Genomic DNA, 222072 nt, shown 5'->3' with positions numbered 1-222072 from the left:
CAGTAACCAAGTCTTGGTGGTGAATTTCACTGATAGATTTTGTGCTGGGTGTGTGAGCTACCCAGGCTTAGGAGCGAGCAGATTTCCCTGTGTGACCTCATACACTCATCTCAGCCAGCTCCCTCCTGCAGAAATTACAACCACTTTTATTCGGCTTCTGCTTTGCTAATGGGAAATGAAAGTAAACCAACAATAATTATATTCCCCTTTGTTCCAGAGCAGTGATGCAGCTGCAGAATGTACTTTGTGGAACGCGGCCATGTCAGTCTTCCATTTGTTTCCATTCAGGGTTTTTTCTCCCCATTTACTTCTTGCTAATTCTGATGTTATGGAAATTCTCCACGTGCAGGAGATTATAGACATCTGCTCACTGCCATGACCCAAAGCACATTCTATTGGATAAGAAGGTTAATTTTCTGCAGGCAGGAAAACTCAGCTATACCAAAATGTTTGTATCTGAATAAATTCAGCTTTTCACATCAGCCTGAAAGGTTGTCATTCTTCATCCAAAGAGGAGCTGAAATGGTTTGATTCCTAGCATTTAAGTGGCACGCTCTGGTGTTCTGCTTTTATGTCTGGATATCTTCCTCTTTCAGCTCTCAGAACCACAAGGGGAGCCTGTGAGAAATCCACAAATGGTGACCTGAGCCCACGTCATGCTTTGGGGATCACTTATGCCTCTTTGATAAAGAGGAGAGATAATGCTGCCTGAGACAGCTGGCAGACTCCCTGTCTGTCCAGGGAGGTCTTTGGAAGAGGGTTCAGGAAAGCAAGGCTGTATCCACTCAGCAAACAGCTTTTTATACTGGGGCTCCCATGGGCATTGGAAAAAATCTAAAGGGTGCCAATATTGAAAAAAGTCAGGGGGCAGCTTCTCCAGTGCATGAGATGGAGCTGAGGAAGGGGAAGGAGCATGCAGGGAGGGCAGAGCTATGGTAGGACTCTGCCTTTGGCTGTGTTTCCTTGTTCTCCCTGCCAAGTGCTAATAGGAAAGGATAGTGTAGGGCATGGTGATAAAGAGGGTACAGAGGTTGTACAGCTCACTGACTGGTGTCACTGCCTGTAACAGCCCTGCAGGCAGCTCCTAGGAATGGCACAGCCTTTTTTGCTGCCCTTTGTCACCGAGTGCAGCCTTTGGTTGTGAGAAGTTCATGCCATGGGCTGTCAGATTTACCAATCAGAATGAGCAGAAAGTAAATACTAATAATACATAAGGTACTTGTGTGAGCACGAGGCTGTGTGCATGAGCAGTGAGGTCAGTTTGTGCTGTTTCAGGTTTTGGTACTGATGGGTGGGCTGCATTTTTTTGCTAAGACTGGTATTTTACCAGTCTGCTGCCTTATTGAAATCATACCTGTTTTCTCTATTCCTTTCTCCCTTCCTGCTCTCTCCTCTTATATGAAAAGCAATTCTCAAGCCCTGTAGGTATGCTGTAACTTCTAGCACCTCCAGTTCTCTGGATGAGTTAAAAGCCCAGCTCTGACACAAAGCCTTGCAGCAAGTGGTAGGTCTGATGCCAGCCCATGGGGAAGATGCTGGTGCTGAGCACATGGGTTTCACTGTGAGAGGAGGTGGCCAGAGAACCTCCAGCAGGAGGGAGACCCTTGCTGGGTCTCTGCTGAGGTGTGAGGTGTTAGCTGAGGACCTCCAGATCTGTTGCCATGCCAAGAATTGTCTTGCTGGACCAACAAAATCAAACTTAGTGATAATGTAAACAAGTGAAATATTTTGCAGTCTGTAGTTCCATTATACTCAGAGTACAAAAATGGTGCCAGTGGCTTGCAGAGGATTCAGAGGATTCAGGATTCAGAGATGCAGTGTAAAACATGTCTTTCCTGTTGCTCATTTTCTCAACAGAACCCAAGAGCAGTTGCAGTCCCTCTCAGCTGGCAAGAGCTCACCTGGGGACCCCATCTTGGCTCCTTCCCTGCAGCACTGCACATCCATGGTGAGGTTTTTGCTTGAACACGGGTTTTAAAAATGGATCTGTGAGTATTGGAAAACATGTCACATGTAGGTGAGCTTAAAGACATGAACCTCATGCTTCTCCTACGTGTGCCAGGAACCTGCAGTGGAAGCACCTCAAGCCTGCAGGTAAGCGTTGCATTGAGGAACAGGGTTAGTTTGTCAAGAATGTGTTAACTTAGTGCCAGTGAGACACTGAGGCCTCAGGATGTTATTTATAAGATAACTTTTCTTACAGATTCTGCTTCATAAACTGCAGCAAGAGCACATTTTGCTTTAAGTTGTCTTCTGCTTATTACGTGTAGTTTGGTTTATGTCCAAGGTCCCATCTGTTGTTTTTTAAATGTTTTAATCTTAATACCTTATTTCAATCTGCCTGCTTGCCTCCTCAAATCCCCCTCAATATTCTGAAATATTAACTAGGATCTTGCAGGTTTTGTGTGAAGCAAATTCTATGATATTTGTCCTATTTTTTTCAAGTGTCTTTTTCTCCTGTTGGTGTTGAACACCCACATAAACAAGCAAAACAAACTCACTCAAGAGGGGAGGGATGAGAAATGCAGTGAAATATCCTAGGGCATAATCTAGTGTTTAGATTAGACTCACTGAATCTTTAATCTTTCAACCTTCAAATAGGACTTGCAACAACAGTAGCTAAAACAATTCCAGGCACAGTATTGCTCCTTTACATGTGTTGCTTTGCAGACATTTAATTTTGGACTAAGACACCAGCCTATTTGCAGCTACCTGGAGTGCAGTCTTTTTTGATAAGGCTTGCTGCTCTTACTCTTATTTTTACAGTACATTTTTCATGTCTGTGTATTACCACCAGCAGTGAGCAGTTCTCTTCAGAAGTCTGCAGTCCTTAGTACAGCAAACCCCCCCCAACTATTAGTTGCTTGGCTAGCCCTGCAGTGAGATGTGGGCCTATGAACTGAGTTAGACCTCCCTGACACTTGTTTCTCTGCTTTTCATTCAGGGTTACAGTTTTTACCTCTTCCCTGCCTTGTTTGCATCCCTGTTTTCATCAGGCTTCAGAGCGGTTCATGCAGCTCAGTGTGTTTGATCTGTCTGCCTCTGAGGGCACTCCTGATCTGCTTCCCACCATTTCTTGGTACCTGCAGCTTTTACCACGGGGCTTTTACTTCAGGGTGTAGGTCCCTGTTTTTTGGCACCATGACATGAGGGGTTAATGGCCAGAGTGAGAGTGTCACAGGTGTGAGGAAACCCCAGGGTAAAGGTTTCACATGAAACCAGGTGAGGTGTGCTGTCCAGAGTCACTCTGGACACTTGAGCCAAGTCCCAGGGCAGTGAGGGGTGCAGGAGCTGAAACAAATCCCCTCTTCAGAGGTGTGATGTACAAGGAGAGTTTGGGGGGAATCTGCATGCAACCTACTGAGGGCCAGGGTGTTGCTTTGAGGTTTTTTGTGTAATGAAAAGACAGAAAAGAAAGTTTCAAGCTATTCACAATCCTGCTCTATAGTTATTTCCATGATTTCCATAAGGTGTAGGAGTGAGATCCTGTTGTAACACATTTGTTACAGCTTAAACAAATTAATGCATGAGGAACATGGTGTTTGATTAGGTCCCAGTACATGACTTTACATGTTCAGCTTTCATGTCTAACACATGTAAAGCAGCCCAGCTGCTGATGAGCAGGATTCAGACCCTCCTCACAACTGTGCAGAGCAGAGCCACTTCTGCAGTGTGACAATGATGTGGGAAGCACTATAATTGTCACAGATCTCTTCTGCACTCAAGAGTCGTGACTTGGCTCCCTAACGTGCCTCACACAAATAAACATGAATCAGTACCTTTCATTTTTGGCCTCTTCAAAACAGTAACAGGAATCAGAACGCGTGCAGAGTGTTTTATGCCTTAAAAATATCTTTGTGGCGTGCTGCTGCCAAACAACCCCGGTGTTTCTGGGGAGGGTAAAACTGTCCAAGGGATGAAAACTTGCTGAGCAACTGCACTGGCATGGGGGCTGTCAGGGCAGGAGGGGCTGCAAAGAGTGAAAATGGCAGCAAAGCAGTGAAATAAATGCTGCCTAGGTTAATGTGTTTTAGGGTAACTATGTGCTGTCCAGGGCTGCCAACAAAGCAGCAGGCAGGTTCCTTTTGCTTCTCCAGACAGGCTGGGGTGCTGGTTTTCCACCTCCCAGGCATTTACTAGTGGAACACTGAAGCTCAGGTTGTCCTGTTCAGCAGATGCACAGGCAGGGTACAACCTCATGCAGACAGTTTGGGTTGACCTGGTAAGCCATCCTGCAGGCTGTGTTAGCAGTACCTGTGAGCAAGCACCATGTCCTTCAAAAGATGTTTAATTAATCCAGAAGGGAAGAGCAAATTTTGTAGTAAGTTCTCATCATCAGAAACGCATCCAGCCTGGGTCTCTTTGGCCAGTCTGATTTCCCGAAAAAAAAAAAAAAAAATAAAAAAAAAATCAGTCTGATTTGACTCTTGTCAAACACACCTTTTGGAAAAATCTGTGAATTTTGAGATACCCAATCTCACAGCTGCTCATGAAATGGCATCTACAGGGTACAGCTGACTGATATGTAGAAAAACGTGGAAATCTAGGAGTTAAATTCCCTTTCACACTCCTGCACTGGCAGTAAAACCAAACAAGATAGTCCCATTCTCCCACCTCTTCGAGGTGTGAATACTGAGATTTACCTTCATCCCCACTACCATTAACCCAGCAACTGAGCCCTCGGTGCCTTCCTTCTGCGAAGCGTCTCTTAAAAAAAAAAAAAACAACAAAAAAACATCCAAACAGCAATTGAGAGGAAAAAAAAAGACAAAAAGGGGGTCAAGTCTGCCTGGATATTACCCACCTATCCGCTGCCATCCCCCCGCCGCGCTACGATGGTGCCAAAGCCATTGGTGGATAAACACCCGGGCATCCCGTAGGGACCACTTAGGACGTTATATAGGATATATATGGAGAAGATTTAAGGGATGTGTTTGGGGGGGAAGGCTTGGGGGGGGTGGGTAGCGCTAAAAGCAACACGCGGCCATTCGGCCGCGTGTTGCTTTAAGCGCTGCCCACCCCCCTTCGCTTTGAGCCCCCCCCCCAAGTGGGCTCGGCCACTCTGCCCCGCCCGCCTCAGCCAATGGGAGCGCCGTAACCGCGCAGGGCCGTGCGGGGCGAGCCAATGGGAGCGCTGCGTGGGCGGGGCGAGCCGGGCGGGGCCACTATTGTTGACGAGGCGGAGGGAGGGAGGAGGTGGTTGCGGCAGCGCGGGGGGCGCCGCCTGAGGCGTCGGAGACGTCGCCCTCAGTCAGGAGCCGCGGCAGCCTCGGGACCATGTCCCACCCGCGGGTGAGGCGAAACGGCTCCCCCACGCCGGCCACCGCCTTGTCGGGAGGAGGAGGAGGAGGAGGAAGCGGAGCGGCGGGTGGAGGAGCGGGAGCCGGGAGCCGGCTCCAGCCCATGCGGGCCACGGTGCCCTTCCAGCTGAAGCAGCAGCAACATGGCAGCCCTACGAGGAGCGGCGGCGGCAGCGCGGCCGGGGGGCTCCCGCGCTCGGCAGGCAGCGGCGGCCGCGGCGGGCCCGCTATGGCCACGCAGACTCCCGGGGGAGGGGGAAGCAGCGGCGCCTCAGCCGCCGCCGTCGTCGCCTCCTCCAGGGGTAGCCCCACGCGTGGTAGTGGGACGCGGGGCAGCCCGCCTCGGCCGCAGCACCTCCCGCCGCCGCCTCCCCCCCCGCCGCCGCTGGGCTGCGGGCCCTCGCCGTGCTCGTCCCCCGAGGGCAGCGCCACAGCGACGGGCAGGGTCCGGCATCGGAGGCAGTCGCCGGAGCAAGGCAAGAGCTCTCCGGAGAGGAAGAGCCCCAGCTCCCCCGTCTGGAAAGGTGAGCGCTCCCCTGGCACACCTGCTGCCCGCCCGCCGCTGGCTGAGGGGAGCCGGGGCGGGAAGGAGCGGGGCTGTGTGCCCTGCCGCGGGCAGGTAGCAGCGCTGCCGGGTGGGGAAGGGATGGGCGCTTCTGTGGGTGCTTGCCGGCTGGGGGAAGAGGGGCAGGGAAAGGCGAGGGTGCCCGGTGAGGAGAGGAGAGGCAGCCCTCCTGTTGCCCGGGGTGGTGCTCGGGACATCGGTACCAGCTTGAGGTGAATTGGGTGTTCGGGAGCTGTTGTGAAGCCCTTCGGCCCGTTCTGTGCAGCACCCCCCTGGTTTTTCATCTGGTTGTGGTGAGGAAGCTGTCTGGCTCTGCACAGGAGTGTAGCAAAAAGGTCGCCGGTGTCTCTCTGAGGAGTTACTGTCACCAGGAGCCCGTGTCACCAGGAGGATGTGTGAACTGGGGGGGTGGTGACAGCCTCGTGATACAGCCAAGCTAGGAAATAACGTAGGAAGGGCATAAGTTGTGCAGCAACCTGCTTCTTAATGGTTTTGGATGGCTAAACTGTACTTACTGGGAAGTCTGAAATGTGAGCAATGTGTTGCATCTGGTTGAGGGGAAGAGAGGCTTGGATATGGCAGCCCTGTTCTGACTGAGGTAGATGTTCACTCAGAAATGCAGGAGGGAGGCTTTGTGTTAGTTTTCAGAGCTGGTGAAATCTGTGACTGCTGAGATGCCAAAGCTTACAGCTACTCATGAAATGCCATGTGGGGATCTACACAATAAAGTTCACTAATTCTGAAGTGAATCTGCATTAATCTAGGACCAACGTGGTTCCCTTTCACACTCCTACGTTTCCTAGTGATGCTCCCCCTTTGAAAAATAATTATTCTAACCAAACTACTGTGATGGGTTTTCTTTTGTCTTCTGTCCTGGCTCTTGAGTGGTGCTGCCAAATGAGACAGTCATAACCAATTGGAGCAGTAGTTAAGCTTGTGTCTGTGTGACTTGGTTTTTCATTATTTTTTATTTATTCAAACGTATTCTTTATCAGACTGCCATATGGCTGCTTGTCTGCAGTGTAAGAGAGTAATGCCATGAAGGTGCTCAGGCTCTGAGTTATGTTTTCTACCTTTCAGATATGAGTAATGTGGGGTTTTTAAGGTTATATTGTGAGGCTTTGGATAGAGGAATGTGTCTACTGGTACAGTACTTGTATTGTCCCAAATTGCAAATTAAACCTGTTTGATAGTGCTTAACACTTGGATTGTGTAGTCCAGTGCTTGACAGAGGCTGAGTTAACTTTAATTTTTTTCTTAATCTAGATGAGAAAACTTAGTGGCAGATGAGAACATGGAAGTGTAATCTTGTTTTTACTAATAAAGGCTACAGTTGTGAAGGCAGGCAGGCCATTCAGGGCATCAGTCAGAATGTACTGCAGGGTAACTTGGGTTTTCCTGTTTCTTGCTTTCAGTTAATGATGGCTTTGTTCATTACTGCAGCTGCAGCCATGTTTTTCAGGTTAAATGAACCTTGAGGTTAGATGAATTATAACTTCTGAACTTTGGTACTGGTTCTGTAAGCAAAAGCTGTATACTTTAAAGCTGCATACTTCATGTTTTTCACATTTTCTTTTCTGGGGAGTTGAACAGTTTTGGACATAGTTGTCTTCAACTTGCTTAAGACTTGAAGACCCTAACCTGTGAACTTACACATGTGACTTACTAGCTTCTTTTGGGGGTTTCAGGTGTATTTTTTTGTTGTTCCTTTTTTCTTGTTTTCTGAACTGAATTGTGACTAGATATTGGAAATACTTAGCTGAATTACTGGTTGGTAATGAGATAATTACACACTGAAAAATTCCATGGCATAGTTTCTAAGTTTCTGTGCTTTTCTTGCTGCTTCCCTCCTAAACATGACTGAGATCTTAGATCTTTCTGCTACTCAGTTTTTATCTTTTATTTCCCCTCCTTGCAGTCTCTAGAACTTATTTCACAGACTTCAGCTTCTACTTGCGTGTTGATGTGCAGTGTCCTTCCCATCCCTGGTGTAGCCTCATTTCTGCTCTGTGAGGTCAGTCCTGCAGTATCCAGCTTTAGGTCAGTTTTCACACACATTTCTTTACCTCTTCAACTCCAAAATTATTATAATGTAGCAGGCTGTGAGAACAAGAAGGTTAAAAGCAGAGCCATAACAGATCCTTAATGACCCTTTTGGGTGCCTTGAAGTTGTGAGAGATTTTTTTACTGGATGCTGAACTTTCTGGTATATTCCAGCTGATTGTATTTGACATTTAAATTTCTTCTGAAAATTAAGGAGAAACATTAGTTTTATTTGGACCTACATTGGCCTTCAATTATTTGAAATAGTGTATGAGTAAGAGTTAATACTGCCTGAAAGGAAATGGTGAAAATTGTTACAAAAGGACATGAGAAAGTCCAAAGAGAGTTCAGATGCGAACCCCTCCTTGGAGAAGGGAGAATGAATGGAACTCTATTAAACTCTTCAGTTTCTCTGTGGAATTTATTTATTTTAATAATTTAGTGAGTGACACAACAATAGTTGCAGACCTGTCAGTGTTAATTACCAAGGTTTTGCAATAGTTAGGGAAGACATTACTATAGGCTAAGGGTACAGAAGGCCTTGTGCACCGTTGCGTGCCTGCTTTGCTTACCAAAGCTGTTAACACAAGGTAAGTGTAAAGAAAATGAATGAATTTTTGCAGAATTGTGCTTGAGGTTTCTTGTGGCCAACACTTCAGGGGTGCTTACTTGGAATAAAAATATTTTAATTTGCTGGAATTAAGTAACTTGAACTTCTTGGGCTTTCTGAGGCCTGGTTTTGTAAAACAGCATTAATTCATTCTTTTAGGAAGGGATAATTTTGAATTACTAGCAGCAAAAGTGTGAGTGTTTCTTTAACATTTGTGGGAAGGTGATAGCCAAGGTTGTCTTCCAAGGGAAATAAACACAGTTGAGCCTGCTGAATGCTTTCAGTGAAACAAGAGGTGCAGCCCTGAGCTCCCTTGTGTTTGTGTGAGATTTGGGGAAAAGGCATCTGTGCACTGGAGAGATCCCATCCATGTCCTTCCTGAGGAAAAGGCTGACCACAAAAGAAGAAATAGGTCAGCTGTGTGCCCAGGTGCCAAAGAAGCTGCTTGGGTCTCTCTCTTTCACCCCTACCAGTGTGAAAAGCTTCACTTAGGAACTCTGTCAGGGAATTTCTGTGGGTAATGGGGTCCTGTGCTCTCCCAGTGGCTCTTTCAGCCTCTTCTGGTTTTGTTTTGTGTTCTCCTGGTGTCCATTGGAAGATGTGTCTTTGGAGTTTTTATTTTCCTGTCTCAAAACTTTAATTTCAAATACATAGGAAGGTATCAACAGGACTGAGGATAGACTTAGCTGCTGGGTTTTGTTCTCTTATTTCACTCAGTTTGAAGCCAGATTGCAGAAAGACTTTGCTTCTAAACAGATTTAGGGTAGTGGCTGGTGGATAGGAGGGTTGATATTTATCACAAATATTGGTTTAAAGAGATAATCAGGCCAATTAAAGCAGATTTAATATTTAAGAAGCGTCTATTTGATGAAACAGCTCCATTGTTTTTCATCAGCCACAGCTGTTGTAACTGTTATCTCTATGGAGGCAGATCTCTTGTTATGTAGGTCACATCAAGGAAAAATAGCAGCTGAACACTTGCTTCAAGTGCTGCGGAGGGAAGTGTAATGGAAACATTGTCTGTGTTCCCATTGAGATGTTTTGAAACAGCAAGAGTTGTGTAGTAGGCTCTGGCAATTTGTAGTAAGGTAGGTTGTGAAGGTGGAAGATGAAGTAAAAAATGTATCCAGGCGCCCTTGCCCAATCTGAATAAAAGTAATCTGAAATCAGGGTTCCCCGGAGGAATTTTTATAGGAGAGGAAAAAAGAGCACAAAGGTTTTGTGCCTTGAAATGAGCAGCTTCTGTTTGAGCTAAAACATTAAGCAGGCTCTACAGCGCTTGTTCTCATTCTCTCCAGTTTTCTTTCTCTCTGCCCAGCAAAATATTCTTTCAGGTTTTTTTTAAAATCTTTTTTTTTTTGTGGATGAGAAGGCAGGGTAAACATTTCTGCTGTTTCAGTTTTGAAGCTGCCTGCTGCACTGTCTGTGCAGATGATGTGACAGACTACATGCACTTTCTGATTATTTTGTTTGTTTGTTTGTTTCCCTGTGGTAAAAGGAGAGAAGCTTCTTGAGGAGAAAGAATAATTCAGGAAAAAAAAAACAGAATATGGCAGCTATTTCTGTGACAAATAACATGTATAACATACACATACATAACATATACAACATTGCCATCACTTTGGAAGCAAATGCAATTTTTAAGGAATGACAGGTTGCATTAGCAGACATATTCTCTCCCATGGTTCAGACAAAAGTAATAATTTTGAAAATTTTTGATTCAAACAGACCCTTCAGTGTGCTTTATGGTGGCAGTAGCAGTGAGGGAATTCCTGTGGTACAGGGGTCTTAAGTGTGTGGTAACTCCAAAACTGAGGTCTGCTGTGAGCTCAGTGCTGAGATCTCATAGCAGAAATAATAAACCAAAAAGCTTTTCCCAGGCAGAAAGGGACCTGGGAGTCTGGATTGACAGGAAGCTGAACATGAGCCAGCAGTGTGCCCAGGTGGCCAAGAAGGCCAATGGCATCCTGGGCTGGATCTGGAACAGCGTGGCCAGCAGGTCCAGGGAAGGGATTCTGCCCCTGTGCTCAGCCCTGGTGAGGCCACACCTCGAGTCCTGTGTCCAGTTCTGGGCCCCCCAGTTCAGGAAGGAGATTGAGGTCCTGGAGCGGGTCCAAAGGAGGGCAACCAGGCTGGTGAAGGGACTCGAGCACAGACCCTATGAGGAGAGGCTGAGGGAGCTGGGGGTGTTCAGGCTGGAGAAGAGGAGGCTCAGGGGAGACCTCATCACTCTCTACAACTCCCTGAAAGGAGGTTGTAACCGGGTGGACATTGGTCTCTTTTGCCAGATGACTTTCAACAAGACAAGAGGGCAGGGTCTTAAGTTGTGCCAGGGGAAATTTAGGTTAGATATTAGAAAGAATTTCTTTACAGAGAGGGTGATCAGCCATTGGAATGGGCTGCCCAGGGAAGTAGTGGATTCTCCGTGTCTGGAGATATTTCAAAAGAGCCTGGATGTGGCACTCAGTGCCATGGTCTAGCAACCGCAACGGTGGATCAAGGGTTGGACTCGATGATCTCTGAGGTCCTTTCCAACCCAGCCGATTCTATGATTCTATTGCTTTATATGAATGTGGCTGATTATAGTACTAGTAATTTTTTTTTCCTGAAACCTGAATTGAAATGCTCTCTTCACTTCCAGTGTCTATCTTTCTAATGCAGAACTTGCCTGGGGATATTTGGTGTAGAATGTCACCAGACTTACACTGGACAGGTTGGTGTTCTGTGAGACTGAGGTGTTGGCTGCACTACTGAAATCTGTCTGACAGGTTTTATTGATATTTATGGAGAATATTCTAGTAGATTGAAATGGCTTAAAAATAGAATTCTGGACTTGTGATGGCAGTGTTTGTGTTTTTTGATGATCAGACATAACTTCTTTTGCCCATAAATGAGATGATGTAGGATACAAATGGCCATGTTATTTGTATTTTTAGTGCAGGATTCATCCTCAGGTACAGTCAGGAAGGACATATCACTGAGTTTTTCCAGTGCCCTGGTAAAGCTCCCCTCTGATCTCTGTACCTTGCTTGCTGTGTGCTAGCCATTTGTTTAGGCTTTTGTTTTCATGGCAGGCCAGATGAATGCACAGTTCTTGCAGATTTGCTGCTCTGGGGAGGAGATGAGTTGACAGTAATCTTAGATCTTTGTAATCTTTGGGTTTGCCTTTTACATCAGGAAGAGCTAGTAATGAATGATGTGTGAGCATGTAAATTCTTCCCTTGTTACCTCTTGTGCTTGTTATAGTTCACCTTTTTCAGTGAGGGTTCCTCTTAGTATCTGAATTGTTCTTGAGAAGTGATGTAGACACTAAAAATGAGGTGTTGCAGAAGGTGTAGTGTCAGGCAAATATGAATATGGTTTCCAAGTAGCATGTAAAGAGAGGAGATAAGTATCTTATAAAAAGTAAATCATTACCTTATCAAAGTTGACTTCTGGATCTGAGGGTTAGACATAACTATGAGTCTGCCACATATCCTATACTGGGTGGTTAATAAAGCATGTCAGGTTATAGTGTCCCTTGAATTAAAGTAGGTGAAGTGTAAAGGGTTAGTAGGACGACCTCCAAACTCAGTATTAAATTGAAAACGTTCAGCACAGATTTTTCTGCTGTTATGTAGGAGGAAACTTTGCTATTTTTATTTCTTCCAAACCTTCTTCATTTAAGAATGCAATGACTGTTGAACCTCAGAGGGAATGAATGGTGGTGTCTGGATACCAGTGCAGCATTTGGCAAATAAGGATGTAATTAGGGAAACCATAAAAACACATTTAATTGCTTACTAAGACTGGAAACACCAACTTCGTTCCTATATTAACACCATCTTGTTCTGTACTTAATACTAACTTAGTAGTTCAGATTTGATATGATTTCTTGTAGGCAATTAAAATAATTAAGCTCCCTGTCTTGCTTTCTTTCTAATCGAGTGGGTTTTTTCCTAGCTGACAAGTCCAGACCACCCTCATCAAGCCCTTCCAGCATCGTTCGCCGCACTTCCTCGCTGGATACGCTCGCTGCTCCCTACCTGGCTGGGCAGTGGCCTCGTGATAATCATGGACAAGCTGCTCCCTGTATGAGAGACAAAGCCACACAGGTAGGACAGTTTTTGGGGTATATAAGTGCCAGATAGGATTTACATATAGCAAACTTCTTCCTTGAAAACATTCACATTTAGCTTTCTTGCTCGCAAGTTCCTGTCAGTTTTCAGATTGCAGGAATCCTGTGTGAATTATTTGCATTCTTCTGGAGGAACAGGCTGGGAACTGTAATATCTGTTAAAGAGTTCCACTTTCTCCTTGCCTCAAAAGAATACTGGAATACTGCACAAGCATTTTCTCAGTATTCTTCCAGAATGCAGTACACTAGATTGCACTGGTCTTGAGTACTGCTTAGTTTAAATTTATACAAGAAAACTAACTTAGTGACTCCTTATGTGTATGTCTGAAAACTGAATTGAAAAGTGCCTTCTGTAGTGCCTGTAGGGAAGTTTCTGTAGCCTTTTCTATGGATGCAAAGTTGATGTGGACAAAAATCAATTGGAAAAAATGGTTAGCAGGTGGGCTGAAAAAGGTAAGCAAGTCATAGCAAGAGGAGGATGATGAAGGAAAGTGTATGATATACAAGGAGTTCATGCTTAGCTATTAAAGGACAGAACTAAGCCACTGTGGGTGCCCCAGCTATTTATTTTTGTATTTAATTTCTTAGGATAATACTTATTGCAAAACAATTACATTTTTATATTGCTGCCAAAGTATTTGCTATGTTCAGTTGATCTATTCCAGTTTAGTTTTGGTTTAATCTGAGTCATAGTCAGACTTTTATAATCTGTGTATGTTCCTGCTAGGTTAGATACCATCCTTTTTGTCTCACATTTTAATTTTGTCTTTATCTTCCAACCCTTACACATCAGGTGCTGTGCTATTAGGGCTTTCATATATAAGGGGGAACAGGATTTGTGAAGATTAATGGGAAGAATTTAAAGAGCAATGGATATTTCTGAAGAATGAGTACATTTAGTGTTGATTTGTGTTAGTAAATTGCTGAGGGAAATAGAATGATCTCTTTGCACTTCCTAATTTATCAAACCAGTAGAAAATTTCAGATGTACAGATGTGTGTCTGCATCCCAAAGCTTGTGTGGATATGACACTGATGAGACATCATTGCTTTTAATCTTTCTGGTGTGCTTGAGCTCAACCATTTAAGTTAGGGACAAGTTTAAAATGTGAATAGTTCCCAAGATAGTTTAGGCTCTCCATTTGTATTGTTTGGTGTTTCTGAAGACAGGATGTTTGGATGAAGTTACCCTTACAAGATATTCTGGCTCCAGTGTGTAATGGGGAATAAGTAGGAGGAGACTTACAGAAATCATATCACATTTCTGTCTTCATGTAAAGGTTTCCTATAATTTCATGTCTTATACCTGTTCTTGCTGTAAGAAGATTATTTCTGACTAATTTTTTTTTTTAGGATGAGCATCAAAGCAATCTTTAACCTTTAAAATTAATCAGATATTCATGAAATAAGTCTTGAATCTTAAAATTTTGAATATGATTTAAATGCCAAGACTGACCAGAGTGTTAGATTACTTTAGATTAGAGTAGCTGGGAAGTTAGAATTAGTGCTAAAACTTGTTTCAGGAGCTAGGAGAGAGGATGAGAGTGGGCTGACATTTGAGAATTGACAAAGCTTGGGACTTGAAAATAGGGGCTACCATTACTCTATGTTATGGTGAAGCTAAGTGATTGCTCTTCTGGAAATTAGGAATGAAATAAGAGTTTCAAAGCATCCCTACTAAATATATTATTCAGTTTTGTCTGAGTTTTTTATTTGTATGTGACTTTTTGTATGTGTATTTTCATTTGTATGTGAGTTTTGTCTGTGTCTGAAAGTGGTGGGAGTTACAGCTCCATTTTCCCTGAGAAATGGGGATTAATACCACATCATCCAAGACCTTCTGAGTTTCTGTGCTCTGAAACTATGAACCTGAACCCCTTTGAGGCATTGGTAAATTCATTCCCTTCTTTGCAATGCTCTAGTGGTGCTTGTGTGCCTTGCCTTCCTTTTTCTCATTCTCCTGAGCATGAGTGTGATTTTGAAGCTGTACTGACTCAAGCTCTCCAACATTTACACCCAGCTACCCTTGCTAATGTGTCAGAAATACCAAGGTAAGCATCTGTGCAGGAAATGAAATGTGTCATCTCCCCCAAATCCACCAGTGTCATGCTGGTTCCTCAGAGCTCTAGCACAGCTTGTGGTGCACCTGGCTGTTAGTACTACCTTATGCTCAATAATTTGGAAGGGAAGCCAGCACATTCCAGTGTTAGAGCAGGTCTGGAAGTTGGGAGGGTTTTGTGTTCTGTGTTTTAATTACACAGTTTCACTCCCAGTCTTTCATACTTGCCAGACATGCTTCTAGTCAGTGGGTTCTTGCCACTTGCAGGTTTCAATCTAGCAAGTTGTAACACTGCTCTGTCTGCTAATGCATCTCAAAATACTCTGCCAGAAAATAGGAATTACCTTTTTTAAAAATTAATCTTATACTCTTCTTGTTGCAGACAGAAAGTGCCTGGACTGAAGAGTATTTAGAAAAGAAGAAAAGTTCACACAAACGTTCAGCATCGTGGGGCAGCAATGATCAACTTAAGGAGGTCAGAAATGCTGTTATTTGAGATACCTTTGGGTTAAATTTTTTTACTGGCATGCACTGTGACAGTGTTGTTTCAGGGAGGTCTGAATACTGTGCTGCTTTTTGTATCCTACAGACAGTGGGTTTGGTGAAAAATAAGGAATAGCTGTCCATTTGCTATTGATTTAATCAAATAGTGTAGAACTACTAACATTTCTAATCTGAATGTGTGGGGAAAGTAGTTGTGAAATGCAGGTGACATCCTTCATCACAGGAGGAAATCAGCAGTGACCAAACTTTCAAACCTTATTTATTTCAAGTTTTTATTAAACCTCCACAAGTATCTTCTGGGTTTCAGCTGAACTGGTAGAACTGAAGAACATGAGTCTAATTTAGTGCTAACAAGAGTTGCAAGCGTTGTGGTAGTGAAGAATTTTGAGTGATGGAATAGAACTGATAAACCTGTGTGTGCACCTGGATAGATCCAGTGAGATCTAAGGTGATTTTTTTCCTTTTTCAGATTGCAAAGCTGCGCCAGCAGTTGCAGAGGAGCAAACACAGCAGCAGGCATCACCGTGACAAGGAAAGGCAGTCTCCATTCCATGGTAACCATGCAGCCATTAACCACAGTCAGGTAAAGCTGGGCCCTTTTTGGACAGGTTGGGTAGATAATACTGTTTTTATCTCCATTCAAGGTTGTGATTTGTCTGAAAGGGAACTTTAAAATACCACCCAGTGCTAAATGTGTTGTAACTGTAGGTGAGCTCTATGAAATGAAGAGTCTGAGCTGATGAAATTCATTTGGAGCCCTGAACAGTCTGAAATGAGGAAAGGAGAAAGATGAATAAATGACCCAATCCCTTTCTAGGGGTTTCTGAGAAAGTTTATGAAAATTGCTGAGATGTTTAGAGAAAAGAAAATATTACAAATATTGCAATTCAAAAGGTCAAAATACTTTATGCAGGTATTTTATCCAAATGTGTAGAACTTACCAGAAAATTTGTTCTTTACCTGTGGGCAATTGAGGCATTTCAACAAACAAAGAAGTGTACAGAGCAACTCTTGATGTGTAGGCCCTGCAGCACACTGGAGAATAACATGCAGTCTAGCAGGTTGGGATTGGTATTGTACAAGCCTGTAGCTTTTGTATTTTTTTGTTAAGTTTCTTGAGTTCTAGGTTATTGTCCCTTTAATATAGAGAATCTTAGTGGGTTTTTGTTTTGAAAACAAACAGTGATGCTATTACTCTGAAAAATACCCTCCCTCCAAAAAAAGAAATGTATGTATATATTTTTTTCATCATAATTACTTCACCATTATGGTCATGAAATTTTGCTTTTTGTGTGGAGGTCTTTTGCATTCTGCCAAATTTTAGAGTACATGAATCAAATCTTGCATAACAGATAATTAGTTTTTGGGCTTGTGAAACAGACTAGAAAATATAAACTGAGGCAAAGCAGCCTTTTCAGCATTGTGTTATAAGACAAACCATTGTATTTCTTGGTAAATTTTGTGCCAGCTGTGTCCAGCAACTTGGAAAGGGGGGGAAATTAGAGGAGGCTTCAAAGAGTAAGTGAAAGTCCTGGATTATTGGCATTTAGAGGCTATTTTCTAAGCCATAGTGAAAATCTGTAACTGTAGGCACCAAGGGCAAAGTTCCTAGGCTTCCTCTTTCACTGCTAGGCTTGAATTTCTGTCAGCAGATAGCTCCTTCAGGAACTGTGGGAAGGACTCTGTGGAAACATTTGCAGTTAGGCATTTAGAATAATATTTAGATTTTTCTTTTACATTCCCAACTTGAAGTTTTAGTGGTTGATTCTATAGGGTCACACAGATTTCTGAGCCTCAGGGAGCTGGATTCCTGACAAGGCTGAGGAAATCTGTTGGGAAATTGCCTTGGTAGTTGCTTCACAGAGATGAAGAACTTAGCATTTTGGAAATACTACATTTGTCATTCCCCATAGCATTTGTGCCACCCCCTGAGCTTCAGGACTCAAACCAAACCTCCCTGACAGTGTTGTTACATGAGCACTGTAATTATTCTCCTGTGTTAGTTCCTGGCTTCACCTTTTGTGTTCCCAGATCTGCAGGTGAGTAGCCACAGGTTGGTAGCCACTGCTGTGTGTCAGGGGCCAGCTCTGTGCAGCCCCTGTGAATGCTCCATGACTTGATGCTGACTTGTGTCAGTTTACTGCACTGTTGATCCAGGGCTTCTTGGAATGGAATTGGCAGGGTTGCTTTCTCAGGCTTTTTTTGTGTTTTTTTCTCCAGTGGTTTGTGTTTTCTCTTTTTCATCTTCAGGCAAGACTTTTGGAAATCTTTCCAAGTTTGGCCATTATGAGAATGTTTGGGTTTTGCTGACATAAATGGTCACAAACATTTCCTGAACAGAACTTGTTGTAGTTTTTGTGTCTTTTTTTATTTTTTTTCTTTTCTTTGTACAGCTATCCTTATGTTTTGGTGAAGCAAAACAAATAGAATCCACAAGTCTTTCTTTAGAGATTTGTGATTGTGAGAATAAGTCTGCATTATTCTCTGCACTTAGAATTCTCTTGTTTTCTTGTGTTTTTCCAAGGTAGCTTTTCTGCCAGGCAAATTTTCCATTTTTGGGGGGGAATTCCCATGTGAAATCTCAATGCTCTGGAGGCTGTGCACAGTCTTGTTACTTTAGGGGGGCAGGAGGGGAAAGCCAGAAACAAACTGCTTTGAAGGTGAGAATGCTGCCTCCCTTCAGTCAGTGGAGGAGATGTGTTCAGTCACAACTCACTAAACCACAGAGTTCATGAATTTTACACAGGAATTCTGCTGAGACTTTGTCACACTGGTCTTTTGAGCTGAACTAAGTGCTTGCAGGAAGCATTCCATTATCTGTAGTAGTGCCCTGCATAATTGTCAAGAGTCTGTGTTGAAGTTTAGCACAGAATCTTCTCATGTTTTGGGAGTATGATTTTTTTTTTTTTTTAACAGGGGGAGGATGCTAATGGAGAGGATGGGGAGATCTTGAGAGGTTGTGATGAACCAGAAGGGACTTTGGAATATTTCAGTAACATGTTTTCTGAGAACAGAGCTTTCATGCATCCTTGGAAACACAGGATTTTTAAAATGTTCATTCTGAAGCAGCTATGTATTAACATTGGGGTTTGGGATGTTATGCTTTCTGTGGAAGTCTTCCTAAACAGTTTGTCAACCTTTGATTATGGCTTAATATAGTTACCATGTTCAAATTCATTTCTAGCATAGTGCAATCTTGCATTTCTGGAATAATTTTCCTTCTGCACGTGTCATGTTACTGTAGTAGCCTTGCAATAAAGCTCAATTTAAATAAAAAGACAAGTGGTAAATCCAAGAGTGAAGGAAGTGAAGTTGTGGTACATCTCCCTTCAAAAGGAATGTGAACATATTTAAAAGGCTTCAGAATTACATGGCAGTGTTTACTGTTATATTTCCACTTGTAAGGCAACATCAACCAGGAGGGAGACAAGGGAATTCTTGAGGCTCTATTGTTGGAAGCTTTTCCTGACAGAAATTAGATGTGAAACAAAATTCAGGATGTCTGTATCTTCGTTTAAGGCATCCATTTTAATGCAGTCATTATAATATCATGTAACTCCTTGATAGTGAGGTGCTGATGTGTTCTGTTCAAAGGTTTGCTCTTGAGTAGAAGTGGTAACTTTTCTGTAAGTAAATCTCCCTTGCTTTCTCACTGTCTGACTCTCCAGGCTCCCATCCCAAAGAGTGCCCTTGTTCCTGTCATACCCATTACCAAATCAACAGGGTCACGGTTCCGAAACAGTGTTGAAGGACTGAATCAGGAGATTGAGATAATAATTAAGGAGACTGGAGACAAAGAGGAACAGCTTGTTGTATGTATTTGCCATCATAATTGCTTTCTATGACTATTTTGGTTTTTCTAAGTCTGAAGCCTTACTTTGCGTAGTTTTGCTTTAATTAAATTTCTCTGGAATTAGTTTTGTTGCCTCTAGTAAAGCTAGTTGTGAATAGTCACTTGGGAAGCAAAAAAGAAGGAAAGAGTTAACTTGAATCTCAACACTTTTCCTCTGTGGTTACTGTCATGTAATTAGTTTTCCCATGAAATAAGAAATCTCAGTAAAACATGAAAAAACAAAAGGTCTGTTTTGGGAGTTTTTGTAGTGTCCTTCTTCTCTTTGCCCAAGCTGAACTCTCCCCATCCCATCTGCAGCATAACTTCCCCATTTTTAACTTTCCTGGGTTTTTTCAGGTATTTTTAGAGGTTAAATTAGTTGTAAAATATCAGAAAATATTGGCCATGAAGATGATTATGGGACATTTTTCATATGAGAAGAGTCTGTGAGAGCTGGGACTGTTCAGCCTTGAGAAAAGAGAGCTCCAGGAAATCTTTTAAATGTGTATAAATATCTGATGCAGGGGAATGAAGAGGAGGGAGCTGGAATCTTCTCCGTGCTGCCCAATGGCAAAGCAAGAGGCAGTAGCCCTAAATGAAAAATTAATGCAATCAGAAAACAAACACACAAAACCCCAGACAAACAAAAAGCCTTTTTGGTGTTTGTTTTGTTTTGTGAAGCATCTGAGGCTCCTCAGAACTGGAGCAGGCTGCCCAGAGAGGTGGTTGTGGAGATGCTCAAAACCTGAGAGAGAGAGTCCTGGACAAGCTGCTCTAGGGGACCTGCCTGAGCAGGGGAATTGGACCAGATGATCTGAAGGAGTCCCTCCCAACCTCAGTATTTATGTGGTTTGGTGAACTCCTGAACACTGTTGTCCTCAGTCTCTGAACCCGATTTATTTTATTTTCTGTTGGAGTCTTACACAATTAATGCAGGTTTTCCACTTCAGAGAGTTTTATAAAACCAGAAAAAAATCCCTCAGCATTACTAACTTCAGAGACATTGCTACTAGGTAAGAGCAGCCCTCTTACCCCTTTTATTTTTGGCAGCCTCAAGACATCCCAGACGGGCACCGAGCGCCGCCTCCGCTGGTCCAGCGTAGCAGCAGCACTCGCAGCATCGATACCCAGACCCCTGGTGGAGCAGACAGGGGCAGCAACAACAGCAGTCGCTCCCAGTCTGTGTCCCCAACCTCATTTCTGACCATCTGTAATGAAAGCAATGAGGAAAGTCCCTGCTCTACAGATGATCTTCTTGCTGATTCCAGAGATAAAGGTACCCTCTGACTCTAAAAGTTCCGCAGTGCTAAACTTGTTGCTCTGTGGATGAGCATCTAGTGAAAGAGGAGTTGTGTTTCCCACGGCTGTGGAGAAATGGTTGGATGTTTTTTATTTTTCCTTTATGATCTGTTTTTTCCAAATTACTCATCTCTTGAGTACCACGAGTGTGCTGGTACCTAGTGTTCTTTAGCAGAAGCTGGATAGATGTGACTGAGGAATTTGCTTTCCCAACAAGTTTTTGTTTTAGATAATATATTCAAGTACTGTAAGCAAGTTAAAGCAACAGCCAGAGGTGGAACAGCAAAATAGGCTAGTCCTGATGTTTCTGTTAGGTATTTTTTAATGATTTTGGGCAAAATGGGTAAACTACCAACATTTTATCTATGCAACCATAAAAAGTTCTGAGTGTTTGTGGTTCTTTATTTTTCTCTTTTAACAAGAGATCTGCTGTGTTGTGCTAGCTGAATTTCATATTTTGACATAAAGCTGTCCTGCTTTTTAAGGAATGTGGCTTCTGCATGTTTCTTTTGGTTAGGTGATGACAGCACAGGACCATAGATTCAGGTTTGCAGTTGCAAATGTCCATGAATGAACAGAGATTGCAGAGGAGCCTGAAAATGATAAAGGGGAGAAATAGACAGGATGAAAGTGATGGAGATTAAACTTATTTGCAAACAGAGACTTAAAGGGGAATGAAAATGTTTCTTAATTTTATAGCACTGTTAATCAAGTGGGTTTCAGTTTGGGGGGCATTTTAAGGTAGTTATTGTTTTTCATAGTGTGACACATGTTAAGTAATGAGATACTCTTGTTTCCTGCAGAGAATGGAAATAATTCTCCTTTGCCAAAATATGCTACCTCACCAAAACCCAACAACAGCTACATGTTCAAGCGTGAGCCTCCAGAGGGCTGTGAGAAGGTGAAGGTGTTTGAGGAGAGCTTGTAAGTTGATTTTTACTGTGTAATGACTAACATTTAACATTCAGAGTTACCCATTGTTTTATTAATTTTGTGTCAGATCAAAATTAGTAGTCTAGTTATAAAACCATACTAACAGTCCCATCTCTGTTGGCTTGTGTGACAATATACTGGTGCATGTGTATGAGTTTTCTTGCTGGAATTCTGTGTTAAAATCAAAACCTTAAGAGATTTTTTTTTTTCAAAATCAATGTAACTTGAGAGGACTGTCTCTTACCTGGCAGATAGTGGGAGAGAACTCAAATAATCAGATCCAGACAGATGTACTAACAGCTGTAATGCAGGTGCATCAGCTGCTGTGTGTCACAGCTTGGCAGGCACAGACAGGAAATCTGCAATCATATTCTTTTCAGCTACATCTATGTAGCTGTGCAACTTTTAATGACAGAAGTGAATTTAACCCTGAGTATTTGATGCCTTGGTTATTCTGACATAGCCAGCTCCTGTCATTCGGGTTCATTCTGGAAGTTTAAGTTTTTATCATTATTTTCAGTGGAATTTTAATATCCTTGGGTCATTTGGATGCAAGAATTTTCACTTGTAGTTAAAACTTTCATTTTGTCACACAAGGATTATAATTTTATTGTGATTCTCTTATGCCTATATTATCTCAGAGCTATATTAGTTCTGCTGCAGAGTGCAACAGGCTTCCACTGGAGCTGTTACCTAGCCATGGCAGCTGATAGACACTGCAGTCTTAGGCAAAAATCTTCCTTACATCTTGTACTTGCATTCCAGGTGTATGTTGAATACCTGAGTGTAATCATTTAAAGATCAACCTTTGGGTAACATTAATTCTATTTGAAGTTTCCAGGTTTTTCATTTGTGAAAAAAAAGGTTATAAATGGGGCTGAATTTTTGGGTGCTTGAAGAACCAGCTAGCATGGCAACATGCCTTACTTCAGCAACAGAATTGCTTTTCAGAGTAGGGTACCTCCTGCAAGAGCAGACTGAAAGGTTGCCTTGAATCACCTATTAGAGGGAAAACAGAGGTGCAAAAGTCTGCCTTAGAAACACATGGAAGAGAGGGGGAGGTTGTTGGCTGAAGGACAATACGAGATGAAAAAATGAGCACAAGTTTCTGATGGCTGTTTTTCAGCAGGGAAAAGAGGCTCTGGAACAGTCTGGGAGCTATCCCAGCTTAGCAGGTTTACATTGCAGGGTTAGAGACAGACACAGAAGGCATTCCTGTGCTACCCACTCTTTCCCTTCCAACTCTGCCTTTTATCCAGCAAGCCTCTGGGTTGGTTGAACTATATGCTGAGATAGCAAACCTTGTCTCTGGTGATGTGTTCCAGCAATCCATACCTGCCACTGACAGAATTTGGTTGTTCAACATCATTTTCAAACAATTGTGTGTATTTTATTTCTAGGCCAAAGCCATTGCATGAAATTCCAGCCTTCTACTGCCCTGACAAGAACAAAGTGAATTTCATTCCCAAAAGTGGCTCTGCTTTCTGTCTTGTCAGCATCCTCAAGCCACTTCTTCCCACACAGGATCTCACACTTAAGGGGACTACACACAGCCTGACTGTCTCCTCGGGAATGACACCCAGTTTGTTACAGCCCATTTCTGTGGCTTCCTTGTCTACAAACACAGATCAAGACAGGATCTCCTGTGGAACAAGTACAATAATACCACAGACCTCTATCCTCCAGCAGTCGGGACATATCGAGGAAGCTGAAGGATAGATTTAGATTGTCCTGACATTTTTCTGGGCAAAATGGAACAAAATGGGCAAAAAAATGGAACCAGTTGATTGGACCTTTCTGATCACACTATTTGCATTGTTTTACCAATTTATGGCACTGTCGTAAATGAACTGTTTGTATAATAGACAGTTTGGTAGCATGTTGAAGTTAAGGAGGATGCAGCAGCTGATGCTCTGTTGCACTTTCTGCTTATCAAGACTCTGGTTTTGTTTCTTCCCTGCTTTTTTAAACACTGGTGAAAACAAAGACTGTCATAACCCTTTGCCATTTAAAGGACCAGTTGTTACGATGCTGTGTGTCCTTTGACCCTTTTCCCATTAAAACAAAACTCCCAAGACCAGACAGCTGATTCCGTTTACCATTGTAATCTGCAGAGGGAGGGGAAATCAGATGGTTTTGCAAGATGTCTTTTGTATGAAAATGTGTATTTTGTAACAAAAAATTTGCCTTTTCTGGTGTGTAGCAGATGGTGTTTAGAGGACACTTTCCTGGTGATGATGCCCCCCCTCCTTTTTTTGTGTGTTTTTTTTGTGTTTGTAGGGAAAGTTCTTTTTTTACTTGGCTGTTTTACAGCTACTGGGACCAAAGTATTGCTGAAGTATTTAAGCAGTCTCAAAATCTGTGAGAGCCTTGCTGAACAGCCTCAGCCCTAAGCAAAATGAGACCAGTTAATGTTTCAAGCTTTTAAACCAGTATCCATCAAGCAGTGTTGGTATATAGTGTACATTTTGTTGTTACTGGAAGTTTGTACTTCAGGTAAGTCACATTTTTAAAACTCCTTTCTTCACAGAATTCCCACCAGTTAATTGTCTGGAAAATTGCATTTTAAAGCACTTGCCCCAGTATAGTTCTGTTTGTCCGTAGAATTTTTGTGCAGGGGAGGGGGGAAAAAACCATGTTATGCTCTTACTCAGTGTTCCTCCTTCCATAAAACATGCCACTTGCCTCTTCCAGGCTTGCCTGGCAGCTTACAAAGTTAGTCAGCCTGAATCAGTGATCACTCTTGGCACAGACCTGCTCTGATGTAACTCACCACTGTACTACAGACCCTGGCCACATAATAGTGAAATATCTGTGCATGGTTTTCCCCCCCAGTGCTGTGGTGGTGTTTGGTGTGTCTGCTGGAGGTGATGGTGTGCCAGGCATGGCATCTGTGGCACAGAATTTTTCCACCACAGACATGTTCCTCCCTTGTGACAAGTGACAGGCTGGCATGTGGACCAAAGGACTGCTTGGTACCTGCTCTGTCCTGGTGTGCAGCAGTTTGTGGGACCTTGGAAATCATAACACAAAAATGTTGTGGGGGGAGAGGGAGTTGCAAAGAGAAACTCTCCAGGAACTTCAGTGGGGTTTCTCATGTGTCCCTAGGGGGCATTACTTGGGTTTGAGTATATACAATATAGATAGGCAAAAAACTGCAGTGACCTGAACACCAGTGTCATATCAGCTCATAAACAAGGGGACCTTACACCTCTCCTACAGAGTGAAATTCAGTAATTTCAAAGTTTTATCGTGAGCAGTCTCTGGGTCCAAATATTGGTCTGTTACACACGTGCAGTTCTCTACTGACTTGCCTGGACATAGCTTCCATGGATCAGCTGCATACTCAGGTCACCCAATAACTGCATCAGTTTAAAGACTATACTGCAAATGCAGCAATTTTGTTCAGTGCTTAATGTGCTAAATTTGGTTGCAAACATTTCACATTGGAGGAAAAAACACCCCACAACAAACCACCTGCATACCTGTACAGACAATAGTCATGGTTTTGATGCACATACACTGTTCCTTTAAACCCTACATAAATAACTGATCACAACATACTTCACTTGGCAAGTAAGTGTAAATCACACTAGAATGCCCAAGTCCTGTGGTCATAGGGAATGAACCCCTTTTTAAAACCTTACCAAAAAAATCAGCAATTGAAAAATGTACCAGGAGACATTAAAATAATAGACATGTTCAGTTAGCAGACAAGCAGAATTTGGGTTACCTTCTTGTCTCACATCAAAATAGGTACAATGGGACTAAAGAACTCCATGCTGAAGTAGCAGCTCTGATTTACACTGCAGTAATTATTGAGCAGTTTTAAAATAAGGGGCTTTGTGCATCCCATTTGTGTAATTTTACCAGATGATAATTCTTTTCTAGGTTTTGTGGATATTATTTTCTCCTGAAACAGTTTCAGTGCAGTTTGAAGCCTAAAATGCATTGCTGTAGATAGGTTTGTGTAAACCTGGTGGGAGTGGATGGCTAGAAGATCATTCAGGAGTGCTTGTAAGTCCCTTTTCTGTTTCTGTAACAGCAGTGTGTAAAAATCTCCTCCATCAGTGCTGAACTGCCTAGTGCTTTATCAGGAGATCTTAACTGAATGGTTAAGAACCAAAGGGCTACAGTTAACAAACAGCCTTTATTATTACAGCCTTGAGACTTCACTGACTTCACCAAAACTGCATTCTGATGTTTGTTTTCATCCCAGAGTGACTCTCCCAAATAGCAGTGGGCTTTGCTACCCCAAGGCTTTGCTTTTGCACCTATTGTTGTTGTACTGGAGCATCTCGTTGGTAGATCACGTTGTTGTGTTCCTGCACAATGTACTGTACAAATTAGTGAGCTGCTCTGATCAAAACCAAATGTAAATGTCTGAGGGTTTTGGTTTTATAAAACCTGACTTACATTCAGTCCCTCTTACATGCAGGACAGTTCTATTGCCGTGGCAGCTCTACTTTGTTATGAATCCACTCTAAAAACTCAGAATTATGGCAAAAGATGACAGCTCGTGCTCCGAGACCAGCTTTTACATGTATGCATACAAAAAATAGCCTTAAACTGTTGGTGTGATGTCTTGTGCCATAGCAGAGCTGTTAGATAAAGTATTTAAATCAATTTCAAAACCGTTTTGAGAGTGCATGAAGCTTTTTCAGAATTCTTTTATGTAAATATATTCAGGTTTTTTGGGGGGGTTGACCCATGCGTTACTCCACCAGTTTCACTGAAAGGGTTCAAGTTCTTCTGGCATACTTTAAATCCTAACTATGCATAGACCCAGACAGTTCTTTGATTGCCTACTTTGTAGCTTACGAAAAATTGAAAGTTTGCTTTTTATGCACACTTTGACACACTTGATACTCTTGGTATTTTACACTTCTGGCCACACTTAGAGAGTGGTGGCAGTGTTCAGTAACACTGGCAGTTGATATTTGAGATACAGTAAATGGTGTTCCTCCAGTTGTAAGTTGTACAGGTGTCAAAGGAAGGAAGGAGGTCACCGTTGTGATGAAAGTCTGTGGTGGCAGCTATGGCTACTGGAGTCCTTTTTCTAAAAACTCAAGGCACAAGAGGAAGAGGACCTGTTTGTTAAAGTTGGACTTGATTCAGCTATTCCTTTCCTTTCTGGTGCCATAATCCCATAGTAACAAACTTAGGTACTTGGAAAAGTAACAGATAATGCCTGAGTACATATATATCTTAGAAAGAAATTCTTGGCTGTGTGTATATGTCCCAAGTGAGGAAAAAAGAGAATGAAAATTAAATACTGGAGACAGTGCAAGTAAATGGCTGTCATGTTTGGTTTACGTAAAGCAATAGCAGCTCTTAAAAAGTATGTTTACTCTCAGGGCTATTTTTTGGTTCATCTGAAATACAGTTTACTGGAATTGAGAATCTGAGGTTGTTGAAGCTGAGCTTTTTGGGAAGAAAAAACAAAGGCACATCCATTAACCTTTGCTCTGCCTCAGGCTCAACTTCTTGTTGCATATTGAGTTTAATGGAACTCAGTAGTACAGCAATAATTCCTTGCTGAAGTATTATCTGTTCTCTTCCTGCTATCTCTGAAATGCTAACTGATGTCTTCACAGTAACTCACTGCCAGTGATGTCCATATTTCCCTCCTGAGTGTTTCCTTACTCTGAGTATCTCACAGCTTCTCTGAGACTGAAAGGGCAAAGGAGAATGCACAGAAAGTTGCCAGAGACTTGGAGTGACAAAAATCAGTGCTTGCAGGGTGACTTCTTAGGTAGGTTGATTTCCATTTGACTCTCTGCACACACACACTGCACACATACAGTCTGCATAGCTCTGCTGCTTTTATCTTCATGGTTTGAGGCAGGACAGGTATTTGTAAGACTGTTTTTTTCATGTCCAGCCTTGCAGACCTGTTGCCATCCAGAACCAATGGGCACTTACCTGCAGCTCCAAAGCAAAGCTTATGGGTCATTCTTACTTGTTCTTTTGAAGTGAATAGAGCCTGCAAAAAAAAGATCCTTTGCAAAAAAATCTATCCAGGCACTCAAGGGTGTCAGGACTGTGCTTTCTCCATGGAACTCCATGTAAGTGTTTGCCCTTCATCTGATGTGGTAGCCTGGAGATGTTGTTATGGCTTAGACCCAACCCATTTGGTATTTAGGAAAATGTTTGCTCTTAGAAAAGGTCCTCCTGTCCTCGGGACTGGAAAAGCAAGGTGGAGGAATTGGTTTCATTGTGATCAGGGAGCTCTTAGGGAGTTGTTTTTCTCAGCCTGGGTCTGCAGGAAAACAAAGTGTCCGTGTGTTGCAAGATGTGCCAGTGTATTTTCCTGACATGAACTCACAAGTGTTCAGAAACTCTGAGAATCAGTTCTGCTCATAGCATTTTGTTTGTTCAAAGGATGACCTAGATGCATTGTTCTGAAGCTGTTACTGAGTGTGTCAAGTGGGGAGAGAATGTCAACTGTTCACAAGTGGTTTGTGGAGTTCAGTCCTGGACCCCAGTGGAACTGCACCAGTCTCTTTCTGAGTGCTCCAAATGTAAATGGAGTCCTGTTACTGCTTGCTTGATTTTGTTGCATGTCATCAGTAAATACTTCAGGTATGGTCTTAGTTTAGTTGTACTTCGTTGGGATTTGTATTTGACTGCAGAGACTTCTGTGATGTTGACAGGTCTGTCTGAGTTGCAGAAGAGGACTTGGCCTGGTAACACTTGAAGCAAACATTTCTTACACAAATTCTTTTTGAAGCAACTCTCTTTGGAAAAATCTAGTAAGCTAAAAAAGAAATAAATAAAAAATTTAACTTCTGGGCACCTCATCCACCCTAATTTTCCATGTATTAATAGTTACAGAAGAACATTGCTTGGCTTAATTCTAAGTGGTTTTCATTTGTTGAATTGTGAAGTTTTTGAGGGTAGCCAAGGGGTGTCCCAAACTGCCATTAGATTTGCCTTTGTATGAAACTGGCTGGTATGTTTTCCTCAGTGACACTGTGATAACTCGTGGAGATGTTATTTGCCTGTGTTGTACTGATCAGTTCCTTGTTGCATGTAAGGCGATTTTTTTTGTAAGCAAGAGGAATTCCAGGGATGTTCTGCAAAAAAGGGCCTGTTCTGAAGTGATGTACACTGGTGTAAAACTGGGGCAGCTCATCTAATTTCAGTGGAATTGTTGATTTACACTAGTCTGTTTGCTATGTGTAGTTATGCCAGTACTATTTTGCACAATGTTGTTTTGAATCTTGAGTTCTGACTTGTGAACTGTTTATACTGAAAACGGTGACAATTTTACAAACTGCAATAGTGGAATGTTTTTTGGATTATTATTATTTTCAATTTTTTTTTGCCTAAAATAAAAGTCCTCACTTTGAGCTGTGGGCTAGTCTTGCATTTATTTTTAGTAGTGAGGGGTTTTGACAACCTGAAGATTTGCCTTGAGGGTAATAAATACTTCACATACTTTATTTACTTCAAATAAAAAAATGCACTTTGAACCCTTTTAGGGGAAAATTCATCTGATCTGGTTTGTGCTTTCCATCAGTGGAAAGGGTTGAGCCAGTACACATGAGAGCACCATCAAGTTCCCAAGAGTGTGGATTTCACTGCAGTGTCCATGGGTAAATTCATGCCTACCTCAGACTGCTTGGTTAAATGGTAAAAGTGGAATTCACAGCAGTGTGAATGAAATCTCACGTTGCATTCTTCATTCCCTTGTCCAGCTGTCTGTGGATGTTTGCCTGTCTCCAGGTGAGCAGGACCTGATCCTTTATTATGTGACCATTAGACTATTTCTTCACCATTGGTTGGGTATTTATGGTTTCATGCATGTAAGGATGATTCTGCTGTACACACTTCTGGTGTTTAAATCATTTTCACACCTTGTGTTACATGCAGGTAGACTGCAAGACATGTCAAGAAGCTGATGAAGACAGTCTGTGAAGACAGAGAACTGAAAGACTTAGCTCTGTGGTAAGCAAGGACAGTCCCCTAATTCCTTATTCAGTTTTCATTACCTGCCTCCTCCTGCCCTGTCTGATTGCAGAACAGTTTCAGCAGCCTGAAGCTCTGGGCCTGTAACTGGTGCTTGTGCTGACCCAGGAGAGACAGGGATGGATGGGGGAACAATGCAGATGCACTCAGGTTGGGGGAAAGTTGTCTGTGGAGAAACAGGCACCAGGGTGACCTGCACCCTGGGGTAATTGACAGCAGGTAACTCACCCTGGGCAACCCACAACAAATTTAACATCTTGGCTGAGCCCAGAGCTTTTGCATGGCTTTTGCTAAGGCAAAACTCTGTATCCTAAATTCATAAAAGCTCTGCTCAGCTGTAAGGCATATTCTAGGGCTGTGTAGGGTAGATGAGCTACAGCAGATTGGAGTTTACAATTTGCAGGGAAAATCACCTGTAATTACTGCTGTGAATGCAGTTAATATGAGCTGGGAAACTACATGCTACCTGAGCAGGCAGGTAATTATGAATTATTCATCTTGAAGTTTTTGTTTCCATTTTCTGTTTCAAATAGTGGAGTGGGCTTTTGTTTGTTTTTTTAAAAAAGAGAAAATTCTAGATCATTTTCAGCTTTTTGTGAGTTGCAGATATTTAATCCCTTGTTAAGAAGTTGCTTAGTAGCATGTTCCTGTGATACATATGGTACAATTCCATTTTCCAGCACAGAATTTATCTTTTTGTAGTGAATTTTGCTGCAAGCTTTGTTTTGAGCCCATTGAGTTGACCTTCAGGGTTCTGGGAGCTGTTTGTTAAGTTCCAACAAATTTCTTCAAGTAAAAATGAAAAGTCACATCTTCTCAGGAAATAAAAACCTTGTCCTGTCCACCTTAATGTCCCAAATACAGTTTTGCTGTCTCAGAGGAGTGAGTCCTGAGCATGCCATTTCCTTGAAGATAAAACAATTAAAAAGAGTCTGTTCTATGTGTTCTGTGCCCCAGAGTATTTTCCTGGAACAGGTATTTGCCTGGCAACCCCAGGGATTTTATTTTTAGGAGACCACAGGATAAAAAAAAAATTGGCTAGATCCAGTTTCTGCCTCCCTTTTATTTTTTTCCTCTGTGATGCATCAGAAAACATTTTTCAGCATAGAACCATATAAACTTAATACAGGCTTTCAGACAAGCCCAAAATGTCCCAAACCCAAGGTGTGTTAGAGAGAATTTTTTCTTAAAGCTCACAGTGGGATCCTCCAATGCTGCTCCTCTTGGAACCTAAACGTTCCATCATGCCAGAGGATGCTGTATGTTTGGAGCAGGGTTTTAAGAATTCTTTGTGTAAAATGAAATTAGTCTGTTTTGTAGACCACTATAACAAAATACTGTGATTATTTGCCTGCCAGATAACTCTGTAAACATAGGGCAGTTCATCTGCTGAATATTGAGTGGCATCTGGATTTAAAGGGAGATCCAGATCTGCAAAACCACTCTGAACCATGGCAATACAGCTTCAGTCATGTTCTCAACAGCTAGAACAAAGAAAAGATGAAGTTACATTTTTGTTAAATCTAGTTAGAATGTTTAAAATAACAAGATTTAAGTTGACCTCAGGATATTCCTGTAGGCAAGCAAACAATAAATGAAGTGTTTTGTCCTTCAACAAACCAGAAAGGCTGGTCTGACCTGAACTGATCAGTGCAAGCAGTGAAGTGGGAGACTGAAATGCTTCACCAGTTGAATGCATCTTCAAGTATATTACAGATAATCTAGAATTATCAAAGATCTACAGAGCTGTCAGCTGTTGGTGTTTCTTTACAAAAAATACTTTGTGATCCAATATACAACACAACCTACTTAAGCCTTTTCTCAGCACGAGTTCCATCATGAGAGACTGAGTACAGCTAATGAGAAATGCTGTGTGGCCAACGTGTGTGCTACTTGTTTCTTGTCTTCATTGGCCTGTTCTGTGGGACTGAAGGTGCCATAAAATGTGAGCTGTTAGATCCAGTCAGTAACAGAGTTTTACTTTTTCTTTAATATTCTTCTTGTGTCTTCTCCTGCAAAACTTAATTATGCATAAAGCCAATAATTATGCAATAAAGCCAATGGCATCCTGGGCTGGATCAGGAACAGCGTTGCCAGCAGGTCCAAGGAAGTGATTCTGCCCCTGTACTCAGCCCTGGTGAGGCCACATCTCAAGTCCTGTGTCCAGTTCTGGGCCCCCCAGTTCAGGAAGGATATCGAGGTCCTGGAGCAGGTCCAAAGGAGGGCAACCAGGCTGGTGAAGGGACTCGAGCACAGACCCTATGAGGAGAGGCTGAGGGAGCTGGGGGTGTTCAGCCTGGAGAAGAGGAGGCTCAGGGGAGACCTCATCACTCTCTACAACTCCCTGAAAGGAGGGTGTAACCGGGTGGACGTTGGTCTCTTTTGCCAGACGACTTTCAACAAGACAAGAGGGCAGGGTCTTAAGTTGTGCCAGGGGAAGTTTAGGTTAGATATTAGAAAGAATTTCTTTACAGAGAGGGTGATCAGACATTGGAATGGGCTGCCCAGGGAAGTAGTGGATTCTCCATGTCTGGAGATATTTCAAAAGAGCCTGGATGTGGCACTCAGTGCCATGGTCTAGCAACCGCAACGGTGGTTCAAGGGTTGGACTCGATGATCTCTGAGGTCCCTTCCAACCCAGCCAATTCTATGATTCTATGATTCTATAAAGCAGGACAGTGAAATGTGGTGTCTTTATGTGTAAACTTACTTAGGTAATTGGAGCATAACCATGTTTACAAATGGATTTCTGTACACAGTGAAGTTTTCATTTGGTTGTTGCTGGATTTCAGGCTGCATTTCTGAAATGAGTGCATGTTCTCTTTTTGGAAGTCCAGTGTCTTTAAAACTGCTTTCATGCTTTGGAGTAGCTAATTCAGCAAGTGGTGTAGAAATAGGTTGCTGGCGACTGTACAGAGGACAGCACAAAGGTTTTTCTCTCTGTAGCTGCATTGGAACATTTTAAGCCACAGTTGGTTGGGTTCATCCTAACATTGGGTGTGGCTGTAAGACATTAACCAGCTGTTCCCCTTTTGCAAGTTATCACCCCTGTGCCTCCCATGGGGAAGCATCTGAAAAATGTGTATTAGCACCTCGGGTTGTTCAGCTCCTGGTCTGGCAGGTTGAAAGCACTCCCTGCTTCTCCTTCTGCAGTGCTTTATGTAGAAAATGTGTACTGACACAGGTTGGCATCATGAACAACAGGTGGGGCTTTCAAACCATTATGATTTGTATGATACCTCTGGTTGCTGCCTACATTTATTGATTAGGGGTATTTATTAAGGCAGATCTCTTGGAAAAGCTGCTGCATCTGCCCTCTCTTCTGACAAGTAGTTATAGGAAATGATAAAAAGTAGCTTTGAGTACAGATGTTAAGAGCTGGTTTTGTTTTCTTGAGTTTTTGTACCTTTTTCTAGGCTTAAAAGCTGAGAATCATCAGACTTACCTTGACATTGTTTTTTTCATTGAACTTCTGGAATAAATCCAGAAACAAAAATAAGCCCTAGCTGAAAAACCACTGCCAGAAGAGCTGAAAATTAAACCCAGCAGGCCAGAAGAAATTCCCAAATAAATGGGGTGGGTCAATCTCATCATTATTTGTTTAAGAAGTAATTATATAAAAGTTAGACAACAAAGTCTTTTCAGTAGTATTGTTTAAAGGTTACATAATCCTTGCAAAAATTGGGCATTACATTTCGGAGAGTTCCTTTGAGAAGGATAATGAGAGATCTGACTTGGAGTCACCATTGTTTGTAATATCCTCTCAGCACGAAAATATTTTCCGTTCCCATCAGTTTTTGTCATTTTTTTTTATTTGGCAAACATCAATATTTTTCCTGAACTTTAAGTAGGATGAAAAATCATTATTTTTGTTCTCTTTCAGACATTGTAGCTTCCCCTCCAGTAAGGCTGTCAGATTTATTTTTAGACATGCTGTACTCATATGTATCTTACACGGTTTCTTAGGGAAAGCAGATTAGATAAAAAGGTTCAGTTTAGGGCTTGCTTGCAAGCTCTGAGTGAGCTGTGTGTGTCAGAATGCAGCTCTCTGTGTCTGTGCCTTTGCAGCAAGTTTCAGGCCATCGTTACACAGCCATCTGCTCCGAGGTCTTGGCTGTCTCCATCTCCCTCTAAACCAGCTCCAAAGGGACTACTTATGACATTCCAAACTGCTGAGCAGCTTTCCAACAGCTGCCCCTGAGATCAGCACACAGAACTCTTTTCCTTGCCTTCCTCTCCCCACTGTGGATCAGGTGAAAACAGCCCAACCCTGCCCTCCTGCTCCCAGGCTGGTGCTGAGGAGGGAGGGCACCTCTGGTGTGCCACTGTCCCCTTCAGAAGGGAACCAAAGGCTGAGAGCTGGAGCTGCATTTGGGAGAGGACAAACACTAAATGCTGGGTTTGGCTGCTCTAATGCTTGGAGCCTCAGTGTGCAGAGGGAGCTGCTTGGCATTTCTGGTGGGGTGCTCCAAGATGCACAGCAATTGTCCTTCACCACATCACCAGCCTGCTGGGCCTTACCCTCTAGTATTCAAGCCTATAGAAAAGCTACCTTGGGTGCCTTTCAAGCATTAAATGACTTAAAGCTTTCACTTTCCTGGTAATTAAGTTAACCAGGTACAAGATGAAGCAGTCTTAGCCAGAGGTTCAGGAGGGTGTTGCTGCTGCCCTGCGGGGTGACTCTGGGGTGCTGAGGTTTGATGTCAAGTTTCCTGAAAGAAACTTGCTATACATTCACATGCCCTCCCTATTCCAATTCCTGCTGTGGCAGAAGTCTTGTGAATGAGATTAACCTGAACAGAATAAGAACAATTGGTCAGAGAGTGCTCGTGGTGCAGGTTGTGTGGAAATCTTCATGATTTATCTGCTGCACAGACAAGGAGAGAGTATGTATTTTTTTAATTGGGTAGACACAAATTAATGAACCATGTCATAGCTCACACGTGACATAACACCACCAGGAATGTTGAAATTTAAAACTGCCATAATGTGAAAGAAGGCAAGCTGTTATCACCAAGGGGAAAAGGAAAAATGAGACAGCAAGTTGAAGGAAAAAGCTAGAGATTAGCCAACAGAATTCTTCAGGGGTTTTTGTTGAGTTTTTTTTGTTTTTTTTTTTAAGAATTCTGGGAAGCAGCTATTTCCTTCCTAATCAAACATGTACAGAATATTTGAGAATCTTCTGGACTCCAGCTTAATTTTTTTTGTGCTTACTTCCTGATAGTTCTGGAAATGTCATCTTTCTGCTCTCCAGAGTCTTCAGTGGGTTTGTTTCTGGGAGACATGTAGGTCAGTGTGCAGTGCAAGCTATGTAATTATAATGTTCTCTGGAGTAACTGCTTGTAAAAATAGTTTCAGTGATGTATTTAGAAACAGTTGTGGAAACTCTAGTTATTCTTTGTAACACTGAGACTGTATTTCCTCAGGAAGATGATGATATGCCACAATTTTGGTCATGCTTAAGAGGAAGACTCCATTTCTAAGTTACAGTGCCATTTGTTAATTTAATCAGATTTTTAATTCTCTAAAAATACTTCTTTATAGATGGGATTTTAATATACAATATGGCTAAGGAGATTTATCCTCTTCCTCACTTTTTCCTTTTCAATGTTTCATCCTTCAGTATAAACTTGTACATGAGCGTGGGGAATGACCTTAAACGTGCTGAACGCATTTCAGCATTTTTAATTCTAGATTAAATGATCATTCTCCTGAAACTTTGTATCTGTACAAAAGCCACTTGCTGAAATGCTAGGCTGAAAGTCCTGGTGGCAATCACAGAGCATTTATTTCAATGTTGGTTTAGTTTTACAGACATTTAAACTCTTACTGATCCCACGGTGGTCACAAGCTACTAGGTGCCCAGGGGAATGAGCTGCAGAGCTGTGCCAAGCTGACGTTTTGAAGTTTTGAATATGAATATTGTAACTGGTACAGAAATCTCCATTCCTGTGGTTTGTGTTACATTTTCAGCATTCTGTACAGTAAATGTCTTGATTTGGATGGCTTGGTAGACTCATCAAGACTGAGCAGCTGTCTTTCCTAGACCAGATTCAGCCAGCTTCTCAGTGTAGCAGAAAAGCCACTCATTTCATACAGTCTACAGGACAATTTAGATTAGCTTTCATCTGAATTAATTTTATCTCAAGTTTTGCTCCTAATTTGAGATCTGTGCCAATGTGCTTACATCAAAGATAATCATTGATTCTAACTTGCCCGGGCTTTTTTGGCATATGAATTTGAACATAAGCTACTCTAGCTTGTTATCTGAGAGAGTGGCAGAGCAGTGCTGGCTGGAAGGCTGCATCCTTGCCCTGAACTCATAAAAAAAGCAGCCCAAGAAAAGTGTGTGGCTGGGGAGCTGGGATCTGAGGTGAGTTTGGGGGTCTCCCATCCCTGGGGGGTAGCACGGGGATGACATTTTCCTCATGTGCTGGCTTAGGCTGTGTGTCACTTCCACTGAAATGTGTTCAGTGTCCTCCCCCCTCCCTGTGTTTTTAATTCAGTCTCCTAGTTGAGAAAAGGCTGAGAATTTTACACTAAAAACTAAGCAAAATGCTAACAAGAGAGAAAAAAGAGTGTTGTGGCAGGGCTGGCTGTAGAATGCCAATCATCCAGAAGCCAAGATGGAAGTCTCAAAGCAAGAAGAAAGCTGAAAAAGAGCAGACATATGAGTAGAAAATGCAAGTGTGACACTGAAGAGGACACAGGAGGTAAAACCTTGTCTTGAACTAACACTCTTAATGTGTGTCTTCATGTGTGATGTTGTTTGAGCTGCATGTTGGGGCAGCACACGTGTGCTAGCTGAGGTTAACAGCTTATGCCAGCTGTCAGTGCAGAACAAAGAGGTGAAGTAAACAACAACTGCATAACCTCACAAACAAACCCGTTCTTATAACTGGCAACAGCCACACTGACAGGAGAGATGAAGTCTGATTTCTGTCTGAAGTGAGTCACTACACCACAAACTGTAGATAAAAGTTTTATTTTTTTTCCAGGGGAAAGCAGGTAAGCTCAAAAAATAATTTAGTCCAGCAAGTGTTTTTCTGTAAGCATCAGGAACAGTTTACTCCTTACTAAAGGGACCATACAGACAGCCATTTAAAGATGTTAATTCAAAGCCATCAAAAACAGAGGAAACACCCTTTGTTTGGTTTCACACTAACCACATTCCTAACTGCTTGTTGATGTTTTTCTGTGACAGACATGGATACAGGTTACCAGTGCAACAGCCAGGAAGAACAGTTCTCTCAGCAACAGAAAACTCCTCTCTTTAGAGGCTGGTTGTGTAAGGATGCTAACAGAGAGCAACTGCTGAAAAATCTTCTTTTGAAAGGGAATCTGGCTGTTGGCATTCATGCTCCCACATCAGAGGCTGTGGCTGGGTATCTGTAGCAGTACAGTTTGTTGTCTGCACCTCCACTCAAGAGCAGCTGATGAGAGGAAAAGAAAACTATGATTAATATCAGAACTAAGCAAAAATACCTACACAAAAGTCAAGGACTCTCATTATCTTTCATCAGAAGACATTCAGCAGCAGTAATGAATAATGAACTGTTAATGCATGACTAAAACCCAGAATCTAAGTGCAGAAGCAGCCTTGTCTCTTACCCTTCTAAAATCAGCAGCAAAGGTTTTGTGGGAAACATTCTAAAGCTTTTGATGCCTCTTATGCAGAACAGGAGCCACACTGAGAATCTTGGATATTAACCAAATACTTTACTCCCATTTCATCCATGTGCATACGACCACAGGAGCAGAACTGCTCACTGCAGAGGATGCTGCATTTCCCTGTGTGCACGTGTGCCCCAGCTGTCGGTGACCTCAGAGCAGGCTTTTTCTCAGCCAGGTGTGTTGCTGGTCTTGTTCTCTCTCCTCGTGTGGAGCATCAGTGTAACACCCACTCAAAGCTAAAAGAGCTTAAGCTGCCATCCTACACCTTTGTGCAGAGGCACAGGGAAGTTCTGCACTGTGTATGACAGTAACACCTCCTTTTTCACCCAGCAGCAACCACAGCACACCTAAAACTTACTGTTCTATTTTCCCTTTAAGTATAAAGGAAAAAAAATGCCCCGTTCACCATGCATATAAATTCAGTAACATGCTCTTCAGATTCTTACCCCTGCTTCTGTCCAGTCCACACACAGAACCTTGTCTTCATGAGCAGCCAGGTCATACAGAGGAGCTTTGCAACTGGTAAAACACAGGTATTCATAGTCATGTGCTTGAAGTTATGTGAGCAATCACAGAAAACAAAACTAGTTTTAATCTTTTCTACGTAGCAGAAGAGAAAAGCAGCAGCATTTTTCATCTGCTTGCAGAGCAACTCGACTGAAATGTAATGAATCTGCTTTTTAGTAAGTTTAATCTGTAGTTTCCTTCTTACAAGTGTGGGTGCTGCTTGACAGAGTGTTTTCCAGAAAAGCCTAATTATGGAGGACTAATAAAAGCCTAATCTGGAAGACTTTCAGAACCAGTGCCTCAGACTGCTTTTGCTGCTTCATTTGGTTAAGTGACCCTGTAAGCTTACATCCCTTTGGAGCAGCAAAGAACCTGTGTTTATTTTACCTTCTTGTGTCCCACAGCTTCACAATGTTGTCCAGAGAACCAGAGATCAGCTGATGCTCATGGGTAGGTGACCACTTCACAGCTGTGACCCAGCCAGTGTGAGATGTCAGAGACAGGAGAACCAAGGAGCCATCTGAGCAGAAAAGGACATCAGTAGATGTTAACAGGAATGGGTACTTTGAATATGCACACCAAATGCAGTGAGAAAAGTAGTCAAGTGAGAAAAAAGTAGTCAGTGACATATTTGTGTTCAAGGTAAGTGTTTCTCCCACCAGTAGTTCCAAATTCAAATTAAACTATAAGCTATGCCAGTTCTGCTGAGAAAAAAAAATAATCAAAATGTATTTTCCTGTCACTAAACTCAAGTATTTTTGAAAAAGAAAGCAAAATTGCTTCTTATTAACATAAAAAGATAATACTGTTAAGCTGTGGATTAGATTTATAGAAGCTGAACAAGTAAGCACAAAAATTCTGCAGAATCCCATCAGACATGGCACCCCTGCACTGCAACGGAGACTGTTTCACTTTTAACTGTGCTCCAACCACTGCAGGGCTCATCCCTAGCAAAAACCAAAACTGCACAGCTGGACACTGACTAATTTAAAGGAAAACCAAAAGCTGTGACTGTGAGAAACCAGCTCTGAGGAGATGCATGCTTGGGGCTCACCTTTGCTGCGAGGGTCCCAGAGCCTGATGTGTCTGTCAGTGCTGCCGGACGCCAGGCGTCGGCACAGGGGGGAGTAGGAGACAGAGTTAAACACTTTGTTTCCTGTCTGTCAGGAGAGAAAAGAGGAAATAAGGCAGGAGCTGCTATTTCTGCACAACCTTTTCTTTAATTTGAGGTGGTGGACTCCAGCTGAAGTTGCCAAGTCCAGTGATCTCACCAAGGTTGATTTGAGATCTCCAGTCTCAGCGTCCCAGAGTTTGATGGTGTGGTCCCAGGATGCGCTGCAGATTTCTTCAGCATCCAACCAAAGCACTGAGGAGATGGCCTCTGTGTGGCCAGAGAGGGTTGCCAGGGGAGTCTAGAGTTTCAAGGTGAGAATGGGATTAGATTGAGTATTGGCAACAGATCTGTATCAGTCTGAGGCATGTTTTTTCATATATAGTCACTTAGTTAACCCAGAGTAATTATTTTGTGACCACACTTTTTAAAACAAAGTCCTGGACAACCCTGGAGCTCATCTTACCCTGGTTAGTCCCAACTGTTCAGTTTTCTGCTTCTTCCGTGGTCTGTTAGCTGCTTCTTCCATTTCATCCTCTTCATCTGTAGGTACTGTGACAGGACAGTCAGACTCAACCTGGAGGTTTTTGTACTGCATTTCCATTTCAGCTATTAAGGCTATGTAGATCAACAGTACCCAACCTGCCCATGATGCATGATTATTTTAACTTTACACCTCTGACCAGATCAGTAGTACTTCTGTTTTGACCATGAGGGAAAGGAATCTAAATTAAGCAGTTTTCTCTAGGTCATGCGGTTTTAAAATGAAGTCCTAGTTTTTAAAGACCATTGTTACTCAGAATATCCCCACAGTAATTCATGTGCATGATACATACAACCATTCTTTCACATACAATACAGAAAGAAACCAAACTGAAAGAATGTGACTTATGGGAAATAAATAAAGCATTCAGATCAAGGGAGATTAAGCTCCCTTGCTTGAAAAGACCTCATCATTTTACTGTCCTTCTTGTGGAAGGAATAGAACAAGAAATAAAGCACAAACTTCTGGTTTGTAATAACTTACATCTGCACATTTATATAAATGCATTAAAAGAGATAAAGTCCTGAATTCTGAATAAAATACCAGCACCCAGTTGATAACCATATCTGAAATTGTTACCAACCAAACCATAATTTAATCTAGTGAAGTATAGAGCATCCCAGAGCCTAAAAAAAAAAGTTCTAGCTTGCTTTTAGTATTACAGACTCAAATGTTCCTAAAGGAAAAAAAGGTACTTAGATATCAATCTTTCAGGTTGTTGTAAGCACAGGGGTTTGGTGTTTTTTGAGAACCAAGAATCCCAGCTTATGCTTCTCTTACCTGCAGACCAGATCTTGAGCATTTTGTCCCAGGATCCACTACAGAACTGTACAAACAGATACATTTTATTACAAGTTCATCCAGACTGACCTTGTAAGCCAACTAAATTTATTTCCTGATTGATAAATTAACCAGTAAATTAATACATGAGAAAGGGCACTGAACTCCTTGAAAAACAAAATGTTTAGCATAGATCAAATTACTCTCTCTCCTTCCATTTCAGGAAAAATATCTACAAAATAGCTCTTATTTCCTTCAGCACCAGAAAGTTTTACTTTAACTTTTGTGATACTGGGTCAGGCTGGGAGTTATCTGGTGTGAGTGCTCTTAGCTGCTGAACTCCTGGATAAAGGGAAAGGATCTCTTCTACCATCTGCATGTTCTGAAGTACCACTAATGGAAAACATTTCCTCACCAAAACTTACCTTGAAAATTTAGGTCAAACTGGAAAATAATTAATTTTAATGTAAGATTCATGTGTGTTAGAAGTAAAATTTACTTAAACATTCAACTTCACTCACAGAAGTAAAGAGCAGCAGTAAAATGGCTCTGCTTTCTCAAGTCCCCTGCAGCTTTTAGTGATACTGGAGGTTAAGTCTGTCACTTTGAAAGGATATTCCAGTGTTGATGCTGCACTCCTGGCCCTCAATAACCACCATTTATAATCAGAGTGCAACTTATGAGTGTCAGTCAAAACATGATAGTGCCTATGCTGGGACTGAAAGATGAATTTTGAGAGAGGGGCTGCCAACATGATAAAACACTTGGGCTCCTCTGCAGGAGTCACTTACTTTAGTTCTTGTGCAATCAACAGCAATGGAGTCTACACTCCCAGCATGTCCTCTGCAGCAGTGGAGAGCTTTCACTTTGTTTTTCTCCACGTTCCACTCCCACAGCAGGACAGTTTGGTCCATTGAAGCAGTGAGTAATAGGCAGGATAAACTGTCTGAGGAAGAAAAGTCATGTTTGCACCCAACTCAGCTTTAAAATCCTTATAGTAACTATTCTGGTCAAAGAAGAAATGGCAGATAGATAGAAGCTTGAAAATCACAGTTTACATCAGGGTACCCTGCAAGTACAATGACTATAAATACACATACCAGTATTTGCTAAGGAAGACTGCAGTGTGGTTAGAAAATGTACATGTTTAACTAACTATACTCATTACTGGTAAAGGCCTTGTTTACTCACACCATTACTTCATTTCTAACACCACTGACAGAGGTCAAAATAAGTGTAGCATTTAGATAAATATTTACAGTTGAGGAATGCTGACATTTCTCCCCCAATAAATCAAACTTTGTACTCCCCTAATACACTCACCTTGCTTCACCCATGCCACATCCTTCACTACCTCTGTGTGCCCAGGTATTGTCATGATGGATTTTCCTTCCAAAGACCAGATTCGAGCAGTCTGGTCGTAGCAGCCAGTTAATATCCTGCAGGGTACAGAATGTGAAACACTATTGTCTTTAAAACCAACAATGTTTTAATGAAAAAAAAAAGAAAAAAAAGCCTTGACTAGGAAGCTGGAATCTTAGGATGGTAACTGCTTAGCTGAAATGAATTAAAATTATAACTACTTTGTGGGTTTAAAAAAAAAGCTTGGAAAAGTAAAAAATCTTTTTGTTACAGAGCAAAGCTCCATTGAAACCTACAACTGCAGAGCTGCTTGGTTTTCAAACTATTATTTAATGTAAGAACACTCCCTAGTTGACTGGAAAATGCATGTGGAAATACAGCAGAAAACTACAATTATGGACAGTTTGGTCTTGTTAAAGAAAAGCTCTGCATAAAGGTACTCAATCATATTTTTTGTTTAAGAATGTCATGCCTGAAGTCAAGGGTTTAAATTAAAAAAAGAGATAAGGAAATCTGACTGTCATTAATAAGAAATTACAGTATAATCCACTTGTACTAACAGTATCACGTCCAGTCACTCGAGCTGTTTTGTTCTTGAGTGAATGTCACTGTCATGGCACAGAGGAACTGCCTACAAAGGCAAGTAGCTGACTGACTTGGGTTAAAAAACACAGCAAAAATTAAAGAGAGGGAATATCCTTCCATTCAGCACCCTGGAGCCCCCTGCACACAACAGGAATAAGCAAGAGAAAAGCCAGAACTGGCTTAATGAGGTACCATTCTTCAGTGGCTTGGACAGAGCTGATCCAGTCATCGTGGAAGATGCATTCCTCTGGCTGAGGGGCCATGTATTTCTCCACATACTCTATCTCCACCACTTCTTCCTGAGCTCACAGACAAAATACTTATTTAGTGTGGGGTTGGGTTATGGTTATTTTCATCAGTTTTATCAATATTTAAAAGCAGTGGGGTGCAAATGTATTAGTTTATTGGGCAGCAGATCTCTGTATCCAAGGTCTTTGCCAGGTAAGTGACAAATTTTCTGAAGTTTTTTTTCATTTTTTTAATTAATGTTGCTCTCTGAATTAATGTTGCTTTCCACAGTTTTATCAAATTATTATTAATAGCAAGCTGGAAGCAAAAGCAAATAATTTCACTCTTCTCAAGTTCCTCTTCTGTTTTATATAAACAAATACAGGTCTCTAAAATACCTCAGAGCATTTTCTGGAGGTAATACTAACCTTCCCCATCACCCCCCAGTGTAGTTAATAGTGTAGGAGACAAAAAGATATAAATGATGAACTGAGTAAGAGAATAATTTACCCTCTGAACTGTCTACAGACAGCAGACTGGGGAAGGATGTTCCACGCACTGCTCAGTCTCATACTCTCTAAACATTTTGCAGTTCAGAATGGATTTAATTACCCAGTGAATTACCTTTGGCAGGTCAGAAAATAACTAAAGCTGAGCAAAGAAAGCTACCTAGCCAGCATGAGAGTGTAATGATGAAATCATACTGAAGTCCTGGAGCAGGTCCAAAGGAGGGCAATCAGGCTGGTGAAGGGACTTGAGCACAGACCCTATGAGGAGAGGCTGAGAGAGCTGGGGCTGTTCAGCCTGAAGAAGAGGAGGCTCAGGGGAGACCTCATCACTCTCTACAACTCCCTGAAAGGAGGGTGTAGCTAGGGGGGGGTTGGGCTCTTTTCCCAGGCAACTCTCAGCAAGACAAGAGGCCATGGTCTTAAGTTGTGCCATGGGAGGTTTAGGTTGGATATTAGAAAGAATTTCTTTACAGAGAGAGTGATCAGCCATTGGAATGGGCTGCCCAGGGAAGCAGTGGATTCTCCGTGTCTGGAGATATTTCAAAAGAGACTGGATGTTCACTCAGTGCCATGGTCTAGCAACCGCAACGGTGGTTCAAGGGTTGGACTCGATGATCTCTGAGGTCCCTTCCAACCCAGCCGATTCTATGAATCTATGATTCTAAGTAAAATGTCTGGGTCTGCCCAAGGTGGGGAGAGCTGGAGTCTGACTTACTGTGGAGATATTTTCCATCTCCATGTGTGCAGCCAGTGGCATTCGCAGGAACTGCCCATTGATGAGGAAGTCGAATTCCACATACTTGTGATCCTCTGAAAGAGATCATGAGAAACCCACGTTCAGGTGCCAGTATGTGTTTGACACCCTTGAGAAGGGCATCATTTTGTGGGTGGTTCAGGAGAATGGAGCCAACAAGAGGTTTTTAAAAAAAAAACACAAAACGTGAAGCAAGCAACCCCTCAAGAAACCAGTGGGTTTCTTCTCCCAGTTACAAAGGGACAGCCCTTGAATCCCGTGGGATTATGTGAGTTACGAGGGGGGAATTTGCTGCGAGGGTTCAGAGTTAACCTTGCCTTTCATTGTTAAAACCCTTTTCTAGATCAGTTCTTCTGTACCCACTCCCACCACGCCTCAGCGGTGCTTCCTCCCTCTGCTGAGCAGAGCTGCTCGCCCACCCCTGGACCTGAGGGACAACCCGCGGGATTCCAGGTACGGGTGTGTGTCCCGGGAAGGGCGGCACCGGCAGAGCTCCCCGGTACCGGGCAGACGCGGCCCCTCCCGCCTGCTGCTGATGGAGAGGAGTGCGGTGTCCCCTGGGAACCCTCCATGCCAGCCGGGCCCCTTCCGGACACGTTTCTGCCGGTTCCCCCGAGGGAGAGGCGATCCCCCTGCCCTTCCCCGTCCCCTTCCCTCCGTGCCGCCCCGCACCTACCGCTGCCTCCTGCCAGCAGTTTGTTGATGAGGCGGCTGAGGTCGGCGGTCTCGGAGGCCGCGGGCACCGAGAAGGGCACATCCTCCACGGCGTACCTGCGGACACACACCGCCGTCACCGCCCAGCCCGCGGGGAGGGCTCCCCGCTGCTCTCCCTCCCTCCCTCCTTCCCGAGCCCAGGGGCAGCCCGGCCGAGCCCCTCCGCTCCCTCTCACCGTGGGTTCTCGGTACGGAACCGCGCCGTCAGCTGCGCCATGCTGCCGGAACCCGCCTCACCGCCTGCCCGGGACTACAGCTCCCAGCGTGCCCTGCCACGCATCCCTCCGGGGCCGCCCCTTCCTGGCAGCCCCCGCGCTCCGGGACGTCTGCATGGCGGCAGGTCCGTCCCTCTGTCTGTCTGTCAGTCCGTCTGTCTGTGTGTCAGTCCCTCTGTCTGTCAGTCCCTCTGTCAGTCTGTCTGTGTGCGTGCCTCGGAGCAGCGGGAGGGCTGGGCCTTTGTGCCTTTCCCGCTTCTCCCCGTCCCGGGGCTGTGGTGCGGGGGGTGTGTGTGGGCGGGGGGTTTGAGGCGGCCGCCGCTCCCCTCAGGGCAGGGCCGTGAGGTGTCCCCACCCCGCCCTCCTCCTCCTCCTCCTTCCAGCCAGGCCTGGGGAGTGGGTTTCCCTCCGTTCCCCTCAGGGCAGGGCCGTGAGGTGTCCCCACCCTCCTCCTTCTCCTCCTTCCAGCCGGGCCTGGGGGAGTTTCCCCCCACTCCCCTCAGGGCTATGGCGGAGGAGGGGGCGCGGTCCGTGGTGCTTCCAAAGGAGTTGTAAGTGAATTGGCTTTTTGGGGAGAAGGCTGCTCGTGTGAGTACTCGCTGTCTGCTTGCAATATACATGTATTAGTTTATTTATTTTTATTTTCCTCCGCCTCTTTGCCGGTGACCTCCCAGAGGGGGCAGCCAGGCCTCACCTGTGTGATGTTGCGGGGTGCTGAGCCTTGTGATGCTCTGGAATCTTACCTGGTTTTTAAGCCTGCCCCATGGCCTGACATTGTTTGACAGCAGAGGTGACACAGGTGTGTTTTCCAGAGGCTTGTGGAACCACACAAAAAGGGACTTGGGAAGCCTGCTAAAAGTAGGGGTCTCCAGATATTCTGTGTGTTCTTAGCACTGTCTGTGTGCCAGAGATGAGGTAAATCTCAAGCCTGGTACGAGTTAATGTGGAGCTAATTGTAATTCATTTACTTGGGGCTATCACTGCCCTGATTCCCTCCCTCTTCTGCTTTACTGTGGTTCGTGCCCTTCCTAGTGGTGGCACAGGGAAAAAAAGTTACCAGGGGCATTTTTTTTATCCACAAAGATAAAACTTCAGGTATTTTTGGGCTGGTTGTAGGAGGAAGCTGGGTTACTCTGTAGTTACCTTACTACTGTCTTTTTTTCCCCTGCCACCTGTATCTCTGGAAGAAACTTCTCCACTTTATTTCAAACAAATAAATGCACTGCTTTGGCAAAGCTGACAGTTCTTCTTTTACCTGAGGGGAAAGGGTTGAGTGACAATGAAGCATAGTTTTCTGTCTCTTTTTTTATTTGCTGCTAACGTGCTTCACCCATTTTAATCAAAACATCTCATAATTGTTCTGGGATCTAAGGCTTTAAAATATTTGTTAAACATGAGGTAACTTAATTTGGAACTTAGTGTCTTCACTTGAAAATTGAATGGAAAAATAAATCTGCTTTATAGTATTTAGATTATTGAGCATATGGGCAGCTTAACTTCTCCATGTTGTGTCAGCAGGATGCTTTATTCTGCTTCAGAAGCCAAGGAGTTATGGATTTGCTTTGTCTGTGGTCCTCTACAACTTTGCAAAACAAAATAAATTTGTGCTTCCAGAGTTGTCCAGTTCTTTTTGAGTGACTCCCCAGCCTTTTACATTGTCCTTACTAACACTGTATGCTGTTGAACTACCACAGCCAAGAAGGTTCACCCTGAGGAATATATAATATTCCTTGAGGTGATATATGATGTGTGTGTATATATATATATATATTATATATATGATATATAACACTGAAAAGTTAAAATCAAATAAGTACTGAAGGGAAAAATACTGAGCACCTTTCCCCTCCCTGGCACCAAACCACAGGAATTAAGTTTTCTCCTGTTCAGCCTGGCATACTGTGTGTGTAGTCTGGTACATACGTGCTCTGCTGAGGTGAGGGCTGAGTTAATTTGTTAGTTTGTCTCGTATGTGAGTATCTGGGATTGGTCACTGCTGTAGAGATGCCTGAGAGGTGGCACTTTCCTGTCCAGTGTCCCCTCTTTGCCTGAAGGTTTATGGCAGCCAGAGAGTGAGCTCCTTTTCTTGGGGGTACAAGGTCGATCTCTGGAGTGCTGGGGCCCCTCTGCCTGCCTTTCAGTGCATGTATCAGACCAAGTTTTGTTTCTGGTAGCTGTTTTCCTGCCCAAAGCTTATCTCTGTAGACTAACAACAGTAATTTAATTTAATTTACACCAAGTGTGGTTTCCTCCAAGATGGGTGCCTGTCAGAGGTGGTGCTGCAGGTCCTGACTGGTGATTACGGGAGCAGACGGATAAGTTTTGAAAAGCATTGCTGGCTTTATCAGGTCTTCTCTAGGTGTGCCTGGCTGTTAGCTGAGTGCTTGTGGACATATTTAGGTGACAGTCAGGAGAATGTGTGTGTGTGTGCTTTGTACTTGTGTGTGCAGTGACAAATTCTCTTACACAAGAGGCTGAACTGTCCTGCAGGAGCAGCAGGCTGGAATGTCTGCAGTGAGAAATGAAGAGAGAAAGAGAGCAAGGATCTCTTGAGGGCTTGGCTTGCAATGGCATTAGAACTTGTAAGACTAAAACTCAACTTAAAAAAAACCCAAACCTGCAGCAATATCCTGGTTGAGGTTAAAGTACAGAAGAGTGACATAAACTGTTGTAACTTTTTCAGGTTGTCTTGTAATGGAAAAAATTGGAGGTGACTGTGACGCTGGTCTGGGAGGATGGAGTGATGTGTTCATAGGGCACTGTAACAGTGCAGCAGAGTCAGAAACAAATGATCTGGTTTCTCAGGTGAGGGATCAATGTCCTGTCTCTGTAGATGCTTGCTTTATAGACTCATTCTTGAATTTTCAGTGTGATTTTTCATCCATTATCTTTTTCTTCCCTGTGCAATAATCCCTTGTGCCTTTTTAAAAAGTACAGAAGTTCCTTCCATGGTATTCTTGCACCATTTGGGCTTGAACTGATGATTATTCAGATGGTGTATGGAGTGACAACCTTGATTAATTATATTAAATCCTATTATAATGCTGAAAAAGTAGTGTTTTATTGAATTAAAAAATCCTTCAATAAAAAAGATACTTGGTGATGACATGCCTTGGAGCAGGAGGAGTTCAGAACACTTGAAGATCAGGTGAAATTGCTTAGTCACCAAATGTGGCAAATAAGAATCCAGGGCCACAGGGCATCTGTGCAGGTACTGGGGAAAGGGGACCTTTAATGTTCTCAGATATTGCCAGATATTCCTAGCCAAGAGATTTCTGTGCACAAAGATTGTTCTGCATGTCACCAGCTGACACAAAATGCTGTTCAGTAGTGATTTAGTAGTTTGTGTGTGGTCTTTATGCAATGTCTTTAAATTGCTGAGGTTTTTGGCATTCTGGCACCCAGTTCTCTGCAGGACTGAGTCTGATAACTCCTCTCTGTGTGGGGACTGGGCTTAACACACCAGGTGAAGAACCTGGTTTTGGATAACACTATCGAGGATTAAAGTCAACAAGTTGGCCGATGTTTTACATTGTGGCATGTTTTGTTGTTTGTTTTGGGTTGTTTGTGTATTTCTTGTGTGTTTTTTTTGTTATTGTTGGTTGGGTTTGGGTTTTTTTGCTTGTTTGTTTTCTGTTAGTTTTTTTACAAGTTGTCTCAGTTCCTGGGTACCTTTGAGATGTTCTAAAGGTATGAGTGGGTTTGGGGAACAGATTTGGGGCAGAGGGAATTTTCTTTCACCTTAGCAGAGAGAGTTTGTCCTAGGAAGGAGAAATATGAATACATTTTCAGCATAGGAACAGAAAACCAAACTAGAAGTGTTTGTGTTAGCTCATGATCAGAAGGAGGAGAGCTCCCTCCAAGTGCACAGTACAGCACGTTGGTTTTAAATGTCCTTTTCTTTCTTTTTTTAATTTCAAACAGAAATTGCAAGTCTAGATTTAAGTTGGCCTGGCTGTTTTTCCCCTGTGAAAGCACCCAACCTGCATGGATTCCAGGGACCCACTCTGTGGACAGAGTGACTCTCCCACTGCCTTGCCTCTCTCAGGACACCTCTCGGGCAGTTCTCCATCTCCAGCTGCAACCCAGCCTGGCCCTCCAGAGGATTTTCCCCCAGGAGATCAGAGCAGGCCCCCCCTCTATCTGCTGCAGCCCCTGGGGGGTCCCAGCCCACAGATGGTGAGTGCTGTGGAGCAGGGGCTGGGTTGGTGTGTTAGTCACAACAGCTGGTTCAGACTTTGTCTCCAGCAGCAAGGTGAAACTTCTCAGATGTTCAGTTCCTGCTGCAGTTGCCCTTCCTCAGGTAGGCAGCTCCTGTGCCCAGCAGTCACTGATTTTATTAAACAGCAGCTTGTGCTCTTTATCATTGCCAATCCTGGATGTGCCCTACCACTGCTGCTTTGTCTCTGTTCCCTGGCTAAGTCTCTGTGGTTTTTTGGGGAGTATTGGGACATTAGCAGCAAGCCAACCCATTATGTGTCTGCTTCTCCCCTCACTCCCAATCAGTTTGCTTAAAGCATCATTTTATCCTTCTGAACACTTACTCTGTAAAAAGCTAACTCTTACCCAGCAGATTTGGTTTTCATGTATTGCACTGTCACTGAAGATATTTCACCTATTTAAAGTGTAATAAGTCAAAAATAAGATCACATTTTGTTATTCTGGGCTTTGTAGTATCATTGGGAGCAAATCCATGGTAAATATGAGAAAACTTATCATAAAGAGTGGTTTAAGTTTTCCAGAATTCTAGGAGATTTAGTTAATTTTTTTTTTTCAAGTGCTGGAGCTTTTCTTCTGCTTTTGCATGAAATGCTGCCCACAGAAGACAGTTTCTTAGAACTAAAGGTCAAAGTTTTTTGTGTTGTGATTAGTTCTGCTCGTCCACGAATGGGGTCACAGTGAACCCAACTACAAATGGCTTCCAGTTTTCTGAGGACTTTACTTGTTGTAATTTTCAAGTAAATGTGTAATTCATTGTGGAATTCCATAAATTGTCTTTTTCCCCCTCTCCTTTAACCAAATAAATGGCTATTTTAAAAGGGGAGAGTAATTTTAAGGACAGTAAGTAGGCAGTTTCCTTATTATGTGAAATCAATTTACAGTCCCTAGCACCAACCAAAATATTTGCTGTGCTGGTAGTTAGCAAACCCAGTCCTGCTGCCTGCTGATCACCATACAGACTTGTCCCATCCCTGCTTCTCTGTGGTTGCCTTACAGATGTTTGTTGCCAGCCAGTCAGAAGATGGACACTTGGTGCAAGTCATTCCTTCTGCCCAGCCAGGAATGGCCCAGGTGATTATTCCTCAAGGTCAGCTTCTGGATGGGAGCAGCACTCAGGGTGAGTTTGTGTATTCCTGTGACTAAGAATATCCTTTAGGATCTCTTTTTAAGCACCTCATTTGTACAGGTTTCCTTTCCTTCACCAGTTGTGACTGTGGCAATCAGTAGTCAGTATTAAATCTCCTTTTTTTCTTGTTGTGAAAGCAACCAGTGTGTGATTTCCTCAACACAATAGTTGTGCAATCCTGTATGGATTTCTGGAAACGTAAAGCAGAGTAATTCACTGATTGCTTGCTTTGTTGTGGAAGAATTCATTACCTGTAGCATGGTTAAAAGGATCCTTATTCATTAGCTGTAGCATGATTAAAAGCAACTTTATCAAGTGAATATTCAGATGTGTGCCTAGAGTTTGAGTATTGATTCACAGCCACAGAACTGCTTCATCAGCTAGAAAGCTTATTTCACAGATCAAGGTGCTTGCTTGTGCAACACAGAAGGTTTAATCATAGCTTGTCCTTCCCCCCTCCTGAGCTGAGTTATTAACCAGGAGAATGTTTTCTTTTGGCAAAGGTGTTTCGGAGAAGGGTGGTGATGGGAGCCTGCAGACTGTGGCAGTGGCTGCTCTAGGTGACAGTGCCAGTGGTTACATTCTGCATCCACAGACTGCTCTCACCATAGCGAAAAAAACCACCACCAGGTAGGAGGAAAAGTTGCTTTGATCCACTCTAAATCACCAAAACTACTACAAATATTAAGTTATGTAAAGTTAAGATAGTTATGTTTTTCTTCTCTTGATAACCACCTGATTCTGTCCCCAGGCTAAGTGATGCCTGCTATTTTAATTCCTGAGTGCTCTGGGATTCTTTTGCTTAAAAAACCCAACAAAGCAACCAAAAAACAAAATAGGCAAACAAACCAACAAAAAAAAACCCAAAGACAATGTTTGTTCTCTGAGCTGCAGGCTGGCTTCTCCTTGGCTAATACTCTTGAAATGGAGACTTGAGATCAGAATAATTGCACACAGCACAAATTATAGATGTCCAAGAAGCATTTAAAGTGAAGAGAAGCAGTTTGTGAAAATCAGTTTATGAATCAATTTTGTGTGCACAGTCTGTACAGGTCTTGTTTTGTTTTCCAGGGCAGCAGAAGATCCCTTTCTCATCCCTCTCCAGCCATTGCTGCCAAACACCCCTGCGTGGGCATGTTGTCTCAGGAACTGTGAGGTGGGCTGCAAGGAACTCTGACGTGATGTTTTTTTCATCTAGCTCTAAGATACTGCACTACTAGCACATTTAAATGCATAAAATGTTATGGAATCCCTTCTTTTGTTTTTGGGGGGAGTGCTAGAATAACTGACCATCAACAGCTCCTGAGGCAAAAAAAGTGCTTCTGAAGTCTGGATGCTGTGTAGTGTTGGGAAAAGTCATTGTGTGCCTTGCTAAGAGTTCACTTTTGAACTACATCCCCAGCTCTGCTGTCTTCTGCTGAGGAGACTGGTGTTTGTTGCCCTTAGTGATCCATTAATTAAAAAATAGAATTGCTCTTGTGTGGCCAAAGTCTGCAACTCTTTGGGTTAGTTTGTGTTGTCACTGAGAAATCAAAATCCATGATTGAAGTCTGGGACTTAACTGAGCACCTTAATGTCAGTGTTTTACTAAGGATTTCTATCTTACATATTCTTGCAGATTTTTATTTTTTCCTGGGGGGAGGAGGGAGATTTCCCTAGCATGGTCACTTGTGCTTGTTTTCTCTACTGCTAGAAAATGCTCTCTCTTTATTCCCTGGGATGGCTTTTGACTTAAGCAGAACTCTGTATTTGCATCCTATTAGAAGCCTGCAGAACAGGGATGGTATCAACAGCTAGGATGCACCAAAGATCACTAAAAAGAAAGGTAGAGGAGCTGGGAAGATTCTTGAGAGATCACCTACCTCTTCCTCCTGCTACCAGACTCCTCCTGATAACTTAGTTATTTTACTTTCTATTAACACCTTTTTAAAGGAAAAGTTCTACTCCTCCTAGCCAGTTCACCTCTTCATGTATCCTCAGCATTTGAGATTTTTTCCTATTGGCTTGGCCACTGATAACTGGAAGTTGCAGTTGCAGGGACTTGGAAATTAAATTCATTTCTCTATCCACTTAGAAACAATTCTTTGACTAACTAAATACATTAATCCATTCCTCTTTGTTGTATGCCTCTTACTCATCCAAATGGTACTGTCCACAATTATATCCACTTAAATATGAAGAGGTCAGAAAATTAATAACATGAATTCCTCTTTGGTGGTGATGCTGCTTTCAAACACTGAGCCACTTAATTCAAGCAGCCAGTTAATTATTAAGTCCAGTAAGATGTGTAACCTTATTACTGTGGTTTTAGCTCTGTGTGGTACATTCTTTCCTGTCTTAAAATGGACGTAGCTTATCTGTGTCAGTTGTTACTGGTTTCATTTTATAGGAGATGATGTATTGTGGTCTGCTTGGTCTGTCTGAGTCTATGACAAGAAATTTCTCTTGCTGTGCTTAAAATTCACAGCAGCAGCACTTATAGAAGAGTTCTTATTTTTAAAGAACAGGACATGAGAAAAATAATGTCTGTTTGAAAGTGTTCTGAGGAATATCTGCCCCTGCTGTTCAGCAGAACTGTTGCCTGAGTGCATTAATTCTCCTTGTTCCTTTAAACAACAACATAAAAAAAATTGTTGCTGTTCCCCCTGTAGAGTCAGCCTGCCCAAGGAGGAATAATTCAAATTCTTTTCCTCAGGTGTTTGTTGTCAGCAGAGTTGTAAGTGCTGAGTTTGTCAGTGACATGGTGTAAATCCCCTGAACAGTGCTGGGCTGCCTGTGCCTTTTCCTGGGCTCAGACTAGAGACCATGGGACTTAGAGGTGCTCTTTATCTTTCAGGTGATTGTCCAGCAGAATGTTTTGTTGCTAGTAACAGGACTGAAGGGTCCAGCTGAAGTTTGGAGATCTATAGGAGGTGCAGATAAATAGGGCAACTCACACTTCTTCTCACTTGCCAGGATAGAAACAACTTCAGCAGCCTGGAGGTCTGAGTGAATGTGCTGATGGTTTCCTGACTGCCTGGAAATGTTCAGCTGGTGTTTGGTGTTCCTGGGCAGTGTGAGGCCTCTGGTGTCCTGCTGCTGTGAGTTCACTCAAGGAAAGCTGCAGTCTTGATGCCTGTGTGTCATCAAAGCTTTTTTCTACCCTTGCTGAGATGAGGCCAAGGGCAAGAAAATCACTCCTTTTGCTTGAAGCTTGGGTGAAGCTAAAGGGTTGGAGAGTATCTGTTTACTTTAGGGTAATGACATTGCTTTAAAAAGGTGATTTTTTTTTTAATATTTTTTAATAATTTTTTAATAACCTACTTAGTTTTTGGTGTTCTGATCAGAATACTGAAATAGTGTGGTATCAGCATAGTGACAGTGAGATTAAAAACTGCACTAATTAATCAGCTAAGTTCATTTCCATGTGTGGAGCAGACTGTCTCCTTTTTTCCTACTTTGGGAAGCTCCTCTGGAGCAAAGATCCTATGTGCTGTGAGATTTTCTTCTCCCCCCCTCCCTCCAGTTTTGGGGAGATGATTTCTCTTGTGCAGAAGGAAAGCCAAAACAAGAGATGGTGCCTTAGGGATTATCACTGCTTTTCTGGCACAGCAGCTTCATCAGTCTGCTCTCATTTCCCTAGAATAAGGTCAGTGACCCAGTTACAGTGACACATATAAGATACAGAGAGAAAAATGCTCACACATTATTCCCTGTGTGGAGAGGTACTGCAGTCCCCCCTTTGTGACAAGAGGCATACCAGGTTTCTGCAGGGAAGGGACTTGTGGTACTTCTCAGGCTGTTTTGCTTCTCCTGTGTTTTTCAGATGATATTTTGGACAGAAATGGTTTAACAGCTTCCCTTCCTCACCAGGGCTGTGTGAGTGCAGCCTGTGGAGATTTCCCTACCATCTGGAGCAGCATGTTGCTGTGCAGTGAGCTGCTGGAGTACTGACCTCTGCACACACAGCCTCTGCTCCTGGACTGGTGCTACTGGCAGCACCTTGCTGGCCCAGCTCACTCACAGGGGGTTAACTTGTTCTTTCTTGACTTCAGGCCTTGCCAAGCACAGACATTTTGTTTTGCTTAGGTGCCTTAAGGTTTTATGCAGTTGTCACTAAAGTGTTTGTGAGTGGATACCCTTGGAGAGATGCTGTTGCTGCTTTTGCTGTCAGTGTTATTCAAACATCTGGCTGCTCTGTCACTGAAGGTGACAAATCAGACCCATCACACTTCAGTGCTCGTTCCCCACGCCTCTGCTGTAAGACTGGGCTGGAAAACTGCACTGAGTGTTCCTTCCAGCTGCTTGGTCAGCCTGATCCTGAGCTCTGTGTGAGCAGCAGTGAGCAGGGCATTCCAAAATCAGATGGAGAGCTCTTCTCTGTCCCAGTGCTTTTGCTGAGTGCTGGCTAGCCCTGGCACAGCAGCACTGAACAGCTGTCACAGGGATGCTGCAGACTCAAGGAGTTGTTTCTGGTTTCTTTGCTGTTGGTTTTTTTGCCACTTTATGTCAGGTTAGCTGTGTTTTTTCTGGAGCTGTGGTTCCTGGTGGTACGAGCAGGTGTATTCTCCTTCAGCACTGTGCAGTGTGTGTTGAAGCAGATGCACAGACAGTTTTTAGTGTTTCAGTGGTTATTTGCAGGAGCCAAGCGAAATGTTTGCCTAAGTTTGACTGCAGCTGTGTGCTGGGGGAACAACAGGGCTGGGTTTGCCCCATGGAAATCAGAGTTGGCAGTTGCTATCATCTTTTCAGTGGTCTTGGGGTGCTTAGGGCTGACAAATTCCTAGCCTCAGCGGGGACTGCTCTGGTGTTGGGTCCAATCAAATTTGGCAAATCGATTTGGCAAATCAATTTGTAAGTGTGGGGGGGAAAACCCATAAGACTTCCAACAATCTGGGCCTGCATCCTCACCTGCCGGAGCCCCTCACTGCTTTCATTTTCTTGTGTGGAGCTCAGGAGTCAGCTGGGGGAGTAATGCTGTGATTTCACCTCCTTTCCACACAGAAAATTGGGGACTCGTACCGTGGCTACTGCCTGAGCGAGAGGGAGTTAGAGAGCGTGCTGACACTGCACAAGCAGCAGACACAGAGTGTGTGGGGCACCCGACAGTCTCCGAGCCCTGCCAGGCCTGCCACACGATTGATGTGGAAGTCTCAGTATGTCCCATATGATGGGATCCCCTTTGTCAATGCAGGTAACTCAACTTTTGTTTTAAAAATTTAAAAAGCTACGTTCAAGATTTTGGCGTCAGCTGCCTGCTGGCTGTAAAGAAAGAGCTTCCTGGTGTTCCTCTGTGTTGAGAAAGTCAAGGCACAGACATAGAGCAGCTTGGGCACCATGGTGAAGTCTGAAGGAGCCTGTTTCCCTCAAAACCACAGGCTGTGTTTTGCTGGGATTCTTTCCTTTTGTTCTTTACAAATACATCAGTTCAGTACCATTTGATGAGGATTCCTGTGATGAGGTCCTTAGGTAGAGGCCCCATCTGCTCTGTCAGGATGTGAGTTCTCATAAGGGTAAGAGCTTGTTTGAATGTTCCTACCAAACCTGGAGGTCCTTCAAAGACTTCGTTCCACAGGAGCAGATAAACTATTCAAATGGCACCCTTAAAAAAAATAAATAAACTTCAAAAGCAAAATAAACATCAGCATATCTCAGCAGATAGATTTTTTTTTTTTAAATTAATGTGCAGACTTCACAGGTTGGCATGTGTTTGAGGCCTCTTTAGTTTCTGTTTGATAAATGAGTTGCTCCACAGTAAGATATTTAGAGCAAAAACATGCATAGATTTTTTTTGTTGTTGTTGAAGTGTAGACTAGTAGAGACTCAGATTATTCAGCTGTAGTATTTTTTGCTTTGCTCAGGCCCCCAAACATGCATTACATATATTTCTGATGTGTTGCCTTTCTAATACATTCAGGTTTAGTTTAGAAATCCTCTGTGAAAACCATTAACATCCTTTACACCTGAGGGCAGAGGCTCAGGTGTAAATAAGTGGCAGGTAACTGAATTGTAAACTGCAGGACAAATGTGTTGTTCTTGAGGAGTTTATCCCTTCTGCATAAGTGGAACCAATCTGTAATACTTTGACTGCTGTGGTTTGGCTGTGAGGAAATGAAGAGGAGCTGGGTAGCTCTCTAGAGTGTAAACCATGCACTAACCATCAGAATCTTGATTGTTATTTTTAATAAGAATTTTGGATAGTTTCTTCTTCTGTAAAACAAGGGCCCTGTCAAATTGGTTTTGAGATTTGTGTCAGTAAGGATGAGTTGAAAGTTCTGGTGAGGTCTTCTTAGTCCTAGATCTTCAACAGTTAAGTTAGTTTGGTTTTGAAAAAAAGAGACAAGATACTGTTTGCTGTAGATAATTCTCTGCCTGGAAGACACTTGCCTCAGGTATAGAGCTGAGTAGTGTTTGTTTAGGCCTGTCTGGTTTTGTGTGGGTATGCCACACTGAAACAGTCTTATTCAGCAGATAAGATTGGTCAGACTGGCAAGTAGGAATTTACAAGAGAGAGAGTAGCCTCAAGTGTTATACCAGGAGGTTGGAGATGGCTGCTGACCTTTGATTTCAGTGGATTTTCTCAGTTGTTTTGAGGATTCTGCTTCTCTGAGATTAATTACCAGCACTGTGCTCCTCGGGTAGCTTGCATGGGTAAGCATCTTGTAAAGTATTTGTGTTCACCAGGGCAGAATCCAGTATTCTACCTTCATACCTATCACAGGGATGTTGTGAGGTTTAATAGGTTTGGGGAATTACTTGAAAACACTCTTGTGTTCCTTACGTGCTGTCAGAGAAGCATTTGTTTCACTTGCCACAATTAAGGGTTCTGCTTCCTGCAGAGCCTGGTGGTAAACTGAATTCACTGTTGTGGAACTCCTATCTTTTCTGTAGTGAATGTTTTACTGTAATGGCTTCAGTGGCTGCTCAAATAAATCAGAGTGCATCACTGTCTGTTCCCAGCAAGCAGAGCCATTATCATGGAGTGCCAGTATGGGCCAAGGAGGAAACGGATCCAGCCCAAGGCAGCTGGTGAGCAGGAGGGCACCTCTGGCCATCTGTACAAAGCCACTTGCCCAGCCAGGTAAGAATTGTGCACAAAGCTGGAAGAGCTACTCAGCAGCTTGAGGAAGTGTTCTGTGAGCTTTGACAGAGCACTCTGTGGGGGGTGGCTGAGCACCCCTAGCTTTGTCTCCTTGATAACTTGAGGTTTTAGAGGGGAGGAGGAAATGCTGAAGGGAGTAAGGATGAGGTTTGTTGGGCTGCCTGGTGCAAAGTAGCAGTGCAGCAGGATGTGAAATACCAGTGGGAATCGTTCTCTGTCTCAGCATTAGTTAGTTATTGTGCTGTTCTTTACTGGCCTTTTTTTTTATTATTATTCCCTCTGCCCTTGGAAGGATCTACATTAAAAAGGTTCAGAAGTTTCCAGAATACAGAGTTCCTACTGACCCTAGGATTGACAAGAAAATCATAAGAATGGAGCGGGAGAAATCATTCAACATGCTGAAGAAGAATTTGATAGATGCTGGTGGTGTCCTCAGGTGAAAACTCAACTTTTTTCTTTATCTTGGTAAATGAAGCAATAAAAAAAGTGCAATAATTTGCTTTTTTTTTTTTTGTTAGTTTTTTAGTTAATCACTTTATTAAGACACTTGCTGAATATCAATAGTAAGAAATCCCACATTGTCTGTGTGACTTCTGTGGCTCTGGAGCATTTACTTTGGTAAATGTGTTAAGCACCAAGCTGTGGAATTTCAGCAGATGTTTTCATGCAGGAAATAGAAACAGTGGTGTTATATGGGGGTCTGAGTTGGTTTATTTAATTTGGGAAGGTGTGAGGGGGCCCTGAGCTCTGAAAGACACAATCTTCCAGCTCAGGGGCTGTACAACCTTCAGTCACTCTGGCTGGGTCGTTTGTGTTTGTCAGACTGTTCCACCCACAGACTCTTTTTTTTCCCTTTGCCTCGGCTTGAGACCTGTGTGTAGTAACTCCTTCCTTCTTACCAGGTGGTATGTACAGCTGCCCACGCAGCAAGCCCACCAGTACCACGAGATGGGAACTCCCTGCCTCCCTTCCTCACCCTCACGCGTGTCTGTGTCTGCGCCTGGAGGGGAGGAGGAAGCCGGCCGGGACGAGAGCTGCGTCCTGCCTTCCCGACTGCATCCGCAGGTGGCAGGCAAGATCCGGGAGCTGGTGTGCCAGGGCACAGAGCAGGTCTATGCCGTCAGGAAGCAGCTCAGGTACTGAGCTCTACACAGGGAACTGGGTCAGGTGTCTTCCAGCTTGTTCTTGTCCTGTTGCAACAAGGACTGGGAGGAGGTGGTGGTGTCTGTAACAGGGGAAAACAGCATTAAAATGTGTTTTAAATATGTGTGTTTTAATGTCCTTTAACATGTGACAGAAAGTATGTGGAAAGAGAATTATTCAAGGCTGATGAAGTGCCAGAAAGACGTAACCTGTCCTTCTTCCCCACTGTGAATGACATCAAGAACCACATCCATGAAGTGCAGAAGTCCCTGAAGAATGGAGAGATGATGTACAGTTCAGAAGCCATCCCAGCCACAGTAGGTTGGCCTTTGTGTTTCTCTCTGATTTTTGGAGTTAAATACTGGAAGTATTTAAATTTTTTTTTTGAAAGTTTTTACCACTTAGCTATATTTCACCCAGAATTCTCTGTGATTTTATATTTCCAGCAGCAATATTTTCAGTGGAATCTCTGGCTGAGCAAGACTGGATTAAATGTGAATAAAAACCTTCTGAGCTTATTTGGTATTTATCTCATCATCACTAGGTTGCAATTTGTTGATTGACAAATTAATGCAGTCCTAGCACTTCCTGAGGACTGCATGAACTGAAAGCCATGTGGTGTAGAAAATACTGTATGTGTCAGAAGATTTTATCTGTGGCTGTGTCGTTGTGTTTTGGAGAAGTTACCACTACTCTTCCATATCTGAAAAATGGGGATGAAGTACAATATTAGGGCTTGGACAGCATTTTGAATGTGCAGGTATTAATTGCACTTTATAGCAGCTGAAGTAAGCATGAAGTAGATAGTTCAGAATGCTCAGGATCCCTTATATGCTGTTCCTCAGTTTTCTTCCACCTGTTGAGTAATAAGGGATAAGAGAGTGATCCCCATTAGGAGACTGACTGATAAGGAATTCCTGACTTAAAATCAGCTTTGAAAAACTGAACTGTTAATTAATGCTGTGCCCTTCTGTACCCTCCTGTCAGGCTTTTCCCTCTCCCTACACTGCTCTTGGTCCAGGTGAGCGGGTGGTACTTGTTAGCCAGATGGTTTGGCTATTTTCTATTCTCAAGTCTTTGAAGTGTCATGAGCAGACTTTAGCCTTCCTGGATAAAAGTGCACTTTAAAAAATTTTTTTTACAAATTTGTTTTGGTTTTTTTGAGTGTTTTGGTTTGTAAACCAAGAGCTTCCAAAAGGCCATAGTTAGAAGGAAATAAGAGTGTAATTTATAGGCACAGTTTTCCTATGGGTCCAGCACTGCTCCTGTGCTCCTGTAGTAGAACTGAGATGTTTTTCCTTTCAGCTGCTGTGGACCACAGACAGGGGGAGTGTTCTCACAGAAACAGTGACTGTTACTCTTGCCTCGCCACCTTCAGATGGTAGGGCTGCACTAATGACTTATTATTATTGGCTGTCTCCAAATGTCATTTGTTTTATGTCACACAAGTCCACTTAGCTTCTAGAGAGGCACTTTTTGTTCCAGACAGCTGACAGGACAGTCTGCAGGGGCACTGCCATAGCTGTCATGTCTCAAGTTGTCACCTCAGCTTGTGCTGGCAGTTACTCTTCATCCTAGTTCTTGCCTCAAGAGGCCCTGATGGGTTTGGCTTTCTTTCCCCTTCTGGCCCTGTCACTCCCTGATCTGTTTATTTTTGTTGTAGCAGGAACAGTGAACCACCAGAGGTTTGTCTCACTATGTGGTTTCTCCTAAATGAACCTGATCTATGTGTAGCAGTTCCATCTACACCAGTGCATTTCCAGTGAATAAAAAGCTCGATGTTGTGCTTTGTTTGGGATTATTTTAAACTCTTATTTTAGCTGTTGCTGCAATGGATCAATTTGTGCTGAAAAGCAGCACATCATTAAGTAAGTCCTTCATAAAGGTGTTGAGGCTATGATGTAATCTGTAAGCTAAAAGGCCTCAATACTTTCGCTGTGATATTTTATGTAAATTATCCTAATTTCACAAAGTTTGGAAGGCAGTGTGAGACTGAGAGGATTTCCTGTGTAGTGTTTTGTTTTGCAAGACAACACTTGTTTTGATGCCTGTTACTGAGCACATACTGAGGTGTAAAGATTGTAGAATGGTTTGATTGCTTTGGTGGAAATGTTCCACCTTTCATGTTATAAAGGGAAATTCTAAGCACAGGGCAGGTTGGAATTACTGTGTTCTCCAGAAGGGATTTTAAACAGGCTTTTAAACAGGAAGAAAACAATTGTCATAACTGCTGCCCTCCTCTCTGTGGCACCCTAGGGAGCTCAGCTGGGGAATCAGTTGTCACCAAAGCAGAATCCAACCAGAGTGGAGAGTCCTTGCCACCAGAAACAACTCAGCTCTTGTCTTCACTGTCTTCACTTCAGACCAAGATATTTGCACAGTTTCAGGTACAGTCAGGCTGTTGACAGGATGTCAGATGTGCTGTGCTGGGAATGCTGAAGGCAAGCTGGGAACAGCAAGTTCCCTGTCAGCTGATGATCCACACACTGGGTTGCTAACACAGGCTTTGAAATGGCTGTCAGCTCTTACTTTGGCCTCCCTTGCATGTCTCATTTTAAATCATCCTCCAGCTTCTTAAGGAAACATGTTGAAATCCTAAAACTGCTCCTAGCTCAAATCAGCCAACTTCCAGGCTGAAAGTGAGGATAAGAATGTCATGCTGAAAGAGCTCCTTCTACAGCTCATCTCCCTTCAAAGCTGACTCATGGCCTTCTTCCCTAACTACTTTTTTGATAAAACACCTTCATGTATTACCTATTCCCTAGAAATACAATCTTGAAATACTGTTTTACCTTCTGTTTCCCTCTCTGAAGACAGCCTGGCTCCACCTCAATCTCTTGCTCTTTTGTTAGTGCCCACCTCTTGTGGGAATGGGTAGTGCTATGAAATGATTTGAAACCAAGTATCCAAAAATTGGTTTTATAGCCACAAGTGGCCTTCTAGGTGCTGCTGGATACCACTGTCCTAGTTCTTTTCTAAGACAGGGTTAGCCTAGGTTAGCTGAGATGGGTTGTTTGGAAGAGTTGGTGTGTAGGAAGTCAGAAGCTATCCAGCTAAATGGAAATTCCTCCTGCCATAATATGTTAGTTCTCCTGCCTTCTCTTTCACAGGGATTACAGCTACAGTCAACTTACACCTCCACAAATGGATCAGCAGCCCTGATAGCTGTAAATAACCATTCCCCCCCCAGCCCTGCAAGCCTTCTGGATTCCACAGGGGGTGCAATAAATTCCCTAGTACTTAGTCAGGGACACAGCCTGCAAGCAGGTGCTGGGCTGACCCAGCACAGTGGGACTCTGCCTGGCTCAGGTCAGGCTCTGGTCACCATGGGCCAGCTGGGAGCACTTGGAGAAGAGGATGAATCCAGAGGCCTGGAGGGAGGAGTCCCCCAGATTCTCTTGGGAGATGGACACACTCTTCCAGTACGGATTGTGGGCAGCCATCCAGCACTTGGTAAGTTGTGTTCCTCCCAGCAATATGGAAATATAGAAAATACAGTGGGGTTTGTTCTCTTTGTCTTCAAGAAAGGAGAAAAATGCATTGATAATGGGGAAATCCCAGACTTCTTTCAGCTCAATTAAATTAGTTTTTACTGTGAAAATACACTAAACAAAATAAAACTTACTTTTTAGGACTTCTAAAAAGGTGAGTCTTGAGTAGTTTTGCAGGAACATCTAGGTAATGATGTGCTAGATCATAGCCTGCACTTTATCTCCATATGTCCTGGTGAATTCTGCAGGTCAGAGAAACGGAATTTGTACTAAGTCTGTAATATTCTGAAAATGGAAAGACAAGACTGCATGAAGAAATAAATAGGACATAAATTTTACATAAGGAAATACTCTGAATTCCATTACAGTAATACTGGGACATTCACTGTGGAAGTGCTGTCAAATTGAAGGACTTTCTGCCTGCTGTACTCAAACATTTGTGAAACTGGTTGTTTTCCCTTTTATAATTAATTTGACTACTCTACTGAGAAACACTGGGAGTTTCAGAGAGGTTATCAAACCCATTTGTTCAGTCTAGATGTTGAAGCCTCTCAGGTTTTTTGCAATGAGTGCTGTAAGTGAATTTCCAAAGCAATGTGATTTTACACAAAAAGAAATGCAGTCAGATACAAGATTATATAACTGCAGGGGCTGAACTCACTGTTCCTTTGGCATTTCCTTTTTTTACCTGTTCAAGATCTCAGCCCATCATCACCAGCTTGAATTTGGAAATTGTGAGGAAATTGGTGCCACCCATAAGTTATGTGGAGGAGGTGGTTATAAATCAGTAACAGATATGTTGTTTTTTTCCAATGGCAAGTTCTTTGTGAGGAGTGCAGGGGGACAAAAAAACATCTGCAGTGAAGAGGGAATAATATTACAGAGTTTATTTGGAGGGAGCATCATGTATTTGAACCTAGCAGTCCAGTCAGTGTGTATTTCAAGGTATTTTCTGTCTCTGTGTGTGTGTAAACCCCTATGCACACATGGGTTTGGTTAAAATTATCCTGTGGGATTGGGATTTTCTTTTGTCCAGGAGCTACCACAAGGATAACTGGCTCTCCAGCTTGACAGCAGTTAACTTGAAAAATGCTTTCCTGTTAGCTTGAGTTACTGAAACAGTTTTCTTTTGGGTGCATACAGTTGTTGTGTCTGAAGCATTAACAGTGGAGTTTGAACTTCAGTGTTTGACTTCTGTTGTTTTTAAGCTGAAGAAAACACAGAGGGTGTTGTCTGTGGGAGCCAAGTTAAACAGGAGCCAAGAGAAAAAGCACTGCCTGTGGGGCCAGATAAAATCAGAGACTCTCAGAGTTCATCACCTGTTTAAATCTGTGGAGCCTGGGAGGATTTTCCAGATCAGAGAACTCTAAATGTCTTGGAAGGAATGGTGGGTGCTCTCAAAGTAATGCCATCCTTCTAAAATTGCCCTGTGACACTCAGATTTGGGTGCATTTTAACCTGGCTCTGGAAGATGGATCTTTCATTCATGACTGGTGTGGCTCACTGCCTATTCCAGGTGACTCAGTTGCCCTGTGGAACACCTCCTCTCTTTTTCCAAGTTTTCAGTCAGTTGGATGCTATCCACATGGCCCATTTTTGGTCAGAAGGTCTTCTACAGTTTAATTCCTTAGCTCTAGAACATGGATCACAACGCTGGGTTTGCTTTTCTCCTCATGAGCCTCAACTGTTCCAGCACCACAGAATCTGCCACCTCCAAGACCAAAGTATATCCATTCATCAATGGTTTTGTGACAAAACAAAGGTCCAAAATGCTGAATTTCAAAGGGATGGATGCTTAAGAAAAGGCAACTTGGACCTGATCCTAATGTCAATGTTGTGAAGATGGAGGAGAGGAGAAAGGTAAGGTTTCCAGGTGAATGTGAGGTTGTATGGTGAAGAGATGTGTGTGAACTGTAGTAGTGAATGTTTGACATCTTTGACCTTAGGTTCTGGCTTTATCCTGAGGTGTACTGGTGCATGCAGCCTTGGCAGTGGGACTGCATTATTAGCAGGTGGTCATAGCAACTGAAAGCAGGAGCCTGGTTTTAAGGAAGTGGATTGGTGCTGTCTACCTTTTGCTTGTCTACCTTTTGCTTTATGCACTCATGCTATCAGCTCAGATAAACATAATTTCACAGAATCACAGAATCCTAGGGGTTGGAAGGGACCTCGAAAGATCATCTAGTCCAACCCCCCCTGCCAGAGCAGGGCCACCTAGAGCACTTCGCATAGGAACGTGTCCAGGCGGGTTTTGAATGTCTCCAGTGAAGGAGACTCCACGACCCCCCTGGGCAGCCTGTTCCAGGGCTCTGTCACCCTTACAGGAAAAAAATGTTTTCGAATATTCAACTTGAACCTCCTGTGCTCCAATTTACACCCATTACCCCTTGTCCTATCACTGGTCACCACTGAGAAGAGCCTAACTCCATCTCCCTGACACTCACCCCTTACATATTTGAAAACATTGATGAGGTCACCCCTCAGTCTCCTTTTCTCCAAACTAAAGAGACCCAGCTCCCTCAGCCTTTCCTCATAAGGGAGATGTTCCACTCCCTTAATCATCTTAGTAGCTCTGCGCTGGACTCTTTCAAGCACTTCCCTGTCCTTCTTGAACTGAGGGGCCCAGAACTGGACACAATACTCCAGGTGCGGCCTCACCAATGCAGAATAGAGGGGGAGGAGAACCTCTCTTGACCTACTAACCACACCCTTTCTAATGCACCCCAGGATGCCATTGGCCTTCTTGGCCACAAGGGCACATTGCTGGCTCATGGTCATCTTCTTGTCTACCAGGACCCCCAGGTCTCTTTCACCTACACTGCTCCCCAGCAGGTCAGCCCCCAACCTATACTGGGACATCTTGTTGTTCTTCCCCAAATGCAAGACTCTACACTTCCCCTTGTTGAATTTCATCATGTTTCTCCCTGCCCAACTCTCCAGCCTGTCTAAGTCTCTCTGAATGGCAGCACAGCCTTCTGGTGTGTCAGCCACTCCTCCCAGCTTAGTGTCATCAGCAAACTTGCTGAGGGGTGATGGAAACACCACCAACGGGGAGGCCCAGGAAAACAAAGCAAGTCATGTAAATCCAGGCAGTGTGTGCAAGTGTGCTGTCCCTGTAGCATTCAGGAAACAAACCCATCATTTTCAGCAGTGGTAGCTTCTAAAGTGGGCCCAGTTACTTAAAATAATTTCCAGGGAAAATAATTGTCCACTTTAAAAACCTGAATATGATAAACAATGTCTTTCAGCAACATTTAAGCCAAAGCCATAACCACTGAGTTGCATAATCAGTGGCAGGCATGTTTCTTTAAGAAAAAGCATACAACTTGGGATCAATTTAAAGCAGTGAATGAAATGAAACTGATGGCAAAATGTACAGTTGAACAGTGACACTCTTTGCTCCAGATGCTGAATTCTTAGAGCAGCTTCAGAGTATTTTGTATATATCAATATCAGCAGGTCTGTTATTAGTTCCTGTTACAAGGTTGAGAATGTGATCATAAATGTAGGTATTTTTTTCTGCATGTTGTACAGTGCAGTCTGAGGACTCTGTCTTCTTCAGACTTAAAACACATAAACAAAAACAAAACCAGAAAAAAGATTGGTTCACTTCTGTAGTTAGTGTTAGGAATATTATATGGATTTGCACAGTACCCCAGTTTGCACAGTGTTCTGAGAACAACAGAATAAAAAGTTGGGATAATTGTCAAGAATCAGTACAGAATCAGTTGGTTTTAAAAGATGGGGATGAGAGCTGTGATTCTGTTCACTGAGAAATTTTACTTGTGAGTATTGCCTGAAGCAGCACTGCATTTTTGGTTTTGGTTTTCTAAATTTTCATAGAATTTCAGTTCTTTGTCTTCCAAATACATATTCCAGTTTATCACTGTGCTGTTTTTAAAGTTAGTATAACCTTTCCTCTTTAAAGGCTGTGTTTCCATTTCTTCTGTGCTTGTTGCTAATGGAGGAACACAAACTCATCACCCTTACTCAGTCTGTGTTCAGCTCAGCACCTTAGTTTGCCAATGTCCACCTAGATTTTACAGAGAAGACATACTATGTACATGAAAAAAGGACAGGTAAACAATTCCACTTGTGATGCACTTAGCTTTGTTGGAACAGAATCTTTAAGGCTAATTTTTCAGAGAAAGCTCTGTAACTTGGTGCAAAGTAGTTGTTTATTACTTTGTGTTGGAATTATGTATGTTTTTCTGATGTTTACTTTGCTTTCTTGTGGTAATGTTCAAGCATTTATTTTGCAAACCTAGGAGTCTTGAGCTTCCACAAGGCTATAAATGAAGAAATTATTCTCCAGTTCATTCTCCTGCTGGGTTGCCCATAGCAGTGTCTGGCTGGCTTGACAAGAAGGGCTGTGCCTACAAAAGGAACTGCTTCTGCTAAATTGTAGAGAAGCCATGAAAAGGCACACAGCCCTGACTCCCCTTCAAGGCTGGCAGCCTCCTGGGTGTAAACCAGGAGTGATAATGAGTCCTTTTCAGCCTGCTGGAAAATCCAGACTGGTTTGTGTGGTGTGCAGGTTGTTGCAGTTTGTACAGAATTTAGAGGCAGATGCCTGTGTATATATGTGTGTGTGTGTATGTATATTTATGTAGTAACTTCATGTATAACATTGCTATTCAAATGTAAATTATTTTTCTGTTTGAAGTACTGGTCTATGTGGTGGCTGTGGGGGCTGGTGGGCAGACACACAAGAGCTACACACAGAGGACAAGGAGGAGAGCTCCAGGGAGAGCAGGTAGAAGAAGGTCCTGAAGGGGTATGGAGAGCAAGGGCCCTGCAGGGAGGGCTGGAGTGGGCAGCCCTGGGGACTCAGGAGAGGGAGTGCCAGCCCATCACCCAGGCTCAGTGCAGGGAGTTCATGGCAGGAATGTAAAGGTGTGGAATAACAGAGAAGCCTGTCCTGCCTCAACCAACAGAGCTGCTTGAGTTTTGGCAGGTGTCAGAGGCAGCTAAGTGACTTCCCAAGGTCTGTGACACCCATTCTTATCTCTGATACAAAGAAGAAACTTCTGTCAGACCTTCAGCCCAGGCATGTAGACTCTCTACCTTTACACCTTACCAGGGAAAATAAACCTTCACTTTCCAACTGAATTAACTTGCTACTCTTCACATCCCTCTGACTGCAGCTCAGTCCACCTCAAGCAGTCTCAGCATCCACCAGACCTCTCTTCCTTCACACTTCACAAGGGTTTCCACTCAAGTCCCATGCACTCAGACCCTCCAGTTCCTCTTCCCTGCCACTCGAGTTCCTGCTCCTGGTTGTGGATAGCAGCTGCCTGCTCTGTTGGCAGAATGACACTCTGCTCCCTTAAGCTCAGTAGAACAGACATTCTCAGAAGGTTAGGCAGGAAGAATCTGTTCCATGAGGGATGGAAAGTGTGGTATAGCTGAGGAGGGTGCTGTGAAACGTTCCTGCTCTCTGTGTGCCTCTGATGACAAAATTCTCCTTGATCTCCCCTTCCCTTCTGAACAAAGCTTTGCAGGAATGAACCTCAGAGCCTGTCCCAGCAGTAAAGATTCTCTTCTCCCAGCAGCAGTGCACCTCCTCAGTGAAGGTAAGCAGTGTGGTGTAAAACAGGCTGTGTTGATTTTTTTAGGTCAGAGACTTACCCAGCAGGTCTGTCCACAAATCATCAGCTAAGGTATGATCTGGGGGGAGAAGGAGGGGAGGCCAAAAACCTGGCTCATGACCAGAGTGTTTATGAGTTGGTTTGGGTTTTTTTTTTCCCATTGTAAGCTGCTGAGCCCCAGGATCTCATCCCATTCAGAATGCATAGGGCAAGCAAGGTGTTTATTTTCTCCAGTAACTCAATGTGTTTTCTGGAATTTCGTGGGGTGCTTTCTGAGGACAAATAGGGAAGTTCCTTGTCCTAAGGAATCTTTCCTGGATGGAAAATAAGGAGCACTGGGTGCTGTGAGAGTAATTCTCATCAGTAATCTAGATGGAAGAAAAACTTCACTCTTTATGGAACCTTATGTTTGGATGTGATGTATGCCTAAAGGATTGTGTGTATCTTGGAGAAAAGGGGGAAAAATAGAGTACAGTTGTTTTCATCTAGTTATTTAATACAGTTTTAATGACAGTTAACCTGTGGTGAAATGATGCATATTGATGGCAAATGATGATATTTTATGGCACTATAGTCAGATCTTTCAGTGTGGGTATTTGGAATTCATCTTGTTGCTGCCATCCTTGGCTCTCTGCAGTGCACCTCACTTGATCTTCTGGTGGGTGCTGGCCTTCTGCTGAGGACAATCTGCCCCTGTTTAAACATGAGCATGCTGCTCTAAACAGATTTTTTTTGCTCTTCTTGATAATTTTCCTGAGTGATAAGGCTCACAGGAGGGTGAGAATCTGTTTGTGTAGTTTACTGATTTCATAAGAGTTAATTTCTGGGTCCTCAGTATGAAGGAACTAGTGGTGGTCTTTCTTCTAATTAACAAACTTGGTTTTCTGCAGCAGGACAGTGTCAATACAACGTAAACTACCACTAAAACACTCCTAAAATTTTAGCTCTATCCTTTGGTTAAATGTTGATAGTCCTGTGTCTCCAGGAAAGATCAGAGACCTGCTTCTGCTCCTGATAGAATGTTCTTTGTTCCCTAGATGGTACTTGAGATGTCATGAAGTATTTTCAGAAGTACTGGAATTGCTGTGTCTCCTGGGCTGCTTGAGAAGAAGCCTGATGTTTGGACAGATCTCCACCTTCTCCTGAGTATGTATCTTATGTTCTCTTGAGGCAAGTGAAAGCTCATTCTGTAGAGGCAGTGGAGAGCTTTTGTCTGAAGTCCTTTCAGCTCTGTGGTTTTTCCAGAGTAAGCTTTCAGTTAAAGTGGATAATGATGTGTTTCTGCAGAAATTCCTTATGAGGAAATAATAGTGTATACTTCTAACCCTGTGATAGTCTAAAACAACCAAAGCCTCTTCCAATTATTGGTTTTTTTTTTCTTTTAATCCAGAACAGGAAGCATTCCAAACTGTCCTTCCAAACCACCATATTTAGAGCCCCAAAGGCCTGGCACTTCCCTTCCTTGGTAGGTGATCTGTGCTGCCACTCACTCTGCTCAGGGTCTGCCACACAAAAAGAACAGCAAGTACAGAGCCAGCAAAAAGAGTGAGAAGTGGGGATGACACCAGAGTCCTTACTGCCCACCTCTCCCATCACAAGGCCACTTCCTTTTCCTTTGCACAGTGGTCACTTGACAATGTCAGTGACTGTGTCTGCAATCCATAGTTTGTTCATAAACATCTGTGTTTCATCAAGTCCAGATGTGACAGATTTTATTTGTGCTTGGAATTTGCACTGCTTTAGTGAAACCAGTGGTGTCATGAATGGTCAAGTGATGACAGGGCATTCAGCTCTGTGTCCTCCAGCCTGCTGGGACTGAAGGGCTTTTAGGAAGGGGAGCTGGTAGGAGGAGTAAACCATTGAGTAAGATAATAGTAAAAGCTGTAATTCCTGCTCATCATGTAGTACCCTCCTCACAGTGTTTTCTAGAACATGAAACACTGATCAGCAGGGGGAGAAAACCAAATCTCACTTCCTGTTCTCCCCAGCCTTACAATATAACAGGGGTTTAACAACTTATCCACAAACTTGGCCTAAAAAATACCTTCTGTCCCCAATCCCAGTGTGCAGTGATGAATTCCTAGAGGACCGTGCTAAAAATTCAGCAGTGTTTTGTCAGGTCACTGTTCTTTCAGACATAAATTTAACTTCTGCTCATTCACATTTCTCTCAAAGCTCTAATTAAACGAGGGAGAGAATTTGAAATTCTGTATGTTTCTTAGAGAAGACACTCTTCAATTTTCTGAAGTGTGCAGGTGTTTCCTCTTTGGCTTCTACTTCAGTTTAAATTTAACTGTGTGCTGAATGTTTTCTCAGGATCATTTACCTCTGAGAGTACTCCAGGTAACTGGCAAGGGACTAGAGTGGAGGAGAGGAAGTGAAATTTCCAAGAAGCTGCTTGCAGGAAATGGGAAGCTCTCCAAGTTACAGCTCATGATTGCAGTTTCTTTTGGCTGAAGTGGCTTTGAGTGGTAAGTGTTGTTTTAATATACAACTTTCTTTACTGTTGATTTTGGTGCTTTTGATGCTCTGAGAGCACACCCAGAAAAGCTGCAATGCTGATGGTGTGTATTTACCTTTATCCTCAGTGCAGTAGGTGTCTTCCTGAGTGCAGACTGGTGTCACACTCCATGTTCCTGGCTGTGGACAAAGCTTTTGGCACATCTGAGGTGTTTTCTATATGGAAGATGGAGAAAAAGAAACCTTCATGACCTTCTTTTACTGAGAACAGATGATGTGGAGAGAGGGCTCTGCCAGCTTGAAATCTGTATCTTCAGAGAGATTTGGTGGGTGTGCAGGTTTTTTGTGTCAGGCTCTGGTGTGTCTAACTTTGAACACAATACAAGCTAAAAAATTACCTCAGCCTGGCCTCCTACTTAGTTTTGTCTCCTCCTGGGTACTTGGCACTTTTGGGGAGTGGGGAAATTGTTTTAACACATTCTCATTTACCACTTTTCTGCCTTTCCTACACAGGCAAAGTGAGGGGGAGTGAACTGTGAAGATGAGCTTGGAGAAAGAGAGGAGCATGAGGGGAAGGTGCTGTTCTGATTTACATTTTTCACTATTTTAATTGGCAATAAATTAAATTTGGTTTTCTCCCATTAAATCAAATAGTTGCCATTTAAGCTGGACTCAAAAGAGCTAACTTGATACTTGGACTCAATGGTTTAAATATATTTTTCCCAACCAAAATGATTCCATGATTCCATATCTGAACTCAAGTCACAGTGGAAAATACTGATTTCTCTTTATTTAATGAGTGCAAGCCATTATTACCTTTAATTTTTTAAGTATGCCACAAAATGGGTCAGGTTTTACTTTCTAAGAAGTCAGACAGAGTGTGCCTTGTTGCTGGTTTGGGTGTGTTCTGGTCAGGCCTTTCAGGTTCTGCTAAAGCCCCCTGTTCTCTAGGGTCTCAGCTGCAGGATGAACACATGAATTTCAGCTGGAGAAAGCTGCCAGCTGCACTTTCACAGCTCTGAATCTGCTCTGGTAGTGTTGTCCTTACAGTTGTTAAGGATCCTCACAGCATGACAGCTGCCTGGGCATCACAAGGGGGAAAAGTTTGGGGCTGGGCAGGTGGCATCTTTGGTGGAAGTACTGTTAAATCTTGGGAAAATAAATCAACAGAAGCTCTGAATTCCCATACTTTTCAGATTATTTTCCTGCCTGAGAAGGGCAGTTCAAACTTTAAAGGGTAAGATTTGAATGTGAAATCTTACACCCCCTCCCAGAGCTGTCTGGCAGTGGCCATCAGGTGTACCTAGAGCCAGGTACAAGGTCACAGGATGCACCTGAAGGTTTCTAGCAGGGGCACTGTTTGGGACACAGCTCTGAGCTTATTAGCATCAGCTGAATTCACCTCTAATTTCTCCCTCCCTGTCTCACTAAGAGAAGTGGATTCTCAGTGAAATGCCTTTATGGAGGATACCAAGCTCTCTGTGGGGCACAGGAAGACTTCTTTAATAAATGAGATGAGCTTCAGAGAGGATTGCATCATCAATCACTATCACTTCATCTAGTCACTTCTTCCACGGGCAGCACTTGCTTATTATGGTCTCAGTGTATTATGTATCACATAATCCAGTCCCTAAGCTTTCCTGGCTCTGTCAAGGCCATAGCAGAAATGCCTGTAGCAATCCTCTTAAGTTCTGTTAAAGGGAATTCCCCATTTTGTCACTCTGGGGACAGCTCTGTGTGCTTAGCCACCAGCTCCTTGGGAAGAACATGTTGTTATCCATGGTCCTTAGCTACCAAGAAAAAAAAATTTCTGCACTGAAGTACTCCACAGATCTGTGAACTTTGGATCAAGGAAAGTGAATGTGGCATCTTAAAGGATTCTTCAGTGGTAAATAAAATCTTGAACATTAATGTAAAAACTGTGAAACCTCAGTAAACAATGGTGGATCCAGTTACACAGAAGAATGCCACTCAAAATACAGCAATTGCATCTTGCTGGTAAGAAAATTTATGAGCAGCCTAAACTAGTGACTGGTAACAGGCAACATAACCTTTCCTTTGTTCCTGTAATACTTTATTTGTAAGTGACTTTATCTGAAGCTTTATTCTGGGAACAGATGAAGAGAACAGTTCCTGTGATCTCTGTGCTATCTTGCTTTGCATTCTTGGTTTGCCTGCTCACGCAATGAAACTTAAGAGACATGAGGCAATTAGTGTTTTATTACTCTTAAACAAAAATATTTCAACTCTGACAAGCTTGATCTCAAGCTCCTTCCATTTGCCCAAAGCCTCAACTTAAAATATACAGTGCCAGGGGCCAACATATCTGACCCTGCAGTATCCAAAAGGACATCTGATCAAGCTGTGATGTAGGTTTTCCATGCTGGAAGGAAGCAGGCGTTGCAGTTATCATCACTCCACATGTAGGGCTGCAGAACAGACTGGTGTGGCAGAGGCTCAGTGGTTCAACAGGTTTCTCATTTCAGGGAATCCAAACTTGTCTGAAAGCAAGAGCATCATCTGCTCAAGCTTTTTAACCTGTGGAATAAACAAAGCATTAGAAAGGTAAGATTGTTTTTGTTTTAAATTGCTGATTTCAGTTGAGGGCAGGTCCTAACACTACAAACTTGCCAAGTCCCAGGTCAGTTCAATAATACACTATATATTTCAATACTATATATTGATATATACACTATATATATCAATAATTTCCCTTCTGCTGGAAAATCATCAGGAAGGGGGAAAAAGCCAGCAAAATTGATCTTAGGACTGAGGAATTTGGTTATTAACATTTATTTCCTAATATTAATCTCTGCTACCTCAACTACACCTTGTCAGCATTTTCCTCCCCATGCAGCTGTACCCACAGCAAAACACCACCACAGAACTGAACAGAAGAGCTGACCCCTGTCCCAGTGACAGCAACCACCTTTACAAAACAGGCAGCAGTAACACTCCTGAGCCTTCTTGCTTCAGGAAAAAACCAGAGCTGTATGTGGGGCACAACACAGGCTGACTCAAGTCTGTACCATAGACAGACTGATTCCATTTCAGGGTGCTCTATTACCATGTGTGAAATTAATGAAAAGAATTGCCAGGATATTAACTTTACACATCTTCTATGTTCTGGTTAGCTGTTATCTCCCTACTCCTGTGTGCTTCCCACACAAGGTTTCTTTTCAGTTCTGTAAAGACACAGTAAATACTGCTTGGACTGAACCTTACTCGTGTTTCTAGTTCTGCACAGCAGCATTTGGTCTCTCCTCCATGGCCTACAAAAAAGAAAAGTAAATCATCAAAATACACATGGGACACAGCTTCCCTCATTGAAGAGATGACTTGTGGAATTCTTGAACTTTTGGAAGGGAAAGTCACTTAGGCACCCCATATGCTTTTAGTTCTTCAAATTAACTGATCTGGAGTAATTAAGAGAATGTAGATACCTTCCTGTTCTGCATGTAACTTTTCATCAGTGCAGGGTCTGACCAAACCTTCCAGGAGCAGTTGGTCTGCTACATTCAGACAGCTGCTTTCAGAGAGCTTCTCCACCATCACTAAGTGAACATTTTCATTTATTCCTTTCACTGTAATTCTGACATGCTTATTCAATACTATTTCTTTCAACTTGTCAACAAGTGATGGAGACCACTCAGCTTTCTTTATTCCTGAAAAAAGCAAAAAAGTTTCCTATAGAAAGAATTCCTTTGTGTGACTTGAATCTTACATGGGCTGTTACCACTGCATTTGGAAAGATGATTATGGATTTTCTATACATAAACAGGTAGATTGTAGAGGTAATTGACTAAAAACATCCTTTCTGAGACAGCTTTCACTATTAACTGGTTTGCTATTTTGGCGTATCATGTGGTTTATCAGCATTAAATAATGATCATCAGAACAGGTAACAGATTTATAATATTTAAGAAAAAGTAAGGGGTTTTGAGGGGGGTGGAGGTTTTTATTTACCTGCAAGTGAACACATAATAGTCCGAAAAGGCAGCTCTAAGTGGGAATCAGGGATGGGCAGCACCTTTGAGAGTGGTAAAGTCTCTGTGTTCCCATAGTCTGTGTACAGCACTCTCACTGTAGCCTGAGTAGTGTTGAGAACAAGAGCTCTGTACCAACAGCCATCACCTGGGAAGATGAGGACAAGAGGAATGGCACCTGAAGCACCATCTTACCAACACAGCAACCAGAATCTGTACTGTCTGCCAGGGATTGCTGAATACAGGTAAGCACACAGAGCAAGGGAATGGTTTCTAACTGCTGCATTCATCAAGATTTAAGTCTTGCTTTCAGAGTTTTGCTCAACTTAGACAGAGAAGACAAATTTTGGTTTATAAAGTCATGAGCTTTCTTTCCTTTCACATCTCCATGTATTTTGCAGGGCACAGCCTGTTTCTTACTTGCTCTCCTGGGCCCTAAAGGTGCAGCCAGGCTTTCCTTTGTAACAGAACTAAGAGACTGTATGCCAACTTTGAGGGTGGCTTCTTTTAGAAAGGAAAGCTGCATTTTACACTGGTCAGGGAAATGTAAGGAGCAACAGTTATCTCACCTGAGAACTTGGCACAACAGGCTTCACCCTGTCTGGGTGTGAAGGACTGGCTCTTGCAAGATTTACAGTAGTCTGCTAGTTCAGTCAGCTGCCTGCACAGCTTCTCTTCATCTGCAGGAAAACACACCTGACATCTAACCACATCTGGGCTCAAAGAGAAGCAGAGATACTTTTAAGCTCCCCTGCTCCCATCTTTGACATTTTTTGGTGTTTTTCCCACTGTCCAAGCTACATTTCCACATGGGTCAGCTGACTGCAGGCATTCATTTCTGGTCACACAGTGACTGCTGCCTGGTGTGAGGAACAGTGGATGCTTTCTTACCTTTATTTGGAACTGGTACTGCATAGAACAAGTCTGGGCTGTCAACTTCTGTGACACGGGCATAGAGGGTTTCACCCACAGCCAGTTCCATTGGTTTCCAGTGCCCAAAGGAGGCCTCTGATGGGGACAGTAAGAAAATTAAGAGTTCCACCTTCCTCCAAGCACTGCATCTCAGCAGCAACTCTGACAGTGTTCTGCATTTGACAATTGCCTATCTTCCCTTCCAGAAATCTAAGCCAAGGTAATTCTAGCTTCATGTGCATTCAGCAACTATTAGCATATATAGGCAGATAAGGTAGAAAAGGCACCTCAGAAAAGTAATAAATTGGGAAGTAAAAAGGGGAAAAAAGTTTCAGTTGTAACTCTGTTGTGAAACATTCAAATAGCACTCATTTTAGACAAAGCTTTTTGTCAAGAGGTTTGGTAACTTTTACCTTGTAGAATTTTACAGGTCAGCTTGACACTTCACAGCCAGTTTTTCAGGTATTAGTATCTCAATGGTCACTTTTTACATGAAAGCTGAAAAGTCTTGAAACTGCAAACTTTTGAGCTCTAAGAGTGGAGCTGAGATGCTGCTCCATCTGCCCAGTATTCTGCCTGACAGCAGATGGCTTTAGGAAGTCATATTGCCAGGAGGCAAATTAAAACCCTCACTGATGGCACTGACCTGCTGCATCCAGATCAGCAGGCTGTGTTCACACTCACCCTTTGCTGGCTGAACATCCCTTCTCCTGGCTGCTGCTGGGGCTACCCTTGGCTCCTTGGCTGCACAGCCCTTCTCTACCAGGTGATCTGATAGGTTTATTGCTGGGATAAGTGATGAATCCACCAGCTCCACCACAGACCCATAACTCTCTTTGCCCACTACTTTGATTGTCAGGACTTTGTCATTCACCAGCTGTTTCATGATGGAAATGGCTTCTGAGGTCCAGCCCCCCAGTGGTGGCTTCACACCTAGAAAGTCAGACAGTATGGAAAGGTTCTGAGGACAGTGCAGTCTCAACAAGATGTGGGCAGGTACAACAAGACTGTGTAAAACCACTGACTGAGCAGCAGAGAAGCCAAGCAACTCACCCCCAACTCCTCATGCTTGTAACAAGATTCCAACCACAACTATTTAGGTTCTGAACTTCTGTAGTACTTGAATTTAGTAAAAATCTGACAGATCATGTACAACTGGTCTATGACAAAGAGATACCTAAATTCAGACTTTGTACCTCCTGGGTGTGAATGTTTTAAGAAAGGTCAGTCCTTAGCTCTCATGTACAACCTATAGTTCTGAACAACATCAACTCTCAGCCAGTGTTATGTGCTACCATAAGCTTCTTCCTCTTAACATCAACTCTGTTTTAAAAAAGCATGTTATAGTCAGAACCTTATAGTGAGATTGGCAGAATCTGCCTTCCAGAGAGATCTGTTTTACGCAGGAGTATTCCCTGACTAACCTGGAAACATCAGGTTGCTCTCCTGGGTCCATGTAGTGCTTGGGACCTTTTAGTCCTAGCAGAGCACTCAGTGGCTGCCAAACCCACTTGTGTTGCCCTGGTCCAACCTGAAAGGGCTGTCAGTGTGTTTCCTACCTGCCAGGGTGCATCTTATGGCTTGAGCTGGCAAGCATGCTAATCTTGGAGCCATGGGGCGAAGCCTAGACAGAGGGAGAACTTCCAAGTTGCCATAATCTATATAGCCCACAGAAACTGTATCCTCAGAGGGACAAGCCAGGACAGCAGCACGATACCAGATGTTGTCTTCTAGAAAGGAATGTACAGATTTTCATTGGGCTTTCCTTTGGGCACCATAAATGAAGAGCCATTGTTTTCACTCCATCTTTACCTGTGAACTGGGCACAGCACACGTTTCCAGCAGGAGGATGGAAAGCTGGGGTACTGGGCAATCTGGCACAGTGTTCATTGAGAGACATCTGAAGCTCAGCAAGTTGACCTGATGTTAAAATACACAGGTTTTGGAACATACACTGTCTTGTAATTGTTACACAAGTACACGGATCTGAAGCTCAGAGCCTGGAAGAACATCTCATAACACAATGTTTAACCTGAAGCCAATCAGGAGTACTGGATGCAGAATCACAGTGGTGGTTCCCAAGAGGAATGGAAACACTGCCAGAACCATCCTCTGACACACCATGGCTCCTGAGGTACAGACATTTCAGGTCACCAGCAACACCTCCCTCCCTCCATCAACCCTCAGCTGAAGAGACAAACCCCACACCAACTACCTGGCACCCCTGCCCAGCAGGTCACTTACGGGCACTGTCCACCTGCTGGCAGAAGAAATTTTCTGGATTTTGAATGTAGGAAATGACACCAGAAAATGATTCTCCAACAGATACTGAGATACACTCCATAACTGAATTAGCACAGTGGAGGAATTCCTCATCTGCAGGTATTTTTTCTTTCCTTCCCTTAGAATAGGTTTCTGGCACTGTACAAAAAAAAAAAAAAATTAGTGATGTAAAGCTGGATGATTCTGAAAGGTGCAACCTCACCAGCCAGGCTTAAGAGACTTAAACAATATGTTCAATTTAACTACAAAATTTAAACACACTGAAGCAGTTTATTCTTTGAAGGATCCTGTCATATTAAATTAATGGTCACATAACCATTACTGAACAGGTACTTTAGTGTATTAAAAAGCAAGTGTGCTACTGTCCCCAGTGAGCTGAGGGAAGGCCCACTAGCCAGTGTTTTCAAGTAGGGGAGGACAGCAGTGAACAGCAAGAGTATTTACTGCCTTCAGAATATCATGCAACACAGGAGGACTTAAAATTCCCCAAGTTTTTTTTTAATCTCTTACTAAGTTTGATTTGGCTGCTTACCTTTTGGAGAGCCTGCTCTTTTGGCATTACTTCCTGGAGTGAAATCAGACCTCATTTCCACAGGTACTTTAGGGAGATATTCTCCTACAATACACATGTAGGAAACAAAGTAATTTAACATGTAAGGTAGTCATCATTTAGTTGTATTTCAGAACCATCTCCTGAGCTGGACCCCTACCTCTGTCAGAAGGTAGGCACATTCTACTTATTTGTTGAGCACTTAGTATGCTTAGAATATACACCAGAAGTAGTTTGAGTAACTCAACTACTTTCATTTTCAGAAGACATATGGAAAGGTGCAGTAAAAGAAAATTTAAAAAGTAAGGGGTGGATTGAAAGAAAGAGTGGTCAGATGGAGAAGAGCAAAAGAAAAAAATAAAAATCCCTTTTAAAGGTAACAGGCAGGAATAGGGGGAGGGAAAGTGAACATGAAGGACTTAAATGTTTTTTCCCCCCCACACACTACTGAGTACTTACCAAAATCTGGAACAACAACATCCACAGCAAAATTCAACATAATTTCCTCTTGCAGTATGTCAACAATAGTGACTGAGCAGTGCCTTCCCTTCAGCTGGGAAAAGCTGGCCATGCGTTCATTCCATCTTTTTTCTTTTGCATTGTAATTAGCAAAGGAACACCTAATGACCTGGAAAAAATTACAATTAGTACGAGGGCACAGGGGGTTGTTTGCCCTGTAGAAAAAGTGACTGAATTAAGGCCCTCAAAAATACCATTTTGTATATACAAGCTAAAGCTGCTGTTGGAATTTGAGATCCTGTCAGTTCAACTTTTTCTTCACAAGAGAGTTAAGTATTGGGAAATGAGGTTCAAGTTGTAAACTACATTTCCCCCAACTCTCCCACTATTTAATGCTGTCCAAGAGACCACATGAGAACACAGAGGCAGGCTGTTTCCCCTGCTCTCCCTAGGCAGGCATACCTAACCATCCTGCAGGGCTTATCAGAGCCCAAGATTTCTGGGACTAGGACAGGAAAAAGCCAGGCAGCCTTCCTAAACCTTATGGAACAGCTAAGGAACATTTCAGGTGCCACCTTAGTGTAGTACAGCAGTTCCTGTGCAGCATTCCCACTGAATGCAAAACAGTGTTACAGTGGCAGTCACACTGAGACACAGATCACACTCATTTCAGAGCTGTTCACTTAAAATACCTCAGCTAATGTTAGGAAAACAGAACTCACACCCGGAGGGAACAACAGTTTGACATCTCTCTGCAGAGCTTTCATCCAAGAGAGAGGAATTTTTTCTTCATTTCCATAATCTAGGTAGAATACTTGTGCTTTCTTTTGCAACGTGTCCACATCTTTCACCAGTGCTCTGTTCCAAGTCTGTGCAGGAATGAATTATAAGTAAGGACACAACATATTTTGCTTTACCTTAAAATGGAGTTCCAGATGTTAGGAAGTTAGTTTACCATCACAATTCCAACACAATAAACTGATCTCTGATTAGCAGCCTCCACTGGCAGAGACATAAAAGCAAAACATGAGCTCAACATAGAATTTTTAGGAACAATCAGATGTTACCTGATACAAAGAAGACCTCACGACACAGACTTCCCCTTTGATAGCTCTGTATTCCTCTTGAATAGCTGTGTTAGCATAGCAGTCCTGCAGCTTCACAGAAAGTTTACTGATCTGGTCTAAAACTGCTGGGGAACTCATCTGGATGTAAAATTCCCTTGGACTCTTGAACTCTGTTACTGTACCCTAAGGAGAAAAGCCACCATAGGTGATAGCTGTGCAAGAACAACTGACAGGATGTTGGTCAGGACCAGTATTCATCCCAAAAAATCCATTTCAACCTACACTTGATTTTTTCTGTTGCTTTGAAACTAGCAGTAATTAACTGCAGAGAACAAAACCAGCAATGCTCACCTTCACTGAGATAATCCTCCTCACTTACTCATTTACTTGCATTTACTCATCTTTATAAAAAGAAAAGGTTTTTACATCTTAGCAAAATGAGACAAAGAGCTGAGGTGATACCCAGCTATCCCTGCTTCCCCAAGCTTCACAGGCAACCTAACAAAGCATTGCAGGATCCTTCCACAATCCAAGTACCTGTACTTCCATAGCTTTTCTGATCCCAGGGGTCTGCAGATCAGAAAGCATTACTTTGCTGACATGCTCTTCTGTCTTGAGGCACTCCAAAGGAGCTGCATCACCCTATGGAAAACAGCTACAAGTTCATGTTTGAGCTAGAGCAGTTGTAGCTCCATGTAGTAAGAAACAAAGACCTTTTCATCATTAAAAAAAAAAATGCAAAACGTTGCTTTTGTTGGCTTTCAGTAATAAGTAAGACTCTGTATTACTCTGGCAAATAACCTGGGTGTATCACTGAACAGGCAGCGAAAAACAGCTGCTGCAGTCTCATTCACCTCTTCCTTTCACACCTCTTTTCCAGGACAACTCAGCAAGCAGACTGCAGCTGGCTCACAGCAGGGGGACTCAAGACAGTGAAAATCATATTCCATACCTTAAGATAAACTCCCTTCTCCATTTTAGCAGGTAACTTCCCTCCACTGTTATTACTGACACTGTAACCAAAGAAAAACATGTCAATTTTGAAGAAGCAAAGATAGCCCAAGTAGCATGCAAAACTCCTACTTGCAAACAAACCAAGAAGAAGACTGTGTTCACAGTGGGTGGTTTGTGTCAGCCCTTATTCTCCCCACAAGAGCATGCAGAATGGTAAATTTTTTAGTTCCCTGTCATGCAAGAAAAAATAATGCTTTTTCCTTAAGTCCACCCTTCTGAAGCAGATGAGCTGTTTTTTCTGACAATTACAAGATAATGAAGTACTAGCCCAAGAATAAGCAACAGATTTTACTGTGATAGTTCCTTTTCATGGTCATTTCAGTTGCATTGGGAATGATGTCTTTCTGCAAAAATAATTTGGCTGAGCTTTTAACAAACTTACTTCTGGTTCACTGGCTGACACACAGCCTTATGTGCTGGCCAATCTTTCTTCTGACAGTTTGTAGAGCAATAGTGTACTTGCTTGCACTGTGAACATCTGAGGGATCCTTAAAAGAAAAAAAGCCAGAGAGAAACACCTGTATCAGAAGAGACCATAGCTGTTAAGATACAGACTCCAGGTATTATTTAGTAACTGCTTTACAGGTTCCACTACAGTCCTAAGGACACAGAAATAGGTATCTGTATTATCATGTTGGGTTTGTTTTTTTTTTTTTCAATAAAGAAATGCTCTCTCCTGTTTACAGGTTCTGTAACTCCAGCTATGTCCTGCTGTATTTGCACAGAGAAAAATGTCCACCCATTTCAGGACATTTCTAAGCTAACTTTATGATCTGGTCCCCCTCACCTCTGATGCAGCACAGACCACAGGCACTCACCAGCCAGACCACAACAATGGCACTGCCTCATCTGAATGGGCGGTATCAGTGAGCTAAAGAGGCTCTTGTCAAAGCCAATAGAGAAAACATTTTTAGAGGAATATTCCAATTTCTCTGGCTTCTCACGAATCAAATCAGAGTGCAAAGCCTGTGGAAGAGAAATTTTAGGTGATTCTTACCAGGAAAAAAAGCTTCCATTAGGGTAGAAATATTCTTACATACCAAAACATGAGAACAAAAAGAGTAAAAGTGTTGTAGTTCTGGGAAGAACAATACAGGGTGACCATTCTGCTGTGAAGAAGTGCTCAGAATAATTGGGGCAATTATGAAGTGCAATAACTCACAGCATTTCCTTTGCTATCTCCAGCTGTCAACACCAAGTTCCCCTGACCAGTTGTGCCTCCCATGGAGCCTCCTAGAAGCAGAAGGATGGGCAAAGGGATCTGATTAACACCACCAGTGTATGCCTGTGTGGCATGGAGCAATTGCTGGAGGACACGAGGTTCTGACCTACTCCTACTACTCCACTAACACCTTTGAGCAAATGGAGATGCTACAAGACCCTGACACACTCTGTAAGTCACTTATTATAACTCTGATACATTTACTCAAATCTGACACCAGCAGTAGTATTAAAACAACAGTTTCACCACTGTGCTCATCACTCTGAGTCTTAATGCTCTTCACCCATAAATTTGTTTCAATTAATGTTGCTCAGCAGAAACAAAAAAAAATAAATTACGTAATTCCCAACAGTCCTTGAGCAGAAATTCAGAATAATGCATATTGCAGTAGCTGAAGCAGTACCAGTTTCTTTCAGTACTGCTGAACATGTGGTCTGTGTTTATACTTATGCAGAGTTTTGTCACATCAGCAACTACTGAGAAACAAAATACCCTTAAGACAAGAGATGTCAATTTTCCAGTCACGGCCTCATAAGCCTTGTGGTCTTTCCAGTGAGTTTATTATCAAACAGCTCTTGCAAGACTTACCAGGAACTGTGCTTTTTTAAGTGGGCAACTCATTGACCTACAAAAAAATTTCTCAGTAGCAGACCTCATTTGCCATTCTGAGCTTCTTCCAGGCTGGCAGGATTATTAGCCAAAGTTCTCCACTGAGCCAACATAAAATCTACATGGCCTTGTTTCCCCACCTGGAGGCAAGCTGATCTTGTAACCTGCCTGAACTACTAAAACTCTTGCCTGACATGTGATCCATTTTCCTAAGTACTCTGGCCCCAAGAAGACTGCACACCAAGCTGTCTCAGATCTCCCAGAAATCTTTTCCACCCCCATGTGGAGTAAGGGCACATGGATCTGACATAATTGAGGCACAGATAAAGCACTGCCAAGGGAACTCCAGTTTCTGCACAGAACTCCCCAGGTTACTCCCCAGTTGGTCTGTTTTTTCAGTCAGCCAAGACATTCCAGCCCACGTAAGTCAGCATTAGGAGTTATGTGTATTTATAAGCATTAGGAGTTAGCTGTATTTATAAGCTATACTCACCCACATTGTATTTGTCAGCAATCAAGTATATACACAGTTACTGAACAACAAAGCCTTGACACCTTTGTCAATCAATGGAAAAAGTCTCTTTTATTGCCCATGTGCTGCAGTTATAAGTTCCTGTACTGCTTCAACACTTAGCTAAAAATAGCCCTGTGTTTTTTCTGCTCACAAAATACTGATTTTTGTTATATATTTCAGACATTCAGCCTCAGACCTCTGCTATGGGAAGGTGGCACTTGTGTTTCAGCTGCTTCACCTTCCACCTACAGCTTTATTACCTCTGTTCCTCATGTGAAGCTGTTGTGCCATCACGAAAACGAGCAGAGCAGACAGCAGGTGGCTGCGGGACTAAAAGATTAATTCAGACAGGTACACAAATTACGTTATTATCATATTTAAGTCATTTTCTGCCCCAAGCCCTGGGACAACAACCAGCACCTGAGGGGCAGAGGGGCCCCAGGGGAAACCACTGCACCCGGACTGCAGGAACGCACTTCGGGCACCTGCTTTCCCCAAGCTAACATGCAATATCGTTATTTTAAACATTAAAATACCCCTTCCCAACATTAGACGGGAGAAATGAAATTCAACACACGCCTACAGACACAGCAGAGCAGTCTCTGGGCACACCCACTGCCACCGCAATCAGCTCAACCAGCAACACGCTTTCACACCCCCAGCTGCTAGTTAATTAACTCGTAATAAAACCCCACCTCCCCAGCTCACTCACGCTGGTGACCCTCCTTGGCGATGAAGCTGCGGCCCCGGTAGCGGAGCGGGGGCTGCCCGGCACAGGGCGGGGAGGTGAGGGGGCTCTGCCGGGACCTTTATCGCTCGCTGCCCGCTGAACCACCGCCGCCACCCATTGGTCGCCGTCCCGAGGCTGCCCCGTTCCGAGCCATCCCATTGGCTGCAGGCCCTGCCTGTTCAGCACGGGTCCCGCCTCCCCCCTTCCCGCCTCTGCGCCCCGCGTGCCGCGCTGCACACGGCTCGCGCCGCAGCTCCTGTGAGGTACGGCCGCCATTTTGAGGCAGCCGGAGTGCTGAGGGAGAGGCGTTTGTAGCGCTGGGACTGCCCGGTCGCTTGGTATGTTTGCCTTCTGTGGGACCTCCCTACCTTACCTTCTGTTAACCAACGGAAAAACGAATTGATTTCTTTGCTGTTTCTTCGAAATTGGTATTTTTGTGGGGAGAGGGGAGGACTCTTCAGCCGTGTTGCGTCCTTCAGAATTGGTCACGCAGCTATGTCCTGAACACCGAATGACTCCATTTCGTTTCCTTGTTCAGGTATAGAGCTTGATTTGTCCATGTATCTGTTCGGCTTGCCCATGTTGGGAAGGTATTAACGGCAGTTTCATACCCTTTGTGGACAAATTTGCACTTGTAACCTCCTTCCTATTTTTAACTTGTTTCCATTCCGTTACCATATGCACCCTCAGCGAGTTTTTAAGACTCTATTTTAAAACCTCTTAGGCATTATTTTAGTGATTTAGATGGCAATTTAGTTTTAAATGTATAGATGGAGTTAGACCTAAACGTTGTTCATATAAAGTAGGAGTGATGTAGGTAATTTTAAAAATAATTGTTTTTTTAAAAAAGTATAACGATAACTGTGGCGTTTGTTTCAAAGGTTTATTTTTAGAGATAAGAGAAATGGGAGGTGACAGTAAAAAAAAATGTCTCACAGAAGAGTTGAGTGACCATCTCTATGTTAAAAGTTTTTAAATCTAAAACCAGCATTTTTGGTATTTGTTGTAACACCTAGTGCCTTGAGAATAACAGGACACATGTTATATAACTTCACATGTTTTGGAGGTTTTTTGGTTGGGTTGTGGTATTTTGGTTTTGGGCTTTTTCTGTTTGGTTTGGTGTTATGTGGTTTTGTTGTTATTTAGGTGTTTTGGGGGGGGGTTTTGTGGTTTTTTTTGGCGTGTTGGTTGGGGTTTTTTTCCTGTCAGAAAGGCACCTGGCATGCCATGGGTGAGGCTGGCAGCCCCATCAGGAAATGTTGCCTGTGGGTGGGGTAACATCACCACCAGCTTGGTTTAAACAACCTTAGGAGAAGTTAAACTTACAGAACAGGGTTCTTAACAGAGTTGCCAGGCTGCTTTCTGTGTACCCCGTTAGCAGAACTTCACCACCGAGAGGGAACAGGTTTATTTTTCAGAACAAAAAGGCCAAAGCCCCTCAGGTTGTGTTACAGCACAGCCATAGAGACACCTGTTTGGTCAGAACTAAGGAAATTAATACTTTGCAAATACTAAACATGATAAAAGTTCACACCAATTGGTTAGTAAAAATATGGGCAGGTGTGTGGGCAACCTGTGGTAGAGGAAATACGAGTTGTTTGCTCTGTGAAGCAGTCTCACTTTTATTCTTGACTAATTTAATCTTAAAATGGAGGACTAGGAATCATAGTATTTTGCATGTGGTATTCGGGCTTCCAAACTGTACATTCAAATGGCACAGTTTCTCCCAGTGGTCTGCAAATATGACCCAAATCGTTTCATATTCGTATACGTAACAGTTTTATATACACAAAACTATATATGTTTTTATATAGAGACAAAAGTATATAAATAGTTGCGTTCATTCTTTAACCAGCTGTAACATTGTTTCAGAAGTAACTTACTTGAGTAGTGTTTGTTTATTTGGGTAGCGCTCTGCTTTATAGAGGTCCTGGAAATTTACTAGGATTTTTCTCAGCCTGTGCAGTGCAGTCTTTTTGCTGATAAGTGGTGGTGATGTGTAAGTGAAGCAACCTTAAAGTAAATTGTCTGTATAGAAGTTGAACCGAGACATGAGAAATAGTGGTGTAATGTGGAGTAATTCACAGGTAATTTGATGTGATCTTCCCTAAGTACAACGGATGCATCCAAAGTATCCATACTCCAGCCAGTCAGACAACTGTTTAATTCACCAGGTGTATTCACTGGGCTTACTAGACACTTTCAGCATCTTGCTCTCTTATTTTTTAAACTATCCTGAAACTCAACACATGAAGGTCTTAAAGATCATAGGAGCAGGACCAAGCTATGTGAATGAAGCAAAGTTTTTGTTTCACACAAAATTACCATGTGTATATTGTGGCAGGAGGATAGTTCTGTTTGGGACGTGGTGCACCTTTCTGGCCTAGTCATTCTCTGTTTTCATTCTGCCGTTTACTCTTCAAAGGCAAGTGCTTTAGATGGAAGTAATTCCACCTGGAAAAGTGAAGATCCTTCCAGTTCCTAAATGTCTGTGCAAAATTGTATGAGGAAGCAACCTCTGAGGGAAAGCTTCTAAGCAGTGTTAATTAATAACCAACAGCAGGTAGAGGAAAAAGCAATTCCAGGATGTTCATATTTTGTCATGTCTGATAATCCGCTGCATTTGTTATTTATGATACCCTGTGTTTTTATGCCTAGTAAATCTTAAACCCCAACATACTAGAACAGAAGGGAATAGAGCAGTTCAGTGGGAAGGGGCCTGCAGTGATCATCTAGTCCAGCTGCAGCACAGCCTGATGTTGATTGAGATAATTGTGTGACTACTATCAAGTAAATTGTGAGTTTATTGAGCACTGGTCAGATTACTTAATGGCACCTGTGATGCAGTGTTGGGAGATGAAGATAAACGTTCTGTTTTTGCCTGGTTTGTGGTCTGCTGATTGAAAGAAAGTATTTTCAATTTTTTTCAGTGTCTTGCATGTTATAAGCTATTAAATAAAAAAAAATCTCAACAGAAAATACACACAGAATTGTTTGGGAGGTACAGTGAATGCTGTATATATGAACATTAACCACATTTTTATTCAGAATGCAGATTAGCAAAGTATAGCTTAGTTTTCAGCAATGTAGTAATTCAGTGAATATGATCTGATCTGAAGTTTGACTTTTATTTTAACATCTTTCTGAATTAAGCTGATCCTCCCCTCCCCATCTTGGGAGCTTTTCTTTGCTATGCACAACATCTTGCTATATGAGTCCCAATCTTATTTTCATGGTTAATTTATACCTATTAGCTCCATCGTTTAAGCTTATATAGAAAGTACCTTCTTAACTCAAGCTTTCACACGCATGTACAAAATTCTGCTCTGTGCAACAGCTTCTGCTTAATTTTCGAAGTCCCAGGCACCCATAATTCTACCATGTAAGATCAAAAAGCTCATTACAACTGATGAGAACAGCACTTGAAGATTGCAGTCTTTTAATTCACAATGCTTGTCAACTACCAGTACAATAAACTCCAACTCATTTTAAAACATTAAATCAGTATTCAGATAGCTATCTCAGCATTGTTTCCTCTCATTAATGCCAGTGAAGCAACAAGAAAACAGCATTGAAAGTATGCACTAGTAGCACATCATTTGCCTACCATTTGTTTATGTGGGTTTTTAGACACACTTTTCACTATTTTTTCTGCAGACAGTACGAGTATGTATATATTCAGCTGGCTCTGTGGTCCCCAGCACCCCTCAGCCCTCTTTCCCCTGGGGATATGGCCCTCTTCACAAAATAGCTCCCTCTGCATACTGGGCACTTGTCTTCCTGACAGGGTGGCTTAAAAAGTGTAAGCACATGCCTATGGGGCACAGGAAAACAGAAGTATTTCAGAAGAATGTCACTAAAGCTCAGTGGGTTACTGTGTGTGCCTGTTGGTGTGTAAACACAGTAATGGTGTCCTGTCTGTCAAACCCCTCACCTAGCTGATTTTTTCTTTAAAGTCTTAGCTCTCTGTTCCTTTAGAATGGCACCAACTGCATTAATCGGTTTTGATACTAGAGGGAGCTCATGGCTTGAGTAGTCAGAGTGAAACATGGTTATCTCAGACAATTCTTGAGGAAACACAGATGGGAAGTAAAGTGACATTGATAACTATAATGCACTTTTTCCATCACTGGCAAAGCTAGAAGGGATGAATTTATCTGCTTAGGAAATGGCACATGGCTTCCAGAGACACTCAGATAATGCAATGCTGTAACTGCAATTTCTGCTGTATCTGAGCACCTTTCTGTCATGTTGGGGTTTATCTTCACAACTTCCTCTGCAGAAAGAAGTCCCTTTGTATTCTGGTAATACACAGGAGGTCTCTGAGTCTCTGAGATTCGGAGCACTCTTGGTGGTGCAGCTTGCTGGCTGTAACTGCCATAGCAGCATCTGTCAGGCACCACTCATACACTGACAGGAGTGCACCATGTCAGTGTTCTTGAGATGTCCTGTTACGCTGCTGCACTTCTGTGCTCAGCTTGTTCCTTTGGGCACAAATGCAGACTTGTCAGTCCCTTCTTACTGAAAGACTTGCTTCTAGACTTGTGGTTCAGAGCAGCAGAGGGAACAGCCACAAGAAAAGGAGGCTGAAGGGATACAACCTCTGAGCTCTCTACAACTACCTAAAAGTAGGTTGTAGCCAGGTAGATGTTGATTCAAGTAAACAGGTGATAAATCAAGAAGAAATTGCCCCAGACGCTTGTCAGAGGAGGTTTAGACTGGATTTTAGGAACAGTTTCTTTACCGAAAGGGTTGTCAGGCCCTGGCACAGGCTGCCCAGGGCAGTGGTGGGGTCACCATCCATGGAAGTATTAAAAATACTTGTAGATGTGGTGCTTAGGGACTCATTTAGTAGTGGACTTTGCAATGCTAGGTTAATGCTTGGACTAGATGATTTAAGGGTCTTTAATGACTCAAATGTTTCTATGGTTCTATAATTCTGAAGGCTCTCTGTGCTTGCCTTCTCCCCAGATCTGCCCCAGTGTGTGGCACTCATGGAGCTGGAGAGGGGCCAGCATCCTGGGGCAGATGGCTTACAGCAGACACCTTGGTGCTTGTTCCCATGAGATACCACCCAGCAAACAGCTGCTCAGTGATTTTGAGGCAGTGAAGGGCAAAAACATCATGGACTAGTTACAGTCTTCTCTGAGATACTGAAGGCTAAGCCAGCCTGGTGGACCAGAAGCAGCTCAGCAGTCGGCAGTAGGGTGTGAAAAAGGCTGTTTCCCGCTGGCCAGAGGTGTTTACAGAGAGTGGGAAAGGAAGCTAGCAGGATTTGTACCCTGAAAGTGAGAAGGAAGCAGCATAACAAGAGTGTTGCTGTCTGTGAGGATTCAGATGATCAGAGAAGAGTGCATGCAGGTGTGAACAGAGGGATGCAAATGTACTGTCGATATACATGCACAAAGAAGTATTCCAAGGGGAGTTTTCCAAATCACTCAGGATTTAAGGAGACTTAAAAGCAATCCTGAAACATTGCTAGCTAACTTTTTTGCCATCTCCCTGTAGTTCTGCACTAGCAATCTGTCATCATAACAGGGTGATTGAGGGCAGGTTAGCCACCAGGAGCTGGGCTCTTTGTATGCTGTAAAAGCAGCCACACTTTAAATGAGCTATCGTATATGTTTTTGTTAAGATACCTTTGCATAACCAGAGCAATTTAATTTATGCTACATCCATTTAATCACCCAGGGTTATCTACATGTGGATTTCTAATCCCAGCAAGTACTACCTGTATCCTGTTTAATTCTGTTTCAACAAATCTTTATTCCTTTAGAAGTAGCTCAGCTGTCACTGTGATTAGGTTGCTGAAAGTGTCAGGGCAACAGAAAGTGGACAATCGTACTCCTTCAGTGCCTGAGGCAAGGCAAAATTGACAGCTCTACCGGGTTTTGGGATCCGGGTCTGTGCGTGCAGGGGCAGGCATGCCCGGGGGAGGGCAGTGCTGCTCTGGCATAAATATAGGCTTTGGATAGCCTCTTGCAGCTGCAAGCTCCTTCCTCTAACTTGGTGTACTTTAAGTGTGAAGTGTTTCGTGTCAGGTGAGCAAGTTCGGTACCGCTGGATGGAGATATGAGGCTTTTTGACCCTTTCCAGCTCAGGGGTGAGAAGTGTTCAGTGTCAGGATTTTTTTCTTCCACTGCAGCAAGGTCTGAGGGGCTCTGGGGCCAGTATCAGTTTAACTGGGGTTTTGGCTGCCTCTTAACCATGATGGCCACGGTGAGTAAAGTACAGTGCATTGGATAGGAAGGGCCACACACACCATGTTACATGACACAGAATGATCACTCACATGCAGGAGGGGATTTCAGTGGAATATCACAGCCAGGAACATGGTCTCCTGCTGGAACAGACACTGTTGAGGAAGCTGCACAAGTGGGCTCTTGCAAAGTGCTGAGGATGGGAAAGCATTGGAGCACACTGGCTTCATAGATACCTGCCTAAGTTTCCCCAACAGGAGGTGCTGATGATTACCATGACTAATAACTCAGTCTGGTTTGTGAAAGAGAAGATATTAGGACATCGCTGGGTGCAGAGGGCTGAAGTTTTTCTCCTCAGTGTCTGATAACACAGTTGCATTAAGCTAGATCATGTGGGCATTACCCTAAAAGGATGTAGTGCTTACCAAATGGTGCTGTTACTTTACTTCTTATAGATGACACTGTAAAGAATCTTCTGGCCAGGGCAGTCCTGTTCCTTTCTCACCCAGATGATTCATCTCTATGAAGGCCAGTGGCAGTTTTTATCTAGCTGGATTCCCTGTCAATTCTGTCAGCCTATTTTTCCCGTTCTTTTTATTTGTGTCCTACCAATAGAAGTTGAAATGAGAAGAGCTGAGATTATTCTAGCATATGCTTTTTGGGGTTTACAGAATGGCTGATGGTGTTGCTGGATGTTCTGTGAACATGACTATGAAGGGGGACACATGGAGTAATGAGTATTTTAGCTCTCAGGACAGTATTTGCATAGGAGTTGCAAGCTGTGGGAAAGATATGCCTGCAGGTCAGGTTTATACCCTTGCTTCTCATAGAGGAAGAGAGCCTTGGGGCTGCTGTAACTTGTTTCTAACTACAGCAGCACCTGTATGACTACAGCATCAGCCAGGGATGTCAGGATGCAACAGAAACACAATCTTGCATCTTTCTCCACTATGCTACTTGCTAATTAAATCAATGTTAAACTGAACAGTTGCTGTAGAGCTGTACAGAGGCAGACACCAAAGGTCTGGCTGAAACATCTGAGGAGAAAACAAGAGCAAGTTCCTAGCAGCAAGAACTAGCAAGAGCCGGTTAATAGAGATGTTTTTTTAAATTGCAGCCAGCAGATTACATCTGTGAAAGCTCTGGCATCACAGACTTCTTCTAGTTGGGTTCAATGTCAGGTCTCTATCCAAACCTTTCCAGGGCAATTGGAGATGGAAGTCATTGCTGTTCAGTAGTCTCAATCCAGCTTTTATGTTGTCTTCCTACACTGTTGGTTGCCCAGCAAGAAGCTCCTATAAACTGTATCTGTATTGCCTGTGCATAACTGCTGCTGACCCCAGTTCTTGTGGGCTCTTGGCCACTTGGGTTGCTCAGGTGGTGGTTCTCCCCTGTACCTCTCTTCTCTGCCAGGAGGATGGCCAGCAGGAACAAAGAGCAGAGAGCAGGTATGACAAGTGCCAGCCAAGGGCATTGGAGAGGGAAAGGGTTTTGCTAAGCTTACAAAGCAAGACTTGTTTTGTAGAGCAAGAAGACCTGAAAGGATGCAGACACAAAGCAGGGAAGTTACACTGAACTAAACCAGGATGTGCTTGCAGAGATTAATAGCTGCTTCCTGTCACATATTTCGGTATGTCTTCTGCTTGCAAAAGTTAGCAAACATGCAGCTGATGTTCTGGAAAGGCCTCTTTTACTCCTTCTGACACTTGTTCATTTTTCCTCTCCATTTCAAGACACGGGGTCAATTGGGAAGGTGTCTTAAATCTACATTAATGAGCTCAAACACAATTCAGGGCACAATCCAAAATTGGCACCAATCAGAGGCCAGGTCATGTGCTCCTAGTAACCTGCTGCTTTATGTATCAGTATCCATGCTGCAAATGAGACTGATTTTCTGTTTCAGGAGTGTGGTCCTCCAGACATTTCAAAAGAGGAAGAAGGAACACCACTCATCTCAGAAGACTGCAGTAAGACTCTGAAGAAAAAGAGCTATATCCACTTACCAGCTCTGCCATGGCAAGAATGACCTCAGGTATTGTTATTTAATTTCCCTGTGCCTTAGCTCTCAATGTGTAAAGGGTGATCGCTGTCTTTGGCTTGCAAGGTTGTTCTGAGATGTTTTCATCCTCTAGAGGTGAATCAAAGGAGGACCTATGAAAAATTTCTTTTATTACAAGAGATGCAGTTACTGGTGAAATGTTGAAAGCAGAAGGGTAAAATCATTAAAATCTCAAAACTGCCAAGCCCTCAGGAAACAAAGCTGGGATCAGTTGTGTGTGGAGTTTCTTTTAATCAAAGTCTTGTGCTTTAAGCAGTGAGGAGTTCTGTATGTCCTCTACTTGTGATAAACCTTTAGCACCATGACGTTTTCCCAAGTGGAGAGGGTTGGGTGGGTGCCTGTACAGAGAAATTGGTCATTCCATACCTCAGCTGAATAACATGGTTTCTTGTGACAAAAGGGGCAGCACTGATGTGGGGTGGCTCTCAACGGGTACCTGAGAGTTTCTGAGACTGCTGACACGTGCCCAGGTACATGAGCACTGTAAAACACCTGCAGAGTCTTAGGGTAATTGTTTCCTTTTATTGTTCTTTAGTTTGCTCATGGGCTGAAAATGAATCTAACGTTTCTCAGCCTTGTATCCAGAACACTTGTGTGCTGGGGTTGAAAAAGGAAGGCTGTATTATTCATTACTCATACAGGTGTGTATCATCACAGTTCACTATTAGGATGCTGTCTTTTGCAGAGACCACCTGTGACCTCTTGTCCACATTTCACTGTTTAAGACACCAGTGTGCCCCTGATCCTGTGATACTTCAGGCTGCCCCAGAACTTGTCCCTTTGCAGCTGGCATTTGAAGATGGAGAGAGTCTGGGATCTATCAGAATTTGAGCAGCATGCTCCTAAATGGCTCTGGAGGATCTCAGGATGTTGATCCTAGCTTTCAGCTCAGCCCATCTCTCCATCACCAGGAAGATGCCCACAGACAGAAGGTAGGAGCTGCTGGCCCATGCCTGCTCCCAGCCTGCTCTGCCTCCTGGGGGTGTGGGGAGGGGAGGTGAGGCTGCTCCTGTCCTGCCTTCCCAGCAGCATCTCCCGGGCACAGCTGCTGGTTAAGGAGGGGACAGCAGCCCCAGATTTTGCTTCGAGAACTTAATCTGCACTGTCGTCCCTCATTACTGCCACTCAGTGCCATCGTGTCCAGCCATGAAGGGTCACAAGGTGACATCAGAGTGGCTGGGCGGGGGGTATATAATGGCCTGGCAAGCACCAAGCCATATGGGGAGGCTAAAAAGAGAACAGCTCCATCCCAAAAGATGCTCCCAGCGGCGGGTGGGATGGGGCTGGAGGCGACTGGGTTCACACTCGGTTTTCCCGAAGGTCACTCCGCAATACGGTAACCCCAGCTCGCCTGTCAGCGCCCATCACCGCGGCTCTCCTCACCGGGCGGGGGAGGGAGGAGGTTTGTTTAGAAGCATTAGCGTGCCCCTCCCCCGGCCCCATTAGCGGCCCTTATTAAACCAACACAGACAAAGAGCAAAGATGCCCTCGTTAATGGAGAGTCTCCGATAATTACTCTGCTCTGCCGCTCCTTTTGGGGCCTGAATGGCCTTTGAATAATGTTTCTCTTGCTGCGGTTGCAGACAATGCCCTGGCAGACGGCTTTGAGCGGTGCCAATCCCATTAGCAGAAGAATAGCAGAGCTCTGGCTGTGCGGGGGGTGCTGTGTGGGGGTGCACGGGGTGGGGAGGGGGCTGTGGGGTGCTGTGCGGGACTGTGCTTGTGAGGAGAGCAGAGGCTGGCAGGGGGACAGGGTTACACTGCCTAGGGCTTTGCTGCCCTCTCTTGCCCTCCACGGCTCGGGATAGCAGAGCGGGGAAGTGCTGGTCAGCACTCCATCTGGGAAGCCTTCTGCCTCAGGAAGTAGTGCCTGAGCCAGGGGCTTGTGAGAACAGGGCTGCCCCTTGCCACAGAGGTGGGGGTTGAGATGGGCACATCTGCTCCCAAAAAAGAAAGGGGAGGGAGAGTTGGGAGGCAGGAGCCCCACAGGATGAAGGTAGTGCCTCTTCTGGCCTGTCTTCATGTTTTCCAGGCACAGCTCTCTCTCACAGAGCTTAGAAATGGCTATACCATCCAGTTTTGGGGCAGTTAATTTTGTGCTGCGCACCCTAAGCAGGAAGCTAATTAGTGTGTTCAATAGGCAGCTGTTAACCAAACTTGGAGGAGTTGGAACAACTCTACCTGAGTCTTTGTCTTTGATCTCCCCTTCATGAGAAGTGAAAATAGTGTATAGTTGGGCTGGCTGCAGTGTTTAATTTAATCATCTGATGGTATTTATTTTCACAAACATGAACTCAAGGAATAATTATCGGAAAGGTTTCATCTTGTGCTGAACATGCCTGTTAACGGCCTTCCTGTGAGATAATAGCTTCTGTGTAGGGAGTCAGTAATTAAAATGTGTGAAAAAAAGGCCTCTTCAGAGGCAGCAGGGAAAGACTGAGGGTCTCTTGCTCTACTGGTGTGAGCTGGTGAGTCTGTCAGTGGCCTCAGTAAGTGGGCATTGCACCTTCCACATTATGACAGTAAAGGGTGTGCCCAAGGGTTCTTGACAGTTCCCCAATTTGAGAAAGGCGTTTGGATTCTTATCAGCTGGAGCCAACCTCTGGAGTACATGGTACAATGACCTGGTATTTAGAAGATGATTTTGCAGTACACACAGGATATGTTCAGACCTCCAGCTTTCACTGGTCACTCGCTGGATTTCAGAACCACTAAGAAAGAACTGACATCTTGTGCCTCCCACACCAGGAAGGGCAGCTCCCAGTTCATAGTTGGCTGAGAGGCAAGGTCATGAAGCACAGGCAGATCCTGGAGACTAAGGATACTCTCTCCTGATCAGCCCAAGAGATAAATGTCTTGGTAACATTGGAGAAAAGGCTGCAAGGTGATAAATAACAGAGCAGGTGATGTTACTGCCTTGTCTGCTGAGGGATCACTGTGCATACAGTTGAATTAGAATGAAAAGACCAATCTTTGACTGTTACCCAGTGAAGAAGTCATTCATCTTGAGAAGCAGGACTTCAAATGCATGGTGCTCTAGTAAGACATTACTTGTAAAGGCCAAGATTAATTACATTTCTGTCAGATAAATGGTATTTTTTGTGTCAAAGGCTCCCGTTCATCCTTGCTGTCATTGGAATGAGAGAACCCATATGAACACAACTTTGTGGAGTCAGTCACATTTTATGGTGTGTACTAAATGGTTGGCCCATGAGGAAGAGAAGAAGCTTATGGAAGCTAACCTCATACCTGCCTTTTGTTCTGGATGTCAAACCTCTTCATGGCACAGTTCAGTGCCACTTACTCCTGCAGTTTCATGTTGGCACAAAAGTGGTCTCTGCTGCTTGACACAGCACCCCTGGCTCCCTAGGGATGCACAGTCAGTAGAATAGCCTGCACTCCTGGTTTTCAGTGTTTGCACCCTGCCACTCAGAGCTGGTCTCTGTACACCAGACATCAAAATCCAGGTACAATATCCAGCCCACCCATGGATATTTCTTACAGAAGTTTATTTCTGTGGGATGTGTATTTTGTGGGTGGGTTGCCATGTTAGATACCAGTGGAATAAGAGATTTGTAATTGCCTTGGAACTTGTTTTCTTTGGTAACATGTTGCACCAGAGCACTTTTTGCTGCCCCGTGGCAGTGTGAATTTACAGTGCTGTGCCTCACTGCCTTGTGCACAGGTCACTGTGCTTGCACTGGGGATTCCTAAAAATCCGTGTAGCACTTTGCCTTTTCCAGTTCTTTAGAGCTCACGTAGCAGCTCCCTGAGCATCTCAGCAGCCGAGCACCTGGCAAGGAGCAGTGTTACTCCGGAGTTTGTCTGGGAAGCCCGTGGCTTTTCCCGTTACCCCTTCCGAAGGGCGCACGGAAGGCTGGCAGGTCGCCGGGACCGGCGGTGTCCGCCCAGCGGGCGCGGGGCCGAGGTTCCCCGCCGCCGCCCGGGCAGCTCTGCCCGGCTTCCCCCAGCACCGGGGCTGGGCCGGGCGGCGGCGGCAGGAACCTTGGTGCTGCGGAGCCGTTTCCCGCGGCGGCCGGGAGGGCTTTGCGGCAGGACGCGGCCCCGCCGCCCGGCAGCAGCGCGGCGGCGAGGAGGGGCCGGGTCGGGCCGGGCCTGCGCGCCGGCGGCTCGGCTGGGCGGCGGGCCGGGAGCCCCTCCTGGGAGCACGGGCAGAGCGCGGCCCCGGGCGGCAGGTAAATACCCGCTTGGGTCTGGGGGCGGTGCGGGGCTCGGGGGGTCCGCGAGGTCCCCAGCCCCAGGGACCCGCAGGGCTGGCCGCACTGACGGCCCGCCGAGCGTGGGGCGGGCGGTGTGCGAGGGGCCGGGCGTGGCCGTGTTTGCATTTAGAGCACAGACGTGCCCGTGTCCGGTGCACACCTGCGGACACCTTCCCCTGTCCCCAGAAAGGCCCTGGCCTGTGGTTTTCCCTGCTATCCCAGCAGGAATTCGGGCTGCTTCCCCCTCAGCATCATTAGAGCCAGTGTGTGTGGGCATAGTGTGCAGGCATCACTCTGTGTCTTAGTGGCCAGAGTATGACATAATGCTGCAGTGTTCCTAGTTTGCAGAAAACAGCTTTTTTAATGGAGTAAGTACACATCCAGTGGAATGAACCCTTATGGAATCAGGCCTGACAGGAAAGATTTTGTTCTGTGGGAGCATGTGGTGGCTGGGACATCAGCAGAAGCATTAGGATGAGTGGCCTTGCAAGGCAAGGTAGGGGAAAAAACTTGTGTAAGATTACTTTTGTGTAAGGAATGATGACGTGCTCCTAACCAGTTATCTCTTCTGCAAGTACACTCTTAGAATAGAATCACAGAATCAGCTGGGTTGGAAGGGACCTCTGAGATCATCAAGTCCAACCCTTGAACTCTTACAGCCATGGTTCTCCATAGACTGGCAGGCAAATTAATTTTAGGCACTGCATGATCCTACTGAGTGACTACAGAAAGATACACAGTGCATGAAAATAAAGAAGCATCTGAATCTTAGGACTGATGCTCATCCACTTAAAGCAACAGTAGTTTTCATCTTGCCACTTGCAATGGTTATTTATCCAAAGTGAGTCATTTGTATTTTGGACTTAAAAAACCCAGAAATGTTAAACATAAGACAAGGCACTGCATGTGGAATGAAGGATTTTACCAGTCTGCAGTAGCTAAGTATATCACTCCTGCAGAACACTTTCAGACTGAAGTCATGGTATGTGTTAACGTTTCAATTACATCAGGTGTTTATACATCAAGGATATTTTCTTAAAGCCCTGCCGTGATCCCAGGGAAGAAACTTCTCCCGTATTCTTGTGGGAGATGCTGTGTTTCTTATCCTCCCCCTGGCTTTTGGGACAATGGCTGATGTTACTGGGCTCTGCTGGAGCCCAATGGCTGCTTCCTGCCTAAAATAAACCACCCTGCAGAGCTAACTGAAAACTAATTGTGTAGTCTGGCATAGATGGTAAAGGATTCAGTTATTATATTGCTATTTATACTAGCCAGTGATTTATCTAGAAAGGTCCCAAAGCATCTTTACTGTCCCTGAGGCCTACTTAGAAGGAGAGAAGTGCCTTCATCTGGTAGCCCCCCTTCTGTATGTTCTTCATTGCTTAAATGAAGCCACTTTGGGTTGCAGCAGGACATTGCTGCATACAACAGCTGAAAGCTCAGCAGCCTGATTTCCACTAAATGACTCCTAGAGGAGCAGCATTCCCAAGAATGAACTGTGTCTTTTATTTCTGTTCAGAACTCATAGGGACAAATTGAAAATCTTTCTGATCACTTAAAAAAAAAAATCAAGCTTTTAAGGGCTGGCTGTCTTATCCTTTCAGCATGCTTCTAAAAAGTGAAGTAGGGAGATACCTGTAAAATTTCAGTGGGCCTTAAACAGAAATTTTTATTTTTCAAAAAAAACCCTATTATTGTTTTATCTCACCTGGCATGTACAAAGTTGCCCAGCTACACATTGCTTGTGAACTTCCAGATTGTTCCAAATCTCTCCAAATACAAGAGGAAAGGGGAAGTCTCTATCTGTTGTGTATCCCTTCATTGCTTTACACATGTCTGTTGGCTGTTCACTGAAAAGGAGGTCCTGTGAGCACCAAACCCCACCAGACTGCTTTTCAACTTGTGTGATGCCTCCTATTCCTCCTTCCTGCTTCCCCCCTCTGCATCCCACTGTTTTCAGATCCATTTGACACTAACACTGTGGCCACTTTGGAGAGACACAGGTGGGGACACTGGCATTCCAGAAAGGGTAAGGAACCAAGGTTTGCCTGCTTCTCCCTTTGCAGGAGGGTGACTTTGGGCCTGTTCCCTCTCCAGTGTTGAATAGCAGTTCAAAAACTGCATCTTTGAAGACCCTCTTTCCTTAGGAAATTAAACTGAAAGGTGCTTCTCTAGATACACTTTTTGATTTCTGTCATGCCATGCCTGGGTATTTTCCCTGGCCCATGAGGAGCAGATCAAGAAGCTAAATTGCCTGTTCCAGTGTATGTCCCTTGGCATTTGTTTCCTGTGATGTTTCTCTGCACTCAGACTGCTGTCACATTGGTTAGAGTCCCTGTGGCTTCTCTAAGGGAGATACTCTTAACTAAACTGAATTTCAGCATAACCAATAATCCTTGCTGTTTGCCTCAGCCATATGAGTAATATGGCCACTATAAGCCTGTGATGGAACAGCCTTTGCTCGTGTTGTAAATGCACATTAGTTATCTGACTGATGTGCATTCATGGTTGAAAGCTGTATCTGTGCTAGACAGACAGACAGAAATAGATGTTTTTCAGCTGCTGCAGTCCCCGTGTCCAGCAGTTTTTCTAACTACAATGCACCATACTCCACCTTTTATTCAGTAAGGCCAATTCCCAGAGGCCTGTATGAGCTCTTAGGTTTCTGCTTCACATTAACAAATACCTACTTGGAGTTCCCTCTAGCTTTGGGAATCCCTGTAGTCTTTAATAGTTTGGGCTGATGCTCCTCTCTTCCTCTCCTATTCACTGACTTAGGCTGAATGTCTTTGGAAAATTTCAGGTGTTTCCAACAAACAATGCATAAGGCAGTATGTTTTATAGTAATTTAAAAAATAGTTCATCCTACTGCTTGCCTTTTTTCCCCCTTCAAGGAACCGATTTCTACTGTTTTCCCTCCTGGAGGAGATTCTGATGGTGCTGTTTACCACCATGTGAACATTTGCTTTCATTTGGCACCAAAATCTTGCAGAAGTGTTTACTAAAATTTTTGTTGAGTGCTGCTGTCAGACAATGACAAATTGTGCTTATGGAGGATACGTGGTTGCAGAATTCCAGCATTAGGGAGAATTACTGGTACTTCTTCTTTTACTTGAGGTTCTTGGCAGTGTAGGAAGGGGTGAAGCTGCCACCTTTCAGGTGGTTATCTTTCACATCCTTACTGAGCAGGGCAAACAGACTAGTTTGGAAGGTATGACTGGTGGAATCTGGGAACTGTGTGATGCAGGGGCCTGTCATCTTCTCATGACCTTGTGATTCAGCATCTTACTGGATGTGAGGTCAGTTTGTAGTTAAGCATCCATCATCACACTTGGCTGCACAGCACTGGGTAACTCCAGTCTCACAGGATTCAGAGACACATGCAGCCACATCAAGCCTCCAGCATTTAAAAATGAACCTGTTAAATGTAAGTGTCAGTTTTTCCCTTTGCTTTCCACCTTTCCTAATGATTTAAAATCTACATTAACTGGGACGTTGCAGGCTCTTCTGGAGCAATGGTGCTCCAATCCCTGGAGTGAGAGCAAGGCTGTACTCTGCTGTGTTTACCCCTGTGAAGCAGCATCTTTATATGGGTCATTCTTACTTGAAAGGCATGCCATAGGAGGGGGCAGAATAAGTAGAGAGGTTTCACCTCATGACATCCTTTAGCCTGTTCCTGGATTTGCCAAGCCCCAAGGTGCCCAAGAACAATGCACTGTGCTGGGGTTGCTGACACGAATGAGCTTCAGGAGTCCATGAAGCACTGAGGTGACAAGGCATACGTGCCCAGGAGGACTTGATTTCCCACTGCTGTCAGCTGGCAGTTACACAGCTTTGCTGAGTCTGCTTACACACTGGTGTGATTTCAGACCACTCCAGGTCAGTTTTGATGAGCCTCTGGTTGTCGTTCTGGCTTTATCTTCAGTGTCCTGCTCTATTTACTTGTTGAAACTGATCCTAGTCCTGCTTTACTCTGAGGCTAGTGAAGTGCAGCCTTGCAAAGAGATAAGGAGTGAAAGATGCCAGTGTTAAAGGCTTGAAGTTTCCAGTTATGGATGTGATTGCTTATTGGTTTTGGAAATTATTTACTTGGTGTGTGTTTGCAGAGACCATGCACTGAACTGCTGCTCTGCTAGGGGGAGGGTGAGTTGCTGCTTTGGAACACACCTGTATGGTGGATGGCCACAACTAAAGCAGGAATGGGAGGGGGATTCTGTGCTCCCTCTTGGGGGCTGCTGGCATCCTTCCTCCCTCCTGGCTTGCTATAGGAAAGGGTGCCTTTTTATGTGACTTTAAAGTGAGGCAGATAGATGGTTCTCTATTAAAAAAAACTCCACAAAACCAAAAAAACTTAAATTGAAGTATTATGTGTGTTTGATGCTGCTTAATAGATGTGTTTTCCTGCTAAGTGTAAATCTTCTTGGGTCCTGGTAGCAGTTCAGCAGCATTCACAAGCTAATGAGCTGTTAATTATCAGCCCTGCCCAGGCTAATTAGTTCTGTTTAGAGTGTTTTAATCTAGGCAGAGTTCTGAGCTAATACAGCTTTTCTGTGTCTAGGACTTGAGGTGCTGTGGTCAGAATTGGGATGTAGGTCCTGACTTGGAACTGTTGTGCCTGCACATGTCCTGTGATATCTCCTGGCAGCTGTGAGAGCTGTTCTCCTGCTAGCACAAATGCCTCCCAAGGCATTCCAGGCCCCAGGAACTTGCATGCATTTGACTCATTTCCCCAGTTTAAACACACCTACAGTGCACTTCCCTGAGCGTGGCAGCTCTATGGATGGAGCTTCAAGAGAAGTCAGAAGGCAGCAGCTTAGTGCAGCAAAAGCCAGCAATGAGATAACCCCTCACTGCAACCTTCACATGCAGTGCTCTGCAGCAGCCAAATAGCATTGGTGGGTTAGGCACAGTTCTGTTTATGGAGACAGGTAGACAAAGTAGCTGCTGTAAAAGTGATGTTGGTCTCCTAAAATTGGCAGGCAAGCCATCTGGGAGAAAAAGGCAAAACTGTTTGAGGCTGGTTGGCCTATTTTACTAATGCTGCTTTTCTCAGCTTTTTCTTGCAGCCCCCTGGGAACCTGTACTAAGCACTCCCTAGGTGGCTGCATTTGTGGTATTAGTCAGGACCACCTCTCTGTGCAGCTTTCTAAAGCCTGGCTAATAAATCGATAGCTTTGGTTCCCCTTTATCTGTTGCTCCATCCTGCTCTCGGCAGGTTCCAGTTCAAGAAGTGATAATACACAGAGTTCACACACAGGGAACAGCAGGAACCCCAAAGGCTGCTTCTTCATACACAATAATGTTGGTGTCAAATGAAGGAGAAAGTAACATCAAGGGGACTGTGGACGGAGTGATGCGATTAAACATATTTATCTGGGAAGAGGCCCTTACTGATGTGGTGCTCTGCTTTGCTTCACAGGTTCTCTCATCACCATGAGCTGACTGCATAAAGGGGCTGTAGCCTACCTGGTCAGTGGATGTTAAGTCTCCCACCTGAAGGGAGGTCACTTGGTTCCTTTCTGCCACTTAGCATTGTGGTTGGTGAACGTATTTGCCTCACCATCTGGAAGGTAATGGTGTGCCAAGGACAGATGTGAAGCAGCTCCTTCCCTGCACATTGATGTGGTATCTTCTTAAGACATTGCACTGCCTCGGGCCCACTGGCAGCACAGGGCATGGAGGCTCTTGAGGTTGATGACATTAGCCCTGCCTTGGAAGTGACTGAAGACTTTTTCAATAGTTTTGATACTAAGGTTGAAAAGATTGTGCAGCCCTCTGAGGTGTACAGAGTACAGGAAGTCCCTGAGCTGGTTGGGCGTGAGGTATTTGGGCAGATAACAGAGAGCAGGAACCTGAGGAACGTTGCCTCCTTTGCCAAAAGCAGCCTCCTCTGGGATCACTGCAAGAATGGCCTCTTGGAAACCAAAGCTCAGACAGCATTCCCTGCCAAAGATCAGCGTGTGGTGCAGAGGGGAACAGCTGCTGACAGCCTGGCCTGGGCAGGGGAAGGGCAGACTGCTGCTTTTAACATCTTCAGTATCTGCCAGCGGAGGAGAGACAGGCCTCGCTCCGTGAGTGACATCCTGGTGCACAATGAGGAGGCCTCCACCTTCAAGCCAGGACACAACAGGTCACGGTCTGACATCAGCCATGTCAACTGGGGGGTGGTCTACACAGGCACCTCCCTGCAGCAGCCACCTGCACCTGGTGGGGACAGTAACTACGCCCTGCTCTCTTACCTGGCCTTAGCCAAGGGAGAGGACATCCAAGGAAACACAGGTTTGTGCTGATGCTTTCTTGTTGCTGTTGATATTGTGTTTCATTGCTATTTCTGTTTTAATACTTACCTTGAAAGAGGAGCTGCATGTTTAGAAAACCCTACACAACCATTCCCCCCAAAAAGTGAGGCAGCTCTTAGGATGGCAGAAATCTATTGTGTTTGATATAGCTGTTAATTTGCCTGCCTAAGGATCAGTGTCTAAAACAGTCTTGACTTCTGTTTCAAAACCTTTCATGGTTTGAAGCACCTTGCTTGTGTTTTGTTCCATTATGACTCAAGAAAAATAATTTGTTACATATTTCTTACAGTTTCCTTGCCTGATTTTCCCAAACTAAAACCCACTCTGAAGGCTATAATGATTGGGAGAATGACAAATCAAACAAAGGCAGTTTTCATAAAAGTTAGAGTGCCCATTTGGAAAGAAGGTATACAAAGCTTTACTGTGAGGCCAGAGGTCTCTGCCCTGTTACCTTAAGAAATGCTGACTATGCAGTCCATAAGCAATTAACAAAAACTCAAGCATGCAATTTGTCTGTATGAAGGCATCTCTGCCAGCTTTGTGTGGGGTACAGGAAGCCTTGTTATCAGATGGAGGCAGGTATCTCCAGTGCCATAGGAAGGAGTATTTCAGAAACTGGTAATTTTTCCTTTTCCTTTCTCAAGCACTACACTGGAAGATGTTGTGCTCTGGCCTTTGGAAACACTGAACCACTGTCTTCATCTCCATGATTTATTTTGTAGTTGCCATAAGTGGAATGGACACTTAATGAAGAAAAAGTAAAGTAGATAGTACCACAAAGGTTTTATAATCTAAATAAGGGCAGGACTTGACAAAGGAATTTAAATATCAAAGCATTGTGAAAGTCTGTGTGAGTGGTGGAATGGTTCCAGTTATGAATAGGTAGCCCATTTGGGATTAATGGTTGTACTTGTAGATGTGTGGATATATAAACAAATACAATATGTAGGTAAATGTATATACATACACACAGACCTGTAGGTTATTGTGTTACATTGTGACATAGTTGCCGCATGGCTGTCACTTTTGTTTAGGGAGATCTCCCAGAGTGGGTTCCTTGTTCTGTCCTTCCTGTGAAAGGGGTGGAGAAGAGGAACAGTTGCAAAGGCCTAGGGATAGCTCTCAGTTTCTGTCACCTGTGTCCTGGCCATCTGATGTATCTACCTCAGCATGTAACACTTGGACATGCCCACAGAAGCATTGTTAACACCTAGCCATGAAAGGCCAGTACATGTCCCTGACAACATTTTAAGCTTAATCTTTTTGTCTCCATTTCCCCTCACAGCCCTCAGAAAAAAAAAAAAGGTGTCCTATTTTTTGTGCTGTTTATACTAAGAAATACCTAAGCCAGTCTGTATTTAGACACTTATTTGTACACCTACTCAGTGAGGCTGATTTCAGTCTGATACACTCTTTATTGTGATGATTTCATGTTAAACAGTTAGTAGCTGTGAGTTAGAACTGTGAAGACCTGGCATCAATAAGGTAGTTTTGTCAAGCATAGCAATATTAATATTCTTAAGAAAAACAGAAATGGACATATTTCCTTGAAGAAAAACTCCTGGTTTTATACTATCTGCAGTAGTGCTAGGTGTCTCCTAGCCCATCTGTTGATCGATTTCTCTCTGGTCCCAGGAGCAAGTCCCACTGCAGTGCTCAGTGTTGCCAGAAGGGTAAGCCCCCTCACAGGAAAGAGGTGGTTAAGTTCTGGCACCTCGAAGGTGACCCTGCTGCTCTGCAGGAGTTAAGAGGCAGCCATGGGATTTTTTTCCTCTTTGTTTACAAAAGAGCCTGCCATAGAGTTTAGTGATACTGTGAGCTGAAAAGAGAGAAGCAAAAGCAAGAAACTGTGTGTTGCAGGTGCCTGTGTCTGGGACTGGTAATTGTTCTCCACAAGAGACCAAAAGCCATTTTTTAAGGTTGGCTAAAAGCTGCAGTGGTCAAAGGAGTCACAGTGGCTGCCACAACCTGTGGAGACATCTCTTTCTGGGGCTTTAATACAGATTAAATGAATGCATATGAGATACTGAGAGCAACTTCAGGCACTCCTGTCAGTCCTCATTGTGGTCAGGGATTTCCTTCTGGAACCTGCAGAGGTCCCCCAGTCCTTCCAGTCTGGCCAAGCAGCTGCAGAGATTAACTCTTCTCAATTTTTTTTATCCTTATCTTCATAGTATATTTATTACTATGAGCTTATCTGTTCTGCTGCTTGCTTTTTCATAATACACATAAAATGATCCTGGATCCTTTCCATGCGCTGTGAAAGAAAAGGATCTGAAAGGGAGCTGTGCCTTTGGGGCAGTATCTCTGTAGGCCTGCTGGCAGAACAGCTAATGTGGTAGGAGTAGGCTCTGTGTGTGCTGAGGAGCAGCGTGGAGCTAGCAAAGAAGGAAGCTGTAAGCAGATTCAAGACAGGCTTTTGTATTTCTGGGTGTGTGGCTTGGAAAACAAAGGGAGAGTGCTGCTCTGTAGGGTCCAGCAAAAACAGGCTTAAAACCCAGTGTGTGAGCAGTTTCTTTGCTAGTCCTGTGGATGTTTTCATTCAAACCCAGGCACTCCCAAGGTTGTGGGTGCTGTAGTACCTTCCCCAGGGAGCTTTCTGTTTGCCTGCTTTGCCTGTGAACCCAGGAGCTTCAGAGCCATTGCTGCCCTCAGCACCTGCATGCTGGCAGGCTGATGCCTTCTGCCCCTCACCAGCAAGCAACTATGGAGGTGCTCAGCCAGCCCTGCTGATTTTGGCAGGGTGCTCTCTCAGGAAGCTGAGCCTGAGGAGTGCTTGCAGCACAGTGGCATGGCAAAATAGACACGTGAGAGCAGGTTGACAGCCTTACATCTGGTCACTCAGCCAGAACGTTACTGTGCTCAATGAGCTCAGGATTTTACCTCCTTTCAACGGACAGTTTTTTAAAAATACCAACTGCACACTTCATATCTTTTTATCTGTCTAGAAGCCTAGCTGTCATTTGGGAGAGTTGGAAAGTATGATCTTGTAATCAGGTGTTTGTGCAGGAGATATTTGGAGAGAGGTTTGCCTCCCTTCATAAGGCAGTTGTATGTATTATGTAGTCCTCTAGTGTGTATTTGTGGAGGTGAGACATCTAAATTTGAATATCTGGGCAGCATACCACTGATTCACAGGTTGGGGTCTGAGGGTGATCCTGCATCTTACCAAGGAGGATTCTAGCCTGACCCAGTTTGAGAGCATTTTAGGTCTTAAAGGTGTCTGCAAAGTTCTACAGAAATCAGAGAAGACGACTGACTATTGGCAAAGATTCTGTAACTTATGCTAGTATCTTACTGAGCATTAGAGAACCCAGAGAGGAGTGCCACCTCAAAACACCAGTCCCTCAGAAATTAGGTATCTCTGCTTCTTATCTTTTCTGAGTTCTTTGGTATTACTGTAATCAAAAATGCTTCAGTGGTGAAAAACAGGGCAAGTTTTCCTGCTGTACCAACAGGAATGCATGCAGCCAGTTGGTCAGGAACATGTATCTTCTGGACATGCTGAGATGTTTGGGTTCCCTCTCCTGTGGTGCTGGTTTGACCAAGTGTCCCCAAGTATGGAGAGGAGTAGGTGTGTGCTGGTTGCAGGGTTCCTAACCAGGATGAGTGGGCAATTCCCATAGCAGATGAGATACTGGAGAGTGTAACTGCCCTGTCCTCAGCTGCTGAGTCTCTCTTTTTCCCTCTGCTTTCTTCACCCTCTCCCCTTGAAATTATAACTCCAAATAGCTCTGGATGATTTTCCTTCTTTCTATTCCTCAATTTACTCTCCCTGTCTCTGTAGGTAGGAAAAGATGTAGTTCATGTTTGGAAAGTGGATGGAAAGGTGGCAGCTTTTGCTGTCTGAGTGAAAAGACACTATCTGGCACACTGCATGTTGAAAAGATAAATGAGCAGAGTTGCAATGTGTGAGTGGATTTGTATCATATGGATTCAACCTGTCTGCCAGCATCTATTGCCCTGACCTAAACAATATGAGGCATTTCAGTTTTAATCAAGTTGGCTGCTGGTTCTGTCCCAGTTGGAGGGAGCATCAGGGGGGCTGATTCGTGGGGGCTTGAAGGAAAGGAGCGGGGTGAAGGAGGGAGAGGGGGTGCCTCTCTGAAAGGCAGGGAGAGATAGCCTTTCTCTAATGCAACAAAAGAGAAGCAAAGCGGTGTGCAGGATGAAGGAGGGGTGGCTGGGGGAAGGTTATGAGTTGTCTTATTATGGAGAAGCTTGAACTGTCATCTGTACTTGATGGAAGTGAGAGGGATTGCAGTTGGAGCTGCAGAAGTGCTGCCTCCCTGATTGGATTAATAGAAAGGGAAGATGACTCTAGAATGGCTGCCCATTATCTGCACTACAAAGGGATTAGTGTGGGTTTCAGAGAAATTAATGGCTTTTGAGTTAGTGCAGAAATACTAATGAATGTCAGGGCCAGAGATGTACAGTGAACAAAATTTGTTCTCTTTTTATTGTGTGTGTTTGTGTGTGCATGTATCCATCCATTTGGGATATGAAAGTGTTTTTCTCCACCATTTTGAGTTTTAGATGAGGCTTTCAGTATTCATATTTAGCTGAAATACTCTAGAGTAGCTTATTTGACAGCAAAATATGGTTGCATTGATTTCTTTCCCACCTTTTCAGATCTAGTGCTAAAGTAGCAAATTTGTAATGGTTGTTTTGGTTTTAGGGTGTAGGAAATCTTTCTAGGTAAAGTGTGGAGCACTTTGAACATGGTGTTAAAATGCAGGCTCCTTTCTGAGTAAATGGGTGGTGTGGGGAAGCTGCGGCTGAGCTGGCAAGGCAAAAGCCAAGTGCATCCCAGTACAGACTGAGATGCAGTAACTTCTGTACAGTCTCAGCTTTGTTACCACGTTTCAGATGCTTGGGTTCTCTTAGCTCTGAGTTGAAGACATCCTAAGCATACTCAGAGGTGATCGTGCCTAAAATTTGTTGGAGCATGGCCTGTTAATATCAGTGGGAACTGGTTAAGCTGAGGCACTGAAAATATTTTGTACTTCTGGCTGCCTGCCCTTTCTCTGTTACACACGTTGTCAGCCTGAGGGCAGAAGCTCCTGTTTTGCTTTGGTTTGTAATGCTGTTTGTTCAGGTCAGTTGGTTGTGATCTTGTTTTGACCTCATTGTGCCAGGCAGTGGGTGAGGAGCTGCTCCCAGGGGGTACCTTGCTCCTGCATCAGGCATAAGCAGTCCCTAAGGGAGATGGAACCCCGGAGGCAGAAACCTTCACTGGTGTCCTAATTTTGCCACTGTTTGTAAGTCAGGACCCATGACAGGTACCCTTACTAAAAAGGTGAAGTAGAAGTCAAACGGCAGCAAAATTTGTTCCTCAGGCTGGGTTGTTTTAGGATGCCAAGTGTTAAATTCAGTGTTAGAGTGTAATGGTGAGTGCAACTGAATTTATCCAGGGACCAACAGAAATTGCATTGAGCCACATGTCCAGCAAGGTGAAAACAGCACCTTCACATGTTTAAATGGGGGCTGAAGTGGTGCAGATTAGGTTGGAACAAATTTTGCATGGAGACCTTTTTTAAAACTCAGGAATGCTTTAGATAATTCCTTTAAAATTCATGTCACTTTGGTACCCAGAATGACTCGTGGCTGGTTTTCTGGCAACAGAGAAAACTCTCCTTGACTTGGCCTGGGATTTGTGAAAGGGTCTCCTCAGAAGCACCTGAAGTGCTTCTAGGCTCTGGGAGACTTGTGGTGTTCCATTGCTCTATTGCTGTTCTCCTGGATAATACTTCCAGCTAATCTCAGGAAAAGTGCTTTGTTTCTCCATCTTTTCCCCTGTACCCTTTTTGTAAAGTGTTTTTGTACCTCTGGGTTAAAAAGTGCTGTATTCTTGTTGGGTCAAGTGTCTAGTCAGTGCTGGTGTTTGATAATTACAGCCTATTGTGTGAAGGTGGCTATTTCTGTGATGTATCCAGATGCACCGTGTGTGGGCAGGAAAGACAGATAAGCCAGAATGACACAACAATTTGAAACTGTTATTTTAAAAGAACTAATGGTAATGTTCTCATTTTGTTTCCTCCAGAACACAAGCCAATGTTCCCAAATATTCTGAAGAAGGGATACTTAGAAGTTAGAAGAAACAATGACAGCTACTGGCAAACCTGTTACGCTGAGCTCTCCCCATACAAACTGTATCTGTATTGCTTGGACAGCAGTGGCAACCAGGCTCTTCCCAGTGTGTATCCACTTGTGCACTTCCAAAGGGTCACTGTTAGTGGTTGCATTGAAACCAAGGTGGTGGACACTGTCCTGTCAGACAACTCACAGCTACAGCTGAAGGCAGAGTCCTCATGGGAGGCTTTGGACTGGGGACAGAAACTCTGGGAAGCGGTGCGAGCTGCTGTGCCTGCTTTCACAAGGCAGCAGGAGAAACTGGAGAATGTGCCAAAGCCTGAAAATAACAGTGACCTTTCACAAACCAATGGATTGTTAGAGAAGCCTATGGAGCTCTTCCTATCCATGAATTTGACTGAGAACACTAAAGAGTACCAAAATATTCTCAAATCAGGGACTCTTTATAGGTTAACTGTCCAGAATAACTGGAAGGCATTTACTTTTGTCTTGAACAGGTCTTATCTCATGGCATTCCAACCGGGTAGGCTTGATGAAGATCCTCTGCTGAGCTACAATGTGGACGTGTGCCTGTCTGTCCAGACAGATACTCAGGATGGCTGTGACTCTTGCTTTCAGGTAATTTTTCCTCAAGATGTCCTCCGTCTGCGTGCAGAGACCCGCCAGAGGGCCCAGGAGTGGATGGAGGCCCTGACAGCAGCAGCCAATGCTACTAGAAGTTTAACTCAGAACCCCCAAGTCACACTTAGGAACAAACCTGGAAATCGGCCCCTTGGAAACGATCTTAGAAAGAGCAAGCGGCAGTCTGTGACCACCAGCTTCCTGAGCATCCTCACCACACTGTCTCTGGAGAGAGGGCTCACAGTTCAGAGCTTCAAGTGTGCAGGTAAGCACCCACTCCCCTTCTGCAGGAATAGAAAATAAAATCACTTGGATTTTTATAAATTGTCCCAGACAGTGTGCCAACTTCATTCCTTTCTTCTAATTTTTTTCAGTTCAGAGATTGGCAGAGGAAAATCTTGTAGTTCTGCTTCATCCAGGACTGAGGTCCTGGAGAGCATTTCCAGTGACCTCCTCAAAATAAGCCCTGGGATGGCAACAAAGTACATGTCTCTAATATGAAACAGGTTTTAGTGTTGCATTAGGTGGTATGGGAGCAGACTTATTTGTTGGGAAAGGGTGGGCTTCCTTTCCCAACGTGATCCTGCTCTCACTCCTGTATTCCCCACAGAAATAGGGTGCTCTGGCCCTATCAGGCCTGCAGAGCCTTTTTGCTGGTACATGTGAAGCATTCCCAGTGCTTCAAAGAAATGAAAAAGTGTAATTATAACTGGGAGAAACTGGTGAGACTTGCCTGGGTCAGCAGAGTTAGTGCTGAGGAGGCTTGTGAGGCCCAGCAGCCAGCTGAGGCTGTGCACTGCTCCCGCCTGGGCTGCTGTTTAACCTCGGGGGCCTGCAGTTGGTAATTACAGCTCCCAGGCATTGAGAGCCGTTTTCCCCAGGGCTGCTGGGAGGGGTGAGCTTGGAAAAGGATGGGGAGGGGGGAGGAAGAAAAGTTTTGCTGTGAATTCTTCAGCCATTTAGTGCAAATTCCTGTAATTACCGTCTTTGTGTCCTGTCCCAATGGCACATAATACAGCAGAAGCCTTTCCTAATTGAGACCTTACAGGAGGTACAAATCCCTCCTTTGTTCGGCCTGACAAATTAGTGCCAGAAAGTGGCAAGGTCCGAGTGGGAATCAAAGGCAAGCAGCACAAAGATGGAACTTAAGGCTACAGTAATAACCCTCTCTAGTCCTGCAGGGGTGGGAGGGAAGGAAAAGTAATGACCAATGAAAAATGAAGGGTTTTTTTGTTATAAATTCCCTTGACATGACAGCACCTCAGGGCTGCTTTATTTATTTAGGAAAAGTGATTAAATAGTAATACAACAGGGCAGACCATTGTCTCTTGAGCTGCCCCCCTTCCTACAGACCCCTGCTGCCTTGGCTAATTGATTGACAATGAACCTCTGATAAAGAAGGTTGTTGGGAGGACCTGATGGGGACAGTTTTTTTTTTTTTTTTTTTTTTTTCCTCTTTGCAGTCTTTGTGAAGTTTCCCTCCCCGATTTTTTTTTTTTCCCGTTTGAAAAGCTCACTGCATCCCCCTTTCCTTTTCTCCCTCAGTAAAAGCTTTTCAAGGGACTGCTCCCAGACAAACAGCTGACACTTATGAGCAGGTAGGGAAGAATGCGAATGGCTGTGCCTGGCTGTGGATGAGTTTATCCTAAGGTCTGCCCAGCACTTTTCAGCTCCTGCTACAAGCCAGGGCAGTGGTGTTAGGTGTAGTCATCGGGCAGGAGGACACACACTGTTGATACACAGAAAGGCAGCTTGAAAAAAGTTTTCTTTTGCTTGATCAGCACATACAAAAGCTTTCCTCCACATTTCTCTCTTTGTACTGCAGAGGGCAGGGTATTGTTTCTCATAGTTTCCAAAAATGAATGAATAGGCTGCTGATTAGCAGTGGAGAAGTATTCTCTTATAAACACTTTTTTCCTTTTGCTGCCACTACTTACATTTTTGGCTTGAAATAGCCAAACATTTTGGAGTGTGGAGCTAACTAGAAGCTGCTGGCACTGGAGTGGCAGCCTTCTCTGTCCTTTGCATGTTCATCTACCTGCAGGCTTGATCTTGCCTTGTTGCTGGGGTTACAGCAGTGTTCCCATGGGAAGTGGTTGGGACACTGAGCAACAGTGGCATTTGTGAGCGTTGGTCTGCTCAGGTAAGAATTTAATGGGACTTACCTCTTGTCTTCAAATGCATCTGAAGTTAAAGTTAGTTGCAAGTCAGGTTTTAAGATTTATTCCTTAATATAGGAAAGGAGAGACATGCATCATGTTAGGATGATCTCTTGGGAGGGGTGATGTTACCATTGTTTATTCTTTATTTCACCTGCATTCAAGAGAAGTCCCCAGATGGTTCATGTAACAAATTTGGGATGAGGTGGCTTCCATCAAAACGTGTTTGGCAAGCACAGCATCTTGCAAACAGCAGTGGCTTGTTGGGCATACACCAGTGCCTGTCCTGTCTCCCTGCTGGGCTGACTGGGGCATGGTGGGCAGAGCAAGTGTTTCTTCTGGAGGTCTGTAAGGAGCAGGTGTCCTCAGATGCTTTTCAGTGGTGCTGTGCCCTTGGCACATGGCTTCACATTTCTGTAGAGGGGGAAGACAAATGGCCACTGCGCTTGCCTCTTGTTCTTCTGTAGCTCCTGTTCTTCTGATGTCTCTCTTCCTTTTCACCTTTTACTTTTTCTCTCCCTCTCCTTTATTAAAACAAACATTTTTTCAGAGGAGTCAGTTGCATCTGCCAGGAACTCTAGTTGCTGGCAAGTCCTAATGGATGTGGGAGTTTCTGCCTTCTGCAAGTGTCCTCTGCTCCCTTTTATTTGTCTGCATGTCTTTCCTTGCTCTTCTTCTGGAGTGCCTTCTGTCTTCTCCTCCCTGCTTTCTTCATGTCTCCTCACTTGCCAGAAGGATAAATACTGTTCATAGGGCTTCACTGGTTTGGCTGGCTGAGCAGAGGAGTATGTGCAGAGAAGCCAAGGTCAGTAAATGGTCTATTTCCTGAGCTTGCAGCCCTGTCAAATTGAGCAGCAGATGAAAAGCTGTTGGCTTTTCAGGAGTCATTCTGCCTCTAGTGCTGTGATCATGTGTGTAGATGGGTAACATGCCCAGCTCCTGTAGCCTCTGCTCTGGCTCACCCCACTGATCTGAAACCAGCCCTTAATGCTGGAAAAGTAATTTTTTTTTCCCCTCAGTGAAAACAGTAGTAGATTGCAAGCCAGAAGGTTTGATTAAAAAAAAAATAAAAAAAGCGTGGTTCAGTATTGACTTCATTCAGCTTCTCAGAATGCTATATAATTTAAACTTCTTAAGTCCAGATAGTTGAAAACCATGGATGCTCCTTTCTTGAATTCAGCAAATACTTTCATCACACTCAGCACTTATTTTTAGGGTGTTACTGAAATAAAAATATTAGGGGACAAATCTTAACTAATGCATCACAATAATAAAATACCTGAAGGTCATTTGAAAGGTTGTCAACACTTGACATGTTTTTAGTCCCAAACAACAGTTGCTCTCACCTGTCCAGGGCTTTTAGGATAGTGCTTGCTAAGTGCTGTATGTGTATTGTGCTTGGTTTCATTTCAATTGATCCCTTTGTTCCAAGACTGCAGCAGCTTTCTGCCTTCCCTGTATTTTTGGCTCTAAAATCCCCTGAGAATGTTTTGCCCTGTAAAGGTTTTATTGTTCAAGTATCTTTGCTTTAGACCATAGTCTTCCAGTCTTGTATGTGACTTTCAGACCCTGTTTCCATTGATTCAGAAGTAAAACTTCCACTGCTAACTGTGGAGTTTCTAAACTCTTATTCTTTGCTAGCCAGAACCAGCCAAGCAGAAAAAACCATTGTCCTTGTCTAAATTAATGTTTGGAAAATAGACTGTGGCCACTGTGGTGCTGGGAGGAGTGGAGGGGCAGGTTTCCAGAGAAGGGTGAGTTTGGGTAGGCAGGTGTACTTAATTTGCAGTGGGTCAGATAGCCTGCAGTGTAAGTACATGAGTGAGTGGTGCAGAGGGAAGTGGTCTTCAAACTTAATGGAGCAGATACAAAAAGTGAGCTGAATAGAGACTGCCTTTGCTAGCTGAGCTGGCCATAGATGAGGACACTGGCACAGTGTTTCTCTGGTCACACAAATGGCTGGCCTGCTCTTTGCTCTGTTGTCTTGTCTACCTTCTTGGGATATAAACCCAAGTGTGAGTAATCAGCTGTAGGAATGGGGAGACCATTATTAATTATGCTCAAATTATCTACTTACTTCTAGCTAGCAGACTTCAAGAGCTGGCCCAGAGAGTATGTTCAGTTCCCATCCCTGACTACAGAGCTGGTGAATTACTGAATCCTGCCAGTAGGTCATTCCATGGGAGCTTGCATTCCCTCCTGCCAGGCAGTGCTTCAGAATCTCAGCAAAGAGCCAGAGTGTGCACAGAATATTTCATGGAGGAAAGAACAGCAAATGAGTTTGTGGTATATGGTATTTGTCCTCAGCACTGTTGTCCTGGGAATGGGGAGAAAGGAGTAGAAAGGATGGCCTAGGAGCACACAAGTTGGCCATGCTTTAAAGGACTCCCAGACTGTAACTCTGTGAGGAGTGTGTCTTCTTGGCTGTTTGCTGTCCCCTCAGAGCAAGTTCTCTGGAAGAATGGCATCTCAGCCCTCCCCACCATTTGACACTAAGGGTAAACAACCTGTATTCTGGTGGAATTCAGGGGAGGAAACACAAGCAAATCAAAACCTAGTTTCCAGAAGTAGTTTTATTGTTTGCTCCCGATTTGCTGATGGAATTTTGGGTTTGACCTATATATGCACAATGCAAGCTTACACTTTGACATTTCTGTTTTTGCAGTGTTACATTTGCAGGCTTAACTAGTATTAGTTTTATTGGGAAGGCACAGTTTAGCTGCATACCCTGCAGAAGGGTTGCTCCATCCTCTGGAGTCTATTTAGAAAACAGTTTGATGCTGGGAATTGGGGACGAATGAACCCTTCCATATTTCTGGAGAAGCAGATCTAGATTATAATTGCAGTGGGGTTGGTATGTTGCTGAGATAAATGCTGTGGAACTTAAGTGTAGCTTGGGTAATTATGCTTGGATAGGGTCAAACCCATGTAGCTTCAAGAGGGAAATTTTTCTGCCTTTTCTGTTAAGGTGTCGTTTGTTTCTTTCTTTGTTTTTTACAGTTTGTAAGAAGCTCACTAAGTAGGCAAGGTGAGTGAAGTGTCAGGCTTTGCTTGGACATTTAGGAGTTTTGATTATTTCTTTAGAAAGAGAATTGCTTTGGGAAAAAAACAAAACAAAAAACAAAACAAAACCCCCAAAAAACAAACAAACAAAAAACCCAACCAAAGGGTAATGCTGGGAAGAGGACATAGAATAGATGCAAATTGGAACCTGGGCAGGCATGAGGGAGGATTGAGCTGGGTTGTTAGAGTGTCTTCCTCCTGAGGTTGAGTTTTCCCACGGTGAAGTGAATTGGGGCAGATGCACAGGAACACAAAGCCAGCAACCAAAGTAATTCTCACCTTCTCCTTGTGTTTGTGCTGAGCAGCCAGAGCAGTGCTGCATGTCTGATCCAACACTGAAGAATTGTGGCTCTGCTTCCTTCTGCTTCATCTGTTTTATGGCTTCATAAAGCTGAAAGCCTTTTGAAGTCAATGGGTCATTTTCTTCATATTGTATGTTGTTTCTAAATGAATTAGCTTCTAAGCTAATCTGTCACAGATTTGATTATGGTACACAATCACAAGGGAGTTGCTTTTTTCTGATACTGAACAAGGAGCTTTATTGAATGAGGAAAACAGGTGTGTACATAATTCTAGTTTTGTCTTCCACTGTCTCTCTTTCACTGTGCAGCTACTTCAATCATTTCTTGCTAAAAGATCAAAGCAGAAGGTATCTGGATAAAAATATCTGGATAAAAGTGCATGTCTTCCTTGACCATAGGAGTATGCAACACCCTGGAAGTGGCACAAGTAGTGTTTTCCACATTTTGCAGAAGAGGAATTGTGTTCAGGTGTCTTGGATCCCCTCTCTATACTATCCTTGCCACCACCTGAAGTCAAAGAGAGAGGCTTGTTGCAACTGGTTAGCCTCATCTTGCTGTACTTCTTCCCTCTCAAAGTCTCAGCACTTGGAGATGAGCCTCTTGATGGTGATATTCCTGCTCTGCTCATTCCTTCCCTGATTCTGTCCACAGTGTAGCTACAGCTACGCTTCTTCCCTCTGTTGCTTGCTCTCTAGCATCCTTTAGGCAATGACCATTTAGGGTAATAGTAAATATCACAGTATTCTCCTTGCTCTAGACTCAGGTTTTTCCAGACCTTTGTTCAGATGTTACGTGGGTCATGTTCTGTGTCAGCATTAGGAGTCATAGGGGCTTTGTGAAAGTTGTGCTGCTTTTTTCCCCCCTTCTGCAGTTGGTGTTTTCTCTAGCTATAGGCAGGGAAGTGTGTTCTCTGCCAAAATGAAATGGTCCCTTCCCCCACCCCAAACTCTTTGCTGAGTTGTCTTATCAGTCTCTGAGGAGGTCAGCTACATCGGACTATCTTGGCTGGAATAGCACTGCCTTCTGGTAAATGTGATGGCAAGTTTAGATACCTGGCCATCCATCTAGCTGCAGGACTTCCAAGGGCATTAAGGCACAGGCTATTCCTTCCTTTCTCTATCACTCTTACTTTTTTTTTTCCATCTTAAAAAAAACAAAGTAGCATAAGTGGTCTATGCCACAGAAATATGTTTGTCACACCACATCACTTTGAACTGCATAACATCAAAGAAAATCAGTGCTTTGATAGCTTGATTTGAAAGGATTGTAGAAATAGCCATCATTATGAATCACAACAGATAGGAATGGAAAGGATGGTGATTTTAAACGAGCAAAGCTTGGGAGGCAAGGGAAAATGTAAGGTAGGTGCCAGTGCCACGTTCTCATCTAAAATACCCCAACCTTACAGCAGTTAGGTAGCTTTTCAGAATATGATTATTTACTTGAAAATACGAAGAATGAGAAATATTCTGTGTTAAAAAGCGTTTCTGAGGAACAAGGAAACAAACACAGGATCAGAGAAGGGATGGAATAAGGGAGAAACCAATGCACAGGATAGGAGTTAGGGCAGTAAGGCAAACTAGCAGCCTTTCGAGTGGCAAGGAGTGCAGAGTGAGAGGTGAATGCTGTGTGTTCTGTCCCATCCCCTCCCTCATCCCCCAGACGAGTCAGTGTTGGCTAGTGGGGAATGTTAGTAAAGGTGTTAATGGCATTGACTTCAGTCAGCTTTACCAGCTCATCAGCTACTGCAGTGCACCTGGAATACACTGCATGTCACTTATCGGTCTGTTTGATCCAGTGTGAGGTGATGGCTCTATGTAATGAGTGCTAAAGATGGAGGTAGTTGAGGTATAAACATGGATGCTTCAGTGCTTTCCAGTGACAGAAAATTCAAAGGCAACTAGTGGGAAGGGTTCTGCTCCTTCACCTCTTCTAGCAGGGCTGCCCCAGAAGAATGTGCTGTGCACAGCATCCTCTTTGAGGTCTTGTTGCCTTTTAGCCTGGGAAGGGGGAATGTTCTCTTTTGAGTACTGCTTCACCTTGTTCCATGAGGAAAAGCAGGAATGCTTCACAAAGGGGCAAGATTGATATCTGTTGTGCTTTTGACAACATGGGCTCCATAGTGACAGTGTCAGTCCCTTCTGCAAGCATCTTCCTTTTTGCTGGTCAGACAGACGTCATGTCAGATGAACAGGACTGGGATTTCCTGTCTCCTCAGCTGGTCAAAACCTTCACCTTAATGTGTGAGTGCATTTTAAAAGTGGAAAGAATGTTTCTGTATGTACTACAGAGTACTGATACTGAGCCTAGTGCCAGGCATGCCCTCTGACTTCATCTCAGCCTAGTGGAGCATGATTACATGGAGACTCTCTTACCTGACTAGTCAGGAAACTGCTTTTTTATTTAAAAAAAAAAAAAAAAAAAAAAAAAAAGCAGGAAAGAACAGACAAGAAATATGTGCTTTGTGCTAAAATACCAAGTTGTTGGTTTCTGAGTTCTGATCCCAAGCTGCAGTCATAGGTCAGCTCTTTTTATTACACTGCTGAATTACTTGAATTGACTTCACTCTTGTAAAAGGAATACCTGCACTCTTTCTGCCCTAAAAATACTGCTTTGCAAAAAGTTCTGCTCATGTTTGCCATGCAGATTTTTTTTCCACAGTGATAATAGTTTACAGTCATAACGTTTGAGTTTTTTGTTTGGGATTAGCTGAGGTCACATTTTTTGCATTAATGGATCTTGAGTTGCAACACTTGAGATACATTTTTATGCTTATGCCCTGATCTTATGAAGGAGGAGACAGTAACATAATTACCTCTTTCATCAGCTGACCTATTTGTATGCTTGAGTTTTTTAAGAAACTGCTTATCCTCCTAAAGCAAGGGAAGGGGGAGATGGGGATGGAAACAGGCCATGTCCTACACCCATCCACTTGATAGTGTGTATGGCCAAATGGCTCTGGGGTGTGGAGAGAGAGGAAGTGAAATAATTGTGTTGGTCAGGCTGCTCTCATTATTTTGATGAGAGCAGAGGGACGTGGTAATATCAGCTAATGGGGAGGAGGAGTCTGATTTATACTTAGAGCTGCAACCTCTCCTCAAATCAGGATAACTTCTGGGGGAAAAAGACACCTTCATTGGGAGAAGTTACATATTTATGCTAAACAAAATGAGTTTAAATTGGCAAAAACAACCTGTCCATTGACTTATGCCTGAAAAACTGTTTAACTAGTACTTTTTGCCTTAAGAGTGGTGTACAGGGATTCTGCTTCTCAGCAGTACTAACCAGCTCCAGCAGAAACCATCTGAGCATGCAGCACCTGCCAGAGTGGGGCTATGGTGCTAATTGTGTCTGTAGCTGTAAATGTCATATGAGGACACTCATTTGAAGGAAAAGCAGAAATACTGTCACGTGTGCTGTGTCAAGGAGGTGTTAATAACAGCCATAGACATCTCATTATATCTTATCTAAACATTTTTAGCTTCACTTCCTGAGCAGGTTGTTTAATGTGTCTGGGCTGTCTGTCTTCAACCCTCCACTCTGGTATTATTTGAGCCTGTTGACTAGTTTTAGCCACGGAGGTATCAAATACAAGGAGTTTGTGTGTGCTTTGTGAAAATAGGTGATCAGGTGAAGGAGAGCTCTTCATTAGTTCTCTCCAGCTAAAGCAGCAGCTTTGGACTACATTGTTTTACCTCAGGGACTCCACACAAGAGGGTATGGGAAGAGGCAAGCAGTCCAGCTGTGAAAAAAGTATCAGGCAGACCTCAGACCTTGTAAGACACAGGGTAATCCAGTTGTGAGGGGAAAAACCTGAAGGAAGTGGAGCTGTGTCACTCGTGTTAGTCATGGACTACTTGTTCTCAACGTGACTGCTGTTCACAGTTGTTACTCATGGTCTGACTGTGGTTTGCCTTGGCTGTGCTGATTCTGTAGGACAAATCCTGCCTGCCAGGTCAGCATCCCTTCTAGCAGTCAGCAGGATCTAGCTTGTGCTGGCACCTTCTGCTGGGGGGAAACTGGGAGCTGTCTGGAGCCAGCAGGCAGTGCTTCTGTGGTCTGGTGTTTCCTGCCTAGGTTTTGGGTCATGGGTTTCAGGTGGCTGTGGCTTTTGAATGCCCAGTGTGTCTCAGAGTTGGTCTGCTGCCTTTAGCTCCTTGGTATGTCCTCAGCCTCTCTGCCTGCTCTCTGAACTCTGTTAGAGGTGCCCGAGTTAGTGTGTTCTTGTTCAGCACTGGTCCAAGTATGCTGATACTTACTTCTCTATTTTTAGAGCATGAGAAATGGCTCATTGGTAAAACAATTAAATTTTTGAAAAGGTCTCAGATGGAATAATTATTTTTCTTTCTGCATCCTGAGTGTGTACCTCTGGTGTGGTGTACAGACCTAGACTTTTCCTCTCTTTTTTCCAGGCTGTCAGTGCTCCATAGGTCTGTCCCACGGGAAAGCCAAGGTGTGCAGCTACAGTGGGTGGTACTACTGCAGCTCCTGCCATGTGGATGACAGCTTCCTCATCCCTGCACGGCTGGTCCATAACTGGGACACTTCCAAGTACAAGGTAACCGCCCTGCAGGCTGGCTTGCTAGCCAGTGAATGGAATTGCATCAGGTTGGAGGTTAAAGTCAACACAAGCAGCTTCTCTAAAACTTGAGTGCTCTGGTGTTTGCCTATCACATGCCTCCCAGCCAGCAGAGGCAGTGCTGTTTGGCAGCCTGGGTTAGGGTATGCTGCAGCAGTAGCAAACTCACAAGGTATCCAGACCCAGCAGCCACAGTTAGGAGAGGCTGTTTGATGTTTTGTGTCTCTGAATATTATTATTATTATTATGGGCTATTTGAAAAGGAAAAAAAATAGCCAGTAAATGCTCCATTAGAGAAAAAACAGCTTTCTCTTGAAGAAAATTTGTCAGATGGGGAGATTATTAAAAGATAGCCAGAGTCTGCCATCAGGAAAATGATAGTCTTGTGCCATGAATGCAGGATTCTTCAGAGTTACAGAGCTCCTATGTGCAGAGTAAAAACCCCCTTCCTTTCCTAGAAGCTGGGAATAAATATTTAAGAGTTCTTTCTTTGGATGCTTTTGCCAATGGACAAGCTTGCTAGCCCATGGTAGTATAGGTAACTCTGATATGGGGCACTGTAATTGGACACATTTCCTTTTTAAGTTCCATGGTCTCCTGTGCTTCTGAGTAGCAGCTGTAAACTGTTACATCAGTTCCTTAAGCTTAGCAAATTGAGAGGGTTTTATCTGCTTTTGGCAAGGCAGGTCATGAAAAAAAAAATCAGGAGCTGTAGAAATCTATAGAGTTGTGTCCTCCCATACCCAGGATCTTGAAAAAACATCAAGGAGCTTCACACCTGGAAGCACAGGGGTAGGAAAAGAAAAATCCCTTTGACTGTTACAAAAGCTTTTTGAAAGGACTTGGCAGTTAAGCATGTTTCTTCTGTCGTGACCAAAGCAGCAGTTCAGTCTCCAGGTTCACTTTTTTTCCTGTCTCCCTACTGTTTTCATATTTGTGTTTCTCACATTTGTGTGAAGGGAAAAGAAAAGAAGCAATCTTATGAACATCCTTTCCTCCTTAGGCCAGCTGTTTTCCCCACTTGCATGCCCAAGCCAGTGGGGATTGCAGTTTGGTTCAGGTGGCTTCCAGACAAACACAGCAGGGAATGAGCTCCCTGTGCCAGGAGGCTTCAAGGGAGGCTAACTTCTGGTAAATTGGGTTCTGAACTCTTCAATTTGTGGTCTCTAGAAAATAATGGACTGGAAGTGTTAGTATCCATCCTTGCATAGCATTTAAAGCTGAAACCCCCCTATCTTCTCATTTCTTCTTGGGTTAGTTAATAGGGTTGTTGAGTCTGCCTGGTACCATGGGGGCATTGTGCATAGGCTGAAATGAGTGCTGGCTGGAGCAGACTTGAGTTGTTAGGAGTGCCTGACCCTTCCTGTTACAGGGCTGCATCCCAGCTGCTTCTGACTTTGCTATGGTTGGCAGTTTGAGTTTGTAGAGACTGGTTTCAGTTGGAAGGGACCTTACAGATCATCTAGCTCCAACCCCCCTGCATGGGCAGGGACACCTCCCACCAGCCCAGGGTGCTCCAAGCTCCATCCTGCCTTGCCTTGGACTCTACCAGGGATGGGGCAGCCACAACTTCCCTGGGAAACCCAGGCCAGGGGCTCAGCACCCTCACAGGGAAGAATTTCTTCTCAATATCTCATCTAAATCTCCCGTCTTCCAGTTTAAAGCCATCACCTCTTGCTCTGTCACTAAACTTGGCTACAGATACAGCAGTTGTCAGGGAACTGCTGAGATATTACAGCCAAATAGCTTAACAGTTGTAAAAGCAGGTTGTTTAACTGCAGTCTTCTTTTTGCACTGCAGTTACTGTGTCTAATAAAATTTCAGCGTTGCCAGTGCTAAAAAACTTGACAAGTAAAAAGGGAATCTGGCCTTCTCACCTCAGAAAGAGGAGTATTTTTTCTAGGAGGAGCAAAAGTCCCATTAATTTATCAAGGTTACAGTAGCTCTTTGCAGGTGGAGATAGAACAGAGCACTATCATGAGAAAGGCATAAGAAAAAATTATTGCAGATGGAACACTGGGAGCAAGTAATAGCAGTAAAATTCAGCTTTATTTATCTGTATTTAACAAAACACAACAACTTGATTGATGTGCTTCTCATTATTTTCTTTTAACATAATTTTGACCATACTGACTGAGCATCAAACAAATGGGAGTAGTACTTTACCCTGGAATAGTACTGTGTAGGCTTTGACACTTAGGTAATCACTTGCTTCTTACCAAAAATAAAACAACAAACAGAAAATATTAACAGGGAAGAGAGCTGGTAATCAGTTTTTAGACTTAGAAAGCATCACCTAAGCCATGTTACCCTGCAGTGGAAATACATGTGGATGCAAATATCACAGCAGTTTGAGTAAGTAAGCAGTTACCCATAGACTCAACTTTGATGGGCTTGATGAAGTCTGACTTGGCTGTAAGCAGGGACAGTTGGATCTCCCTCAGCTCTGTCTTCATCTGTAGCTGCTAACAGGAAGTTTTCAGATGCAGAGAACAGCTACAGGCCACAGAGAGGAAGATCTGCTTAAGATGTGTTGGGAGGAAAGCCTCATTGAACCGTTTGCTTTATTTTTCAGGTGTCCAAGCAAGCCAAAGAGTTCCTGGAATATGTTTATGAGGAGCCACTGATTGACATCCAGCAGGAGAACCCCATGCTGTACAAGCATGCTGAGCCCCTGGCAGCAGTTGTGCGCCTGAGGCAGCAGCTGAAGTCTCTGCGAGCCTATCTGTTCAGCTGCAGAGCTGCAGTGGCTGAAGATCTGCGCAGGAGGTAAGAGCCACAAGCAGCACACAGCACAGGGATGCACTTCCCTTATGTTGCTTTGCTCCTTTGTTTTGCTTTTCCCCTCACAGTCTAGTTCTCAAGATGTTACCCATTTAGAAGGATGTTCTGCTTGTTTCTGGTTCCCTGGGCAGCTGGGTTATCTACTGCCAAAGATGTTTTTATAGGGTCTGAAGTTGTTGATAACTATGAGCCCAGTGGTCACACATTGTGGTCAGTATCTTTTACTCCTCCTCAAGCTTCCTGTCTGTGCAAGAGTATTTTCCCATCCAGCTCTTCTGCCCTCTCCTGTGGTAGGATCTCACAGGAAGGCAGAGACCAGACCTGGTCCCCTGGCATGTGACTCAGTGTATGGTGCATGTGACACCAGAGCCATTGTGCTTTGCTCAGCCACTCTCTTCCAGCCATGGCATGGCTGTGTTGAATGTTTCGTTCACTGGCATTCATGGTCACAGCACAGCAAAAGGTGCTTCATACTGAGTTTTCTGTGGTGGAAATGGTAGTTTTATAAAAAGTTAACTTCATTTTAGAAGTGCTGTATCTTAGTCCATTGCTAAAAGTGAACAATCTCCTTAAAACCATCAAGCCACAGTTGTGACCTTAAAAAAGCAAAGTTAATTTTGCTGCAGATCTCTGAAAGGGGTGAGGAGATATCTCTGCCTGTGCCATCCTGTGAGGTGAGCAGCTCCAGACACAGCTGATCTGATGGCTAATGCATGTGGAAGCCTTTGTATACCCCAGGCCTGTCAAGAGGAATGCCACTGCTCTGAAATGATGTGCTGCCAGAGGGCAAGGAAGCAGATGACTCACACTGCCTGTATTTTGAGCATGGTATTATAGGGTTGGGGGACCTTAACTCTCTGGGAGGGACAGGAGGCTCCACTAAGTGTCTTTATCCAAAGTAAGGAGTAAAACTGCTGCTCTGTACATAGCCTGTGTCATTGCTTTCATGAACTACCTAGAACTAAGAGAAGGACATAGCAACAGGTTTCTGGAGAGGACTTCTGAGTTCTGATGTCAGACCCACTGTGTGTTGATGTATGCTTGTGTCTTACTGCTCAGTTCCTATTACTTGATAGGGCAGCTTACAGCATTTCAAAAGTAAGGGTGATTTTTCTTTTATTCTAGAGGATTACATTATCTTGCAGAGCTATTTTGCTGTTCAGCTATAATTACTTCCCTCTGACATCCTCTTCAACTGCAATAAAACTAAAGGGAGAATAAGACTCGTGGAGGCTGCTCTTCAGAAAAAGTGGTGGGAAAGAAATTACATTTTCTGATTAACACTGAAGAAAAGAATGCCCTGATTAAAATAGACAGGAGGACATGAAACTGAATAGACTTGGGTAAGAGAGTGAAAGAACAGAGATCAAAGGAGGCCTAAGTAGAGAAATCCGTGGGCAAGAGACAAAGAGGTGAGGGAAAGCCAGGAGAAGGATAAGATTCAAAGTGGGAAGGGCTCTTAGGAAATAAGAGTTAATGAAGGAAACTGGACAAGGAAGGAGCACAAAAACCTACCTCCAAAAAAGAGAGATGGCAGGGGCTGAGGAAGTGAAGAGACAATGGATAAAAAATAGTACAGCATGGTCTTTTCTTGGGATGGGGAGGAGAGAGAAGAAACTCCCTGTATCAAAATGAATGGCAGAAGGGGAAGGTTGGAAATTCTCCAAATGCTCCCTTATCTACAGGTTCCCTCACACTGTCTCCAGTCAAAATCCTCTGTGGTAGAGAGAAGGAGCCCAGCCCAAGAAGAGTTTACTTTTGTACTAGTGAAGCATCTTCAGTTTGATAGAACTTGTTAAAAGAGCTGTAAAAGCCACTGCAGGAGTGTACAAAACACACAGGAGAGTCCAGCTCCTTCTTGGTCTGTGAAGTCTCTGTCGGGATGGGCTTATTGCTCATTTGGTCCTTCAGACCTCAGCTCTAAGAGGTTTGCAGAGATGGAAAAGAAGAAAGGTTCTTTTCCCAGAAGGAGTTACTCCTTGCTCAGAACTGGTTCCAGTGGCTTTGCTTTCTCCATGTCGTATCACAGCATGCAGATACTCACTGGCACTGCGATGGCTTTATGGAGCACAGCTGAAAAATAAACTGAGAAAATAAGTGATTTGAATTTCCCTTTGGCTGCTCATGTGGGCAAGCTGCAAGAAAAGGAGGAGTTTAAACAGTATGCATTCCTAAATTTAGTGCTGTTTCCTAGTCAGAAGTGAAAGGCTGGGGGAGAGAATCCAGTTATCTGTCTTGCTCTAAAAACATTCTTTTTCTGCTTGGTCTCCACCTTAGTATGAGAATGACTATTAATCATAGGAAAGTGAACACAGCATCTGGAAGACCTGTCAGACCCATATAAACAGACTGAAACAAACTGTTACTATTGCTGTCTAGGGAGAACTTAAAACAGACTGATTAATTGTATTGGCACCTTGCTGCCTTTGGGACACTTGATAGAGCCTGCCTTATTAGGGAAAAGCAGATCACCCCAAGGTTCCTTTTATTAACACTATTTGCATTATCACTTTCTCTGCATTTATACCTTGCTCTTGAATCCAGATTGCAAAATTAAGATGGCAATGAAGTTGGAAACTTCTTGGTGTCCTCTGGGAAGAAAAAACTGTTTACAGTGCTTACAAGTCACTTTTTCTGAAGATTTCCAGATGGCTATAAACCAGGTTAGCTCAGGATCCAGTTGGCTTAAATGTGGAAATGTCATTTATAATGTTTGTGTGCATAGATAGGTACTTGGGGAACTTTAAAACTTGGCATCTAGCAGAGAGAGCTCTGGGCTGAACCACACTGTGAACTTTGAGGAAGCAAGTAACTAAGTGAAAAGAATGGAAAGAAAAAGGGTGAAAGGAAAAGAAGCAGAACTCATCCTAAAAGTGTCTACAAAGCTCCCAGTGAAAGTGGTCTTCATCAGTTACAACTTGTTCTCACCTATTGCTCCATTCTCAGCACATTTTATATTTGCAAGGGAACAAAATAAAGGAACTCAGACTTGAGTGGGAGGAGAATCAAGGCCCTTCACTGGTGCCTGTCAGCAGCGTTGCTGGGAGATGAGCCAGCTGAGATTCCCAGCCTCTTGCTGAGTTCCCTGTTTTACAAGGGATGTTCGTAAGCCTAGTTTGCTGTGGCTGTCACCCCAGGATTACAACAGAGATAATTTGAGGCAAATGTCTTTCCTCAACAAGTTCTTGCTTGTTTTGGTTGCTTGGCTTGTGTGGATGCTGTTCAGGCAGAAACATACAAGAGTGAAACCTCCAGCCAGCACAGAATTAGTACAAGTGGAGCTGTACAGATCCTACCACAGCCTGTGGATTGTGAGATGATGAATAAGGAATGAATGGGACAGGCAAACAAACTGGAGTAAGTAAAATCGATAGCCAGGAAAGAGTGAGCATCTCCAAGTCTGTGAGATAATAAGGTGGTTCTTTGAAGCCATGCTGAATTACCAAGGTTTTATTCTGGTTTTTCTTTCTTGATTGAGATTGAAGCCACAGCCTCTTTTCCTCTGTTCTTGTAATGGCTGAAGGCTCTTCAGGTTAAAGAAGTGCTGGAATTATTTTTTGGGAAGTCTTCAGGCACCACCTCTATGGCTGCTGGAGGGCAGGCTAACCCCAGTTGAGCATAGAGCTCTCTCTGGGCTCTCTGCTCTCCCAGCTCACAATCCAGGTGTTGGTAGCCCAGATATTTTAGACAGATGGCAGTAACACGAGGTAGATGTCCTGCAGTGTATTCCCCAACACATCAATGCTCGTTGCAGTGCCCTTGCTCTGGGAGTAAATCCTCTGAATGGTGGTGAGAATTTCTGTGGAAAACTTTCCCCCTTGTTACTCATCTCTGATGCCATTTGTTCAGCAGCTCCAGAACAGCCATGTAGCAGTTTTACCCTAGCAGAATTCCAGTGCTGGGGACATCACTTAGCATCTCCCCAGCAGCCCAGGTGGGAGCATGCTGCTGCAGGGGGTTAAAGGTAACCCCAGCACCACAGCCCTGTGGTCCTGACTGAGCCTGCCCGTCTGTCAGCACGAGGTGAAACAAGCCCAGATTCAGTTATACTGAACAATAGAGTCCTGTCACTTCCTACAGTGAGGCCTTAGACATATCACTTCTGACACAGGAGTAGATTACTTTCAAAATATTTGTGTGGCAATTGGAGAACCTGTCTAAACACATCACAGGAATCCTGATTGATCTTATGCAATCCCTATACCACCCAGTACCTCACGTATGTGAAGCTGGGGCTATGTCATCTTTCAGACCAAGGACAGCAGAAGGTCATTAAGTCATGTCCAGACTTTCAGAGTAGACTGTTCTCTGCATTTTCTTTGCAATGGGTGGGCTATTTGGAGAGCAGAAAATCCCAAAGCAGGAGAACAAAGGCACACCTTGTGAAAACTGTGGGCTGCAAAAGGAAAGTTTGAGCAGGAAAGGAACAGAATGATGTGGTTCATAGCAGTCAGGGCTCTGAGCTAACAGTGAGACCAACAGAACAAGAAGATTGCTGCATGGATGACTGGAAAGGGGATAAGTGAGAAACCCACTCAAAGAAGATACCTGGAAATCCTGAGAGGATCCAATTGAAGAGCAAGTAACACCCAAAAGTGAGGAAAAGTGAGAAAATAAATGCAGAGCAGTATGCCCAAGCCATTTGTTGGTTAATATAGATTCTGTGTGCATGTGGTTATTGCAGAAGCTGAAATAGTGTGCTTATTGATGGAGCTCTTGCAGGCAGACCACCTCTGTGTCTTTTTGGAGAAGTAACTGTGGATGGAAGCAGCTAAGGAGTCCTGCTGTCTCTTCAAGCCAGGGGAAGGTTGAAAGCACAAGCTGGTGCTCTGCCCTGCTCAGGATCCAGCTGAGGAGCACGCTGGGGTATAGGTATCAGTTTTCCAGAGGAGAGCTGGGTCTTCACGTTAGCATTTTCCCATCTAGGGGCACACTTGCATTCTCTTGTGAAAAGGAGCAGTAATATCAGCCACTTTTCAAACTGGTGGTTTCTATTCACCTTTTGTGAATGGGTCACCTTAAAAAGCCAGTTATTTAAAAATAAGCTCCTATTAGGTATGGACACCATGTTAAATAAGACTTGTGCAATTTTTGTCCTGTTTTTATATTGGAACTTCAGCAGCAAACTCCAAGGGTTCAGAAGTGCTTTAAAGAATTTTCTTACTCTTCATTTCAACTTAATAGAGGTTGTTTGGATTTCAGAATGAAACTGTGTGCCTCTAGTTTTCTCCATCTTGTTTTTAGTTAACAGTGGGGTTTTCATTTGATTTTTAAAAATTTGATTCTTGAATTTAATGTTAGAATTTCTTGCCTTTCACAATGTTTCCATAACTTTGCTCAAGTAAGTAAGCACAGAGGAGAGAGGGTGGGTGAACTGCTTTGTAGTTGAAAGTTTATGTGTGGTCTGGACATTGCTGATGGGTGATAAGAGTAACTGTGTTAGTGTAGGGATGCTCCTGGGGAGCCAATGCCTTACCTGGACATGTGTGCTAATAGATTCAGCACTTTGGCTGGACTGAAGATGCTTCCAGAGCATTAACCAGAAGAGAGCATTTGTATCTCATGCATGGGAAATGCCTCACAAACCATTTTTTAGACAAACACATAGAATTAGAAAAAAAATCATTTATCTCGTAAAATATGACAAGAATTAAACAAATAGCAATTTTGTTAAATTAATTAATTATATATCTTCAGACTTTCAAATCACCAGCTTTTTAAGGGCCCCACTTCCTTGAGTAACTATTTTGGCCAGAAAGTTGGGATTTCCAAGGAGATACAAAATCAAAATCCTGAATAATACCGCAAGAGTTAGCAACACTGGGAAAAAATCCTGCCTTTCCACCTCCCCTCTGATGCTGTTCTCTGCCTTAAAGGAACGGGTTCTGTATCAAATGACTTGCAAGAGAGGTTATGCACCGTGCTGCCTGTGTGGGGGATACCTGGGTTTCTGTGTCACCCCTCTGTCCTTGTGGAGCGGCAGAGTCACTGGAGAACGGGAGGCAGTGTGGCGGTGCCGGTATTGGTACCGGTGAGGAGGGCCGAGGTTCGGCTGGGCGGTGCCGGGGAATAGGGGGGGTGGCAGCAGGCTCTGCATAGGAGCCAGCCCGGGGTGCCTGCGGGGCGGCTCCCTGACTCACACCTCACTCACACAGCTCCCAGCCTGGTCAAACAAGACACTCCTGGCTGGCACATGAAATCGCGGTGCCAGCTCCCCCTCCCCCCTGCCCATCCTGGGTTTCAACAGGCTTTTTGGCATAAAAGGGACTTGGTCGTGCCCACCTGCCAGCTAACTTGAGGTTTTTTGATTGCTCTGTGAAGGGAAGAGTTCGCTCTGCTTATCAGGGTTGTACTTTGGTTACAATGTCGGGGCTGGGCAGATTGATGGGTTGTAGCTTTAGCAGAGCTGTCAGGGTATTTAACCCCTTGGAGAAAAATTACCTAAGCTGATGATAAACAGGCTTTAAATGCAGAGCAATTACTTAGTGCTAACAAAGCACCATGACTACACACTTTGTCCAAATGCAAAAAGCAAAGTCTTATCAGAGGTTCTGTTTGCAGGAGGACACTAAAAGATAACCTTTGTTTGTGCAAATACTTACCTGATAAGATCGGGCTGGAAGGGAAGGGATGAAATTTGTGGTTCTCTCTTGCCTGAGGGTTATGCTTCAGATTACAAAGTATCAAATAAAAAAGAATAATAATCAAACTGAAAATGCTCCATTCTGTCTGGATGGACCAGCAGTCTCTGCTGGTGGGTTTCTTTCCTGCTTGCATCAATTGCTTTCATTTCCAGCACATAACAATAAAGCAATTTGGAGACCTTTACCCAATAGGACTTTGGATTTTATTGTTGACAGGAACTGGCAAAGCCAGAGGGCTGGGTAGCATTGAACTTGGATTGTTCAGTGCAGGCTTAACCCTGACTGGTAGCCAGGGTTTCCAGCACAGCAGTCCTGTGACTCACAAGTTGTGTTTTGCATGGATGGTGAAACTGCTCCGGGAGTTTCCAAACTGTGAAAGCCCAGGAAGTGCTTTCAGTGGGATGTGCACTCGATACCATTTGCCTCTCGAGGGTCACAGGTCACATTCTGAAGCAGAGACCGGAGTTTTTATTGTGATGAGTCTTAACATCTTGTGTTTGACCTGTGTCTAGCTCACTCTAGTTTCCTTTCTGTTTTAAGATTTGACTGAAAGGACATTGTTTATTGAATGCATTTAATTGGCCAACTTTTTAAAAAAATCTAGTTTGTTATAGCACATCAGTCAAAAGATTTACAAATCTGACATCTTTTATTTTGCTTTCCAATGACTTACCAGGCATTTCCCATTTGGTGTTTGTAAAGGGCCTTTATACCAAGGGAAAAATAAAATGCAAGCACATGTTTTGGTCTTTTTGGATCAAGGCCTTCTGTTAACCCAAGCAATACTCAAAGCTCTTATCTCACAAATAAAGCAAATACGTATTTTCTAGTGAAATGGTTATAACTGTAGTTACCTTAGCTTGCCCTGGGGCCTGTGTCAGAGTTTTAGACATGAATGTAATTTTAGCTTGATTTGGATGCCAAGTGGCCTTTTGTCTAAAGGGATGGAGATGGCAAAGGCTACATGCCTGCTGGTTATGTGAGAGGCAGTGTCTGGGCCAAGAAGCCAAAGTCTTCTGAATTAGTCCTCTGTGCCCCCTACTGAAATACTTCCTGCAAGCCCTCACCTGGCTAGGCTCTGAGAGTGTGCAGACAGGCAAGCCCTTGGAAACAGGTCACCCTTCCTTTCTTTGCCCATTGGGATCCTTGGTCTGGGTGGATTTCCTGCCCCAGCTGATGGGCTTGCTTTTCACAGTGAAGGTTTTTGAAAATGTGTTTGAGTTTGACATTCTGGTGCCTCTGATGCTTTTGCTCCCTAGCCACCAGAAGCTGGCAGGATGATGGGTTTGGGGGTTGGCTTCACCAGTTATGTTCAGGTAGCTGCTGAGTTTTGGTTTTCCTTTCCAAATGGGGCTGACAGAAGATTGCTGTAGGAGATGCAAATCACAGACAGTAAGATGTGTTTTTGAAACAGCCACTCAGCTCACCTCAGGTGTGGTGAGGGTGTATAATTTGTATTTCAGATGACCAGGGGCTGAGCTGCCTGCTCTTAGGTGATTTCAATGATTCCACACTCCTGGAGCTGTGTGCTCTCCACTTTTGGTGACGTGGGCAGGTGGTGAGGGAGTGTTTTGCTCCTCCACGTGTTGGGAACCACACAGGAACTGGTCTGGTTGCTCCATAAGAAATTTTGTAAATGCTGTTGCACATGCGAGCTCTGTCTGCTCACTGGTTTTCTGTGGTCCCCCCACAGCCAAATTGTGATTTCTTTTTTTTTTTTTTTTTTTTTTTTTTTTTTTTTTTTTTTTTGAGTCAGTAGAAGCAGTGCAAATCTGAAGCTGGAGCAGCATTACTTATTGAGGGTTTTTCAATGCCTCAGTTCCCATAGTGATGAGAAAAAGCAGTGCTCACACTTGAGTGGCTGGGTTGTGTGTGTGAGTACGTGTGCCTTGCGTAAGACTCGGAGAGCAGTGCCTGCTTCTTTTCCTGGAGATAGATTTGGGAGGGAGGAGGTGTTGGAAGCTGGCTCTGCAGAGCTGCTGCTGCAGACCAGCGTGCCTCAGGGAGGTGAACAAGTGCAGTATGACTGTCACTGGGGTCTGTGGTGGCTCAGAACCCTCCCACCAAAGGAATTCCCTTGATCACGAGTTTGCTTTTCATCTGCACACTGTTTATTAGGAGTTAGAACTTGCAGGAAATAAAATGCAGTCCTGAAGGCAAGGGAATGTGATGTTAGTCATCGATATTAGTCATTGACACTTTGTGCCTTATGGGCTGTTCGGGCTCTTTGCTGGAAAAGGAAATCTTTCGTTAGCTAATTATTTTGCTGTAAGGGCATCAACAAATAATAGAGTTCTGCTACAGTGCTGTGGAGTGCCTGCCTGTGTGATTAGGAGAGAAGGATGGGGAAATCTTAAAGAAGTTGTAACAGAGCTGAAAAATAGTAATGGCTTCAAAATGTTGAGAGCTTGCTCCCTGGCAGCAGTCAGTTTCAATAAACCTTCATGCAAACGAGGGATCCCAGTGGCACGTGTTGTGTGGTATCTGGATTTTGACTGATTTCTTGTGGTCGTTCACACTGTGATGAGTGCATTGTGACGTTGTCATGCAGCAGAGCCACTGACACATGTTCATCTCTAATGGGAGCAATGGTGTAAATTACAGAATGGAAATGGGAAAAAACAGTATCCCAGTGAGCTTATTGCAGTTGAGAATTAGGAAAACTGTAGGAATGGAGTTCACCATTGCTCCCTCAGCAACATGCAATGAAAGACAGTTGCACCTCTTGAGATACTTGGTTGCTTTTTTTGCAAGAGTGGTGGGATTCTCCACTCCTTGGTGTTGTATTTGTTCTATGTGAATGGAAAATAAAGCTGGTTGGTTCTCTGTGTGTGCACATGAAGAAAGACGTTTTAATTAGATGTGCTTTTTCTTTTCTGACAACTTTATGACAGATACATAGGTTTTCGTAAACTTTCCTTGTTAATATCCACTTGCCTTTACAAGGTTCATTTTTCTCTGCAATGTTACTTTAACCCAGTTTTTCATTTTGCTGCAAGTCACTTTAATTAGGACATCTCTTCTCTGTTCAGGTTTCTGTAATTTAGCTTTACTGCATGGGTCTGTCAGTGGATAATCAACTGTCCTGCCTGAAACCATAATTTATGTAGGGAAAAATCACCTTTCTCAAATAAGTCATCATAAAGTCTGTACCAGTGCATGTATTTGTCTGTGCAAAAGGGAATTGCTAGCAATCAACTCTGTGTTGGAAAAAAATCCAGTATCTGCATGACACTTTTCCCAATACAGTTATTTCCGTTACAAAACTGTAAATCACATCTGAAATTAACTTACACCTTTCTAGCAGACCAGGAATCCTGTAGTAAAAACCATAGGAAACACTTTCCATATCTAGTGCCCATGAGGAATGCTGTGAAGTAGCTGGTGCTTAAAGGGTGACAGAACTCCAGCCTCTCTCAGCTCTCTCCAGCATTGTTGTGTCACAGTCTTTTGGTGGGGAGAGGGAACTTTTGAGTTTCCCAGTCCAAAAGGTGTGACACACACCCATTTTTTCTCTTTTCCAGGATCTTTCCCAGAGAGTATCTTCTCCAGCAAATCCATCTGTACTCTCTCGCAGACCTTCAGCAGGTAAGTTTCTTCAGCTAATTCTACCTGCTACACAGCAAACGTGTTGTCATCTTCACTGCTAATTGTACACCTCCCTTCTAGCTCATCACAGCATAAATAGCTGTGCTTCAAGCCAGCTCTGTGGCTTATACTCCAGTACTAAAATTGTTTAACAGGGGCATTGGTTACGGGGGAGAGAGAGAAGGCTTAGAGCCTCAGTGTTGGAAAGGGGGTGGAAAGAAGCTGTGAAAGAACTGCAGTATGCAAAGAGAACTTTGCTGTGAGAAATTTGTCATCTGATCAATGAAGGTTCATCCTCAGGCTCAGCCTACAGGTGGCAAGCAGTAGGTATTCTTCTGCTTGAAAGAACAGTTATTCAGGAATTCAGGAGTTTGTACAGTCCCTGGCACAAGATGCTTTATTTACAAAGTCTGCAAAGCATTACCTCAAGAGGGAAGAGATTTTTTTAAAAAAAGCCCACAAAAACCTCAGGAAGCTGCTACATCAAGTTCAGTGGTGCCATGTTGTGTGACAGATGTGACCACAGCAGGGGTAATGTGCCAGCAGAACAGGTCTCTGCATTGATACTGGTTGAATTGAGCAAGCCTGAGTTCACACTCTAATGCCATTGCCAGTGATATGCAAACCACATTGTTTGCAGCTTCTTCCACAGATGTTTCCCTTCCCTAGTGGTCCCTTTTCTGCAGGGGAATGGGTCCTGTTGCCACATTTAAAATGAGGCAGTTCGGGTGCCCCTCGGAGCCAGGCACTATGGAAATGCAGCAAATGTGGCTTTTGTTGGCTGGTGAAGTCACAGGCCAGAAATTATTCCATGTGTAAAATGAAAAGGCTACTCATCAGAGGTCTAAAACTGTTTCCACATCTTTTCAACATGTTCTGCTATCTCATCTTTAATAACCAAGCCAGGAAAAAGCAAGCTACTTAACGCCAGGGCTGCAGTCTCCCTGGTGGGCCTGTCTGTTAGCCCTCAGTGCTTTGTAAGCTGCTTAATCAGTTCCTAACATTGGTAGTAGATGTTTTAGAAGCAATCAGCAGCTTATCAAGCATCCTGTGGGAGGGAGGGAGTCACAATTCATCCATTGATTTAGCAGTTCCCTTTAGCATGTTTCTTTGTGTTTGTGTTTGCAAGACACCTTCTATTCCCTGAGGGCCCCAGCCCCAAACTTATCATATTTAGAGGCAGTGTAATTTGATTACCATTTATGCAGGGGTGAGCTAAATTGCGTTTGCCTTTTAATCCAGCACTATCCTTGTTGTCAGCCTGGAGAGGGTTTTCCACGTTTCAGAGGCTCCAGGGTTGGAATTGGATTGGCCGTTTTTGTCAAAGTGGAACCAGAGTGGAAAGGGAGGGGAGGAGAAGCCCCACTGAGGAAATCAATCCAACAGCTGGAGCCACACTCACACCCTCCTAGCCCTGCCTTCTCCCTGGTTTGCCCCTTGCCACTGCTTTTCTCCCACTTGCTCAGAATTTTCTCTTGACCTGCAGTTTGGGTGGGTTTTTTAGATCTTAAATCATTTCCCCTCCTTTTGATTCCTCTGCTGCCCATTCCCTCATATCCACGGGCTGCTTTTGCACTGTGTCCTGCTGTCATGTAGATTGCATGTGTTTGGGGAATTAACTAAAAGGTTTATTAAAGATTAATGGAAAGATAAGACATGGTGAGTGAATTAGAAAAGCAGAGAGGGGTAATCTTCAGATATGAGCAACACTTACCCTGGTTAGTCTCAGCTCAATTCTAATTCGTTTCCTAGCCAAGTTCTCTTAAAAGATCCTAGAAAACATAGGTTGTTTCCTACCAGCCATCTGAGTTTCAAAAGTGTAGTATGAAGGTCTGTTCTTAGGTGTAAAAAAGTTGAAATTCCTGTTTGCCTGTAGATGAGGTAGCATATCATACTATTCTGAAATTAAATCCAATTTATATCTTTCCAAGCTTTACAGAACTCCATGCCTAGACCCTATGGACATGGCAGAGTTACCTGGTGGCTATCTTGAGCTGTCTGGTGGTCTGAAGATGGTTGTCAGTTGGATCTGTTTGGACAAGGCTCTACCTTAATTGTGAGGTTAAAAGCAGAACAGAAAAAATTATATTAAAAAAGCCCTTAATTTTGGAAACTCACCAAATCCTGGTGAGGTAGTAGTTTACACAGGAACACACAGGAAAAAAATACATCTGAGGTGACAAAATATTTGAATTAAAAATTATGTGTGGAATTACATTGAATCACTGTGTAAATACTGTTATTCAAAATATAACTGGATTTCATTTGGTTTATCTCCATTTACTTTGGAACCAAAGTGAGCTAAATTCTATTAAGGTCTGTGTGTCCACACAGGGATTTAATGTAGTATAATTTATCTATTTTAACATTGTAGATAAACTAATCCCTTAAAATTTAATTAAAACATCCATTTAGTTCAGATCAGCTTTCCTGGCTATCTGCCTGTAGATGAACCTATAAACAATGTGAAGAGAGAGGAAGGACAGGAGAGCCCTGTTCTCACAGTAATAAGCACAGGTCTTTGAGTATCAGGTACACATACAGAACATGCACTGAGCATGAGGAACTTCATGCCACACTGCTATTATTGAGGCTGGAAATTGATCATCTTTGAGAGGATAAAGGATCCATAAGAAGGATATCCACAGTTACACTACATAAGATAAAGAGATTAAAAGGTTTCAGAATAGACATATTATTTACTGAGAGGATCAGGAAGGTGTCTTCTCTCTTGACAGGCAGATCAGAGATTTCATCTTCCCCTGACCTGTGGAGTACTGATCACAATATCTGATAGAGGTTTGGACTAGGTGAGCAGCTCAGCTAAGAGAAGCATTCCCACTATGAAAATCTTCATGTTATTTCTCAAGATCTTGCACATATGAGGTTCCCTGACAAAAATGTGGAGAATAAAAATGAACTTTAATGAAACATAAGTTCCACCTAATTTGAGCCTAGTATGTTGTTAGATAGGCATTGGGAAGCCTTAGCACAAAGTGGTTGTTAGATCTCCTTCACTTCTCCAGGCTTGTAACACATGCTGTACTCACATCACAGCTCCAGGCACAGTTGCCTGTTGACTCCCAACAATAGTAAAGACTGCAAGTAGAAGTAGACTTTTTTTTTTTCTCTTTGCTTTTTTTGTTTTGTTTTGTTTTTCAGGAATAAAACTTCTTTTCTGGTCACCCAGTCCTCACACAATTACAGGTGGGAGTTCCCTGTGCTCTTTAGGGGCAGCAAAATTCCAAGCACAGCTGTGCCCCAGCTGCCACAGCTCAGGGTTCAGCTCTGCAGTGAGGACATCGATTCCTGTCCTCAGCCTCCCAAGCACATGTGGGAGAGGTGCACGTCCAGCTGGATGGGAGATGTTGCTCAGGGTGTAGAGCTGGTTTAAAGCAGTGTTGGGTTTTACTTCTCATCCTCAGGCACAGGAGATCTGGGCTCTCTTCCCAGCTGTGCTGCAGGTTTTCTCTGAAACACAGCACAAGTAATTTTTAATGGGATTAAGGTAAAAAAGGTGCCCCGTTACTATGTGTATGTTTAAATAGACATCCTGGCCACAACTGAGTTCAAAAGAGGTAAACCAGCATTTTGGAGAGGTAAGCCATCTGACCTATGTTAAATATGTTGTGCAATTTAAATATGTGAAGATTTTGAGGCACGTAGATAACGCTGTACTTGACCTCTGTAAACGTGCATCTTGGACCAGAACCAGATAATGCTGGTGGCTGTCTGTGTGTCCTGCCTCTGCAACCTCTCTGGCTCTGGTAGCTGCACAGCAGGAGAACATGAAAACAGTCCTAGGATGTGAAGCAGGCACACTACACATTTCCATAAATATTGAAAGGTCTGATAACAAACCAGCAATTAAACAGGTTGTATGCTTTCCTGTGGCTGTGGTTCCTTTATCACTCCTCTCAGTCACTCCCTGGAGCTCCTAGCAGTGAGCTGCCTTGCAGCAGAACAGGAAATGTCAGGTGGGCTGATACTCCAGGTGTGTGCTTAATTCCCCTAAGTGCTGACAGCTCTGCCTACTATTAGTGTTAATGGCAGGGATCTTACCTCTGTTTCCTTTCTGTCACAGCTGTGCTGGGAAAGGGAGTTGCTGTCTTTCAGAGTGGCTCATGGTCAGAGCCAGCCAGGAGCATTTTGGCAAGTGACAGCCAGGAAGACAAGTTCATCTGAGTTAGGTGTGTTAAAGCCTTGGAGGCCAAGTGTGGAGCTACAGCAAGTTTGTTAATAGCTGTTCTTCACAGCAGAACTCGTTTTTGCAGTGCTTGAAACCAGAGTTTTCAACAGGGCTTACTAAATATGGGTGGTGCTTTTCCCTGTGAATATATAATTCAGGCAGCTTGGCATGAGGGTGGCTTTTCAGAATGAAAGTCTGTTTAAAGCAATCCAGCAGTGGTGCCAGGGGCTTGCAGGAGCTCCTGAGTTGAAACCTTTCAGCCCCCAGAAGAGGCAATAGGAGTCCAATTTTTATCAGTTTTCTAATGCTTTGGACTAACCAGGGTTATTCTATTCTGTTTAAGTTGTGGGGTTTTTTACTGAGCAGAATGAAAGGCCCAGTACTGGAGACCAGGGCTAGCAGTGTGAAAGACTGGGATCTAACCTCATTGCTGTACCTCTTATAAAAGGTCTGCTCAGGAGAGGCAGCTGGACATACCTCAAGGAATAACATACCAAGTAACAATATTTTCTGAGGAAAAAAGTAGTACTGTCTTGGGGCTACTTGCTTGGAAGACAGAAGAAATTTTTTTTTAGAAAATTTTGAAAACACACTTCGTACTCACAGAGATTTTTTCAGAGTAAACCTAGCTGTTTCCTTGGTATTTTGCTCCCTTGTTCTAAAATCCTTTAGAGAACTCCTCATTAAAATGCCCTGATCCAGTCCTGTGCAAGGCAGGAAAGTTTCTATTTTTGTGATATCGCTCAGGAAATAACGTCTTACTCAGTGGGCATGTAGAGTCAGTTAATGTCTCTGCATGCACTGCCTGCTTAGAATCTAAAAAAAAAGTCAGGAAAAAAAGAAGCCCACATATACTCTCTGCCTGAATGCATATTTGCTTGTCTGTATATTTAGAGTCATGTATGGTTTTGAGCTAAGGAAAGTGCTTTCTGCTTTCTACCAGGCCAGATTCCTGCTACTCTTTCAACCTTGTTTGATTAAAGCAGCCTTTAACCTTTGCTGGAATACCTGTTTCTTAAAACAACCTATAATTCATCCCTGCAACAAGATTAGGAGAATTTGGGGTGTGACAAAATTGACATGCAGCTGCCTGGAAACCTCAGGGGAAGGAGAAAGGAAAGTCCATGGAAAGGCAGTGAGTATGAAGGCTGTGGGGCTGGAGCCTTGTTGCAGGGCTGGCTGGGGAGCTGGCACAAGTTGTTGTTTGTTCTGAGACAATTCCATCTCTTTCTCACTCGTGTCAGCTTGTGCCCAGAGACCTGCTGCAATTCCAGGCTTTTCTTCCTTGCCATGAGCAGAGCAGGGCAGTGCTTGCAGGGACCTTGTCATCCTCTGCCTCCTGCTATAAATTCACCAGGACTGTCACCGGTTTCTTTCTCTCCCCCAGCCAATATAAAGCTCCATCTTCACCTTGCTCCCCGCCTGTATGTGCTTGTCACAGATTAGCAGCATTTGCTCTTGACCTTGTTTTGTTTTTCCTTCTCTCCCCAGTCCCTCTTGCAGTTGGTGGTTAGTTTGTGGAGCATCCCTTGAACACCACATTAAAGTACAACGTGCTGAGTGATGGGGATCGGAAGGAGCAGCGAATGGCTCTGTCGTCAGTGCTGACTGCCTGCTGCAGGGGGCTCAGGGGCAACTTTTGATTTCTGTTTATTCAAATTCTCACTCATTTCTGCTGCAGTTTGATTTATTTGGTGGTTGTTTTTGTGGGTTTTCTTGTTCCTCACAAGTGTTTATGGCCAGGTTTCCTTTCGGGATGTTCTCTGCCCCGTGCGAGTGATGGGTTAGGTGGCTGCACAGCCTGGCTTTGTGTCAAGGCCAGCCCTGGCAAAATGGTGTCATGTGTGTCAGAGACAGCACCTGGTGCTGGTGTCAGCAGTGGGTGAACCCAGTTCCTGGCCTCACCCACCCCCATCCATCCACTCAGCTGCCACCCCTGCTACAGGCTGGACAGGCCTTTGGGACACCAGGAGCTGGGTTTCTGGTCCAACAAAAGACGGGCTTCTCCTGGGGGTGCTGCTGTGTTCTTTTCTGATTTGTTTTAAATCAGTGCACAGTGACTGATTCTAGCCTGTGTGTACCCACATGTTAAGAAATCATTCCTCCCTGCAGTCACTTGCCATTGAAATAAACAAGGCAGGCAACCTGAAAGAGATGACTGGGAGTCAAAACAGAGCAAGGAAAGCTGACCAGCCCCCTGTATTGCACAAAAGATGGGGCAGAGCTGAGATCTGATATCTGCCTCTCAGGGGCCTTTACCTCATGCTCATCCTTCCTCCTTCCATTTCCCTTTCCTCTGGACTAAAGATTAATTGTGCATTGAGCTGGTAACAAGAATTTGTGGTGTTAAGAATCTGGTGAACGGAAGGGAGAAAATCCTCAAGGAAATCAGCAGTCCATGAGCATTGTCTGTTCCCTAGATATAAATGACCAGGAACTTCCCAGGCAGGGAATGTTTTCCCTTTCTGTTCTCTTGCTTGCATTATCCTTAGCTAAGCATATTGTAGCATAATTGTGTCTAGTCCATGTTTTCATCACAGGAATCCCAACCTTGCTGAAATCTGTCAAAGGGCAGACATAATGCTCAGGTTCCATGTTTAAGAAAAAAAAAATCAGAAAATACCTGCTTGATCTCCAGTTAGCAAGTAGGTAAAGGTGACCACTGTAGCTGTCCTACATCCCAGTCTGTTTTTGTTCTTCCCAGCTTGTGACAGAGGTCACCTGAGGCAGGGAATGTGTCAGAAAATGGTTTGTGAAAGAAGAATGGGCTGTGTAAGGATAGATAGGAGGCCAAGTGTGAAGCAAAGATGGTTGACTGCAGCAAAGAGATGTGAAGCACGAATTAGGAACAGCTTCTCAGCTGTTTTGAGCACTGGAGAGTTGTGGGATCTCTGTGGTGAGAAGGTTTAAGCAAGTCAGTCTGTCAGCTGGCTGTGCTGCAGGGGAGGTTGCTAAAGGTGGGGTTTTTTAGCCTCATTTTCTTATATCCTTGCTAGTTGTTTCAGAAGCGCATTTCTCAGCTGTCCTAGAGGTGAAGAAAGATGTGTTTGGTCCTCTTCCACAAAGCTTCCACCAGTGGAATTTGGAGGGCAGTGAGAGCAGTTGTGAATCCAAGCCAATCTGGTCAGGAGTTTTTATTTTCCCTTTCTTTCAGTCTAGGGAGCACATTCTCTGTGGTACTCAGGAGTCTGGGCAAGGCAGGAGCTTACCCCTGAGCTTGTCAGCAAAAGGCTTAAGTCAGAAATTAAGCAGCTAGGAAGGGGCAGCAGCCTTGGCTGTAGAGGATGGTGCAGAGCTGTGCATCACCAGCAACTGCTCCTTCAGACAGCCTCCTTCTGCCAGACACACTTGTGACAACTAATCCCAGTAATTAAACTATCTTCCATCCCTTCAATGTATATAACTGGGGATGGTGAATGAGGTGCACGAGCTTCATGTCTACTGGCCCTTCTGTTTTCTCAGTGCCTCTTGGCCTTCTCATGTCTTTTCTGCATTGCGTCAGTGCCTCCTGGCAAATTCTGTCTGTCTCTGTCTCTTTGTATAGTGCCAAGTGTGTGTCTGGCCTTGAGAAACAACCATAAATTTTCTTCTGTCAGGAGGAGAGGCTGGGACAATCTGGTTGAGATTTGAAGCTGTAGTTCAAGGTGGTGTAGGGGTTTCAAATCACTTAACCCATCCCCTCCAGGAGTCACTTGTGTCTGCCATGTAAATCAGACTGGAGAAATAAGTGGAGCTGATCACTCAGTATTGCAGAAGGAGTTTACAAGGCAAACCTGTGTCTTTAAAGAGAGTGCCTTCTAATAAATGCTATCTGCAGGGAAATACACCAGCCCCTGCACGAGTAGTTAATGTTACTGCCTCAGTGTTGGCCTATAAAACAGCTTTATCACCTCTGTGACAATAATGATTAACAAGCTGATTTACAAGGGTGGGGTCACTAGACCGTTTGGCAGATTTAGCTTGTCTGAGAGTGGCAGGGACACAGAACCTGAGAGTTACAGTGTTTTCACCCCTTCACCTGGAGTGCTAAGCCCTGGTGGCAGGGCTCTTATGCAGAGCAGTAGCAGCAGATTCTCCTCTTTGGAGATACAGGATTCTAGGGTTTCCTCCTGTGCTTCTGGTACATGGGCAAATTACAGGTCCAGGCCTGAGGAGAATTTGGGACATTTCTAGCTGAGTTTTTGTTCCTTCCTAGGGCTTATTCCCTGTTCCCTTAGCCACAGTGAAGGTGTTCTAGGCACGCTGTTACACCATGCCTGGGGTTGTTGGCTGTCCCTTGTGTCAGAGCTGGCAGAATATACAGATGTGGGTGGATTCCTCTTTTCTCTGAGATTCTGGATAGCTTCTACTAAAATACCCTCCATCTGTTGCTTCTGCATTATCTTGGATCTTAATATAAGGGGGAAAAATGTTTTTTTTAAACTGTTTCTGATTTTACTCTCATTATCATATGTTGGAAATTACTCAGACTAGCAAATTTAATGTAACAATTACTTTAATCCAGGAACCTTTGATGTGGTTTAACACACCGTTACACTTCTCAGAATCTGGTCTTGTCAACCTTGGCAGTTCCTCACATGGAGCAGCACAGTGTATCTGAAAGCTTGGCAAGCTCCATGCTCCTCCTGCTCCTGGTTTTGACAGTCCTTATGTAGGTGACTGAAGGTATTCATGCTTGCCATGGGATGGAAATATTTACCACAGTTTTAGAAGCTGGTAAAAATGCACAGGCAGGGTAGGAGCTTTGCTGACCCTCACTCAAATTCACAGCACAGACTTGTGCAAAATGAGCGTCTCACCCTTTACCTTTTCCTTCTTAGCTGGCATTGCTGACAGGAGCTCTGCCTCAAAGCAAGCACTCACTGCCCTGAAAAGTGTCTAGAGTCTCTACTGATTTTTTTTCTCTCCTGTCTAGAATGTTCATCACATCTGGTGATAAACTGGGGAATTTAACATCTGTTCTTTAATGGCTTTTGCTCCCGTGGAACTCAAGCTCAGATTCCAGCCTCAACTGGGAGAACATCCTGGGACTGCCATCATGGTTCTGGGGTGTCTGAGCTGACTGACCCTGGGCCTGCTCACAGAAGAAGTTTTGACACCTTTGGTTACATGTCCTGTGCTGTTCCTAGCTTATAAAGCACTTACTGAGCAAGTGTTACCATAAAACTCCTTGGGGACTGCAAGTGGAAATACTCCTTTTTGCTTCCAGAATAAATGGAAATGAGGATTTTATTCTTATTAGCTATAAACACAAGAGGAGGCTGCAAGGAAAAGTCATATCCTGTGTACAGCCTTGAGGTCTCTGATGAAACAAAATGACACAAAATTTACAGATGCTAAAAATAGTGGTAGTATCAGTTTGATGTTGCATTTTGTCCTCCTCCTGTAATACAGTAAAATGGCCTGTAATTCACATTGCAGAATTGCATACATGGCTCTTTGAAGATCTCATCTTCATTGTATGTCTGCAGTGGCCAAAGTTAGAAGCAGCCCACTGCAGTGTTACCTTGAGCCATACAAATAAGTGAATAAAGAGGGACACAAAACAGCAGCTCCTTAGGGAGCCCACTCCCAGGGCATCTCCCTTAGCTTGGGAGCTCTTCAGAACAAGAAACCTTTTGTGCCTTGTACAGACTTAAATTCACTCCTGGTGCTTAGGAGGGTAATTGATCATGTTAATCTTGTTTATGGCATTGTATAAAATACGATTTTAATTCAGAGATTCAACTTTTAAGTCCTTGCTGACAGTGACATTAGTCCAGAATTGGGGAGTTTGTTTGCAGCTCTTTCAGCCTGGCATTTTAATCTGAGCTCGTGAGGCCTGATGGTTCCTGTAGCATGAAAATACTTTGGGAAGTATGTATACGTATTGTGATTTCTTCACAATCTTTGCATGAGTATTTCGTCTGTCAGCTGAAGTGGCTGTTTGGAGGGTGATTGTAGCCTTGTCACTAGCTGGGTGGCTTCACTGTTTCTTTCCTCCTGTTTTTTGAATACTGTCAGTTTTCATACTTTTCCCTTCTCCCGAGCTGTTTGGCTTTCAGACCCTTTGTAACTCTGGAGTCTGCAAGCCAAACTTTTCTTCCTTTAAAATTAAAACCAAAACCCATTTTAGAGAAGGCTAAACTAACTCCTGGCCATCTGCTAGAAGGTTACTAATAGCACTGCCTTGAACTAGGGCTTCATTTTTCTGTTTGTTGCAGCAGCTTCTCTGCACTGTTTACGTTGTGGTTGAAGGGGATCTTCCTACACCAGGATGCAATAGGAATGTCATTTTTCCTCTGCCCTAAGCAGATGTCCTGTCTGCAGCAGTAGCAATAACACTGCCCTTCCTGTTGTTGCAGATGTGGTTGGCAGGCTGGAGCTGAAGGCAGAAGAGGGGCACGTTTCAGCCCGTGCCATTCCATGCCACCAGCACCTCCTTTCCCACCTGTGCTCTCCAGCAGTGGCTCTCTCTGTAGGCTGGTGGGCAGGAAGTTGCCCCAAAAACATTTATTTCCTTTCTGCTTCATGGTGGAGAGGAATGCTTCCAAAATCCCTGTTGCTCTTCTCTGCCTTGACCTTTGCTTTCTCTGGGTCTGTTTGCACTAAACCCAGAGGACAAGTAGCCTGTTACCCTGTGGAGGGGAGGAGTGCCTGAACTGAATCTGGCACTCATGTCAGTGTAAACCTCCCCACTCTCAGGTTTCAGGGTGCAGCCCCGTGCAAGCCTTCAATCTACAATTATTGCATTCTTTTCCCTTTTTATAGAAGGTCACTATCAAATCCCTTGACACTTTTCTGTTACTAATCTGGCAGGCTGCCATTCAGCCCACAGGAAGCCCAAGAGAGAAGAATATACACTTAGAGCCTTATTTCATCTTCATTATTCCCTACACCAGCAGAATTCCTTAAACTCTCTGAAGGTTTGATGTGAATGGAAGGTATTTTGCCTGAATAGCACCCCTTATTGAGGCATTGTCACAAATTTAGATGAGTGTTGTGGCTAGCAGTTTAATCTGTACTGTGTGGCCATTTTTTCACACCAACACAGGGAGTGCTAATCACTTCTAATGGTCTAGCAGGATTGTCTAGCACTGAGAGACTTCTTGATTTGAGAGCTGGACACTGAAGGAGAAAACCCACAGTTCTTATTCAAGAGCTTATCTGAGAATTTTTTCATTTTGGCAGTGTGGGGAATATTTCAGTGGTTTTCAGTAGGAAACAACCTTGCTAAAGGAGGAAAGGCAGGGTTCCATTCACAAAAAATATGCAGAAAAATTGTGCTTTGGAGAAAAGCAACAAAGACAGAGATTTGTGCATAAAAATAACATGAAAAAAAAATCAGAAATAGATGGCAGTATCAATCCCTGCCAGTTACATAATAATACAGAATGTCTGCTTTTTTTGTGCCTTAGAATAGGAATGCATTGTTGTACATAAAATGATTACTGATCTTGTATGTTAATGTCATCTAGAGACTAACAGAGATATGGTAAGTTTGTTTCTGTGGTTGGGTCATGGCCAGTTCATTGGCTGCTACAATCACTGATTTCATGGTGCTGTAGTTGTTGGGAAGTCCCTTTCCTCTCATTTTAAGCAGCAGCACTTAGCTGCATTTCTGTACTGATCAATATTGTCTCAGTCCTTCAGGGAGTTGTAGTCATTTTGGGGCATTTCATTCCATGTTGATTTCTTATTTCAGGTGATTGAAGGAAAGCTGGCTCCTTTCTTGGGGAAGGTGATCAAGTTTGCCACCTCTCACGTGTACAGCTGCAGCCTTTGTAGTCAAAAGGGTTTCATCTGTGAGATTTGCAACAATGGAGAAATCCTTTACCCCTTCGAGGACGTTGCTACAAGCAGGTACTGTAGTGTCAGGCACACTGACACTGTTTGATATCCTTGCAGCTTCTCAGCCTCCTGACCTCTTGTTTCAATAGCTAGGAGCTGGATCCCAGTAATGCATGTTTCTGGGCAGCTGCACCAGGTTACTGGTCTGGGGAGGCCACCATCAGCTGACTTGGACTTGGGTGGGAAGAGTTACTTCCCAAAGCCCTGTAAGCCTCATAGCAGCTGTTCTAAAGAGGAAGAGCCTCCAGCAGCATCACACTGTGGTATATCCAGAGCTCTTCTGATTTTGCAAAGTGTCCTGAAAAGCCAAATGGGTCTTCTGGGGTGATCACAGACATCCTCCTGGTAGCTAATGTCACTGGGATATACTGGGATTGTCCAGTGTAGAACAGGAACCATCTGTTCTGAAGTATTTTCCTCTTGAGATGTTATGCCTAATTCTTTGCTGTCTGTGTGCATACTCCTGTGTGCATACTCCTCTGTGCCTGTGGAAGCCAGAGTTTTGTTTTTTTAAAAACCTGACACTGCTATTCTCAGGTGCCTGCAAAATAAATAGAAGCATGTGCCAGTCCTAAGCTAGACAAAATTTAATTCACATTATTTAGAGAACTAGATGCCAGAGGAGGGGCAGAAGTGAAGGGAAAACCTTAGAGGAAAGATGCAGGAAATCAGAGAGGACTTAGCTAACACAGAAGTGTTACCACACTTTTTCACAAATATCTTGGATTTTGAATAAAGGAGAGGGTTGTTTGGTCTTTTATTTTTAACTTGACAAAAAGACATTGCAACACAGCAGCACAGCATTCCTCCACAGATAAGTACTTTTCTGGCTTTTTCAAATACAGTAATTTCAGTTTGTTCTCCAATCTGTTCTAATGAAGGAAAAAAACCCACAAAATTGAAAAGCCACCTCTGGAAAAATTCAGGACCAGCCTGTTAAAAGGGCTTCATTAGGTACCCGAGTTCCCCTGTGTGCTCAGAGATGTTAAATTACCAGTAACCAAGGACTGCTCGTTGGAGATTTTCAGCCTGACCTGAGTTTCAAAGACTGTTTGCTCATTCTTTTTTCCAGTCTCTCATTCTAAAAAATAGATTGACAAAGCAGTGGGCATAAGCTAAACAAGGTGTGCAGCTGAGCTCTATAAACAGCTCTCAAGAAAGAAAAGGGGTGCATGGTGAGACAGGCTGAGTTACAAAGAGAGGCTAAGAGGACATAAAACATGAGATATCTGTTGAGACTGTAGAAAAGGCAATTGAAGATATTCCCAGAAGATTGATGAGAATGTGTAAGAGCATTTGGGGAGGGAAGTTTACTTGAAGTGTTTGTACATTTGATTTGTCTGGGGGATTTTTGGTCGCAAAAACATTGTTGAGTGTAAACTGTTCCACCCTTCAGCTGAGACATACCCTGCAATTAGAGGGTTTAAATCCTTCTGGAATCAAATAGTGTTTGTCAGCAGTTCAGTGAAAGCCAAAAGAAGCTGCTCTAGCTCCTGGTTTTATGTGAATTAGGTGCCAGAAAGGACTTTTTTTCATGTTTCACACATGAAGTTGTGGTTGATGTCATGCCAAAGGCAGTGGTCTCTGTTAATGATTTTAATTAAAACACAACTAGCATGAAAGGTTTCTCTTTCATATTTTGTCAGAGGTCATTCTGCCTACTCCTTTTCTACTCCTCACTGAACCTTGCTTTTATCCCCAGCATTTTCCATTTCCCTTCCTAGTTAGTTTTCTCATCTCATTCCTGCTCACCTCTATGAAACCAACCAGATTCAGGGCTGTGTTTTTGCTCTTTTCCAACCTCAAGGTGGAGGCAGCACATGCCACCAGCTCCATCAGCTGCACAGCAGTGAGGGAGAAGGCCAGAGAGAGGGTATTTGTGTTCATCTCCATCTCTTAGAGAGGAGAGCTCTCTGAGGTGGGTGTGCTGGCCTCTATAGCCACAGGGGGAAGATGAGGGTTAGAAATAGGGAGATGTACAGAGCAGCCTCTGACAGATGGAAGGCACTAAAGGTTCAAGTGAAGGCTTGGAATTATACCTGAAATTTCTGAAGGTGTGTTCAGCTTTCCTTGATAGCCAAGTGGTGTACAGAGCTCTGAGTAAACAGCTCAGATTTGTCATTTAATTGTATCACACTGAGGGCACAGTGTGCAGTGAGGGTTGATCATGATTACCTTTGTGAGCCCTGCTTTTCTGGAGCTGCTGTCTGCAGCAACCTATTCACATTTTGTGCTCAATACTAGACTGCCAAGTACCCCTGCTGTAGCAGCTGAGAGCCAGAGGGAAGAGCAGCTGAAACCTGAAGATAGTATTTTTCCTTCTTCATTTGGAGTGTTGTTCATTCACTTCTGAGCAAGCTGCTGCTTCTAACTGGGCTGTCAGGTTAGAAATATTTTCAGAAGTGGGTTCCTGGCAGCTTTTGTACAATTCACCTTCCTGTTGAATGTTTGAAATGTGAAGTCTGGTGTGTGTGTGTGCTGAGCTAGCACCTGTTATTCTGGCTGCCTCCCTGACCTTTCTCACTCTTTGGAGAGCAGAGTGACAGCTGTCAGAGAGGCTGTTATCATTCCAAGGTGGTCCTCAGCTGGCTGCTACCTTTCCATCTTCATGGTCTCTTCTTAGGTCAGCTTAGAGGTGGAGAGATTGTTTCTCTCCAAAATGTTCTCAGGAGTTTCTGGAGCAGCCTTCACTAGGAATTTGTGAGGGATGGGTCTTGTTGAGATAGATAGAGCTGAGAGAAAAGGAGGGCCCCTCTCCAGGACTGGAGCTTTTCTTTGGGCAGGTTATTTGCTTGAGAGTCATTTTTGTCAGTCCTTGAGCAAACAGAGTGAATACCTGGGTTATGCACTCCTCAGGGTTTGAATACACATATATTACATACCCTTCTCTCACTAATCAGCATGACACATTCCTTTGTTGGCAAACGGTTCCAAAACAAACACAATCCCTTCACTTAATTAGCGGGTCTGTGGGCCCTGCTTGGCAGGCTCTTTACATCCTGCTCAACAATACAGCACAACAGTTTGCTGCCTTGAATGTTAGGGTGGGCTCACAAAGTCATAAGCTTTCTAATGATATTTCCTTTCTGTGGCTGTGCTTGGGAGGTGGCCCATCTGCATGGAGCTTAATGAAAGTCACGATTCACCAGTTAAACAGTTCCTTAAAAACTGTCCCATACTTGTGGGTGCCTCTTGCAGCCAGGTTGATACCTCTTGTCACCATTTTCTTCTCTTCTGTCTTACCATTTATATAGTAGTTCCTCAGGGTTCTTTCTAAATGTCAGCATTTCAGCATCTTTTCAAAGGCCTTCAGATGGTAAGAACCACATTTAAAGCCTCCTGAGTTAATGACAAGTTTCATGGAGCAAATTGCCAGCTAGTGTAAACCCTCACAGCTCTGCTTTTGCTGGAGCTCTGGTGACTTAAACAACCTGAGCATCTACCTGCTGGTTTATTTCTTGGACCAATTTTGCCCCGGGCTGAGGTTTAGCAGAATAAATGTATAAAATTATCCTATTATATAACTAATTTTATTTTTACAGATGTTGTGAAATGAGTTTTAACTATCCCTGGCTGTAAACTGGCTTGTTAGAGCTATCCTTGCCCATTTACTGTCAGCCAGGCACCACTCCTCAACTCTTTCTGGTACTACTTGTTCTTCATGAACATAGTGAAAAAAATTGGCTTTTTTGCCCACAATTAAAAAACATTAATGCAGAAGTGAAAAGAAAATGCCTGTGTCTGTAATATGTGGCCACATTTGTTTTATAACTTAGAACAATTTGTATCAAGGTTTAAATCTTGAGGAGTGCTGAGAAAAATGCCATTGGGATGAGAATAGGATTATTCATTGGAAAGGGTTTTCTGTCTGGTTAGATAAGTGATTATAGATCTAGTAACAGTTACTCTGTGCTACCCAGTTAATAGTTTTGCTCTTGCCTGTGTATCAGCATACAAGTGACTATTTCCACAGTTTGTTGTGTTTTGCTGGTAAAGCTGGCTAGGAACTACTTAGTCAGTTCTTGCCTTTTATGTGGTGACTGCAGATGTGTGTGAACCATGGAGAGCTGCTCATTTCTGTTCATTTATCAAGGCTAAACTGTTCTCATGTTGTGAAGTTAATTTGTTCTGCAGGTCAGTAAAGCATGTAGACCTTTTAAGATACAAACCAGAAGGCCCAGGTCTAAAATAGACATGCCATAGGCTTACTGTGTCAGGCAGCTTGGATGCCTCTGTAATCTCTGGGCAGCATCCTGATAAGCCCAGTGGATGTGCCTCACTTCACACAGAGTGAGCAGTCCCATGGAGGGCTCTGAGCCACAGCCTGGCTTCACCTGCATGAGGCTTTGCAAGGTTACAGCTCACGCTGCTGTGGACAGCTTGGAGCCTGTGGGAGAAAGTTAAAGGGAGACTGAAATACATAGGACATTTCCAGGAGATACCTTGGCACAAGTCAAAGGCACCACTCAAAGTGCAGTCTTTTCCCTCTCTCCTTGATGAGTTTGTTTTATGCTCAGCAGCCTTTCCCCAAGCTCAGTTCCCCTGAACTGTGCTAGAAGTTTAGTACCTCATTTTTGAAAGAGCTTAGCTTATCAGGTGTTGAGAGGTGCTTCAGAGCACCCTGAAGTGATCTGCTCAGCACTTTTTTTAAAGAAACTGAGGCACCTAAGTAGATGTTAAGTTCTCTTGATAATTTAATTTCACCTGAATCTGTCAAAATTGCTTAAAATCTTCTGGCTCAAATCTTCTGATTTTTGTCTGTGCAGTGTAGCTCAGTAATGTTATCTAGAACACATAAAGAGAAATAGATAAAACATAGTGGGCTTTTCATCAAGCATTGTATTTTGGAACTGGATTAGCTTTAGAGATAGTTTTTTACCTGCCTAGTGTCAGGGTGGTGCTAACTGGAGCACTGAGTGAGAAGGCAGATGTTTATTTCAAGAAGGAAGTTCCCTGCAGCACTGCTCTGCCCTGCTGGTTCAACACAGCAGCCATGCATCCCCCTTCCAGTTTTTGTTCTGTGGCTTCCCTCCTGCACTGCCTTCCTCACTAGATACTTTCCACTTGCCAGTCAGGACTTTTTAGTTCTTCCTCCCTCCTCATGCAAATTCTCCTTTGTAGACAGACTTCTCCAGCTCCAAATAGAGTTCTGTGTAGCCCAGACAAGACTTTTTCAATGGCTTTTTAGCCCATGAAAGGCAACACTCTAAAGTGCTCAGAAATTCTAAGATTACTTAAAGAACCTTGTTTGTATATTTAACTTATTTCTTTAAAAGTGATGTTCCTTTTTTCCCTCTTAGGTGCAGGCAGGTAGCTTTCAACATTATGGCAGAGCCACAAAGTCCTTTTTTATTAAAAGCAAAAGTCCTGGCTTAGTCACAGGATTCCAAGACCGGAGACTTAAAGTAAAATGCAAAGTAGTGTAGTCATGAAGGCAAATGGTGACTGTTGAGGGGCAGTGTGTCAATGTTCCTGTTAATAGTATTGCCTGATAAATATTTCATTATTTCATTATGTTCCTGTTAATATATTGCCTGACTCTGCTTTCAGTTCTTCAGCCACCACGTTGTGAACATAGTGCATTAATGGCAGGAGAGGCAGAGGGGCCAAGGCCTGCTGATGGTGTGGCACCTAGCAGAGCCAGAGGAGACCTCTCTGAGCAGTGGATCTGCCAGGTTCAGGGCTTTTCCCCTGGAGTATTAAGGGTAAGCCCTTCTGATGAGCAGGTATATGGAACAGCAGGGTGATGCTGTGAATCACCAGTGGCTCCCTGAACACTGCAGTCATCATCCAGAGGGAATTTCAGACATCTGGGTAACAGGCTCTGCTCTGGTTTTGTGTGGCCTTTTTTTTTTTTCCTCCTGCTTTCAGAGGCAGTTTTTTTTCAAGAGCAAGTCTGAAGTATTAAGAGATTTTAAGTATGGTATTAAAAAACCCACCTGTGTCTAGTGAAGACTGTGTGTCATGCAAGGCATTATCCTAACAAGCTCCTTATAGGGACAAACCAATGTCATATCAGTGCCAACTTTGTTCCATTCATTCCCTACACGGGTGTCCCTCCCCAGGCAGCTCCTCGCATCGGTTCCTAGGCAACTGCAATAATATTGCTGCACGTGTGGGTCAGGCATTGATTGCCTTTGGGGCTTTTTTTTGTGTGTTGTAAGTGAACACAGCCTGGTCCGTTTTCTTTTTCTTTGTGTTCTGCTAAGATCTCAGGGAGCTTTGAAGGGTGCACCTGTGACAGTCACATCCAGGCAGTTCAGCAGACAGGCACACATGCTGAGTGTGGGATCCCACTGGAATCTCTGGGCAAGGCTCCCTTCAGCTGCTGGGCTCTGCTCCTCAGGGCTTTCCAGCAGCCAGGTTAGAGGTGTCACAGTATTTTGGATGTTTGGTGAGTGTATAGCATCACCTGAGGAAAATATCAGTGACCAACCCCATTTCAGCTTATTTCACTCTGCAAGGAAGGGAAGAAGAAATCTGAGGAGTTCTCACCAATGAAGGGTTGAGCCCTAGATTAACCCCTTCCTGATCTTGCTTTTATTCACTTGAGCAAGGTCTGGGGCAGAGGAAGCAGGATTTTCTTAAATGGAAAACCAGAAAGGTAATGTATAAAATTACAGGAGAAGGGATAGCACAGCAGTGAGGTGGGGAAACTTTTTGCCCTTCTCAGCTCTTTTAAGAGGTCCTGACTGACCTTGAGGTTCCCCTCATTTGCTGTTCATGAGGTGGGAAAGGCAGTGGATCTGTCCTGGGCTGGCTGATCATTTCATGGCTGAGCAGCATAACCATGAGCTTCTTTGACTCCCCACTTGGTGTTTGGAAGCCAGAGAGGTGCAGCCTGTGTGCATGGTGCATTTCTGTCCTCAGAAACCTTGCTGCTCTCCACAGCTTCATCTCATCACAGTCATGCTGGGCAGTCTGTCAGCCTGTAAGGTTCCTTGAGACAACTAGAACTGTCAGATGACATCCTGGGCCACCTCTTGATCATCTCTGTTTTATTTTGTCTGCTCAGGCTGGAAGCCCTTGGAGTCCTCTCTGTGTTGCACGTCATCTTATCCATGGGCATCTTAATAGTGGTGCAGCACAGCTGGAATATACAAGTGTAATCAATTTGTTGTGCAGAATCCAGAACTGCTTGCACCATAAGCCTGTGAAATTCATGTGGGAACCTTGAAATGAATTTGCCAGAATTTACAATTTACCAGGTGCTGATACATGTGTGTTTCAGGTGCCAGACTTAATGACATTTCCTCAGCCTCTTCTGTTGTCACCTGCACCCCCTGGTTGGGGATGGGAGTACCTTGACCTTCCCCAAAGGAAGCAGGAAATAGGTCTTTAGAGGGGCAGCCAGGGGTGGGGGCACCAAAATGGACCAAACCTAGACATTAGTTATCTTGATTCTGAACTCTGTGAGAGAAGTTTAGTTTTTTCCACTGAGCTTCTTTCTGAAAAATGAGTTTGTATTAATTTAAACACCATCAATCTTTGCTTTCTCTGCTGATGGGTTTTGACTAGAGAGAGCAGATGTGCTGGCTCCTCTCTTATCCTGCTCCATCCATTCGGCAGCAGTTTCTGACCAGTTTTGTCACCTCCATGTGTACTGTGGAGAAATACTGAGCAAGTGTAGGGAGTGGCAATGCATGAGCACACAGCTACACTCCTCATCAATCATTACCCTCTAGCAACTTCCAGGGCACTGTAAATTGCTGACTTAGGAGGGAGAATTAGCTTGATAAAATCACCATTAGTGTCAGTTCAGAATAATGTAAACTCTTAAAGACTGCTGTCCTTTCTGTCTGTCCCTCACCCATTATGTGTGTTTGTGGGGATCCCAGGCCAGCAAAGCACATGAGCTTGTGCTTCATTGAAGGCAGATCAGTAATCCCAAGGAGGTCACTGAGATCCAAGTCTGAAGCATGTGTTTGTGTGCTTCACTGGGTCAGGGCCACAGCACACACTCCTGAGCACTGAATTTGTAAATATCACTGTGTGAGACAGTCTCTTGATTCAAAACCAGATTTAGACTCACCAGCTGGATTTAGAAAATGGCAATCAAGTGTCAGTGCAAGAGAGCTTGTAGTAGGTACACAGCATTATACTTAGCATTTTAAATTTTTTTCTTACTTGTTATTTGAGTTTTATCAGTTTATGCTAGCTAGAAATGTGCCTCTCTGAACCTCTGCATACCCTTCTCAAAGCTCTGCAGCTAATAAAATTCAGATCATGTTTGGACCTATGCATAAAGCTTGAAGCACAGCCAGGAATGGTGGTGTAGAAGTTCCAGGTGAGGTGCAGATGCAGCCAATACATCTGGCAAGTTGCGTGAGCTTGTGGGCTTCTCTCAGAATGGGCAGACTGCATCCCAAGCACCATGCTTTGCCTTATGGCTCCTCAGTGTTTGGGGTTTGCTTCTTCATGTTTCCTATTTTAATTCACGGTTCTGAAGACAAGAACTTTATTTCTAAAAAAAAAAAAAAAAAATTAAAAAAAAATAAAACAACCTCAGCAAAAAAAGCTCAAAGCAAATAAGGAGAAAAAGCCCACTAATGAGTAACAGTGGACACTTGGATTCTCATATAGTCATTCGACTGCAGTAACTGCAAAAAAGGAAAAGTGAGGGGCATATCAGGACTTCCCTCAGAATCACCAGGGTGACCATCCACCCCTCATTTCTATTTCAGAATTGCTCTAAAAGTTTGATGTTTTGTTACTTTCATTATTTGATTATCCAACTGAAATGTAAGGCTTTACACCTCTAACATTGTCCTCCTTATTTTTTTTTTCATTTGGGTACAAAGCTGTAGTGACTTACTCATCACTACAGGTAGTTATTTACACTGAAAGGCTGAGAATGCCCAACTGTCTGGTCATGGCCCACTCCATGGTCACCAGATGTTTCATTGCTCCACACCAGCTGGAACTGGGGCTTGATCTGCTCTGACATGACATCCATTGCCTCAGAGTGCCCCACAAGCAATCCAGTCCTCTTGTTTGAGCAGCTGATTTGTTTGAATTCATAAGATCACTTTGAGAGCAGAATAGAGCACCTTTGAATGCCAGAAGCTGTAATTGTGCTGATCCTGTCCCATCTTCCACAGGACACAGAGCAGAAAACACCATCTGCTTCTGTTCCATTTATTACTTTGTGGAGTGACTACTTGTCACGGTTTAACACTGAGAAACTTGCTGTTAATTTCAGCAAGTGCAGCTACTTACAAGAGACTTAGCTAAAAGCAAAAGTACAAGACAGAAAATCACCTTTATCCTGACCCAAACCAGGACACTACTTCTCCTGCTGTTGAAGTGGGTTGTACTTTACTCTTCCCAAAACAGCTGAGTACTGGAACTTCAGTGAGAAAAATGTCTTACCTTGGCTGTTGCAGATGCTGAAACATAGCTTAATGGAAATGAGTATTTTTACTCTTTCATTTACAAACCAGAGCAACAAACTTGTCTTTCATGAAACAAAATTGATGACTATTTTGTGGTGGACCTATGAAGATAAGTCTTGATCCTTCTAAAAAATTCTGCCTGTGTATCAGAAGTGCAGGGACAGATTCTCAGGAGCTGCAGGTGGATGCAGGTCAGCTCGTTTTAGCTGTACACCTGCAGAGGTGTGGGCAAGCCCATCTCTTTGACATCTCCACTCTTCTGAGCCTCAGTGCTCTTGGAACCAGCAGAAGTGTTAGAAGGCACGTGTGCTGCCCACAGTACCCGGGAGGTCCGTTGCATGCTCTGCTCCTGTTTTGTCACTGGGTTTTGACGCTGGTTTGTGTTGCAGGTGTGAAAGCTGTGGTGCTGTCTTCCACTCTGAGTGCAAAGTGAAGGCTGTGCCATGCCCCAGGTGTGTGCGTAAAGAACTGCAGAAGAAGCAGAAATCCTTCTGGAGGCGACTGAATATGGATGAAAACTTCGAAGAGTCTTGCAACATGTTTGAGTTGTCATATCAGAACACATGAGTTCCTCCAGGCAGTGGCCAGCCTGAAGAAAATCAATCCCTTTCCCAGCTGCCAGCTCAAGCAACTTCTCAGCTTAGCCAGGCAGAAATCTTTCTGCAGAATAATATCTGACCTTCTTTTGTGAATAGCAGCTGCCAAAGTGGCATAAAGCCTAATTGGCTTTGAAATACCAATGGCTAAACTGCATTTTGCATTGAAGTCCAGCCTCCAGCTCTTGCAGAAAATGTCATTTACTTGAAATATATTCGGTCTAGCGAATTAAGTACCCAGCTTTCTCTTTTCCTCCTCTGGAGAAGATTTTTCCTCTAGGCAGAAAATATTTGCTGCCATGACCATGTTATTTTTTATGTTGTTCATTTAGAATTGATGCATCATCTACTTATTTATGTGTATTATTTATTTATTATTAGCCTTGGCAGAGGTTCTGGTGAGGTGTTTCACAGAACCAAATCGGGCAGGAGTGATTTGAAACTTACCTGCTCCTTCTGATGTGGACAAGTGGTTCCATTTTGTCATGTTTCCAGATGTGCATTGACATGTCACTCCTCCCTGAGGGAAGAAAAGTATCTCCCATCAAACTTTATTCGAGGTGCTTGCAAACAAGGTGCAGAGTAATTCCTTCAGCTGTGTTTATAACCACACACGGATAAGCAGGGGACTTACTGCTGTTTTTGTTCTGGCTGGGTACCTCAGTCAAGCTCTGTTCCTGAGGTCCATTGGGTTTTACAATGGTTTTTCTTGATCTGTGCAAGGCCATGTCCTCATCTCCAGTAACACAGTGTTGGTTCTGACCCCCTGCTGCTCTCATTTTTTGAGACATTGTAAGTGTCGACATTGGTTTTGGTTTTATTTTGTGAAGTTTACTGTAAATGTTTCTCTAAGCTGAACCTGGTAAGTCTGATAGTTAGGAAAGTGGTCTTGCCCACCTTAATTAGACAGTACCTCCAAAATCATGAAACATTAGTTTGCTGTGTTCATGTGCAGTCTGTGTCCTGAGCTGTCTGCAAGCTCTGGGGGATTTTACTCTTCTGTAGTGACTTCCATGGCAGAGAGTGAAGCTCATCAAGGGTCTGCTCCACATACCTGGAATGCAGGGAAGTATCAAACATGGTAAATGACATTTATTGTGAGAGGGGAATACACAGTGGGGTTAACTGGGGAGATGTGTGTCATTACTGGCAGTATGTTTGATTCATGGCACCTTCATCTCCACTGAGATCCTCCTCCCTCCAGGCCACACTCTGAACTCTCTCCAGCCCCTGCAGTAACATATATCAGATACCTATGGAAGCATTCACATATATATATATATATATACACACACACAATCACATGCATATGTATTTTTCTTTTCCTCTCACATAGCTTTGTGAAAATGCAGAATACTGATCTTTGCTTTCTGTATCACCTGAAGCTGTTGTATGCAAAGCAGAAGGCAGTCTGGATCCTTGAAGCACCTTGCTAACTGCTGAAGAATTTTACATAAAAGATCAGGGTCCATCCTGCTTCCATGGAAAGGTAGGATGCTGTAGTGCATCCCCTCTCACTGGAGTGCAAGTGGCAGCTGCCCTTCCCAGCCTCCTGTCAGCAGCTGAGTCTGAGCCCTCTCAGACCGGAGTGCAACTGCAATACCCATGTGTTCAGACACACCTTTATATCTGTATGCTCTAGACAAGCAGTGCCTTTCTTTTCCAGAAGTTTCTTTCCAGAAGTAAGGGTTTTTCCATGTTCTTGGCAAAGTGGTGTAGGGATTCCCACATTTAATAAACCTGGTGGATCATTCACCTTTGTCGTGAAAATTAACACTTCCCCTCTGCAGGGATGTTTCTCTCCCAGCTCCCTGTTCTTCATGTGGAATGAGCTGCTTCTGGCTGTTGTCCCTAAAGATACCATGTTCCTTGCACCCTTCCCAGGTGAGGATCTCCCTGCATGCTCACAAATGCAAACACTGGGGAATATTGTGGAATTAGTCATGCAAACAGGAACTGCAGCGGTCCTGGCTGAATAAACAGTACTCTCCTGTGTTTGTCAGCATGTGTCACTGCAGCAAGCCCTCTGGCACAGCCACCAGCTCCCAAGCTGTCAGAATCCAGCAGGTACTACTTTGAATTAGTTCTAGACAACGTTGGGTCATTAAAGCAAAGAAGGTGCTGTTTTTCATGTCATCATGCTCTGGTCTTGAAGATACTTTACAGCACTGCTTTGTGTCCAGCTCAGTTTAGAGAAGATTGCTTGTGTGAGCTGTAAAAAACTAGTCAAGGAATCAAGTTCAGACTTTGCAGACTCTTATCTACTTATACTCTTAGTTACTTTGTCCTGATCTCCAAAGTACCTGTTGAGTTCTGGAATAACAATGTAGACAGCACTGTAGTCGCTCTGGGTTTGTACAGGTATGACAGGACAGTTTATTTTGCCAACAGAGATTTACAGAGGAAAAAAAAGTCCAATGTCAGCAAAGTAGCTGGAATTAGTCATGGGTCCTACACCACTGCCACTGCAAAGAGCAAAACCAGGTCGTCACCATGTGCTGGCAGGGCCCAAAGCTTTATGTAAAAAGATACTGTTCAGTACAGGTCAGAGTAATTTCTTTAAAATCCCACGTTGTTGTAAACAAGCCAGTTAGTTCCTAAAATGGATAGGTGTGCATTTCTGCCATGGAATGGCTAATGCAGCTGCTCATGGCAACTATAGGAGCAGATGTGACACGAAGATGCTTTCCTCTCAGGGATACCTAGCTCCTATCCAAAACAAGTTGTTCCATATGTTTAGGTAAGGTAAAATCTGCTGTCACTGTCACTCCTAAACAGAATGAAAGGCCAGATCCTGCCCCCAGAAGATGCTGGGGCAGTAGCAACAAATCTGTTAATTCTACAGTCTGCAAGACAGAATGAAGTCAAACTGCTGCTGGCATTACTAACTCTCAAAAGACCCAACTCGCAGAGCGAAGTTTTCCAGCAAGAGCTGTCTGCTGGCAGGAGATAGCCTGGCCATCAGCTGGAAACAGACCTCAGGTCTTTCCAGGTTGCACAGCCTGCTCTCCCCACACCCAGGTGAAATCACACAGTGATACTTTTTAGTCTTATATTTGACCACTAGCATTTCAGTGTGAATGGAGAATGAAACGTGTTGTTGGTCTCCTTCTCACAGAAGGCATTTTCATAGCTGATGATGGAGGAATTGATCTGTACATCCAGTTACTGCTTTTCCTTGTACAGAACTTGTAATCAGTGTAGAAGTAGGGTGTTTCACTGCTACAGACTATAGCCTGACTCTGCACTACTACTTAGAAACTTCTCGTGTTAGTTACTCTGAGATTATTTCAATCTATGGCACTGTAGAGATCCTTAGCCAAGTCACTTTTCCTCTTTACCCTGACCCTCTAGCTTTCCTTTAATGGGGAGAAGGACCTACCCAGGGCATGAGAACCACAGCTTTTTTATATATATAGTAACCTATAAAAAGAGAAATTTGGATCTCTGATGGACAGATCTTTCTATTGCTTTTCTTGGTCTGTCTTGGGTGATGAAAAATGAGGGCTTTGTGATGTGACACAATATCCTGTCTGTCACATACCAATATGAGCTCATTGCTGGGATGACAGGAATTGCTGTTCTGAGGGTTTCCTGGGTAAGTGAGAGAAGATGCTTCTTGGTGAGGAGCCTGAGTTTTTCACAATACTCCACAGGATGGGATGGCCCTGTTAGGAGTGAATCATCAGGGTACCTCTAGAGTTCCTCTCGCCAAGGCTCCTCTTCATGTCAGGAATCTCTGTGTCTATTATAATGCATTGATGCTAATGTCCTGAAAGACTTAAAAAGCAAAAAAAAAAAAACCCAACAAAACAAAACACCAAACCAGAGGATGACTGTTTACCGTGAAATGGGGAAGCTGCATGGTTGTGTTTTGTTATTTTCCTGTAGCAACAGAAGGCACTGAGTTTCCCAGGCTCCCCAAGGTCACAGCCTGGATTGCAGACGACTGTTGATCTCTATAAAAGAAATGTAATCGAATCATAATCCTCTCTTACTCTGCTGCTCAGCTGCAAGCCAGTCCCCACTCTCTTTCCCTCTCCCTGTCCCTGTCATTGCTCACAGAGCTGAGCCCACAGCTTGCCTTTGAGCTTCATAGCTCATTGTGCTGCGTTGGCACCAGTCAAGTCTCATCATCCTCTCCTTGGTAATTTGCCTTCCAGTTCTCCCTTTCCAGTAGGAGTGCCTTACAGTACTGTATAGTAGTGTCTATTTCCCTGTGTTGGATTTCCTGATGGAATCTGCTGTTTGATCACCTTGTAGGCTGAAACCCCCCTCTCCTCTGGCTGTGCTTGCTCCTTTGCTGGGGCAGCTGAGCCCATCAGCTTGCTTGTTCTACCCGCATGCAGCCAGCTCTGCAGGCTGCAGGTACCAGCCCCAAAGACACCAAGCTGCATGGAAACCCCTCACTTTTTTGCTCGATTTGGTGCCTTAAATTTTAAAAAGTGAAGAATTCTGTCTGGAATGCTCTGCCATGGCGTGGGTTTGGCATAGGAGATTGAAACCCTTGCTCGTGACAGTTTCCATCTTGCTGGTGGTGGTGACCACAACATTTTCTTATTTTTTGTGCTTTGGGAGGGGAATAGGAGAAAGGATAGCATGGAGATGGTGTTGGGCTTTGTTACCTATATTTTAAAGATGACTTGGGCTTCTCTTCATCCTTCTTTACTTGAAAAAACCCTGGAGTGCATGTACTGGCTTGGGTCAGATCTTAAAATGCAAATTTTGTCCAAATTCCTCACGGTGGCTGTTAATGCAGATCACCAGAATGCCACTGTGGGCATCATCCACAGAGAGATCCAGTCCTGGAAAGCTCTCAGGTGCCCAGGACCAAAGTTTATTGGGCCTCATCTGTGTGTTGGTGGCTCAGTTATTTATCTGTGTCTAACCCACACATTCAGCTAACAAAAATCCTCCAGTGCACAGCGGTGTGTGGTGGGGAAGAGGATTTGTTTTAGTTTTGCTTAAGCACTTGCCTACAAAGTGTGTTTCCAGGGTGGTTTGTCATGGCATTGGTACCTGTGGTACCAGCTTAGCTCATGCCAGGACCTTCTGTCCTTGAGCTAAGCAAAAGGAAGAATTCATGAGCAAAATGCATGTCTGAAGGGTTTAAAGCTTTCAAATCACCTTTAGTTTAGTGGAGGCAGTCAGAGCAGGGGCAGGGCAGTGGCTGGTGCTAGGGCTGTCCCTCTCACCAGAGGAACCATACACCTTGCCCTGGGCTTCAGCATCACTGGCAGCAGGCAGGAGTTTTTGGAAAACTCTGACATGTGTGTGCTACTCCGTTGGCAACATCCTTATGTGTGTTTCATTGTTCTGTGGTTTGTATTGTGGTTTGGTTTCTGTTTTTACTGTTGACAAGGATATTTTTTAAATTATCTGCAAGTGCTAGGCAATAGTCTTAATTTATTATTGCTGTGTAATAATGTTATAATTTAAATGCAGTGAGTTGAATTGCTTGTTGACACTTGAGCAGGGTCTGTTTGGGTTCACTTAAGACAGCATCAGAGCACCAGTCCCTCGTGTATAAAGGCAACTCTCAATAAACAGTAAAAAAAAGTTATTTGTCCTTTTTAATTTGCCTTCTGGTGATTACTGCACCGTGGGTAGGGCAGGTTTGGAAAGAGTGTTAAGTTTCCTTGGAAATGCTCATCTGCTGGTGAAAGGCTTCCAAGTCTAAACAAATGATGATATTTACTGTTGCTGGGTCTAAACCAGGAGGTCTCTAGAAGCACTGTCAAGGACTGTGTAAGGCTGTGTGGGTTTGGAAGTGTTTTCTGAAAGCCACAAATGCCTGAATTTTAAATGGCACTGACCCCCAGCAGCTCCCAGGGGGGCTGCTGGGAAGCTGTTGTTGTTGGACACCTTTGGATACAGAACTCCTGGGAGGAGGCGGCTCCCACTGTGTGGCTGGCACATGGAATTCTGCCAGAAAGGTCCAGGCTGAGGGCCTTGAATCCAAAGTAAGGGGGGAATCTCCTAGCTGGACTAAAGGGCTGGAAGGGCAGGGGGTTGCCCACATTATAGGGGTTCTCCAACCCTGATTCCTGCTCTGCTGGGCTGCTGCTTCCAGTGTATCAGCTGGGGAGCTTCTGCAGCTCCCTGGAGCTGTGGATTTGGTGCACTGAGCCATGGTGGATTAAGCCCCCTGCCTGAGGGTCCCCAGAGAAATTCATACGTAACCCTACGCTCTCAAAGCCTTCAAAGAGAAGGATACATCCCCTCCCTCACTGCCCTTCTGCCCCTCCTCAGAAAGACCACAAGTCCACCAGGAATGTCAATCCTCTCTCCTGCAGGAACCTTTGGACTTCACCCCTGTGATGAAATCTGCTGTAAGCAACGAGTTAATATTTGACTGGGACCACACAAGCTGCATGAGAAAACCATGTGCAAGACCTTCTCTGCCTCCGTATTTGCTTTACAAGGTGGGCAAATTCTCTTCTGACATCTTCCCCTTTCAGAGACCATGAGGTGCAGAAACAGCACCAGGGTCAGGCTGTGAGCTGCAGCCTGCCCCACGTCCCTTGGGAAACAGTGGCAGAGTGCTGGTTGTTCTTGATGCTGAGCAAGGAAGCACCCACCCAGCACCCACCCACCCTCATTCCCACACCCACCCAGCACCCACACACCTCATTCCCTCCTCGTGCTGGTGGGACAGGTCAGTCATTTGTAACTGTGTAAGCTTAAGTGTTTGGCAATTCTCAGTCATGGGCAGATGTTATAACCAACAGCCAGTCTCCTGGATTTTGTTTTTTTCATGTTCTGGGTGTGTGTTAACTCTTCATGATATGTTGAGCCAGGAGAGTTGATAATCTCCTGTGGCCAAGCCACATGAATGGTTCATGCCACCTGATAGTGCCAGGCCAAGCTCCAGCTCTTCTCCTAAAGGTCAGAACAATTTGGTTTTAAAACGTTGCCCTTCTAGCTCTTAGGCTGAGATTACCAGTATCTGGTTTTAAACCAGTTGACTGGTTTTTTAGAAGATGGGAGAACTGGACTCTTCTGGGAATGAGTGACAGTGCCCAGAGGTTTTTGAAGTCCTGAGGACATTGACTAAAATAAATCAAATGGTACGAGTTCCTTGTCCCAAACTATGAAGAAAACTTCTTTTTTCCTTTCAGCTTTTCCTTAATGTGTGTGATAAGGTCCCAGTTACAGTACAGCATAAATTCACCCAAATGGAGCTCACTGCCTGCTGCTTTCCTTGGGGATGGAGAGGGAGCTGAGGCTTACCATACGTTTTCAGTGAAAGGCACACTGAGGGCAAACAAAAATATCCTGGGGGTGTGTGCACATAGCTCACGACTGTCTTTTAAAATAGTTCTTGTTTAACTAAATACTCTCCAAAATTGTGGTCCCATCTAGAGGCCTGAGTGTTACCACTATGAGAAGGTGGTGAAAAGCAGCTCAGATAACCAGGTGTCAAAAGTAAAACCAGACAAAGTCTCCAAGGCAAGCAGGAGTAAATTCCAACCATTTTAAGTGTAGACAAATATAAAACTTGGTAGTGGTGCTGTAAACATGCTAAAAAGTCAGTCTGCTCCTTGCAGTAGGTGACTTGATTTTCTGTAATTGAGGCATTAGCCTCAGATATTAAAAATGAAGTTGTGATGCTCATCTGGAAAGCAGGAGCAGTCAGGTAAGAGTTTGTGTTCAGAGCTGAACTCCCACTGTCTTGAAAGTTTCCGGCTGTTTATTGTAGGTGTTCATCCTGTAGGTACAATGTATTTACAGGTGAACAAGAAGGAACTGTTAATAAAGTGTTGTTTAAGAAAGTGCAAGTTACTGATTCTGTGTAAGAAAGTAATAGTTGTAATCAGCATGCATGGGGAAGGTCAGTCCAAAGTGCTTTCCTGGCACTAAAGATTATAAATTTCTCTTGTTTGTTACTGATGCTGCAGGCAGGTACCTAAACTGCAGCAACTTAAGTCATGAAACATGACAAGTGTCCCTCCACTGAATTGTCCTTGCCCTGTAAGTAGTCCCTGAGCCTGCAGAGTTAACCAGCTCTGCAGGAGGCAGGGTTGGGGTGGGAGCACTGAGCCCCCAGCACCCTCTGCCATTGGCACCCAGTGGCCTGTGACACTGGTGGCTGTTGCTTGTTGTGTACATACTGCAGAATGTCCTGTTCTGACCAGGACTCTGCACTTGCCAAGAGCACTTACCTGTGATTTCACAGCTGGCATGGCTGATCTTGAATCAGATACACACTCTGCTGACTCCAATGGAAGCTGTGTGGAAGAGCCAGAGCTGGATTCTTGGTGTGTGCATGAGCTGTGGCAGTGTGTGAAGGGGGCAGATGCCTTGTGCAGTGGCTGTGCATCCAGCACAGAGTGAACCCTGGCTGAGAGCAGGTAAAACAGTGCAGAAACCACAGGTCTGTCCTGTTGGTATTTACACAGTATTGGCTTTGTTAGCTGTGCTTACAGATTTATGTCAAGTGTTACTGCACTGTCATAAAGCAATAAAGTGCTGCTGTGAAGGGCTTAGGGCAAAGGAGAGGCAGAGAAGTCTCACTGTGTAAGGCCCTCCTGCAGCCCCTGTGCGAGGGCAGGAGCTGTGCAGAGGTCTGTGAGGGGAGGGCAAGCAGAAGCAGCACGTTTGCTGTGTTTAGAGCAGGTAACTTGTGGCTGTGTCACAGGGAGGATATTGCCACCAACAAATTTCAGGAGCCTGATGCAGCTGAGAAGTCCCCCCTGCCATCAGTGGAGAGAGATGAGAGTCCCTCCTAAGAGCAGGGATGTATCTGATCTGAATTGTCCTCTAGTGTTCCATAGAAATACTGACAATGACCCATAAAAGCTGAGAGGTGACATTAAGAAAATGACTGTGCTCAAGGTGGCCATGAAGTGAAAAGGACAAGAGTCCATTGTGTCAGGGTTTCTGGGGACATGGCACACTTCTGGGTCTGGGCTGTTGCAGCTCTGCTTCTCACCTTGGGCTCCCAGTAGACTTGCCCTCAACATTTTGACTGCAGGACCAGGCTTCGCAGCTGAGCTCAGTGTTTGTGTGTAGTGGAGCAAACTGAAATGTCAGTCACAGTCAGTCAGGGAGTCACCAGGGAGTTCAGATCCAGGCACAGTGCCTGCCTGTCCATGGGTCTGTAGCTCCAGTTTGTCTTCCCTGCTCATTGTCCCTGCTTTTCATGAGGTCATGGCAAGATTTCTCCAAGCTGTGTGGATACCTGGGACTTGCCAGGTCCACTGGAGGTGGTTCCTATGTAGTTATTCTCTGGTTAGATGCCACTGCATGGGAGGATGTTTCCTGCTTCTTTCCAGATGCAAGAGATAATTCTTTTCTCTCAAAGCATTTATCAGAAGTGTTTCCCAACATAGCAGTGCCACAGGTGTCCTGTGAGGTGGGAGAGTTAACCTGCTTCTTGACCCTGCTCTGGACAATGCTTCTGAAAAATCAGGCAGCTCCAAAAAAGAGAAGTATCTCTGTCAAGAAAGGGCATTTCAGAGTCCTTCCTCAACCTGAGTGTTGCTGCTAGCCTGGCTTGCCTTGCTTTCCCTGTCAGAAACCAGAGAGCCCCACACCTGCTGGTTGGTCTTCACTGTTCTCTGGGAGGGCTGTTTGGAAAAAATGTGTTGAGTGCTTCAGCATCTGACCCATCTCTCGACTGTCTGAATTAATTTTGAGCCTAGGCAGCCAGCCGGATGAGCCTTCCATGCTCCTTTCCCAGAAGCATTGCCCATGCTGTTTCCTGCCCCAGATTTTATCTTTAATGAGTAGAGCTGAAATCTCTCCTTGACTCATCACCTACATCAGCCTCCAAACTCCAGAGCTGACTTCATACTGGGGCAGCTCCTGGGGTCCATGGGCTCTCTCCAGCCCAGTCTGTATCAGACTGGGTCTGTCCCTCCTCCCTCTGACTCCTGGGAGGTATCCCAGTGGCAGTAAACAACCTCAGTCCCATGGCACCTGCTGGCTCTTTCTTTCCTCTGGTCCTCAGCTCAGCTGGTGCTGAAGATGTGGCCCAGGTTTGTTTCCCTGCTCCCATAAGCACCACCAGCTCCTGCTGCACAGGACCACCAGCTGCCCCAGCAGGGCACTCCAGGACACCCTGTCCTTGGGTCCCACTGTCTTTGTGCAAGAAAAGGGGATTTTCAGCCCAGCTCAGTCAGAGGTGAGCACCATCTCTCACGTGTGTAGCATCCCCTTGGCTTTGGGTGTGACCCCTTCCCATTACTATCTCAGTGGTGTCCTCATCACAGGAGCTCTTCAGCCCCTGGGATGGGGAGACAGCTCCAGAGGTTGAGATGACCCTTTTAGTCTGCACACCTCTTGCTCTGTGTAGCAAGAGATGAAAACCACTGTCTTTGCCCTGCAGATGAAAACCACTGCTTTTGCCCTGCAGATGCAGACCACCACTTTGCCCTTCCCCATCGGAATCTGGGGGCACCTGGGAGCAAGCTGCCAGGGAGGGGCGGGAGCAGAGCAGAGCTTCTCTCGCCCCTCACACTCCTTCTCTTTTTCTTGACCCTCCTCACTGATTGGAAAGGACCCACATCCCCCCCCACCGCCCCCTCTTCCTCCCCAGCCCCACGATTGTCACCGCCAATTAGTGCATTGTTGGGGCACACAATGGCGCCCTGCCCGCGGGAATGGGAGGCTTTTGTGTGGCTCCAGTCGGCCGTAGGGGCAGTCAAGATTCATTTAGGGCCTTACACAACACGGACAGAAAATACCATCCGAAAAGCAAAAGGGGGAAAGAAAAAGGGGGGAGAGAAAGGTAGCGAGAGGAGGGGGGGGACACGTCTGCTATTGAGGGGTTAGCCCAGGCGCATGAAAGGCCCAAGAAGCAGTGCCACATTGAAGACGCCCCTCGGAACACAAAAAGGAACCAGGGCTTAATAGTAATTAGTGGGCAAACTGCAAAGAGCGCCGTGGCTCTCCAGTGAATTGTTCCTGTGCTCACTGCCACCCCTGCCCCTTCCCCCTTCTCTCCGGATCCAGCCGGGACGGGAGCAGCTCGGGGATGGGAATTGGCAGCCCTGCTTTACCCACCGCGCTCTGGGGAGGCCCCATCCAGCTCCTCTTTGTAGCAGGTAAATTGGATTTCATTCTCTAAAGCCCCTAGCCAATTACAGGAGGTGCTTTGCAGCCAGAGCAAGGCACAGGGGTATGGTTTGGGGACCAGCGCTGTGCCCCTGTCAAGGACCTTTAAAGCAGCCTTGTCCTTTTTTGCAGCCTGGCACAACACACCTCGTGGCAGGGCTCTGTGTGTCTGTGGCCTCCCCTCTTGCCCAGCAGAGCCTTGGAGGTCACTGCTGCTGTTCTCTCTGTTTCTGGTGTTTCCCTCTTTGCTCACAAAATAGCCACTTGTACAGGTTTTTATCATCTGTTTAGAGAAAGGCCTGATAGCGGCTCTGTCAGCTTAGCAGTGGTGAGGGATCTGCTCATGCTGAAGACCAAACCTTGCCCTCTCTTCTCCACTAAAGTCTGCACAGTGCAAACAGCACCTGCACCCATCCCCTTCCCGTCATTTCTGGGCCTTCACTGGGATGTACAGGGTTTCTTACAGCACGTTTCAGCCCAGTGTGGCTTGCACTTGGCTTGGGTAGCTGCATTAGCCTCCAGGTAAAACTCTTAATTCTGTAGACAGCTTGTTGCTGTTACCAATTTCAGCTCACACTGGGTTTGATCAGGAGGTTATGTGCCCAAAAGTTATCTGTGTCTCAGGAACATGCCAAGTTAAGAGGTCCATAAGACAGATAAGGCCTTTCAGAAATGTGTTTCGAGTACTGAGAAGAAATTCAGGGCATCTAGCCCAAATGGGAGTACACAGAGACACAAAATTGTGAATCACTCATTTTCTGTTGCCAGGGAATCTAATTACAATCCATAAAAGAAAGCTGCAGGGCCTGATGGTTGGTGTGTTGGATCTTCTCAGCTAATGGATGTGTGTTTCAGCTGTCCTGGGATACAGAGGTGCTGGAGCAGGTGTTGATCTCAAGCACCACACACACAACCCCACAGACTTACACTGGGCTCTGGCAGATTCACCCCAGACCAGACACCAACCAAACACATTTAGTAGTCCCTGTGGGGAATGTTCCCAGGCTGCAGCACATGCAAGTGATAACGTACACACACAGAGTTCTGGACTGTGCCCCTCTTCGGGTACAGACTGAAAGTATCTCCCCATTTCCTCTGCTAGCTACAGGTACAACACTCCTCTCCCTAAGATACCTGAGCAAGTTGGGGAAGTGCAGATGCTGCTCCAGTACCAGGCTTTTTTTCCTGCCCTGGAAGCCACAGCCACTCTGTATGTCTCTACAAAATGGGTTTGATTGTATTAGAACAGTGGAAATAGGATTCACAACCAAGACTTTTGGTCTGTCCCAAATCCCATCACGGGTTTCACACAAGGCCAAGGGCAGCACAGCAGGCAGCAAGGGCTGGGCTGGCTCTGCTGGGCTGGCTCCTGTAAGGCAAACACCATCAGGGAGCTCACAGCCTGTGTGTCTCACAGCTAGAGCTGGTGGAAGGCACTGTCTGGCAGCACAGGACGTGTCTGTCTCTCACCAGCCACCACACATCCTCTCTGCTAATTAGCAACATCCCTGGCAGAGCCTCAGCTGAAGGGATTACAGTCTTCTCACCTTGCCCTCTCCCTTCCTCCCACAAAGAGAGCTGTGTAGTCCTGCCCAGATCTAGCCTGGCCAGCCCAGGTCAGGGATTCCCCAGCCCCTCCACCGGACAGAGCTTTTCTCTGCAGGACAATCAGCCTGCCCTGGCTGATCATCTCTGTGGTGTGGTGCCAGAGCCTGGCAGCCTGATCAGCTCTGGTGGGATGGAAACAGCCAGAATGGTCTTTTTCCAGCTCAGGACTGAAGGGTTCATTTCTCTCTCTATGGCCTCTCTGTGGCCATAAGGGCAATCATTGAATCTTTCTGTCTGCAAAAGCAGGGAGAATTATCTGCTCTTTCTAATGTTCTTTATGTTCTTTGGCTGCTCAGCTGAAGAGCTGGGTTGTACTGCAGGTGCCTTCAGCACCTGGCACAGTGAGGGGCAAGTAATGAATTGTGTGGTGGAAGCCTGCACAGTAATTTGTCCAAGTGGACCCAGTGCCCCATGATAGTGGAACCAGTGGGGATCTGGCAGTGCCAGACTCTGGAAGGAGTGGAGAAGGGTTCAGTTGCTCCCTCATCCCAAGCTGTGGAACAGTTAATTTCACCAAAAAAAGGTGAAATCCTCACTGAGGGTGAATTCTGCTGGTTCTCTAGTCCCTGCTAATGCTGTTGCTGTAATCACCTGCAGGTGTTAATGCTTCACATATAACTGGTGCCTGACTGTAAAGTTTCCTACCAAAATCCTTTCCAAAATTACTTCTACCTATTACATTATCCCATGAATGACTTACAGAAGGAAGTAATCAAAACATGTACAGTTCCAGTGAGTGCTAATTGCCTTGTCATCTGTTTCTCTTCTTGCTTGTGTCCAATAAATGTTGATTATGTAGGGATTTAAATCTGTATTTCACCATAATTTGGTGAAATAATTTTTAGTGAGTGACATGATTCACTAAGCCTTAGCTCCAAATATCCCTCCAGCCCCATGTCAAGCACTTCAAGGATGTCAGATGCAGATACAGAGAATCTGAAGTGCCTGGTCTTAGCAAGAATGTCTCAAAGGTCAGGGAGAGGACATTGTTTCAGGAGGTCTTTGGCCTTGATGCTTGCTGGTTCATGAAAACCTGAAAACACAGCATATGTGTGTTGCATGTCAACCTGCTCCTTCTAGGCTGTTGTAGATGAGGATGCCCACAGCATAAAGCTTTCAAAGTCATACGGTTTTGTATTTGTCTCTCTTCTTGAGTGGTCAGTGGGGTATGTCCTAAAGGAGCACAGTTTCCAGAGGACAAGTCTGTAACAATTTCTGGAAATAGAAGTTAACCCTTAAAGTTGCCTCAGGAGGGCCCAGAATCACTGCATCTGGAATATCTTGATCACAGCATCTTAGAGGTTAGGGAGGAAATGCAGCTTTTGTGTTTGAATCCTGATCTGATTGAAACTTCATAATTTCAGGAAAGGCCAGCCTGAACTTGACCTATTCTGAACACAGACTGAAGCTGCTTTTTTAACAGTGACAGTTGTTAATGTATGTTTTTCTCCAATTCATAGAATTTTAAGGCCACAGGAGACCACCCATAGCCACAGATGTTGGTGCCAAGAGCTGTTTCTTTGTCAAGGGCCAGTCCAACATGGACAGAAAGTTTCTTGGAAACATTTCTGGTTTGACTGACTGACTTTCTCTGAGAGCCAGGCAGGACCTAAGGGACGAGTGCTCACCAGGCTGATTCCTGGCTGAAATCTGCCCAGTTCCCAGCAAGCTCCTGACATCCCAGCATTTCCATGTCCCCTGTTTTGGGACCTTTCCTGTCCTGTGTTCCCAAGGCTTCCCTGGGCAGGGGGCTTCTAAGAGGTCTTCTCCATGCTGTGACAGGAAACCTCCTGGTTTTTCCTGATGCTGCAGGATTTCTCAGAAGTACAGGCAGCTTGCCCTGTTTGGCACAAACTGGTATGTTTTACATGGTTTTTTAAAGCTGGAATTTTCCACAAAACAGAGACTGGGAGTTTCAGCCAGTTTTAGTCCAGGCTGCTTGAATGTTTTCTCCAGAGGATTTTGCACATTGGCCATTACAAACTTGCATCCTAGCCCTGAAGTATTTGCTACAGCATTTACATCCAGAGGTTCCTCTAACTTGGCTCTCTCTCTTTCCTGGATTAGAAAACTGCTTACTGCTTTTGTCCCTGGAAGTAAAGTACTGCAGCTATAACCCATATTATTTAAATTCAGTGAAACCAAGCAAATAGAAACAAGTTTCCCAGAGTTGTGGCCTGAGAGGGGTCAGGAAAAGCATTGTGCCAAAGATGAAGTGCTTTGAGCACTTCCACTGTACCAGGTCTGACAGCAAAGGAGAGGGCAGAGGGAGCAAATAACCAATTTAGAGACAACCTTGGTCAAAAGAGCAAGGTCTGAAGATAAAGCAGGCAGGAATAAGCCTATATTACTATTGTTATTTCATAAAGGCATTTGCTAGCTCCCATATGTGACTTGGGCTTGGTGGATGTGAAGGGCACTTGTGCTGGGCATTCAGAGCAGAACTGGTGTGACTGGTGAGAAGTGCCCTGCTTCCAGAGCTGGGAAATGGTCTGAACTGCTCAGACAGCTTGAGAGGCCAGCACTGGCCCCTTGGTCAAGAAAAAAAATCTCACATTTCGTGCTTCAAGGTTGCTCATTTGGCAGCTTTCCTGAGAGTTCAGTTCACTTACAGATGTAAGCATACAAATGTATGTGGGTTACAGTCACCCTGCTTGGAAATCCTACTGGAGCAAAGTATTTAACTGCAAAAAAAAAAAAAACCAAAAAAAACCCCCAAAAAATGGGAGTAACTTTTTTGCTAGGTATAGAGCAGCAAGCATTTCAGAAACAATCTAACTGTGTATTTAAACAGCCATTACTGCCTTCTGGGTAAATAACACATGTTTTTAAAATGGTCTCTATACACAATAGACGTTAACACAATAAATCCTAATTGCTCTGAAGGACCCATTAGGCTCTATCAGGTCAATATGTGGGGGAGGTTTTTTGAAAGTCACTCACCCTGTTGTTACACAAGCCACAATTTGAAAGACCATAAATAAGTATTTGCCCAATGAAGAGTGAGGGCTTTGCCAGGGCCATGCTAATTTATCATGTCAACTTCACTATGGGGACTGTTTTCTTTTCAAGAGACAATGTTAAAAAAAAAAAAAAAAAAAAAACCACAACATGGTATGTTTCAAAAACTATATAAGTGAAAAGTTTCAGGCTGCACCATGCCCCCCCCCCCCCCCCCCAAGAAAATAAAATGTAGTCACTGGGAACTAATTAATTACAGACATTTTTATAGGTGATTATTTGTACAAAGATTGTAATGTAATGATGAGCTCAGCAAGGTGAGCTTCAAATGCAGCCACTTGTCTGGATTTTACTTCAGGCTCAAGCTGACTTTGTGGTATCATTTTAGAAACTGCAGCACTTGGGTCAGGTGTTGCTGAAGCCTGTGTCACTGCTAGAAACCAGAGTTTGTGTTCATTGACTCAGAAGTTGTTTAGTTCCATGTGGAAGAGCCAAATACAGAATTACTTACTGCTGCTTTACTTTATCTTTCTAGCAGGAGTTGCTGCATCCCAGCTGAATATGCCTCAGCAGCAGGAAGGTGAACACAGCACTGTTGTCAGCCCTGTCCTCTGGGCAGGAGTCCCCTGCAGGGACTGGCTGGACTTTCAAGCAGATCTATCTAGCATGGTGGAGCTTCATGAGCACCTCTGCCCACGGATTAAAGGTAAAGCACTTTCCTTATAATTTGTAGACATTTTTAACATTAGCAGCAAGTTGTGAGGGGTGGGAAGCAATTTCTCTTTTGTCTCCAGGGTTTGGCACAGTAGGTTTTGTGCAGACACAGCTTCTGTCATTGATGGGTGCAAGCAAAACACTGTACTCATGCTGTACTGTAGGGATGAGTAACAAGCCTATCAACTTGCACTTACACCACATTTAATCCTGTTCTGGTTGTTCTGCTGGGTATTCATAAAAAACAAAAAACAAAAACAACAAAAAACAAACACAAAAAGGAAACAGAAGCACAGAGCAAGCCAACAGATGTCTACCTGGCCCTTAATTGGATTTTATGTGTCCCCAGTGTAGCAAATGCAGCATTATTTACAGCCAGGCTCTAAGAATTAGATCCATCTGGAGCAGTGGCAAAACCTGGAGCAGGCTGGGTTGGTTGATAGGTCAACAGAAATTAACAGTTGCCCCATTTTCCCTTTTTACCTTCTCCCTTCCCACCCGTGGACCCGTTCCCCGTAGCGTGGCGAATTGAACCAAGGTACTGCCCAAGGGAGCACTAGTAAACATGAAAAAATACCAGCAAAAAAGAGAATTTCTGCTCTTTGTGGAGCTTCATCAGCATTTTCTAATTGTACAGCAATGATGGTAATAAAAAGGCTGCCCTCTGCTCTCAGCTATAATTGGGATAATCAACTGAAAGCCATAATGAAACTGTCCCTGATTGCTTTCTGCTGGGCTGCTCACTCCCAGCAGTGATGATTCCTGCCACAGGGATTTGCTGCTGTGTTCCACAGGAACATGTGGCTCTAGCTTTGTTATAGGCAAAACTTACAGCATAAAGCAAAGAGCTGCAGGGACTTGACCTTTTTGTGCCTTGTTTGGCCCTTTTTTGTTTTAAAGTCGTTAAGCATGAAGGTTGACAGTGCCAAATGACATGCACACCTAGGCTGGTGGGCAGAGGAGTTGGGAGGTGGTGAAGAGGTCTGGCCTTAAAATCCCTGAGGAGTTTTCTGGAGTTTTCTGTGTGGTGGCAGCAGTCAGGGCTCTGCTGAGGGGCAGAAGGGCCACTGGACACAGCATCAGGGCAGCCAGGTCACCCCTGGGAAGGGGCACGGGCAAAGTCATGTGTCGAGGCTTTGCTCAGGATGCAGCTGGGAGCATTTGGGGTGCAGGAAATTTTGGGTGCTGGCGTTCCCCACCGCCAGGCCTGAGTGTGAGCCGTCCCTGTGTGCGGTGCACCGCGGGTTCGTCTTGACTAGAGGTTACAAGCGGAACCGGAGGCGGTGCTGGCTGTCGGTGCTGGCTCCGAACTGCCACTCCACCCACCCCCCCGGCAGAGGCTGAGGAGCTCCGGTGAGGATTAGCCACGGCGGGTGCAGGCTCTCACCCCACATCCACATTCCGAACCGGACCGGCCCCGTTCCCCGGCGCAGCGCTCGGCCGCCGAGGGACTCGGTGTCCCGGGCGGGGGCGGCTCTCGGCAGCCCCGGGGCGGGTCCGGGGGCGGTCTCGGGGGCGGTCCTGGGGCGGTCCCGGGCGCGGCGCGGCGCGGGTCCGTCCGGCCGCCCCAGAGCGCAGGTGGCGGCGGCAGCGGGCGGGTCGGTGCCGTCGGGCCCCGGTGCCGGCTCGGCGGTGCGGGCGGCAGATGTGCGGGGCATGCGGCGGCGGTAGGAGGGTGTCGGGGATGGGCGGCCGGGGTCTGCCGGTGCCGCTGGTGCTGGGGCTGCTGCTGGGGCTGCCGGCGGCGGGGCGCGCCGCTTCCAAAGCGCTGGTGTGCCAGGAGATCACGGTGCCGATGTGCAAGGGCATCGGCTACAACCTCACCTACATGCCCAACCAGTTCAACCACGACACGCAGGACGAAGCCGGGCTGGAGGTGCACCAGTTCTGGCCGCTGGTGGAGATCCAGTGCTCCCCGGACCTGCGGTTCTTCCTCTGCAGCATGTACACCCCCATCTGCCTGCCCGACTACACCAAGCCGCTGCCCCCCTGCCGCTCCGTCTGCGAGCGGGCCAAGGCGGGCTGCTCGCCCATCATGCAGCAGTACGGCTTCGCCTGGCCCGAGAGGATGAGCTGCGACAGCCTGCCGGTGCTGGGGGACACCGAGGTGCTCTGCATGGGCTACAACCGCACGGAAGCCACCACCCTGCCACCCTTCTTCGGGAAGCCCACCCGCCCAGGCAAAGAGGCGGCCAAAAACCTGACACCGCTGGGCGGGCAGCGCCCCTCGGGGATGGACTGCGGCCGGACCTGCAAGTGCAAAGCTCCCCTCGTCCCCATCTCCAAAGAGTCCCATCCGCTCTACAACCGCATCAGGACCGGGCAGGTACCCAACTGTGCCATCCCCTGCTACCAGCCCTACTTCACCCAGGATGAGAAGACTTTTGCCACCTTCTGGATCGGCCTCTGGTCCATCCTCTGCTTCCTCTCCACCTCCACCACCGTGGCCACCTTCCTCATCGACATGGAGCGCTTCAAGTACCCTGAACGTCCCATCATCTTCCTCTCTGCTTGTTACCTCTTCGTCTCCGTGGGCTACATCGTGCGGCTGGTGGCAGGGCACGCCAACGTGGCGTGCAACCTGGAGCACCACCACATCCACTACGAGACCACTGGCCCTGCCCTCTGCACCGTGGTTTTCCTCCTTCTCTACTTCTTCGGCATGGCCAGCTCCATCTGGTGGGTCATCCTGTCCCTCACCTGGTTCCTGGCAGCCGGCATGAAGTGGGGCAACGAGGCCATTGCCAGCTATGCCCAGTACTTCCACCTGGCTGCCTGGCTCATCCCTAGTGCCAAATCCATCGCCGTGCTGGCGCTCAGCTCCGTGGATGGTGACCCGGTGGCTGGGGTTTGCTACGTGGGCAACCAGAGCCTGGAGAACCTGCGTGGCTTTGTGCTGGCACCGCTGGTGGTTTACCTCTTCACCGGCAGCCTCTTCCTGCTGGCCGGCTTCGTCTCACTCTTCCGCATCCGCAGCGTGATCAAGCAGGGGGGCACCAAGACCGACAAGCTGGAGAAGCTGATGATCCGCATCGGCATCTTCACCGTGCTCTACACCGTGCCCGCCACCATCGTCATCGCCTGCTACATCTACGAGCAGCACAACCGAGAGGCCTGGGAGCGGGCACAGAACTGCTCCTGCCCGGGGGACCCGCACCGCCCCAAGCCCGACTACGCCGTCTTCATGCTCAAGTACTTCATGTGCCTCGTGGTGGGCATCACCTCCGGCGTCTGGATCTGGTCGGGGAAGACACTGGAGTCCTGGAGGCGTTTCACATGGCGCTGCTGCCGGGCCAGGAAGCCGGCCGGGGCCGCCGTGTACGGCGAGGCCAGCCCGGCACTGGCGGGCAGGACGGTGCTGCCCAGCATGGCCTCCTACCACAAGCAGGTCCCGCTGTCCCACGTGTGACCATAGGGAGCCTCGGTGACCCCAGCCGCAGGGAGGAGAGGGTTGCAAAGACCCTGGGCCGCAGAAGAAGGGGGGGTGGCAGCCGGGCCACCCCCGGCATCCTCAGCCCCACCGTGGCGGTGCTGCCCCGGACTGAGCGAGCGTGCTCGGGGGGCGGGTTGCAGCCCCGGGCAGGGCAAGGAGAGGTGATGTCAGCGATGTGGGGGCAGAGGGACGGGAAAGCCAGGAGTCTGGCACTGCTGCGAGTGACCCCTTTGGGGTCCCACGCCCTGTTTGGGTCCTGGAGTGCTGCTGCCCGCCGGCCAGTTGGGCAATGGCTCACCCCTGAGCGCTTGTTTGCGTCCCAGAGCCCGGCGGGGTGCGAGGGGACAGTGGGACGGTGTCCCCAGGACCCCCGTGTGGCGGTGGAGAGTGCCGATGCTGCCACTGCCCCCACGGTCAGCAGCAGCGTGCTGACCCGAGGGCTGGAGGGGGCAGCTGTGGGGCCGGGGGCTCCACGGGCAGTGGGGGTGCGGCAAGAGCTCGGGGCTGCAGAGAGGAGGCTCCCCGGGGGTGTGTGCTCCTGCAGCGGGCAGGGGCTGTGTGCAGGGGGGTTCTGTCTGTCTGTCTCTCCCGGGGAGCGGCAGGGTTTGCCAGCCAGCCACCTTCAGCACTTCTGGCTGCTTTTTTCCAAAGCTGCGCCTCTGTTGGAGAAGCGCTGGGGCTGAGAGCGAGCAGTTAATGCAGGAAGTCCCCGCAGCGGCTCCAGCTGCCCTCCTCCCCCTTCCCCGGGCCGGGCAGCACCGAGCACTGTCAGGAGTGGTGCCTGGTGACAGCTGAGCTCCCACAAGCAGAATGATGGGTTGTGGGGACTGTTGTCACCTTCACTGAGGGCAGCGAGGGTGAGGGGCTCACAGGAGGGAAAGGTCGATGCCTTTGGCTTCACCCTAGTCGTGAAAGCACCCGATTTTGTGGTGGTTTTTTTTGTTTGTTTTTTTTTTTTTACCCTAAGCAGTGACTGTGTGTGTAACCACCCAGCCAGCTTGAGTCCTTGTTTCCCCTCCTTCAAATATGGCACTGTGACCTGGCTGCTCAAACAGCTGTTGGCTTTGCTCCTGCAGGACTGCCAGGATCCGAGGTTGTTCTCAACACCCTTGGGCCACTTCAGTCAAGAAGGTTTCCACCTCATTTTAAACCCAGAGCCTGGGAAGTGCCTGGAGTGGCCCATGTGCTGATAAAGGTACGGTGGAGCAGCTCAGGAGTGCTGTGGGGCAGTGGAGGGCAGGCTCAGCACCCTGCTCTCACCAGCATGGTGCAGTGGTTCCCCATGGGCAGAACTGCCCCGAGTTGTGTCACAGACTGTGAGTAGCTGTGTGGCAGCTGGGTCTGTGCACAGAGCAGTGCCCTTTGGTAGGGGTTTGGGACAGGTGTGTTCCGGGCAGGTCAGGTGCTGTGGGTAGCTGTGTTGTAATCCAGGGCATTAAATGACTCCAACCTGCTCCAATCCACGCCTTGCTGGACTCCTCTCTCTCTGTAGTGCCTTCTGTAGATACAGCTGAACACACATCACGCAATACAATGAACAAAACCGTGTCAAAGGTGGTGTTTTGTTGTTTTTGTTTTTTTTTCAAAGTGCAACTGACTGTGTAAAGCTTTTTTTTTTTTTTAATAAAAAAACAATAATCCAAGATTAGCAACAAACGGTTGCCTATTGAAAAAACAAATGCAAGAGCATTTTGAGCTTTGATCTAACGTGGGTTAGAACAGGCAGCTTGTGTTTGAGCCTGGCTCTCAGCAACAAGTGGCAGGAGGGGGGAAGGAGCCATGGCCATGTGCACTGTGTGCTGGAGCCAGTTTACATGTTGGTTTTTGCCTTTGCCCTTACTGGTGCTGCTCAACCTTGTTTAAATAACTGCATTCTGTTTTGTGAAAAGATGAAGATCTTTTATTCAAAGAGAAGTATTGTGTTTAGTTATTTATGAAGAGAAAAAAACCAAAACCACGGAACAACCCCAAACTGTGTGTTATTTTATTTGCTTCTGTTAGACAATTGTCATGAGAACTTACCTGTGAGGGGATGGGGAGGCACAGAGGAGGGATGTCAGGGGACTGGTGTGGCAGCCACAGCTGTGTGGCACAGGAATGGTGTATGGAGGGGCTGACTGTGCCCATGACCTGGCTGAAAGCCTTTCCTTGTCAGGCCAAGGTCACACGGCGCTGGTGGAAAAGGGTTAACTATCAACTTTTATTGGTGTTTGCACACTATCAGTCTCTGCTGTGCTGGGGGTGCCCTTTGATACTGCAGCTGACAGCTGCAGCCCAGACAGGGTCCCCTGCCCATCTGCTGTGGGCTGTGTTGGGAGGAGCACGTCAGGAAGGGGTTAAGGCTGCTGCCTGGTGACTAATGGTGCAGGAGTCTGCTATCTAGTTAGGTGTGTAGGCACACACCAGGTCCCACTAGATAGGATCTCTTACCTGGAAGCAGCATTCCAGCAGCCTGGCGATAAACCTGACAGCCTGACTCACCCTTCCTCAGGGCTGGGTGCTCTGCCCTGTGCTCAAGTACAGGCAGCACAGGCTGTCAGGTGCTGAGCCCATGGCACAGGGACATGGCTGGGGTGTGGATGGGACATCAACATCTCAGCACAAGGCAGAAAGGTGTAGGCACTTGCTGCCTGCCCCAGGAGGTAACTCCAGCAGCAGGCTGGCAGCCCTGCTGGCATCCTCCCTTCCCAGGATCAGCCCCTGGGTGAACAGGAGCTTACAGAGTGGCCAGTTCCCCCTCCTGTCTCCAGCCATGGCCTGTTCGGGCAACCTGGGCCACTCCTGAGGCAGCCACTGGCTTGCTTGGGGCTGACCAGTGCAAGTGCAGCACAGTTGGCTTGGACAAGAAGAGTGGCAGCAGGGGGACCTTGTGGTGACTCAAATAGGTCTTAATAGCACAGAGCAGAAGTCAAAATACCTTGTCTGAAAAGGTGGCCTCAGATTTATTTTTTTTTTTGTCCTGTAACAATCAAGCCCACATCCAACTGGTTCAATTCTCTTTTCCTGTCTAGCCTGTCATCTGGAGTCACCTGGGCTGTAGTGGAGGCTGTGCATGTCAGTAAGTGCACTCCAGTCACTTTGGCAGCATGTTGTATGGTCTCAAAACTGTTGTTGCAGGTGTAGCTTTCCCAGCTCAGGTTAATAAAGACAGCCAGTCCTGTGGTCCAGCACTGCTCTGCTGCCCCTTGGGGAATCCCTGCGTGGGACAGGGCCAGCAGCCAGCCCCGGAGGGAGCTCTGAGCACACACCAGCTCACCCTGCTCCCCAGCCAACCAACAACCTTCTTGCAAGCTCTTGCCTCAATTGCTCTTCTGCCCTCTTCTGCTTGCTCAGGTTATGCTTGACGCCTATACTCTTATCTAGAGGCAATGGTCTTGAGATTTATTCCATCCCTGAAGTGCTTGTCCTCTTAACTGCCAAACCTACACCCACCAGGTGCTTATAAAACTCCCTTAGAAACAAAATACACAGTCCCTGTACACAAAGGGAAGGGGCTGCTGTAGCCCAGGGGCAGCACACAGTCCTGTCCCTGACTTCTGCCCCTAACAGCCCTGCTCCTGTTGTGCTTGTTGGTGCCCACATTGTTGCTGCTGGGCTGTACCAGGGTTATTGTCTGTGCAAACAGTGCTCACTGCCAGATGCAGAGTGCTGCTCTGGAACTGAATGCAGGCAGAGGTCACCTCAACATAGATTAAGTGTTATTCAGCTGTTGGGTTATGGCAGACAAAGTACATTGATCCTGTAGCTGGGAGCAGAGGCAGGTAACAATCTCTGTAATTCCTTTAGTTTCACTATGACTGTTACTTTTGTCTTCTTGGGGAAAAAAAAAAAGTGCTACCAATACCTAAAGAACAGTGAAAGCTACGGGGTTTCCCCCCACCCCCATCATCTTCCAGCAGAACCACCTACACAAAATTCCTTGTGAAACACTATCACTGCTCATCCCTCCAAAACAGCTCTGCCTGGTTTACCTTTTATTTTCACCCTGAGAAAGCAAAAAGCTGTGTGTCCCAGACTCTTAGCTCTTCTAGGGAGACCAAGATGCTCAGTGGAAGTCCTGGTGTCCCTCTCCCAGCAAGCTGAGGTGTACCCGAACTGGGTTTTTGCTTTTTTTCCCACAGAGCCTCAAACCCTTATAAGGGGAATGAAATCAGGCAGCTGTACAGAACACACATTGCACCTTTAACTTTAATTAAAATAGAGTTTATTAGCTTTTCTTTTAATACAAACATGAGAAAGGAAAACCACCTGAAGATGTAGCATTATTTTCAAAATGTCACTGTAATCAATACCTGAAGCGCCAAGTTCCAGGGGCTGGGCAGGCAGGGGCTGGCACCCTGCCCCAGCAAATCCCTGGCAGGGAGTGCAGGCAGCCCCCTCCCACAGGCACCCCCTGCCCCTCAGGGTCAGCTCTGGGGCCCTGGCAGGAGGAGGAAGTGCCCAAAGGTGCCCTGGGGAGGGAGAGCTGCTCTGAGGGCAAACTGCCTGGAATCTGAGAAGGGAAGATACTACAAAGACTTGTCACAGGAAGAGCCTAATAATACTTATCCTGTTTAGAGTTCAGGTTCAGAGCCTGAGAGTAAGCTCCCTTCCCAAGTCTCAGAAAGAGCACACCCCAGAGCCCTAGAGCAGTTGCACCAGATAAAATTCACTTTGCAAAAACAACCAAAAAAATAATAAAAAAGGGTTTTATAGAAAGCTTGTTTTTAATTCTCAGTTGAACACAATATATTTTTTTCAATCTCCCTTGTTGGGTAGTCCAGGAGTATCAAACTCTTTATTGTCTCATTATGAATGTAACTCCCTCCCAGGAACACACCCCCCAGGAGAGCAAGATGGATGCACAATGTCAGCTGTAGGAACTCCACTGGATATAGCACAAGATCTGCAGGAGAGCTCAGAGAAGCAGTGCTGCACACACGCCGTTCACCACTGGATTGCTACACTGCAACGTGGGGATGGTGATGATGTTTCCAGACCAACTTTCTCATTCAATGCCTCAGAAAAATATACAGATTGCATCTCTTCCAGAGCAATGTAAGTATTAGAAAATGAGAAGCACCATAATTCACAAGAAATGCAGCATGGACCCTACACATTTTAACAATACATGAAACCACATCTCTGCCCCAAGTCAAAGCATTCAAAGTCTTTTGACAATCTCTGCTGGAGTGAGGTTGTGGGTGCAGAGCTGGAATTCGTTCCTGCTGGGCAGCTTCTTGGTTATGAACAGATCACCAATAATAGCAGCTTTTAGTAGCCAAACCAGGGAAAAGCTGTCAACACATCTATGCTACTGTTTTCAGCTCCAGGGTGGCTTTGTACTTTTAAGAGTCCCATGTTTTTGTTTTGTTTTAGTTAACACTGCATTGACCTGAAATAAAATGCAGCGAGACTCTGGGTGACAGGGAAGAGGAGGGGAGAACATTGTAGCTATAGTCATGTGGTTAGTGTTTGAATTCTAAAATTTAAAACTACTTATTAAAAACCTCAAGAGTTCACAGCTATAGGCCTACATAGTAAGCAAACATCTGTGGGAGAGAGAAGGAGAGAAGTTTGGTTTTGCACCTCTGGACACATCAGAAGCAGGAGAGAGGTGGTTTGACAGAGGTCTTGTCTTTTGCTCCTCAAGCTCTGGGCTCCCTGGCTCGTTCCCCCTCCTCTCCTCTTGCTGGAAGACACCATCACCACTGGCTGGTGGGATTCCTCCGGCTGCTGGGGATGCTGGCTCACGGTGCTGCCCCTGGCTCTCTCCTCAGGAGAGGATGGCATTAGACCGGCGGATCCCAACTAAGTTATCAGCACTGAAGGATCTCCTCATGGCAGCTTTGGACAAGTCCTTGTATTTGTCCTCACACAGCCGGGAGATGGCCTGCAGACCACACAGATACAGAGTTACAAGGCTGGTACCACAGAGCAGACACTCTGGAGCACAGGCACTGCTCGTTTTTTACCTAGAATGAGGGTAAATAACAGCTGCTTTGGAGGGGAAATAAAGGGCTCTGTCCCCCTGCTAACAAAACCCCTGCCCATCAGGAAGTGAGGAGGTGAGTGGTTTCCACACCCAGCTATCTTCATTCCTTTACCAGTCTCACTACCTATTAGAAAGCTGGGATCCATTTCAGCCGTGGGAGTTTGTGGAAATTATGATCAAAACTGCACCTAGTGGGTAGGTCTGGTGCATGCAGCAAGACAAAATTTTCAGTAGTAAGAAGCCTAATTATTTAAATCCCAGGAACACATGATTGTCCAGAAAACAGTGTGTCCTATTTCTGATTGGAGCCTTCGGGCATTATCAATGCAAATAAATAATACCTGTACTAAAAGGCTGAACTGAAGATCAGTCCTGAACATTTACCTCCATTAATAATTTACCACCTGAGGGACTTTCAGAGTCCTGCCATCAGCTACAAGCCCCAAGCCTACACCTTCCCTTTAAGGCAGCAGCCATTCAGCACAGCCCAGTGTGCTGGAAGTTCAAAAGTTGAAAAGCACTCTGAGCATGAATAAGCTTCTAAATGTATTTTAAAATAATTATTTACATTTATTTCTGCTGACCTTCTGGAGGCATGCATTTGGCTCAGGAGGGGTATTCTTTGAGCTCCCAATGCAAGACCAGGCAGACTCTGCATCCTGTTTCAGTGCTAGCACATCAATCAGCCTCTGCTGACATCCTTAGCCCCAGTCACCCGGGTGGTGTAAATCATGGAATACTAATTCAGTGCTTCACATGGGCTCCTACCAACTGCTTGTGGGCATCTAACCAAAAGGCAGAACTAAAAATTTTAGCAAATGGTTTAAATATTTATCCTGTTTTATAGCTGAAACCCAAAATGTCCTACATGGAGGTATCAGTAAGCGCCTTACGGCACATCACATACTGCTCTGAGAGTTACTCTGGTTTTAAATACCAAGCCCCCAAAGAAAAAACAGAACAGGTTCACAATCTGTAAATCATCCACTTATGCCTGGGCACTGAGCAGTTCAGTAAACAATTTCCTGTGGAATATGAACTGCCCTCCAGCCACATTTACAATTAGTGACAGTGTTAGCTTAAAGTGCAAGTAACAAGGGTGAGGCAAAGCAGAAGAGCTGCATTGCTAACTTTAAATAGAGGAACTTGTGGGCATATCATACTTATCATTCCAAAGGACCAGGAGGGAGCATGCTTATTCCCAAAGTTCAGCCACTTGTGGGACAAAATTTAAAAAATCCTGGCACTTGGCAGAATGGTTGGGGTAGACAATGGAACAATATAACCAAGAATACCACAGTGCACCCTTCTCTGAAAGGGGCTGTGGGATCAGGGCACACAGGGCCTGCCGTAAGGCCTTTGTTGGAAGGTCAACAAAACAACATGCAGAGCCATCAATTAAACCTGGACAGATGAAAGGTTGCATTGATCTGACAAATTCTGTCCTGGGAACCCAGGTAATTTCAGTATTTTCAAAATGCCTTTTCAGAATGTCACAATGTCTCCAACAACTGGGAAGACTGACTCTACAGAAGCTGATTTTTAAAAATGAGCCTTCATAGCAAAAAAGGCTGCAGGGACTCAACAGGCAGAAAGGGACAGTGATCTGTAGTTACACCCCTCTGGACATTCTGAAGGACCCCTAAGAAGCAGTTAGTCCAGAAGTTTGTCTTAAAGCAGCTTTTTTTTTTTGAAAGGTGAGGTTTTAAGTTGTGAAAAAAAATGTATTACTGTTTCTGCAGCTGTCCCCAGACAAATGGTTTATTAAACCACTAGAGCAGTGAGAGTGCTCCCTCTCAACCTAAAAGCAGCTGTGCAGGGGGATGCAGTGGGAAACCCTCAGCTGGTAGGATTTAGAAGGGTCTGAGTGTGACTGTCTCTAGGTGCCTGGAACACGGGCTGTGACCAGGGAGGGACAGACAATCCATTACAGATGACACTAATCCTTTCAATCCTAAGTAGCCTTGCTGAGCTACAGTTCCCAAAATAACATCCATTTTATGGGGCAGCCTGCTAGGCTTCTGTAGCCTCTGCCCCTTCCTTGCCTCGGAAGCTGAGCTGCCAGTTTCAGAAGGTGCTGACTGTAGTCAGAAAGGGGTTAACTGAGCCTGTAAGACACTCATCTAAAAGCTTTAGTTTTTCCAACTGCCGATTAACTCGATTAGCAACAGATGCTCTTCCTACAGGGACAGCATCCGCTGCTCAGCCCATTTACCTCCAGTTTCTGTGCTCTCTCTTTACTGAGAGGCTCCAGCAGAAAGCTCAGGTTATTGTCATCTGCTAGGGAGCGAAGATCGAAGTAGTATTTGGCGTAAACACTGGCAGGAACATTGATATTAAACTGCAGCAGCTCTAGGAAGTGTCTTTCCATCTCGTTCCTAGGAGGTGGAAGGGACAAAAGACAAAGGGGGGAGAAAAAAAAAAAAGAAGATTGTTTTAGCTGGCTGAAACCACTGGAGAGACCTCAGGCTTGTTTTGAAACCCAGCAACTTTGAAGCAGTCCTGGAGAGCTGTGCATGATGAGTTTCAAGAGATGGGTCACGGGGTGGTGCTGAAAGGCAGGGGCAGGTCTGGAGTGCAGCAGCGGTGCTGCCGGGCCGGTGCCTTCTGCCGAGTTCCATTAGTGCAGCTGGACAATTCATCTGCCACTCGCACTCCCAACGGCCCCACGCTGCAGGCAGCAGATGAAAGGAGTGATGTATGCTGTTTATTAGCTCTGAAGAACTTGCAGACATTTTCGCCAGGCTGATAACAGGAAGGGGGGTTATTGAAGTAGAGGAGGACTAACAAAAGGAGTAGGCAGATCACCACGGCAACAAATGGATCTATGAAGAGCTGCTGCTATTATCTCACAGAAAAAAGCCTCTTGAAGCAACATGGATTCATCTCCAATAAATAAATAAATAAGAGGCATTAGGTGGGAGAAGGAATTTTCTCCTCAATAGCATTAGGCAGGATAACAAAGTACTGTGTCAAAGGGCTCTGTCCAGTTTTTACTCACTCGGCTACTTTCACTGGGAAAAAATATTTGGGGAGAGTGCCATGACATGAGAAAGGCTGCTCCAGCTACTGTACCACGGGCCAGCTACAGCAGAGGGGTTCTGCAGAGGAAAAACAGTGTTTTACCAAGTAACCTAAAGGAAACTGCTGGGACCCAAACCATGCACCTCAGTTCCACAGCAGCTTGAGGACTTTTCCCACCTCTAGCTGGCTGGTTGCAGCAGATGTTAGCAGCTGCATAGGCCAGCTGCGAATACACCACAGAAGTTGCACAAATTCAGTGCTGCTTTTTGGGAGCTTATAAAGTGGGTGTTTTACCTATTAGATGAGGGGGAAATCAATGAGGAAATGATCCAGGTTGTGTCCTGAGCTGGCTGGCAGGTCTCGGGATGAATAGCAGCTTTGTGTTTGTTGCTAGCATAGTGGACTGGAGTATCATTGAACTTAGTGCCAAAATTAATTTCCTGTTCATATGGTCATAAGCCTATAGACATGTAAATCAGATAATGTTTTGATGATCAGCTGATCAGAGCTTGATTTACTTTGTGAATAAATGCTCTTCACTGCCCCTTTTGTACTCGCTACACTAATACATTTTAATTGTGTAAAAACACAATTCTTCATTGGATTAACAAGTCTATTAACAGAGCTTTAAAAACTGGGAAAGGATAATGCCCCTGTTTTCTGTGCCTTACTTACAAATACATGTAGCCAAAAGAATGAACAGCATGTGTCCCCTTACAAGCAATCATAGCAAGATTAGCAGCTGCACTGTTAATTTTTCAATGATTATGGCTTCACTCTCATCAAAGCAGGCAAGTTTTGACAAAGGATGATTTCCAAATATCAATTTAATTCCCTTTGATTTTTTTCCCCCATTTGAAATACATAAACCCAATCCAAATAACCAACCCCAAAAATCAAAAGAAAACCCCATCAAGTAAAACTCCACCTTTGCCTTGTTCAAATAAAAAAAAGGTGGGGTTTTTTGGCAGCACCACCAGCCATCTCCAATGCTAGAATGCAGTCGGGGCTGAAATCCTTTCCCTGTCCTTTTCCCCCAGTAATGCTTGCATCCAGAATACCCAATACCAGCAAGTGACTGGTTTAAAAAAAATACTGAAACTACTGAAGCTGACCAATTCACTAAAGTACCAACTATTAATTGAAAGTAGAATTACAAACTAAAAACTTAGTTTTGCTGAGTTTTTGAAGCAGTTTCCAAGGTCCTGATTACAGTGATGTTGTCCAACCCAGGAGCAGTGAACTCTGCCAAGCTGCAGCAGTGTGGCACCTGGGCAGAAAGGGGTTGTACAGTGTCTGCTCATGCCTTAATTCAAAGGCCTAAGTCCTGTCAAATGAGATGGGTTACAAAAAAATCCCATCTTTAAATTGGAGGGGAAAAAATAAGCCTAAATTCAGTTTTATTTTCCCCAGTACCATCTTGGCTTTGAAAAAATCTAAGTACGGACAAGCTCAGGAGACACAGCATCAGCAGTAGAGAATAAACATCCTGCTCATTACAGATTATTTTCAGTGATATCAATTTGATTTGTCTCAAATAGGGCAGGAAGAAGAGACATCAAAAAGAGCAAGATGTACACTCCAGCACTCCTAGCATGGCTGACCCCACTTCAGCCATCTCAGAGTTATTTGCAGCAGAGCTTCAAGTGTGTTCCTCAGCCAGATGAGCTCTCTGAGCCAGGCTCTGAGTGAAGATGCACATTGTGTAAAATCACTAATTATGCTTTCCTGACAGCATGGCAGAGCCCTGCCTTGGGAGACAAAGAACTCCCAGGCAATAGGCATGTCCAAAACAAGGTACTGTGTTTGCTGTGTGTGACAAGAACTAACTTGAATAATGAAGCATGTTCTGGTTTCTGCAGGTAACTCCCCTAGGTTTAGAAATGCTGCCCCCCCACCTAAAAGGAAGGAAACTGGATATTCCTCCTTCTCAAGAGCCTCAAATGAATAAAAAAAATTACTTACTGTGTTTAAGACATCAGCTTTAGGCTGAATGCAGGGAGGTGAGCCTGGGGCAAGAACAGACACAGGGACCCCCCCTGCTCCTGGGGTAAAGCTGAGCCTGCACACGGGGTGGACAACAGCACAGCAGTGGGACAGGACCCAGGAACACATACAGCATGTCAGGAAGTTTATCAAGGGCAGTAAATTCTCAGAAAGACTGAGAATTGAGAATTCTGTTCTCAGCACTGTAGGCAAGTCTAAGAACTCACCCACAGAGTCTGAGCTGCAGCTGGATACAGCACAATGCAAATAGAGACACAAATGACACCTTCCTGCCAGCACCAGCAGCAGTTAGGGGTTCAGACCTGAAGATACCAAGGCCTTGGCTGGATACAAGAACAGACACATCAGTCTCAAGTTATGCCTTACCTGGCAATTTTTCAAATTCTAGAACACAAAAGGCAAGGAACAAATTTTGTTCACCTTTTTTTTTTCCTCCCTCAGGAAGACTTCTGGTGAGACTGTGAGTTGGAGACTTTAGTTACAGCAATGCAAAAAATCAGTGGAAACAAGCAACCACCAAGTCTGGTGGTTCATCATCAGGAGAAAGAAGGTAAAGCTAACTTAAGATACTTACTCAAGTAATTAGAACTATTAATACAATTCTGTCTCAAAGTAGGGTGATCCAAAGATTCCTAGGTTAAAAAAGGGCAGGAGGCTGGGCAGCAGATACGAGTTCTACACATGTGCCAAAGACAAACTTGCCATTACAAAAAACCCACCACAAAACCTTGCAACTTACATGTCCTCAACAGTTATGTCCTTCAGTATTTGGCAATAATCCACATTCCACACAGCCTGATCATCCCAGACTTTAGAAGCCAGCAGAATAGCTCCTAGGACTATCCTCTTCCAGTTACTAGGGCATATGTCAATCTCTGCATAGGTTAAAAGCCTCTCCAAATAAACCTATAACAAGAAAAATAAAAAATTTTTAAAAGCTTTGTGTGTGTAAATAAGACCTAGAGCCAAGTCCTGAGCAGCAAACATGCTAGTCCAGTACAACTGTTTTATCCATTGCCACACAGTCAGTAGTTTACACTTTCAAACTTGAACAGAGATTGTTTTATATGTTCAGTTCCCTAAACTAATTCCAAGGGCCTAATGAAACCTCAGATAAACTCGCTGGTGCAGGAAGCTGCTGCACAGGGCTGAGGGCAGGATCACTCTTTGTTACCAGGGTCTCCGCACACTTTCTTCTCACCCTTTGCTTGTAGTCTTCAAGTGGACTCAAGGTGTTACTGTCATAACAGAGCCATCTAGTGGTAAAATCCACTTCAAAACAGAACATTCCTGTTTTCTGTCTGATTCCTGGGGGTTAGCCATCAGCATCTTCTATCAAAATTGCTCACGTCTTAGGAGAAACAAAAACCTCCAACTAGTTTCAGAGTTCTTGTAGCTCTGTCTGTCTAGCTGCCCCTCTTAATTACTTGTTTCCTTATTAAAGAGAGTCCTCCAAGCTGTGCTTGTTTAACTGTCACACTGTCTTTTGGTGACAGTTCTCTCTGTTCTCCTTTCAGGCTGCTGCTCAGAAAGAAGCCACAATGAAGGCTGCAGTGCAGTGTAAGAGACTGACAGTGCAGCAGCTGCACAGGCTGTGGTTTTTCTTTCCCTTCCTACACACGTCTGTGCATGCATGCAGATGGCTGGCTGTAAGTGATTGCCATCAACATCAATTTTTAATACCCAGCTTGATTTCTGAAACCAAACATCAAACTGTAATGATTTTTTTTTTCTTACTATTGTTCTTAATTTCCAAATACCTCCATGTCACCTGGGGAAAAAATTGTCACCTCTTTAGTTTAATTTTTAAAAGTGTGACAGAAAGGTGGCAATGACTGAAGGCCATAATAATGAGAAAGTTCATCTCCTGGAGTTCCTACAGGATGGATTCTCAGTCCCTTAGGGGGTGTTACTTGCATTATTCTGGTTAATAGGAACCTAAAACTCCCACTTCCCCTCACACAACTGAAATAAAAGATGTCTGTGTCTGATATTTCTATATCCCCCCACTGTTCTGCCTTGCTCAAGCTTCTCCAGCAAGCTACAGATTATGACACAAACAATGTTTGATTGGACAAGACATCAAGCATTACATATTTATGTAAAGAAAGGTAAGTTCCTTTTTAGTGACTGGTTACAACTCTGATAACTCACGTGTACAGGGTCCTCATTATTGACAAGGTTTCCTGAGATATTACCATTATTTACATGTCAGTCTAGCCCTACTCACTCATCGAGGGGAGAAAAACATCTCTCAAAAGCTGCAGTTCCAGTCACCAGGCATCTCTTACCAGTGTCACTATTGCACACTCAGCTGTCAGCTGTGCAGCACTGAACAGTGTCCGTACAAAGCGGTAGATGTGCTTGTGGTCAGGGTCGTGCTTGTAGTAGTCATCTGGGACTTCCTCCCGCTGAAACAGAGGGCTCTGAGTTACTCAAAGGCTGGCTGGCTTCCTCCTGAGGTCACACAACAGGCACACCTGGGGGGCTTCTCACCCACAACTGGTGTATGCACCCCAAGTGAGTGCACTGACCCTAGTGAGCAGCTGTGCAATATTGTGAGTATCTCAAACACACAATAGCTTGAGCTGGTAACATACTTGGTGTGAACACTTTTTATCTAATGGGAAAGAGCATGAGCTACCATCAGTGTTACAGGTGCTAACCATTACCCAGGGAACTCCTTTTAAAGACTAGAAGAGAATGGATTTTCTTTTTTTTTTTTTTTTTTTTTTTTAAATAAAAGGTTTCTCTCCACAAGAGAATCACAGATATATACACAGCAGGGAAGCACTTGCTCTTCAAAAGAGAAAATTAAGAGAGTCTGCAAGGTTCCCTTTCAGCTGAGGAAAAGCTGAAGAACACAGGTCAGTAATTCTGCCACAGGTAGAACAGCCATGGTGGGCACTCAGAACTTGTTCCTCCTGCTCTCAGAGTCAACAGAGCCTGGAGGTGGCCTCCTTGTGCCTGAACCTTTAGGGGACAAGGTGTTCTGAGAGTTCCTCCAGCTCATTAACCTTTCTAAAGGAACTCCAGGTACCCAGCACAAGCCCCATTGCCACAGAAACTGAGGGGCCACGTGTGCCTTTCCTCCAAGCATGACAGGCACCCTCACTTCACTGCTGTCTATGTAGGGCAGGCACAGAGGAGACCTTTAGTGTTCCCTGAAGGGCACAACCATTTTCCTCTGTTCATGCTCATTAAATAGCAGGTAGGCCACATGAAAAGATCCAAAGATGTCAGGTTGCTAAATAAAGAAAAGAAAATGTCTGATGAAGTGGAGTTTATCTTACAGAAATAATTTCCAATGTGAAACAACAGATTCAGGCAGTTAAAAGAGATTTGGACCAGACTTTTTTCTTGAAGTGCCACAGTACTGAAAAAAAATGTTCTGTATATGTCTTCTCTTGAAGTTCAGTATTATTGAGTTGTATTTAATCAAGTGTATAATTCCTAGCACAATGGGTCATATTTAGGGATAAAACTCTACAAACTTAAGACTTGTTTATTAAAAACTGTTTATTAACAAGGCAAATCTGTGAGAGATGAGGCTGTATTCACTCAGGTAAGTCCCAGAGCACCTCCACTGTGTTTATCTTTTTATCTTTATTTAAGCTCAATTTGCTTGGGACCCGGTGCCATTTTTTTATGAATTACACAATTACAGCTAAAAATGCTGAAAAATAACAATACTGATTCACATTCAGGGGATCAAAATTCAACACTTACTGTGAGAGGATGAGATTTTTCATCAAAAATATCCAATGATCTGTCAGAATCTCTAGAAAGTAAAAATCTCTTTTAGCAACAAGGTAATGCTATGTTCCACTAAAAAAAGAGGATATAGGGAGATACTTTATAGTTCAACTTTTCCTGCAATATGGTATGATATTGTATTTTTACAAAGCATTTAATGATGAGAACTTACAACTGAGCATCCAAGAAGCTAAACAATTAATTGCTATCCATGTTCTTGTTATGCTCAGTACAGTTCTCCCTTAAAATGTAAAACTGTCTCATTAATAGCATTTATTTCAAAAAGGCAGCTATAATTTTGCATCTGACTATAACGGGGTTATCTGTACGTAGGACACCTGCCAAAATCAATCTGTACCTCTGTATTTTGGAAAAGCCAAACCAAGTTCCAAGGCTGGTTTGTGGTGAGTTAAAGTGGATTCTCACTCTCCTTTTATGCTTCCTGCTCAGGGAAGGATGTGCCACTGGATGAGTGAGTTACTGACCTCTCCCTGTCAGCACAAGAGGGGGGGAAAAGGAGGCAGCAAAAAAACCCCAAACTCACCTGTTCTTTATATGGTAGAATATTGCTAATGTTACACTAAAAAAGAGAAAGAAAAAACAAAGATTTAACAAGGCAGAGTGTGTGCATCCCACTGCACCACCCAAGCTGCTGTCCAGAACCCTGAATGTCTTTGCTTCCACACAGGTGCCCCAGTACTCTGTGTTTCTGGTGCTGACCTGCCAGTGCCAACTCACATTTCCCTGCCAAGCTGCTGTTGTATTCATTGTGCAGATCTGTGTGCCACAAAATAAATACACCACATTTTAAACACTCACTTTCACTGCCTGCTTAGGTAACATACTGAAAATGTGGCCTGCTCACAACTGAAATATAATAAAAGTCCTACTTGATGTTACATACAGTGTCAGGGGGATTCTGCTGGGGGTTTTACTCTGGCTGCCTAATTTAGGACCTGCTTCAAACAGAGATTAATGAAAGTAATATGCCAGCAATTATTAAAAAAGAGAATATGCCATGACAGTCTAAGCAGGGGAAGAGACCAGATCTCAGCCTGCTGAGTCAATAAGGCACCAGATTTCATACTGACTTTCTTTCCTGGCAGTGACAACAGGCACACTGCCACCACAGGAATCTGTCACAGGGAGGCTCTGAGCTCTTGCCAGTTGTACACCATTTCAAAATGGCACAAGCCATCATCCTTTAGGGTTTTTTCTCCAGAAAAGAAGTGACATGCTAGATGCCTCTGCTTGAAACCAAATTTGAAAGTGACAAATCAGCTTAGACATTTCCAAATGAAATTAAGTGTTAAGCCAGTAAAACCTTCTAGGCCTTTGCCTTACTTTCCCTTCAAGCACAGTAAAACTCTTCTCAGTTCTCAGCTCTGAGCACGAAGTCTCAGAGTTCTCAGTCTGTGCACAACAGGTCTGTCCCCGTGGTACCCAGGCTGAACAGCCATTTTGCTGGAGAACCAAGAGAAGTTCTCAAACTCACCTACCCAAAATAACAAATATATGAAGAAAAAGTAGAAAGGCTAAACAAAGTCCCAAGGCCAGCAGCATACTGCTATCCACAACTAGAGGGCAGACTGACACCACTGGCGCACAGTGGTGCACTACTTCCCTGCTACTCCATACAAAATCCATTTACAGGTTTCCCAGATCGAGTGTTTCTGGATTTGTCTTTCAGTGCCAAGATTTGAGCTCCTTTCTCCAACACACTGTTAAAACCCAAGATGCTGACACACTGGTGCAGTGGTAACTGCTTTGAGACCTTAGTTGTGTCACTGGAAGCAAGCTGGCTTCACCTGTCACCATTTCCTCTACATCCTTCCTTGGCACCCTGAACAAGCAGTGCTGGGCTCCTCCTATTCCAGCCTGTAACTGCTTTTGGAACAGACAAGACCACCACAGCCCAAATAAACCTTGCACTGGCACTGCTGCTCAGCTCCTTGCTGGTGCAAACTGATTCTTACCACTTTATTGTGCTTCTAAGGTTCGGCTGACTGACAGTGCTGTCATCTATAAATATTGTTGAGCATGAGCTGTATTTTTTTGTAAGCTGCCCAGGAGAAACCTGAGGGGGGGAAAGAAAAGACAAAAGAAGATAAATGCATTCAGGAAGAGGGATTCCATGAGCTTTGGGTCACCATGCAGACTTCCCTGAGCATTTCTAGGGAATGCCTCACACTAGAGCTAGGACGTCAGAATTGAGGGAGGAGTTTTAATCAAGCAGTTCAAGATTCATTAGGATTTGCCAGAATCCTCTTAAATGCCTCGTCTAAAAAGTTGAAAGTCTTCCATATGAAAATGTTGGCACCCTTCACAACTCAATAGATGCCTGGGAATATATCCCATTCCAGCTGAAGTTTGCCAGCAAAACCAATCCAATCACACTTCCCTTGCTGCTGGCAGACTATGGCTGAACTGTAATTGAAAAAGAAAGAAACGAAAAAAGAACCACCCCCATAATTATACTGAATACAAAAGGCTTCATAATGGGATACTTTTCTTACAGCAAGTCCTGCAGTGATGCTCAAACAGCAAGTCGTTTAAGACTTGTCATCTCAGCTGGGAAATTAATCCAGTTTTATTTCTGTATAAAAACCAACAATGTAGGCAGTTTGATTTTATTTTCTCCTTTACTGTTCTGAAATGCTCAAGAGTGACAGAGCAAAAATAAATCCATTCTTATTCTTCTGACATCAGCCATTCTATGCTCTGTGCCCGTTTGTTTTTAAAGCCAGGCAAAGATAAAACTATCTTGCTAAGGAGGATTTTGAATATGTGTTGGACTAGATGCCTACAACAGTTGTGTCTTGAGTCTGTCTTTGCCACAACACACTGATATCATTTCTGTAGCACACTTACTTAAGTATCAGACTTACATGATTGATGTGGTTACTCTTCCTCTTCTCTCGCACTAGAAAGAGGAAGAAAAATTGTGAACCAAAAGGCTTCTGAAATACAACCCCAGTTTACATTCAGTAAAGTCATTCTATTAACTTAAGGCTTCTGAAATATGTATATTAAAACTTTCAAGTTTGACTTTAGCTGTCTGAAAAAGTATATTGATAAAAAATGCTGAGTTTTGTCAAGCTAATAAACTGCTCCCAGCTAACCATATGTACACTGAGGAGCTGCTTCTGCCCACTGCACTAAGGGACAAGCATCTCAGCTTTGAGAAGCTGCTGTATGCCATGGAAACTGCAACACCCACCAGCAACCATCACTCTGACCCTGCCCAAGGCACAGAAGGAAGGTGCCCAGCAATAGACTCGTGTTCTCTCTCCTCCTGCCAGGCAGCAGAAGATAAAAGGTATTTATTTCACTGTGCAGAAGATGCTGGCACAACGGGGCCAATTTATCCTGGAACTGCAACTGTGTTATTGGATCATTGTAAGCTGTCAGCTTCTCAAAAAGCCTCTGAGGTTTAACTTCTGCTGCAACAGCAGCACTAGGACAGAGCTGGTAAAGCACAGCTCAGCACCTGTGACCAGCCCAGACAGCTCTACAGGGTTTAGGTTTGGGACAAATTCTCTTACATATTTAGGAAAATCAACAACTGGAAGAGACATCATTTTTTTTTCTTTTTCTTCTCTTTTTTATCTTCTTTTTTCCTCTTCTTTTTTTCTTTTTATTTTTCTTTTTATTATTTTTTCTTTTTTCTTTTTCTTTTTTTTCTCTATTTTTTTCTTTTTCCTTTCTTTATCTTTCTTTTTTCCTTTTTTTCTTCTCTTTTCTTTTTTCTTTTCTCTTTTTCTTTTCTTTTTCCTTTTTTCTTCTTTTTACTTTTCTTCTTTTTTCTTTTCTTCTTTTTTTCTTCTTTTTCCTTTTCTTTTTTCTTTTCTTCTTTTTTTCTTCTCTTTTTCCTTTTCTTTTTTGTTTTTTCCTTCTCTTTTTCTTCTCTTTTCTCTTTTTTTTCTTCTTTTTACTTTTCTTCTCTTTACTTTTCTTTTTTCTTTTTCTTTTTTTCTTCCTCTTCTTTTTTCTTTTCCTTTTTTTCTTTTTCTTTTTTTCTTTTTTTTCTCTTTTTTTTTTGTCTAAATCAGAACTTGTACTCCTGACAATATCTCAGTGAGAAAGAACTTAGGGTATTAATTCTACAAGAGATTAACTACAGAAAAACTACAGTGAAATTAGAAAAGAGGTTACTCTGCCTGACTTCTCTGTAAAAATACCCTGTAAAACCCAATTCACTCAACTAACACAAACTCAGGAGAACAGTTCAGCAGTTATCACCTCCCCTAGCAGAGCATTTTTCTAGATGAACACAAGCAGACACACACCTCAGTACCCTACAGCTGAGGAGTGCTGAATCCTGCTTCAGGCTCTCTCCTGCCAGGCTGCCCCAGGAACTGTGTCACCTTGCTAATTACAGCTTCAGGAGCGCTCATTTCAGAGGCATCTGAAATGTGTGGGTCAGATCCTCTCTTTGAGGACTGACCTCAGAGGCAGGGAGGGAAGAGGCAAACATTTCTCCACTGCTCACACATCACCTGAGCTTGCCAGGTTGATACAGCTGATTATGTTACTACTGCAACTGCCAGACCTGTCAGAATAATTCTACTTCTCTGTGGCAAGGCTATGCCAAGGTACAAAACACAGCAACTTTTCACCAACACATCTAATCTCAAGTGCAATCAACAGTGCTTCAAACAAGAGCCAACTGTCAAAGGAACAGAAGCATTTTTAAAAGAATATCTTAAATTCCTTTTTTGTTGCAATGTTGCAACTTTACAATTTACTGTTGGCAGGATTCTTCTTTATTTGTGCAGTATGGAAATGCTTCTATTCCTTAACAGCATTTGGGAATGCACAGGCTGTAGTCATTGCTCAAAATTAACTTTATTCAGTAAACAAGGGATCTGCAAAGAAACTGAAAGCCCAATACCTTTATGCAATTAAAAGTAGGATTTGAGAATAATTACACTACTGAAACTATTCAAACAGTTTAAAACAACATACTCCAAAGCAACTGGTTTAGACTGATGGCTTAAGCCTATTACTCCTTACAGAAAACTGTCCTCTTTTTTATTATTACTTAAAGCATTTTTTAAAACAGTCCTTGGTCATAAAAAAACCAACCCACCACTCATTGTTTGAAGCTCAAATCACACAGTGCAGAGAGCTTTGCTCCTGCAGACTGATAGGATCCAGACTGAAATTTCCTGATACTTAAGTGTTTAGAAGAATGTTATTTTAAGTGCTAAGTAAAGCAGCCCATGAGCACATTTCTGTGTAAACTCACAAATTATTAATCCCTACGTTTTCACAGAATTTAAGCAATCTAAGTGTTCCCAAGCTGTGTAATTAAACCAGGCAGCTATTCTTCCAGTTTTCTTCCCGCCTTTTTTTAAATTGGAAAACACTTACCATCTGTTTGAGACTTGCTCAGGAAAATTGTGCTTGCTCTGGGATGATCAGATGGATTCGATTCCAAGGCTAAATCTGAAACAGAAAGGAAAAAAAACAAAGAGACTTTTAGCAGAAGGTGATGATTCTGAGGATTCCCAACCAGCCTTAAAATGCTGAAGCACCGTGATGGAGACAAGATCAGAAACACACAGAACAGGCTCCCCACAGCAAAGCCTTACTGTAGCCAACATAAATAAAAATATTGCATTTTCCTCTCTGAAAAAAAGCCTGAGCTTTTAAGTAACTTTTACAGTGCTGCTAAATATCAAAACATGGCTCTTACACCGTTCTGCTCTTTTGGAATTTCAAGTAAACCCCTGTACAGCTAATGTGTAATTACTGAAGAACAAATTGACTGCTTTTATCCTTTGTCACAATAAAGAAGTGATGACATCAGCTGAGGATGTATTACTCAGATTAAGATGGGAGTGATCCCAGAGAACTCAGAACTCTGGTTAAACAGTACCAAAGCACAGACACACAGTGCCTCGGTGGGGGAAGCCTGGAGGAGGTGAATTACTGCAGCCAAGCCTCAGCCACACGGAGCTGAACTGCCCCGTGTCCCCAGGGCCCCTCATTCCACATCCCCCCACCAGGGGACACACGCACCCTGCTTTCCAATGACTTGGTGTACACTGACCTTACCCCAGCACTACTGCTCCCAGATGCACAACACTGTGATTTTGAGTCTCTGCTGTGTTAGGTTTTTGTTTTCAGATGCCTGAATTTAATCATGCAGTTAAAACTTAAGAAGTCCTGGTTTAGAAGGCCAACAACAGTATTTGCCTTACAGCTCATACTTGAGGTACAGCACACTACATTCTCTGAAAAAAAAAATTAAAATAAAATCCAGCATACCATACTGGTACCTCTTAACATCTCAGTAAAACAGAACAACTGTTCTTTAAAACTTGCCCACAACGTAGAGGTCCTGGTACCAAATGAATAAAATCATGCTTAGGATCCAGTGGAGAAACCAACTCTAGTTTCTTATGCGAGCACTTAAAAATCAAACCTTGACACAGACCAAGGAATTCATTAATAGTGGCAAATATTAACCAACTTTTTAGATTTGATAAAGGAGCAATTTGGAAGTGGAAGTATTTGGCTAAGTATGACCAACAGGCAGAAGTCTGCAATACAGAGACTGAAAATACAGATGCTCCTCAGCAGGTTAGGATGCAAACACAGAGCAAACAAGCAAAGGAACACAGACTCCAGTTCCTCAGCAGTGCTGCCAGACAGAGGATGCTTCCTGAGGCAGCCAGTGTACCAGCACCCACAGCACACATTACACAGCCAGAGTTATGGTCACTCATCAAGTCCAAGACACACAAGAAGTGTGTGACCAACTGCAGCTCAGCTCCTTATCCCACAGTACTGTGCCCTTAGCAGAAGCAATCCATCTGCTCTGCTATTGCCAGAGACCGCAAAGAAAAGATGCATGGAGTAGCAGACTGCCTCCCTGTAGCTTTCCCTTCTAAGTAGCCAGAGAATTTTAACCTTCCTGTCTCTGCTGTTCTCTCTGGACAATGCTATTTAACGAGCAATGTAAAAATAAGCCACATGATTTTCTCTTCCTAAACTGCCAGAGTTGTTCATGAAATAGCAAAAAGGAACAGCCATACAGGTGACGAAGAAAGCATAAGGTAAGAGGCAGATAAGGATGTGAGAAGAGGCAAAGTGCAACAGGAAACACAGCAAAAGAAAAGCCAGGGGAAGGGATCAAGCTGTCTGTAGTTAAAACTCACAATCTAAGTAACTCTTAATATTTCATCCTGGCAGCACTCAGGTAGCCAAACTCAAGACAGCTAACCCAGAAAATAAGAGTAAGTCTTAATTAGGAGCTGTTAGAAAGATGTGTAATAAAAAGCTCAAACACCACAGAAAGCTATCAAATGGAAAGCAGCAAGGTGTGCCATAGGATGAACAGAAACAATAGAAATTAAAACATGCAGTAACAGGAATGAGAGAAACAACAGGATGGTACAGAATGCAAAAAAACAACTCCAAAATACTTGTTCTAGAGACTGTCAGCTCAAAGCACGTTTTCTCTCAGACCCTCACACTTAGCAACAGGGAAGTGAGCAGGGAAGAGTCCCACCAGAAATGAAGGCCATGTGGGACCTGCACAGCTGCCCTCCCAGAACCGTGTATTAAAAATCCCCCACATTTATCTGCATCTCCTGGTGCCATCTGAGGAACTGTGGTACCACGGTGTTTGTCAGACCAACTTGGTCTCACAGAGAAGCCTGAACTTGCTCCCCTCTGATTCTAGAGGCTGCCTCTCTGCAGGCAATCCCAGCTCCTGCCACTGCCGCTGTGAGCTCCCTGAGCTGAGCACAGCACACAGCTCCCCACATCGCAGCTCACATTACTTTTATAAAACCAAACCTCTGACCCTAGCTCGGGATCTGTCCTTTCCTCAACACTAAATCGGCACAAAGGCTGCTTTTGCTCATCCACACCACGTAAAATGGGTGTGAGTTTTAGGAATTTATAATGCTGGCCGCTTTCCTACTGTTGTACACACCCCCTGGTCTGACTTCTAACTAGCGAGAACACACTTTACACACTGCAGCATGCTCCGTGTATTCTCTCCTAAATAAAGCTGACAAAGATGTCACTGTTACCAAGCAGCACTCCTTTGACTATTTCACTATTTCAGAACACAATTGCATTTCCTGTAAAAGTTTTATGCCCATCCTCTGCTTTACTAGACAGCAGTACATTTTGGTATAAGATATAAAACATTAAATCATTACATCACCTCTTTGCTGTAAACTGGATTTCTTCCCTTGCTCAGTGGGTTAATTAGCTTTGATTCATGTTTGAGCTTCCCTTATATTTCATTATCTTACAGTGTGAAATATGTGAGATACTTAACACTCCCAAGAATTAAAAATTCAAACAAATTAGACTGGCAGATTTGCCAAGGCATTTCAGAGTCTTATTCCTAACAATAGCTTCATAGAAATGATCTGTCTTTTAAATTATGTTCCTCTATCTTTATTCCCAAGATCACCAATTCTGGTTTATGAAGCGTTTACTCCACACCAGCCACATTGAAAGCACCACAGCACCCAGAGGTTGTCTCCCATTTGCCTTCTCCAGTCATGCCCCCAAACAAACACAGGCTTGTCTGTCCTTTAAACCATACCTGGGTGGCCCCTTCCCCAGAATGAAAGCACTTGGACCTCCTGATTATCCATCTCCAACACAACACACCTCTCTTCCATAACAGGATGGACTCAAAAGATACAAAACTCACTCTGTTTTCATAACTAATACCAGCAAATGTGAACACAGAAAGGCCTGGATCTGTTGTGTAACAAAGTGCTTTTAAACCCAAGCATTTCTCAAAAAAAAGGAACTCTTATTTTGAGGGAGAATCTTGGTGAAAACAATCTTAACCAATGCTTGCATGTGCAGAGGTCCCTTGAAAACACTGACTCCCCAGAGGAAACCAGCACTTTATTTAAAAAGGAAAACAACTAAACCCAACCCACACAGCTGGCCTTTGTGCACTGAAAGATTCACTGAGGCTGGAAGGGACCTCCTGAGATCACCCAACTCCAATCCCTTCTCAAGCAGGGTCAGGGACACCAGTCTGCCCAGGACTCTGTCAGTCAGGTTTTTAATACCTCCATGGTGATCCCACAACATCTTTGGTCAGCCTGTGCAGTGTCTGACCACCCTCATTGTTAAATTAGTATTTCTAAAGATTGTGACTTCACACAACAGGCAAGAAGGATGTTGTAAAGCTATTTACCTTATGGCACTACTACAAGAACAGTAGGATCACTACAAATACCCAGCACATATCTAAGTGCACTGTAACATTTTAGAAGGCTCTAGAAATTGCCTCAATACACAAGCACTCTTCATTAAGCATGAAATATTTTCTCTTTTACACCATACTCCTAGTGGAGTGGGTTCAACAAGAAACCAACCCAGTAAGCATTTCAAATTTGCTACTAAAATCAGAAGAATTTAGAAAGCAAGCACAAACCATCTACTAACTACTGTGTGCTAGATGGGCTTCAAGTTATCTATCAACTTCCAACAGCTCATTACAGACGAGTTTCTGTACTACATGTACTGTAGGATCATTTAAAAAGGAGAAAGAACTGGTTCCATGATGTCCACTTTTTATTCACCACATAGACCTTCTTCATATGTGACACAGCTCACTACCATGAGAAGCTAAAGCAGAACTGCACAGCTGTCATTTTTCAACTGAGAAGCCAAAATAACAATTTCTAGCTGTACACATTAAAGACCAGCCAGATTTTACACTCCTGGATCCATGCTGATAACTGCAAGTGTAAGGGAAGCTTTCCTAGAACAACTCTTCTAGTGCTTTGCCCCACTTCTCTGGAGATCTGGCTCAGAAATCAAAGCAGGGGAGCAGCAGAAACTCCAGTCTCTCCTGGTGTCTGCAGGTAGTCAAAATAAGAAGCACTGCACTTTGTGCCACCTCATTTAGGAGAGGTTTATGTTAAGCTTTCTCCTCTTCCAACTGCTCACACTGATGCAAACTTCAAACCAAGTTCAGGCTTTTGTGAAAATGAACAGCTTCATCAAGATTTGTGCCATTTTTAGGCACAAGCTCAAACACAGTCACTCTTTACAGTTACTTAGTGGATTCTCAGCTTACCTGCAGCATGTTCTATAAAAATAAGGAACTATCTGCATAACAAAACTAGTCCCAGTTTTACTGAAAAGCTTTTTTTCATGTCTTTGAAAGAACCTGGCATTCAGCAGTTTATTATCAGAGTCTGACTGACATGTTTGATGACAAACCAGTGTTACTTTTCACACTGGAAAAACAACAACTACGTTTGATTACTGCAATGACTCAAGACACTTCCAGAACTCAAAGAGAAGCAAAGCCCTTCTGTGAACACACAGCTCATCAAACAATGCACAATATTACTCGTTTTTGTGGGATTTTTGTATAAACTGCTGAGGAAACTCTGATATTTGTATCACCTGCAAGCATCATCTTCAGTTGTATTCATCTGGCTTTATGGCACATTTAAATAAATTACACCAAGCTTTTTAAGACAGTTGAAAATATTTGTCTCCAAGTGGAAACATTCAGAGTTTTCTTCTGTAAATATGAACTTCTAGTGAGTGAATTAAGCGTGAGAATTCAAACTCTAGCTGCAATAAATAACAAAACAAATAGATTTTAAAATCTCAAAATGAGTTTGTTGGCTACAGATCCAAGGTCTGGGTTCTTAATGTTTGGCAGCATTTTCCTCCTGTCTCCCACAGTAACTTCATCTTTTCTATATGTGGAAGAAACATTGTTAGAAACCTGAACTTAACTGCATAATGTGGATCTGGGAGGAGTAGGTTTTTGTGTTTTGTTGGCTCACACCAGAATTCATTCCCCTGTTAGTCAGCTTTTCAGAATGACCTCACCACAATGATGTCACTTGAGAGAAGATACTTCCAGCCACAAAACTTCTGCTAGGCTACATCTACCCTGACAGAAGGGAAAAAAAACAAGCCTCCCAAAGAAAGCCAGAAGGGAAAAGGATCCTAGAGATAAGTTACATGAAAATCACAGTACAACAAACAAAGCTGTGAGAGTCCAGCTGTTAACTTAAAGCTGCTAAGTCCCACTAAACCATGTCCCTAAGCACCACATCTCCTTGTCTTTAAATACCTCCAGGGATGGTGACTCAACCACCTCCCTGGACAGCCTGATTCAATGCTTCGAAATTTCCTTTCAATATTGCCCATTTTATGGAAATCTCTGTTTTAGTAGCTGGTATACTGGAAGCCTTAAGAAACACCAAATCAAGCCAACCAGTTTCCCTACATATGAGCTGCATGTATCTATGTTCCATGCCAATTATTCTTAAAAACTCAAGTTTGACAAGAACTTGATCACTGTGGAAGTCTCCAAGATTTCGTGAAAAGAGAAAAGGGTAAATGATTCCTTAAAGCATAAGAAGAGAAATACAGATACTGTACTACAGTCCCCACATTTGTAGAGCAATATCATCATTTCTGATCAACTTGGCAATCCAGTCATTTCCACATCAGGCACTTTACAGATCATTTCATGAAGGCCATGACATTAGGCATCTTATGCCAACACCATAGGAGGTGTCTGAGGCTTGTAGAGTCAATTCTTTCACATTTGCCAAGATTCCATACTATTTGTAACTGCTATAAATACTTTTGTAATCAATTCCTAGTCAGCCCTAGGAAAGCAATACTGGAAGTTCTGGAGAAAGAAGAGTGTAAGTCAGGTGAAAACCTCAGTGAGTAAAAGTTAAAAAGGAGAGGGAACACCAGAAGAGGGACAGGATCATCTGTTGATTTTCCCCCATAACTTCCTATCTGTCTGCCAATGCAGCTACAGATCTTCAAACAAACAGAGAGGCATAAAACCCAAAACAAGACTGTTAAATTCTTCCTGAGTGAAAACTGCTGGCAATAAAAAGCTGATTTCTTGCAACAGTGTTGGATTTTTTTGTTTGTTTATTTGTTTTGGGTTTCTGATTAACTTACTAACATTTTAGCCAGTATTTTTAAAAAACAGGCAAAAAAACCCTCCACCCACATGCTTGAAGCAAGCTGACGTTATGTAAGAGAGCAGAACCAGCAGTATTTAGGCCTTCTGGAGGGAGGTTTACAGACAAGCTGTGGTGAAATCATCTCCCAGACAATCAATAAATTCCCTTATCTGTTCATCTTCAGCACTGGTCAGGAACTGAGGCATGCAGGTAACATCAAGCTTGCCCCTGAGAGCCAGGGGGCTGTTGAAAAAAGAAATGTAGGCTCAGGGGTGCCTGAAGAGTTATTCTAGGCACCAGACTGTCTGAGTCTGCCCAGGTGCCTCTCACTAACTTCATTCTCTTCTTAACTCTCCTCTCCCAAGTCCCCTTCCATTTGTTTTCCCACCTAACCTCTGTGTGATGCCTGCACCCCCCTCAGCACTCCTCTGCTCAAAACTGCTCAACTCAGTAAGCAGCAGTGGTGAGATAACCTTTGAAACTAAAATGAGAAAACTTGGCCAAGAAACACCTTGTTCTAGTTTTATCCAAAGAATTTATGAAAAGTTAGATCTATGTTTAAACACAGGGATCTGGCAGGAAAGTGTCAGCCCTAAGAAATTCTCCCCTAAGTAACCACAAGAAGTATGACAGGAAGAAAAGCCCAAAATAAAGAGTAGCAGACACTCATTTAGAGGGAGGTGAAAACCAACCACAACAACAAGAAAAGCAAGAACCCCAGTAATCAGCAAAGCCAAAATGAACATTAAGATCAAAGAGCTGCCATTGCCAGGACTAGAGGAAAGCCTTTTTGGTTAATTCAAGCTGCTTCAGAATGTCCTTTGCCATGTTGAAAGCAGAAACAATGCTCAGCTGAACACAGCAAGCAGCTTCAGGTTCAGGTTAGCTTTTTGGTGTTTAACACTAGCAGCAGGCATAAACCTATTTGGAAGCAGCTACCTTCACAAGGTCACGTTTATTCACGTTTACTTAATACAACTTGGCTGAGCAGGTCAAAGCACAAGTGCAGGCTTCTCATTCTGAACAGCCATGCAGTGAACAGGCTCTGGCTCAGGATCTCGAGAACTCTAAAACACAAAGTCACTACTGAAATTCTCTCTCAGTGTATCTGACAGTCCCTTCCCTCTGGAACTAACTTTTGTTGAAACACTACACTTTCAGCTCCACAGCACAATTTATCTCCATCCCACTTACCACTCCTTTTTTGTCTAACATAAATACCACTTCAGAACCTCTCCATTTTAAGAAAGTGAGGCTGTTCCTGTTTAATTCTGATCCGATACAGACAATCTAAGCAGTGCTAAGTGGAAAGCAGTGCCTGTTAAGCAGCGTGCTGGACAAGCTACACAACAACCCCCATTTAAGAGCACAGATGTGTGAGGAGGACCACGTCCTGCTTGCTACAAAAGACAAGACAAAGCAACAAAAACAAAGAAGTCCAAAGCTCGCTTGGTAACTTCTGCATTCCCAATGCAAAGCATCACAAGTGCAAAAGTATTCCGACAGACTCAAGAACAACAAACAACTTCAAGACAGAAATTTAAGGAACGAAGCATCTCCATTGCTTTCTGATATATTTAGCTGTATTCTTAGAAACTCCTAGAACCGAGCAGCATGGAACAAAAATAGCCAAGATGAGCTTGACTTTTTTCCCCAGCAGCACTCTGGTTCCTCCCTGCCAGAGTATTTAAGAAAAGGCCAGTTGCTAGGTTCCCAGCCTTCAGTTATTGACAGAACTGGCATCTTGGCCAACCTGTAACAATACAAATCAAGAAATTATGGAAATAATCTTTTCCCTCAAATGAAACTAGGGCACTTGAGCAGCAAACTAATGCTCTGTAGTGGCCAATGACACAGAAACATACAGGCTGCTTGCATGGTTTGGGAGTGCTGACAGCCAGCTCTTACATACTAGAGTTAAGAGGGATAAGCACAGCTATCTGCTATGTATGCAAGTGCTGCCTTTATGATTTTCATACAAGGTTACAAGTGAAACAGCAGTATCACTTAAAATGTCAGTCTAACCTCTGTTTCATAACACTCAATTTCAATCTTCAAAAATCCTATCTTATGTTTTGAACTACTTCAGTCCTACCCAGCTAGCACTTTACAAGACTCAAAATTGAACACAAGAAGTTTTGTTTCAAATATTGACCACCCAGAACTGTGTTTTCACAAAGATAACAAACTTCGATACTTCCTGCAGCCCTAAACAGTTATATCAACCAGAAAACCATATATAAATAGCACCTATCATTGGCAGGGCTCCTTCTGAGGCCAGGCAATGGTGAACCACACACCACTGTAAAAGGATCTTTAACATCATCCAAAACATACACTACTTACACATCTCTTATCTTAGGACTACCTTCTGCCTCAAGACTAAAGCATTCATAGCCAAAAAAAAGTAAAGTTTGTGATAGACGCCTACTGTCTTAATGCATATGCTTTTATTCATGTCTATATGCTTTTATTTGTGTCTACAAGCTCAAAATATTAAATAATTTTCTACTTCAAGGCCAGTTTTGATATCAGGATGATTCCACAATTAAGCTCAGTTACCTAGCACTGTAGACACGATCACATACTACAAAGAAACACAACTCTTATTCTGGAATGGATTTATTTAGTTTAGGCATTTTTGCTTGGTTTACCAGAATCTTTGGAGAGTTTGACTCTTTTCCCTAAAGAAAATAATGGATGAGTTGAGATTTCTGCAATATCTTCTCACAAAGATAAAGTTTTACTTCTCCTAGATGGCAAACATAATTTGTTCTACATTGCACAGCTGTCTCAAAGGAGCTCCAAGGGGCTGACTGCTCCCTCTCGTCTAACAACTGCACCACACGGTGCTGTGCAGAGCTTTGCAAGTTTAGTAATCCCATTTCTGAAGGTTTCCTCACACTCCTCTGTGTGAGCCAGTTTCTGATAGCCAAAATATACTAGTTAAGTTCTAGACAAGTATGTAGGGCCAGGGATAATTGTTACTGTATGTGAAAGATGACAGGCTATCTTTTTCAACTGACTATTTTACACAGGTGTGGTAATAATTACCAAAAGGAATAGCCAGGTGCTTGTTAATTAAACCGAGTTTTAACTATCCTGAGCTATGATCCTGTGCTGCGTGCTCTCAGTACCACCTGAGCAGGCAGGCAGACAGACAGAGAAGAACACCCCGAACCTGTTACACGTTGTCTGGGTAACTCAGGCACAAGCCTGCAAGCCCTCCCCAGGCATGTCCGTAAAGGAGATGCACTGCAGAGCACGTCTGCGCCTTCACACTGCTCCGGGTAGAAGGGGAAGGCAAACAGCCGCTCTCCTAGGAGCTCCAGTACCCAGAGCTACAGGCGGAACAACCTCGGTGAAGTGACTCTGTAACCGAGCAGTCTGCACAGCCAGATTACCAGTGACCCCCAGCCAGCCACAATGATGTCATGGGCACACAATCTTTGCAATTCTTAACTCCCTTATTCCCCAAACACCCTCTTCCTTCCTCTTGTTCAACACGGGCTGGAAAGGCAAAAGCTTTAGCGAACTGCCTCAACATTCCCACTGAGGCTCCACCAACAACCAGCCAAGACTTCCAGCACCGGGGCTCCCACACCCTCCTCGAGGGAACCTTAAGTTTCCTCGCCTTTCCTGGGGCTCCCAACCCCGCCGGCTCCCCGGCACTGACCGAGCCGCGGCCGCCGCGGGGAACTTTGCTTAGGGAGCGGCGGGGCCGGGTGGCGGCAGGCCAGACACCCTCCCCCTCCCCGGGGCTGACCGGGCCGCCCGCTCCCCCCGCCGCAGGGACAAAGGGGGAGGCCGGGGGGTGGGTGGGAAGCGCCTCAGCCCAGGTTGCCGGTCTCCCAGGGCTCGTCGAGGCGGAGACAGCGACGCGTTGCCCGGTGCCCCCCGCCGGCCCCGCCGCTCACCATCCGGGAACTCCCGGTCGCTGATGTGCTGGAGGTGCGGGCCGCCACCGCTGGGATCCGAGTCCCCCGACTCGGCCTCCGCCGATCCCGAGCCTCCTGCTCCTCCTCCCGCCGCTCCGCCGCCCGCCGCCGCCGCCGCCTGGTACACGTCCGCCCAGCGGTCGGGCCCCGGCGCTGCCCCGCCGCCGCCTCCGCGGGCCCGGCTGAGCTTGGGGCTGGCGTCCGGGGATACGCAGCAGGTGACGGTGTTGCCCATGGAGCTCGGAGCTCCCCCGCCGGGCCCCGGCTACGCGGCTCCCGGCTGGGGCGGGGGTAAGGGGGGCGGAGGGGAGGGGGGGGAGCCGCGGCGCCGGGCTGCGGGCGGTCGGGGCGGTCGGGGCGGGGCGGCGGGCGGGGCTCTCCCCTCAGCCCCTCACTCAGCGCCTCAGCTCCGCCGCCTCGCGCCGCCCCAACCGACGCCCGCGTGAGCCCCCCCCCGCCGCCTCCCGCGCGCGGCGACCAACGGACCTGGCGCGAGCGGCCACCTTCCCGCGGGCCGCGGGGCGGGGGGGAGGGGGAGGGGAGGACGAGGGAGGGCGGGAGGGAGGGAGGGAGGGGAGGGGGCGAGGAGGGTGGGGCAAAGGCCCGGCCACGCCTCTCTCCTGCCCAATCACCGCCCGCCGGGGCGCCGCGTGACGCCGCTCCGCCAATGGGCGCGGGGCTGGGGGTCACGCGGCAGCCGCCTCGCCCTTCCTTCCCCCCCCCCCCCTCCCTCCCTCTCTCCCCTCCCCGTCGGGTGCACGCGCTGGGCCCCGCCCGCCGGCCCGCACGTGCCGCAGGGGCTGAGGAGCCGCAGCGATGCGGGAATGGAGGAGCCCCCCCCACAGCCCCCCCGTTACCCCCGTGGAGAGGGCTGCAAGGGGGAGACCTCAGAGCACCTCCCAGAGCCTGGCGGGCCCCGGGAAAGCTGCGGAGGGACTCGGTGCAGCGACAGAACGCGGGGCGATGGCTTTAGAACAGTGGAGACTGAGAGATGGGGAAGAAACTCTGCTCCGAGAGGGTGCTGAGCCCATGGTTGCCCCAGAAGCTGTGGCTGCCCCATACCTGGCAGTGTCTCAGCCCAGGCTGGATGGGGCTTGGAGCAACCTGGGCTGTGGGAGGTGTCCCTGACCATGGCAGGGGGGTTGAAGCAGAGGATCTGTAAGGTCCCGTCCAACCCAAACCGTTCTATGATTCTATGGATAACATGAATCATGTCCTGCCTGCTTGCCCCGCAGCGATTCCACACACCAGCCCAGAGGCTTGGCAAGGGCTGCAGGAAGCCTCGGTGCTGCCTTTGTGAGTTCAAGAGGCTGTTTGTCCATCTCACCCCATTACTAAAGGTTTTAAGGGCTTCTGGACATGTGGGGAGGTGTTTTGCCCAGCTGTCCCCCCCATACGCAAAACAAGCCTTGGCTGTTGGGAGCTTCTAATGGGACTGGAATGCTCAGATAGACTCCAGGGAAGGTGGATTAGAGGGCGAGATACCCCCATCAGTCAGAGGCCCTGAAAAACACCAACATACCTCATCCTGCAATGGATCACCCTGCTATCACCACAAAGATACAGCTCTGGCTGCTGATAAGGAGAATGGCTCTGCAGGAGACTTAAGAACACACCAAGTATTACAAAACACTGCTATCATGCTGGCAGTTGTTCCAGAGATAGGCAGCCTTGGGTTTTTAACTCCCATTTTGCAGGACAAACCCTGGCTTGGCTTTCCCCCAGCATGGCAGATTCAGAGGGTTCCTTTGGAGAGAGGAAGCCAGAGATGCTGCATTTCTAGAGCCCATACAACTTAATTCCAGGCACAGTAACGGGAGGAACTAAATGATTTGTAGTCTTACATGAGGATTATTCCCTCAGACTGATGAATTATACTTTTTTCACTTGCTGGCAAGTTCTCTAAGCTGTGTTAGCTAAGCCTCTCTCAACACACTGCTGACAGCTTGCAAAGCCTTGTTCCTCCAGAGAAATCTGACCTCGCTGTGGATTACACCAGGGCCTCAGAGATTTGCTCTCAGCTCTTTCTGAACCACTTCAGCCCAGAGTCCCTCTGCAGAATCAGTGTTCTGCCTGGAGAGCTGCAGGATGGCAGCTCCTGCTCCCAGGTCTGGGGAGGGCTTCACCATCAGCTGGGACCAGAGACTCACCTGAGTCAGGGAGAGAAACAAGAAGGGACTTCACCCAAAACAACAATTTTCTCCCCTATAAGAAATCCAGTGATTTTTGGCAAGGATGGTGAGGGAAGAGAGGGAAAGTTGGAGTGGCTCAGTGAAGTAATTCTCAAACAAAAATAAGAGCTGGCTTGCATCTCACCCTCCTTAGAGATGAAACATGCTGGGGACCCAGGGTGGCTGCAGTACGTGACATGTCTCACTGCTTTTTGGGCATGAAGGTTTTGGTTCCCCTGCCTCCAAGAGGCTGAAGGTTCCCAGGGGTCTCACACTTGCTTTGGGTTGTTATGCTGCACAGGGAAGAGGAAAGGGCTGCTCTTCCCATACTCTGGCACCCTCGCAGCAAACCAGGATTTATACAAACATGCAGAGGGAGAGGAAAGAAATCAGTAGCCTGCTTCCCTCTGCAGCCTTATTCATCTAAGTCTTAAGAGGAAGCTGACTTTAATCCCTGGAAATCACAGAAACAGCAAACTGTCCCACCTCCCTGTCATTCCAGAGGAATTTAAGCTCCTGCTTCCACATACCTCAGGTCACCAGTAGAGAGGATTTTTCCAGCTCCATGCATGTTTCTTTGTAGCTGCAGTAATGAGGAATATTTATTTGCCTCCTTCACTCTGGCAAAGCAACTCTTTAAAATCTTCACACAGATCTGGTCTCTTGGGATGGTGTGACAAAACCTGTTGCTGTGTGTGTTTTCTGCAGAACCAGGCAATCCTTTTCATAGGTGTAGCCTGAGTAACAACCCTGCAGAGATGACACACATTATCTTTTATTTATGCAGCTTAGTACTCCATTGACTTACTGCTACACCAATATGCTGAGTACCCTCTGTCATGATTTATTACCAGGCCTGGGTCACTTCCTATTTTCTGTCATGTCTTTCTGCTGTTTGGCTTGATTTACCCCAGTGAATCATCAAGCAGTTTCCATTATAAGAAAATCAATTACTGTGATGTACAATGGGCAGCACACACCTAGTGCCACATTCTGCATGATAAGCAGGCACTTTGGGTGCCAGATCTTGGCAATAACAAACGGGTAAGCTGAAAATAGCTTCCCACAGACCTTCCCCTGCAGATGGTTGAGATTCAGCCCCTTTTCCTCCTGCTCAGGGAAGAGAGATCTGTGCCATGGGACCCCTCAGTTCCTGCTTTTCTCTGGCCAAGGCACCCAGTGGCCAGCTCACACACACAAGGGCACTTTTACATAACCCATTGGGCTGTTTTCCCCTCTCACAGCCCTCACCTCCACCAGGTCTCAGGGCTGTCTGGGCAGCAGTAACAATTTCCCAGCTATTGGGAGGAGAATCACTGGTGCCAGGTGCCACCCAGCTGAGCTGCTGGGGTAGGAGTAAATTCAGTAGTGTCCCCAGGTCTGATCCTCAAAAGCATGCTGCAGCATTCTCCCAGGGAACAGAGAGGAGCAGAGTAGCTTTTGGCTTGTTCTGACATTGTAGGTTCTGAAAATAAAACGTAATTCTCTTGCATCTGTGTTCACAAAGAAAACGTGACCTAAATGTAACCTAGAAATAGCTCAAGGCAGACTGCTGAAGGGATTCCAGCGGGTGCTAATGCCAGCACAGATGGGAGTGCATAGATTCCATGCTTACTGTTCCCTAAGGAGGGCAAGTTTGTTGGGCAGGCCTTCACCCCTCCTCCAAGTCATGGCTTGTCTTTAACACTTAACAACACATGGAGTGCAGAGAGTGCCCTCTGCTTCAACAGTCACAAGAGGGATAGAACTTTCCAAAGATGTGGAATTGAAGCCCTTCCTAATTGAAGCCCTCTGGGGAAGGTGCTGTGAGTGCCAGGAGAGCTCCACACGAGCTTTTCAGGAAGGCCAGGTGGGATCCTGAAACAAAATCCGAGTCAGATGGAGGTGACAGCAGGAGGAGGAACAACCTCTGTTCCCAAGATGCAGGGATGGAAAAAACCTATGATTTATTCTGAAAACACAAAGGATCAGATTCACTCCTGACATGAGCCTCATGAGGCCAAAGGATCTGCAGCAGCAAGGAACAAACCCTGCCAACCACTGACTGCAGCTTCTGAGCTGTAAGCTTAACTATATGGATAATTATTTGCAGAGTGCATAATAAATGAAGACTGCCAGGCTCAACAGGAGTAATATTAGTGCTGCCAGCTGTGTTTTGGCTTGTGGGCTGACAGTGGAAAGTAATTCTGTCTCTTTCCTTGGCCTGTCTGCCCCATACCCAAGCCACTGTCTGCTGGTGTTCAAAGGAACTCCACTTCTCAGACAAGTCCTTACGTTTCCTGCAGTGGCTACTTGCAGGTAGATCTGTACCTGGTTTTACTCAGCACCCTCTCTCTGAAGCTTAGCACCTGGAATCATGACCACACAGCCCTGAAGCCCCTTGCTTCATGATGCAGAACCAGGCTTCCCTCCATCTGTGGGCAGCAGCAGATGTCTGAAACCATAGTTACCAGCTCCTGTCTGAATAATGACTCCTGAAACACTCCAAGGGCAGGTTCTTGCAGACACCAAATGCAAAAAGAAGCTGAGTGTCTTCCAGAATGCTTGAAATTAAGTTGGAGGATTATCCCTAAGCCATCCAGCATCACAGTCACCATCAGCCCACAAACTAGTTCAGTCAACAAGCTCCTGGCAAATGCTTGGTTGTGCTTCACAGGGCCAAGAACCTTAAGTCTTGTAAATTCTCCTGTTATCTTCACCTTGACTTAGTACTGCACGTGCCTTTCCAAGGCCGTGTGCCTTTTTGCTTGTCTACAGGGTGATAACACAAGCTCTGGGATGTGTTTTGTTCAATTTTTCCCTTCTTAGAAAGTGCCCCAGCTGCAGGAGGAGTACTGTCTGATTTTACTCTCAAGCAGTCTACGGATACTTGAAAAAGAGCCAGGACTTTGTCTTTTCCTGAAAATGTAGCTGCAGGAAGAATGAATCACCAGGTTGAACCTGTACAGCCAACTGAAAACAAAAGCTCAGGCTTCTGTGTCTCACTGTTGGAAATAATGAGGGGAAAAATAGGCATCCTGTTTTGAAATCCCCTAGCAGCTGACAGGACAAAAATATTGCATGTGTGATTGTCTTCTGAAGATGACAAGTAACATAAGAATATGGCCATTTAAGGGGGGAAAAAAATGCAGGAAAACAGTAGTTCAGGAAATAGAAAATGCCAGTGTTTTGTGGGAAAAAAGTAACCACTGAGGCTGTCCAAAACACACAAGCAGGATTTTTATCAGCCCTAAATTTTCTCACTTTTAAACCTTCTGTACTACCCTTGGCTAACGGTGAATCCATGCAAACCAGGGCCTGTGTTTCACAGCATAAGGACAGACTGCAGTGCTGGTGTCATTGATTAAATCTGTTCTTTTGCCTCTGCAGCAATCTCAGATGTCATTCCAGGCAATGCAGAGGCTTCTTGGCTGGCATGCAAGCACCTGAATCACTGCAGGCATACCAACAGCACAAACACACAGGAGTTAAAAGTTCCCTCACGTTAGCCTCTCTTTTCTGATCCTACCTTTGCTCTGTCTGAGGGTAAAATAAAGCTAGCTGCCCACTTATCCAAGGCTAAGGGAGAGTTAATGGAGACTTAGTACCTGAGAGGAGAATTCCAGATGTGCTGAAGCCAAGAGGGAAGGAGGCTCCAAAGCTGTCCTTGGTTTGAGCAGAAGGCTGGCAGAGCTGCTGCCCTGAGGTCCCAGGCCTTAGAAATAGCTCTTACTGCAGCTCAGGGATACCAAGTTCCTATGAGGAAAAGGAAAATGCTTTCCAGTCTTTTAACACAAACACTTCAGAAAAGACAAATTGCAGGCCTAAGCCCTGCAGTGATTTTTGTTCAGGGCAAACTTTTAAAGGTTTAATTCCAACCCTGGGCTACCCAAGCCTGGAGGGAGGCTCTGAGGAGCTTGAAGGTCCCTGAAACTGCTTAGACCGAACTCCTGCTTCTTCTCCACTGTCTTCTAACAAGTGCAGGAGAGGAACACTGCCAATACCATTACAAATACCAGTAAACCCTCCTTATTCTTTGTACATTTTTGTAAACCATTGTGCTTGGTTTTAAAAGGCAGATGCTCTTGTATCTGCATGAATGCTATAGCTTTTATCTGCCTGTCCATATAATTGTTTTTAAATGCTTTTTTAAATGCTTTTCAATTAATTGTTAACTAGATAGATTAACACAGTGCATTGCCTGCACTGTAATTTCATCTCCAGTGATACAGCACTGCACCTACAGAGCCCATCAGCAATTTGGCCACCACTCAGCCTCCATAAAAGGGTGGGGGTTTTGCTGCATTTCCCCCCACCCCAGACACACACACATTACCCTGGCCAATGACCATCAGCCAGCTGAGGAGTGCAGAAGCTGCTGGTGGAGGAGGGAAATCCCAGCCCCACCCTGTGATTTCCTGACCACAGCCCCCTGCTCACCAGGGTTGTGGAGAAGGTTGTAGGGCTGTGAACTTCTGGAAGTGCAGTGAGAAGTGAAGGAGGTTTCCAGCAAATGAAGCACAGCTGGAGCTGCCATGGTGGCTTGCTAAGAGCTTACTCATTTTTCCTTTTTGCTCCTTAATTAGAACTTTGGAATAACCTGAGCTTTCAGACTGGCAAGACCTTGGAGGCATCAGTCACAGGGTTCCACTGAAAACTGAGGGATCTTTCTGTAAGGAGGCGTCTTAGTAAACCTGGTGATTATGTGTGACAGTTTATCAAGATGCGAGGCTGAGGGTGTGAATGTAATGTGACTGACAGGAACTATTCCCTCTTCAGAGGCTCCAGAAACTTCCTGCTTTTCAGCTCAAGCACTTATGAACTTACACTTCTTCCTATCTTTTGATTACTTCCGTTGTTTAGCACAACTCTGTGTGTAAAGAAAACGACGTGCCAGATCAGGCCATAAATTAACTTCAAGATTTAACATTTTTGTAAGGATCTTGCTGAAGCAGCAAGTTCCAAGGCCTACTGTCACCCTGTCGGTTTCTGCAGATAGTTGGATTTTTAATTCACTCCACTGGTTTCAAAGATGATCCCGATCAGTTTGAGCCAAGGCTGTCCTGATGCTGCACCTGCAAGCTGTCATCAGCCAAATTAATCTAAAGTTCATTCCCTTTATATTTAACAGCAAGTGATTCACCACCTCATCTGTCTCACTGGTGTGGAGAATCTGGAAGCTGCTGGTGAAGAGGAAAATGTAAAACTGTTAAATCATTTCACTGGTGGTCATTTCAATGGTCACTCACAGCACTACTTAGGGAGAAAGACCACTTTCTTTTCCAGGTGTTCCTCCAAGCTTTGTGATAGCTCCTGTTGGTTTGGTTGATGAAAGCACTTGGCAGAACAGGTATTTGTCCAAACCTTACTTCAAAGACAGTTTTCCTGTTTCAGTGGAACGACAGCCAGAAGTAGCTGCTATTAATTTGGTGAGGAAAGGATTAAACCAGAAGTTTCTACACACAAATGTGGAACAGAACCGTTTGGAATAAGGCGCTGCTGCCAGAGGGTTATCAACAACACAAGTTTCTAGACAAGAGTTTAAAAAAATATTAAAAAATTTTAAAAAATCAGATTGTTTCTATTTATTACCTGCCTTTGCCTTGGTAACCAGAGCCTGTGTGAGGGATGCAGAACTCTCCCCACATCATGGATGGCTCCAAAATCCGTGTGCAGCCATGCGGCACATGCAGTGTCTGCAGAACCACCACAGGAACTGCCAAATTCTAGGAGAGAATTTGAGCTATTAAGCAGGAAAGAAAAGATTTCAGAAAGGGGGAGGGAGGAGTGTTAGCAGTGCTTCAAAATAAATCGCTCTCGTGTCTGTCTCATCTCCTGGATTCTTTGTTCTTCTGAGTACTACAAGGATTATTGCTCCTAAACATATTTTCTTACCACAAGCATCTTAGCTGTGTCTGAGGTAGCAGAATTTACCTACAGTTGGAAGCATTATCCCTTTGCTCTAGCAAGTACTTGAATAAGATAATGGACTTGGTGTTCTTTATACTTGAGGGCATTCTTGCTTACCTTCAAGCCAGCTTCTCCCTCCTTCCCAAGTTTATCTGCAGCCCAGGCATCCTCACAGCCTTCTGCAGTGTTAAGAGCTGAGCTATGTTCTTGCAACTTACTTGTTGTGCTAAGCTCCTGCCCTGCTGGGAGAAAAAGCATTTCAGTTCTGCACAACTGTTTTAGCCATAATTCTTTGTCACTGCATCTCCCTGATCCGCTGTCAGGAAGGGTGAACAACCCAAATCTCTTTCTCCAGCACTATAAAACTTGGGGTCTGTCCCTTCTTAAAAAGTTGATCTGGAGAGGGGAAAAGCAGGTAAATGTAGGCTGAGAAAGCATTTGGGGAAAAGGGACACTTACTGAACTTCTAGTGGACTTGTCTCCCTTTTTACTGTCCATTTCTGATCTGGGAAGTAATTTCTGATGTCCTGTATAAAGCTCACAGGAGCAACATTTGCTAGAGCAACACTAGCAGGGAAGAAGGGGAAATAGTTTTGGGAAGTGGAGCAGCACTGGTAGACAACCTGCTGGGCTGTAAAGCTATTCAGGGACATCTGGCTTACAGAAAGGTGTTCTTGGGATAAAAGCACTTGCTGTATTATTTTTGAGTACAAATGTGTAAATTTTAACACAGAGCCTCCTTTCACTCCTGTTGCTATCTTGGCAGACCCTAGGTCTTAAGAAATACTGCAGGGGAAGAAAACTGCTTTAGGGGGGAATCAGGAGGCAGTTGGGAGGACTGGAGCCTTGCCACACTCCTCCACATCTCCACAGCTGGAGATCCCAGGGCTGGCAGTGTGGTGGTGGAGGTGGAGGTGAAAGTTTTCTGCCTGGGGAGTTTCCCTCCATCTGCCTGATGGTCCTAGTTTAGGCACAGCCTAAGTGATTCAAAACCTCACCAAACAGAGTTCTCATTTCAAGTGTAATCACTCCCATTGCTTTTCCCACACTGCCAATATAAATAATTAAAAATATAAATGAGATAATAGCACGAGCAGTTTCAGACTCTCAAAAGCAGGAGTAGTGGCAAGGGACCAGCACTTTTGGATGTAAAACTACAGTAAGCTGAATCATCACACCTGCTCTGGCATGTTTATGAGAGGAGAAGTCTGAGTTGCCATCAGACAAGTAGGAACTGGTTTGGGGCAAGTGAAATTCTGGTTTCCATTCCCCTACAGTAGCAGAACCCTAAAAACAAGCTGCAGTTCCTGCTACCCCTGTGCAGCCTGTAATGCTCCTCCACAAAACCTTTCATCAATCTGGGGCCACTCTGGTGAAATTAACAAGCTTTCAGATGTAACCACACTGGCTTTCATCTGCCAGCCAGGTTTGCTGCTCCCTGTGGGGCAGTGGGGATGTTTACCAGAGCCAGTTCTGCCCCCCACCTTTTGAGGGCCAGCCATGCCAGGATGATGGTGACACTGGGAGCTGCCACAGGGACACTGGAGATGGATGCAGGGAAGGTGTGCTGCTTCACCTGGTACTTTGCAAGGTATGAGGAGCATGGCTGCAGTCCTGCCTCTTTGGGTGGAGTCCCTGCAGCAGAGAGGCTACCCCGTCCCTCCTCTGGCCTTCAGCAGTCTCTGGAGCAAGTTCAAGCAGCTGGAGCTGGAGACACACAAAGCAGAAGAGCGTTGTGTTGGGCTTTTTTCCAACCACGAGATGAAGCAGAGCCACGGGCGAGGAGAAGCCCACACACCTGCAACGCCGGAGGAGCCTTAGGGCTGCCCCAGTGCCCCAGAGCAGCTTTGGCTTTGCTGCCGCGGTCAGTGCTGTGCCCTGGGCAGTGCTGGGTTTGTGGCAGGGCTCCCAGTTACCCAGTGACAGCTTCCAGGCTGCCCCCCAGCACTGCCACAGACACGGAGGAGCGGACAAACACCTTAACCCCAGACACCCCTGAACCAAAACCCATGCGCCAGAACCTCAGCGGGGACAGCAGCCCACGGGCGTTTCGCACCTCCTGCCTTATTTCCGTGGCAGATCTGCAAATGCGAGAAGTCACCGAGCCGCACCCTCCTCCCTCACCCCCCTACCCAGTTCTGTTCCCCTCCGGGCCGCCCCCGACACCTCCCCGGGAGGGACGCAGGCCCGGCGGCTCCCCCTGCCCTACCCCAGGCTGCCGAACCTCCTCCCGCCTCGGCTGCGAGGGGCAGGGACGCTCCGGGGACCTCCCCCCCCCCCCCCGACGCCGTTCCTCAGCCGGGCGGGGAGGCGCTGGGGGCCGGGCCGGGCGCTCCGACACGCCTGGGGCCTGCGGGGCCTGAGCAGCGGCCCGGCCCAGGCCCCGGGCTCTCCCCCGCGGTGCTCGCCGGGTCTTCCCCCGAGGTCCCCCGGGCCTTCCCCCGCGGTGCCCCGAGGCCTTGCTTTCCCCAACCTCGTACCGGCGGCGGGGCGGAGCGGAGCGGAGCGGAGGCCGCGGTGAGGCGGGGGGAGCCGGGGCTGCGGGTCCCGGCGGTCGGGAGGCGATCGCGATGTCGCTGGTGCCGTACGAGGAGGGAGGCGGCTGGGCGGCCCGGCAGCTCCACAGCCCCTGGGCCAGCTACAGCTTCGCCAGCAGCAGCATCCGCCTGCGGCAGGACTGGCGGCGGCTGGGGGTGGCGGCCGTGGTCTGGGATGCGGTAAGGTTCCTTCCCGCGGCGGAACCGCCTCACGGCGCTGCTTAACGGGGTGTTGTGGAGGGAGGACTTGATGCCCATCAGGTTTTACCTTTACAGAAAGAGTTAAACTCTGCTTTGCCTCCCCTTCTCACCCCGGATGCTGAGGAAATACCGCAGATAAGAGGCAGAGCTCTCACCCGTCTCTGGTGGGAGGCCCAAGGTCCCTTCGGAGCTCCGCAGGGCTCCTGCTCCTGGCCTCAGAAAGGAGCCCGAGCAGACTGTGTCCTGGGGAGAAGAATGATCCAAACCCGAGGGATTTGTGGCAGGCCCAGGGCTTCCCATCGGTCCAGACACAAGCTGCAATTTTGCCTCTCGTTTTACAGCAATTTCAGCAAATTCCTCGCAGGAGTTGGTGCACAGGGCTGCTGCTCTGCCCTGACGTGCAGAATGTGCTATGGCAGGGGCTCCTGAGCAAGAGAAGCTGAAACACCTTAGATACAACCAGTCAGAAGGGTTGTTACTTTACTTTCCTGTGCCCTGTGTTTGTGCAGAAACCTTTTGAAATGCCACACAAGATACTAAGAAACCTCACCATGGGCTTTAGCAATACTGTGTTCATTCATCAATTTTTAACATTTTCCTTTCCAAATGCAGCTCTTCCTGCCTCCTGTTCCATATGGGGACTCATGAAGGTGGTGTGAACACAACTCAGCCTGAGCTTCCATGCTGCTTTTTTTTTTTTTTTCCATTTGCCTGTATAAGTCTTCCATAAAACTCATAGAAAGACCACCCCTGCACACTGCTGGCAGAGTGCAGACTCTTTCTGCAGACCTGAAGTGCCTGTCTCTTTCTGTAACTTTCTCTGAGTGTAAATCAGAAATCCTGAGTTCAGTGTGAGCCCTGTGCTTAACTGCCCTTGTCTTTTGGCATAGGCTGTTGTCCTCTGTGCTTATCTGGAGATGGGAGGCGTTGATCTCCGGGATCGGTCTGTGATTGAGCTGGGAGCTGGAACTGGATTGCTGGGAATAGTGGCCACCTTGTTAGGTAAGGGCTTTTTTGTTTACTTGTTTGAAGCAATTGACAACTGTAGTAAAGCAGCACTTTTTCCATCTCCTACAGAAGTTAGCACCAAAGCTACGTTTGTGAACTGTGATGTTTCCTGTTGGAGTCATCTCCCTTTCTTGTTAGACTTCAGAGCCTGCTGCATGATTTATTGAAGGGATGGTGCCACTGGGTTTACTTCATGGTGGGACCCTGTGAAAGCTGATGCCTGTTACCATGGTACTCAGCTCAGCAGCACTCACTTCTGCAGCTCTTCTCCCCCAGTGCTGTGCTTGCCTAATCCTCAGCTGCAGCACAGATAAAGCCACAGACAGAAACCACTCTCTCGCCTGGCATCACTTTTGTCTGACCTCTGAAAGAGGCTCTCTAGCTGCCTCTCTCAGAACTGGAGCAGGTTGATCATAAGAATCCCCATAACTTACTCTGTCATCAGCTATGGAAAGGCAGAAGGTTAATCCTCCACTTTCACACACTAAGGAAAAGCTCCAGCAAACACTTTTTGTTCCCTCCCCAACTTAATCTTCACATGAAGTACACTTTATATTTCCAAGTGACTGGTGAAGGATGTATGTATGTAGATAGAGGGCTTTTTGCTTGTTTTGTTCTTTCGTTTGCTTGTTTTTAATCAGGCAGCTCAGGAGAGCTGTTAATGTTTAACAGGAACTGAGGAGCCTGCTTGACTTGGAGTTCCAGGCACTGTTTTTATTGCATGCTGTATTTATGTTTTTATTTATGCTGTTCCAAATGCTGATCCTCAAGGTCCCTTCCAACCTAATATTATGTGCTTCTGAGGTCTGTGGACACTGACTGTTTGTGTACCCCTGTACTGCTTAGGTGCTCGTGTTACCATCACAGACAGGGCAGTGGCCCTGGAGCTCCTGGAGTCCAACGTCCAGGCAAACCTTCCTCCTGAACTACGTCCCAGAGCTGTGGTGAAGGAACTGACATGGGGCAAAGACCTGGGAAACTTCCCTCCAGGAACATTTGACTTCATCCTGGGTGCTGACATCGTTTACCTGGAGGAAACATTTGAGGAGCTGCTGCAGACTCTGGAGCACCTGTGCTCAGAGCAAGCTGTCATTCTGCTCTCCTGCCGCATCCGCTACGAGCGGGATCACAAGTTCTTGAGGATGCTGAGAGGCCCCTTCTCTGTGCACGAGGTCCACTATGATTCCAGTAAGGATGTTCATATCTATAAAGCACAGAGGGGGAGTCCCAAGGATGACCTCTGACTCTTATACTTTGCTGATAAACCACTGTTGCTGTTCAGTCCTCCCCTTGTTTATACTCAATACACTTGTTCCTAAGCATATAACTGCAGTTGTGTTATTTCACTGGCTTCTTGTTCTGATGGTCTAGTCTGCTCACTTGGTCTGATACAGACTTCTTCTGCTCTGCCTGTCAAACCTCTGATTCATTTCTCAGTAGAGCTGCACAGGCTTTTTCACTGATTTTTTTAATCAAATGTAATTTTTGAAACTGATTTAAGTTGCAGAAATCTCCAGGCACCAAACATGTCATCAAAAGATCTGTTGTTTAAAATCAAACCACACTTACTTTCTGTGGGAAACTTAGATGCTAGTGCTTTGTTGTTTGGTTTTTCCCTTTATCGTTTCCTTAACTCTAGAAAAGCAAAATTGGGTCAAATACAAGCTCAGACTCCAGCTCTGAATGCTTTAACTCTTCATGCCTTCTGCATCTTAAAAGCTGTGGTAAAAGAAACCACTTAGAAGGCAAACCCAACAAAGGCAGCTGCCATAAAGTTGTTCTATTGCTGTCCCAGGTGAACTGGACAGGGATAGGGAAATAAAGAACAATATATGTGGGGAGGGCTTGGGGATCCCCAAGCCTGGGGGATCCCAAGTCTGTTCTTACCTGGACTGCAAACGTGGAGGTTTCTCCTGCAGCAGTGAAGCAGTCGTGGCTCTCAGGCTGTCCCTGCCAAGGAAACTTCCCCTCAGCCAGACCAGGGCTCCTTGGGACAGACACTCCTGCACGTGTCCCAGCAGGCAAAGTGAAACAAGGAGGCTACAACTGCTCTTTAAATATCAAATCAGTCCTCGACTTACAAAGTATGCTCTACAAAAACAATGCTCCACTTTCCACCTTCGTCTGTGGCTCAGTGTCTCAGAGCTGTTCTTTAGGAGAGGATGCTGCTGCTGTGAAGGCTTTGCAGTGAGGGGAGCACGTTTACTACTTGGGTCCTTGGGGCAGTGTGTAGGTTTTGGCACGCTTTCCATACACAGATTCCATCAGCTGAGCCTGTAAGAACACCTCTTGGTGTCTGTCCCACAAGATCCCATGTGAAAACTGCTGCAGCCTGCAATCCAACTCACACCAGCAGCAGATTTCTTCCTTCTTCTAGTGCTGGAAGAATGAAACTGGTGAAAACAACAGGCTAACAAGAGACACCTACACCTTCAAACGCAGGAATTGCTACAGAACTTTTTTTTTTCTTCTTCTTTAAACTTAACTTACAGAGCCCCAGGTCAGGTTTAGGGTTTGAGCATGGGCATGCATGTCTCTGACACGGGCAACAACAAACACCAGCAGCTGCTTCAGGGGATGGACATCAGCAGCATTTTATCACTTCTGCTTCCATCAAACTTCCTAGCTGGTAAAGATGCAGAGAGCCTGTGGTACAGAGGTGATGTGCAGGCTTTAATCTGGAAATGACACCTTTACCATTCCAGCTCCCAGGGATGAGGCCTGAAGGGCTTTTTGCTTCATCTCTGACACCTCCCTCTTTTTTTCAGCCAAATTCCTTGCTTGGCTCTGGGCTGGAGTTGCTGCTCCAAAACGCTTGTGACTGTATCTCCAGGAGCCACACGGTGTCACTAAAACAGCACTGAGGCAGCTGGCTGGGAATCCACTCTGGAACCAGAGTCGAGGTCCCTTGGAGGCAAGGAAGAGAGGATGGAAGGATGTAAGGAAGAGAGCACCTCTCATGAAAACCATAACATGAGCTTCCACGTGTCAGACGTGGCTGCTTCTGTGAGCAACGGTAGAAAAAAAAAATTATCAGCTCTTCCCACTCCCTGGCTCTCATTTTGGGCAGTGTGGCTGTCAGTTCTCACCACTCTTCTTCCCCTTCTTTCTCCCCGAGCTCCTCTGTGGTCAGCATGGCTCTGTCTTTTAAACCAAACCAGTTGCATCTCTTTCCATCTGTTCAGCAGCTTTCAGTGTCTGTTTCCCCACTGCTGCAGTCACAGCAGACACCAGCCCCAGGACTGCCCCCCCTGCACCAGACAGTGGGCACTGCCTTCTGCTTTCCCAGGCTGGGCTTCCAGTTTTTTGTGCTCCCATCAGTCCTAAGCTTCAGGGAGATGTCAGGAGTGAAGTCTGTCCACACCAGATGTGCTGGACAGCAGGAGCAGAGGTGTAATTGTCCAGTCCCTCTGCAATGACACCTGCAAACTCTGGTGTCCTGACTGACTGGTCCCAGGTGAGCTTCTGCTCTGGTATGACACAAAGCAATGCTTCAGCACCTCTTTGGCAATGACACAAACTCCCTGCCTGAGTACCCTCTTGTCACTGTTATCCCAAGTCAGTGTCTCCTCTGGGTGGTTCAATTGCATTGTGTAACAGATGATGTGAACTCATCTACAGGGAGGGTGTGTTTGGGCACAGATCCCTGAGGAGTGGGGCAATGCACAAAGGGGCTTTTGAGAAATAAAATACCCTGAGGAGAGGCTCCAAGTCACAGGGAAGAGAGCAGGTAAGATTTGAACTCGCTGTGAGATTGTGAAAGCACCCCTGAAACATGCCACTCTGCAGGGGAACAAGCTCTTCTGAGGTGTCATTGCAGAGGAAAGTCATGTTTGATTAATATTAAGACACACAGTATGGGATTCACCTCTGTATCTTTATGGATGAAGAGCTCCAAGGTGCAGCAGTGTCAGCAGATCCATCAGGTTTAGCAGCTGAACTACTGCCTGCTCAGGGATCTGTGTTACCTGATTCTTTTCAGTCTGAAATTCCAGCCAAACTGCACTTGTATCTCCAGGGGTAACCCCTATTTGGGATTCTCCCTCATTACCCAGATGCAGATTTTTCTGAGCACCTCCATGAAAACGCTCAGTTGTGAAAACCACCCCAACCCTAACTGCTCCCTCACTGCCTCCCCCCTGGATTCCTCAGGAGGTTTGTGTTTACCTCGGTGCTGAGTTTAATTCTTCTGGCTCTCACCCCAGTGGCTGGATCCAGCCTTGCAGCCGGGTTGTCATCTTTGCCTTCTGTGTTTGCTGCCTCTTGTGCTGGCCTGCTGTCAACAGGGCTTTTACAGGAATGCTTGAAAGTGGGGAAGACAGCAAGCACATTGAAACCATGACAGGGAAAAGTCTTTCACACATTGTTAAACTAGAGAACTGATCGCCAGCAGGATGGATACTGGAAAACAGGTTTCAAAATCTGGCAAGCAAAAGAGAAACTTTGGTGGTTTGGGTTTCTTGTTTGTTTTTTTTTTTTTTTTAAGAAGTTAACCTCTCCCCTAATTCAATTTAGCTTAGACTTTAATTTAATTAAGATTTTAAAAGCTTTCCCTTTGGAAAAAATATCTCAGAAATACTTACAGCAGGCCACAGATGATGAGAGGACACCACAGTCTGCTCACAATATGCCTTTTCCCACTTTCCTCTTTAACTACCACTTGCCACTTCAGGAGTGTAAGTGGAACATCCTGCTCAAAAAAGAGACTTTGTGGAGTTTTTTTAAAGCATGTTTATGTGGCTGCACATAAATGTCTGTGTAAAAAGGGAGTTATGACAGTTTATACCACAAAGGTTACAGTAAGAAAAAGCACTTCTTTATGACAATAATTCACAAATTCACAAGAATCACTTTAATATACAAAGCAATTACTACCATTCTGAAACACAAAGCAGCTAGTATGTACATAGTGTTAATAAAATGCATTATAACCCAGTACAATTTTATTTTAAAACACAGATAAAGCACAAAAAAATTAAGTAAAAAACCCAAAACAAAACAAAGCAAAAAAGACCCCACAAAAGGGATAGTTTCTAGATTTTTGGGGGAAATGTAAGTAAGAATTTATTTTCCCTCAATATAATGGATTTTCATTTAGTCTTCTAACTTCCACACCTACGTGGGAGTCAAGCTCAAATACCCTGTTCTGTGCTGACATGGTTTGGGTAAAGAATCAGAAATGCAGATGAGGTGAACTTACTCCTTCCAGCTTACATTACAAAGGGAGAACAATAACCCTCGCTCTGGAAGCTTCCCTGAAAAACCTGGTTCCAAAACAATTTTAAATAATAAATCCAGAGTAGAAGTAACTCCTTTTTGAAGTGAACAACCAGTCTGTGGACAAGTCTGTGGAAGGGTTGGCTGCCAACTAGCACCTCTGCTTGCCCCGTTCCCCACCCTATCCCTAGAAGTCCACAAAGCAGCACAGTTTCGAATCTCATACAAACTTGAAGTTCTAGAACTTTTAAAAATTAATGTTTAATATAAATAAATGTCATTATACACACACACACGAAAGAAAAATAAAATAATGGAGTGGCACCTGGATAAAACACGACCTGTGGAGTGCATCCAAACATCCTTAGTCCTCAGTAAGATCACTGAGTGGCTCTTGGCCATCCCTGCCCATGCCCTCACTCAGCTGTCCCCTAATTTAGAGAAATACCATTAGGTGAGACCAAGTGACCTGACAGCTCCCTAGTCATGAGCGCAGCAACCACGGATCCTCACAGCCTGGCCCCCAGCACACAGCTCCTGAGGACAGCCAACTTCTCCAGGGGAAATTGTGACCTCAACTCCACAATCTGTGCTTCCCAAATGGCCCCAGCAAATCTCTTTGTGGGCCAGAGCTTAAACACCTTTAAAAAACACATTCCAAGGCAAAAAAAAAAAAAAAAAAAGGTCGAAATGCAAACCCTCTTTAACAACTGGGTCTGGTCCCTTTTCCCCCAGAGATGGACAGATTGAAGCCATCCCCATCCACAGCCCCCAAGCTGCCACACACAAACACTCAGCAGGGCTGCTCCCAGCACTCTGTTTCTCCCCAGGGGTCTGGGTGCCTCTGCCTCAGCTCCTCCCAGACTGAGTGAGATTCCTGCTGCATTCAGGTTTCTGCAAAAACAGTGACTTCTACAGCTAACAAACCCCAAAGTTTAGGGGAAACTCCCAGGCACAGTCCAGAGACCCATCAGGTATTGTGTGGTTTCAAAACCTGCTGGCAGTGACAGATTCCTGGGTGACAGCTGAATTATATCATTGTTCCTGCTAAAGAAAGGTGGCTCTGCTTTTATCTCTTGCAGCAGGGTGTTAAGTTGTTAGTGTACTTCCAGTTCCTGGTGTCAAAGAACTGGGAAGTTTCTTGATTCATTCTCCTGGAATGCTGCTCTTAAAAATCTGCAGCCAAATCTCAAGAAAGGGGGAATGAAGTGGCTGAAAAATACTTTAGCTTTTCTTCAAAAATTAACCTCCCTTTCCCACATGGGATCTCTTGAAACTAGTTCTGTTCTAAAAATAATTTCCCATCCATCCTGTCCAC

General features: G+C 44.8%; 8 protein-coding genes and 1 long non-coding RNA gene across 11 annotated transcripts; 5 read left to right on the top strand and 4 right to left on the bottom strand.

Moving 5' to 3' along the window:
- The first annotated feature begins 5277 nt into the window (after window positions 1-5277).
- Window positions 5278-23887, top strand: FAM117B (family with sequence similarity 117 member B). Its single transcript, XM_030454674.1, has 8 exons — window positions 5278-5824; window positions 12461-12612; window positions 15076-15168; window positions 15667-15780; window positions 18866-19009; window positions 20080-20305; window positions 21132-21252; window positions 22662-23887. Exons 1-8 carry the CDS (start codon window positions 5278-5280, stop codon window positions 22978-22980), a joined length of 1716 nt encoding a protein of 571 aa, XP_030310534.1. The 3' UTR covers window positions 22981-23887.
- A 12317-nt stretch (window positions 23888-36204) lies between these two features.
- WDR12 (WD repeat domain 12) lies at window positions 36205-44267 on the bottom strand. The gene is made up of 13 exons (XM_008495925.2): window positions 44180-44267; window positions 43966-44060; window positions 43251-43345; window positions 41991-42097; window positions 41175-41290; window positions 40643-40797; window positions 39852-39897; window positions 38994-39079; window positions 38688-38828; window positions 38471-38576; window positions 37804-37936; window positions 37356-37428; window positions 36205-36668 (listed from the first exon to the last, which is right to left on the bottom strand). The coding sequence occupies exons 1-13, from the start codon at window positions 44218-44220 to the stop codon at window positions 36591-36593; spliced, it is 1272 nt and encodes a 423-aa protein (XP_008494147.2). The 5' UTR covers window positions 44221-44267; the 3' UTR covers window positions 36205-36590.
- CARF (calcium responsive transcription factor) lies at window positions 44253-63375 on the top strand. The gene is made up of 14 exons (XM_030454289.1): window positions 44253-44343; window positions 48143-48397; window positions 49436-49556; window positions 50069-50195; window positions 50637-50721; window positions 54549-54738; window positions 56505-56625; window positions 56939-57082; window positions 57549-57782; window positions 57944-58106; window positions 59095-59170; window positions 60046-60176; window positions 60900-61242; window positions 62489-63375. The coding sequence occupies exons 2-14, from the start codon at window positions 48206-48208 to the stop codon at window positions 62605-62607; spliced, it is 2046 nt and encodes a 681-aa protein (XP_030310149.1). The 5' UTR covers window positions 44253-44343; window positions 48143-48205; the 3' UTR covers window positions 62608-63375.
- An 8407-nt stretch (window positions 63376-71782) lies between these two features.
- Window positions 71783-82953, bottom strand: LOC103530406 (tudor domain-containing protein 1-like). Its single transcript, XM_030454672.1, has 21 exons — window positions 82660-82953; window positions 82208-82277; window positions 80765-80835; window positions 80421-80568; window positions 79985-80090; window positions 79541-79601; window positions 79126-79230; window positions 78589-78771; window positions 78244-78390; window positions 77522-77690; window positions 77045-77128; window positions 76474-76650; window positions 76042-76149; window positions 75789-75959; window positions 74914-75162; window positions 74209-74325; window positions 73887-73997; window positions 73298-73465; window positions 72775-72996; window positions 72557-72603; window positions 71783-71869 (listed from the first exon to the last, which is right to left on the bottom strand). The coding sequence occupies exons 1-21, from the start codon at window positions 82951-82953 to the stop codon at window positions 71789-71791; spliced, it is 2889 nt and encodes a 962-aa protein (XP_030310532.1). The 3' UTR covers window positions 71783-71788.
- Window positions 82954-95016: 12063 nt separating this feature from the next.
- PLEKHM3 (pleckstrin homology domain containing M3) lies at window positions 95017-158847 on the top strand. The gene is made up of 8 exons (XM_030454419.1): window positions 95017-95132; window positions 100576-101435; window positions 107499-108434; window positions 118106-118251; window positions 120848-121041; window positions 131225-131288; window positions 143162-143319; window positions 153092-158847. Exons 2-8 carry the CDS (start codon window positions 100832-100834, stop codon window positions 153267-153269), a joined length of 2280 nt encoding a protein of 759 aa, XP_030310279.1. The 5' UTR covers window positions 95017-95132; window positions 100576-100831; the 3' UTR covers window positions 153270-158847.
- A 12394-nt stretch (window positions 158848-171241) lies between these two features.
- Window positions 171242-175039, top strand: FZD5 (frizzled class receptor 5). The gene has a single exon (XM_030454356.1). It carries the CDS (start codon window positions 171288-171290, stop codon window positions 173049-173051), a length of 1764 nt encoding a protein of 587 aa, XP_030310216.1. The 5' UTR covers window positions 171242-171287; the 3' UTR covers window positions 173052-175039.
- A 2240-nt stretch (window positions 175040-177279) lies between these two features.
- On the bottom strand, window positions 177280-204031 carry CCNYL1 (cyclin Y like 1). The gene is made up of 10 exons (XM_030453988.1): window positions 203711-204031; window positions 193213-193287; window positions 190725-190759; window positions 189813-189913; window positions 188381-188416; window positions 187810-187861; window positions 186372-186491; window positions 184820-184986; window positions 181265-181427; window positions 177280-178947 (listed from the first exon to the last, which is right to left on the bottom strand). The coding sequence occupies exons 1-10, from the start codon at window positions 203964-203966 to the stop codon at window positions 178831-178833; spliced, it is 1122 nt and encodes a 373-aa protein (XP_030309848.1). The 5' UTR covers window positions 203967-204031; the 3' UTR covers window positions 177280-178830.
- Window positions 204032-206450: 2419 nt separating this feature from the next.
- On the bottom strand, window positions 206451-214295 carry LOC115598571. 3 transcript variants are annotated; one of them, XR_003987737.1, is made up of 4 exons: window positions 214272-214295; window positions 213276-213498; window positions 209490-209637; window positions 206451-206652 (listed from the first exon to the last, which is right to left on the bottom strand). It is a non-coding gene; the product is annotated as an uncharacterized LOC115598571 (long non-coding RNA). The 3 variants fall into 3 exon arrangements; XR_003987736.1 differs by lacking the exon at window positions 214272-214295 and adding an exon at window positions 214001-214103; XR_003987738.1 differs by lacking the exons at window positions 206451-206652; window positions 209490-209637; window positions 214272-214295 and adding exons at window positions 211973-212030; window positions 214001-214103.
- On the top strand, window positions 214192-216860 carry METTL21A (methyltransferase like 21A). Its single transcript, XM_008495927.2, has 3 exons — window positions 214192-214508; window positions 215420-215531; window positions 216384-216860. Exons 1-3 carry the CDS (start codon window positions 214362-214364, stop codon window positions 216779-216781), a joined length of 657 nt encoding a protein of 218 aa, XP_008494149.2. The 5' UTR covers window positions 214192-214361; the 3' UTR covers window positions 216782-216860.
- The last annotated feature ends 5212 nt before the right edge of the window (window positions 216861-222072 follow it).

This window comes from Calypte anna, chromosome 7 (genome assembly GCF_003957555.1).
Source record: "Calypte anna isolate BGI_N300 chromosome 7, bCalAnn1_v1.p, whole genome shotgun sequence".
NCBI classification, from domain to species: Eukaryota; Metazoa; Chordata; class Aves; order Apodiformes; family Trochilidae; genus Calypte; species Calypte anna.
The sequence above is the reverse complement of the archived record's forward strand: the minus strand, read 5'-3'. Positions and strand labels throughout refer to the sequence as shown.

Coding starts and splice junctions, on each gene's coding strand:
- PLEKHM3 (XM_030454419.1), top strand. CDS start 100,832: ATGGAGGCTCTTGAGGTTGATGACATTAGCCCTGCCTTGGAAGTGACT. Junction 121,042..131,224: donor GCTGAAGATCTGCGCAGGAG/GTAAGAGCCACA, acceptor TCTCTTTTCCAG/GATCTTTCCCAGAGAGTATC. Junction 131,289..143,161: donor CTCTCGCAGACCTTCAGCAG/GTAAGTTTCTTC, acceptor TTCTTATTTCAG/GTGATTGAAGGAAAGCTGGC.
- METTL21A (XM_008495927.2), top strand. CDS start 214,362: ATGTCGCTGGTGCCGTACGAGGAGGGAGGCGGCTGGGCGGCCCGGCAG. Junction 214,509..215,419: donor CGGCCGTGGTCTGGGATGCG/GTAAGGTTCCTT, acceptor CTTTTGGCATAG/GCTGTTGTCCTCTGTGCTTA. Junction 215,532..216,383: donor AATAGTGGCCACCTTGTTAG/GTAAGGGCTTTT, acceptor TGTACTGCTTAG/GTGCTCGTGTTACCATCACA.
- FAM117B (XM_030454674.1), top strand. CDS start 5,278: ATGTCCCACCCGCGGGTGAGGCGAAACGGCTCCCCCACGCCGGCCACC. Junction 19,010..20,079: donor ACAAAGAGGAACAGCTTGTT/GTATGTATTTGC, acceptor TATTTTTGGCAG/CCTCAAGACATCCCAGACGG. Junction 20,306..21,131: donor TGCTGATTCCAGAGATAAAG/GTACCCTCTGAC, acceptor TGTTTCCTGCAG/AGAATGGAAATAATTCTCCT.
- FZD5 (XM_030454356.1), top strand. CDS start 171,288: ATGTGCGGGGCATGCGGCGGCGGTAGGAGGGTGTCGGGGATGGGCGGC.
- CCNYL1 (XM_030453988.1), bottom strand. CDS start 203,966: ATGGGCAACACCGTCACCTGCTGCGTATCCCCGGACGCCAGCCCCAAG. Junction 188,417..189,812: donor CTTAGAAGCACAATAAAGTG/GTAAGAATCAGT, acceptor TCTCTTTTTTAG/TGTAACATTAGCAATATTCT. Junction 178,948..181,264: donor AGAGAGCACAGAAACTGGAG/GTAAATGGGCTG, acceptor TGTGGTCTGCAG/GCCATCTCCCGGCTGTGTGA.
- CARF (XM_030454289.1), top strand. CDS start 48,206: ATGGATTCCAGGGACCCACTCTGTGGACAGAGTGACTCTCCCACTGCC. Junction 49,557..50,068: donor GGATGGGAGCAGCACTCAGG/GTGAGTTTGTGT, acceptor CTTTTGGCAAAG/GTGTTTCGGAGAAGGGTGGT. Junction 50,722..54,548: donor GTTGTCTCAGGAACTGTGAG/GTGGGCTGCAAG, acceptor CTTTCCACACAG/AAAATTGGGGACTCGTACCG.
- LOC103530406 (XM_030454672.1), bottom strand. CDS start 82,953: ATGGCGGCCGTACCTCACAGGAGCTGCGGCGCGAGCCGTGTGCAGCGC. Junction 76,651..77,044: donor AAGAGCAGGCTCTCCAAAAG/GTAAGCAGCCAA, acceptor TTTTTTGTACAG/TGCCAGAAACCTATTCTAAG. Junction 73,998..74,208: donor AGTACCAGTTCCAAATAAAG/GTAAGAAAGCAT, acceptor GTTTTCCTGCAG/ATGAAGAGAAGCTGTGCAGG.
- WDR12 (XM_008495925.2), bottom strand. CDS start 44,220: ATGGCGCAGCTGACGGCGCGGTTCCGTACCGAGAACCCACG. Junction 42,098..43,250: donor AGATGGAAAATATCTCCACA/GTAAGTCAGACT, acceptor CTGTGAGCTCAG/GAAGAAGTGGTGGAGATAGA. Junction 39,080..39,851: donor GCTCAAGATCTGGTCTGCAG/GTAAGAGAAGCA, acceptor GTCCTGTCACAG/TACCTACAGATGAAGAGGAT.